Source organism: Mobula birostris, chromosome X (assembly GCF_030028105.1).
Source record: "Mobula birostris isolate sMobBir1 chromosome X, sMobBir1.hap1, whole genome shotgun sequence".
In the NCBI taxonomy this organism is placed as follows: Eukaryota; Metazoa; Chordata; class Chondrichthyes; order Myliobatiformes; family Myliobatidae; genus Mobula; species Mobula birostris.
In genome coordinates this window covers 80,861,474-81,149,831 of record NC_092402.1, presented here as the reverse complement: position 1 = coordinate 81,149,831, position 288,358 = coordinate 80,861,474, and the positions used below count along the sequence as shown (strand labels likewise).

Sequence of the window (288,358 nt, the reverse complement as noted above, 5' to 3'; positions counted from 1 at the left end):
AGTCTGTGGTAGAGCCTTCCACAGATTCACTACTCTTTGATGAAAAAACATTCCTCCTTACTTCTGATCTAAAAGGTCACCCCTCAATTTTGAGGCTGTGCACTCTGATCTGGGTACCCCATCATAGGAAACCTCCTCTCCACATCCACCTTATCTTGTCCTTTCAGCATTCGGTAGGTTTCAAAGAGATCCCCATGCATTCTTCTAAATTCCAGTGAGTACAGATCCAAAGCTGCCAAACGCTCCTCATATGTTAACCCCTTCATTCCCAGAATAATCCTCGTGCAAAGGAAGATCATTGTGTAATGTCCCGGTTAAGATTTCGACATTATGCTGTAGATATTTCATTTTAGCAAAAGCATTGTGTCCTGCTGATGGACCATAAGACCATAAGACACAGGAGCAGAATTAGGCCATTTGGCCCATCATATCTGCTCCACCATTCAATCATGGCCGATCCCTTCCTCAACCCCATTCCCCGATCTTCTCCCTGTAACCTTTGATACTGTGTCTAATCAAGAACTTAGTAATCTCTGCCTGAAATACACCCAACGACTTGGCCTCCACAGCTGTCTGTGGTCACAAATTCTACAAATACACCATCCTCTGGCTAAAGAAATCTCTCAGCATCTCTGTTTTAAAGGACGCCCCTCTATCCTGAGGCTGTGCCCTCTTGTCCTAGACTCCCCCACCATGGGAAACATCCTCTCCACATCTACTCTGTCCAGGCCTTTCAAAATTTGAAAGATTTCAATGAGATCCCCCCTCACCCTTCTGAATTCCAGTGAGTACAGACCCAGAGCTATCAAATGTTCCTCGTATGATAACCCTTTCATTCCCAGAATCATCCTTGTGAACTGCCTCTGAACCCTCTCCAATGCCAGCACATCTTTTCTTAGATGATGAGCCCAATACTCAAGGTGAGGCCTCACCAGTGCCTTATAAAGTCTCAGCACCACATCCTTGTTCTTTTATTCTAGACCTCTTGAAATGAATGCTAACATTGCATTTGCTTTCCTCACCACTGACTCAACCTGCAAGTTAACCTTCAAGGTCTTCTGCACAAGGACTCCCGAGTCCCATTACATCTCGCATTCTTGGATTTTCTCCCCATTAACAAAATAGTCCGCACATTTATTTCTATTACCAAAGTGCATGGCCATGCATTTTCCAACATTGTATTTCATTTACCACTTTCTTGCCTATTCTTCTAATCTGTCTAAGTCCTTCTGCATCCTATCTGTTTCCTCAACACTACCTGCCCCTCCACCAATCTTCATATCATCTGCAAGCTTGGCAACAAAGCCATCTATTCCATCATCTAAATCATTTATATACAGCATAAAAAGAAGCGGTCCTAACACTGACCCCTGCAGAACACCACTAGTCATTGGCAGCCAACCAGAAAGGGATCCTTTTATTCCCACTCGCTGCCTCCTACCAATCAGCCAATGCTCTAACCACGTTAGTAACTTTCCTGTAATACCATGGGCTCTTAACTTGATAAGCAGCCTCATGTGTGACACCTTGTCAAAGGCCTTCTGAAAGTCCAAAAATACAACATCCATTGCATTCCCTTTATCTATCCTACTTGTAATCTCCTCAAATAATTCCAACAGATTCGTCAAGCAGGACTTTCCCTTAAGGAAACCATGCTGACTTTTTCCAGTCTTGTCTTGTGTCCCCAAGTACTCCATACCATCATCCTTAACAATTAACTCCAACATCTTCCCAACCACTGAGGTCAGGCTAACTGATCTATAATTTCCTTTCTGCTTGTCTCCCTCCTTTCTTAAAGAGTGGAGTGACATTCACAATTTTCCAGACCTCTGGTACCAAGCCAGAGACCAATGATGTTTGAAAGATCATTTCTAATGCCACCACAATCTCTAATGCTACCTCTTTCAGAACCCTAGGGTGCAGTTCATCTGGTACAGGTGACTTATGTACCTTTAGGTCTTTTAGTTTTTTGAGCACCTTCTTCCTTGTAATAGTAACTGCACCCACATCTCTTCCTCACACCCCTCAACATGTGGCACACTGCTAGTGTCTTCCACAGTGAAGACTGATGCAAAATACTCACTTAGTTCATCTGTTTACTAGCGGTCCTATATCCACCCTCATCTCTCTTTTATTTTTTACATACTTGAAAAAGCTTTTACTATCCAACTTGATATTGTTTGATAGCTTGCTTTCATATTTCATTTTTTCCCTTCTAATGATTCTTTTAGTTGCTCTCTGTAGCTTTTTAAAGGCTTCCCAATCCTCTATCTTTCCACTAATTTTGCTTTGTTGTATGCTCTCTCTTTTGTGTTCTGGTTTTGGCTCTACTGTTTGTGAGAGGTGGCCTTCTCACCACTGAATCCTGTGGCTGTTAGCAGAGCCTGGTGAGGGGGTTACATTTGTTCAACAATTCACTGAATGCTGTGTGACTGCTGTTTTAGGATTGATAAAGTGGTTTGTGTGTCTAAGCCTGTGTTTAAACTAGTGTCAGGGAAAGTAACTAAGGTACTTTATTACGGACGTCGGAGGGATTATGGTTTGGTGCCATTTAATTTCCTAATGGGTCAGGGTATCCACAAATAACGCTTGTGTTTTGAGCAGGTTAGAATCTGAATTCCTGATGAACACTTACTCAGAATGCTAAGTTCTATAGGAGTTTTGGGGAAAGTTACCCTAATTCTGTTAGTTCCTGAAAGTTACCCTGTTTGACCAATTGGCTGGTAAGGATGTCATGTTAGTCCAGACTAGCAGTGACTTGACTGAAGTTACGCTGCTTGATAGGCTGGGAGATCCTGGAGAGGTGGGGTCATGGGCAATCCATATTTTTAGAGAGGTGGGGCATTTAGCTGAGGGCGAAGACTTTAAAGACAAGTTGTTCTCATTTCTGCAAAGCGAGGGAAAAGAGTTGTCTGATGTGAAAGGTCTAATGAGTCCAGATTTAAATTCTGAGCCAAAGTTATCGCAGGCTGGGAGTGTTCTCCAGAGTCAAGCCCACACCCGATGGGGAAGAGGGATATGAGGCTTGGGCTGACCAGACATCTCAGATACTGGATGAATGGCCGTGCTCAGATAATATGATTAAAAACAAAGACTGAGAGAGAGCTTAAAGGGTCCGACGGCTGACGTAGTGAGGTTCCTCAAGGCAGAGAACCCATTAGTCACGTCAGCTAATTACTGTCAAGCTCTGGAAGATGCCTTTGGCACGGCTGAAACCGCAGCCGATCTGATGATGGAGAATTAGTCACACATTCCAGGAGGAAGGAGAGAAGCTGTCTGCCTACCTTTTCAGGTTGGAGAAACCACTGCATCACTTGTGTCACAAAAGGGGCATCCAACCGTCTGAGGGAAATTGCCTGAGGGTGGAACAAGTTGTGAAGGGCGTGCTGTCACACGATGTGATTGCTCCGTCCTCCATCTTTTACCGAGTTACTCAGAGAAGTTAGAGAGGTGGAAAACGTGAAGGAGGAGCAGAACATTTCCAAAAGTCAAGTACCTGTAGTGTCTTCAGTGATAGCCGTTGCTGCTAAAGTGATCTCTGATACCACGGAGATAGAGCTTTAGAGGAAGGAGGTGGAAAACCTTCAAGCTGAGCTGATTCAATGGATCTCAGCTAATGTTTCAGCTTAACATGATATGTCCATTTAGAAACCCAACCCACCTGTATGACTTACGATGCAGAGGAATGCTGCTGAAAAGGGTCACGTGACTAGAGAGGCGCCTGGTATTTTCTGTAACAACTGTGGAGAAGACGGACATTTCAAGCAAGACTGTGAGGGGCAGGAAAATCTTTGATGAGCAAGTCAGTGGTTAATCAAACAGAGAAGAAAAGAGGAAAAACTACGGAGGGACCCAGTAAAGGAACAGACTGGTGTCTCGGAGATGATACATTCAAATCAGTGTGTCAAGGGAAATGCAAAAGCACAGAACTCTATTCCTGAAGGTTTAGTGGGACCAGGCTCTGATGTAAACATACGGATTGAAGGTTTTGATGCTACAGCCATACTTGACACAGGCTCTCAAGTTACTTTACTCTACAGATCCTTTTCCAACTGGTATTTGACGCACTTACCACTGACGCCACTCAGTGCCCTTGAGATTTGGGGCTTGGTACTGATGAATACCCATACGATGGTTACTTGTCATTGAAGCAGATGTTGAATTAACTGAGACTATTGCTACACCAGTGTTGGTCTGCCCGGATCCAGTTTCCATTCTTGTGAGAACAAATACTTCTGTTGTGAGAAGGCTCTTGGGAGCATGCAACGAGAGGAATGGGGAGAACTGTTTGAAAACCTTGTCTATTCACCCTGTGTTCAGAACTGCTTTTGAGAAGGTGCAAATTCCTCTTGAGCAGAAACGAGGTACTGTGTGATACACTCAGTCTAAACCTGTTACGTTATGTCCTGGAGGGACGGGAACCCCAAATTTGCCGCAATGCCCAACGCCCCGGCCAGCCAGGGGGATGCTTCTGATGATTAGGAAGAAGAGTCACGCTTACCTACAGGAGTGCTGGTGAAACCTGAACTGCAGAAACCTTTGTCTGTCTACGCAACCAGAATGACAGTGATTATCAGGAACACATAGAGACATAGAAAACCTACAGCACAATACAGGTCCTTCAGCCCACAATGCTGTGCTGAACATGTCCTTACTTTAGAAATTACCTAGGGTTACCTATAGCCCTCTATTTTTCTAAGCTCCATGTATCTATCCAGAAGTCTCTTAAAAGACCCGATTGTATCTGCCTCCACCACCATCACCAGCAGCCCATTCCACGCACTCACCACTCTCTGCGTAAAAAACTTACCCCTGACATCTCCTCTGTACCTACTTACAAGCACCTTAAAACCGTGCCCTCTCATGTTAGCCATTTCAGCCCTGGGGAAAAGCTTCTGACTATCCACACGATCAATGCCTCTCATTATCTTGTACACCTCAATCAGGTCACCTCTCATCCTCCGTCGCTCCAAGGAGAAAAGGCTGAGTTCACTCAACCTATTCTCATAAGGCATGCTCCCCAATCCAGACAACATCCCTGTAAATCTCCTCTGCACCCTTTCTATAGTTTTCACATCCTTCCTGTGGTGAGGTACAGTAACCAGAACTGAGCACAGCACTCCAAGTGGGGTCTGACCAAGTTTCTATATAACTGTAACATTACCTCTTGGCTCTTGAACTCAATCCCATGGTTGATGATGGCTAATACACCGTATGCCTTCTTGACCACAGAGTCAACCTACGCAGCTGCTTTGAACGTCCTATGGACTCGGATCCCAAGATCCTTCCGATCTTCCACACTGACAGATAAATCAAATTTATTTGATTTCAGCTGGGGCATGACTTAAAACACTGCAATTTGTCTCAGTGCTAGGGAGGAGGGAAAGACCATCAGCCAGGCATCTCTAATGACTCTGATGACCTTCTGGAAGATACTTGTGTAGATTTTGATTCATTTCACTGAATTCTGGACAGTAATGTCAAATCGTTTGCAGTGACTAACCATATCGACTCCTACATATTTGAACGGGGCACGACTGCGCAAGTGCATGGAGGTCGGCCAGTGAGAACAGTGGGAAGAGTTTAAACAGAAGACAGCTTTACAGAGCAGGCATCAGAGGAGCAGGTGTGGGGGTAGAGGGAGACAGAGTAGGGGGGCTTTGGCTCAACGGGGCTTCGGTGATAACGGGCCGGGGCGAGGTAGGTTGCCTGTGTAGAGTACAGACTGGAAGTATGTGTGTGAGGCCGGTTTTCTGTGTTCGGTAGCAGATGTGCAAGGTCCTGGAGTTTCCTAGCCTCCCGGACGACCACATCTGCACCAGGTGCATCCAGCTGCAGCTCCTTAGGGACTGGGTTAGGGAACTGGGGATGCAGCTCAATGACCCTCATCTGGTCAGAGAGAGCGAGGAGGTGATAGAGAGGAGCTACAGGCAGGTAGTCACACCGGGGCCTCGGGAAACAGATAAGTGGGTAACAGTCAGGAGAGGGAAGGGCAAGAGTCAGATACTAGAGAGTACCCCTGTGGCTGTCCCCCTAAACAATAAGTACTCCTGTTTGAGTACTGCTGGGGGGGTAGGACGGCCTACCTGGGGGAAGCAACAGTGGCCGCGCCTCTGGCACAGAGTCTGGCCCTGTGGCTCAGATGGGTAGGGAAAGGAAGAAGATGGCAGCAGTGATAGGGGACTCTATGGTTAAGGGTCAGACAGGCGATTCCATGGATGCAAAAAGGAAACATGGATGGTAGTTTGCCTCCCAGGTGCCAGGGTCCGGGATGTTTCTGATTTTGTCCACGATATTTTGAAGTGGGAAGGAGAACAGCCAGAGGTAGTGGTACATATTGGTACCAATGACATAGGTAGGAAAAGGGAGGAGGTCCTGAAAACAGACTACAGGGAGTTAGGAAGGAAGTTGAGAAGCAATCTCAGGATTACTGCCTGTGCCACACGACAATGAGTATAGCAATAGATAGAGGTGGAGGATAAATGTGTGGCTGAGGGTTTGGAGCAGGAGGCAGGGATTCAGATTTCTGGATCTTTGGGACATCTTTTTGGGCAGGTGTGACCTGTACAAAAAGGACGGGTTGCATTTGAATCTGAGGGGGACCAATATCTTGGCAGAGAGGTTTGGAAAGGTTATTGGGGAGAGTTTAAACTAGAATTGCTGGGGGGTGGGAACCGAACTGAAGTGATGGAGGAAAGGGAGGTTGGCTCACAAATAGAGAAAGCTTGGAGACAGTGCGAAAGGGAGGATGAGAAGGTGATAGAGAAGGGACGCGCTCAGATCGATGGTTTGAGATTTTAATGTGAGGAGTATTATGAACAAAGCGGATGAGAGCGTGGATCAGTACTTGGAGCTATGATGTTGTGGCCATTACAGAGACTTGGATGGCTCAGGGGCAGGAATGGTTACTTCAAGTGCCAGGCTTTAGATGTTTCAGAAAGGACAGGGAGGGGGGCAAAAGAGGTGGGGGCATGGCACTGCTGATCGGAGATAGTGTCACGGCTGCAGAAAAGGAGGAAGTTATGGAGGGGTTGTCTACGGAGTCTCTGTGGGTGGAAATTAGGAATAGGACGGGGTCAGTAACTCCACTGGGTGTTTGTAATAGACCACCCAATAGTAACAGGGACATCGAGGAGCAGATAGGGAGACAAATTCTGCAAAGGAGTAACAATAACAAGGTTGTTGTGGTGGGAAATTTTAATTTCCAAGGTATTGATTGGCATCTCCCTAGAGCAAGGGGTTTAGATGTGGTGGAGTTTGTTAGGTGTGTTCAGGAAGGTTTCTTGACACAATATATAGATAAGCCGACAAGAGGAGAGGCTGTACTTGTCTGGTATTGGGAAATGAACCTGGTCAGGTGTCAGGTCCCTCAGTGGGAGAGATTTTGGAGATAGTGATCACAATTCTATCTCCTTTACCACAGCATTGGAGAGGGATAGGAATAGACAAGTTAGGGAAATGTTTAATTGGAGTAAGGAGAAATATGAGGCTATCAGGCAGGAACTTGGAAGCATAAATTGGGAACAGATGTTCTCAGGGAAACGTACGGAAGAAATATGGCAAATGTTCAGGGGATATTTGCACAGGGTTCTGCGTAGATACGTTCCAATGAGACAGGGAAAGGATGGTAGGGTACAGAAACCGTGGTGTACAAAGGCTGTTGTAAATCTAGTCAAGAAGAAAAGAAGAGCTTACGAAAGGTTCAAAAAACTAAGTAATGATAGAGATCTGGAAGATTATAAGGCTAGCAGGAAGCAGTTTAAGAATGAAATTAGGAGAGCCAGAAAGAGCCATGAGAAGGCCTTAGCGGACAGGATTAAGGAAAACCCCAAGGCATTCTGCAAGTATGTGAAGAGCAAGAGGATAAGACGTAAGAAAATAGAATCAATCAAGTATGACCGTGGAAAAGTGTGTATGGAACGGGAGGTACTTAGTGAATACTTTGCTTCAGTGTTCACTACGGGAAAGGATCCTGGTGATTGTAGGGATGACTTGCAGCGACTGAAAAGCTTGATCATGTAAATATTAAGGAAGAGGATGTGCTGGAGCTTTTGGAAAACATCAGCTTGACCACAGTACATGTGCTTGCAACACTGTGTGTCTGACAGAGTGATCAGCAGCACTGGGGCTCCACAGGGGACTGTCTTGTCTCCCTTTCTCTTCACCATTTACACCTCGGACTTCAACTACTGCACAGAGTCTTGTCATCTTCAGAAGTTTTCTGATGACTCTGCCATAGTTGGATGCATCAGCAAGGGAGATGAGGCTGAGTACAGGGCTACGGTAGGAAACTTTGTCACATGGTGTGAGCAGAATTATCTGCAGCTTAATGTGAAAAAGACTAAGGAGCTGGTGGTAGACCTGAGGAGAGCTAAGGTACCAGTGACCCCTGTTTCCATCCAGGGGGTCAGTGTGGACATGGTGGAGGATTACAAATACCTGGGGATACGAATTGACAATAAACTGTACTGGTCAAAGAACACTGAGGCTATCTACAAGAAGGGCCAGAGCCGTCTCTATTTCCTGAGGAGGCTGAGGTCCTTTAACATGTGCTGGACGATGCTGAGGACGTTCTACGAGTCTGTGGTGGCCAGTGTGGTCATGTTTGCTGTTGTGTGCTGGGGCAGCAGGCTGAGGGTAGCAGACACCAACAGAATCAATAAGCTCATTCGTAAGGCCAGTGATGTTGTGGGGATGGAACTGGACTCTCTCACAGTGGTGTCTGAAAAGAGGATGCTGTCCAAGTTGCATGCCATCTTGGACAATGTCTCCCATCCACTACATAATGTACTGGGTGGGCACAGGAGTACATTCAGCCAGAGACTCATTCCACCGAGATGCAACACAGAGCGTCATAGGAAGTCATTCCTGCCTGTGGCCATCAAACTTTACAACTCCTCCCTTGGAGGGTCAAACACGCTGAGCCAATAGGCTGGTCCTGGACTTATTTCCTGGCATAATTTACATATTATTATTTAACTATTTATAGTTTTATTACTATTTAATTATTTATGGTGCAACTGTAACGAAAACCAATTTCCCCCGGGATCAATAAAGTATGACTATGACTATGACTAAGTCACCGGCAGTTGTGTCATCAGCAAATTTATAGATGGTGTTTTAACTGTGCCTACCTACACAGTTGTGGGTGTAGAGCGTTCATGCATCCTTGAGGTGTGCCAGTGTTGATCGATAGTGAGGAGAGGTTATTTCCAATCTACACAGACTGGGGTCTCCCAATGAGAAAGTCAAGAATCCAAAGGCAGAGGAAGTATGGAGGGGCTAGGTTTTGAAGCTTATTGATTAGTATTGAGGGGATGATATTGAACACTGATCTGTAATCAATAAACAGCAGTCTGACATAGGTATTGTTACTGTCCAGGTGGTAGAAGGCCAAGTGCACAACTGTGTAGGTAGGCACAGTTCAAACACCATCTATAAATTTGCTGATGACACAACTACTGTTGACAGAATTTCGGATGATGACAAGAGCACGTACAGGAGCGAGATAGATCAGCTAGAAGGTGCAACAGCAGCTAGATTTCATTAGGAGTCTGAGGGGATTTGATATGTCCTAAAGACCCTAGCAAGTTTCTATAGATGTACTCCAAATACCTACCATTAGAATCTGATTGTACCGACTGTAGCAAATTTCTACAGATGTGGAGAACATTCTGACTAATGACACCATTATCTGGTATGGAGGCACCAATGTACAGGATTGGAAAGAGCTGCTGAACGTTGTAAACTCAGTCAGCTCCATCATAGACACTATTCTCCCCAGCATCAAGGACATCTTCAAAAGCAATGCTTTAAGAAGGCAGCATACATCATGAAGGAGCCCCGTCACCCAGGATGTGCCCTCTTCTCATTACTATCATCAGGGAGAGGAACAGAGGCCTGAAGACACACACTCATCTTTAGGAGCAGCTTTTTCCTCTCCGCCATCAAATTTCTGAACCCATGAACACTCCCTTACTCTCTTTTTACACTATTTATTTACTGTTTAATATATTACTTCTGTAATTTACAGTTTTTATTATGTATTGCGATGTTCTGCTGCCACAAAACAAATTTCATGACATATGCCAGTGACAATAAAACTGATTCTGATTTATAGTATATTTTATGTATTGCTCTGCATTGCTACCACAAAACAATGAATTTCATGTTATAAGTCAGTGATAATAAACCTGAATCTGACTCCGATTCAATACCTATACCTTCCTAGGGATTACAATGAAAATAACATCAATCATAAAAATTCTGTGTCTCCAAGAGTGAGGCTAGGTAATCTGCTGCAAGTTACTTGTCTGCCAAGATAAGACCATCAGACATAGGAGCAGAATTAAGCCATTCCGCCCATCAGGTCTGTTCCACCACTTCATCATGGCTGATCCCGGATCCCACTCAACCCCAGAAACCCGCCTTCTCACCATATCCCTTGATACCCTGACCAATCAGGAAACTATCAACTTCTGCTTTGAATATACCCATGGACTTGGCCTCCACCGCAGTTTGGGTTGGCAGAGCATTCCACAGATTCACCACTCTTTGACTAAAAAAATCCCTCCTTACCTCTGTTCTAGAAGGTCACCCCTCAATTTTGAGGCTGTGCCCTCTATTCTGGATACCCCCACCAGAGGAAACATCCTCTCCACATCCACCTTATCTAGTCCTTTCAACATTTGGTAAGTTTCAATGAGATCCCCACACATTCCTCTAAATTCCAGCGAGTACAGGCCAAAGCTGCCAAATGCTCCTCATATGTTAACCCCTTCATTCCTGGAATTATCCTCGTGAACCTCCTCTGGACTCTCTCCAATGACAACACATCCTTTCTGAGATAAGGGGCCCAAAATTGATGATAATACTCCAAGTGTGGTAGTGTCTTATAAAGCCTCAGCATTATCTCCTTGCAAAGCCTTTCTGCGACTGACAAGATACAAATCGGAGGGTGATGGAAAGCTCTCCATTTGCCTTGAAGAGTACATAAACACTCAATATCACTGAGGACTAAGCAGCTGCTTAACCATCATCCTGTTGAATACAACAGCTGAATTGTGTATCATTTATAAAATGCATTGTAGTTACTTGCCTGGGTTACCTGGACAACCTGTTGTACCTGATGCTTCTACAGCCCAGAGGTAATGGGCAGCAGGAACATGGGAACATCACCTTGTGCAGGTTCCCTCAAAGTTACACTTGGAAACAGATTGCAGTTCTATTGACAGGTCTGAACTAATTGGTAGGAAACTGGAGGACCCAGAGGAAATGCTCGTATTCCACAGGGAGGACATACAAGCTCCTCCAGGACATGCTGGGATTGAATTCCAAACTCTGACGTCCTGAGCTGTAATAGCGTCATGCTAACCGCTACACTATCATGGTGTCCCACAATTCCATATTTTCAAGCCTACATATTTGAAATCATGGTCACCAAAGGTGGGATTAAGGAATTGGAACATTATGGAATAAAATAACTGGGGAAGTGAAGTTTTTAGGGTGCAGATTGTCACTGGGAAAAGGGTGAGATACCTCTTGCAGGAAGACAGAAGAGGGCAGCTGCTCAAAACTGAAGCAACTGCTTCAGTTGCTCAGGTAGCATCTGTATTAAGCACACACACATGTTCAGTGGGGTGAGCACAAGCAGAAACAAGAGATAATTCTGTTTGTGAATCTTGCTTAGGAGATAGAAATGGGCACTATTGGGTTAGAAACTGTGGAGGAGAGATCTGTGATGATATGGGAGATGGAGGCCTGATAATCGGTGGTGATATTGTTGAGGAGGAAAATTCAGTGAGGCTAGAGCAGACAGAAATAATGGGACCGGCAGGGTAGTCCAGTTCTCACCCTTTTGTCCCATCTACTCTTTCAGTCCAGATGAAGAGCCTCAATGCAAGATGTAGACCGTCTGCTTCCTTCTACAGATGCTGCCTGATTTGTTGTGCTCCTACATGAGCTTGAGCACTGAGTTAGTTGCTCATTTCATTACATTCTGGCTTCAACCTCCAATATGTACTTACTGATCTCAAATGGGATAACACAACCAAGGAGGCAATGATTTCAATTCTTGGTAGAATTTGTGAACATGAGGGCTCATGTTACAATAGGAAACAATAGAGTCTTTTAAGAGATAGGTACATGGAGCTTAGCAAAATTGAGGGCAATGCGGTTGGGAAATTCTAGGCAGCTTCTAGAGTAGGTTACATGGTCAGCACAACATTGTGGGCCAAAGGGCCTGTAATGTGCTGTAGATTTTCTATGTTTCTATGAATAGGAGCAGAGATTGATTTGGCTCTGTTAATTTTTCATTTTCTCAACCTGCTAATGTTTTTTTTTGTCTTTGTTCTCAGGTCCCATTTTGTGTGTGTTTTTTTGCTTATTACTTTTCATTTATCATGAATACTGACACACAAGGAATGTTGACATACACTTGGCTTAGCTACAGAAAACCTGTGAAATCACCACTTTCAGTAATCAGGCTAACTTAATTGGTGAGATGAAGAAACCACTGTGTCTGCCTCACTTTTTTATGTTTAATTGGAAAGAGTGAAACGATGGTGTTGCAAATTAGGGAGAGATACAGATGCAACATGTGAAGGGACTTTTAAGTGTCAGATGTATATGTTTCACTGGGATCATCAAAACAATCTGCTCTAGCCATTTGAGCCCTCTGGAAGGCTCATTAAATTGGTAAATAGCTTCAGATTAACTAGTAATAATTAGATGCTCATTATACTCTTGTAGCTACAGTTACTTATGGATCTGAATCTCTTGCAGAACCACAGGCATCCCTCTTGTAAGCTTTGGTATTACCATCCACCAGCAGAGTAGAATTAAAACAAAAACCTCAAATCTTTGAAAAGCAGTAAACTGTAAATTGAGATGCTTCCTATTAGGTGCAACTGTTGTAGTTAAAATTAACTGTTTTAAAGATCAAATTCAATTTCTTAAAAGATCTCACAAACCAGCTAAATTTCTATAAAAATCATCAGGACTTCTTATTGCACTCATGAGGAAAGGTATTAACTGGATAGTTAATGCTTACTCAGCTTCATAACATTACTACCTGGAACCTAAGAGAAATGGTTAGTCAGCAATATTCCTTTTTTAGATTGGAAACAGTGTACTAATGGAGGATTATTGATGATTACGTCCCAATGATTACATCTTTGACTACAAGTACCTCGGGTCAAGAATGATGAGTTCGGAGAAGGACATAAAGGTACGGAAGGCGCTGGCGTGGAGGGCTATGAATGACATGAAGGAAATCTGGAAGTTGAACCTGACCAGAGGACTTAAAAAGAGGGTTTTTATAGCAGTCATAGAGTCCATTCTCATGTACAGATGCGAGACACGGACACTCACCAAGACGATGCAAGAGTCTCTAGATGGTTGCTATACACGAATGCTCTGGATGGCCCTTGATGTGAATTGGCAACAGCACATGACGAACGTTGAGCTCTATGACAACCTACCGATGCTCACCACTAAAATCAAGGTGAGAAGACTGCAACTAGCGGAGCACTGTCTACGCCACCCCGAGCTACCAGCCAGCCTAGTCATCATATGGGAGCCCAAGCACGGGAGGATGAACCCTGGGCACCGTCCCAAGACTATGGTCAACACGCTGCTAGAAGACAGCGGCGCGGCTAATGTGGATGAACTGAACACACTGATGAGAGAGAGAGAGAAGTGGAGAGTCCGTCATCCTGCCCAACGCCAGCCCCCTAGGCCTGAGTTGACGTCGTAGTAGTAGTACATCTCAATGCATGACCATACACTTCCTGACATGGTATTCCATCTGCCATTTCAAATGTCATTAGAAATGGGGATGGTGCCGGAGGATTGGCGTATTGCTCATGTTGTTCCATTGTTTAAAAAGGGTTCTAGGAGTAAACCTAGCAATTATCGGCCTGTGAGTTTGACGTCAGTGGTGGGTAAATTGATGGAAAGTATTCTTAGAGACGGTATATATAATTATCTGGATAGACAGGGTCTGATTAGGAACAGTCAACATGGATTTGTGCGTGGAAGGTCATGTTTGACAAATCTTATTGAATTTTTTGAAGAGGTTACTAGGAAAGTTGATGAGGGTAAAGCGGTGGATGTTGTCTATGTGGACTTCAGTAAGGCCTTTGACAAGGTTTCACATGGAAGGTTAGTTAGGAAGGTTCAATTGTTAGGTATTAATATTGAAGTAGTAAAATGGATTCAGCAGTGGCTGGATGGGAGACGCCAGAGAGTAGTGGTGGATAACTGTCTGTCAGATTGGAGGCCGGTGACTAGTGGTGTGCCTCAGGGATCTGTACTGGGTCCAATGTTGTTTGTCATATACATTAATGATCTGGATGATGGGGTGGTAAATTGGATTAGTAAGTATGCAGATGATACTAAAATAGGTGGAGTTGTGGATAATGAAGTAGGTTTTCAAAGCTTGCAGAGAGATTTAGGCCAGTGAGAAGAATGGGCTGAAAGATGGCAGATGGAGTTTAATGCTGATAAATGTGAGGTGCTACATTTTGGTAGGACTAATCAAAATAGGACATACATGGTAAATGGTAGGGCATTGAAGAATGCAGTAGAACAGAGGGATCTAGAAATAATGGTGCATAGTTCCCTGAAGGTGGAATCTCATGTGGATAGGGTGGTGAAGAAAGCTTTTGGTATGCTGGACTTTATAAATCAGAGCATTGAGTATAGGAGTTGGGATGTAATGTTAAAATTATACAAGGCATTGGTAAGGCCAAATTTGGAGTATTGTGTACAGTTCTGGTCACTGAATTATAAGAAAGATGTCAACAAAATAGAGAGAGTACAAAGAAGATTTACTAGAATGTTACCTGGATTTCAGCACTTAAGTTACAGAGAAAGGTTGAACAAGTCGGGTCTTTATTCTTTGGAGTGTAGAAGGTTGAGGGGGGACTCAATAGAGGTATTTAAAATTATGAGGGGGATAGATAGAGTTGACGTGGATAGGCTTTGTCCATTGAGAGTGGGGGAGATTCAAACAAGAGGACATGAGTTGAGAGTTAGGGGGCAAAAGTTTAGGGGTAACATGAGGGGGAACTTCTTTACTCAGAGAGTGGTAGCTGTGTGGAATGAGCTTCCAGTAGAAGTGGTTGACGCAGGTTTGATATTGTCATTTAAAGTAAAATTGGATAGGTATATGGACAGGAAAGGAATGGAGGGTTATGGGCTGAGTGCAGGTTGGAGGGACTAGGTGAGAGTAAGAGTTCAGCGCAGACTAGAAGGGCCGAGATGGCCTGTTTCTGTGCTGTAATTGTTATATGGTTATATTTCTTTACCCTTTCTTCTAATCAGTTTAAGTCCTTCTGCAGCCTCCCTGCTTCCTCAACAATACTTGCCCCTCCACCTATCTTCATATAATCCGCAAATCCAAGTCCAAAGCAAATCATTGGGCAGGGTGTTTCAGCCCTGAGTGACTCACTGGGGCCAGGCCCGGGTCCTCATGCAAGGTATAATCCACTGTTTGGACAATCCAAATGCCAGCCCACATAGACTGGACAGGCAGGGTGTTGAGAGTTTGGTGAAGGTGGATTGCTCTAAGCGCCAAGCCAATTTGAGAGGTTGAGAACAACAGGAATTCTGCAGATGCTGGAAATTCAAGCAACACACATCAAAGTTGCTGGTGAACGCAGCAGGCCAGGCAGCATCTGTAGGAAGAGGTGCAGTCGACGTTTCAGGCCGAGACCCTTCAGTTAGTCCTGATGAAGGGTCTCGGCCTGAAACATCGACTGCACCTCTTCCTACAGATGCTGCCTGGCCTGCTGCGTTCACCAGCAACTTTGATGTGTGTTGAGAGGTTGAGAACACTTCTCCAGCAGTGAAATCTAGGCCTGGAGCAATTTGCCAGCGGGGGGCCCGGGTCATAGGTGTGAGGTTTGGACAATTTAAAAACCAATTCAGATAGTCTGGGGGCTCCTCTCTCTGTAATGCTGAGGCTGTGCTTTGCGTCTGCCAACTTTCTGGCAATTTGCCCGGCTAATATGATGAACTGAATACCGAGCCTTTGGGCCTACTCTGGGGATTTGGATATAATGACTCACTTTGGTTCAGAATGCTGTTGTTGTTGCTCGCTTTGATAGTTTGCATGATTTGTTTTATGTGCTTTGTTTCTCTTTCTCTGTGGGCACTGATCATGTGGAGTACCACTAGTCACCGGCATCTATTCAGAAAAGGCTCCCTTTATTCCCACTTCTTGCATCCTGCCAATCAGCCAATGCTCTATCCATGCTAGTATCTTTTCTGTAATACCATGGACTCTTATATTGTTAAGCAGCCACATGTGCAACACCTTGTCAAAAGGCTTTTTGAAAATCCAAGTACACAACACCCACCAATTCTCCTTTGTCTATACTGCTTGTTATTTCCTCAAAGAATTCCAACAGATTTGTCAGGCAAGATTTTCTCCTGAGGAAACATTGCTGCTTACGGCTTATTTTATCATGTTGTTCAAGAACCTCGAAACCACATCCTTAACAATCCACTTCAATATCTCCCCAACTAACTGGCCAGAGGTCAGACTAACTGACCTATAATTTCCTTTCTTCTGCCCCTCTCCATTGTGACATTTGCAATTTTCCATTTCTCCGGCTCATTACTAATGCCTCCACAATCTCTTCAGTTACTTCTTTCAGAACCCTGGGAGCAGTCCATCTGGTCCAGGTGATTTATCCATCTTCAGAGCTTTCAGTTTCCCAAGAACCTTCTCCCGAGTAATAGCAACTATTCTCACTTCTGCCCCCTGACACTCTTGAACTTCTGGAATACTGCTTGTATCTTTCACAGTGAAGGCTGACATAAAATACTTATTTAGTTCATCCTCTCTACATCTTCAGCATCATTTTCCACTGGTTCAATACCTACTCTCACCTCTCTTTTACTTTTTATATCTAAAAAAATTGGTATCTTTGATATTATTGGCTAGCTTACCTTCAAATTTCATCTTTTCCCTCTTTGTGGCTTTTTTAGTTGCCTTCTGTTGGTTTTTAAAAGCCTCTAAATTCCCATTAATTTTTGTTTGATTATATACCCTCTCTATTGCTTATATGTTGGCTTCAACTTGTCAGCCGCGGTTGTGTCACCCCACTTTTAGAATAATTCTTCTTCTTTGGGATGTGTCTATCCTGCACCTTCAGAACTGCTCCCAGAAACTCCAGTCATTGCTGTCATCTCTGCTGGTGTCCCCTTCCACTCAATTTTGGCCAGCTCCTCTCTCATGCCTCTGTAATTCCCTTTACTCCACTGTAATACTGATACATCTGACTTTACCTTCTCCTTCACAAGTTCGAGGGTGAATCCTATCATATTATGATCACTGCCTCCTAAGGCTTCCTTTATCTTAAGCACCCTAATCAAACCCAGTTCATCACCTAACACCCAATCCAGAATAGTTGATTCCTTAGTGGGCTCAACCAGAAACTGCTGTAAAAAGCCAATGTGTAGCCATTCTACAAACCTTCTCCCTTGGGATCCAGCACCAACCTGATTTTCCCAAACTACCTGCATATAATACATGTTTTTGACATATTTTTTCTATCTCCCATTGTAATTTGTAGCCCTCATCCTGGCTACTGTTCGGAGGCCTTGATATAACTCCCATCAGAGTCTTTTAACCTTGCAATTTCTTAACTTTACCTATAAGGTAGTATCACTGAATCATGGCTGAAAGAAGGCCATCGTTGGGAGTTTAACATCAAAGGATATACCTTGTATCATAAGGACAGGCAGGAAGGGACAGACAGTGGTGTGGCTCTGTTGGTAAGAGATGGAATTACATCTTTAGAAAGAGGTGACACAGGGTCCGAGAATGTTGAATCTTTGTGGGTGGTTAGGAAACTGCAAGGGTAAAAACAACATTATGGAATCATATAAAGGCCCCCAAATAGTCACCAAGATGTGGGGTTGAGATTGCAAAGGGAGCTGGAAAAGGCATGTAACACAATAATGTCACAGTTGTAATGGGGGACTTTAATGTGCAAGGGGATTGGGAAAATCAGGTTGGTGTCGGATCACAAGAGAGGGAATTTGTTGAGTGCCTATGAGATGGCTTTTTAGAGCAGCTTGTGCTCGAGCCTACTCAGGGAAAGGCTATCTTAGATATGGGTGTTGTTAGGGAGCTTATTAGGGACCTTAATGTAAAGAAACTCTTAGGAGAGAGTGATCATAATATGATTGAATTCATACTGCAATTAGAGAGCGAGAAGCAGAAGTCAGATGTATCTGTACCACAATGGAATAAAGAGAATTACTTAGAGAGAGGAACTTGCCCAGATGGATTGGTGGGGGATACCGACAGGGATAACGGCAGAATAGAGATGGTTGAAGTTTCTGGGAATAGTTCACAAGGCGCACGATAGGTATGTTCCAGAAAGGAAGAAGTTCTCAAATGACAGGGGTAGGCAACCGTGGCTGATAAAGGAAGATAAGGACTGTATTAAAGCCAAGGAAAAGGCATGTAAGATAGCAAAAGTGAGTAGAAAGTTGGATGAGTGAGGAGCTTTTAAAATCCAACAAAAGGCATCTGAAAAAGCTATAAGAAGGGAAAAGATAAAATATGAGGGCAGACTAGCCAATAATATAAAGCAATACACTAAAAGATTTTTCAGTTATATAAAGAGTAAAAGGGAGGTGAGAATTGATATTGGACAACTGGAAAATGATGCTGGTGAGGTAGTAATGGGGGACAGAGAAATGGCAGATGATTATGGGTACTTTGCATTAGTCTTCATTGTGGAAGACACTAGCAGTGTGCCAGAGGTCTGTGAGTGTCAGGGAGCAGGAGTGAGTGCCAATGCTATTACAAAGGAAAAAGTGCTAGGCAAACTCAAAGGTCTTGAGGTGGGTAATTCACCTGGACCAGATAGACTACATTCCAGAGTCCTGAGAGAGGTTGCTGAAGAGGGAACTGAAGCATTGGTCATGATCTTTCAAGAATCACTTGATTCTGGCATAGTCCCAGAGGACTGGAAAATTGCAAATGTCACTCCATTCTTTAAGAAGGGAGGAAGGCAAAAGAAAAGAAATTATAGGCCAGTTAGCCTCACCTCAGTGATTGGGAAAGTGTTGGAGTCTATTATTAAGGATGAGGTTTTGAGGTACTTGGAGACTAATGATGAAATAAATCAAAGTCAACATGGTTTCTGTAAAGGGAAATCATACCTGACAAATCTGTTAGAGTTCTTCGAGGAAGTAACAAGCAGGGTGGACAAAGGAGAGGAAGTGAGGGGAACCAATATTCTCATGGGGAGGTTTGATTGAGCAGTTGGGGAGGGTTTAAACTAATTTGGCAGAGGGGTGGGAACTGGAGTGAAGGGACTCAGGATAGGACGGATTGTTAAAAAGCAAAGATAGTGTGCAATCAGACTGTGAGGAAGAGCAGGCAGATAATAGGACATAATTGCAGTCAGCAGGGTGAGTACCAGTGCATCAGAGATGTAGAATCAAAAAGGGTAGCAAATACAGGGCTCAAACTGTTATACCTCAATGCACGGAGTATAAGAAATAAGGTGGATGATTTTGTTGCAATATTACAGATTGCCAGGTATGATGTTGTGGCCATCACTGAATCGTGGCTGAAGGATGGTTGGAGTTGGGAGCTGAATGTCCAAGGTTACACGTTATATCGGAGGGATAGGAAGGTAGGCAGAGGGGGTGGTGTGGCTCTACTGGTATAAATGGTATCAAATCAGTAGAAAGATGTGACATAGAACTGGAAAATGCTGAATCCTTGTGGGTTGAGTTAAGAAACTGCAAGAGTAAAAGGACCCTGATGGCAGTTATATACAGGCCTCCCAAAAGTAGCTGGGATGTGAACCACAGATTACAACAGGAAATAGAAAAGTTGTGTCAAAAGGGCAATGTTATGATAGTCGTGGGAGATTTCAACATGCAGGTAGATTGGGAAAATCAGGTTGGGAATAGATCTCAAGAGAGTGAGTTTGTAGAATGCCTAAGAGGTAGCTTTTTAGAGCAGTTTGTTGTTGAGCCTACTAGGGGATCAGCTATACTGGATTGAGTGTTATGTAATGAACCTGAGGCGATTAGGGAGCTTAAGGTAAAAGAACCCTTAGGAGGCAGTGATCACAATATGATTGAGTTCAACTTGAAATTTGATAGGGAGAAAGTAAAGTCTAACATAGCAGTATTTCAGTGGAGTAAAGGAAATTACAGTGGTATGAGAGATGAATTGGCCAAAGTAAATTGGAAGAAGGTGCTGGCAGGGATGTCAGCAGAGCAGCAATGGTGTGAGTTTCTGGGGGAAATGAGGAAGGTGCAGGATAGATGTATTCTAAAAATGAAGAAATACTCAAATGGCAAAATAGTCAAGTGGCTGACAAGGGAAGTCAAAGCTAATGTAAAAGCAAAAGAAAGGGCATACAACAAAGCAAATATTAGTGGGAAGACAGAGGATTGGGAAGCTTTTAAAAACCTGCAGTGAGCAACTAAAAAAAACATTAGGAGGGAAAAGATGAAATATGAAAGCAAGCTGGCAAATAATATCAAATTGGATAGTAAAAGCTTTCTCAAGTATGTAAAAATAAAAGAGAGATGAGAGTGCATACAGGAAACTCAGCACTAGAAAATGAGGCTGGAGAAATAATAATGGGGACAAGGAGACGGCAGATGAACTAAATGAGTATTTTGCATCAGTCTTCACTGTGGAAGACACTAGCAGTGTGCCAAATGTTGAAGGGTGTGAAGGAAGAGAAATGAGTGCAGTTACTACTACAAGGGAGAAGGTGCTCAAAAAACTGAAAGACCTAAAGGTACACAAGTCACCCAGACCAGATGAACTGCACCCTAGGGTGCTGAAGGAGGTAGTAGTAGAAATTGTTGAGGTATTGGTAATGATCTTTCAAAAATCATTGGACTCTGGTATGGTGCCAGAGAACTGGAAAATTGCAAATGTCACTTCACTCCATCATAGACCAGTTAGCCTGACCTCAGTGGTTGGGAAGATGTTAGAGTCAATCGTTAAGAATGAGGGTACGGAGCACTTGGTGACATAGGACAAGATTGGAAAAAGTCTTTAGGGAAAGTCCTGCTTGACGAACCTGGTGGAATTCTTTGAGGAGATTACAAGTAGGATAGATAAAAGGGATGCAGGTGATGTTGTATATTTGCACTTTCAGAAGGCCTTTGACAAGGTGCCACACATGAGGCTGCTTACCAAGTTAACAGCCCATGGTATTACAGGAATGTTACTGGCATGGTTAGTGCATTGGCTGATTGGTAGGAGGCAGCAAGTGGGAATAAAAGGATCCTTTTCTGGTTGGTTGCCGGTGACTGGTGCTGTTCTGCAGGGGTCAGTGTTGGGACCGCTTATTTTTATGTTGCATATAAATGATTTAGATGATGGAATAGATGGCTTTGTTGCCAAGTTTGCAGATGATACAAAGATTGGTGGAGGGGCAGGAAGTTTTGAGGAAACAGGTAGGATGCAGAAGGACTTAGATAGATTAGGAGAATGGGCAAGAAAGTGGGAAATGAAATACAATGTTGAAAAATGCATTGTCATGTACTTTGGTAGAAGAAATAAATGTGCAGACTATTTTCTAAACAGTAGAAAATCCAAAAACCTAAGATGCAAAGAGTCTTGGGAGACCTTGTGCAGAACACCTTGAGGGTTAACTTATAGGCTGAGTCAGTGGTGAGGAAAGCAAATGCAATGTTAGCATTCACTTCCAGAGGTCTATTATAAAAGAGCAGGGATGTGATGCTGAGGCACTGGTAAGGCCTCAGTTTAAGTATTATGAACAGTTTTGGAGCCCTCATCTAAGAAAAGATGTGCTGGCATTGGAGAGGGTCCCACAAGGATGATTCTGGGAATGAAAGGGTTATCATACAAGGAACGTTTGATGGCTCTGGGTCTGTACTTGCTGGAATTCAGAAGGATGAGGGGGGAATCTTATTGTAACCTTTCGAATATTGAAAGGCCTCGACAGAATAGATGTGGAAAGGATGCTTCCCTTGGTGGGGGAGTGTCGGACAAGAGGGTACAGTCTCCATTTAACACAGAGAAGAGGAGAAATTTCTTTAGCCTGATGGTGGTGAATTTGTGGAATTTATTACCACTGGCAGCTGTAGAGGACAGGTCACTGGGTGTATTTAAGGCAGAGCTTGATGGGTTCTTGATTGGAAACTGCATCAAATGTAACGGGGAGAAGGCCAGGGAGTGAGGTTGAGGAGGGGAAAAAGGGGTCAGCTATGATTGAATGGTGGAGCAGACTTGATGGGGAAATGGTCTAATTCTGCTCCTATGTCTTATGGTCTGAGTAACAAGCAGGGTGGACAGAGGAGGGATGAAGGAGAGGTAGTGGATGTCACTTACTTGGATTTTCAGAAGGCATTTGATAAGGTGCCACACATGAGGCTGCTTAACAAGATAAAATTCTGTGGTGTTACTGGAAAGATCTGGGCATGGATAGCCAAATGGCTGACAGGCAGGAGGCAGTGAGTGGGAATAAAGGGGGGCCTTTTCTGGTTGGTTGCCCGTGACTAGTGGTGCTCCTCAGTGGTCAGTATTGGGACGGCTACTTTTCACATTGTTTATCAATAAGTTGGATAATGAAATTGATGGCTTTGTGGCAAAGTTTGTAGATGACACGAGGAGCGGACGGGTAGATGATGCTAAGGAAGCAATGTGATTGCAGCAGGACTTAGGCAAGTTGGAAGAATGGGCAAAAAAGTGGCAGATGGAATAGTGTTAGGAAATGTATGACAATCCATTTTGGTAAAAGGAACATTAGTGTGGACAATTACCTAATTGGGGAGAATGTTCAAACATCAGAGGTGCAGGGGGACTTAGGAGTCCTTGTGCAAGACTCCCAGAAGGTTAATTTACAGGGCAAATCTGTGGTAAAGAAGGCAATTGCAATGTTGGCATTTATTCCAAGGGGAATAGAATATAAGAAACAAGGAGCTAATGCTGAGACTTTATAAGACATTAGTCAGGCCACACTTGGAGTATTGTCAACAATTTTGGGCCCCATTATCTCAGAAAGGATGTGTTGTCATTCGAGAGAGTCCAGAGGTGTTTAACGAGGATGATTCTGGGAATGAATGGTTAACATATGAGGAGCATTTGACAGCTTTAGGCTTGTACTCACTGGAATTTAGAAGAATGCAGGGGATCTACTGAAACCTAGCGAATGTTGAAAGGGCTAGATAGAGTGGACGTGAAGTATCCAGAACTAGAGGACACAGCCTCAAAATTGAGAAGTGACCTTTTAGAACAGAAGCAAGGAGGAATTTTTTTAGCCAAAGAGTAATGAATCTGTGGAATTCTCTGCCATAGACTGTGGTGGAGGCCAAGACCGTGGGTATATTTAAGGTGGAAGTTGATAGTTTCCTGATTGGTCAGGGCATCAAAGGATACGGTGAGAAGGAAGGTGTATGGGGTTGAGTGGGATCTTGGATCAGCCATGATGGACTGAATGGCCTAATTCTGCTCCTATGTTTTATGGTCTTGTAGTCTAAGATTTTGCATCTTCTGACCCTTTGTCACCTTTTTCTAGGAATTTGATTTCAGTTTTTACCAACCTAGCCAACCCACCACCTGTGCTTATCTGCCTGTCCTTTCGACACCATGTGTATCCTTGGACTTCCAACTGTAATCTTTCAGCCACAACTCAGTGATGTCCACAATGCCATACCTGCCAATCTGCAACTGCACTACAAGATCACTTACCTTATTCGCTAAAATGTGTGCATTCAAATATAACATCTTCATTCCTGTATCCATCCACCCTTTTCAATTTTGTCTCCACGTTACACTACCACTCTTTCCACAGACTGCAATTTTGCCCTATCATCTGCCTGTCCTTCCTGACAGTCTCACTACACATTGCCTCTGGTTGTAAACCAACAGCTGTATCACTCCGGTTCCCAGCCTCCTGCCGAGTTTGTTTAAACCCTCCTCAACAGCTCTACCAAACCTGCCTGCAAGGATATTTATCCCTCAGGTGTAACCCATCCCTTTTGTACATGTCATACCTTCACCAGAAGAGAACCCAATGATCCCGAAATCTGAAACCTTGCCCCCTGCACCAGTTTCTCAGCCATGCAATCATCTGCCAAGTCACAAGAACATATGAACATACTCTATGAACTCCCCTATCACTACTGCAGTTCCCTTCTTCCCTCTTCCCTTCTGAGCCACGGATCCAGACTCAGTGCCAGTGACCCAGTTACCCGGTTGCTGCATTGCCCCCTGAACAGTATCCAAAATGGCATTCTTTGGTATACTTGTTATTGAGAGCTACAGGGGTAAAGCAACAAAGAAAAGCCCAAGGCCCTAAACGGCATGACTACAGGTTTATGGTGCATTGTCCTGGTGCAGCTGTATGAAACCTATTCCTGAAAGGATGCTTCATTCATTCATTCCTATATCATTTCCTATTGCTTATTCACCACTATATTTTAATCTAATTTCCTTGTCTCTCTTATTGTTACATACAGTAGTTTGCTTTGTCCAATTTTATGATCTTTAGTTTCTGACTTAAGTAAAACTGAATATAAAACACTCTCATGATAATTACAATTTGCCAGATAATCCTTTACCACATGGTTGTTAACTAGACTGCCCAAGGTGACAATATTAATGTCAGGTAAAGTAAAGGTGACTGAGTACTTCCTGTCATTTAAGATCAGTTGACTCACTGCCAGATGCGACTGAGATTAATGTTCTCTACGTATTTTGTTTCATTCACTGATTTTTTTTAGGAGTAACCACTACTCATGAGAATTTGCTGTTATTTCTGTTACTTCTCATCTTCAAATAGACTCTGTTTTTAAGTAAATGATTGTTGTATAATAAGAACAAAGGAAATAGGAGCTGGAGTAGGTCATCTGAACCTTCAAGATTGATGGAAGATCAATCGTTCATTAGTATTATGGCTGATCTTCGATCACAGCGCTTTATCCTTCCTTACACCATCTCCTGTCATAAGGGGGCGTTGGGAGCAGACCCAAATGCAAGACACTGACACTGAAGTACTAGGAACAGGACAAGGTTTATCAAGAAACCAAAGGGAGTCAGGAAGAAATGACGCTGGACATTGACACAGGGCCTGGGCTGGGACTTGGACTAGAAACATGGGACCCGGACATGGAACTAGGAACAAGGAGCCTGGACCAGGAACACAGAACTCTGGGACCAGAACCTGGACAAGGACCCAGAACCTGGGTCTTGGTTGGGATTCGGAACCAGAACCTGGATCTAGGCTAGGACTTGGATGAGGATCTTGGCAAGGACAGGACGTGGCTACAGGTCAGGACGAGGTACCCCAGCACAGGACGAGGAATCTCCAGCACCGGGCAAGGAACCCCTGGGCTGGGCGAGGCGCCAGAACTGAATGAGGACATGAAACTCAGACTTGGACAGGGCTGGAACACGGCGCCTGGACTTGGTCTTGGAGCACAGGAACACAGAGCCTTGGACTTGAGCACAGGAACACAGAGTCAGGACCCCTCCTTGAGAACAGGACCTAGGGCCGGGACTCTTCTTTGACACGGACATAAAACACGGAGACACAAAGAAAAGGTTCCAAACTCAACGATAGATAGTTCCTCATCTTGGCGTGGCAAGGCTCCGGTCTCACTCCGGCGGTTGAACTTGATGGGGATACTGACGAAGTTGCAGATGAAGGTTACAGGTGAGGTTGCAGGCGGGGGACCAGACGGGGATTCGGATGGAGGGGAGAGGGAGTGAAAGAGAGCGAGAAAGAGAGAACAGTCCAGCAGGGAATCCTTGGTTTACAGAGGTATTTATGTGCCAGCCCAAAACGAGAATCAGTTGTCTCAATTAAGGCACCCAGTGGAACAAGGGAAAACAGGAAAACCCGGAATAAGGATCGAGGAACAGGACAGTGAACCGGAATGCGGATTTCACGGACCCGACCATAACAGTAACACCCCCCCCCCCCCCGTATGGGAGCCTCCTGGCGACTGAACAGGCTCTCCAGGCCTAAGGACGACCCGAGCGGGTGGGGGGCTATTCAACAGGAGGGAACCCAGGACGGCAAGAGTTAAACGACAGTGTCTGTGTTGCTGGGTCCACGTATGGCTGGACTGTTCTGTCATAAGGGGGTGTTGGGAGCGGACCTGAATGCAAGACACAGACACTGAAGTGCTAGGAACAGGACAAGGTTTATCAAGAAAGCAAGGGCAGTCAGGAAGAAACGACGCTGGACATTGACACAGGCCCTGGACGAGACTAGGATTCAGGGCCTGGGCAAGGACTTGGACTTGGACTAGAAACATGGGACCCAGACAGGGAACTAGGAACGAGGAGCCTGGACCAGGAACACGGAACTCCGGAACCAGAGCCTGGACAAGGACCAGGAACCTGAGTCTTGACTCAGAACCGGAACCCAGGTCTAGGCTAGGACTGGGGACTAGGATCTTGGCAAGGCTCCGGTCTCACTCCGGCAGTTGAACTTGACAGGGATACTGACGAAGTTGCAGATAAAGGTTGCAGGTGAAGTTTTAGACGGGGAAGAGGGGAGAGGGAATGCGGATTTCACGGACCGGACCATGACATCTCCAGCTTTCAGCTGATAAGGTCTTGTCAATAATACTCCATATGTTAACCCTACACTACTATAGATCCAAAATAACTTGTTCCCCAAAGCAAATAGACAATGGTGAAAATTCTCAAGGAGCCAGGCAGGACCTGAGACTTTGAGGTGTAATACTCCTGCATGGTATTTAACGATTAAAAAGGGGGTGAATCTATGGATTCTTTAACATGGAAGACCATGGAGGCCAAGTTAGGTAATTGAAGTATTCAGAATTGTGGTCAATACAAGGGAGATCACCTTCTTATGCAGTTGAAATGAAGATAGATACTTTTTGATAACAAAAGGCAGTAAGGGGTATGGGTAGACTGCAAAGAATATGATTTTGAGGTAGAGGATTAGCCATCTTTTTGTTGAATGGTGGAGCAGGTTTGAAGGAAAACCATGGCAACTGCTGTTTTTCTGTTTGTATATCTGGAGATACTTCCTCAGCCAATGTTGCAGCTATGTGACACATGGAGTTATGAAAAGAGTTGTCCCTGAACGTGCCAAAGTACATGTGGAGGAGACTACTAGTCCAGAACCTGAGGCAGTGCCGTGTTTGCACGTTATCCCCGGTATCATTGGACTGGCTTATGAAATCTACCTAAATCCTAAATCATGAAACTCACAGCAAGAAATTCCATTGCTGTTTCTTAACTACTATAGTTTGTTTGCAAATTAAAAAACAGGAAAATACTCAACTAGAGTGTAGAGACAAATCATTGACAGGAGCATTGTGCAAACTTAGCTAACTTCTCAAGAAAAGCACAGTAAATGTGTGCAACAAGGTAAAATAGAAAAGCTTTTTCAGAGAAAACAAAATTAACTCAAAGCTTGTAGAGTCTTGCTACAAGTGTAGAATCAGATTGTTGGAATTCTAAAGTGTTTGTTTCGCCAGCATAAGAAGGTGCTGACCACAATTCTGAGGGACTTATTTTAAATCATTAGTAATTTGTAATGCCCTCTACATAGTCAGCAAAACAAAAGACTGATTATTAAGCAGCTTAGAACATGCATATACCTGGATATGGGTCAGATTTCCCAACTACCTCTCACTCCCACACACAACCTGTCACTGGAAAATATTCCACACAAACCTGAAATTAAAGTAAAATCTGGAAGTTCGTAAATATTGGTTGTCTGCAGTATTTGTAGGTTCCACGCAACTGCTCTCTGCCAGCCATGGGAGTCGGCAATAACTTTTGTTTGAGGTGACATACAAACTGCAGAATTACTGATGATCCTTGCCAGCTGTAAAACAATATGAGAAACTAAGTGTCACGTACCCCGTGATGGGTTAAAGAACCAGCAGAAATGGAAGACACTTTGGAGTCTAGTATTGCTATTAACTAATGGTATTTATTAGTAACTATGCAATACAGTAATATAAATGCAGATAAATCAAACAGGTTAGCAATCATTATATATAAGTAAATGTGGAAGTATATGAAAACCAAGCTTATTCAAGTCTAGAGGTAAATAGATAGTCTTACGACGATGAGTAAAGTTCAGTTCAGTTTGTGGTATTAAGTTGAGTGGTGATGGAGAGAGAGAGAGGGAGAGATTTGAGTCTTCAAGTGAGTTGACGCCGTCGATCTTCCTGTTGTCCTCCGAATTCCTTTAGAAGTCACCGACTGTGACCACAACAAAGGGGACCGTTCTTCTGTGGTGGAATTATCAACCCAGGCGAGGATTGGACACACGAATAACTCCCCACTGGTCACACCCTTTTCACACTGCAAGAGCCACTGATCGATCCACCTGATCGGTCCTCCCAAAACCCACCTTTTCTGTGGGCACAACAAAGCTCATTCAGTGTCCAAAACCATGTGTCTCTAGATCTATCATCTGACCTTCTATTTATCTCCCACCGTGCTGAATACCAACTGCCTTTCAAACAGCTCCTCCCTTCTCTCTCTGTAAGAATTTACAAGCAGGCAGCATCCCTGTAGAAAGTGTAAACATGCTGTGAGCAGTCTTTGCCTCTCTCTCTCTTTCTTTCTCTCTCTTTTTAATAAGGTGTCTGTGTTGGGCACCTCTCTCTCTCTCTTTTCCAAAAGCACAGTTCATAGGGGTAATTCAGGACCCTGTCACACTAAGCTTCTCTGTTCAGAAAATGTACATAAGTAAATAAATGTTCATCAAAAAAGGATGATGCTTTTCTTTTCCACTGTCAATGGTTTTTCTGTTGATCCAATAAAACCCAGCTCCTCTTTGACAGTTATATCCAACAATCAACAAAGCACTTCAGAAAAGAGTTCTTTATATAATTGCATCCAACTTTTTATTTGTTCTCTTGTCATTTAGTATTATCTATTACATCTCTGTACAACACAGAGTTGACAATAATCCTGAAGCAGGGAAGGAAGACCAGCTGAGATCAGAACAATATGAGTTTCCATTCCCCCTTGGCTACCTGTGCTTCAACTCTTTCATTGTTTGCTTAATTCTTGGTATATTACAGGTTCTCCTTGATCCCGCGGATCAGTTTCCCTTCTTGCCAGGAAAAATTATTCAAAAAGCAGATGAAATCTTCAAGTATGATCTTAGGAAAGATTTTCATTATTTGTATTAGAAATATTCTCTGGTTGTAACAGAAATAGATATTGTTGCATCAGTTCACCATTTAAAGCCCTACCCATTCCACCACCTAAAGCAACTGAGTGAGTGCAAATGGACAAACAGACTGACAATGTGACACCAGCTGTTAATCTGTATTGCCCACAATAAATTTCTGCTTGTGAACCTTGGTAAATCAACAAGTTTTTAGTAATATGTATGCAGTGTGACATAGCCTAAAGGAACTTGTATCAATGTTTATCTTTTGTCGTTTTGAAAGCTATGCAGTGTTATTTTCATGGATCAGTACCTCCGAAGCTTTGCTGATAATTCCTAAATTCCTAAATTCTCCCCTTAGAACTGAGAGCAAACCTCTCTCAAAAAGTGACGGGGAAGGAAAGCTGCATTAGCACATCATTAGTTATGCTAACTCAGATTACTGTCCATTTTGTTTAAGTAGAAATGTTATTAAAAAAGCATTTGGGGGAGTATATCATGGAAAGGTATTGTAGGAAGTATTGTAAACACTTTATGTTTCACTGTCCACCTGTTTCCTTTAGCTGCATTAAGATTCCTCTTTTTCCGTCTCTTTTGTCTTCCCCTATCAACAAGAGGTAGTATGCTTTGATTTTTCATCTCTCTTTTTAGCCTGCACTTCATTTACTGGATAATTCTCACACACTTTGTGGCTCTTCATTAATTGTGTATATTTTGCTCTGCCCATTACAGAACATTTGAAATGTAGTTGTACAGTAGGTGACAATCAGAAAGAAGGCATGTATATTTACAAACAGTGCAATCTGTGTACACAGGAAACCTTGAGAATAATCATTGAAAGCTGTGCATGACTATTACCCCAACAACACCAGTCAGGTGTTAAAACAAACTGCAGATGCTGGAAATCTGAAATCTGAAATAAAAACAGAAAACTTCTCCAGATCAGACAGTACCTGTTGAAAGGGAACAAGTTAATATTTCAGGACTGGAACATCTTGTCAGAAACCAGTACTGATGCAGGATTTAGAAACATAGAAACATAGAAAATAGGTGCAGGAGTAGGCCATTCGGCCCTTCGAGCCTGCACTGCCATTCAGTATGATCATGGCTGATCATCCAACTCAGAACCCTGTACCTGCCTTCTCTCCATACCCCCGATCCCTTTAGCCACAAGGGCCATATCTAACTCCCTCTTAAATATAGCTAATGAACTGGCCTCAACTGTTTCCTCTGGCAGAGAATTCCACAGATTCACCACTCTCTGTGTGAAGAAGTTTTTCATCATCTCGGTCCTAAAAGGCTTCCCCTTTATCCTCAAACTGTGACCCCTTGTTCTGGACTTCCCCAACATCGGGAACAATCTTCCTGCATCTAGCCTGTCCAATCTCTTTAGGATTTTATACGTTTCAATAAGATCCCCCCTCAATCTTCTAAATTCCAATGAGTATAAGCCTAGTCGATCCAGTCTTTCATCATATGAAAGTCCTGCCATCCCAGGAATCAATCTGGTGAACCTTCTTTGTACTCCCTCTATGGCAAGGATGTCTTTCCTCAGATTAGGGGACCAAAACTGCACACAATACTCCAGGTGTGGTCTCACCAAGGCCTTGTACAACTGCAGTAGTACTTCCCTGCTCCTGGACTCGAATCCTCTTGCTATGAATGCCAGCATATCATTCACCTTTTTCACCGCCTGCTGTACCTGCGTGCCCACTTTCAATGACTGGTGTATAATGACACCCAGGTCTCGTTGCACCTCCCCTTTTCCTAATCGGCCACCAATCAGATAATAAGCAGTTTTCTTGTTCTTGCGGCCAAAGTGGATAACCTCACATTTATCCACATTAAATTGCATCTGCCATGAATTTGCCCACTCATCTAACCTATCCAAGTCACCCTGCATCCTCTTAGCATCCTCCTCACAGCTAACACTGCCACCCAGCTTCGTGTCATCCGCAAACTTGGAGATGCTGCATTTAATTCCCTCATCTAAGTCATTAATACATATTGTAAACAACTGGGGTCCCAGCACTGAGCCTTGCGGTACCCCACTAGTCACTGCCTGCCATTCTAAAAAGGTCCCGTCTATTCCCACTCTTTGCTTCCTGTCTGCCAACCAATTCTCTATCCACATCAATACCTTACCTCCAATACCGTGTGCTTTAAATTTGCACACTAATCTCCTGTGTGGGACCTTGTCAAAAGCCTTTTGAAAATCCAAATATACCACATCCACTGGTTCTCCCCTATCCACTTTACTAGTTATATCCTCAAAAAATTCTATGAAATTCGTCAGACATGATTTTCCTTTCACAAATCCATGCTGACTTTGTCCGATGATTTCACTGCTTTCCAAATGTGCTGTTATCACATCTTTGATAACTGACTCTAGCATTTTCCCCACCACCGATGTTAGGCTAACTGGTCTATAATTCCCCGGTTTCTTTCTCCCTCCTTTTTTAAAAAGTGGGGTTACATTAGCCACCCTCCAATCCTCAGGAACTAGTCCAGAATCTAAAGAGTTTTGAAAAATTATCACTAATGCATCTACTATAAGATTGACAATAGGAAGCTAGCAAATAATATCAAAGAGGATACTACAAGCTTTTTCAAGTATATAAAGAGTAAAAGACAGTTGAGAGTGGATATAGGACCGATAGAAAATGATGCTGGAGAAATTGTAATGGGAGATAAGGAGATGGCAGAGGAATTGAACGAGTATTTTGCATCAGTCTTCACTGAGGAAGACATCAGCAGTATACCGGACACTTCAAGGGTGGCAGTGAAGAGAAGTGTGCAGTCACAATTACGACAGAGAAAGCACTCAGGAAGCTGAATAGTCTAAAGGTAGATAAATCTCCTGGACCAGATGGAATGCACCCTTGTGTTCTGAAGGAAGTAGCTGTGAAGATTGCATTAGCGATGATCTTTCAAAAGTCGATAGATTCTGGCATCGTTCCGGAGGACTGGAAGATTGCAAGTGTCACTCCGCTATTTAAGAAGGGGGCAAGGAAGCAAAAAGGAAATTATAGACCTGTTAGCTTGACATCGGTGGTTGGGAAGTTGTTGGAGTTGATTGTCAAGGATGAGGTTACAGAGTACCTGGAGGCATAGGACAAGATAGGCAGAACTCAGCATGGATTCCTTAAAGGAAAATCCTGCCTGACAAACCTATTACAATTTTTTGAGGAAATTACCAGTAGGCTAGACAAGGGAGATGCAGTGGATGTTGTATATTTGGATTTTCAGAAGGCCTTTGACAAGGTGCCACACATGAGGCTACTTAACAAGATAAGAGCCCATGGAATTACGGGAAAGTTACATACGTGGATAGAGCGTTGGCTGATTGGCAGGAAACAGAGAGTGGGAATAAAGGGATCCTATTCTGGTTGGCTGCCGGTTACCAGTGGTGTTCCACAGGGGTCTGTGTTGGGGCTGCTTCTTTTTACATTGTACATCAACAATTTGGATTATGGAATAGATAGCTTTGTGGCTAAGTTTGCTGATGATACGAAGATAGGTGGAGGGGCCGGTAGTGCTGAGGAAACGGAGAGTCTGCATAGAGACTTGGATAGATTGGAAGAATGGGCAAAGAAGTGGCAAATGAAGTACAATGTTGGAAAGTGTATGGTTATGCACTTTGGCAGAAGAAATAAACAGGCAGACTATTATTTAAATGGGAAAGAATTCAAAGATCGGAGATGCAACGGGACTTGGGAGTCCTCATACAGGATACCCTTAAGGTTAACCTCCAGGTTGAGTCAGTGGTGAAGAAGGCGAATGCAATGTTGGTATTCATTTCTAGAGGAATAGAGTATAGGAGCAGAGATGTGATGTTGAGGGTCTATAAGGTGCTGGTGAGACCTCACTTGGAGTACTGTGGGCAGGTTTGGTCTCCTTATTTAAGTAAGGATGTGCTGACATTGGAGAGGGTAGAGAGAAGATTCACTAGAATGATTCCAGGAATGAGAGGGTTAACATATGAGGAACATTTGTCCGCTCTTGGACTGTATTCCTTAGAGTTTAGAAGAATGAGGGGAGACCTTGTAGAAACATTTCGAATGTTGAAAGGCATGGACAGAGTGGATATGGCAAAGTTGTTTCCCATGATGGGGGAGTCTAGTACGAGAGGGCATGACTTAAGGATTGAAGGGCGCCCATTCAGAACAGAAATGCGAAGAAATTTTTTTAGTCAGAGGGTGGTGAATCTATGGAATTTGTTGCCACGGGCAGCAGTGGAGGCCAAGTCATTGGGTGTATTTAAGGCAGAGATTGATAGGTATCTGAGTAGCCAGGGCATCAAAGGTTATGGTGAGAAGGCGGGTGGGGGGGGGAATAAATGGGAGAATGGATCAGTTCATGATAAAATGGCGGAGCAGACTTGATGGGCCGAATGGCTGACTTCTGCTCCTTTGTCTCATGGCCTTATGGTCTTATGGTCTATCCACACGATCAATGCCTCTCATCATCTTATACATCTCTATCAGGTCGCCTCTCATCCTCTGTTGCTCCAAGGAGAAAAGACCAAGTTCACTCAACCTATTCTCATAAGGCATGCTCTCCATCCATGCAACATCCTTGTAAATCTCTTCTGCACCCTTCCTATAGTTTCCACATCCTTCCTGTAGTGAGGTGACCAGAACTGAGCACAGTATTCCAAGTGGGGTCTGACCAAGGTCCTATATAGCTGTAACATTACCTCTCAGCTCTTGAACTCAATCCCATGATTGATGAAGGCCAAAGCACCGTATGCTTTCTTGACCACAGAGTCAACCTGCGCAGCAGCTTTGAGTGTCCTATGGACTCAGACCCCAAGATCCCTCTGATCCTCCACATTGTCAAGAGTCTTACCTTCTATATTACTATATTCTGCCATCATATTTGATATACCAAAATGAACCACCTCACACCTATCTGGGTTGAACTCCATCTGCTGCTTCTCGGCCCAGTTTTGCATCCTATCAATGTCCCGCTGTAACCTCTGACAGCCCTCCATACTATCCACAACACCCCCCAACCTTTGTGTGATCAGCAAATTTACTAACTCATCCCTCCACTTCCTCATCCAGGTCATTTATAAAAATCACAAAGAGAAGGGGTCCCAGAACAGATCCCTGAGGCACACCACTGGTCACTGACATCCATGCAGAATATGACCCGTATACAACCACTCCTGTCTTCTGTGGACAAGCCAGTTCTGGATCCACAAAGCAAGGTCCCCTTGGATCTCATGCATCCTTACTTTCTCAATAAGCCTTGCATGGGGTACCTTATCAAATGCCTTGCTGAAATTCATATACACACAACGCTTTACCTTCATCAATGTGTTTAGTCACATGCTCAAAAATTTCAATCAGACTCGTAAGGCACGACCTGCCTTTGACAAAGCCATGCTGACTATTCCTAATCATATTATGCCTCTCCAAATGTTCATAAATCCTGCCTCTCAGGATCTTCTCTATCAACTTACCAACCACTGAAGTAAGACTCACTGGTTTATAATTTCCTGGGCTATCTCTACTCCCTTTCTTGAATAAGGGAACAACATCCGCAACCCTCCAATCCTCCGGAACCTCTCCCGTCCCCATTGACGATGCAAAGGTCATTGCTAGAGGCTCAGCAATCTCCTCCCTCGCCTCCCACAGTAGCCTGGCGTATATCTCATCCAGTCCCAGTGACTTATTCAACTTGATGCTTTCCAAAAGCTCCAGTACATCCTTTTTCTTAATATCTATATGCTCAAGCTTTTCTGTCAGCTGAGAGTCATCCCTACAATCGCCAAGATCCTTTTCCATAGTGAATACTGTGGTGAAGTATTCATTAAGTACCTCCGCTACCTCCTCTGGTTCCATACACACTTTTCCACTGTCACACTTGATCGGTCCTATTCTCTCACATCTTATTCTCTTGCTCTTCACATACTTGTAGAATGCCTTGGGGTTTTCCTTAACCCTGTTGCCAAGGCCTTCTCATGGCCCCTTCTGGCTCTTATATTTTCTCTCGTAAGCTCCTTCCTGCTAGCATTATAATCTTCTAGATCTCCATCATTACCTAGTTTTTTGAACCTTTTGTAAGCTCTTCTTTTCTTCTTGGCTAGATTTACAACAGCCTTTGTACACCACGGTTCCTGTACTCTACCATCCTTTCCATGTCTCATTGGAATGTACCTATGCAGAACACCGCACAAATATCCCTTGAACATTTGCCACATTTCTTCCATACATTTCCCTGAGAACATCTGGTCCTAATTTATGCTTCCAAGTTCCTGCCTGGTAGCTTCATATTTCCCCTTACTCCAATTAAACATTTTCCTGACCTGTCTGCTCCTATCCCTCTCCAATGCTTGAATTGTGATCACTATCTCCAAAATGCTCTTCCACTGAGAGACCTGACACCTGACCAGGTTCATTTGCTCACTCTATTCCTATACTCACTGTCACGTGGCACAGGCAGTAATCCCGAGATTACTACCTTTGAGGTCCTGCTTCTCAGCTTCCTTCCTAACTCCCTGTAGTCTGTTTTCAGGACCTCCTCCCTTTTCCTGCCTATGTCGTTGGTACCAATATGTACCACAACCTCTGGCTGTCTTCCTTCTTCAGGATATCGCGGATGCGATCAGAAACATCCCGACCCTGGCACCTGGGAGGCAAACTACCATCTGTGTTTCTATCCTGCATCCACAGAGTCGCCTGTCTGACCCCCTAACTATAGAGTCCCCTGTCACTGCTGCCATCCTCTTCCTTTCCCTACCCTTCTGAGCCACAGGGCCAGAGTCTGTGCCAGAGGTGTGGCCACTGTTGCTTCCCCCAGGTAGGCCGTCCCCCACAACAGTTCTCAAACAGGAGTACTTATTGTTAAGGGGGACAGCCACAGGGGTGCTGTCTAGTATCTGACCCTTGCCCTTCCCTCTCCTGACTGTTACCCACTTATCTGTCTCCCGAGGCCCTGGTGTCACTATTTGCCTGTAGCTCCTCTCTATCACCTCCTCACTTTCCCTGACCAGACGGAGGTCATCGAACTGCATCTCCAGTTCCCTAACACGGTCCCTAAGGAGCCGCAGCTTGACGCACCTGGAGCAGATGTGGGCCATCCTAAGGACTTTCTACAGGGGCACAATTGAGAGCATCCTGACTGGCTGCATCACTCCTGGTATGGGAACTGTACTTCCCTTAATCAGAGGACTCTGCAGAGAGTGGTGCGGACAGCCCAGCGCATCTGTAGATGTAAACTTCCCATGATTCAGGACACTTACAATGACAGGTGTGTAAAAAGGGCCCAAAGGATCATTGGGGACCTGAGTCACCCCAACCACAAACTGTTCCAGCTGCTACCATCCAGGAAACGGTACCGCAGCATAAATGCCAGGACCAACAGGCCCTGGAACAGCTTCTTCCACCGGGCCAACAGACTGATTAATTCATGCTGATGCAATTGTATTTGTATGTTACATTGACTGTCCTGTTGTACATACTATTTATTACAAATTACCATAAATTGTACATTACATATTCAGACGGAGACGTAACATAAAGATTTTTACTCATCATGTATATGAAGGATGTAAGTAATAAAGTCAATTCAATTTAATTCCTTTCCTCACACAGATGCCACTCAACCATCTGAGTTCCTCCAGAAGAAGACTGGTTGTTGCTCCATATTCCAGTATCTACAGTCTCTTCCATCTCCAGGATTCAGGTGAGATTGGAAACTCATTACAACAAGCAAAACCTTGCAATTAAATAGCACCCTTATTCCAGGCCAATGCTCCTGGTTACTGTTGTAGTAAGCACTGTGCTTGAGTGTTTGGAGGCAGCCTTGGTTAATTTTACAAACCTCCCTGAAAGTGAAAGATTGTCCAGTAGTGAAGTCTGCTAGTCTCCTTTACCTCTTACCCCAGACCCAGCTCAGTTCATTGTAATTAACAATGCTTACAGTGCGTAGCTGATTGCAGCATTTGACTTGATGAAGCTGGTGCTGTGCCTGTTTGGGAAAGATATCAATCTGACTTTTCTTGGTGCCTATGTGTGCAAATGGCCGCATCCATTCAAATGATTAGCCCTGGAAAGTTGCAGAACATGACAAATGGAATTTGGATGGCGTGAACATCATTAGCTTGAGGAACTTTCTGAATTTTAATACGAGAAAGAATTAAGGAGCTTGTCAATAATTCCATTTATATTTGTTAATGCCCCTTCAATACTCAGTGACAGATGGTAAATACTAGTAAAATATAGTAATGAACTGTAATCAACATTTGGAAACATGTCAAGGGGATTTTAAATCACTTTGTATGTGACAGCAGGCTTTAAGAATCTAAAATCTATTTTGCATTTTGTCAAGCTATAGTGTTTAAATACATGTATGGTTTGCGTTCATTAGCATGTTTTAAACAGCTCTAGTTGTTGGATACATTTCCATAACACCAAATTAATGCTAGTTCACCTTCACAAATATTGATACCTTGCAGGTCTTAGTATGAAACTTTCCTTTGATATTATCCTTTGGAAATGTTGGAAACTTAATAAGTATAAAGTAACAAGAGATCAGGATATCCTTCATTTGATGACTCATTTTGCTGCTGAGGGCAAAATTATAGGTTGATGGGCTAGAGTTGATGTTCCTGTGGTTTCCTATCAGAACTGATGTTGTAATGACAATACTGAACTTATTGCCATGGTCAGGAAAGTTTCTAGTGTCTACTGTTTAGATCAAGATGACACTTGAAGACTGGCCATTGAGATGAGCTGTTGTGTTTGTGTGACCAGAATATTGTCCTAAGTGTCAGTGCAGAGAAATATGAAAGAGAAAAGGTCAAATTATAAATGATTGAATTTTACATGTTGCAACGTCAAAATCTTGGAATACCAGTGTGGAGAAACAGATTGAGAACTTTTAGAGCAAAATAGAGGAAACTAAATTCAATTAGAACTTTGCACAGATTATGATAAAACTTGGCTTAACTATTAAAAGAATTTTGTACCAAATTTTTGTTTAAAAATTACATAAATTCTTAGCTGCTACAAATCATTCTAAAGTCTGAAAATCCCACTAAGGTGGCTTTAAAAAAGCTACTTCTTTAGTATTAATATCATGTTGATCCATCAAAATAAGAACATAACTGAAAAGCAAAAATCTGTAGATGCTGAATGTCTGAAATAAAGAAAACTTAAAATGCTGCAGATACTCGGCAGATCAGGCAGCATCTGGAAAGAGAGAGACAGACAGAGTTAATAGTTCACGTTGATAACTTTGGAGCAGAACTAGAGAAAGAGAACACAAGTTAGCAAAAGCAAAGAAGGGCAACAGTATTTTAAGAGTTGTAAATCAGGGGTTTGAGTGCAACTGTTATGAACTCATGAAAAGTGATTACTGATTCAAAATCCTCGTTCTGGAAACGTCACTAAATATTAAAGATAATGAATGATTCATTAATATCTTTGTTCTTTCACCAGTGTCAATCGCTTTTGTCCTCAACTAAAGCCAGTGAGCTACTTTGAGCTGATAGACTGAGACTAATTTTCCCAGCACTGAAAAAGCTGCCTGTGGTAAATATGTGATCCACCGATATTCTGCATTCTGGCACATGTGGCTCGCAAATTTCCTGTTGAAATTACCTTTGGTGCTCATGTGACCTTATCATAATGAAGAAAAACCAACAAACTTCCTCAGTAGCATTACAACATGCTTGGATGTTTGCATCTAACAGTAGCAATGAACAGTTTGGAGCTCTTTCACATGAACGAGTCTCACTGAGTCCATGGCCTCACACTGCCAAGAGCATGGTATTAAAAAAGCAGATAACACTCTCTCCATTTGGACAGAGAGCTTCTAAAACGTTGTGAATGCTATGGTCCACTCCAACTTGTGATAGGCTGTATCTAACAAGCACAGTGCAGGAATGATCCCCAGTCTAATGTCAAAGCTCCAGTCTCCTTCACTTCCTTGGACACATGGTCCAGAATCAAGCTACTAAGATGGAGCCAAGTGGCTGCCTCTTCAAACTCATCTGTGGAAACAGCTTAAATTCCTCTCTTTAATGTCCCTTTTTCCTTTTCAAGGCAGTTGGGGTTCTATTGAGATCCTGCTCTGCAAGTGGCAATCAAACTGTGTTTTTTTTATGGCGGATGACTCCTGGTCCTGGAGCTTGTCAGCTGATCATTTTCTGATATTCTCCAAGCGCAGCTTGAAAGGCGACGCCTCTGGGATGCGGCCCTGTGCACGACCGATTTCAGCCCAGTGATGCCAACCGAGACATCACGGGAGATGGAACACCAGGATTTCGCTGCAGCGGATGTATAGAAAAGTGACACGGCAGACTGTAATGTTGCAACAGTGAATGCCAGTCTCCTCTTTTGCTGTGAAATTGGTGATATCTCTCTGTCCCTTGTTAATGAGAGAGAGAGCCTGTGGCACGTCGAACTGTCGTGTAAACAATAGTTTTTGTTGACTACAGATCATGGTCTCTCTTTGGGTGCTTTGCTATTTGATTAATGGGTGGTGGGGGCTGACACATTTTGCTGAAACGGGTGGGGGAGGGGGAGGTTGATGCGTTGGGGCTTGCGCGGGGAGGGGAGGGGGAGGGAGGACAGGGAGCTTTGGGGTTCTAATGTTTTACTGTCGTTCATTCTTTTGGGGTTCTTCCGTGTCTCGTGGATGTCTGTGAAGACCAAATATTTCAGGTTGTATTCTGTGTACATTCTCTGATGATAAACGGAACCATTTGAACCATTACTATCACCACTGCATTGAAAATACTTCTTAAATTCATTCCTCCTTGGATTATTTGAAGCAAAATTGTTGCTCCTGGATGTTTGGGATGAAAAGCAAAGATGCCAGAACATTTGATCCAAGAGGAGGTGATAGGCAGGTGAGAAGAGGTAAGAGGCCAGAGTAGGGAATAAAAGAAGAGGGGAGGGAGGAGGAGGGAGGGAATTTTTTTTACCGGAAGGAGAAATTGATATTCACAGAATGGAGGCTACCCAGACAGGCATTGCTCCTTCACCATGAGGGTGTCCTCATTGTGGCACAGGAGGAGGCCATGGACTGACATGTCGAAACGGGAATGGGAATGGGAATTAAAATATTTGGCCACCAGGAAGTTCAGCTTTTAGTGGATGGAGTAGAGGTGCTTGATTTACTGATGTAGAGGAGGCCGCATCAGGAGCACCCGACGCAGTAGACAACCCCAGCAGATTTGCAAGTGAAGTGTTGCCTCATCTTGAAGGACTGTTTGTGGCCCTGAATAGGCAGTTGTATCATTTTCTGCTTGCAGGGATAAGTGGTGGAGGGAGATTAGTGGGGAGGGAATTTGCTGTGTTTAGAATCTAATTGAAATACGGAGCAGATGCAATGGGGCAAATGGTCAGCTTCAGATTCTATTTCTTACACAAAATGCTGCAGATCAGGCAGCATCTGTGGAGGGAAATAAGTAGTCGACCTTTTAGGCTGAGACACATCAACCGTTCATTCAATGTGTTGTCAAATACCTCCACCATTTTGTGCGTTGCTCAAGATTTCCAGCACATGCAGAATCTCTTGTGCCTTGGTTATATTTTGTATGTTCTTTCAGTAGAGCATTAATGATGAGAGGTCATTGACCTGAAAGGTTAACTCTGCCTCTGGATCTTCTGGTAAGATGGTGGCAAGCTTGGATACAGCGGCTTCTCCGAGTCCGAACAAGCATGTTTTTGTCATTTTTAAGCATCTTTTTTTACAATTGCAAGACAACGCTGGTCATTAAGAACTTCAGGTACTGCAGGTCTAACCCATCAGCATGTTGCTCATTATCAGAGGAGCTGGACTTGGATGCTGCTGGTGCATGCAAACGGTGTGCTGTTTAACAGCAAGTCATTATCTTAGACGTTTTTCTAGTGCTTGCAAGACCCTGATATACATGGGTAATATAAAATACTGCAAGTCTGGCTCACTGGTTTACTGGCGAGACTGATGGTAGGGGAGCTGCATGGCCTTGGACTAGGGCACTTTCTGCGGGGTTGCCTGGAGGGGAGACGTGGTCAATGCTGGATTGGGGCAGGCCCCTCCCATCGGTACTGCCCTCCAATGTTCATTCATTGGAAACACTAGATAGATTGTGTGCAGGTACGTTCATCTGCAGACACCTGAGGTCTTGTTCTTGCCGACAACCTCTATGCTCCATTAATCTGTGGGACATGTCACTCTGGGACTTGTGCTATATGTGCTTTATGTGCCTTCTGCTGTGTGTGTGACTGTCGGTGCTGTGTTTTGCATCTTGGCCCTAGAGGAAAGCTGTTTCCTTTGGCTGTATTCATGGGTATTCGTGTATGAGTGAATGACAATTAAACTTCAACTTCAACTTGGCCTTGCTTGTCTCTCCAAAGATTAATACCTACTGAGTATTTCCTGTATTTTCCATTTGAACAGCAGACTTCCAATACAAGCAATAATCTGCTTTTGCACCATATCTGAGTAAAAGGGGATGGATTTGGCCTTTCACCATCATTCATCACGTTTCACCCACTCTCACACGTTCAATCCCCAAGCATTATACTTGCTGCAGATCCTGTTAAATTTCATTGCTCTGCATTTTCATGAACCACAGCTGGTCCTGAATGCAGATGAGGATATTAGTAGAACTGAGATAAAATTAATTCAGCGTTGACAAAATTCTTCCAAATATAATCACACTCTTCAGTCCAGACCTTTTCAGCGTCAGTCAGCAGTGCAAAATTGGCATTTTAATCAAAGGAGTGAATTCTTTTGAAAAATAACATGAATGCATAGTAGCCATGTTTCTGAACTAGTCAGAATTAACACTGAAAAGATTAAAGTGTTCCCAATTTTAAATTGCTGTAAATAGAGTTGAAATGAGTAAGTTCAAACTCGCCTCATTACCTTTTATTCTGCTACTTATACAATAATTTGATTTCAAGAACTTATTCTTAACATCTATTGTTAACAAAGGACAAAATACTTGGTTCAACCGATTTAAAAATAGTGCTTTCTGGCAGTTTTCACCTTGTGTATAACCTTTAGAAGAATAATGAATACCAGCCGAATGCACCTTAACATTACTATGAGGGTAGAAGTCAGATCTTTCTCAGTTTCTCTCCATCATGAACAACATTGTATTTAAAATATCATTAATTTAAATTCAGTTCAGTATAAAAGATCTGTGATTATTTTTGTAAGCTGTAGATGGATGATGAATAGGCAAGACTGGTTGTTTATTTTCTTGTAGGCAAAGGCTCAATAGCCTTCAGCTAATTCTAGGAACAGAAATAGATTGTTGTCCGTTGACACTAAACATTCTCAAACAAGCTCCTGCGATTGAGTTGGATATACCTCTCAGGACACGTTTGATCACTTTAAGAATATACCTTGACTTAGATTTTCACTGCTTTAAACCCCAACTCATTTAAAATATGGACCCACCACAAGGAGTCATGGAGACTGAACTAAATATCTCTTTTTTCCACACAGTAATTATCTGTATTTCTTTGGTTTTATTCTCTTCATAGTGCTACTGGCTGTAATTACTTTCAATAACTAATAAGCAAAGTGTTAAAAATATCATTTGTGGGTTTACATATGCTTTTAGTCATCCCATTCACACACTTGACCTTAAGTTCTCTTTAAATAGTTCTCTCACGTATCCGGTTTCCCACTTGCAAGACCTGTGGAGATTGGTAATTGAGGCATGGATTTGTTCTAATAAATTGCATATCCCTGAGATGGAAGTGTTCTGTGGTAAAGCTTCCAGCACTTGCTAGAGATCAATATTATGTAGTGATTGCTCTTGTGTGACATTACTATTTGTTAATACCGTTTACTACAGAGAAAGGAGACCACTGCTGTATTGAGTACCAATCTATTTTGTGTCTCACTTAACTGCTTGTATTTCAATCAAGCATTAAAAAAATTTCAGTTCAAACTTATTCAGAAAAGTACGCCATCCTCTCAGCCACACAGCATCTATGAGAAATGGAATGAACCACTCGCATGGGACTTGATCAAAAAAATTACTGTACATCATTAACTAGCATTTTAGGCATAAAACAATATATATAAGTATATAAATAAATTGCTATATGTTTCAGTCTTACCCTTTTAAATAACAGTATATTACACTTCAATTTATAAACAAGAGAAAATCAGATGCTGGAAATCCAATCAACACACACAAAATGCTGGAGGAACATAGAAGGCCAGGCAGCATCTATGGAAAGAAGTACAGTCAATATTTCAGGTCGACACCCTTAAGCAGGACTCAGTGAAGGGTCTCAGCCTGAATCGTCCCATGATTAGGCAAAGATTAAATCTGGGGATTGCTGGGTGGTGTGACTTGAAGGGTGGAAGAGCTTTTTCCACGCTATATCTTAATAAATCAATAAACAAGGTAACCTATGTCACCTCTGTATACTTTCTCATCACCATCTGAGATTCTGCCAACAAATATTATGTCGTCGGCAAATTTATAGATGGAGTTTATAGATGGGTGTAGAGAGAGTAGAGCAGTGGGCTAAGTACACACCTCAGAGGTGTTTCGATGGTACAACAACAACTCTCAATCCCCACATAAGGCAAAACCCATCAAGGGCAAGTTCACAAACACGAGGAATTCTGCAGATGCTGGAATTTCAAGCAACACACATCAAAGTTGCTGGTGAACGCAGCAGGCCAGGCAGCATCTGTAGGAAGAGGTACAGTCGGCGTTTCAGGCCGAGACCCTTCGTCAGGACTAACTGAAAGAAGAGCTAGTAAGAGATTTGAAAGTGGGAGGAGGAGGGAGAGATCCAAAATGGTAGGAGAAGACAGGAGGGGGAGGGATGGAGCCAAGAGCTGGACAGGTGATTGGCAAAGGGGATATGAGAGGATCATGGGACAGGAGGTCCGGGAAGAAAGACAAGTTGGGGGGGGGACCCAGAGGATGGGCGAGGGGTATAGTGAGAGGGACAGAGGGAGAAAAAGGAGAGAGAGAAAAAGAATATGTGTATATAAATAAATAAATAATAGATAGGGTACAAGGGGGAGGTGGGGCATTAGCGGAAGTTAGAGAAGTCAATGTTCATGCCATCAGGTTGGAGGCTACTCAGACGGAATATAAGGTGTTGTTCCTCCAACCTGAGTGTGGCTTCATCTTTACAGTAGAGGAGGCCGTGGATAGACACATCAGAATGGGAATGGGACGTGGAATTAAAATGTGTGGCCGCTGGGAGATCCTGCTTTCTCTGGCGGACAGAGCGTAGGTGTTCAGCAAAGCGATCTCCCAGTCTGCGTCGGGTCTCACCAATATATAGAAGGCCACATCGAGAGCACCGGACGCAGTATATCACCCCAGCCAACTGACAGGTGAAGTGTTGCCTCACCTGGAAGGACTGTCTGGGGCCCTGAATGGTGGTGAGGGAGGAAGTGTAAGGGCATGTGTAGCACTTGTTTCGCTTCCAAGGATAAGTGCCAGGAGGGAGATCGGTGGGGAGGGATGGGGGGTATGAATGGACAAGGGAGTTGCGTAGGGAGTGATCCCTGCAGAAAGCGGGGGGGGGGGGAGGGAAAGATGTGCTTGGTGGTGAGATCCCATTGGAGGTGGCGGAAGTTACGGAGAATTATATGTTGGACCCGGAGGCTGGTGGGGTGGTAGGTGAGGACAAGGGGAACCCTATTCCTAGTGGGGTGGCAGGAGGATGGAGTGAGAGCAGATGTGTGTGAAATGGGGGAGATGCGTTTGAGAGCAGAGTTGATGGTGGAGGAAGGGAAACCCCTTTCTTTAAAAAAGCTGTGAGAGTTGGTAGGCTTATAGTAGACATCGGAAGATAAGCTGTCTCCAGAGATAGAGACAGAAAGATCTAGAAAGGGGAGGGAGGTGTCGGAAATGGACCAGGTAAACTTGAGGGCAGGGTGAAAGTTGGAGGCAAAGTTAATGAAGTCAACGAGCTCAGCATGCGTGAAGGAAGCAGATCAAATGCAGTCCTCGATGTAGCGAAGGAAAAGTGGGGGACAGATACCAGAATAGGTTTGGAACATAGATTGTTCCACAAAGCCAACAAAAAGGCAGGCATAGCTAGGACCCATACGGGTGCCCATAGCTACACCTTTAGTTTGGAGGAAGTGGGAGGAGCCAAAGGAGAAATTATTAAGAGTAAGGACAAATTCCACTAGACGGAGCAGAGTGGTGGTAGAGGGGAACCGGTTAGGTCTGGAATCCAAAAAGAAGCGGAGAGCTTTGAGACCTTCCTGATGGGGGATGGAAGTATATAGGGACTGGACATCCATGGTGAAAATAAAGCGGTGGGGGCCAGGGAACTTAAAATCATCCAAAGGTTTTGAGCGTGAGAAGTGTCACAAACATAGGTAGGAAGGGATTGAACAAGGGGGGATAAAACAGTGTCGAGGTATGCAGAAATGAGTTCGGTGGGGCAGGAGCAAGCTGAGACAATAGGTCTGCCAGGACAGGCAGGTTTGTGGATCTTGGGTAGGAGGTAGAAACAGGAAGTGTGGGGTGTGGGAACTATGAGGTTGGTGGCAGTGGATGGGAGATTCCCTGAGCGGATAAAGTCAGTGATGGTGTGGGAGACAATGGCCTGGTGCTCCTTAGTGGGGTCATGATCGAGGGGTAAATAAGAGAAGGTATCCACGAGTTATCGCTGTGCTTCGGCAAGGTGGAGGTCAGTGCAAGTTCATCCTGATGCTGGTAAAAGTGGGGGAACTGGAGTTTCTGGTGCAAAATTTGTCACTGGATGGGTTACTATGTTCAAAATCCAAAGTAAGTTTAATATCAAAGCAGATATATGTCACCAGTTACAACCCAGAGATTCATTTTCTTGTAGGCATACTCAATAAATACAAATAAATCAGAAAGGAGGAAATTGAAAGACTATGGAAGATGAACAGGGCATACATTGTCCCAATAGTAATATTTACAACAGGTATCATTCCAAAGTCACTACACAATAGCATTAAACGATTAGGCCTGCACAGTAATATCTGTGTAAATGTTCAGAAAGCCACAATACTAAACACCACTAGAATAATCTGAAAGCTCCTAGAAATTGACAAATGAGTGTGCTAGGCTATGCCCATACCTTAGCTTTTACCAGCTTGAGCTGAGAAAAACTAAATATTAATAATAATAAATGAACAACAAATATTGAGAACATGAGATGAAAAGTTCTTGAAAGTGAGCCCATAGGTTGCAGGAACAGTTCAGCGACGGGGTGAGTGAAGTTGACTGAGGTTATCCCCTCTGTTCAAATGCCTGATGGTTGAGGGGTAACAACTGTTCGTGAACCCAGGCTCGTGTACTTTCTTCCTGACGGCAGCAGCAAGAAAAGAGTATGGCCTGGATGGTGGATATTGCTTTCCTGCAACAGCACTCGTGCTCAATGGTGGGGAGGGCTTCACTCGTAATGGGCTGGGCTGTATCTGTTATGTATTTAATATTTCAGTAATATTTGAGTGATATTGTAAATATATTGTTTGATTAAACATTTTTTGTTTGAATAGATAGTTCATTACATGTTGTATTCAAAAGTACATGAATGGCATTCGTCATAACGCCACCACGTCATAAGTGCATGCCTTACTAAAGCAAAACTAAAAGTTGTTTCACTGGTGATAAAAAATGAAGGGATGGCTCTTTCTTGCTCCTTTGCACAATCATCCAAGTCCCATTGCCAGTTGTATTTTGCCCTTTACTTCCACTGATTTCCACATTTATTGAGGAAAATCCAAGTAAAGTGCTTTTGTCAAGATGCTGATAGTGAAGTTAGGCTGCAGTTACTTGCCACCAGCATTAGGCTTAAAACAAAATCATACGAACTGGTTCCAATCCACATCTATAAAAGATGCATTGAAGGCTAAAAGAGATTTTAAATTGAAGTGTGTCATTATGATTTTTATCTCTGTTCTACTCCTGTAAAATCAAATTTTTAAAGCAACAATTTCATCTATCGCTTCCATAGCACATGGTTACTGCAGGTGCCTTATTATTTCAAAGTACAGCAAACCTGGAATCTGATGACCAGGCTGCAATAGTTATGGCATGTCCCTGCTGAATAACAAAAGGGATATTAGCTTAATGTTAATTGAACCTGGTAGATTTAAATGTGACACTAGTTTGCATCTGTGGATTTATCTACTGTTTGTTGAATTTCCATTTATTAAATTCCATAGGTATGAAGAGCAAGGTACTTTCTCATGGAAAATCAACATTGACTGGCTCCCTCTGTAACAAAGTACTCCTGAAGATGGAAATTCAGCTCCAGTTGTTTTATCACTGTATGATTTTGCTTTCTCTTCCTTTGTGACATAATATTTAGAATTCAGGGACGTTGAAGTACATTGCTTCAGTTACTTGTAACTATGGACAAAGATGCGTTACATCTGATTGAGAACAGAAGCATCAGCCATATTTGGTATCCTTCCCTCTTTGGGAATTTCAGCTGCCACGATGTGTAAAGGGTGTGCACCCAAAAATTCCTCTCTCAGTAAAGTGTGGAACAGAGGACATTTTGATGTTACTATTTTTTTGATTTTGTCAAGAACAGAACAGAACTTGGTGGCTGAAACCTGTTCTAGTACATGCCATTAAATCCAACCTGCCTTTCTTTCTTCACATCCCTGTGCTGCTGCGTTGTGCTGTTGTGCTGCGTTGCATTGCTTTACTAGATTTCCAGTGGGTCCCTCAACGCTCTGTTACTTGTTGTAATTAATCATATTCTTGCTGACTCACACAAACACGAGGAAATCTGCAGATGCTGGTATTTCAAGCAACACACATCAAAGTTGCTGGTGAACGCAGCAGGCCAGGCAGCATCTCTAGGAAGAGCTACTTGCTGACTCACAATCACTTTTTTTTATTCTGCTGTTGCTTCCCCGCTTTTGCCTCCCCGCTTTTGCCCTGGATCACTATTTTTTTGGTCATTTCATCATTCCTGCCCTCCACCTTATCACAGATCTCCCCCACCCCCTCCCTTTTTGTTCCTTCTTTCTCCTTCTGGCTCTTGATAACAGATATTGTTCTCTGACATAGTAATGTAAAAATTGGAGGAAAAAATTTCCCATTTCACCTTTTGCCTTACTACTTTATTCTCACTCTCTCTCCACACCTTTTAGCCAAGCAATTCATTTAACTCCTTCCAGAAAGATGCTCATGAACTGGACTACCACAGCCCTCTGTGCAGTGAATTTCACAAGTTCATTATTAGCTGGGAGAAGAAACTTCTCCACAACTCAGTTCTAAATTTTTTCCCCGGTAATGTCCAAAGTCAAAGTTGAGTTTCTTGGCATATGCACAAGTACATACATGCACAGCTGCAATGAAAAACTCATAGCAGCATCAAAAGCACAGAGCATCATTTAAGGAACATTCACACAAGAGGAAGACATAAAAGTAAATTACATGCAAGTTTTACACAAAGGAATACAATTAGAACAAAAATGATAAAGTTCATTTTAGTGCAAAATGATGAAAGTGGGTCAGAAGCATTGTTATCCTGTTGAGATTGGAGGTGTGTCAATTCAAAAACCGAAAAAAAAGCAGCTGTTCTTCAAGTTCAAGTTTAATTATCATTCACCATGCATCAATATCGCCAAATGAAACAGCATTCCTCCAGGGCTACGGTGCAAAACACATTACCAACAGCAGACTGCACATGGCACACAGCACAAACAACACATATAGTTACAACTTTAGAAGCATAAAATCATAAAGAAAAAGAAATTAAAAATATAGTCCAAGTCCCTAAGTTGTCCTGGTCCAGCTTGTTCTTCCACCGAGTGAACACTGAAAGATTACCAGAGGGCTGCATCAACAGCAGGGGCCAGACCCCAACTCAGTACAGAATCCGACGACACATAGCCAACCTCGGCACCTCCTTTGCTGGTGACTGCAACAGGCAAGTCCAAGGCGTGTGGATCTTGTCCGCAGAACAACCGAGATAACGCGGCTCCCCACTGTCGGTCTTACCAGTGAACCAGCGAACTGGACTTGCAGTATTCTACATTACCAGTGTTCAACAGAGTCTAGCAATCATAATAAAAGCATCCAAGACAATCATTCACACCTTTTTTAGAATCCTGTGGCGTAACCCTTCATTTTTGACCATCTCACCAACCAGGAGAAACACGTTCCTCACATTCAATCTGTCTATCCCTGCATAAATTTAAAAACTTCAGTTAGATTGCCTCTCATTCTTCTAAACTCAATAGAATATAAACCATCGGACCTTTCTACCAAGCCTGGAATCATGAGACAAAGGAGCAGAACTTAGGCCATTTGGCCCATTTCATTATGGTTAATGTATGATCCCTCTCAACCCCATTCTCCTGCCTTCTCCCCGTAACTGTTCATGTTCTGACTATCCAAAAACCTATCAGTTTTAAATATACTCAATGACCTGGCCTCCACAGCTCCCTGTGGCAATGAATTCCACAGATTCACCACCTTCTGGCTGAATGAATTCCTTCTCATCTCTGTTTTAAATGGATGACCCTCTATTCTAAGGCTGTGCCCTCTGGTTCTAGAACCCCCACTGTAGGAAACATCCTCTCCACACCTACTCTGTCTAGGTCTTTCAATTTTCTCAGCCCAGTGAGTACAGGCCCAGAGCCATCAAACATTCTTCATATGTTAACCCTTTCATTCCCAGAATCATTCTTGTGAACATCCTTTGGACCCTCTCCAATGCCAATGCATCTTTTCTGAGATAAAGTGCCCAAAACTACTCACAATACTCAAGGTGAAGTCTCACCAGTGCCTTATAAAGCCTCAACATCACATCCTTGCTCTTATATTCTAGTCCTATCAAAATGAATGCTAACATTGCATTTGCCTTCCTCACTACTGACTCAACCTGCAAGTTAATCTTTAGGGAATCCTGCACAAGGACTCCCAAGTCCCTTTGCAACTCAAATTTTTGAATTTTCTCCCTGTTTAGAAAATAGTCTACACCTTATTCCTTTTACCAAAGTGCATGATTATACACTTCCCAACACAGTATTCCATCTGTCACTTCTTTGCCCATTCTCCTAAACTGTTCAATTTCTTCTGCAGACACCCTGCTTCCTCAAAACTACCTGCCCCTCCACCTATCTTTGTATACCTAGCCACAAAGCCATCAATTTCATCATCCAAATCATTGACATATAGCATGAAAAGAAGTGGTCCCAACACAGACCCCTGTAGAACACCGCTTGTCACCAACAGCCAACCAGAAAAGGCTCCCTTTATTCACACTCTTTACCTCCTACCAGTCTGCCCGTGCTTTATCCATGCTAGTATCTTTTTTGTAATACTGTGGGTTCTTACCTTGTTAAGCAGACTCATGTGCGGCACATTGTCAAAGGTCTTTGGAAAATCCAAATAAACAAATCCAATATCTGCTGACTCTCCTTTGTCTATCCTGCCTGTTATTTCCTCAAAGAATTCCAACAAATTTGTCAGGCAAGATTTCCCCTTAAGGGAACCATGATAACTTTAGCCTACTTTATCATACACCTCCAAGTACCCCGAAACCTTGTCCTTAATAATGGACTCGAACATCTTCCCAGCCACTGCAGTCAGCCTAACTGGCCTATAACTTCCTTTCTCAAATGTTCAAAGGTTCATTTTATTATCAAAGTATGTATTCAGTGTACAACTCTGAGATTTGTCTTCTCCAGAGAGTCGCAGAACAAAGAAAACCATGGAAGTAGTTGAAAGAAAGACAGCAACCTCCCCCACCACACACACACACACAAACTCACAAACCCCAAACTCCCACCCCCACCTTCCAACAAAAACTAACAGATCACACAAAATGGGAAAAAGGAAGCTAATGCATCAAACCCTAAATCCCAATGCCCTCCGTCACACAAAAAAAATCAAACCCCAAATCCAAACATGCCAGTCGGCAACAAGAAAGAAAACAGAAAAATTTAAGGAGACCAATATGAACTACAGTTAGTTTGAATTACAGTGCACACCAATAATAACATAAATCACTGAATTCCGAGCACATCATCCACCAACAGAATCGAGGAGAGTTTCTGAGGGAAGTGACTACTGCCTTCCTGCCTTTTTAGAGAGTGAAGTGATATCTCTCTCTCTCTCTCTCTATGATACCAGAGTGAAATTTTTTTGTGCGCGTGGGGGGTTAGATTTTGATGCTTTTACTTGAATGAGTTCCATGGTTTTCTTCGTTTCATGGCTTTCTGTGTGAAGACGAATCTCAGGGTTGAATACTGCATTCATACTTTGAATCTTGAATCTTTGAAGAGATATTTGCATTTTTCTGGTCCTTCAGAACCATGCCAGAATCTAGTGATTCTTGAAAGATCATTACTAATGCCTCCACAATCTCTTCAGCCACCTCTTTCAGAACCCTGGGGTGTAGACCGTCTGGTCTGGGTGACTTACCTTCAAACCTTTCAGTTTCCCAAGTATCTCCTCCTCAGTAACAGTGATTACATTCACTTCTGCCCTTTGATACTCACATTTTTGGCATTCTGCTCATGTCTTCCATAGAGAAGACTGACACAAAATCCCTATTCAGTCTGTCCGCCATTTCTTGGTCCCCCATCACTGCCTTTCTATCGTAATTTTCCAGCGGTCTGATATCTGCTCTCTTCTCTCTTTTTACTGTTTATATACCTGTTTATGTATCCTCTTTGATATTCTTTGCTCGCTTCCCTTCATATTTCATCATTTCCCTCCTTATGGATTTTCAGGTGCCTCTGTTGCTTTTTAAAAGCTTCCCAATCCTTTAACTTCCCACTAGTTTTAGCTATCGAGAATCACCATCCAGTTCTGATAAAGGTGACTCAACCTGAAACACCAACTCCACAGATGCTGTGTTTCCAGTATTTTTGTCTCTTGTCTTGTGATTAAATCTTTAACAGTAAGAGTTCTGATAGAAGCTGAGTATAATTGTTTAATCAGTAACTTTGTCTGAACCTGCTTCTAAATGCTGCAGCCTTGCTCCTTGTACTTGTATGTTGAGCTCGAGCTCATTGTAGATGAGAATTGTCCTGCCATTCCCATGGTTACTTGGTCAGCAGGTTGCCTCTCACTGTTCTTGTCTGGGTGCGGTCAAGATTAAACCAAAAAAATTTAAGCACATTAACATGATTATATATGCATATTTGTCTATGAAATGCTTATGTTTAACATGTTTCTCCAAAAAATGTTACATTTCAGTCACCGTATACATCCTGGCTTGTATCCATAATCAGTTGCATGCACGCTAGTCTGGAACGCTTGCAAATGTTCCGGTTCCATTATCTTGTGCGGGCTTATTTTACCAACAAGATCATTATCTAATAATGCATTCTTCAGAGACCTTGGCAGCTTAGAAGAGACCATCATCACGGTTGTAATGTTTCTCAGAAAAAATGCTTTATAAACTTCAGATTTATTTTACATATTAACCCATGAGTCCAAATGCAATGAGAGATAAGGGATAATGATCTTACCTGTGTAAAACTGAATTCAATCCATCAGAAAGATCATAAAACTCAACCGTTTCACTGATGTTCATTAGAGATTGCATTTTAGGTTATACTGTATGTAATTCCAATTTCACACCACATATTTGTCTTTTAAAGAATTTGATCTTGAGTAATAAATGAAAATATTTGATAATAAAATCTGCTGCTTAATTTATTGGTTACATGTCTGACACATTTCAATGCATGCATACATGCAACTGTGGATGCTGCAGGTAATTATTAAGAATCATGGAGCAGCACAAAGAACTACTAAAAATGTGAATCTTATTTATTCTTCTCTCTAATTGTGCATGTGTTGGGCACGTGGCCAAGTGGTTAAGGCGTTCATCTAGTGACCTCAAGGTTGCTAGTTCGAGCCTCAGCTGTGGCAGTGTGTTTGTGTCCTTGAGCAAGGCACTTAATCACACATTGCTCTAGTGTCTGTGCGAGGAGTGGCGCCCCACACAGACTTCCAATCTGCGCCTTGTAAGGCATGAAAATGCCTGATGCAGGCCTCTCATGGTCTGAGTCGACGTTCCCTTCCCCTAATTGTGCTACACCTGTGTACATACATCTCACGTTTACATCCGCCCTGCTAACTTCCCCTTTATGAAAGAAATCTTTGTATATTTATGTATATCTCATTTCTATTCATAAATTTATTGAATTTCCTTGATCTTCTCAAATGAACTTGTATCATAGTATTATTCCTGACTTGAGGAAGGTGTAATTTCTTAACTGAATAGTGTCGGATCTTGATTTGTCACTATTGCTTTCCCATTGGATCAATTTCTGAAACAAGGTTTCCAATGATAAAATATTTTGTTCTATATGAATGTACAATTGTTTCTTTCAAGCTTTACATTATGTATGTGTAGCTGTCTGAACACCCTTAAGATTGAAAAACGATCTAGTGCTTTCCCAACATACATGGCAAATAAACTTCTCGGGTTTCCAGCCCAGTACTGGTATTGATTTTAACCAACGCTTCAATGACAAGCTCTGCCATCTTCATCAGGGATGATGCCTAGGCACGTCTAGTCTGGTGGTATATAACATCCCTGTCGTCCACCCCTCCTGATTGGTTAGTCCTCATTCAATCAGGTTTCCCCTCTCTCACCTTGTTTACAATCGAATTCCAGTTCTTACTTAGAATGAGACCTTTGTCTTTGTTAAAAATTCTTTCCCTCTAATCTTATTTATACAAGATATTAAGAGGAATAGATAGAGTGGACAGCCAGCGCCTCTTCCCCAGGGCACCAGTGCTCAGTACAAGAGGACATAGCTTTAAGGTAAGGGGTGGGAAGTCAAGGGGGATATTAGAGGAAGGTTTTTTACTCAGAGAGTGGTTGGTGCGTGGAATGCACTGCCTGAGTCAGTGGTGGAGGCAGATACACTAGTGAAGTTTAAGAGACTGCTAGACAGGTATATGGAGGAATTTAAGGTGGGGGTTATATGGGAGGCAGGGTTTGAGGGTCAGCACAACATTGTGGGCCGAAGGGCCTGTACTGCGCTGTACTATTCTATGTTCTATGTTCTATTTCAACAGCTTCGTTCACCAGGCAGTTCCAAAAGCCATTGGTGCAGAACAGTAGTTTTGTGCTGTCAAAGTCAATTCTATGGCCATTGCAAATGCAATGTTCTGCTACTGCCAACTTCTTCGTTAAGGTTACCCAAATTAAACAGTAAACAATACATTATGTTTGGGTAACTGTGCAGGGCATGAAGTTAATGGTATGACTGGAGAAAACATTAATTTTCACATCCATAGGTGTGCGTGTACCTACTCAATGTGTGTGTCAATACTGGGTATCTGTTTACAGTGTTGCTGGGATTACAATACAACACCAGAGCAATCTCACAAGCCGGCATCAGTGCTGAATTCATTGCACAGGAGATTTGCCTGGCATATTGTCATTCTAAATGGGTGCCAGTAGAATTTAAAGGAATGTGGCCACCTATATATAAGTGCCACTCATCATATCTAAAGAATGCAATTCATTTCAAATATCTGTTGACTTTGCAAGACAATGATGGGTTTGACAGACAGCTGCAGAACACATGTGAACATGATATTGACCTTTGAAAGGAGAGTAGTCCATGTATGAAAGTTTGGTTAAAGGTCCAAAGACTGATATCTGAGCAATATTAGTCTTGAATATTCCCAGGGGTCTCTGGGTGGAAGCACGTTGCTGACCTGCACTTTTTTGCATTCTGCCCTGAGCTCCCACAATGTGAGGCCATTCTCCATAATGATGTCTGCAGTACTGGAATGCTGCCTGTGGTGGCACTATTGAGGCACTCATGGAATAAGGAGCACAGCATCCATCTGCTGAAGGGAATAATCCTTCGTAATTGAGGCGTATTCTGTGGAAGATGTTTGAACAGTTTGCATTGAATATTGATGCTCCCTGATTCTATCAACTCTCCTGCTGCCACTTTGACGCCAAGGCAGTATATGATCATTACCCTGATACCCCTGTCTTCTGTCTTTGAAACTGAAGCTAAGATGTTTATTTATAGAGGACTAGTTACTGGTGCAACACAGAAAGTGGGAAGGATGGTAATATTTTCCAGGGGAAAAGGACGGTGAAGGAGGGGAACATGGGTGCAATTGGATGAAGGAGACTTTAGAGGCCTCACTTAGTTCTAAGAGTCTTCACCTTTTGATACAATTTATGAATAAATTGGTGTTCTGGAATGGACTGTAGAGTTCATTATAGGATGAACTGTTTGAAACCCCTTTTAACCGGGCATTTCTAGAGATGTGGCTTGTTAGCCTCGCGCTAACAGCCATCGGACTCAGTGGTGAAAAAAACACGTTTCCGAACCCCACACATCTAGAGTCAATATGACTTGGGTCCCACCAAACCTGGGAGGTTGGGATGTCTCACCCACCCGAACCCCGATCTGCATGAATTCAGTGTAGCTACTGCCCATAAGCAAGAAATAACAGACCATACACTGCATACAATTATAAAGAAAGTATATTTATGAATGTTAATTTAAACAAACTGTTATTAAAGAGGAAAGAAAAAAATGAAAGGGCCCATCATAATTACAACAGTCAAATGTGCACAGGTTGGAGCTCAAATTTTTCCAAAAGTTGATGTGTCCGAAGTACTCACGGCATCAACTCATTTTCACCAGCCACCGGTAGGATTTTCCCTCTCGGACTCCATCAAATCGCACATTCCCATCGGATCGAATCTTATGGCCGGTCTCTCAAGCTTCTTCTCTCTCCATCCCTCGCCAAAAAGACCTTGACCCACCTCAGTGTTCGTTGCAGAACCTCTGCCCAACATTCTCTAGAACCTTCTCCCAATTCCACCATCCTGATTGGATGACACTACGTTCCTAAGCACGAACATCACAACCCATATTTTAACGGTAACCCAAACACTACCAGAAGAACATACTGCTTCTACAGAAAACCATTAAATGAAATACCCTACGACACTAGCAGTAGAACCTTAACCAGGGTGTTGCATGTTATTTCCTTTAACTATTTTGTAGTAGAAATGATAATTGTTCATGTTTATAGCTTATCAAAACTTATAAAGCCTTCTCTGAAATTCAAATTCAGAAGAAAGATTTCCAGACTCAGATTTGTAAGTTTATGAACATTGATTCTTTGGAAAATGATCCAACTCCTGCCTTCAAGTCTCAGTGCCCAGTGCTTGACCATTTTCCCAGGATGCTTCCTCTACCTTCTTATGAATAATGTAAGTTTGAAAATGTTGAACCGATTTGCTGTTCAGAGTACTTTATTCAGAGAGTGAGGAGAGACTACTGTGCTCTTAGATAGATTTTCATCAAAACTAAAAAAAAGGTAATTTTGCAAATGGTCAGTCATCTGCCATTTTGCACAAGAAATATTCAAAAACAGAAATAAAATGTATGCTCCTTTCTGCAGGCTTTGTATATCTGACAGTTCTGCAGATTGTACTTCAGTTGTCTTATCTGACAAGCTGTCTCTGCTGGCAACCAATTATCATCAAATTCTGTGCCTTGACATATCACACACCAACACTGTGACATTGGGCTCCATCTCCTTCCTAAACAATGGCATCAGCCCCTCCCTGCACCTCTTCATCAGGCAGCCAACACTGGTTTTTGCTCATGCCAAGAGTTCTTGTCTACAGTGACAGTTGGTCAAACACCGCTCTGTCCCCCAGACCCCAGTGGAGCCAATCTTCAACCATCCCACTACAATATTGTCAAGCTCCAGGAAGCCTGTCCAAGGTCCAGAAAAATGAAGGTATTTCCCAATACCACAAACCCAACATCCTCTCTTGTCCACTTAGTGGAATGGCCTCGATTCTGTTTCAAATGAGGTGTGTTAGACCCTGAACCTGTAGCAAGAATTTTCATCTTTTGTTGAACTCTAAAGAATGGATTTAGCCCCGAAGGTTATGTTTGCATCAGAGTCCACATGATGTCATGCCTGAATTTTCAGTCCATATAATTGTGTCATTATTTTAAAATATTATCTGAAATAAGTGTTTTGTTGATACTGTAATATAACTACAAGAGATATTGCAGATTGTTGAAGGTGAATAATGATTTAATTTGAACAAAATAATTCAATTATGTTTATTCTTTTGCTTATAATTTTATGTCTCTTTGTAGTAAATTCTGAAGAAACTTTACATCCAGTGTACAGTAGTGTGCAAAAGTTTAGGTGTGTGTATATATATAGACTTTTGTGCAGTACTGTAGTAATTTTATGTATTGCACTGTACTGCTGCAACAAAAAGCAAATTTCATGACAGATGTGAGTGATGATAAATCTGATTCTGATATGGGTCTCTGTTATGGTCTGAGAGTGGAAAGGGAGCAGAGAGAGGGGAATCATGATTGGGAAAGGGGAAAGGAAAGGGGAGGGAGTGGGAAGCACCAGAGAGACATTCTATAATGATCAATAAACCAATTGTTCTGAATCAAATGACCTTGCCTGGTATCTGAGGGCTGGATAAGTCTGCACCCATACCACCCACCACCCCAGCATTCCTTCTCTGCCACCTAACCCACACTCCTCCCATGGCACATCACTCTTGCCATTTCCAACATCCTTTGCTCCTGCCAGATTTACAAACTCGCTTTCTGCTCCATGTTGACAAATACAGTACTGTGCAAAAGTCTTTGGCACCCTAGATACATACATATATCTATGTACCTAAGACTTTTGGGCTGTACTGCACATCATACAATTTAAATCATACCTTAATCATTCTAATTTATTGTCTCCTTTAGAGGCAGTTATTCCACAGAGTTTTTCATGGTCTATTCATGAAGCATTTCCACCATTTCAAACAATTTGCTACACATTTCTGTCTTTGTAGTGTAAATTATCACTGCTCTCCTTGTTCCATCACATTGTGTTGTATAAGTAGCAAACACAACTTGTTTCATTGGGGCACAAAGGCATGACGTTTCAGATTAATGTGTGTCACTTAAACAATTGCACACTCCGTGCTTTACATTATACAGAAATGGTCAGGGCTCATTGGTTCATGCCATCGCACACATCCCAAAGCACTCTTGAAGCAGCCATGCAGAAGAAAAACCCACAAGTTATGGCAGGTGACAGGGCTGGAAAATTTCATGGAATAGATATTTACACTGGAAATAATTCAGATGGAAAGTGTATTTACCTAACTGACAGATAGCTGTGCAGGACAAATGGAGGTTCTAAATGTTGAAAAAGGTAGTTAGTAAAACTGAATTATGGGAACAGAGATGTAATGGAATGAAATTCAGTGTAAATGTTATCTTCTGGACAACAGGCTTCTTATTGTGACTTTGCCATGAAGAATGAATAGTTTTCAAGTAAAAGTTATAGTTTAGGCAGGCAATAAGTTTCTGAGGAATGTGGGCCAGTAATATTGATTGTGACAGATCTATGCATTAGGATTAGGGTTAGCTTTGGGATACAACATATAACCTTTGTTAGACAGTCACAGCAAAGAAAGGTCAAATGGCACAGTGTAATCCCTCACATTCTCATTTGCAAGATCACCTACATTGAACAATGTATGAATCTTAGATTGAATTACTGACCTGTCTCACTGCGACCATTTTCAATAGTGGCCAGCTCATCCTGAAGTAAATCATGAGGGCATGAAAGTTCTTGCTGCGTAGATCAGATGCAGAGGCACTCACAGACATGCAAGTATTTACCTATGGCAGGCCTAGAAAGTCTTCCATTGGGATTACACTCTAGTTCATGCAAACTCTCTCCTAGAATTTATCTCAAAACCAGAATATTAAGTCTCCTTCATAAAACCTAGCCACTCTCTGCACCTCCCCTGCAGACTTCCTGCCCTGTACAATGTCCTCTTAGACATGTGCATGACAAATTGTCAGAAGATGCATTAAATTAACCCCTTCTGGTTGGGAATTCTGCTTTAGCACATGATTTAAGTATAAACCTCCATGTATTCTTTTCAACCTGGAGGCAGTAAAAGTGATAGTGCTAAACGCATCACGCATCCAGTTCATCAAAATAAGTCCCAATTTAATTTCTGAACCTATATTTTTACCATGACAAAACAAGAGGAATATTGGGAGGAATATTTCTGTGAAATCTGTTTTCATTGATGACCCTCTTATTGCTGAATTCTAAGAAACAAGTGGTTGTTGCTTTAGCAGGAAGCCCATTAACAAGGGTACAGTATTTTGGTTTATTTTCCCACCTACTGCAGTTCTCATTAGTCCCTTTATAATTAAATTAAACAATACTTAGTCTTATAATGAATCTTTTTGATGCAACCATTCATAGTCCCTGTAATAAGAGAAATCAACAACACGATTACAAAAAGTAATGCCATAAGACCAGAAGATATAGGAGCAGAATTAAGCCATTTGGCCCATCAAGTCTGCCCTGCTATTTCATCATGGCTGATCCAATTTTCCTCTCAGTCCCAATCTCTTGCCTTCTCGTATCCCTCATACCCTGTCCAATCAAGAACGTATCAACCTCTGCCTTAAATGTATCCAATGACTTGGCCTCCACAGCTGCCTGTAGCAAAGAATTCCACAGACTCAAGACTCTCTGGCTAAAAAATTTCTCCTCAGCTCCATTCTAAAAGGACACTCCTCTATTCTGAGGCTGTGTCATCTGGTCTTAGACTCTCCTACCATAGGAAACATTCTCTCCACATCCACTCTATGAAGACCTTTTACCATTCAATAGGTTTCAATGAAATCATTCCTCATACAGGCCCAGAGCCATCAAATGCTCTTCATATGTCAAGCCATTCAAACCTGGAATCATTTTAGTGAATCTCCTTTGAACCCTCTCCAGTTTCAGCACATCCTTTCTAAGACAAGGGGCCCAAACCTGCTCACAATACTCCAACTGAGGCCTCACCAGTGCTTCATAAAGTCTCCACATCATATCCTTACTTTTATATTCTAGTCATCTTGAAATGAATGCTAACATTGCATTTGCCTTCCTCACCACAGACTCAACCTGCAAATTAACCTTTAGGGAATACTGCACACAGACTCCCAAATCCCTTTGTGTCTCAGATTTTTTTTGTATTTTCTCTCCATTTGGAAAATAGTCAACCCTTTTATTTCTTCTACCAAAGTGCATGACCATACACTCCCCAACACTGTGTTCCATCTGCCAGTTCTTTGCCCATTCTCCTAATCTATTTAAGTCCTTCTGCAGCCTCACTAATTCCTCAAAACTACCTGCCCTTCCACCTATCTTTATATTGTCTGCAAACTTCACAACAAAGCCATCAATTCCATCTTCCAAATCATTAATATCTAATGTACAAAGAATCGTCCCAACACAGACCCCTGTGGAACACCACTAGTCACTGGCAGCCAACCAGAAAAGGCTCCCTTTATTCCCACTCTTTGCCTCCTGCCAACCAGCAACTGCTTTACCCATGCTAGAATTTTTCCCGTAACACCATGGGTTCATAGCTTGTTAAGCAGCCTCATGTGTTCCACCTTGACAAAGGCCTTCTGAAAGTCCAAATACACAACATTAACCTATTCTCCATCATATATCTTGCCTGTTATTTCATCAAAGAATTCCAACAGATTTGTTAGGCAAGATTTTCCCTTGAGGAAACCATACTGACTATGGCCTATTTTATTATGTGCCTCCAAGTAACCTGAGACCTCATCCTTAATAATTGACTCCATCATCTTCCCAACCACTGAGGTCAGATTAACTGGCCTTTAGTTTCTTTTCTTCTGCCTCTCTTACTTCTCGAGTGGAATGATATTTGGTGTGTATTTTCCAGACTTCTAGAACCACTTCAGAGTCTAGTGGTTCTTGAAAGATCATTACTAATGCCTCCACGATCTTTTCAACCACCTCTTTCAGAAATCTGGTGTGTATATCATCTGGTCCAGGTGACTTATCTACCTTAAGATCTTTCAGTTTCCCAAGAACCTTCTCTCCAGTAACAGTAAATTCACACACTTTATGACACAGACACCTGGAACTTCCACCATACTACTAGTGTCTTCCACAGTGGAGACTGATGCAAAATACTTATTCAGTTCATCTGCCATTTCGTTGACCTCTATCACTACCTCCCCTGCATCATTTTTCAATGGTCCGATATCCACTATCATCTCTCTTTTACATTTTATGTATCTGAAGAAACTTGTGGTATTCTCTTTAATATTTTTGCCTACATTACTTTTGTATTCCATCTTTACCTTCTTAATGACTTATTTAGTTGCCTTTGTTGGTATTTGAAAGCTTCCTAATCCTCTAAGTTTCCACTAATTTTTGCTCTATTATATGCCCTCTCTTTGGTTTTGTATGCGTTGACATCACTTGTTAGCTGTGGGTGTGTCACCTTGTCTTTAGAATATTTCTTCCTCTTTAGGATGTACATATCCTGGGCCTTCTGAAATGCTTCAGCCATTGCTGCTCTGCCATCATCCCTGCCAGTGTTTTTTTTCCCCCAATCAATTCTGGCTATCTTCTCTCTCAAAATAATTCAGTGATGCCTACAGCATCATACCTGCCAATCTGGAACAGTATTGCAAGTCCATCTACCTTATTCCGTATACTGTGCGCATTCAAGTATAACACCTTCAGTCCTGTATTCACCCTTTTCGATTTTGTCTGCCTTTTAGGTTGCAACACATCCTGTTGGCTGCAATTTTGACCTATCAATAGCCTCTCCTCACTGCACATGGCCTTCTGTCTGTCCTTGCTTTAGCCATGGATTAGACAGAGCTTCTTCAGTTAGCTGGAAGAGGCTTTTTACTGCAGCTGAACTAATTGCAAATTCTTTCTCCATGCAATTAATTAATTAATCTTCTGCTTTTCCTTTTCCAACATGGCAGCGATCATACTTTGCAATATTCCAGGAGATCAATCTGCTTGGACTATCCCAGATTTCCAGTCATCTGTCACTAACTCTCACTTTGCGCTTACCTATCTTCAGACTGTTGGTCAGGCAAAGCCCAGATAGGCTTAAGGAATGGTATCTCATCTTCCACATCACTGCTCTTAGGTTATCACTTTAACTAGATCAGATAAATCCCCTTTTTTCCACATATGTGACTACATTTTTGCTTCAATTTATTTTTGTGGTATTTTGTTTTAAATACCAGGATTTAAAGTAATTGTTATCTTTGACAATTTTAGTCTGCACCTCATCACACACATTCCACCTCCCCCTTTCTGCAAGTTACAACACAATTGCCTTCTTATTTTTTTTCCAATTCTAATGAAGGGTTTTAGAAGCCATTGAATCAGACGGCATCAAATCTGCGGACAATACATCGACTGCTTACTCCAATCCCACTTTATCCGCCCCATCAATTCCCCCCAGATACACTAGGGGCAATTCACGGTGGCTCGTTTACCTAACAACCTGTATGTCTTAGGGATGTGGGAGGAAATCAGAACACCCAGAGGAAATCTACACAATCACAAGGAGAACATGCAAATTACACACAAACAGCACCAGAGCTCAGAGTTGAACCCGGGCCATTGAAGCTGTAAGGCAGTGACTCTACTCGCTGCACCACTGTGCTGTCCTTGACCCAAAACTCTGACTCTAATTTTGTCCCCACACTTGCTACCTGACTTGTTGGGAATTCATCAAAGTTGTCCTTAAATGAATTGCTACCACACTGAAATAATGCTTCAAGTACAGGTACCTATACAGATTCAGAAAGGTTGACCAGGCCTTTGCAGAGCGGTTATCTTGATCCATCCCCATACAATAACAGAATCAATTATCAGTTAAAGTTACCTGTATTTTCAACTCTACCTAGTAAATAGTTTAGATTAAGAAAAGGAGAATCCTGTCTAATTGATCTTATTCAGCATACATAAAATGCTGGAGGCACTCAGCACGTCAGGCAACATCTATGGAGGGGATTTAACAGTCAACATTTCAGGCCAAAGCCATTCATTAGAACTTCATCAGAAATAGCAAAAGGTCTCAGCTTGAAATATCAACTGTTTATCTCCCTCCATAGATGCTGCCTGACCTGCTGTTCTTTCAGTATTTTGCGTGTTTCTCAAAGTTTCTGCAGACAATTGACCTTATTGACCTCTTTAAAGAGAAATATAAAGGTAGACTGATAAGACAATGTGATTCCTGCCTGTCTCCAAGGTTATATACAGAAGATCAGCTGACACTTGCTGATGCCACAATGTGATGGAGTAGTGGGCATATTGTGAGAATTCATTCAGGCTTATAAGGCACGATCTGCCTTTGACAAAGCTATGATGACTATTTCCAATCATATTATGCTTCTCCAAACGTTCATAAATCCTGCTTCTCAGGATCTTCTCCATCAACTTACCAACCACTGAAGTAAGACTCACTGGTCTATAATTTCCTGGGCTATCTCTACTCCCTTTCTTAAATCAGGGAAACCCCCTCTCTTGAATCAGGGAATAAAATCCACAACCCTCCAATCCTCCGGAATCTCTCCCGTCCCCATTGATGATGCAAAGATCATTGCCAGAGGCTCAGCAATCTCCTCCCTCGCTTCCCACAGTAGCCTGGGGTACATCCCGTCCGGTCCCGGTGAAGATCAAGGAAGAAAACTGATGGCCCATTGGCCAGCAGTGATTCAGCTCCCTCCCACCCAGTGTGTTTCTGAGACCTGGACGACCAACAGCAGGCACCACTACTGTCTAAATATATCTATTGTATTTTGCAGGACATCGCATCAGCTATTTCTTTCATAGTTGTCTTAATGGTCCTTCTGTGTGTAGAAAGCACCAATTGAAAAGAATCGAGTCTTTAACTAGTTTAACAATGGAGGGGATTGGCAAAATGTTTAGTTTGCATTTCATCAGGTACACCATTAAGTTCAATGCAGAAAGACCACAAGGGGCGGATTGGTGATAACATATCCTCCTCGCTGACAATCGACACTGGTGCACCTCAGGGGTATGTGCTTAGCCCACTGCTCTACTCTCTATATACACACGTCTGTGTGGTTAGGCATAGATCAAATACAATGTATAAATTTGCTGACGATACAATCATTGTTGGTAGAATCTCAGGTGGTGACGAGAGGGCATAAAGGAGTGAGATACGCCAACTAGTGGAACGATGTCACAGCAACAACCTGGCACTCAACTTCAGTAAGATGAAAGAGCTGATTGTGGACTTCAGGAAGGGGAGAGGAATCAGAAGTGGAGAGAGTGAGTAGCTTCAAGTTCCTGGGTGTCAAGATCTCTGAGAATCCAACCTGGTCCCAACATATCGATGCAGTTATAAAGAAGGCAAGACAGCAGCTATACTTTATTAGGAGTTGAAGGGATTTGGCACATCAACAAATACACTCAAAAGCTTCTATAGTTGTACCATGGAGAGCATTCTGACAGGCTGCATCACTGTCTGGTATGGAGGGGCAACTGCACAGGACCGAAAGAAGCTGCAGAAGGTTGTAAATCTAGTCAGCTCCATCTTGGGCACTAACCTACAAAGTACCCAGGACATCTTCAGGGAGCAGTGTCTCAGAAAGGCAGCGTCCATTACTAAAGACCTCCAGCACCCAGAGCATGCACTTTTCTCACTGTTACCATCAGGTAGGAGGTACAGAAGCCTGAAGGCACACACTCAGCGATTCAGGAACAGCTTCTTCCCCTCTGCCATCCGGTTCCTAAATGGACATTGAAGCTTTGGACGCTACCTCACTTTTTTAATATACAGTATTTGTTTTTACACTTTTAAAAATCTATTCAATATATGTAATTGACTTACTTGTTTACTTATTATTTTTTTAAAAATTTTATTTATTATTATTTTTTCTCTCTCTGCTAGACTATGTATTGCATTGAACTGCTGTTGCTAAGTTAACAAATTTCATGTCACATGCTGGTGATAATAAACCTGATTCTGATTCCAATTAGCAATAACTCAAGCAATCTCAAGCGATTGCTTGAGTTATGCTTTTTGTAAAGAGCTCTCTAATATACATTTATAATTCTGGAATGAGAGTTTGATTTTGCTTTTTTCCCCCACAGGAATGAACCAGAAAATTCTCATCTTTAACACTTTTGTATCAGACTCAACTACTGAGCTATATAACACAAGAAATTTTCTTAAACTTGTCAGCCAGAACAAGCTGTTTCAGAAAAAAGTATTTGTTTCTAGGCTTTTAATATATTTCTTGCTCCATTTTCCTCCCACAGTCCAAAGACGTACTAGTTGATAGGTTAATTGGTCATTGGACGTAAATTGTCGCATGATTAGGCTAGGATTAAATCGGGGGTTGCTGGGTAGGGTGGCTCAAAAGGCAGGCAGGGTCTATTCCACACTGTATCTTTAAATAGACTGAAATAAAAGCGACAAAACTCATTTGTGGATTGAACACAAATGAAAACACAGCACAAGGCTTGGAGATGGGGTGGTGACAACTGGAAATGAATTAAAGTCAGCCTCAGTGTTATTACTGCATTCCTGTGTTAGATCGATAGATCAAACCCTTTCCAGTGCAGGCAGCAGTTGTCAAGTGTTTTTATTGTTTTGTATGCCTCAGATTATCTGTTTTCACAGAAACAGCATTACTCTGTGATTTACTGTGTGCTCTGAGAACAAAACCAAGTGTTGTGTGGTGACTGGTTACAGTTATCCTTGTATGACTAACAACAGATGAAAGATTCATTGAACCAATTCTCCTTGAAAGAGACTAGTGAGGCAAAGCTGCCCACTTTCATTCAGCCTATCTGATGTCTTCATCAGTGATGTGTTGGAGGGAATGCTCCAGATATTTCTGAAGGAGTTCTGCATTACTTTTTATAGATGATACTGTGTTATTGGCGACTCTCCTGGGGACCCAGTCTGTGCCGTGGTCCTTCTTGAATACAGAAGAATAGATAGAAATTGATGTCAGAAACTCCCAACAGCGGCATTATCTCAACAGGGTTTAGTAAAGTCTTAATTTAGAAGATACATGGACATCTATATCCTGTTGAATTGTGTATAATGTAGATTCTGTTTCTCAGGAAATAGCAAGGAGTGAGGATAAACAAAAATGAAAATAAAATTACGGATCCTAGAAATCTGAAAGCAGAGTTAGAGTTTAATATTGAAGGGATTTTATCAGAATTGGGGAGGAGAGGCAAACAATTAGTATTAATTTGCAGGGAGGATGGAGAAGAATGGATAGGACAAAGGGAATGGCTCAGATAGGGTGAGGTCAGGGTTACATGGAAATACATGCATCATCTACTCAAAGAATTAGTCAGGAATGTCAGGCAAAGCAAATATGGTCCTTTGTTTATAAGCAATGAAATGAAGAGTCTTGTAGCATTAGTAATGATCTTTCATGAATCACTAGGTTCTGGAATGGTTCCGTAAGACTGGAAATTTGCAAATGTCACTCCACTCTTCAAGAAGGGGGAGAGGCAGAAGAAAGGAAACTATAGGCCAGTTAGTCTGACCTCAGTGGTTGGGAAGGTGTTGGAGTCGATTATTAAGGATGAGGTCTCAGGGCACTTGGAGGCACATGATAAAATAGGCCATAGTCAGCATGGTTTCCTCAAGGGAAAATCTCACCTGATGAATCTAATCAAATTCTTTGAAGAAATAACAAGTAGGTTGATAAAGGAGAATTGGCTAATGTTGTGTACTTGGATTTTCAGAAAGCCTTTGACAAGGTGCCACACATGAGCCTGCTTAACAAGCTACGAGCCCATGGTATTACAGGAAAGATTCTAGCATGGATAAAGCAGTGGCTGACTGGCAGGAGATAAAGAGTGGGAACAAAGGGAGCCTTTTCTGGTTGGCTGCCAGAAACTAGTGGTATTCCCAATGGTCTGTGTTGGGACTGATTCATTTTACATATATGCTAAAGATTTGGATGATAGAATTGATGGCTTTGTTGCAAAGTTTGCAAATGATATGAAGATAGGTGGAGGAGTAGGTAGTTGTGAGGAAGTAGAGAGGCTACAGAAGGACTTAGACAGATTAGGAGAATGGGCACAGTAGTAGCAGATGGAATATAGTGTCGGGAAGTGTATGGGCATGCAATTTATTAGAACATAAGAGCATAAGAGGTAGGAGTAGACCATCTGGCTCATTGGACCTGCTCCACCATTCAATAAGATCATGGCTGATCTGGCCATGGACTCATCTCCACCTCCCTGCCTTTCCCCCATAACCCTTAATTCCCCTACTATGCAAAAATCTATCCAATGTATTTACTAAGGTAGCCTCCACTGCTTCATTTGGCAGAAATGCTCTCTGGGGAAAGCAGTTCCTCATCTCAAAGGTTTCAAAGGTACATTTAATGTCAGTGAAATGTATACAATATACATCCTGAAATGCTTTCTCTTTGCAACCATCCATGAGAACAGAAGAGTGCCTCAAAGAATGAGTGACCCCAAAGTCCCCCTCCAGCACCTCTCCCTCTCGCACGTAAGCGGTAGCAAGCAACGATTCCCCCTTCCCCCCCCCCACCAGCAAAAAAAGCATTGGCACCCACCACTGAGCACTCAAGTGTGAGGAAAGCAACAGCAAAGGCACAGACTTGCATTTACCCCAAAGACTTCGCACTTCACCCAGTATTCAACATACCACAGGCTCTCTCTTTCCCTAATAAAGGAGAAAGAGATGTCTCCATTTCACAGCGAGAGGGGAGACATAACAAACAACTTGTTGGTTTACGCTGTTAAAAGTCCGTTGCATCGCTTTTTCCGAGCTCTGTGCCCAAAGGTCTCGGGTCTCTGGGCACACAGCCTTAGATCTTCCATCTCCCATGACGCACCAATCTGCTCGGACACTGACCTTCGATCCGCCCGTCTCCAGAGCCACAAGATCTCAGCCCTCCAAAGTCGAGCTGAGCTCTTAGGCTGATTCCTTGGCGTGCCGAACAACGGCCAGTTATGGAACCCTGAGAGCTGGTCCCATTTCCACAAAGAACCATAATCAGCATGTAACTCCAGGCAAGGGTCTTCAAATGAATCCTGAAAGGGAAGAATAGAGATACTAAGGATGGAAATAGAGCTGTTTCTGAAGATGCAAGCATAGGAACTTAGACACATGGGTCTCTCTGTTAATGAATATTTGCTATGGCCCTACTATCCTACTCCTATTTGACTTCCCACAATGCATTATCTTGCATTTGTCAGGATTCAATTTCATCTGCCAATACTCCAGGCAACTTTCCATCTGACAGATGTGCTGTTGTAGACTTAGACAACATCCCTCACTATCAAAAATCTCTCAAATTTTTGTGGCATCCACAAATTTGCCAATCATTCGCCACAGTAGCATAGTGGTTAGTGTGACAGTTTTACAGCCCAGGCATTGGAGTCTGGAGTTCAATCCCAGCATCCTTTCTAAGGAGTTTCTACGTCCTCCCCGTGGAACATGTGGATTTTCTCCGGGTGCTCTGGTTTCCTCCACTGTCCAAATGTGAGTTGGTCATTGTCAATTGTCCTGTGATTAGGCTAGGGTTAAGTCAGGGATTGCTAGCTGCACAGCTCAAAAGGCCAGAAGGGCCTGTTCCACACTGTTTCTCTAAATAAGCTTCAAATATAAATTACTGCTACACTAATGTATATCACAAACAGCCAAGGTCTCAGCACTGAAGTGCAGTGCCAAGCCCTAAAATGGAATAAAAAATACTGAACACTCCAAGTGATGATGTGGAGCTATCAACACTTTTTTATTCCTTCAAATCTGTCTCGGCTTAATGTGTAAACAACACAAAAAAAATAGATATGTGCACAGCTCCTCAGGAACTACCATAATATTCCCATCAGAGTTTTAAATGAGTTCTGTGGTTTTCTGTATCACCTCCTTCCTGGAAAATATGTCCCTTGCAACTGTTGATTAATTTATGAGGTTTGTGTCCACATAGGCCTGTTGCATTGGCTTCGTGGAAAGACGAGAGTTCCTAGAAGCCATAGCTTCCTGTTTCACAGCTGAGAATTTTAGTAACTAAGCCAAGTGTTACAATATGAAATAAATGCAGTGGGATCCTCTTTGGTGAAACAGGATATATTAGAAATATGTTTCTAGCTAATATTTATATAACAAAAACATCTATGTGATATAGGGCTGCCCCACAGACAGGGATTCTGTTTAATTTTATAACTTTTGTAACCTAACACTGTATTTTTATTTTGATGCCAAGTACAAACCATTGGAGGCTTGAAAACAATTCCAATGTACAATGGGTGATCTCAGGATCAAATGTATAACCAACAATCCCACTTTGGACTGGTATCACCCCGGTTATTACCCCAGATCAGAGACTTAATGCAACCATAGATTAAGCGCTGCACCTACAGTACTGCACAAAAGTCCAAGCTAGAGTGCCTAAGACTTTTGCACAGTACTGTATTTGTCAACGTGGATTGGAGAGTGAGTTTGTGAATCTAGTGGGAGCAAAGGACCACAAACAAGAGAAGATCTGCAGATGCAGACACGAGGAAATCTGCAGATGCTGGAAATTCAAGCAACACACAAAAATTGCTGGTGAACGCAGCAGGACAGGCAGCATCTATAGGAAGAGGTACAGTCGACGTTTTGGGCCGGGACCCTTCATCAGGACTAACTGAAAGAAGAGATAGTGAGAGATTTGCAAGTGGGAGAGGGAGGAGGAGATCTGAAATGATAGAAGACAGGAGGGGGAGAGATGGAGCCAAGAGCTGGAGAAGGGAGAGGACCATGGGACAGGAAGCCTGGGGAGAGAGAGAAGGGGTGAGGGGAGCCCGGAGGGTGGAGAGCAGGCAAGGAGTTATAGTGAGAGGGACAGAGGGAGAAAAAAGAGAGGAAAAAAAGGGGGAAAAATAAAAAAATATATATAAAATAAATAAATAAGGTATGGTGTGTGAAGGGGAGGAGGGGCATTAACAGAAGTTAGAGAAATCAATGTTCTACCATCAAGTTGGAGGCTACCCAGACGGAATATAAGGTGTTGTTCCTCCAACCTGAATGTAGCTTCATCTTTACAGTAGAGGAGGCTGTGGATAGACATATCAGAATGGGAATGGGACGTGGAATTAAAATGTGTGGCCACTGGGAGATCCTGCTTTCTCTGGCGGACAGAGCGTAGGTGTTCAGCAAAATGGTCTCCCAGTCTGCGTCGGGTCTCGCCAATATATAGAAGGCCACATCGGGAGCACCAGACGCAGTATATCACCCCAGCCGACTCACAGGTGAAGTGTCGCCTCACCTGGAAAGACTGCCTAGGGCCCTGAATGGTGGTAAAGGAGGAAGTGTAAGGGCATGTGTAGCACTTGTTCCGCTTACAAGGATAAGTGGGGAGGGATGGGGGGGACGAATGGACAAGGGAGTCGCATAGGGAGCAATCTCTGCAGACATGCTCTCTATTCCTCCAGACAGAGGGAGGAAAAGGAGAGAGAGAAAAAAAATTATTAATAATAATAAAAGATAAATAAATTAGGGATGGGGTACGAGGGGGAGGTGGGGCATTAGCGGAAGTTAGAGAAGTCAATGTTCATGCCATCAGGTTGGAGGCTACCCAGACGTAATATAAGGTGTTGTTCCTCCAACCTGAGTGTGGCTTCATCTTTACAGTAGAGGAGGCCGTGGATAGACATGTCAGAATGGGAATGGGATGTGGAATTAAAATGTGTGGCCACTGGAGATCCTGCTTTCTCTGGCGGACAGAGCGTAGGTGTTCAGTGAAACGTCTCCCAGCCTGTGTCGGGTCTCGCCAATATATAGAAGGCCGCATCGGGAGCACCGGACGCAGTATATCACCCCAGCCGACTCACAGGTGAAGTGTCGCCTCACTTGGAAGGACTGTCTGGGGCCCTGAATGTTGGTAAGGGAGGAAGTGTAAGGGCATGTGTAGCACTTGTTCCGCTTACAAGGATAAGTGCCAGGAGGGAGATCAGTGGGGAGGGATGGGGTGGACGAATGGACAAGGGAGTCGCGTAGGGAGCGATCCCTGCGGAAAGCAGAAAGTGGGGGGGAGAGAACGATGTGCTTGGTGGTGGGATCCTGTTGGAGGTGTCGGAAGTTACGGAGAATTATATATTGGACCCGGAGGCTGGTGGAGTGGTAGGTAAGGACAAGGGGAACCCTATTCCTAGTGGGGTGGCAGGAGGATGGGGTGAGAGCAGATGTGTGTGAAATAGGAGAGATGCATTTGAGAGCAGAGTTGATGATGGAAGAAGGGAAGCCTCTTTCTTTAGAAAAGGAAGACGTCTCCTTCGTCTTGGAATGAAAAGCCTCATCCTGAGAGCAGATGCGGCAGAGATGGAGGAATTGCGAGAAGGAGATGGCATTTTTGCAAGAGACAGGATGGGAAGAGGAATAGTCCAGGTAGCTGTGAGAGTCTGTAGGCTTAAAGTAGACATCAGTAGATAAGCTGTCTCCAGAGATCGAGACAGAAAGATCAAGAAAGGGGAGGGAGGTGTCGGAAATGGACCAGGTAAACTTGAGGGCAGGGTGAAAGTTGGAGGCAAAGTTAATGAAGTCAACGAACTCAGCATGCGTGCAGGAAGCAGTGCCAATGCAGTCATCGATGTAGCGAAGGAAAAGAGGGAGACAGATACCAGAAGATGGAGCAAGCCTAGTCACTGAAAGTTACAGAGAAATTATTTTTAAAATCATGCTCAGGTGTTACCCTTGATCTGGAGTAGTGTTATCCTAGAAAGATGGAAGTGATCAGTACCATTGTTATCTTAAGCACCTAGCCTCAAGCCAGTGTCTGGACAATCACTTTGGATAATCTGATTGTTTCTTTTATGAAAACAGAATGTTGGAAACCATCATCAAGTAAGGCAGTTTCTGTAGAAAAAGAAAGAGATTTAACATTTCAAGTCAAAGGTTCTGGTCAGATGAAACATCTCCAACCTGTAACATTAACTCTCTTTCACTTTCCAGAGATAAGACTTTCCACTTGTTGAGTGCTTCGAACATTTTCTGTTTTTACAGAATCTGCAGTTTTAGAAACATAGAAACATAGAAAACCTACAGCACAATACAGGCCCTTCGGCCCACAATGTTGTGCCAAACGTACTTACCTTAGAAATTACCTCGGGTTACCCATAGCCCTCTATTTTTCTGAGCTCTATATACCTATCCAGGAGTCTCTTAAAAGACCCTATCGTATCCGCCTCCACCACTGTCGCCGGCAGCCCATTCCACGTACTCACCACTCTCTGCATAAAAAACTTACCCCTGACATCTCCTCTGTACCTACTTCCAAACACCTTAAAACTGTGCCCTCTTGTGTTAGCCATTTGAGCCCTGGGTAAAAGCCTCTGACTATTCACATGATCAATGCCTCTCATCATCTTATACACCTCTATCAGGTCACCTCTCATCCTCCATCGCTTCGAGGAGAAAAGGCCAAGCTCACTCAACCTGTTTTCATAAGACATGCTCCCCAGTCTAGGCAATGTCCTTGTAAATCTCCTCTGCACCCTTTCTATTGATTCCACATCCTTCCTGTAGTGAGCTGACCAGAACTGAGCACAGTACTCCAAGTGGGGTCTGACCAGGGTCCTATATAGCTGTAACATTACCTCTCGGCTCAATCCCACAACTGATGGAAGACCAATACACCGTACACCTTCTTAACCACAGAGTCAACCTGCGTAGCAGCTTTGTTTTGTATTTTCAACAGCTCTTTCATGTTCCTATTCTTTCACAAGTTTCTATTATTATTTCCTAAAATACCTGAAAATTATTTGGAATTTCTTTGAATTGCATTTGTACTGCATTTGACTGGCCTTTTCCCATCAGGTATATCAATGATAAACTCTATTGTGTGGTGCAATGTTCTGCTGAAGCTGAGAATCAATTGATAGTAGGGGTCATTCCAATGTCACTGTGGTCCTCTGTAGCTATGACACACTTACACAGGAATAAATCTGAACGCCTCGTGCCAACATTAATCAGGAAGCAGTGTGTGATCAACGGCATTCCTCTGGCACATGCAGTCCTCGTTATCCACTAATTTTCCATCCACGTATTGGCATGGGCAGGATCAAATGTGTATCACCATGAGTGTTGGTAAATATCACACAGTCCTCTGGTGTTATGTCCTGTGGTGCTGGCGTACTAGAACAAGCGCTGCCTAAGGCTTCCTGTGAACAGGACGATGCATCTCATCTCTCCCTAATTAGGACAGCACCTAATTACATGGAGTAGGAGCAAGGCTGAGTTCTGAGTGATAAGTGCAATGCTTGGAGGTCCTCCCCGTCTTGTTGGCTTCATACAAAAAGCAACAGCACAGCTCCAAAAGTGAAAAGAGCAGCAGTAATTTGTCATCGGTATTAGCCACACTTGTGGGAGTTCCAAAATATCAGAGATCATTAAAAAGCATCACGGCAGATCTGCCCAAGACCACAAGAAATTGCACAGAATTATGAAGACAACCCAGTCCATTGACTCCACATACAATACATTTCCTTGGGAAAAAAGCCAGCATAATCAAGTACCCTTTGCATGCTGGTCATTCTCTCTTCCCACTCCACCCAGGCCCTACCCCTCACCCTAATAGGCCAGAAGATACATAAGCTCGAGTTCACACTCCGCCAGGCTTGGAGGGAGCTCTGATCCTGCTGTTATAGGACTCTGAATGGTTCTCTTGTACAATAAAGATGAACTCTTATTCTTTCAGTCTACCTTGTCATAGACTTTGCACTTTGTCGACCTGCACTGTACTTTGTCTAACTGAATCAGAATTAGGTTTAATGGCACTGTTGTTTTTGCAATACATAATAAAACAAATTTATACATTCTAATAAGATATATTTTTTTGAGAGCGTGAGAGAGACCCAATGCTACATGAATCGGCAGATTAGTGGCTGAAGTCAGCTGTTAAAGATATTTGGTATATGTGCTAACCCCGAGAAAACACTCTAATATATATGTAATATGTGATTCAAAAAGAGAGAGGAAAAAAGAAAATAGTGAGGTAATGTGATATTGTACATGAGTTCACTGTCTGTTCAGAAATATGATGGCGGGAGGCAAGAAGCTGTCCCTAAAACACTGAGTGTGTGTCTTCAAGCTTTTGTACCTCTTCCTTGATGGTAGCAATGAGAAGAGGGCATGTCCTGAGTGATGGGGGCCCTTAATGTTGGATGCTGCCTTTCTGAGGCATGGCATTTTGAAGGTGTCCTGGATGCTGCGGAGGCTGGTGCCCATGATGGAGCTGACTGAGTTTGCAACTTTCTGCAGCTTTTTCTGACGCTGTTCAGTGCCCGCACACCCTCCCCCCATAACCAGACAGTGGTGCTACCGGTTAGAATGCTCTCCACAGTACATCTGTAACATGCCAGCACCACAGGACATTGTAAAATAACTAAAATAACTGGGTCCAGAATACACGCACGCTTACAACTCAAACATATTTTTATTTTGCTTGTGCACAAGGAGAACAGCATGGACCCTGTCACCACACTGTTCTGGTCTGAACAGAAAACTGCTATTTTTGTTTATCAGTTACAGATATTTACCATTTGGTAAATGTATATGTTTGAATTTCATATTTGCAAGCACAATCGCCATTCACAGTAGAGATGTTAAAAGTCAGTCACAACTTCAAGATGTCAACCGATGATATTTTGAAGTTAGTAAATACAATTGTCCCTTAGTTGTTGGGTGTATTTCACATCCTTTCATCGTTCCCATCTCGCCTGTCTCCGGCACCCTCTATTGTGTAAAGGGGCGCTCTTTTCTAAGCTGACTGCAGACTGCCACAGTGGTCTTACTTCAAAGATCTTCCTTGTCTGGGTTTGACTACACACTGTTGCAGTCATCCTTACCTGGACGTTGTCTTCAATCCTTGTTTCACTACAACTTCCACAGATTGAGACATGATGTAGATGGCCACTGTGGACAAGTTTGGACAGAGTGCTGAGGCTGACTACCTATGTTCTCCCAGGAAAGCTGACTAATTGGGAGATGTGAACAAGAACTCAGCAATGAGTCAACACAGTCAAGGACAGAGAGAACAGACAGAAGTTGCATTGTAAGCTGAGCAGGTGTTGGGTACCATTCAGAGTCAGAATTTTCAGACGTTTCAAAGGTACGGATACATTGAAATATAATCTTTGTTCCATGACAACATGAAAATATCCAAGATAATGACTCGACCTGCCTGTTCACTCAGCAGAGACTGACTGAATGGCAGAGTGTTTCAAATATTGTAACTTAACCTGTAAAATAGGTGATGCTCAGGAACTTCAGTTTGGCTCTTTGCTGTTCCATTCCAAAGTGAAAGTCAGTCATGGGGCAGAGGCAGGGTGCTCTAGGTAGAAAGATTTTTTTTTCCACTGAGTACCACTTGTTCAATATCATCAGTTTCCCTAATGGCATGAAGGCAAGTAAGTGTCAAGAAAGAAACAAGAGTTACGAGTCAGAGCATGGAAACAGGCCATTCTGTCCCAATGTCACAGTGAGAACCTCATCTTCCAGCACTTGACCTATAGCCTTCTATGCCAGGGTGAATTAAGTTCTCATCTCCACACTTCTTAACTATTGTTGGTGACTGTTTCCACCACTATCTCACACAGTGTATTTTGGTATTCACCACTCTCTGGGTGAAACATAGAAACATAGAAAATAGGTGCAGGAGTAGGCCAATCGGCCCTTTGAGCCTGCACCGCCATTCAGTATGATCATGGCTGATCATCCAACTCAGAACCCTGTACCAGCCTTCCCTCCATACCCCCTGATCCCTTTAGCCACAAGGGCCATATCTAACTCCCTCTTAAATATAGCCAATGAACTGGCCTCAACTGTTTCCTGTGGCAGAGAATTCCACAGATTCACCACTCTCTGTGTGAAGAAGTTTTTCCTAATCTCGGTCCTAAAAGGCTTCCCTTTTATCCTCAAACTGTGACCCCTTGTTCTGGACTTCCCCAACATCGGGGACAATCTTCCTGCATCTAGCCTGTCCAATCCCTTTAGAATTTTATACGTTTCAATAAGATCCCCCCTCAATCTTCTAAATTCCAATGAGTATAAGCCTAGTCGATCCAGTCTTTCATCATATGAAAGTCCTGCCATCCCAGGAATCAATCTGGTGAACCTTCTTTGTACTCCCTCTATGGCAAGGATGTCTTTCCTCAGATTAGGGGACCAAAACTGCACACAATACTCCAGGTGTGGTCTCACCAAGGCCTTGTACAACTGCAGTAGTACCTCCCTGCTCCTGTACTCGAATTCTCTCGCTATAAATGCCAGCATACCATTCGCCTTTTTCACTGCCTGCTGTACCTGCATGCCCACTTTCAATGACTGGTGTATAATGACACCCAGGTCTCGTTGCACCTCCCCTTTTCCTAATCAGCCACCATTCAGATAATAATGTTTTCCTGTTTTTGCCACCAAAGTGGATAACTTCATATTTATCCACATTAAATTGCATCTGCCATGAATTTGCCCACTCACCCAACCTATCCAAGTCACCCTGCATCTTCTTAGCATCCTCCTCGCAGCTAACACTGCTGCCCAGCTTCGTGTCTTGATAACTTGATAAAGGTGATAAAGGTTTCCTTCCAAGCCCTCTAAATCCTTTCCCTTCTTAACCTATTTCATCTTGCTTTAATTGCCTCTGGGAAGGGGCAATGTTTCTTGCAGTCTACCTTGCTTATACTCCTCATAATGTTATTCACCTCTGTCATGAGTGGACTCTGCAACTCTTGTTCTCAATATTAGTTATCACTGATTTATTCATTATTGTTATTATTATTATATTTGCAATTTGTCTTCTTTTGTACATTGGTTGTTTGACTGTCTTTGTGTTTTGATTTTCATTGTGTTTCTTGGTATCTATTGTGTATGCCCACAAGAAAATGAATCTCAGGGTTGTATATGGTGACATATATGTACTTTGATAATAAATTTGCTTTGAGCTTCAAAGTGTTTTATAGACTTACAGCATAATCTCCCTGCTATTTTATATAATAACCCAATGAGGTAGGTCAATATGATGTTGTGGGCATTTGCAAAAAAAGGACAGGCAGGAAGGCAAAGGCGGTGGTGTGGTTCAGTTGGTAAGAGATGGAATTACATCTTTAGAAAGAGGTGACATTGGGTCAGAGAACGTTGAATCTTTGTGGGTGGAGTTAAGATCGTGCAAGGGTAATAAAAACATGGGAATTAAATAGAGGCCTCCAAATAGCAGTCAAGATATGGGGTTGAGATTGCAAAGGGAGCTGGAAGAAGCATGTAATAAGTGTAAAGACACAATTGTAAAGGGGAACTTCAATATACAAAGGGATTGGAAAAATCAGGTTGGTGTTGGATCGCAAGAGAGGGAATTTGTTGAATGTCTATGAGATGGCTTTTTAGAGCAGCTTGTGCTCGAGCCTGCTAGGGGAAAGGCTATCTTAGATTAAGTGTTGTGTAATAACCCAGACTGTATTAGTCAGCTTAATGTAAAGGAACCCTTAGGAGGCAGTGATCAGAATAAGATTGAATCATACTGCAATTTGAGAGGGAGAGCATAAGTCAAATGTATCAGTATTGCAATGGAATAAAGGGAATGACAGAGGCATGAGAGAGGAGCTTGCCCAGGTAGATTGGAGGAGGATACTGGTGGGAATGATGGCAGACCAGAGATTCTGAAGTTTCTGGGAATAGTTCACAAGGTACAGGATAGATATGTCCCACAGAGGAAGAAGTTCTCAAATGGCAGGGGTAGGCAACTGTGGCTGACAAGGAAAGTTAAGGACAGCATAAAAGCCAAGGAAAGGGCATAAGGTAGCAAAAGTGAGTGGGAAGTTAGATGATTGGGAAGCTTTTAAAATCCAACAAAAGGCGGTTAAAAAAGCTATAAGAGGGGAAAAGGTGAAATAAGAGGGCAGAGTAATATAAAGCAGGATGCCAAAAGTTTTTCAGTTATTTAAAGAGAAAAGGGAGGTGAGAGTTGATATTGGACCACTGGAAAATGATGCTGGTGAGGTAGTAATGGGAGATGAAGAAATGGCAGATGAATTTAATGAGTACTTTGCACCAGTCTTCACTGTGGAAGATACCAGCAGTATGCCAGGGGTCCGTGAGTTTCAGGGAGGTAGGCAAAAGTGCTAGGCAAACTAAAAGGTCTTAAGGTGGATAAGTCACGTGGACTACATCCCAGAGCCCTGAAAGCGATTGCTGAAGAGATAAAAGATGCATTGGTCATGATCTTTCAAGAATCACTTGATTCTGGCATGGTTCCAGAGGACTGGAAGGGGGGAAGACAAAAGAGAGGAAATTATTGGCCAGTTAGCCTAACCTCAGTGATTGGGAAAGTGTTGGAGTCTATTATTAAGGATGAGGTTTCAGGGTACTTGGAGACTAATGATAAAATAAATCAAAGTCAGCATGGTTTCTTTAAAGAGAAATCTAGCTTGACAAATCTGTTAGAATTCTTCGAGGACATAACAAGCAGGGTGGACAAAGGAGAGGCAGTGGATGTCATTTACTGTATTTTCCGAAGATGTTTGATAAGGTGCCACACACGAGGCTGCTGAACAAGATAAAATCCTATAGCATTACAGGAAAGACACTGGCATGGATAGAGGAATGGCTGACAGGCAGGAGGCAGTGAGTGGGAATAAAAGGGGCTTTTTCTGGTTGGCTGCCAGTGACTAGTGGTGTTCCTCAGGGGTCCCTGTTGGGACCGCTAATTTTCCCATTGTTTGTCAATGATTTGGGTAGTGGAATTGATGGCTTTGTGGCAAAGTTTGCAGATGATCATAGAACATAGAAATCTACAACACATTACAGGCCCTTTGGCCTGCAAAGTTGTGCTGACCATGTAACCTACCCTAGAAACTACCTAGAATTTCCCTAGCACATAGCCCTCTATTTTTCTAAGCTCCATGTACCTACCTAAGAGGCTCTTAAAAGAATCTATTGTATCCACTTCCATCACCGCCGCTGGCAGTGCATTCCACACACCCCCCATTCTCTGTGTGAAAAACTTACCCCTGACATCTCCTCGGCACCTATTTCCAAGCACCATAAAACTGTGCCTTCTCGTGTTAGCCATTTCAGCCCTGGGAAAAAGCCTCTGACTATCCACACGATCCATGCCCCTCATCATCTTACACACCTCTATCAGGTCACCTCTCATCCTCCGTCGATATCAATATGGGTGGAGGGGTAGGTAGTGCTGAGGAAGCAATGCAGCAGGACTTAGACAAATTGGAAGAATGGGCAAAAAGTGGCAGATGGAATACAGTGTTGGGAAATGTATGACAATGCATTTTGGTAAAATGAACAATAGTGCAGACTATTATCTAAATGGAGAGAAAATTCAAACATCAGAGGTGCAAAGGGACTTAGAAGTCCTTGTGCAAGACTCCCAGAAGGGAAAATTCACAGGCTGAGTCTGTGATAAAGAAGGCAAATGCGCTATTTGATTTATTTCAAGAGAATTGAATATAAAAGCAAGGAAATAATGCTGAAGCTTTACAAGACACTAGTCAGGCCTCACTTGGAATATTGTGAACAGTTTTGGGCCCCTTATCTCAGAAAGGATGGACTGTCATTGCAGAGAGTCCAGAGGAGGTTCACGAGGATGATTCCAGGAATTAAAGGGTTAACATATGAGGAGCGTTTGGTAGCTTTAGGCCTGTATTCACTGGCATTTAGAAGAATGTGTGGGGATCTCATTGAAACCTACCAAATGTTGAATGGACTACATAAGGTGGATGTTTCCTCTGTTGGGGGTATCCAGAACTAGAGGGCACAACCTTAAAATTGCGGGGTGACCTTTTAGAACAGAGGTAAGAAGGAATTTTTTTAGCCAGAAGGTAGAGAATCCATGGAATGCTCTGCCACAGACCGTGGTGGAAGCCAAGACTGTGGGTATATTTAAGGCAAAAATTAATTGTTTCCTGATCGGTCAGGGCATCAAAGGATATGGCGAGAAGGCAGGTGTATGGAATTGAGTGGGATCCAGGATCAGCCATGATGGAATGGCGGAGCAGACTCAATGGGCTGAATGGCCTAATTCTGCTCCTTTGTCTTATGGTCTTATGTCTTATGGAATTAAGGCCAGTATCCTATATTTGTTCTTAAACACATTTTATCTACCTGCAACGCTATCTTCAAGGATCTTTGTACTTGCTCAGTCCTTCTGGGACTTTATCTATCGTGTAAGTCCTTGCCTCCTTGACTTCCTAATTTACTTGATTCAAGCATCGTCTAACACTTTATAAGAGGGGTGATTGATAAGTTTGTGGCCTAAGGTAGAAGGAGTCAATTTTAGAAAACCTAGCACATTTATTTTTCAACATAGTCTCCTCCTACATCTACACGCTTAGTCCAGCGGTCGTGGAGCATACGGATCCCTTCTTTGTAGAAGTCAGCGTCTTGGACCTCCAGAAAGTGGTCCACAGCAGGGGTGATTGATAAGTTCGTGGCCTAAGGTAGAAGGAGATGAGTTATTAACTTCAAACTTTCTGCATAATCACTCAAATAGTTGAACTGCACAAGCATGTAACGAGAGCTGTATAACTCATCTCTTTTTACGTCAGGCCATGAACTTATCAATCACCCCTGCTGTGGACCACTTTCTGGAGGTCCAAGACACTGACTTCTATAAAGAAGGGATCCGTATGCTCCACGACTGCTGGACTAAGCGTGTAAATGTAGGCGGGGTCTATGTTGAAAAATAAATGTGCTATGTTTTCTAAAATTGTCTCCTTCTACCTTAGGCCACGAACTTATCAATCATCCCTTGTATACTGTTGACAGATTTCCCCATCATTTGTTCTCTGTCATGCCGTAAACTTTCTTTTTTCTATATTAATGTAAACCTTTTCATCCTCTGACATTCCAGGTTCCCCATATTTATAACCCTTCTCATTCACCTACACAGGAACATGTTAGAGGAGGGGCAGGTAGTTTTGAGGAAATAGAGAGGCTACAGGAGGACTTAGACAGATTAGGAGAATGGGAAAAGAAATGGCAGATGGAATACAGTAAACACGAGGAAATCTGCTGACGCTGGAAATTCAAGCAACACACATAAAAGTTGCTGGTGAACACAGCAGGCCAGGCAGCATCTATAGGAAGAGGTACAGTCGACGTTTCAGGCCGACTGTTAGATGGAATACAGTGTTAAGAAGTGTATGGTCATGCACTAGGTAGAAGAAATGAAAGGGTTGACTATTTTCTAAATGGAGAGAAAATACTAAAAATTGAGATGAAAAGGGACAATCATTGTGCAGGATTCGCTAGAGGTTGAGTCTGTGGTGAGGAAGGCAAATCTGATGTTAGCATTCATTTCAAGAGGACTAGAATATAAATGCAAGGAAGTAATGTTGAGAATTTATAAAGCACTGGTGAGGCCTCACCTGGAGTATTGTGAGCGGCTTTGGACCCCTTATCTCAGAAAGGATGTGCCTGAAACTGGAGAGGGTTCAAGGGAGGTTCACAAAAATGATTCCAGGACTGAATGGCTTGTCGTATGAAGAGTGTTTAATAGTTCTGGGCCTGTATTCACTGGAATTCAGAAGAATGAGGGGTGACCTCATTGAAACCTGCTGATTGGTGAAAGACCTTGATAGAGGGGATGTGGGAAGATGTTTCCTATGGTGGGAGAGTCTAAGACCAGAGGGCAGTGCCTCAGAATAGAGGGGTGCTCTTTTAGAACGGAGATGAGGAGGAACCTTTTTAACCAGAGGGTGGTGAATCTGTGGAATTCTTTGCCACAGGCAGCTGTGAAGGCCAAGTCTTTATGTACATTTAAGGCAGAGGGTGATAGATTCTTGATTGGTCAGGGCATGAAGAGATACGGGGAGAAGGCAGGAGATTGGGGCTGAGGGGAAAATTGGATCAGCCAGGATGAAATTGTAGAGCAGACTCGATGGGCAAAATAGTCTAATTCCGCTCCAATATCTTATTGTCTTCTGATCTTATGGTTAGCCCTGAACTTTCACTGTCTCTCCTTCACAGCAACTACATCTCACTTCATATCAGCAAGACCAAGCAGCTAATTATTGACTTCAGGAGGAGGAAATTGGAGATTCATGAGTCGGTCCTCAATGGGGGGGGGGGGGTTGAGAGGTGGAGAAGGTCAACAACTTTAAATTCCTCAGTATTACCATTTCAAATAATCTGTCCAGGGCCCAGCACACGTGTCACCAATGCCATTGAATGGAAAATCCTATGAAAGGTAGTGGATACTGTTCAGTCCATCACGGGTAAAGCCCTCTCCACCACTGACACATCCGAGCCGAAATAGCGTCACGTAACAACTACGCTAACGTGGCACTCTGGCTAACACTGCTGCCTCATGGTTCGATCCTGACCTCAGGTGCTGGATGTGTGGAGTTTGAATGTACACCCTGTGCTGCCATGTTCCCTCTGGCCACTCTGACTTTCACAAACATTCGAAAGATGTAATCAGTGATAAGGGACAGTAGGAATTGGGAGCAGAGAGTTGGAATAGTGTGAGGAAACCAGGTACGGAGAGTGGGAATGGAGAGAGGGAACAGGGGACAGAGAGTGGGAATGGAGAAAGGGAATGAACAGGGGTGAGTATTCAGTGTGTGGGATGGGAGTGAGTATTCCGTATGTGGGAACGTACTGTGACCCAGACTATGAGAAGTGAGTGCCATCGTTGGGGCCCTAATGTGTGGTAAAGATGCCTCTGGGTTATTGAACAGCTGAGGGAATGGTGCCCTGCAATGTAAGCTCCAATATCCAGAACGTCCTCTGGGTTAAATAGAGATAATCTGTCTTGTCCCTGCAAATCCTGTCCACCGAGGTGGTGTTAATTGAAGTCCACCCAATGGACCAGTGGCCCACCCAGTGCCAAATGCAATATTGTATCTTGACCAACATTACCTGTTAGACATATTGGTCCATCAGTTTTGTTGTTGATGCCAAAGAGACAGGAGGTGAGTAGTCGGGTGCTGTGGTGTGTAGTGTGTGAAGACTTCCATTTCTTCCTCTGTTGACACACACCTTCTGTGTGCTCCCTCTTAGTGTAGTTGTATTCCTTTGAACTATTCCCAAACACTCCTTTTCCAGTCATGTGCCGAGCTTTCTAGGAGTCAGTGGGATGTTACAATTAAAGAAAGCTTTGAGTACATCCTTAGATCTTTTTCTCTATCCATTTTGTAATCTCCTATATGAAATCTTGGAATAAAATGCCCGTGGAAGTACGACCATAAGACCATAAGCCACAGGAGCAGAATTAGGCCATCTGTCCTGTAGAGTCTGCTCCACCATTCAATCATGGCCGATCCTTTTTTTCTATCTCCTCCTCAACCCCAGTTCCCAGCCTTCTCCCCGTAACCTTTGATGCCAAGTCCAATCAAGAACCTATCAGTCTCTGCCTTAAATACACCCAACAGCCTGGCCTCCACAGCTGCCTGTGGCAATAAATTTCACAAATTCACCACCCACTGGCTAAAGAAATTTCTCTGCATCTCTGTTTTAAATGGATGCCCCTCTATCCTGAAGCTGTGCCCCCTTGTCCTAGACTCCCCCACCATGGGAAACATCCTTTCCACATCTACTCTGTCTAGGCCTTTCAACGTTCAAAAGGTTTCAATGAAATCCTGCCCTCGTCCTTCTGAATTCCAGCAAGTACAGACCCAGAGCCATCAAGCATTCCTCGTATGATAAATCTTTAATTCCTGGAATCATCCTTGTGAACCTCCTCTGGACCCTCTCCAATGCCAGCACATCTTTTCTTAGATGAGGAGCCCAGAACTCTTCACAGTACTCAAGGTGAGGCCTCACCAGTGCCTTATAAATCTTCAGCATCACATCCCTGCTCTTGTATTCTAGACCTCTTGAAATGAATGCTAACATGGCATTTGCCTTCCTCACCACCAACTCAACCTGCATGTTAACGTTTTGGGACTCCCAAGTCCCTTTGCATCTCAGATTTTTGGATTTTCTCCCCATTTTCAAAATAGTTCGCACAGTTATTTCTACTACCAAAGTGCATGACCATGTATTTTCCAACATTGTATTTCATTTGCCTCTTTCTTGCCCATTCTCCTAATCTGTCTAAGTCCTTCTGCATCCTACCTGTTTCCTCAACACTACCTGCCCTACCATTAATCTCGATATCATCTGCAAACTTGGGAACAAAGCCATCTATTCCATCATCTAAATCAATTATATACAGCATAAAAAAAAGTAGTCCCAACACTAACCCCTGCAGAACACCACTAGTCACCAGCAGCCAACCAGAAAAGGATCCTTTTATTCCCACTTGCTGCCTCCTACCAATCAGCCAATGCTCTAACCATGTTGGTAACTTTCCTATAATACCATGGGCTTTTAACCTGGTAAGCAGCCTCATGTGTGACACCTTGTCAAAAGCCTTCTGAAAGTCCAAATAGACAACATCCACTACATCCCCTTTATCTATTATCCTCAAAGGATTCCAACAGGTTCATCAGTCAGGATTTTCCCCTAAGGAAACCATGCTGACTTTGTCCTATCTTATCCTGTGTCACCAAGTACATCATCACCTCATCCTTAGCAATTGACTCCAACATCTTTGCAATTACTGAGATCAGGCTAACTGGTCTATAATTTCATTTCTGCTGCTTTCCTCCTTTCTTAAAGAGTGGAGTAACGTTTGCAATTTTCCAGTCCATGCCAGAGTCCAATGATTTTTGGAAAATCATTTCTAATGCCTCCATAATATCTAACATTACCTCTTTCAGAACCCTCAGGTGCAGTTCCTCTGTGCCAGGTGACTTATGTACCTTTACGTCTTTAGCTTTTTGAGCACCTTCTCTCTTGTAATAGTAACTGCACCCACTTCTCTTCCTTCACACACTACAACATCAGGCATATTGCTAGCGTCTTCCATAATGAAGACTGATGCAAGGTACTCATTTAATTCATCTGCCATCTCCTTGACCCCCATTATTATTTCTCCTGCCTCATTTTCTAGCAGTTCTATATCCACTCTCATTTCTCTTTTAATTTTTACATACTTGAAAAAACTTTTACTATCCACTGTGATACTACTTGCTTGCTTACTTTCATATTTTATCTTTTCCCTTCTAATGATTTTTTTTTTAGTTGCTGTCTGTAGGTTTTTAAAAGCATTCCAATCCTCTCTCTTCCAACTAATTTTTGCTTTGTTGTATGCCCTTTCTTTTGTTTTTACATTAGCTTTGACTTCCCTTCTCAGCTACAGTTGTACTATTTTACTATTTGAGTATTTCTGCATTTTTGGAATACACATATCCTGCACCTTCCTCATTTTTCCCAGAAGCACATGCCATTGCTGCTCTGTTGACATCCCTGCCAGCAGCTCCTTCCAATTTCTTTGGGCAACTCTTCTCTTATACCACTGTAAATTCCTTTACTCCACTGAAATATTGCTACATTAGACTTTACTTTCTCCCTATCAAATTTCAAGTTGTACACAATCATATTGTAATCACTGCTTCCTAAGGGTTCTTGTACCTTAAGCTCCCTAATCACCTCCAGTTCATTACATAACACCCAATCCAGTATAGCTGATCCCCTTGTAGGCTCAATGACAAACCACTCTAAAAAGCTATCTCTTAGACATTCAACAAACTCCCGCTCTTGAGATCCATTACCAACCTGATTTTCCCAATTGAACTGCTTTTTCTATTTCCTGTTGTAACCTGTGGTCCACCTCCCAGCCACTGTTAGGAGGCCTGTGTATAACTGTTAAGGATTCGGCCTGAATACTGGGTCAAAGGGCCTCTGCTGGTAGCTCTGGGTCACTACAGTCTTTAATTTCTGTTTTCTTTCACCTGGCCATGTGGGTTCTGGCCCAGCCCCTTTCCTTTTTGGACTTCCTCCAATTACTGGCTTGTCTCCTCATTTGCACCCACCTGTGTCTAATTTTCACTCATTACCCTGTCCATTTAAACCCTGCCTTGACAAGCATTCTCTGCCAGTTTGTCCTAGTTCTGACCTGTGTTGTTCCAGCCTGTCATTGTGATGTCTGCCAACTGGTTTTGCCTGATTCTGTGTTTTGGATTTTGCCTATTCTTGGAGCTGATTTTTGCCTGAGTGTTTTGGATTGTCTGCCCTCACCTGACTGCCTTTCTGGGTAAGACCTCTGCCTGCCATTTTGGATTTGTGACTGCCTTCTGTTTTTGAAAGACTGTTGCCTTTGTTCTCCCTAATAAATCCTAGTGAGAAAGTATTCATTGGTCTGCACTTGAGTCCCACTGAAACCTGACAGAACCTGACAATAACTGCCATCATGTCCTTTCACACTTAGTTTCTTAACTCAACCTGCAAGGATTCAACATCTTCTGATCCTATGTCACATCTTTCTGCTGATTTGATACCATTCTTTACCAGAAGAGCCACACCACCCCCTCTGCTGACCTTCCTCTCCTTCTGATATAATGTGTAACCTTGGACATTCAGCTCCCAACTACAACCATCCTTCAGCCACGATTCAGTGATGGCCACAACATCATACCTGGCAATCTGTAATATTGCAACAAGATCATCCACCTTATTTCTTATATTCTGTGCATTTAGATACAACACCTTGAGTACTGTAATGTTTATCATTCAGAAATCAAACCCAAATGCAGTCACTAAAAGAAAAATAATAGTGAAATGTTTGAATAAATAAATTGATGTCTCACCTTTTCAAGATTTAAACTGAAAGTTGCCAAGATTACAGAGCAATATAAACTGCTAGCTCAACCAACATTGCCTTAATTATTTTGTTACTGTTTGAAGATTACAGAAACCTTTGCCACAAGAAGCACAGTCTCTAGCACAGCAATAGATCTTTGAAATAGTGACAAACACTAATGTCTGAAGAGAGAACATGAAAAGGAATTGTTACATTTTAATAAAATGTTCATCTGTAGCCTCTGCAGATAGACCACTAAAATAGTACGTATTAGTCTCAATGATTTGTACAGTGTGAACTTCACTTATTTCACAGTGGTGTTGATAATCATGTCAGTTTGTTATAATAGGAAATTGTATTAACAAAAAAAGCCTTAGTGTTGTAATTATTTTGTGGCTGTTCATTACCTAAATGAGTTCAGTGTTAGACTCTAGTTGGATCTCATCAAGGTAAATGCTATTCATGCAGGGAAATAGGACACTTTCCATTTTGAGAACTCAAGGTCACTTTTTATTGGCTTTCATAAGTTCAAATATGGACTACTTGTTTTCCAGGAAGTAGTGCAAGGAGGAAGACTTCCATTATGATGCCTCTTTCACATCCAAAGGACACCTATCAAAGTGGCCAATGAGTGTATGTGATGTTTGTGACTATATATACTGTTTTATTTATTTACTTATTTAGAGGTATAGCATGGAATCAGCCCTTCAAGCCACACTACCTGCTGCCCCACAACCATGATTTAATCCTAACCTAATCATAGAACAATTTTTCAATGACCAATTAACCAATAAACTTACTTGCTATTTCTTAGACTGTAGAAGGAAAATGGAGTACTAAGAGAAAGCCCACACATTCCACAGGAAGGACTTAGAGACTCCTTCCAGTCGACACTGGAATTGAACTCCCTAAGATGTAAAAGTGTTGGCTACCATGGTGCCCAGAGGAACTTTGTTTGATTTGGCTGTATACATGTGTATGGTTGAATGACAATAAACTTGAACTTGGCTGTGCATAGATTTCAGTTCAATGAAATTCTTGTAGTTTTGGGCCACCATTGTACTGTAGGAAACAAAGTAGAAATTTTCAAGCAGCAAATCCCTGAGTATGACAGTGACCAGTTGGTTTGGTTTAGGGATGAATATAAGCCAAAGAACTTTCCCTTCACCTGAGAGGATAATGAGACACTCTACTTTAATCTCAAGCACTGATTTCCAGAGTAGGGTTTAAATACTTGACCTTCTGATTTGAAGGTAAAAATGCCTCCAGCTGAGTCCCATTCTGTTAATGTGGCAAAATGAGGTGGTCACTAGGGAGCAGTAACCATTGGAGATGTCTCTCAAATCAGATGACTACAAAGAAAGTTGGAATCTGATGAGTCATTGTTGCTGTTCATAGAATCAGTCATTCAGTGCAGAAAAGCCCTTTGACCCACCATGTCCATCCTAACAATCAAGTACCTATCTATACTAATCCCATTTGCTAGTTGAATTAGACAGAATTTCAGGCCTAAATTACTCAACTTGAACCACTGTTACCTCATATTATGGTTGTCCCAGGCTAACAGTCACCCTTGCAGCACCTGACTTCAAGCATCATCTCTTGGGTGTAATTGAATAAGTGTCAGTCATCAAGGAAAGCAATGTTTCACTGAAGAATAAGATGACTAAAAATATTATCAAAAAGAGACAATTTATACAAGACATTTGAAGCTAGAGTGAAGATCAGGAAATTATGATTCAAGGTGACAGAGGCCCTTTCTCTAAAGGGAAAGTGGAAAGAGGGGAGAATGCATTAGAGGTCTGCAGGGGCTGTACATTGTTACATTGAGATGGAGAGGTTGCAATGGCTGCACAAGGCTATGGAGAGATTGATTAATAAAGGTAAAGATGTTGAATTCACCTCCCTTTGGTGCTTCTCCCTCTTCTTTCTTAGATGGCCTTCTGTCCTCTTCTATCGGGTTTCTCCTTCTCAAGCCCTGTATCTCTTTCACCAATCAACTTCCCAGCTAATTACTTCACCTCTCTCTTTCTCCCCCCCTCAGTTTCATCTATCACCTATTCCCTTATAATTCTTCCTCCCTTCCCCCAGCCTTCTTACTCTGACTCCTGATGATGGGTCTCAGCCCTAAACATCAACTGTTTACTCTTTTCTATCGATGCTGTCTGGCTTGCTGAATTCCTCCAGCATTTTGTGTATGTTGCTGTGTGGATGTAGTTGGTTAGATCAGTCTAAACAGGATGCCGGAGAGGGTATGCTAATTATTGCACGGAACTTCAGCTGAATACATTGGCTTCAGCTCAACAGTGCAGGCAGCAGATAAAGGAATTGTTCAGTCAATCCTGTTTATCCTCATCAACTGGATGTTGAATGAATGAGGTCTATCAAGGTCTGAACAGCTCACATGGGTATCAGTAACATTCCTTGACATCAAGCCAGCTCCATTGTTCGCTGGATAGAGTTGTTTCCTAGTCATTTTCACAAGTAAATCTGACATAACAGATACTACTTCTCATGTAGAGTGCTTTGGTGAGCTGCCTGATGGTGGACTGGAAAAAAGATTATTGCATTAAAGTTTTGTGCTATGGTATAGTCACATTTTCCAGGAAGTAACCCTTGATCCAGTTACTATCACTGAGGGGTAGATGGTGTAACATTTACTCAACAGCTGAGCTTTAGTTAAGGGTGTGGCCAGATTGCTTTTGAGGTCATTGTCCTGGATTTTAATTTCTATGGCTGTAGGGGTTTGTGAGATGGTCAAACATTTAATGTATTGATTGCTATAGTGTGCCTCTAACCTGTTCATCCAGTTATTCCTTGCACAAAGGAAGATTGCTTCTGGAATTCAATTACTTTAACCCCAGGATGTCACCGCAGGAGTTCCCCAAAATAGTGTCCAGACCCAACCATATTCAGTTGCTTCAGCAATAATCTTCCTTCCACCACAAAGTCCATGTGAATGTTCAACAACGATTGCAGACAAGATTGACTAGGATGTTACCCGGGAGGAAATGTTGCAGCAGTGAGCACTGATAGGTGTGTTTTCCTTGGAGCAGAGGAAGCTATAGAGGACCTAATAGTGGTGTGCAACATTATGAGGGGCATTGGTGGGGTGGATGGTGAGAAACCTTTCCCCTTTGCAGAGGTGCCTATAAGCAAAGGGAAAAGTTTTGAGGAATAGAAGATTGAGAAGAATTAATGGAGAATTTTTTTCACCAGTGGAGCATTGAAATTTGGAATTGACAGTCTGGTGGGTAGTGTGGGCCACTGCCTCCACAACACTTAAGAAGCCTCCGACTTGCATTTGAATCACCAAGGTTTGGAAGGCAATAGACCTAGTGCTGGAAAATAGGATTGTTACTGCTCAGCGTGGACATGGTTGATCAAAGGGTCTGTTTCTTTGCTGCATGAGTCAATGACAATGCAGTGCTTTGCCCTTTAGTCTAGCAGACATGGTTGCCAAAAGCAACACACGAAGTGTTTGGAGGGAAGTGGACAGGTGATGTTTTGGTTCAAGAGCTTTCATCTGGACAGAGATGCAGGGCAGATAGCCAGTACGAAAAAGGTGACGGGAATGGGTTATCAAAAGGTTTGGTTTACGATATTGGACAAACAGTTAGACAGCATCATTGTAAAAAGTCCTGAGGAAGGGTCTCAGCCCAAAATGTTGACTGCTTACTCTTTTCCACAGGTGCTACCTGGCCTGCTGAGTTCCTCCAGCAATTTGTGTGTTGCTTGGGTTTCCAGCATCTGCATATTCTCTTTTGTTTGTCATTGTAAAAGTGAAGATCATCGGATTACATGCAGAAGTAAGTTTCTTGTCATCTTGAGAAGGTCACTAAGGTTCAGCATGTGGTTGAAGTGCTGAAGGTGGGCTGAGGTTGCCTATTACAGTATCTCAGTATAAATCAAGAATAATGGAATCATGCAAAATCAATAACATGACTGTAGAATATAGAGGAGAGACAGTGGAAGTTTGAAATCCTGACAATGCTGAAAACTTGAGAGAGTTTGAGGCATAGGTTATTACAACTATTTTCCATTGGAATAAATTCTCAGAGGAATGTCTTTGGAGATCATATATTCCTCCCTTTCTTCAATTTTTCTTCCTCTTGGCAGGGTCTTAGGATCAAGGATGTGGCTTAGTCTCTTTACAGTGTTTTGTGGGCCCTGAGGTGAATCACGGAATCATCCACAGATGGGGCAAGAAATGCCTGAGTGGCAAGCAGTCAGTTAGGTGATCTGTGCTTACACAGGCTTCTGTGTGCTCCTGGTCCATAAGCCCAATACTATCCCAAATGCTCTTTCTCTGATTTGAATAGTCATAGGACAGAGATCCAGAGATACCCAGTAAAGAGTAAGGGGTGAGGGTTGCTTTTCCAATCTAGTCTGTCACAAGAAGCTACACTAAAATTTTGCCTAAATCTTTGGTTCTATTGATATCTGTATTGTTGCTAGTGAGTATTGAGCATTTATCACATATTTCTGTACCATGGGCAGGATTTTTGTCTCCATTATCAATAGAACCGATTAGCTATGTGCATGACTGATTTTGAATTTAAAATTAACAGGATGACTGATCTTGAGGAATAATACTGAATCCTGCAGAGATGACAATTTATTTTCCACCCAATATTTCTGTGAAGCTTGTTGCTCATTTTGCACCCAGCTGCATTGAGGTTGTACATCAAGTAAGCTTTATCTCAGGATTAACACAGGTTCCTGTAAGCTGCCCCAGTTGTAAAAGCTCAACACAGCTCACTCTATGCCAAGTGACATTTCTATTCATTGGCCTTCTAGTCCTTGGTCTGAAAATTGTAATGGCAATGTCCCCAGATTTTAGATTAAACTCATTTGAATGTGTTTTACCTTTAGCTCTCAGACTTGTGACTGATAAGAAAGAAGGTTTTGAAGCTTTCTTTTGATTATTAAATTGACTTCAAAATGCAGAGCTCAAGTCTCAACTGAGCAGAATATCTTTAATAATTCATTCTTTTGCAGATTGTCAGCAGGCTGTAGAATTAGGAAAAATTAAAATTCTACAATTGATTTCTGCTGGGTTAATTGTGATTCACAAGCCACTTTATACAATCTAAAAGCAAAAAGAAAAAAATTAGCTATTGGAATCTTAACTAAAATCTAAAAATACTGGAAATATCCAACAGATCACGCAGCATCTTTTTTAGGGAGAATCGAAATTAATGTTTTGGGTTAATGACCTTCCATCAAGACTGAGTATTTTCAGCATTACCTGTTTATATGTTGCACAATACTTTATCTTTTCTAATCCTAAGGAGTTAACATTCAATTCCTAACTTGGCTGCCAATAGTTTGTGTTAGACCTCAAGCACTTGCCCAAACATTTATTCATTGCCTGGAAACATTACAAAGTATAGGGGTGGTATGATCATCTTGCACGGTATTTGGAAATAAGCTATTCCTATATGTGGAAGCATATTGCATTCTCACTAATCCAGCTTTTGACTCTATTAGAAGGTGCTGCACCATTATTTTGTCTGTTAGATAGATATTTTATTGATCCCAAAGGAAATTAGTGTCACAGTAGTATTATAAGTGCAAAGATATACAAATATTAGAAGAGAAGTGAGAAAGAATAAAAAAAGTTACCTTAAAATAAAACATACAAGATTTACAAGTCAAAGATCACAAGATTTCCAAGTTCACATTGATAAGATGGTAGTGCACGAATCACCATAATATTATACAGTAATGGGTGCACATTCATACCATCCAGGTAAGAAGTGATTGCACAGTATTGCACAGAGTATCCACAATAGCACAGTGTGGTAAACATAGCTCTGGGAAACAGAGGTTAATGACAGTCTAACAGGAGGGGGGTCATCACTTTCCCGGCTATAGGTGACTCATTATAGAGCCTGATGGCTGAGGGTAAGAATGACCTCATGTTGCGCTCTTTGGAACAGTGCAGTTGTCTTGGTCTATAACTGAAAGTGCTCCTCTGTTCAGCCACTGTGGCATGCAGAGGGTGAGAAACATGATCAAGGCTTTTCTGGAGAGCCCTTTGTTCTACCACAGCCTCTGGTATGTCCAGTTTGACTCCCATAACAGAACCAGCCTTTCTAATCAGTTTATTGAGCCTGTTGGCATCACCCGTGTTGATGCCATTGCCCCAGCACACCACTGATTGTACTGGTGACAACAGACTGGTAGAACATGTGAAGGAGGGGCCTGCATACTCCACAGGACCTCAGACTCCTCAGGAAGTGGAGGTGACTCTGGTCCTTCTTGTACACAGCCTCTGTGTTGGTGCTCCACGCAAGTCTGTCATCCAGGTGCACCCCCAGGTACCTGTAGGTCCTCACCACACCCACGTTCTCACCATCAATAGTAACAGAGCAATGCAGGCTTGGTCTTAAGGTCCATCACTATCTCCTTTGTCTTACTGATGTTGAGCTGCAGATGATTCAGCTTGCACCATTTGACAAAATCCTCCACCAGTGCCCTGTATTCATCCTCCCATCCTTCATTTATGCACCCAACTATTGCTGAGTCATCAGAGAATTTCTGCAGATGACATGACTCAGTGCTGTTGAGTTAGTGTGAATCTTTGTTTTCTGTTTCTTAGTGAATATTACTCAAAAGTTAATGAAGAGCAACATTGAAACAGAAGTCCCTCATTCCTGAACTCTAGAATTTCTCTTCAAACCCAATCTGTTCTGTTTCCCCCAACACCTTTAATACACCTGAATAGTGAAACCTATCTTTTTCATATTTCAAATTAATAATTATGATGGTGGTGCAACTGTTAGATCCAGAAGCCCAAACTAATATTCTAAAGATCTGAGTTTAAATCTTACCATGTTAACTGTGGAAAACAAACATGAAAATCTACAGATGCTGGAAATCCAGAGCAACACACAAAATGCTGGAGGAACTCAGCAGGTCAGGCAGCATTTATGGAAAAGAGTACAGTCAATGTTTCGGGCTGAGGTCCTTTTCAAAGGTTTCAAAGGTACATTTAATGTCAGAAATGTATACAATATACATCCTGAAATGTTTTTTCTTCGCAACCATCCATGAAAATCAGATGAATGCCCCCCAAAGAATGACACTTAAATGTTAGAACCCCAAAGTCCCCCTAAGCTCCCCTTCCTCCCATGCATAAGTGGCAGCAAGCAATGATTCCCCCCTCCCCTCCCCACCGGCATTGGCACCTGCCACTGAGCACTCAGGTGTGCAGCAAAGCAATATCAAAGACACAGACCTGCTGTTACCCCAAAGACTACATTGTTCACCTGGCATTCAACATACCACAGGCTTTGTCTTTCCCTAATAAGGGAGAAAGATGTCTCCATCTCACAGCGAGAGGGAGACATAACAAACAACTCACTGGTTTACAATGTTAAAAGTCCGTTGCTTTTTCTGAGCTCTGTGCCCAAAGATCTCGAGTCTCCGGGCACACAGCCTTAGATCTTCCAACTCCCACGACACACTGATCTCCTGCCTGGACACTGACCTCCAATCTCTCCTCCCCCCCCCCCCCCCCCCCCCCCGCCGGTCTCCAGAACCACGAAATCACGGACCTCTGAGGGTGAGCGAAGCTCTTAGGCCACACTCTTGGCATGTTGAATAGCGGCCAGTCGTGAAACCCCAACAGCAGTTTCCATGCCTGCAAAGAACCATAGTCAGTGTGCAACTCCAGGTCAGTGTCTTGGAGAGTGTTTTGCCTGTATTATGTGCTGCTGATAACGGCTGTGGGACTGAAGCACCTTCAATTACTCCAAAAGACTGAGGTTTGGTAAAATACTGAAAGGCTTTTATTCGCTGTACAATACGACCTCCACAGTGAGTGTCTGCCCCTGGACTGAGGGGGAGGGGCAAGGCGAACACCTTTATACTGGACTCTGGGAGGAGCCACAGGGGCAATCAGCAGAGGGGTGTGTCCAGACAGGCAACTGAGTTACAACATATATGGTTTACCACAGGGACACATTGAATAATAATGCAGAGAGAAATGGAAAACCCTCATGCCTCAGCAGACCCAGTAACCATTAACAATTAGATATTTGATAATATCTAATTAGATAATTAGACCCAAAGGGTCTTGGCCTGAAACGTCGACTGTACCTCTTCCTATAGATGCTGCCTGGCCTGCTGCATTCACCAGTAATTTTTATGTGTGTTGAGTTGTTGTCGTTAGGAAGAAGCAACTCACTAGACTTAAATTAGTAACAGTTGGTAGACTTAGGATCAAAGTCAAAGCACAATTTATTACCAGAGTACATACGTGTCACCACGTACAACTCTGAGATTCTTCCTGTGGGCACACTCAGCAAATCTATAGAATAGTAACTGTAAACAGGATCAATGAACAACAAACTGCAAATGCAAATATAAATAAATAACAATAAATAACCAGTATGAAATAACAAGATAGAGTCCTTAAAGTGAGACTATCAGTTGTGGGAACGCCAGAAATAGAATGAGTGTAGTTATCCCCTTTTGTTCAAGAGCCTGATGGTTGAGGGGTAGTAACTGTTCCTGAACCTGGTGGTGAGAGTCCTGAGGCTCTTGTACCTTCTAGCTAATGGCAGTAGTGAGAAGAGAGCATGGCCTGGGTGGTGAGGATCTTTGATGATGGATGCTGCTTTTCTATGGCAGCATTTCATATAGATGTGCTCAATGGAGGGTTTTACCTGTGACCTACTGGGCTGAACCCACTACCTTTTCTAAGATTTTCCACTCAAAAGCATTGGTGTTCCCATACTGTACCAGGCTGTAATGCAGCCAGTCAGCACAATTTCCACCACACATCTATAGACATTTGCCAAGGTTTTTAATGATATGCCAAATCTCCAGTTTCCTGAGGAAGTAGAGGTGTGATGTGCTTTCTTTGCAATTATATTTACATGATGAGTCTAGGACAGGTCCTCTGAGATAGTGACACCAGGAATTTAAAGTTACTGACTTTCTCCACCTCTGATCCTCCAATCATTACTGGCCCTTGGACCTCTGGTTTCCCTCTCCTGGTCTGCGATCAGTTCCTTAATCTTGTTGACATTGAATTAGAGGTTGTTATTACACCACTCAGCCAAAGTTTCCTGTTTGCTGATTCATCACCCACTTTGATATGGCCCACAACAGTGGTGTCATCAGCAAACTTGTATATGGTTTTGGAGCTGTACTTAGCCACACAGTCACAGGGGTAAAGCGAGTAGAGCGGGGCTAAGCACACATCCCTGCAGTGCTCCTGTGCTGGTGGAGGTTGTAGAGGAGATGTTTTGCCAATCTAAACTGACTGGGGCCTTCAAGTGAGGAATTCCAGGATCCAATTGCACAAGGGGGCATTGAGGCCCAGGTCTTGGGTTTACTTATTAGTTTAGAGGGGATGGTTGTATTAAATGCTGAGCTGTATTCAATAAAAGAGCATCCCGATGTATGCATCTTTACTGTCCAGATGTTCCAGGGTTGTGAGAAGAGCCAATGTGATGGCATCTGCTGTGGACCTGTTGCTTCAGTTGGCAAGTTGGAGCAGATCCACAGACAGGAGTTGATGTGCTCCAACACCCGCCTCAAAATATTTCATCACTGTGGATGTAAGTGCTTCTGGGCAGTAATCATTGAGGCAGGTAACCGCATTCTTCTTGGGTACCGGTATATTTGAAGCCTGATTGATTTTGCATCATCTGCAACAAATAACTGTTTCAGAAAACTTGAAAAACATGCTAATTATGATGAGTCAGAAATACTTCCTGAAAATTTTAATGATTATCAGATGGGACATTATCACCCATACCATACATATAAGCATCCAAATGAATTGGATCTCCTACAAGTAAGAAGCTGTAGGACTCTAAGGAAGGGATAGGGGCATAGAGCAAGAATAGATATAGCAGGTCAAATGGCCACCTTCTGTGCTGTTACCATTCTCTGATTCTTTGGAAGCTGAACAGAGTCAAAGAGCTACACAGAACAGAACCAGGTCATTTAATCCAACTGGTCTATGTTGACCAAGATGCCTAAATGAACTAGACCCATTTCCCTGCATTTGACTATAAGGTCATAAGGTATAGGAGCAGAATTAGGCCATTTGGCCCATTGAGTCTGCCCCACCATGTCATCATGGCTGATCCATTTCCCTCTCAACCCCAATCTCCCACCTTCTCCCCGTATCCCTTCATGCACTGACTAGTCATGAACCTATCAACTCCTGCCTTGCATACCCAATGACTTGGCCTCCACAGGCATCTGTGGTAATGAATTCTACATATTCACCACTCTCTGGCAATATTCCTCTAAACAGTTCCTATCTGTGTATATGCCTAAATAGCTTCTAACTTCCTACTAAAGCTGCAAGAATGCTATGACAATATCACAATACGGATAATATAACAGGTTCTCTTAATGATGCAGCAACCCACCAACCTTAAATTAGCAGCTGAATCTAATGATTAATAACTACTGAATACAGAATAATTTGGATATTGGAATTCAGATGACATCAACTTTGATCAAATTGAATGGCAAAAGCCTTGAAGCTTTGAATAATCTATTCCTTTTCCTATACTGTATTCCAGAAACTCTGTGGCGGGGTAGAAACAAGACACAAATGGTGAGTGGACTCTTCGCAGTTTCAGTCCTGGCTCTAGGGCTTGTCAATAGGTGCTTTAATGTTTGAAACTCTCACAGTGAAAACTCACTAAGGAAGCAGATGGACTGATCTCGCACGTGTTATTTTAAAATGACTTTGCTAAAAGCTGTTGGCAGTTATTGTTGTTGCTTTCATTCCACTGATTACCCAGTCGCTACACCACATGTCATCTTAAACTGAAGGCTCTTGGTAAAATTACAGCTCACTGATACAGGATGAATCAGCAACATTCCCATTCCTGTTGTTTAGACAAAAAATGGTGACATCTTGCCTTTAGATTTTGAGGATGATTCTATTCCATCCTGGAAAAATACTGCTTGGGTTACATGACTGGTATTGATTATGGTCTTTGCATTGGGAAGGAAGGTGTTTAATAATTGGGTGCAATGAGATATGAAAAATCTGTGAAGATCTTATAGCTTTGTCAGTCTTTTAAATTTGATGAGCCACTAACTAAATTTAGCTGAAAAGAGTGCATTTATAAATCTTTAATTATTTGCCTCGCAGCCCTCTTGTCAGGAACTCTTTTTTGACTTGTCCCTAAATGTTTTGACTTGCTCTGTCATCTTCATGTTGAAATGTTGGATTTAGGTATAACAAAAAAAAATGTAGAAGAAAGTGTTTTTTAAATTAGAACTGTCTGCCAGCATTTTTATCCCCCCCCCCACAGCGTTTTGCATTACAAACAGGGAAATTAATCATGTTTCAGGCTGTTGTATCTTCTGCCCAAAGGCTGAGAGGGGTGAAGAGAGAATGTCCAGAGTGGACGGGGTCTTTGATTATTCTGGCTACTTACTGAGGCAGTGAAAAGTGTAGATAGAGTCCAGAGAGGGGAGATAGTTCCTCTGATATTCTGAACTGTTTCCACAATCAATGATCATGTGATCATTTGCCCTCCCTCAGCTTGCCATAAAGAAGCTGGTTCAGTACCTTGTCATCAGATGTTCTTCTGACATGCCCTGCCCACCAAATCTGTGATTATTGTCAAAGCTTAGGGTAGCACACTGACCTCTGTCCCACGGTGATGTCAGGATCTTCATTCCTGAATAGCCATAACATTTCTAAAAGTTAAAAGTAAAGACATATACTCTTTGGAGGTTCAGCAGTTAATATTTTTCTTAACACAAGCAAGACAAAATCTGCAGATGTTGGAAATCCAAGCAACACACAAAATGCTGGAGGAACTCAGCAGGCCAGGCAGCATCTATGGGGGGGGGGGGGGAGGGGAAGTACAGTCAATGTTTCAGCCTGAAACAACTGTACTTTTTCCATAGATACTGCCTTGCCTGCTGAATATTTCTTTTAATATTGTAAAATATCTTTCAGACATTATTGTAACATGAGTTTTGAGCAATAACATGCATTTTGAGCAATGAGGAAGGGTTAATTAGCAATCTTGTCGTGAGAGGCCCCTTGGGTAAGAGTGACCATAATATGGTGGAATTCTTCATTAAGATGGAGAGTGACATAGTTAATTCAGAAACAAAGGTTCTGAACTTAAAGAAGGGTAACTTTGAAGGGATGAGACGTGAATTAGCTAAGATAGACTGGCAAATGACACTTAAAGGATTGACGGTGGATATGCAATGGCAAGCATTTAAAGATTGCATGGATGGACTGCAACAAATGTTCATCCCAGTTTGGCAAAAGAATAAATCAAGGAAGGTAGTGCACCCGTGGCTGACGAGAAATTAGGGATAGTATCAATTCCAAAGAAGCAGCATACAAATTAGCCAGAGAAAGTGGCTCACCTGAGGACTGGGAGAAATTCAGAGTTCAGCAGAGGAGGACAAAGGGCTTAATTAGGAAGGGGAAAAAAGATTGAGAGAAAACTGGCAGGCAACATAAAAACGGACTAAAAGCTTTTATAGATATGTAAAAAGGAAAAGACTGGTAAAAACAAATGTAGGTCCCCTACAGGCAGAAACAGGTGAATTGATTATGGGGAGCAAGGACATGGCAGACCAATTGAATAATTACTTTGGTTCTGTCTTCACTAAGGAGGACATAAATAATCTTCCAGAAATAGTAGGGGACAGAGGGTCCAGTGAGATGGAGGAAGTGAGCGAAATACATGTTAGTAGGGAAGTGGTGTTAGGTAAATTGAAGGGATTGAAGGCAGATAAATCCCCAGGGCCAGATGGTCTGCATCCCAGGATGCTTAAGGAAGTAGCCCAAGAAATAGTGGATGCATTAGTGATAATTTTTCAAAACTCGTTAGATTCTGGACTAGTTCCTGAGGATTGGAGGGTGGCTAATGTAACTCCACTTTTTAAAAAAGGAGGGAGAGAGAAACCGGGGAATTATAGACCGGTTAGCCTAACGTCGGTGGTGGGGAAACTGCTGGAGTCAGTTATCAAGGATGTGATAACAGCACATTTGGAAAGCGGTGAAATGATCGGACAAAGTCAGCATGGATTTGTGAAAGGAAAATCATGTCTGACGAATCTCATAGAATTTTTTGAGGATGTAACTAGTAGAGTGGATAGGGGAGAACCAGTGGATGTGGTATATTTGGATTTTCAGAAGGCTTTTGACAAGGTCCCACACAGGAGATTAGTGTGCAAACTTAACGCACACGGTATTGGGGGTAAGGTATTGGTGTGGATGGAGAGTTGGTTAGCAGACAGGAAGCAGAGTGAGAATAAACGGGACCTTTTCAGAATGGCAGGCGGTGACTAGTGGGGTACCGCAAGGCTCAGTGCTGGGACCCCAGTTGTTTACAATATATATTAATGACTTGGATGAGGGAATTAAATGCAGCATCTCCAAGTTTGCGGATGACACGAAGCTGGGCGGCAGTGTTAGCTGTGAGGAGGATGCTAAGAGGATGCAGGGTGACTTGGATAGGTTGGGTGAGTGGGCAAATTCATGGCAGATGCAATTTAATGTGGATAAATGTCAAGTTATCCACTTCGGTGGCAAAAATAGGAAAACATTATTATCTGAATGGTGGCCGATTAGGAAAAGGGGAGGTGCAACGAGACCTGGGTGTCATTATACACCAGTCATTGAAAGTGGGCATGCAGGTACAGCAGGCAGTGAAAAAGGCGAATGGTATGCTGGCATTTATAGCGAGAGGATTTGAGTACAGGAGCAGGGAGGTACTACTGCAGTTGTACAAGGCCTTGGTGAGACCGCACCTGGAGTATTGTGTGCAGTTTTGGTCCCCTAATCTGAGGAAAGACATCCTTGCCATAGAGGGAGTACAGAGAAGGTTCACCAGATTGATTCCTGGGATGGCAGGACTTTCATATGAAGAAAGAATGGATGAACTGGGCTTGTACTCATTGGAATTTAGAAGATTGAGGGGGGATCTGATTGAAATGTATAAGATCCTAAAGGGATTGGACAGGCTAGATGCAGGAAGATTGTTCCCGGTGTTGGGGTTGTCCAGAACGAGGGGTCACAGTTTGAGGATAGAGGGGAAGCCTTTTAGGACCGAGATTAGGAAAAACTTCTTCACACAGAGTGGTGAATCTGTGGAATTCTCTGCCACAGGAAACAGTTGAGGCCAGTTCATTGGCTATATTTAAGAGGGAGTTAGATATGGCCCTTGTGGCTACGGGGGTCAGGGGGTATGGAGGGAAGGCTGGGGCGGTGTTCTGAGTTGGATGATCAGCCATGATCATAATAAATGGTGGTGCAGGCTCGAAGGGCCGAATGGCCTACTGCACCTATGTTTCTATGATGGCCTAGAAATTCAATGTTTTCTATGTTTCTATGATGGCCTAGAAATTCAATCTCACAGTGCATGGTCTTTTAAGGTGCTGTAGAACTGAATGCTGGTGTGAAATTGATTGCTGATATCTGCCTGAATCTAATGATAGACGTGGCACATCACTTGAAACTTTTGATCATGGAAGCTGAGCACATAATGTATGTATGTCCAAAATACTTGACAAGTTGTGGGTGATGTTAATCATATGATTAAAATGAGATATCTGTAATGTTTGCAGAGGGTTGCAAACTCGGCCAGCTCATCACGGCCACTCACCTTCCCAGCATCCAGGACATTTTCAAGGAGTAATGCCTTAAGTCAGCATCCATCATTCAGGACCCCCACCACGCAGGACGTGCCCTCTTCTCATTGCTACCATTAGGGGGGAGGCACAGGAACCTGAAGACAGTGTTTCAGGAACAGCTTCTTCTCCTCCACCATTCAGCTTCTGAAAGGACATTGAACCAGCCCATGAGCACTATCTCAGTATTTTATCTTGCTTTTTGCACTACTGATTTTAATTATATAGATATATAATCTTATTGTAATTAGTTTTGTGCATTGCACTATACTGCTGCCACAAAACAAGAAATTTAATGACATTTGCCAGTGATATGAAACCTGATTCTGATAGTGACGTAGGAGGCTGCTTGGCCCACCAGGTCTATATCAGCACCCAGGGGAGTAGTCCACTCTATTTATTTTATTGTACCCCTGCACCTCATTCTCTCACACACGCCCATTCATTATTTTTTGATTATTTTGATATTGTTTTCCTTTTAACATTTCTAATGTGTAACTGTTAGTGGCCTGTTATTCCATCGGCATATCTTTAAGATGTGAGAGGAAACTGAAGCCAATACAGTCACAATGAGTGTGGAAGCTCACAGACAGCATCTGAGGCTGCACTCGAATCTGCTGTGACGTGTTACTTATTCATTCTCCTGCTGTAACACAGGTGAACATCACAGCATAACATCATAGGCCAAATAAACAAAAAAAAAACAAACTTAAAGTGAAGGGAGCAGCCCAGCTTGTACAGTAGTTAAATGGATGTCCCATTAGTTGGTGAAAGCAAGAAAATGAATTGAATTGATTTTATTACTTACATCCTTCATATACACAAGGAGTAAAAATTTTTACATTACATCTGTCTAAATATGCATTTTATAGTAATTTATAATAGTATGTACAACAGGACAGTCAATATAGCATAGAAATACAATTGTATCAGCATGAGTTAATCAGTCTGATGACCTGGTGGAAGAAGCTGTCGTGGAAACTGTTGGTCCTGGCTTCTATGCTGTGGTACTGTTTCCCAGATGGTAGCAACTGGAACAGTTTGTGGTTGGGGTGACTTGGGTCCCCAATGATCCTACGGGCCCTTTTTACACACCTGTCTTTGTAAATGTCCTGAATAGTGGGAAGTTCACATCTACAGATGTGCTGGGTTGTCCGCACCACTCTCTGCAGAGTCCTGTGATTGATGGAAGTACAGTTCCCATACCAGGCAGGGATGCAGCCAGTCAGGATGCTCTCAAATGTGATCCTGTAGAAAGTCCTTAGGATTTGGGGGCCCATATCAAATTTCAACCGTCTGAGGTGAAAGAGGTGCTGTTGTGCTTTTTTCACCACACAGCCAGTATGTACACATGAGATCCTCAGTGATGTGTATGCTGAGGATCGTGACCCCACTAAGGAGCACCAGACCATTGTCTCCCACACCATCACCGACTTTATCCGCTCACGGGATCTCCCATCCACTGCTACCAACCTTATAGTTCCCACACCTCGCACTTCCCGTTTCTACCTCCTACCCAAGATCCACAAACCTGCCTGTCCTGGCAGACCTATGGTCTCAGCTTGCTCCTGCCCCACCGAACTCGTTTCTGCATACCTCGACACTCTCTTCTTTCCCCCCCTCCCCCCCCGTTCAATCCCTTCCTACCTATGTTCGTGACGCTTCTCACGCTCTTAAACTTTTCGATGATTTTAAGTTCCCTGGCCCCCACCACCTTATTTTCACCATGGATGTCCAGTCCCTATATACTTCCATCCCCCATCAGGAAGGTCTCAAAGCTCTCCGCTTCTTTTTGGATTCCAGACCTAATCAGTTCCCCTCTACCACCACTCTGCTCTGTCTAGCGGAATTAGTCCTTATTCTTAATAATTTCTCCTTTGGCTCCTCCCACTTCCTCCAAACTAAAGGTGTAGCTATGGTCCTAGCTATGCCTGCCTTTTTGTTGGCTTTGTGGAACAATCCATGTTCCAAACCTATACTGGTATCTGTCCCCCACTTTTCCTTTGCTACATCGATGACTGCATTGGCGCTGCTTCCTGCACGCATGCTGATCTCGTTGACTTTATTAACTTTGCCTCCAACTTTCACCCTGCCCTCAAGTTTACCTGGTCCATTTCCGACACCTCCCTTCCCTTTCTAGATCTTTCTGTCTGTCTCTGGAGACAGCTTATCCACTGTCTACTATAAGCCTCCTGACTCTCTCAGCTATCTGGACTATTCCTCTTCTCACCCTGTCTCTTGCAAAAACGCCATCCCCTTCTCGCAAGTCCTCCGTCTCTGCCGCATCTGCTCTCAGGATGAGGCTTTTCATTCTAGGATGAGGGGGATGTCCTTTTTTTTTTTTAAAGAAAGGGGCTTCCCTTCCTCCACTATCAACTCTGCTCTCAAACGCATCTCCCCATTTCACGTACATCTGCTCTCACTCCATCCTCCTGCCATCCCACTAGGAATAGGGTTCCCCTGGTCCTCACCTACCACCCCCCCAGCCTCCGGATCCAACATATTATTCTCCGTAACTTCCGCCACCTCCAATGGGATCCCACTACTAAGCACATCATCTCCCCCCCCCCCCCCCGCTTTCCACAGGGGTCGCTCCCTATGCGACTCCCTTGTCCATTCGATTCCCCCCCCCCCCATCCCTCCCCACTGATCTCCCTCCTGGCACTTATCCTTGTAAGCGGAACAAGTGCTACACATGCCCTTACACTTCCTCCCTTACCACCATTCAGGGCCCCAGACAGTCCTTCCAGGTGAGGCGACACTTCACCTGTGAGTCGGCTGGGGTGATATACTGCATCCGGTGCTCCCGATGTGACCTTCTATATATTGGCAAGACCAGTCGCAGACTGGGAGATCGTTTTGCTGAACACCTACGCTCTGTCCGCCAGAGAAAGCAGGATCTCCCAGTGGCCACACATTTTAATTCCACATCCCATTCCCATTCTGACATGTCTATCCACGGCCTCCTCTACTGTAAAGATGAAGCCACCCTCAGGTTGGAGGAACAACACCTTGTATTCCGTCCTCCAACCTGATGGCATGAACATCGACTTCTCTAACTTCTGCTAATATCCCACCTCCCCCTCGTACCCCATCCGTTATTTATTTTTATACACATTCTTTCTCTCACTCTCCTTTTTCTCCCTCTGTCCCTCTGACTATACCCCTTGCCCATCCTCTGGGTTCTTCTCTTCTCTTCTCTTTTCCCCCCCCCCCCCCCCCCGTCTTTCTCCCGGACCTCCTGTCCCATGATCCTCTTGTATCCTCTTTGCCAATCACCTGTCCAGCTCTTGGCTCCATCCCTCCCCCTCCTGTCTTCTCCTATCATTTTGGATCTCCCCCTCCCCCTCCCACTTTCAAATCTCTTACTAACTCTTCCTTCAGTTAGTCCTGACGAAGGGTCTCGGCCTGAAACGTCGACTGCACTTCTTCCTAGAGATGCTGCCTGGCCTGCTGCGTTCACCAGCAACTTTTATGTGTGTTGCTTGAATTTCCAGCATCTGCAGAATTCCTGTTGTTCTGCTAGGTTTCTTGGTTTTGTGGCTGCCTATAAGGAAATGAATCTCAAGATTGCATATAGTATACATACTTTGAGAATAAATGCACTTTCAACTTTGAACTTTAATAGCTTCAAAAGTAGGAATGACATACAACTAGATTATAGTCTTCCAAACTTCCATAAAATTAACTATATGCTATCTTGCTCAATGAGGTCAGCACCTTTAGTCAAGCCCTCCACTGCCAATCTTTTCAACTTTCTAACGTGCAATGGGAGCTGATCCAATTGTGGATGTGGCCATCTGCACTGAACCTCCATCGAGATGGTAGTGAGGGTTTGGACATCACAGAAGACCTTTTTGAAGGAGGGGGAGAATCTAAGTTGTGGATATTTGCAGCCTTGATATGTTTTTTGGACCAGAATTTTGCTTACAAATAGGTGTTCTTCAATCCCACCATAATTCTGCCTTTCTCCTCTTATGCCTCTTCTGCTGCTGAAACCCTCAACCATATTTTTCCTTTGGTACTATTCAATTATGTGATCATAAGGAATGGAAACAGGCCAATCAGACCAACTAATCCACACTGACCAGTGGGCATCCTTCCATATTAACTACATCACTCAGTATCTGGCCCTTAGGCCTCTATGCCTAAATGATTCAAATATTGATCTAGATACTTAGATGTTGCCATGACCAAACTTCATCCACACTCTCAGGCAGTGCTTTCCAGGAACTCACCACTCTTTGGGTGAAGAATATCCCCACAGATCCTGTCTGAATTTCTTCCTCCTTAACCCAAACTTATGTCCTCTCTACCTCCGAAATAGAGAAATGCTTCCTGTAGTCTTTCCCCCTCCACATGCATAAATTTATAAAGACCAGTCATGTTCCTTCTTAACTTCCCCTGCTCCTGGCTAAAAGTCCTCGCTTCAATCTCACCTCATAACTAAACTTTCCATTCCATGCGCCATCCTGGTGAATCACTTCTGCCGTACTCCAGCACTATCATCTCCCTCCTATACCTTGGTGACCAGTACTGCACACAGTACTCCAGCAGAGATCTTAACAATGCTTTCTAACTTTGGAATATAGCCTTCCTACTTTTGTAATCAGTGCCCTGACTAATGAAGGCCAATATCCTAAACACATTATCTACCTGTGTTGCCATCTTCAAGGATCTGTGGACTTGTACTCTAAGGTCCCTCTATTCCTCAGTACTCACTAAGACCCAGTCATGCATTGTGCATGTACCAGCCTCTTTTGTGCTTCCAAAATACATCACCTCACATTTGCCTGCATTGAACTCCATATGCTGCTTTCAGTCTATTTTACCAAAACACCATTATCTCTTGCAGCCTAAAACTATCTTCCATAGTATTGGCTGATCATCGTGTCATCCATGAACTTACAAATTATACCTGCTACATTCACATTGAAGTCATTCACATGTATTAAAAATAGCAATAGTCCCAGCATTGATCCTGATGGGACACCACTAGGCATTGGCCTTCAATTGTTAAGACAACCCTCCATCTCCTATTGCCGAGCCGCCATTGGAGTTCAGATTGCCAATTTGAGCTAAATTCCATGGGCCTGTATGATCTCACAATAATTGATTAAAGAACTTAAGACCATAAGGTATAGGAGCAAAATTAGGACATTAGGCCCATTAAGTCTGCTCTGCCATTTCATCATGGCTGATCCAATTTTCCTCTCAGCCCCAATCTCCTGTCTTCTCCCCGTATCCTCTCATGCCCTGACCAATCAACAATCTATCAACCTCTTCCTTAAATATGCATAAAGACTTGGCCTCTACAGCTGCCTGTGGCAAAGTATTTGACAGATTCACCACCCTCTGGCTAAAGAAATACTCTGCGGAAGGGCCTACTCCACGCTATATCGCTAAATAAATAGACTGTAGTCAGCATGGTTTCCTCAAGGGAAAATCTTGCTTGACAAATTTGTTGGAATTCTTTGAAGAAATAACAAGCAGGATAGACAAAGGCCATGCTGCCCCTGCAACCCCCAACAATCCTAGTTTTAATCCTAACCCTAACCTAATCACAGTACAATTTATAATGACCAACGAAACTACCTGGATTGTGGGAGAAAACTGAAGCACCCAGGGAAAACCCATGTATTTCATGGGGAGGACACACAGACACCTTACAGACGACATCAAATTGAACTCCAAACTTCAATGCCCCGAGGTGTAACAATGTCACACTAACCACTACACTACTGTGGTGCCCACAATCCTGGGAAAAGGGTGCTGGCTGTCCACTCTATCTATGCCTCTTATTATCTTATACACTTCTATCAAGTCTCTTCTCATCCTCCTTCATTGCAAAAAGAAAAACTGTAGTTTGTTCTCAAAAGGCATGTTCTCTAATCGAGGCATCATCCTAGGAAATCTCTTCTGCATCCCCTCTACAGTTTCTACATTTTTCCTATGATGGGGTAACCAGGTCTGAACACAATACTCTGTGTGGTCTAACCAGAATTTTATATTTTATCATGTACCTCCAAGAACCCCAAAACCACATACTTAACAATCAACTCCAGCATCTTCCCAACCACTAATTGGCCTATAATTTCCTTTCTTCTACCTCCCTCCCTCCTTGAACAGTGGAGTGACATTTGTAATTTCCCACCTTTCAGAATCTAGTGATTCTTGAATACCAGTACTAATGCCTCCATAATCTCTTCAGCAACCTCTTTCAAAACTGAGTGTACACTATCTGGTCCAAGTGGCTCATCTACTTTCAGACCTTTCAGTTTCCCAAGAACCTGCTCTCTAATTATGGCATCTTCACACACCTCTTGACCCCTGGCACCTGGAACTTCGACCATACTGCCAGAGTCTTCCACAGTGAAGACTGATGCAAAACATTTATTCAGTTCATCCACCATTTTCTTGTCCCCCATTGGTATCCTCTTTAATATTTTTGGCTAGCTTACTTTCATATTCCATCTTTACCTTAATGACTATTTAGTTGCTTTCTGCTGGTATTTAACAGCTTCCCAATTCTCAAACTTCCTTTTAATTTTTGCTCTATTATATGCCCCCTCTTTGGTTTTAATGTTGGTTTTGACTTCTCGTTAGCCATGATTGTGTCATTTTGCCTTCAGAATACTTCTTCCTCTATTGGATGTATATATCCTGTGCCTTCTGAATTGCTTCTGGAAATTCCAGCCTTTGCTGCATTGCTGTCATCCCTGCCAGTGTTCTTTTCCAATCAATTCTGGCCAGCTACACCCTCATGCCTCTGTAATTCCCTTTACTGTAATACACTTTACTGTAATACTGACACAGCTGACTTCAACTTCTTAAATTTCAGGGTGAATTCATTCATATTATGATCACTTGCCCCTAAGAGTACTTTTATCTTAAGGTCTCTAATCAATCTCAGTTCATTGCACAACACCTAATCCAGAGTAGCTGATCCTCTCGTGGGCTCAACTACAAGCTGCTCAAAAAAGACAAGTAGAGCCATGCCAACACTGCATGCCCACAACTCACTAATCTGTACACCTTTGGACTGTGGGAGGAAAGCAGAGGACCCAGAAGAACCCCACACAGTCACAGGGAGAACGTATAAAATCCTTATGGACACAGTGGTGGGAATTCAACCCTGAGAATTAGTGCTGTAAAGTGTTATACTGGCTGTTATGCTGAAGTGCCGCCCACACTGAAGGGGAGAAGATGGAGGCTATTATATAAAGATAATAGGTGAAACAGGGTTTTACTCATTCCTGAGCAATATATTGAAAATTTATTATAATAAATATCAGAAGTTTCCTTGGTTTCCTGAAGATAGTATCCCACAAGTATTTTGCATGTTGTTAGATATCACCAGACATAGAAATCTACAGCACATTACAGGCTCCATGGTTGTGCTGACCATGTAACCTACTCTAGAGACTGTCTAGAATTTCCCTGGCACATAGCCCTCTATTTTTCCAAGCTCCATGTACCTATCTAAGAGGCTCTTAAATGACCCTATCGTATCTGCCTCCACCACCACTGCCGGTAGTGCATTCCATGCACCCACAACACTCTGCGTGAAAAACATACCCCTGACATCCCCTCAGTACTTATTTCCAAACACCTTAAAACTGTGTCATCTTGTGTTAGCCATTTCAGCCCAGGAAAAAGCCAATGACTATCCACACAATCAATGCCTCTCATCTTATACACCTCTATCAGGTCACCTCTCATCCTCCACCACTCCAAGGAGAAAAGGCCAAGTTCACTCAACCTATTCTCATAAGGCATGCTCCCTAATCCAGGCAACATCCTTGTAAATCTCCTCTGCACCCTCTCTATAGTATCCACATCCTTCCTGGAGTGAACTGATCAGAAGTGAGCACAGTACTCCAAGTGGAGTCTGACCAAGACCTTGTATAGCTGTAACATTATCTCACAGTTCTTGAACTCAATCCCATGGTTGATGAATACCAACACACCATACATCATCTTAATAACACTGTGCAGCACACTATGCAAAGGTTTCCTGAACACTTGCCACATTTCTGCCATGCATTTCCCTCAGAACACCACCTGTTTCTGCCTAGTAGCATCATATTTCCCCCACCAGAATGAAACGTTTTGCCAAATTGTCTGCTCCTACCCCTCTTCAGCACTATGGAGATGGAGTTGTGATCACCACTATTGTAACATTGTCCTTTTGACATGCATTTTCTATCTCCCATTGTAATTTGTAGACCACTTCCCTACTACTGTTTGGGGCTGTATATACAACTCCCATCAGTCTTCTTACCCTTGCAGTTCTTTAGCTCTATCCACAATGAGTCAACACCTTCTGACCCTATGTCACCTCTTTCTAATGATTTGATTTCAATTTTTACCGACAGAGTAATGCCACCCCCTCTGCCTTCCTGCCTGTCTTTTCAATACAGTTTGTATCCTTGGACATTAAGCTTCCAGTTATAATCTTCTTTCGGCCATGATTCAGTGATGCCTGCAGCATCATACCTGCCAATTTGTAACTGTGCTACAAGTTCATCTACTTTATTCTGTATGCTGTGCACATTCAAATAGAATTCCTTCAACCCTGTATTCACCCTTTTCAACTTTGTCCACCTTTTACATTGTAACTCATCCTGTTGACTACAATTTTGCCCTATCAGCAGCCGTCAGCCTTTTCTTGCTTGGAGTCTCACCACACATTGCTTCTGTTTGTAAACCAACTACCTCCACTAACACTCTGGTTCCCATCCCCCTGCCAAATTAGTTTAAACCCACCTGAACAACTCTAGCCAACCTTGCTGCAAGGATATTGGACGCCCTCAGGTTCAGGTATAACCCATCTCTTTTGTACAGGTCATACCATTCGCAGAAGAGATCCTAATGATCCATAAATATGAACCCCTGCCCCTTGCCCATGCATTCACCTGCCAAATCATCCTTAAAGAGACAGGCTGACATCTTCCTGCCCAAAAGATGTTAAGGAGAGAATATCTTGGGGCAGGAAGAAATATATAGATGGCTACTTGATGTTTTGAGCTTTGACGTGGTATTTGGTTGGTTGTTCTGTTTCAAGCTGGATGAACGTAAGAGGCTGAATGGCCTGCTTCTGAACAGTAAACTTGTACAATTTACTGAGTCTTTGCCCAACATACTTCCTGTAATGTCATAAAGAATGCAATAAATTTTACTCTCAAAATATACCTCCCCTTCACAATATGGTGGTGGACCAAAACAATATCTGAAATTACTTGGAAATACTAGGATTACGTTATCTACAAGCCGAAACAAGGTTGAAGGATAATAACTCTATTTTGGTTCTGCTCTGTGCTTTCTGCTTTATAATATCTTCATAACATTTGTGGAAAAAGTTCAATTGTTCAATATGCATAAACAATGAGATAGGAAAAGTTATTGCCATAAACCAGAACATGAGATGATGGCTGTGAGATATGACATTCTGCAATGTCCGATATTGCAAACTGTTTATGACTGAGCCCTCCACCATTGACAGGATCTAGATGATAACCCAAAGTCAAACATGGATATCAAGCTGTGTCCTGTTGTGTCAGATAGGGTGAATAAATTTAACCATCCATTGGGCGTGCCTGTCAGTCATTAAAAATCCATAAACTTACAGCTACTTTTGTTGTTGATTTGTGAATTTTAAAAAATCAGCCTAATTGTAATTTCCTACAATTGTATTGATCACACAAACTGTCAAGTCTTCAACTTACCACTCTAATTGTAAAACTCACAGAAAATTAATATTTCTTCAGACTGGTGACTAGAACATTAGTTTACAACTAGAATTGCAAATTTAAAATCTACACAAATATTGTTTTGGTCTCGTTCTCTAGTGGTTTTTGATCTCACATACTCATTGTCTTTCTGTCCAGAAGCTAATTCCAAAATCAATGATGCAGTCTACTTTCACCTCACTCATTTGATTACTGGTGCTTCTGCTTGTTACAATGCAATCACATTTTCCTTCTGCTCATTTTGTCTATTCGTTCTCCTTATTTCTCTGAGATGGCTTTTAATGGATGGTGCTTTATGTTCTATGTTCTAATATTATAAGGTCATAGTTCCTGTGAAAAAGTGGGATTACCTGCAAACATTTCTGGACCACATGAAAAACCATAAAGAACAAAAAATCAATTAAAATGGCCCTTCTGATACAGCGGTCAGTTGAGTACAGATTCTCAATGTCTTTTTTTGAATTCCAAAGATCTACTACCTTTAGGATGAAGAGATATCTTCTCATCACTGTCCTGAATGGGTGACCCTTTATTTTTGTCATTCTAGAAATCTGAGCCATGGAGAACAGTATCACTGTGTGTTCCCTGTAGGGCTCCATATGGTGCAGATATGACAGCATTTAGAGTCCACCCCCTGACAGAGACGACCACATAGATGGATCTGGGGTGACACAGGGCAAGGCTGGCAAATTTCCTTCACAGAAGGTCATTGGTGAATCGGATAGATTTTACAATTACTTGCTGAAAGTAGCTGTTTTGAAAAGCTCCAGTTTATTGAATTAAGATTCTCCAATGTAAGATGTAAAATACTGTTTCAGGATCAATGAACTCTGGATGCTATTCCAGTATCTTAACCATTATGCTATCAAAATAGATTTTGATTTCCGATTAAATGTGCTGGGCAAGAGTAGAAGTTTTTCAGCACCTTGAAAGTGATCCAGGGTCCGGTGTCCCTTTGTTATGTTTGGTTATTAAACTCCTGTTGTCCTTCTAATGTTTAGTATTCTACTGCTTAGCCTTAGATATGAAGAATGGCCTCTCAGATAAAGTTCAAAAGGGTAAGTATTAGCCAAGGTACCCTAGTCCATCGAGAGTCAGCACCATCAGCAGAGGAGATAAACGGATTGAAATTAAGGGAAAGGTGATCAATGAAATAGCCTCAGAGGTTTTCAGGGCGTCGATGGGAGTAGAGTTGCTCCTTCTAGTCTTTCCACAATTCCTGAATCTGTATCTTTATTGCAGAAACAGTTGAATAACAGAACTTTTCATTTACAATTCTGTATTTTAAGTAAGTGTGGATGCCAAATCTGGGTACTTTAAAATAAAAGGAAAGTTATAGATGAGAAGTTGAGTAGTTTTACTCAGTTTAAATACAAAATGCCAAACTTTTGTTACCGGTGGGATCTCATTTATTATCAAAGTCTGTATGTAGTATACAACTGAGATTCATCTCCACAGCACCAAGAAAACCATGGAAGTCATTAAAAGGAAAACATGCCATGCACAAAAAAATCTCGCAAATGGCAACACAATCATCAACCCCACCCCCCACCCTCGCAAAAAATCTAACAAATCCCACCAACCAGCAACAAGAACATCAAACTCCTAACCCCCAAAGCCCTCCCTCGCACATTCTAACACTATTCTTCAAGAATGCAGACAGGTTCTTTAAGTGTACTGTATCTGCATAGACTGACACCAGGGATAGTGGTCTAGGAGGGGACTAGACAAACTGGGTGATTGTCCCTAAAACAGTAAAAGTCATTGAGAACAAAGATTTAAAATAATTGGCAAGGAAATTAAAGGAAAAATGAGGTGATTTTCTATCATGAGGTCATATATACAATGGCACTAGAAAGTTTGTGAACCCTGTGGAATTTTCTCTATTTCTGCATAAATATGACCTAAAATATGATCAGATCTTCACACAAGTCCTAAAACTAGATAAAGAGAACCCAATTAAATAAATAACACAAACATTATGGTTGTTTGTTTATTTATTGAAAGCATGATCCAATATTAAATGTATTTGTTGGAAAAAGCATGTGAACCTCTGGGGTAATGCCTTTTATAACAGCTATTTGGAGTCATGTGATCCAGTCAATGAGATGAGATTGGTGGTGTGGGTTGTAGAGGTGCCCTGCCCTATATTTTTTAAAAAAAAAAGTGTGCCTGCTCTTCAGAAAGATCTGTTTATGTGCACCATGCCTCAATCAAAACAACTTTCTGAGGACCTTAAAAGAAGAATTGTAGAGATGAATAAGGCTGGAACACCTTGAGTGTTCATCAGCCCACAGCAGGAGAAATGTCTACAAGTGGAGTAAATTCAGTACTGTTGCTACTCTTCCTAGGAGTGGACATCCTGCAAAGATCATACCTGGATCACACTGGGCAATGCTGAAGGAGGTGAAAAAGAACCCAAGGGTAACAGCAAAAGACCTGCAGAAATCTCGAACTTGCTAAAGTCTCTGACCATGTGTCCACTATAAGAAAAACACTGAACAAGAATGGTGTTAATGAAAGGACACCACAGAGGAAACCACTTCTCCAAACAAAACATTGCTGCACATCTCAAGTTTGCAAAATTCCACCTGGATGTTCTACAATGCTTCTGGGACAATGTTCTGCGGACAGATGAGACAAAAGTTGAACTTTTTGGCAGAAATGCACATTGCTATGTTTGGAGGGAAAAGGGCACTGCACACCAACACCAAAACATCATCCCAACTGTGAAACTTGATGAAAGGAGCATCATGGTTTGGGGCTGCTTTGCTGCCTCAGGCCCTGGATGGCTTGCAGTCATTGAGAGAACAATGAGTTCAAAATTGTATCAGGACATTTTACAGCAGAATGTCAGAGTAGCAGTCCGTCACCTGAAGCTTAATAGAAGTTGGATAATGCAACAAGACAATGATCCGAAAGATGAGTAAATCAACAGTGGATTAAAAAGAAAATTTGTGATTTGGAATGGTTAAGTCCAAGTCCTGACCTTAATCCTATAGAATTGTTGTGGAAGGACCTGAAGTAAGCAGTTCATGCAAGAAAGCCCACTGAGATCCCAGAGTTGTAGCAGTTTTGTAAGGAGGAATGGCCTAAAATTCATCCAAGCTAATGTGCAGGACTGATCAACAGTTACCAGAAATGTTTAGTTGACGTTATTGCTGTACAAGAGGGTCACACCCGTTACTGAAAGCAAAGGTTCACATACTTTTTCCAACATATACATGTAATATTGGATCATTTTTCTCAATAAGTGAGCAAATATAATGTCTGTGCTATTTATTTAATGGGTTCTCTTTATCTAGTTTTGGGACTTGCATGAAGATCTGATCACATTTTAGGTCATATTTATGCAGAAATAGAGACAATTCTACAGTGTCCACACACTTTCTAGCACCACTGTATAGTCTGAAATGAAATGTAAAAACAGACTGAATAGTAACTTTCAAAAAGATTTGAATATATTCAATATTGATGTTGAAAAGGAGGGTTACGGTGAAAGAGTGGAAGTGGGATTAATTTGATAGCACTTTTAAAACTACAGCAAGGATGTAATGAGCAGGAAAGGTAAAACACAGCATGAGAGTGAGGGAGAGGTTGCATGTACAGTTGTCCTTCCACAACTGAACAGGAATTTTTTTTTAAAGTCAAGTCACTGCCTGCACTGACCATGTTATCATAACGAATTTGTTTAACTGCAGTCATGCCAGCTACAAAATGTAATCCCTTTTCCTGTTTGAGGAAGTGACCTCAAAAGCACAAAGTACATTTTTTTCCAGAGTAGGTCTTGGGCTCATGTTTGGAATGTAAAAAGGTCTGTAAAAATGCAGCTCTGTCCCAGTGCAGTTGAGGCCCGGCATTTTTGGCATTTAATGGGAGCCCTGGTATTTTTTTCATGTCTACTTTCACAACTTCGTGCATTCAATCTCGATGCTGAGAATCCAGTCATTTACACAGGACCTAAAGGAAGTTACTTTGGATTTTCTGTTGAGTTCTACATGCCTGGGGCTGGCACGTGAGTATTTTGTTCCAGTATTCACAACTTGCGAGTGAAATTTTGTGCATTGCTCAGGAATTCAGTGAAGCTTTTGATGAATATGGCTTTGCAACTATTGTCTTTGCCAACAGTACAGCAGTTAGTGGTGTGATGCTAACTGGACTATGTTTGCTTTAGTCTGGGGAAAGGGGACATTACTGAGCTTATAGAAGATGACTATAAAGTTACCTTCCTTCTTTACAAGAGGTGATGTTTCTAATAAGTAGAAAAAAAATACTTTAGTGGGTTTTACCTTCTCAAAAAGATATCAGTAAAGGTAATATACACCAGAAAGGAACATACAAGGAGCAGAAAGAGACCAAGTAGCTGAGTTGGATAGATGGGGATGAGTGAAGCAGTGGAAACACAGTTTAATCAGGCTTTTCTGAAGGTTGAAAACGAGTAACGGTAGCCAAATAAATCCAGCTCAAAGAAAAAAACATCAGCTTTGTGACTGAATGAAGCCTCAAACAGAAAAGGGAATTACATTTTGTAGTGTGATTAAACAAGCTCATTTTGTGATAACTTGGTCAGTACATGCAGTGACTTGACTTTGTATTTATATAAAAAAAAGACTTTAGGTGTAATTATCAGTCTGATGAAAGAATAAAGACTGAACAGTTCTCGTAGTATCTGACATCAAGTCAGTGAAGTGTTGCATTGCTTTTCTTCATCTTTTTGTTTTGGGCTCTGCCACTCCTTGCCCCTTGTTGTGAGTTTTGAACTTGTCTCACACTGTGACTCCCTTGTGAGTCAGATATACACAGGATATGCAATGTTTAGTCCAAGTTTCTTGATTACTAGTGACATAACAAAACTGCATAATTACCATTCCCATGTGAAAAAATTGACTGATAACGGTGTAGGTTCCACTCACATTACTTCCAGCACAGGAATTTGATTCAGTGGTTTGTTACATTTGGGAGTGTTATGTTACTGGACTAGTTATGCAGAGGGTTGAAGAAATAATGCAGGCACTTTGAGTTCAATTTGCACAATGATAGATTAAGAAAATAAAAAGTTGAGATCAGTAACAATGACTGTTAAAGGCTGGCAATGGCCAATACCAGAGAACATCAATTGAAGGCAAGAGGAGGAAAGTTTAAGGGAGATGTCAGAGGTAGGTTTTTAACACAGTGGTGGATGCCCGAGTCCCACTGCCATTGGTGGTAGCAGAGGTTGATACGATAGGAACACTTAAAACACTCTTAGATAGGCACATAGATGTAAGAAAAATGGAATGTTATGGGCAATGTAGGAGGGAAGAATTAGATTGATTCATACAGGTCAGCACAGCATTGTGGGACAAAGGGTGCATATTGTGCTGCACTGCTCGATGTCCTATGTTCTAAATTAATGGATTGGTATAAAGTCGTCGTCTTCACCAGGGAGAAACCTGCCAATGTGGCATATATGTAACTCCATTCCCATGGAATTGATTAATCAGGGCACGAAGAGATACGGGGAGAAAGCAGGAGATTGGGACTAAGAGGGAAATGAATCAGCCATGATGAAATGGTGGAGCTGACTCAATGGGCCAAATGGCCTAATTCTGCTCCTATAGCTTATGGTCTTAGAATCATTAAAGTGATTGCTAACAATTAGTGGTAAGTCACTCAGTTGTTTGAAGCCCGATCATAACCCAGTGATAAACAGTAAATGCCAAACTTGGAAACAGTGTCTGTCTATGTGAGATAATGTTAATGAAGGCTGTAAGGGTTATTTAAGCAGTGTGGGTCTGACATGCACAATATCAGTTCCAAATGTCCCTCTCTGTTACCTAGACTGAATCTCCCACAAGGTGGAAGTGCACAGAATGTGCAATTAGAACATCAATCCATATCTGATGCCTGTCATTCAGCTTGGGCTGAACATAAGAATCTAACACAATACTGACCAAGCACAGCAAGTCTGGTCCAAGCAGCGGGAGGAACTTACACACACTTCATTTCTTAATGATTTGCAGATTTGTGGGGAATAAAAAGCAGATCCCTTAGGACTGGAGCTCCCAAGGTGGCTGATAAATTTTGCACTGAGTGAGTGAACCTGTTTTAGATTTAGTTTTATTTTACTGGTACTTACCTAGGGACTTTAGCATGGCCAGGGCCAGAACAAGAAGGCTCAAAGTCTTCTTGCTAAAGGAGGTCAAAGTATTAGGGGATGGAAGGTTCCAAAGTAACTATTCCCCAATGTTTTTATCTGTCTCATGTACACATCTAATGTTTCTATCTCCACATGTCCAACATTTCTGTCTCTAAACACCAAACTTTCCTATCTATACATATCCAGCCTTCCTTTCTCTACATGCCCAATATTCCTTTCTGTACACATTCTATGTCTCCATCTCCTCATATCCAAGGGCTGTTGTATCTGGAGGATAAGAATTTGCAAGCCATACACTACAGGGAGTGCTCCATTCCTCCCTGGAATGCTCTATCTGTTCTCCTGGTCCTGAATGTCTTCATATCTGCCACATTTTGCAGTCTGCAGCTCAATTCCTCATGGCCAGGCAGCGCCCCAGAGGAGTAAAAGGGAACTTACTCCCTCTTGAGGACAAAGCCGTATGTTAGGAAAGCAAGATAAACCCAACCAAAATGTTGGAAAGTGTTTGCAGGTATAATTACAGGGTCAGTAAGGACAGGCTGCAGACTGTGGAAAGACAAATGTAGGGTTACAGCCATACTCTTCCAATGCCTTGGACATCTTAGGTAGTCTGGATAAGACCCCAATTATCAGAGTATATGCACAATGGTTGTTCTCCGCAGGTTTCCCTCACTGCATTTGTCATCTGATTCCTCCAGTGTGACCCTTGCACTCAAGGGAGTTGACACTAGAGTTGGCTATTCCTAGGCTTGACACGGTTTGCTCACACCCAGACCAAATCTTGCTTTATGACCACTGTTACCGTTATCACTCCAAGGTGTGCCAGTAACTGAGATAATACCTGAGAGTGTCAGTGTGTGAAGTTGTTTTCCTGTGTTCTTGTTGGACACTGTATTCTTGTTGGACAAGATGTATGCACATGAGGCATCTTGGATTTCTAAAGTAAGAGAGGCACCAGGGTTTGAGTACACTGAGGACGAGAAGGAATAGAGTGTGAAGTAGGAGGTCTTGTATCAGTGTTCTAATATCTGCTTGACATGTGATCTACTTTAGACCAAGAACTACTCGATTGTCACTTCCTATAATTGTGAGAACACGCTTCTCAATTTATTTAGTTTTTAGAAATTATAGCTCCCATGCTCACCCATATGCATTGCATTGTTCCAAATAATGGTCACTCACCATCTTGCTATAGGAGAGGAAGGAATGATATCTGTTGTGTTAAAGTATTTGATTGAAGGTATTCCTGCCACAGTTGAATAGCTAGAGTGTGCAACCTGTAAAATGGGGTTTTTGTTTGACCTGTTTGAGCCTGAGTGACCCTGCCTCGAGCCAAAGCACGAGGCCCTGCCTCCAGCCAGCATTGCTCTCCATGTTGTGGTCCTCTTGGAGCTGACCAGACATATGAGGTCATTAAACTTGCAGCACTGGGACCTGGTGTAAGGATATGGAACCCATTGCCTTCCTGATTAACTCCTACCATTTCAGCTTTATCTCAGACTAAGAACTTCCCAGGACCCAGCCTATACATTGCTTCTCTCCTGGTCACCACTTTGTATCCCTGCCTGAGATACAGGATACTTGCTCATGCACCTGGTATGCCTTAAGCTATGCGAAAGTTTTCACTTGAGGGTGTGGTCATTTTTAGTATTGAGGGAGATCATAGATAGATTCTTGATCAGAATAGTTACCAGTAGAAGCGGGGAATTTGAAGGTAAGGTGAGAAACTGATCAACCAGGATCTTTATTTACAGCAAGCATGCTTGAGATGCCAAGTGGCCGAATGGCCTACTGCTGGTCCGAATTTGTAAGTTCCCTTTTTCATGAGGTGCAGACATGACTTTCATCAGTGCAGTCCTCTTTCAGCTGCGCCAAGAATCCCCGTGCACTATTCCAGAAATGGAACAAATGGCAGAATTTAAAACAAATAATTGTACATTGTTCATGGATTCATTCTATTGTGAAAATGGAACCAGGACAAAGTGAGGTGGATGTAAACTTAAATTAGCTGGACCAATAACTGCACCACACAGTTCTTTATTTTATCCTTTTCACCAATTTATTTGTTCGAGCTCAGCTGGTGAGAAGCTTGGAGCCGAATCATCAGAGAGACAGAAATTCCCTCTCCCCCTCTCTCTCTCCCCCCCCACCCCGAAACTTGCGTATTTCCCCCATGTCTGGCATACCCATCCTTAGGTTTTGTCTAATAGGAGCTTGTTGGGTTCCTGTGGGGACTAAAAGTGTGGGATCTGTTTAGCTGCTGCATCAGCCCTAGAATTGCCCTTAGATATCTCATCAGATTCCCCAGTTTGGGTTGCACATCTAATAATAGCCAAAACTCAAGGTAGCTGTAGAGCAGTGAGTAAGTTGTTTACAAAGGTAGCATTACTAATGGGGTGACCAGAGGAAGTCAGGAACCCCCCCAAAGTTCTGTAGTCAGTGCCTAACAGGAGTCTGTGTAAAGGTTCACACTTTAGTCTGTTGCTAGGATACAGGCACAAGTCAGAGCAAGCAGCTCAGCTTTCTGGGCGGAGACAGCTGCTTCAAAAGAGGCTTGCTCAATCACTTCACTATCGCATAGCCAGAATATCATTTCCCTGCTGGATCCACAAAAGACCTTCCATCTTCATAAAACGTTGCCTCGGGCTTGAGGGGGTATTGCAGAAGGGATGGGAGAGTCTTTCCTCCTTTCACGGTGATCCGGACAGGGGTGGGACAGTTGGTGAGGCTGACTTCATGGCCTTGAGATTGCCCAGAGATGTGGTACAACGTCTTGGGTTCGGTCAATATTAAAAGAGTCTTACCAGATGTCCCGTCTTCACCTCCGACGCTTCCAGTATCGGAGTTGGCCCGTGGCCAAGTCTTGCCATTCTCCCTCGGTGCTGGAGGCTTGTTTTGTCAGGGTGTAGGCAAGGAGCCCTAGGCTCTTTGGCTTGAACCTAGGGCCAACCCTAACAGTGGTATAGGGAACCACCGGTCCTGTCTGTCACCAAAGGAAACCCGGAACTTCGGCCAGTAATGCACTGCCCTCTCTTCCTTTAACCTCTCCAAACACCGCGACTGGGAACTTCTGTCCCTCGAGGGGTGCATAATATTGGCTTTCCTCAGTGGCACACCCCGTAGGGTCATAGCACAGTCTCATGAGGGTCTGCCTCTGGCAGAGGGGGTTCAAACAAAGCGGAGTCCAGATTAAGTGCCCACCACTGGGGGATCGGATTCTGGAGAAGCTGTCGGTTGTTCGCTAGTCCCAGGGTGACACCCTTGTCTGTGCATAAAATCTCGACTTCCACTGGGCAGAGCAAGTCTCTCCATGCTAGATTACACCCCAGACTGGTGGTGGCTGTAAATGAAACCTCACACCGGGTCCCAATAATATGTCAAAATTCATCGCATTCGATTTCGATCATTCAGGCCAATCCATACTATTAGTTTTAATCATGTTGGCTAACTTGGTAAGCATTGGAGCAGTAAGGCACTAAACGGTGGGGACGGACTCCCATTATTAGAGGATTGGCCTCCTGCGGAAGTGCTGTAGCAGGCCACAAATCGGTCCCGATAGTCTGGTCCCGATTCCCCAGGCTTAGGTTTGCATTCAAGTACTTTAGTGATGTTTACAGGTTGTTGGAGAGCCCTTTCCAAGGCTTGGATAATCTGGTCTGTCTGTTCATTCTCATTATGGATTCCCGCCTGTAACTTCTGATAGGTTTGGTATCTTAATTCTGCCTTCCATTTCCGCCCCTCATCAGCTGAGAGAATCATACAGCAGAGACCGAATAAATCTTGTGGGGTCACATTATACATTTGTATAGTACTGCGGACATACTGAGCAAGCTGTCATCAAAGTTGCTGGTGAACGCAGCAGGCCAGGCAGCATCTCTAGGAAGAGGTACAGTTGACGTTTCAGGCTGAGACCCTTCGTCAGGACTCTTGGATCTCCCCCTCTCCCTCCTACTTTCAAATCTCTTACTAACTCTTCCTTCAGTTAGTCCTGACGAAGGGTCTCAGCCTGAAACGTCGACTGTACCTCCTCTTAGAGATGCTGCCTGGCCTGCTGCGTTCACCAGCAACTTTGATGTGTGTTGCTTGAATTTCCAGCATCTGCAGATTTCCTGTTGTCTGAGCAAACTGTGCTGGTTTCTGTTTTCTATCTGGGGCCTGATTCATGGTCACTATATCATTTCTTAAGGCTTCCAGGGTGCATACACAAGAATTACAGAGGGCTGCCCCTCCTCGGCTGCTCGTGGATTGGGCCGCATTTGGGTAGGCAATTGTCTCTGTGGAGCCATTAACTCTGGGGGTTTTATTGGATTCTTCCCTCCCTGTCTCGGAATAATCCCTTTCCCTCTCTGGATCTCAGGGTATAGGGAGCCTTCCCTTCCCTTCCGCTGCTGTTTTACCCGAGCGGCCACCGTATCTGAATACTAGGAGGATTGGGGTTTGGAAGCACTGGGTGCACTCAGCCCCTGGTAAGGTGGGGAATACGGTGGGTGTCCAATCCCCATCGTGGTCACTGTCCTCAAACAGGGTTGGTATGCCAGACATAGGTTCGGGATCCCATATTGGCCCTGGATCTTGCATGCGACAGTGCCCATTTAAACCTTCCTGAATGTCCATATCTGCCTTTGCCTGTTTTCTTTGTTTTTCTCGTTCTTTTTTCCTTCTCCCATCTGCCCATTTGCACTCCGCCTTTAATGTTTCTCATTTCTTGGGATCTCCTTCTGACGTATGTACCTCTACCCCTTTATCACAGACATTATTCCTCCAACTGGCCAGTAAAATACTATTCCATTCGGTATCAGCTCTATCTTTCCATTCCTTGATCAATAATTTCTACTTTTTACTGCAATTCTTCCAAATTAAATTTACTGCTTGTTCACAAGAGGTTATGTCACAAACTCCTCCTAGTGACCACTCACCGTTTCTCAGTTCTTTGTTAGCGCTGCACTTAACATCCAGATAGACTGCAGGTGAGTCCCTTTCCTCTCTGTTTGGCCAAATGTCTTACTGGACCACTAACACCGGCCCCAATGTCAATTAGAATAGAACTGGTCGGTTAACTCCTTATCTAATTACCAGGTTGCTGTCACCAGCCCCAAGATGTAATAGGTTACTGCCACTAACCCACTGCCCAATCGCTGCGACCCAACCCAAAAGAAAAATGTAATAGATCACTGCCAGTGATCTGCTGCCCAATTCTTCAGCACCCGCAGACTTTAGTACTCACAAAAACAACTGCTAGCCTTATTCTCCAGTAATTCTCACAAAAGCAACTGCTTACCTTATTCTCCTGGTCCGGGTGGTTTGTTGGATCCCGTCAAGGTACAGGTTTCGATGGGTGAGGGGCAGAACGCCTGAACGGACACAAGGAGTGGCCAGAGGTAAAATCCCTCGGGCGCCCCACCACTCAGTTTTGTTCGATTCAAACTCTCGGAGGAACATTTAGCCCAGAGGAACATTCCCTATGTTGGGATCTGAGTCACGGCACCAAATGTAAACTTAAATTCGCCGGACCAATAACCACACCACACAGTTCTTTACTTTATCCTTTTCACCAGTTTATTTGTTCGAGCTCAGCCGGCGAGAAGCTTGGAGCTGAATCATCAGAGACAGAAATTCTCTTTTTTTTTTTCCCCCCCTCCCCCCTCCCATGCTACAATTTATAGGATTAGCAGACAAAGAACACTCAGTTACAATAATATTCCCACCAAGTCAGTTAGAGCAAAACTTAACTACTTAGATAAGAGAGTCTAAAATATCTAGATTTTAATTGCAAATAGATATATAGGTGTCCCCACTTTTCGAACATTCGCTTTACAAAACCTCTCTGTCACGAAAGACCTACATTAGTTCCCTGTTTTCACTAACAGAAGCTGTTTTCACTGTTACGAAGAAAGGCAGCACGCAATAAAAGGCAGCGCACGCCCCCCGGATTTGGAACTGCATTCTCGCCAGCATTGCTTAAACACGTGCCTGTGAGCAGCCGTCTGCAAGATGAGTTCTAAGGTATCGGAAAAGCCTAAAAGAACTCATAAGGGTGTTACACAGCGTAAAACTAGACATAATTAAGCGTTTTGATCGTGGTGAACGAAGTAAGGACAAAGTGAGTTTGGCTTGTGGAAGCTGATGAAGATGATGTTGAAGAGGTTTTGGCATCCCATGACCAAGAACTGATGAAGAGCTGATGCAATTGGAAGAGGAAAGGATAACAATCAAAACCGAATGCAGTAGCGAATGTGAAGTCGTCCAGGAAACTGAACGTGAGGCAACTATGTGAGATTTTCGCTGCAATGATAAAGTACGACTTTAATTTTGAAAGGGTACGTAGGTTTAGGGTATATTTTCAAGTTGGTTTGAGTGCTTGCAAAGAACTGTATGATAGAAAAATGTGCGAGGCTCGGCAGTCAAGCATACAGTACTGTCGTTTTTCAAGCCTTCCACATCAGCCACAGCAGACGATGAACCTCGACCTTCGACATCGAGGCGGGCAGTCATAGGAGAAGATGACCTGCCTGCCCTCATGGTAACAGACGACAACAAGATAACACCCCAGAGTCCCACCACCCCAACCCCCAGGCCGCGGACAGATAACGATTCGCGGAGAATGCAGCGGTAGCCGGGAGGCACACAGCACATCTTTAAGAAAAAAGCCGAAATAAACATGCTAATTAATTAAAGCAACACACATCAAAGTTGCTGGTGAACGCAGCAGGCCAGGCAGCATCTCTAGGAAGAGGTGCAGTTGACGTTTCAGGCCGAGACCCTTCGTCAGGACTAACTGAAAGAAGAGATGGTAAGAGATTTGAAAGTGGGGGGCCCCTCCCACTCCCACTTTCAAATCTACTATCTCTCCTTTCAGTTGGTCCTGACGAAGGATCTTGACCCAAAACGTTGACTGTACCTCTTCCTATAGATGCTGCCTGGCCTGCTGCGTTCCACCAGCATTTTGTGTGTGTTGCTTGAAATTCCAGCATCTGCAGATTTCCTCGTGTTTGCATTTTCAAATTAATTCTAAATTAGTTCTCTTGAACCTTGGACAGAAAAATCCAAATTGTTGACAATTCTGTAAGTAGCTCCCAGTGCTCTATCAGAAGAACACTTCAGAAGTGAATGAAAAGCAAAATAGTAAGAAATGAAAAAGAGAAGCTAAGATAGCATCTCCAAATGAGATGCAAGGAATAGTTCAAAAGAACAGTTTTTTGCTAAAGTCAATGTGTTTGCAATGTACAGCCTGCGTTATGATTTCTTGTCAATTTCTTTAGCAATTAAGTTAACCATGATTTAGTGTGTGTACCACTGTCATGCAGATAACAGTTCAATTGTGTTGTCGGCTTTTCTCAAGTACATATTTGAACAAAGCAGAAACCGATGATCACATCTTGTAGTCTCTAGATGAAATCCAGTAAGTTTCTGTTAGCTTGATACAGGATGGATAATCACTCTGTATGGTGACAGTACACATTTACCCAAACGCAGAAAGTTTAGGTATTGTCAGAGACACGATTTGATGAACACCAGCTGTGAGCTAGAGTAATTCCTATCTTTTTGCAGTTTCTCCAGCCAGGGTGGCACTTCCCATCAGGATAAGATGTTGCAGGTGTCTGTCCACATGAGAACAGAGCCTCATTAATGACTGGTCCAATACTTTTGGTTCCATTCAGGAGATGGGCTGGTAGGTCAAACACCAATAACATCAAAGAATATCGGAGAGTTGCCTTAACTAATCATGCATCAGATTGAGTCAATCACCAAGTGTGCACCTTACAGACACACTGAATTTAACTAAGTCAGGTTAACATATGGTACTGCAACATTTCTTTCTCAAATTGAACTCCTTAAGATTCATCCCTTATTTAAGTGTTGTCATTATTGAAGGAAACATATTGAGTGGTCTTCATTTTAGTGAAGTCACAGTTAACAGTGATTATCAACCAAAACTATGTGAAAGGTATTATGTTAGATAACCACATTTAAAATATTTTTCCCTGTTTCCAGTCGAGGTGTCCTTATTGGTGCTCCAAAGGCAAATACAACCCAAGAAAAGGTTACAGAAGGTGGAGCAGTGTTTCATTGTCCTTGGTCGTCTAATGGAAGTCTATGTACATTAATACCATTTGATACCAAAGGTAAGATATCCACTCACCAGTGAGCTCAGCAAGGGTGAAGGTTGTTGCCTCTTGTGTTACAATATCCAGACCCATTGGAGTGATTGTAAATCTGAGGTACACCATGACTTACTAACTCCATGTAACTGTGGTTAGAAGTTGATCACTTTTCTGTTGATTGATATATGATTCCTAGGGACCACCATGGATCAAAAACTGAAAATGTTCATGTATTGCCTTTTACTGACTAGTTTATGTGACCCTATCTATAACTAAGATCATCTGTTGCATACAGGGATTTTCAGAAAATCATGAACTATATGAATAAAGAAAATGCATTTATTTTGAAAGATTCAATTTATAAATACATTTGTCTATTCAAAGAAATGGACATTTGATAAGTAGTTACAGGTGTCTGCCCACATGAAAACAGAGCCTTATGCTGGCTGGTCCAACACATTTGGTTCCATTCATGAGATGGGCTGGTAGGTCAAACACCAACGATGTCAAAGAATATTGGAGAGTTGCCTTATCTGTTTAACAAGGACTAGCAGCAGAAGTGGTAGATGTGGGGTCGATTTCAACATTGCAAAGAAATTTGGATAGGTACATGGATGGGAGGGGTATGAATGGTTATGGTCCTGGTGCAGGTTGGTGGGACTAGGCAGATTAATAGATTGGCATGGCCTAGATGGGCTGAATGGCCTATTTCGGTGCTATAGTCCTCTATGACTCGATGTCTCTGAGAATTATGTTTGTAGAATAGAGGATTAATCATCACTGTAAGAGATTCAATAGAGGCAAGTCCAGTTACATGCTGGAGCTTTATATCATCCATTTTACTTGAGAATAAACAATGAGATCAGGTGAGGCAAAACATGGCAAGGAATAGATCCCATTCTGAGATGGCAGGTGAAGTATCGCAGCCCCTCCATTTCCCATGCCATGCACACTCCTGTTGTTTTCAACTTAATACTTCAGCCTTTCTCACCCCAACCCTTTCAGCTTCTTCCTGACTGCTGGAAGAACGAATTTTAAGGTCCGTAATTACCAACTTTAATTGAATTATAAAAATGTTGAACTATGAATGGACTGTGAGGACATTACTTCCCTAGCTTGGCAGGGTAAAATTGTAAACTCCATGTAGATTTTGGGGATCATGATTAGACTCAAGTCAGAGGCTGTGTGGCTAATAGATTAATGAGGGGAGAAAGAGGGAGGGGGAGAGAATAAAGAATACAAAATGCAGAACTATGGGGAATGCTAAGCATGTCAAGACATGTCCCATTTAAAATGACCTTGGATTCTGAAAATTGAGGTGTGGTGAGTAAAACAGACAGAAATCCTGTATTATTGCCACTTCACTACAAGAATGAAATTCATCCCTGTTTAAAAATGACGTAGTGCTAAGGACTCAAATTTCCTAAACTTTGGCATATTCTTCAAATAGTGAGTGATGTTCCAGAATCTTGGTGATAATCCAAGGTGTGGTAGATAAGATGTCTGTTTTGTTGGCCAATTCAGCTGGTCTAATACAAAGTTTTACATTTTTCATAGATGAAGACCAGTACAATCAGGGAGAGTATTTATTATTTTGTAGGCTTGTTTGAGCTTAAGACATCACATCCTCAGGGCGAGGGACAATTTGTTTATTGCTCTGGTGTTTGAAGCAGAGTACGAGGAAATTTCTGAATGAAGAGTAAAAGAGGAGATACAGTTAAAATGGTTTTGAAGATGGATTGGGATGAGTCAGTAGAGCAGAGGTACAAGTGGCAACTTAAACTGGAGAGGGAAGAAGCAGAGAGCATTGCCAGCAAAACGATGCTCAACTGAACGTCACAGTAGTCCTTCATTTCTTGTTATATGTACATTCCTCCTGAGGGGAATACAGCAAATAGCTGAGTAAGGAGAAAGTACTCTCTATTTTGGAAGATCAGTTAGTTATTGTAGCACTTCGTAATTATACTTTGCATCAACACTTCAGTCCAAAGTGCCAGTTTAGACACTGATGATTGGCAGAGGATTGTCAAAAATAAAAGTAGCTGTTTTTATTTTTGTCACCAAATGGCTATTTCTGTACCTTTACCTGGGGGGAGGAGGAGGATATATGTGATATATTTGCAGGTTCTTATTCTAGTATGTTGTGCCAGGAATATAATGAATTGATGAGAGGCATGAATCACTAAGAACTGCAAAACCACATGTATCTTGTTTACATTGCTCTCTACAACAAGACTGAACGTGTGCAATTGCCATATATATCTTCACACACTTAAACACGCTATATTGATTGACCCATTTGGTGAAGAAAGAGTGATTTACATATTCATATTATCAATGGATGAAAGCTATTCACAGAATTACAAGGTGTCTTGTAGAGTTGTAGAGTAAGTACTGCTCAGAAACAGGCCCTTTGGCCCATCTAGTCAGTGCCAATTTCTGTTGGTTCAACTTTTAGATTGCACTTACAATCATATAACTGTTCAATATTTTCTTGTATATTTTTCCTCAGGAATTATGAGCTTTCTGCCTCCTATTTTCACAAGCTATACCATGCCCTTCAGCTGCCATTCCAGCATCTTTTTTTCTGAATGTCCGTTTTGCTGGATATTGTTAACAGGCAATCTCTCTCATGCAGCAAAAAGCAAATGATTAAATCCTGATGCAGCATCTTGACCCCAAACATCAACAATACCTTTTCCTTCACAGATGCTGCTCAGTCCTGTTTGCTTTATGCTCCAGATTGCAGCATCTTCAGACTCTTGTGTCTCAACTCTAACTTTTACTGCGACTTAAGTAACAATTTCATTTTTATCTTACCTGCTTCTCTTCCAATCTCCTTTCAAGAATTGTCTGAACTAAGGTCATTCATGTCCTGAGCCTTCCATGCCATTCTCCTGACCTCTCTCATTAACGAGGCCCACAGAACTGCCGCTCACTAATAATTTTTGTTTCTTGGAGCATTCTCTGTAAACTCTAGAGACTGCTGTGTGTGAAAATCCCAGGAGATCAGCAGTTTCTGAGATAGCCAAAACACCCCATCTGGCACCAACAATCATTCCATGGTCAAAGTCACTTAAATACATTTTTTCCCCATTCTGATACTTGGTCTGAACAACAATTAAACCTCTTGACCTTGTCTCTATACTTTTATGGATTGAGATGCTGCCACATAATTGGCTGATTAGATGTGTGTTAGCAAGCAGGTGTACAGATGTACCTAATAGTGTTCACTGAGTGGAGATTTCTGACAGTCGAAACAGCTTGCCATTTGAATTCACTTCCATTCAGCAGATGGCTTTGGTTACATATATTTTCAAAATGTATATTAGTCTTACCCATGTGGCTTCAGACCTTTCTTTGGATCTTTAGCCTTTGCCATTGTTCTGTGGCTGAAAACTGTCATTGCAGGTTGTATTGGACAAAATTCTTCAGCATCCCTCAACACCATTCCCTAGAAGTGAGAGCTTTGCACCAGGGTCAAGTACAAGATTCTGCACGCTTAATAATGTTGATAGGATTACCTCATTGACAATCTTGCCACAAAGCACAGTTCAAAAAGCACTGAAGATGTATTGCTATGACAGGTTATTCAATATCAAGGCATTTGATAAGGTACCCCATGCAAGGTTCCTTCAGAAAGTAAGGAGACATGGGGTCCAAGGGGACCTTGCTTTGTGGATCCAGAACTGGCTTGCCCACAGAAGGCAAAGAGTGGTTGTAGATGGGTCATATTCTGCATGGAGGTCGGTGACCAGTGGTGTGCCTCAGGGATCTGTTCTGGGACCCCTACTCTTCGTGATTTTTAAAAATGACCTGGATGAGGAAGTGGAGGGATGGGTTAGTAAATTTGCTGATGACACAAAGGTTGGAGGTGTTGTGGATAGTGTGGAGGGCTGTTAGAGGTTACAGCGGGACATCGATAGGATGCAAAACTGGGCTGAGAAGTGGTAGATGGAGTTCAACCCAGATCAGTGTGAGGTGGTTCATTTTGGTAGATCAAGTATGATGGCAGAATATAGTATTAATGGTAAGACTCTTAGCAGCGTGGAGGATCAGAGGGATCTTGGGATCCGAGTCCATAGGACACTCAAAGCTGCTACGCAGGTTGACCCTGGTCAATATGGTGCATTGGCCTTCATCAACCATGGGATTGAGCTCAAGAGCCGAGAGGTAATGTTACAGCTGTATAGAAACTTGGTCAGACCCCACTTGGAGTACTGTGCTCAGTTCTGGTCGCCTCACTACAGGGAGGATGTGGAAACCATAGAAAGGGTGCAGAGGAGATTTACAAGAATGTTGCCTGGATTGGGGAGCATGCCTTATGAGAATAGGTTGAGTGAACTCTGCCTTTTCTCCTTGGAGCGACGGAGGATGAGAAGTGACCTGATAGAGGTGTATAAGATGATGAGAGGCATTGATCGTGTGGATAGTCAGAGGCTTTAAGAGGCTGAAATGGTTGCCACAAGAGGACACAAGTTTAAGGTGCTGGGAAGTAGGTACAGAGGAGATGTCAGAGGTACGTTTTTTTACACAGAGTGGTGAGTGCATGGAATGGGCTGCGGCAACAGTGGTGGAGGCAGATACGACAGGGTCTTTTAAGAGACTTGGATAGGTACATGGAGCTTAGAAAAATAAGAGGGCTATGGGTAAGCCTAGTAATTTCTAAGGTAGGGACATGTTCAGCACAACTTTGTGGGCCGAAGGGCCTGTATTATGCTGTAGCTTTTCTATGTTTCTATGCTTCTATCAAAGCATTGCATCACTGCACTAGCTGGTTGTCCAGTGGACCTGTGATTCCTGGTTCCAAATTTATTATTCTCCACAATTGCGTGTTTATGGTTGAAAGGATTTTGTACCCTTTTCATTACTTCACAAAATGAAACATGTTTATAAATACAAGAAATTTTGCAGATGCTGGAAATCAGGAACAACACAAAATGCTGGAGAGACTCAGCAGGTTAGGCAGTATCTATAGAAATGACTAAACAATTGACTTTCGGGCCGAGACCCTCCTTTAGGACCAGAAAAGAAAGGGGAAGAAGCCATGATAAGATGGTGAGGGAAGGAAAGGAGTACAATCTGAGGAGCAACACTTGATGTCATGAACATCAATTTCTGTAACTTTTGGTAATTTCACCCTTCCTCCTTCTCTCTTTTTTTCCATTCTCCATTCTGGCTCCCCTTTATCCCCTTCTCTTCACCTGCCCATCACCTCCCTCTGGTGCCCTTCCTTCCCATGGTCCATGCTCCTCTCAGCTCGGACCCCTTCTTCAGCCCTATACCTTTCCCACTGATCACTTCCCAGCTTCTTTCTTCATCCTCCCTCGCCCATCTACCACGATCCCCCTCACCTGGTTTCACCTATAATCTGCCGGCTTGTACTCTCCTCATTCTTGTCTTCCCCCGCTTGCCAGCACGGAAGAAGGGTCTCTGCCTGAAACATTGACTGCTAATTCATTTCCATAGATGCTGCCTGACCTGCTGCGTTCCGTCAGCATTTTGTGTGTGTTGCTATAAAACACTTTTGTTTTGTCCTCTGACTTTGGCAACATTTCTTAAGCTACCTTAGGTTACAGAATAATTTCTTGCCCTTCTGAATTATATTGTTTTGTGCAGAGACATTCTTACTGGTACCATTCTCTGATATTTATGCCAAAAATCATTTCTATGCATTGTATATAGGAATGCAAAGGCTCACATACACAAAGGCTGCCAAAGAAGCTATCTAGTCTGAGCTGCTATTTTGTCGTCTTCTGGTGTTTCTCACACCAGGACACACCTTTGCCTCTTTAGCTTCATGGCTGCACCTCTGACTTATTAAACCATAACTCCGAGGAGGACTTCCGGGTCACCAAGGGAATGGCGGCGTAGGGAAAGGTCTCTCGACAAAAAAGAATGTAAACTGCCCCAAAGTCGAAATTAGACAAATATTTAGTATTGTATACCTATATCAACAAAAGGGGCAAGGATGATGTCCAAGTATAAGGATAAGAAGTCCGCTCAGAATGCTGATAAGTACAACGAGTCACAGCAACACGAGGGGGCTAGCTTCCCCACGGCTAGCCAGGACGGAGATAATGAGGAAGAGTCAGTGAACCTGACTTTGATTCTCAGAGAGATTCATGATTTCTGACAGGATAACAACAAACAGCTGGAAGATGTTAAAGGAGAAACAATAAAAACTAATTTGAGGTTAGATGAAGCCAAAGCGAGGATTGTAGGGGCTGAGGAGAGGCAAAATGCAGAGGAAGTGATAGCAGAAATGCTAAAGCTACAAGAGCAGCTCCAGTAGAAGCTAATAGACCAGGAAGGCCACTCAAGAAGGGAAAACGTGAGGATCTACGGTGTTCCCGAAGGAACTGAAGGTAAACCCGGATTGGTGATTCCCTTCGTGGAGAAGCTGCTTAAAGAGAACCTTGAAATACCAGGCGCAAAAGATCTACAGATAGAAAGGGCCCACCGGGCGTTCGCACCACAGCCTCTGGCAGGTGCCCAGCCCAGATCAATTCTAGTCAGATTTCTGAGCTACAGAACGAAGGAAGAAGTGCTTAAACTGGCATGACAAAAGAAAGGCTTTATGTGGAGCAACTGTAAAATCGGCTTTGACCACGATTACACCCCGGGGATCTTTGCCAGACGGAAGCAATGCTTGGAAGCACGGAGGGTCCTGAAGGAAAACAACATCAGATTCCAGTCCCTGTATCCAGCTCGGCTAAGAGTCTTTTACGACGAAAGGACAAAAACCAACGCTACAGTGGAGGAGGCAACATCGGATCTGGTGGTTCAGGGACTACCTAGACAAGTTATCACCCAACCGGAGTCATTACTGGAGAAGATTTGGCGGTGGTCATGGCAGCCAGTGCAGTGAGGACACTCCACTCAAACCAGAGTGTCCAGCTACAAAGAAAAGCTGCAAGAATTCAGACTTGAACATACAGAGTACAGTTTAATTAAGAGAAATGACTGAAAAGAGTAAATCGTACTTAAAGGTAAAATTAAAGCCGGTAACTGAAAATAAAATAGATGGAATAACTTGAATGATAGCAATATGGTCGAGACATAAAAAGGAGAGAATTCTTCATGGTTCTTCACACTGCTGAGGGCCCTCTAACACAGGGTGAAGATAGAGGTTATCCCTCTGAACTGAGGTGGGTCGGTGCTCAGGCCTCACTGTTGGAAGTCGGGGAAAATTTTCAAATGTTCTATGTTCAAAAATGCCTAGGGTTTGGTTTTGTGTTCTGGTTTACTGTTGAGAAGGGATTGTTTACTGTTTGTTTAGAAAAGGAGAGTGTTTTCTAGTGGAGAAAAATGCAAATTGAACCTGTAAAAATAATTTCCTATAATGTTCCTATAATTGGGTTTTGAATCCAATTAAGAGAAATAAGATTGTCTAAATTGAAAAAAGAGAGGGCACAAATAGCTTTCCTTCAGGAAATGCACATGAGCCAATCCAAACATGCAAAATTAAAAAGAATGGGCTTTAAGCATGTATTTTATTCATCATATAAACTGAGCCACAAAAGAGGAATAGCTACTTTAATATCAAGTGCTCTCAACTATGAACATATTTCAGAGACTAAAGACAAGAATGGATGATCTGTAAAGATTACAAGAAGAATCGAAGGTACTGAAATAACATTGTTGAAAGTTTATGCTCCACCAGGTTGTGAATGGTCATTCTATAGACACATTTTTAACCTAATGGCCAACTCTCAAGGGGTAGTAATCTGCGGAGGGGATTTTAATATTAGGTTAAACCCTGCATTAGATTCTTCAGGATCAGTTATTCAGAACAAACCTCTGACTCGGAAAGTGAAATCATTGATGGAGGAGTTGGAAATAATAGATGTGTGGAGGGAATTACACCCCACTAGTAAAGACTATACACATTACTTTTCCCCTCATTCAGTTTATTCAAGGATAGACTTTTTCTATATTTAACATGGATAGATTCGGGATAAAAGAGTGTAACATTGCAACAATTGATCTGTCGGACCATAGCCCAATATCTGTCTCAAATTCTGGAAAGGAAAATGAGGAAAACACTATGGAGGTTAAATTCACATATACTCAATAACCCAAAAGTAATGGAGAGATTAAGGGGAGAAATCAAAGAATACCTAAACCTTAATAACACGGGAGAAACATCACCAGTGATCTTACGGAATACATTGAAAGCTGTACTGAGAGGAAAAATTATTTCCATTACTACCCGCATGAAAAAATTCAAAGCACAAAAATCAGCAGACCTTCAAGGAAAATTAAAACAACTTCAAGTTGTAGATGGCAACAAAATTAATTCTAATTTAAAACAGGAAATTGAGAAATTGCAAAGTGAAATTAATGATATTTACACTTTGGAGACTCAGAAATTTTCTTTACCTGAGACAAAAGAATTATGAAGTAGGAGGTAAATCAACTAGCGTATTAGCATATAAGTTATGTAAACAACAAGCAGACAATACAATTCATAAAATAAAGAATCCAAAAACAAAGCTTGTTGAGAGTACAATAGGGAAAATACAAGAGAATTTTGAAACATATAACATATTATTGAGAGCTGTACTCTCAACCCCGGGTCTCCAATAAGTCCCATATAGACACTTTCCTGAATTCTTTAGAACTACCCAAGCTCACAGATTTACAAAATGAATGCCCATTAGAACCACTAACTGCCAAAGAACTGAACGCGGCCATCTCTAGATTAAAGGGCGGAAAGTCTCCAGGTTCTAATGGTTTTACCTCAGAATGGTACGAATCGCTGAAGTCACAGTTAGCTCCATTATTACTTAACACCTTTAACTGGATCTTGCAGAGAGAAATTCCACCTTCCTGGAGAGAGGCGATTACCTTTATTTTAGGAATAACTGAGATAAACTAGAATGTGGTAATTACCGGCCAGTCAGTGTCCTTAATTTGGATTATAAATTATTTACATCTATATTAGCTCGTAGACTGGAAAAGCTTCTACCTGGCCTCATCCACTTAAACCAGACTGGATTCATTCAGCAAAGACAAACTCAGGACAACATAAGGAGAACTTCACACATACTAGAACAGGTTACTAATAATAGGACAGAGACAATGGTAGTGGGATTAGATGCTGAGAAAGCTTTTGATTCAGTTGGATGGGTATTCCTATACAAAGTGTTAGGAAGATTTTGCTTTCAAGAAAAGTTTATTAAAGTAATCCAAATTTTATATTACAGCCCTACAGCTTGAATTAAGATAAATGGGGACCTCTTTGACTCTTATTTTGGAGAGAGGAACTAGACAGGAATGCCTAATTTCCCATCTCCTCTTTGCACTATATATTGAACCTCTTGCCCCAACTAATAAAACAGTGAAATAGTAAAAGGCATCAAGCTGGCAGGGATTGAAAAGGTGGCATTATTCACAGATGACATCTTAGTCTATATGAGTGAGCCAGAAAAATCATTAATAGGATTGCTTACACTGTTGGATGAGTACAGGAAAATATCAGGTTATAAAATTAATGTAAAGAAAACACAGGTTATGTCCCTAAATTATACAGCATCCAAAAAACTGTAGGATACATATGATCTTAAGTAGGAAGCTAAATCATTAAAACATTTAGGAATAACCCTGCCAAAAGATCTTTCAACATTGTCACAGGTAGATCATGGACTATTAATTTCAGAGATAAAAGCAGATAAAAATAGATAGAATCTTATCCCCTTTTTAAGTCTAAATTCAAGGATAAATACCATAAAAATGAATATTCTCCCTTGGTTACTTTACTTTTTCTGGACTTTACCTGTGGAGGTAGATGATAATCAATTCAGGGAATGGGACAAATGGATTTCCCGCTTTATCTGGCAAGGAAAGGAACCTAGAATCTGATTTTAACACCTTATAGTTTGGAAAAGAAGGAGGAAGTATGGCACTTCCTTGCTTGAAACTATTTTCATGCTTCACAGATAACTCCTCTGTTATATTGGTATAATAGGGAATATAAGGCTAGATGGAAGGAAATAGAATTTGGATTGATTGACAGTTTTCCTCTACAGGCCTCAATTGCAGACAAAGGATTGATGGTCCAATTGGAAAAGATTAAAAACAGCTGGATAAATCTCACACTAAAAGTATAGCAGAAGGTGGCTAATTCATGTGGAATCTACAACATGTTAAAACTTTTCATATGCTGTGCTTATGATAGCGAATTCCTTCCCAGCAGAGGAGATAAAAAATTTGAACTATGCATAAAGAAAGGTCTTACAATCTACCTCTCATTTACACAAAAGTGCAATACAAAGTTTTCAATCCCTGCAGGACAAACACAGCCTAGAACACAATGCCTTTTTTATGTACCTTCAAGTATGACACTACTTTAACCAGAATTGTAGACGTACAGACTTTTCAACAGCAGAATTAGAATTTTTCAAGATTCTGAAATCGGCTTACAGCTTAACACCAAGTAAATCATTTTCTCAATTACATAATGCCCCCTCTCATGCCAAAAATGAAAACACGTTGTATATTAAGGAGAGGTGGGAGAAAGAAGCGGGGTTGGTACATTCAGAGGCGGCTTGGGGGAAAATATGCAGCTTCCAGTGGTCTTCGACTAACTCTTTGCTTTGGAGAGAATATTGCTGGAAAAATATTATAAGATACTTCAAGACCCCATACCAGGAAAAATATAAAGACACAAACATGGCGTGTTGGAGAAGGTGTGGCTCCAAGGAGGCAAATCATTTCCATATTTTTTGGGATTGCCCTAAATTAAGTTTATATTGGAAAGGTATTCACAGAGCATTAGTTAAGGTATTTAAGACTCAGATACCTCTGAACTTGGAGAATCTCTGTTTGGGGCATTTATTGTTTTTGGAACAGAAGAAAGATGTAAAGCTGCTGCAGGCCCTTTTAGTGGCAAGTAAGAAATCAATCACCAGAAAGTGGCTAAATCCAACATCACCTACATTAGAAGATGGGTATGAAATTATTTTGGAAATATTTAAAATGGAAAAGATGACTTACTCTCTGAGAATTCAAAAAGAAAAATTTTACCAAATTTGGAATAAATGGATTGAATTTATAACCCCAATGGGAGCAGACTTAGATGACTCTCCTTAAGGTTTATACTGCTTTCCTCATCAACATAGTAATAGTGTTAACGTAAGCTCCCTTGGTTCGAATGTTCACTGTTCTATTTCTGGAAAACGTGGAATTAACACAGGTAAAGAAAAGGATTTTGGGAAAAAAATGATAAAATGAAGTAAATAAGTACACAGGGATTGGATAAGCATGTCTGTGGTAGGAGCAAACATGAACGTGTTAGGATACAAACACCTACGATGGAAGTTACATAGGGTTACACACAATATTATGGACCAGAAGAGATGCATGGAAATTATTAGTTAACCACTATTATTACTATTTTTTTAAACTATCATTATTTAGTTTAGTAGTGTGGAATTACAATTGCACATAAATATTTAAGTGCCTAATTATATATTCTTTTGTATTCCCACCATGTTACCTACTTTATGTCCCTTTTTAAAACATTTTTCTTTTTTTATTATTTTTCTTTTAATATTATCTCAGTGTGTACTTGTGAATGTATAAATATATATATATATAGATTTATACATATATAAAAATGGAAAAGGTTTTATGTTAAAAAAAGTTTGCATAATATTTGTGAATACCTTATCGAAATAAAAATAAAATTTAAAAAAAAAAAAAACCATAACTCCTTTCTTAACACAATTCCCAAGCAGTTAGATATGCAGGATCTTGTATCCCGATGCATTATCACACCCAAAGTTGCTGCATGTTATTTCCTTGCTCTTTACCCCAACAATTATGCCAATCTTTGCTGACTGAAAGTGCACAAAGAGCCTTTGCTGACCGGAAGTGCACCGAGAGCGGTAAGCATAAAGGAGTTGGGTGCTTACTGATCTGGCTACCAACGGATGGTGCAATCCGGGGTATATTACGATCGAGGAACATGTTTGCAGACTGGATATTGAACTTTTTACTGTTGGACTTCAGCCACATTCCTCCGTGATACAACACTTGGCAGCACGGGAGGTCGTTTCTGCCTGTGGCCATCGAACATGCAGCTCCTCCCGTGGAGGGTCAGACACCCGAGCCAATAGACTGGTCCTGGACTTATTTTCCATCTGGCATAGTTTGCATTTTGTTGTTTGATTGTTTGTGGTTTTTGTATTACTATATTTATGCTCTATTCTTAGTTGGTGCGGCTGTAACGAAACCAAATTTCCCTCTGGATTAATAAAGTATATCTATCTATCAATGCAATTTCTGGGCAGTTAGTTCATATCTGATGTTTCCAACTCAATGCATAGGCCATTCTTCCCTCTCCTGCTTGAGCTCTTCTTCTTAACACACTGACTCAGTGATAGACGGTAGAGTGGATGTGGAGAGGATGTTTCCAATAGTGGGAGGATCTAGGACCAGAGGGCACAGTCTCAAAATAAAGGGACATCCGGTTAGAACAGAGATGAGGAATTCCTTTTGCCAGAGGGTGGTGAATCTGTGGAATTCATGACCTCAGCTGGCTGTGGAGGCCAAGTCATTTAGTGTATTTAAAATGGAGTTTGGTAGGTTCTTGATTAGTAAGTATGTCAAAGGATACGGGAAGAAGGCAGGAGAGTGGGTTGAGAGGGGTTTCACATCATAGTTCACAGAGTAAAAGAGGATGCTGAAGTAAAGGTTTAAGCTGCATACATGACCAGAACTGAAAGGAATAGAAATGGGAGGTGAATGCAGGGGGACTATTTAGGTGATACCAGAGCTAGCTTTACAAAGGAGGAGGAGAAAGTTTTGAGTTTCCAGGAAACAAGACATTTTAAGTCAAAAATAGAAGAATGATGTGTGAGGAAAGTGAACATTTAAGATGGCTTAACAGATTTCAACATGATTTAGTTGGTAATAGTCCTGTCTCTGAGCCAAAATCCAAAGAGTTGAGCAGATAATCTTAATTCTTACTTCAATTAATTGCTGAAGGAGTGCTGCATGGTCAGAGGCACCTTCCTTCAGATTGGAGTATTGTGTTTACTTCTGGCCGCCTCATCGTAGGAAGGATGTGGAAGCTTTAGAGACTTTGGATCCTTGACTTCTTCACTGGGAGACAACAGTCTGTGTGGATTGAAAATAACATCTTCTCATTGATAACCAATACTAGCCACCTCAGGGGTGTGTGCTCAGCCCACTGCTCTACTCTCTATAACCAGGACTGTGTGGCTAGACACAGCTCAAATGCCATCCATAAATTTGCCAATGACACTACTATTGTTGACAGAATTTCAGATGGTGATGAGAAGGTGTACAGGAGTGAGAAAGATCAGCTGGTTGAGTGGTGTCAAAGAAACAACCTTGCAGTCAATGTCAGAATTGAGTGTGAACTTCAGGAAGGGTAAGTAGAGGGAACACACACCAGTACACATCAAGGGATCAGCTGTGGAACCGTGAGCAGCTTCAAGCTCCCAGGCGCTTGAACATCACCTGGGCCTAACACATTGATACAATTACAAAGAAGGCTGACGGTGGCTATATTTCATTGGGAGTCTGAGGAGACTTGGTGTGTCACCAAAGACACTCTCAAGTTTCTACAGATATACTGTAGAAAGCATTCTAACTGATTGTATCAGTGTCTGGTATGGAGGGGCCAGTGCACAGGATCAGAAAAAGCTGCACAGAGTTGTAAACTCAGCCAGCTCCATCATGGGCACTAGCCTTCCCAGCATCGGGGACACCCTCAGACAGCAATGCCTCAAAAAGGTATCATCCATCATTAAGGACCCCATCACCCAGGACATGCCCTCTTCTTATTGCTACCGTCAAGGAGGAGGCACAGGAGCCTGAAGTTCTCCCGTATCAGACCGCAAAGCACTCCAGCGTGTGGTGAAAACTGCCCTGTGGATTATCGGCACCCAATTGCCCACCACTGAGAACATCTACCAAAAACGCTGCCTGGACAGGGTGAAAAGCATTATCAGGGATGCATCTCACCCTAACCATAGACTTTTTACTCTCCTCCCATCCAGAAGGCGCTACAGGAGCCTCCGCTCCCTCACCGGCAGGCACAGGAAGAGCTTCTTCCCTGAGGCTGTGACCCTGCTGAACCTCTCATCACAGCGCTAAGCAGTATTGCATCTGTATTGTACTGTCTCAGTACTCTTATATCTGTGTGCTGTAGCACTTTTTATTTAGTTATTTTGTAAATAACACTATTCTTTGCATTTCTGGTCAGATGCTAAATGCATTTCATTGGCTTTGTATCTGTACTCGGCACAATGACAATAAAGTTGAATCTAATCTAATCTAATCAATGAATCGGAAACAATTTCTTCCCCTCTGTTATCAGGTTTCTGAAGACAATGAACCCATAAACACTACATCAGTACTTTTCCCTCTCTTTTCGCACTACTTATTTAATTTACACCCTGTATGCTTATTGTAATTTATACCTTTTATTATCATGTATTACATTGTACTGCTGCCACAAAACAAAAAAAATTCATGACATATGCCACTGATATTAAACCAGATTCTGATTTGGAATTTTCAAATTTGCATATGATAGGTTATTTGTTAACAGAGTTATCAAGGGATATATTGAAATGATAGGCATAGATCATGATAGACATTAACTGTAATTATGGAATGGCAGAAGATGCTCAAGGGGCAAAATGGCCTCCTCCTTTCCAATGTATAACAATTAGTCAACATTACCCCACTCATGAAACACTTGTCCAAAATGTTGCTTTCTCTTTGTATCGCTGTTTTGCATTCCATTTTCCATTGCTGTTTTCTATTCTTAATGGCCAGATAATCTGTTTTCAGTGGTAGTGGTTGAAACCAACTAATCAGGAGAGCCCATGTCTCTGCTACTCTTCTGAATATTATTTGTTGGTCTACTTAGCTTCTTAGAAACCACAACCACCCCCTCCCCCCCGCCATGCCTCTACTCATTCACTCCCTTTCTGTGTTGAGATGTTTGAGTTTTGTGGATCTTTTTGGAAAGTATTTATTTAGTCCATTGAATAGTAAAATTCTGGATCTATAGAAGGAAAAATAGAAATAACTAAGAAGTACTGGAGAGAAACATGATCAGGATCAGGGTGGATATAAAGTCTGGTAGGGGATGTAATTATTTAATATTTATTTTGTGTTTAAATTAATTGTTTTTTTGTCTATTAACACTGATGCAGTGCTTAAATAGCTTGAATTATTTTCCTGCAGGTGACCGATACATTAATCGCCCATTTGATATTCTGATAGAAGATAAATCCAACCAATGGTTTGGAGCAACGGTCAAAGCACACAAGGAAACAATTGTGGTTAGTTTATCTGATATAAATCTGAATGCTGATGGCAGAGTGGAACTTCCTGCACATTTGAGCCCAAGAACAGATGTGTTTGAGCATAAATCCAGTACAAACTTCAACTCAGGAGAAAGGCATGAACATCACAGAAAATGAATTTTCTGTTTTAATCTTGTTGTTCTGATTTTGCATGAGTGAAACTTTGATTATCATATTTACAAGGGAATAAATTGGTTGGAGTACGAACTTTCTTTCAGCCACTGGTAATGTTTATTTTCTTTTTTTCAGTCTAGTTTAATATTTTCTCATGTGTAAATGTGGTGAATTGAATGTCATTATCATTATGTGCCATGTTTTATGATATGAGCGATCATGGTCTTATCCATGAACCTAACTGTTCTTGGCAAATTTTTCTGCAAAAGTGGTTTGCTATTTGTAATGTTAAATCAGGTTTGTGGGTCTAGCAAATGAGACTGAAAACACTCCCTGCGAATGGGCATATTAATCATTTATTTGCAAACAGTAAAAATTCAACCAGACATTCATGTTCCCCAAGTTACAGATACTACCAGGCTGAATACTCAATGAACATATGTACATTTAACAAACAATCTTAGTTCAAAGTGCATACAGAGCATACCTTCCCAACGGTCATGTGCACCGCTTGGCTTAAACAAAGGGAAAGAGAGATCCTCCCACACAAGCTCTCTATATACCCAGGATGTTTGAAATTGGACACTAGACAGCTATCAAATGGGAAAAGCAGCTGCAGTTTCTAAACTAACCAATCACGCTGGAAGTGATTTTCAACAATCAGAATAAGGCACGCCTCCCACAGGACACAATTACCACCTTCTTGGCAGTGTCTTTACAAGATAGGTGACCTCTGCCATTACCAACACTCTTCAGAGATTGTCTGCCTGGTGTCAGAGGTCACATAACCAGGACTTGTGATGTGCACCAGCTCTCACATGACCATCCAGCACCTGCTCCCACTAGACAAAGGGGCAGAGTGAGGCCATTTAGCCTATCAAGTTCACTCCGCCATTTCATCATGGGTGATCCTGGATCCCACTCAACCCAATACGCCTGCCTTTTCGCCACATCCTTCGATGGCCTGATCAATGAGGAATCTATGGATTCCCGCTTTGAATATACCCACAGACTTGGCCTCCGCCTCTGTCTGTGGCAGAGCATTCCACAGATTCACCACCCTTTGGCTAAAAAAAATCCTCCTTACTTCTGGTCTAAAAGGTCGCCCCTCAATTTTGAGGCTGTGCCCTCTAGTTCTGGATACCCTCACTAGAGGAAACATCCTCTCCACATCCACCTTATTTCGTCCTTTCAACATTCAATAGGTTTCAATGAGATCCCCATGTATTTTTCTAAATTGTAGTAAATATAGGCTCAAAGTTGCCAAACGCTCCTCATATGCTAACCTTTTTATTCCCAGAATCATCCCTGTGTCCAGACAAGAACCTATTAAGCTTTGCCTTAAATACACCCAATGGCCTGGCCTCCACAGCTGACTGTGATAACAAATTCCAGAAATTCACCACCCTCTGGCTAAAGAAATTTCTCTGCATCTCTGTCCTAAATGGACTCCCTTCTATCCTGAGGCGGTGCGCTCTTGTCCTAGACTCCCCCACATTCGCTTGGCTCTCATTCTTCTAAAGCGGCCTCTGAAAGAATGCTACGTCAGGGTCCATGCAACTAAGCTTAACGTTAGCACTGATCGAAGGTCAAGTCCTGAAATGTTCTTGCTCCCACTGTCATAGGAAGAAAGAATCAGCAGTTGTGGTACAAAATCCATTCAATTGTTTTCTTGGTTAATTGGGGACAGGCAATAGATAAACCTGCATAGCCTATGAACAAAAGAAAATATATGTGGACAACATCATTGCAATTCTCTTACAGAAAACTAATTTGATAAATGATTTGATCAATCTGTGCTGTTCATGCTGTCTTCCAAATCTCCATTCAGTCAATGTGTGCTCACTCTGCAGGCCTGTGCCCCAATGTATCGCTGGAAGTTTGTGAAATCAACCCTCCATGACAACCTCACTAGTGGGATTACACCAGTGGGCTCATGCCTGGTAGCATCCAAGAATTTCAGCACCTATGCAGAATATTCTCCCTGCCGCTCCAGTGTTTTGGAAATGCAGATAAAACATGGTGGTAAGAGAATGTACAACATAAAATCCACTGATTTCAGAACGTTCATAAAACTGAAGCCTTCTAATACTTATAAAGCTTCATATAAAGCTTTGTTCTGCGTGGGGAATCCCTATTTCAGTCCAGTTATTATTGGAGAACACCTAGTTAGATTGAATTGCATTATGCAATGGGCATGAAATATATAGATTAAGCACTTGTGATGTCTGCAAACCTGTCTGTGGTCAATTGTGATGGCAGTGGGCTTCCAGTGTACCAAGCAGCAGGAGATGAGAACTCAGAGGAGGCTGAGGAGCAGAGGGAGGGGGTGGAGGAGGGGAAAGGTGCAAATAGGGTGGGAAATGGAGATTCAACAACAGAGATGAAACAATAAAATAGAGTGGAAAGAGAATTATTGAAAACAGAAAACAAAAAATCAGAAGAGTGGAATTAATAAGCAGGGCCAATATATTCCCCTGTGACCATTAGATGTCCTCCAATTGTTCTGCTTTCCTCTCACATCTCAAAGATGTGTGGGTTTGTAAATTAACCAGTATGTGGGTCAGTAGTGGAAGCTGGGGTAGGATTAATGAGAATGCTGGGAAAATTTTTGAAAATGGATTAATGTAAGATTAGTAAAAATGGTGGTTGATGATTTGTATGGATGGGATGGGCCAAAAACACTGTTTTTGTTTCATATCTCTCGATGACTCAAAAACCGAAGAGCTAGAATGGAAGAGTCACAGTTGTTAACATGTAGGGAGATCAAGAGGTAAAATCCCAGACTCCTATTGTTGGGGAATGAATGAGAAGGTCATCAGATAGGGACGGTTAATTTGTCATTGAGTTTACTGGTAACTTTTCTCTCAGATAGAATCATTGAAGATTTGAGTTTCATCTAGAGGTCTGGGGTTGGAGGCAGTTATTAAAATCTCTAGTTATATTGGTTACAGTTTGCACCTTCAGCATTTGCTTGAGGGGATTCAAGAATCATTTAAGGGGCAGCAGATCAATCAAACCGAATTCCTTTGTAAATATATGTCATCTGGAATTGTGCTTCTATGCTAAATGATTAATTGCAACTGTCTTTATTTCTCAGCCCCTGATCAACGTTTTTGCGAAGCAGGGTGGAGCAGTGAGCTCACAAAGGTAAAAAAAACTCATGCTGTATTTATCTACCCCTCAACATTACTTCCATTTCCCATTCTTGAAATCACTTTCTTGTTTCTGGGGGATTGACACATCAGTTTGAAAATGAATATGAGCTGCAAGGCTGTAACAGATTCCACTCGCCTCTACTTGAAAGAGAAATGCTGACTAGCTTATTAAGTTGACCAAAATCACTATTAAAGATAGGAACAAAAGGAATTTGATATAAATGTATTGTACATCCACACAATCATTTTGGGTTGTACCAAGGAGATATTCAAGGAGCAGTCACTCCTGCATATCCCATGAAGTTCTGTGAGTTACGCCTCACTGAGCATTGGAAAGTGGGGGAATAAAGAAAATAGAACAAGAGTTGGCCTAACAAACCTTCGGTTCTGCTCCACAATTCACCAGGATCACACTCTCCATGTGGCTGGTAGTAAATTTCAGTGCTCTGTTCCCCACCTTCACCTCACACCCCACTGACCATGGTACATTAAGAATTATACTTACTGCCTACTTGATTATATTTAATCAATTGACTTTCACAGACAGCTATGATTAGGAATTCTATGTGTTCATCACCTTGGGGTGAAGACATTTCTTGTGATATTTGTTCCAACTGAAGCACCTTGTATCCTGACACTGTGTCTGTTTCTGAACTCTGCAGTCCCTCTGGTTAAAAAATCACAGTATGTTGCTATTCTCACCAAAGTCATAGAGTCTTAGTAAATTAAAACTTCAACACCCTTAACATAAATCTTCAGTTTTGTAAATGAATAAAAACTTCAGAATGTATCAGGCTACTATGATAGAGAACTCCATTGTTTCATCCTTTCCTACCTCTTCAAAATGTTCTCCTCTTTGCTGGTTTGCTGCACTTTCTATATTTGACAAGACTCACAACAATTTGGCCAGTAAACCACATATCTTGCATTGCTCCAAATCAAGCAAACCAACCCAGCCCAAATAAACTAAACAAAGACTAATAAAACATAGGTTTTTTTTAAGTGCACAGACAAAATACACTGGACAACAATTTTTTTTCCCAAAGTGCAGGTTTCCCCCGCCATCCGAAGGTAGAGCGTTCGTATGAAACGGTTCATAAGCCAGAATGTCGTAAAATGAAGAAGCAATTACCATTTATTTATATGGGAAAAATTTGTGAACGTTTGCAGACCCAAAAAATAACCTACCAAATCATGCCAAATAACACATAAAACCTAAAATAACAGTAACATATAGTAAAAGCAGGAATGATATGATAAATACACAGACTATATAAAGTAGAAATACTTATCTGCAATCATTGCACTGTCCACCGCAGCGAAATTCTCAAGCAAGCGCTCTCGGCAGAAACACTCGACGCAAGCGCTCTCAGCAGAAACACTCTGTCCAGTAACCCTTAAGCTATGAGGCTGCCAAATCATACCAAATAACACATAAAAATATACAGCCTTTATCAAGTAGAAATAATGTATGTACAGTGTAGTATCACTTACCGGAATCGGGAAGACAGCGAGCACACTGATGGTGTGTTAGGCTGAGTCGTCGGAGGTCGGGGTGGTGGGACACTGGGGTGTCATCTCATCAGCGTCTGTTTCCATCAGGGCAGGCAGGTCACCTTCTATGTCTATCTGCCTCAATGTCAAAGGTCGAGGTTCTTCGTCTGCTGTGGCTGACGTGGAAGGCTTCAAAAACGACAGTATGCTTGACTGCTAGCCTCACGCATTTTTCTATCATACAGTTCTTTGTAAGCACTCAAACCATCCTGCAAGTATGCCCTAAACCTACGTATCCTTTCAAAATTAAAGTCGTACTTTTCTGCAATCATTGCAGCGTTGTCAATTGCAGTGAAAATCTTGCACAGTTGCTTCAAGTTCACTTCCTGGACGACTTCACTTTCGGTCCATTCGCTACTGCATTCGGTTTCGATTGTTATCCTTTCCTCTTCCAATTGCATCAGCTCTTCATTTATCAGTTCTTGGTCATGGGATGCCAAAACCCCTTCAACATCATCTTCGACAACTTCCACAAGCCAAACCCACTTTGTCCTTACTTTGTTCACCACGATCAAAATGGTTAATTATGTCTAGTTGTACGCTAAGTGTAACACCCTTATGAGCTCTTTTAGGCTTCTCCAATACCTTAGAACTCATCTTGCTAACAGATGCTCAAAATATATCGACATAAAGCACAGCTGCTCACAGGCACGTGTTTAAGCAATGCCGGCTAGAATGCAGTTCCGGGGGAGGAGCTTGGCTGCTCGGGGCGCGCACTGCCTTTTTTTGTAACAGTGAAAACACCTTCTGTTAGCGAAAACAGGGAACTAATGTAGGTCTTTTGTAACCTGACCACACCTGGAGTACTGTGTGCAGTTTTTGGTCTCCAAATTTGAGGAAGGACATTCTTGCTATTGAGGGAGTGCAGCGTAGGTTCACAAGGTTAATTCCCGGGATGGCGGGACTGTCATATGTTGAAAGATTGGAGCAACTGGGCTTATATACTCTGGAATTTAGAAGGCTGAGAGGGGATTTTATTGAAACATATAAGATTATTAAGGGATTGGACACGCTGCAGGCAGGAAGCATGTTCCAGCTAATGGGTGAGTCCAGAACCTGAGGCCACGGTTTAAGAATTAGGGGTAGGCCATTTAGAACGGAGTTGAGGAAAAACTTTTTCACCCAGAGAGTGGTAGATATATGGAATGCTCTGCCCCAGAAGGCTGTGGAGGCCAAGTCTCTGGATGCTTTCAAAAAAAAGAGATGGATAGAGCTCTTAAAGATAGCGGAATCAAAGGTTATGGGGATAAGGCAGGAACTGGATACTGATTGTGGATGATCAGCCATGATCACAGTGAATGGCGGTGCTGGCTCAAAGGGCCGAATGGCCTACTGCACCTATTGTCTATTGTAACAGCGAGGTGCTCTAAAGCGAACATTTGAAAAACGGGGGACACCTGTGTTGCTTCCACAGATTTTTTAAAAACTTATGATAGACTGCTTGAAGTTGAACACAGTTATAATTTCAACTACTTGTATCACGTAGGAATTTGGAGAAACAAGAAATTAACTTTTATTGAATATAATGTGTTCAATTGCATAAGTGCTGATGTTTTCTAATAGTTCAACTAAGCTAAAAATATTTTGTTGATGACTTTCATTTGTACTCAGTGTCTGAAGCTTCTTGTATAAGTGTCCAACGATAATAATCAGCCAGCATCAACGGATTCCGGTTGCCCTGATACCATTTCTCCATGACTGCAATGTCCTGGTGAAACCTTTCACCATGCTCGTTACTGACAGTGGCAACATTTGCAGGGAAGAAGTCTAAATGGGAATGCAGAAAATGAATCTTTAGTGACATGTTGCACTTCATGGTTTTGTATGCTTGAAGCATGTTGTCAACCAGCTGTATGTAGTTTGATGCTCTGCAGTTGCCAAGAAAATTTTCAACAACATCCTTCAATGCAATTTTCTCTGGTCCCATTACAACTTCTTCGAATTGCCTGTCATTGATGACCTGTTTGATTTGTGAAACAACAAAAATGCCTTCCTTAATCTTGGCATCAGTTATTATGGGAACCATCTGTCTCAAATATTCCTTCACAGAAATTTTTGTGCCTGGTGACTGCAGATTTCATCCCCGCAGTCTTGAACCCAGGTTGGGAATGGATCTCAAGAGAGTGAATTTGTGGAATGCCAATGAGATGGCTTTTTAGAGCCTACTAAGGGATCAGCTATACTGGATTAGGTGTTATGTAATGAACCGTGGGTGATTAGGGAGCTTAAGGTAAAAGAACCCTTAGGAGACAGTGATCACAATATGATTGAGTTCAACTTGAAATGTGATAGGGAGAAAGTAAAGTCTGATGTTGCAGTATTCCAGTGGAGTAAAAGAAATTACAGTGGAATTAGAGAAGAATTGGCCAAAGTAAACTGGAAGGAGCTTTTGGCAGGGATGACAGCAGAGTTGCAATGGTGTGAGCTTCTGGGAAAAATGAAGATGGTGCAGGATAGATGTATTCCAAAAACAAAGAAATTCTCAAATGGCAAAATAGTACAACTGAGGGTGACAAGGGAAGTCAGAGCTAATGTAAAAACAAAAGACAGGGCATACAATAACACCAAATTGGGAAGCTTTTAAAACCCTACAGAGAGCAACTAAAAGAATCATTAGGAGGGAAAAGATGAAATATGAAAGCAAGCTGGCAAACAATATCAAAGTGGATAGTAAAAGCTTTCTCAAGTATGTAAAAAAATAAAATACAGATGAGAGTGGATATAGGACCACTAGAAAATGAGGCTGGAAAAATAATAACGGTGGACAAGAGATGTCAGATGAACTAAATGAGTATTTTGCATCAGTCTTCGCTGTGGAAGACACTAGCAGTGTGCCAGATATCGAAGGGTGTGAGGGAAGAGAAGTGAGTGCAGTTACTGTTACAAGGGGGAAGGTGCTCAAAAAGTTAAAAGAGATAAGGGTACAGAAGTCACCCGGACCAGATGAACTGCACCCTAGGGTTCTGAAAGAGATTGTGGAGGTATCAATGATCTTTCAAAAATCATTGGACTCTGGCATGGTGCCAGAGGACTGGAAAATTGCAAATGTCACTCCACTTTTTAAGAAAGGAGGAAGGCAGCAGAAAGGAAATTATAGACCAGTTAGCCTGACCTCAATGGTTGGGAAGATGGTGGAGTCAATTGTTCAGGATGAGGTGATGGAGTACTTGGTGACACAGGACAAGATAAGATAAAATCAGCGTGGTTTCCTTAAGGGAAAATCTTGCCTGGCAAACGTATTAGAATTCTTTGAGGATAGATAAAGGGGATGCAGTGGATATTGTATATTTGAACTTTCAGAAGGCCTTTGACAAGGTGCCATAAATGAGCCTGCTTACCAAGTTAAGAGCTCATTGTATTACAGGAAAATTACAGGCATGGTTAGAGCATTGGCTGATCGGTAGGAGGCAGCAAGTGGGAATAAAAAGATCCTTTTCTGGTTGGCTGCCAGTGACTAGTGGTGTTCCGCAGGGGTCAGTGTTGGGGTGGCTTCATTTTATGTTGTATATAAATGATTTAGATGATGAAATAGATGGCTTTGTTGCCAAGTTCTTAAATGCTACAAAGATTGGTGGAGGGGCAGGTAAGCTGGCGAATTTAATTGAATAGAATTGACTTATTTCTTACATTCTTCACAGGCATGAGGAGTAAAAGTCTTTGTTACGTCTCCGTCTAAATATACAATGTGCAACTTGTAATTTGTAACAAATAGTATGTACAATAGGACTGTCAATACTGCATAGAAATACAATTGTATCAGTGTAAATTAATCAATCTGATGGCCTGGTGGAAGAAGCTGTCCCGGAGTCTGTTGGTCCTGGCTTATATGCTGCGGTACCGTTTCCTGGATGGTAGCAGCTGGAACAGTTTGCAGTTGGGGTGACTTGGGTCCTTTTTACATACCTGTCTCTGTAAATGTCCTGAATAGTGGGAAGTTCACATCTACAGATGTGCTGGGCTGTCCACACCATTCTCTGCAGAGTCCTACGATTGGGGGACTCAATTCTGCAATTACAGAAGGACTTGGGCAGATTAGGAGAATGGGCAAGAAAGTGGCAAATGAAAGACAATTATGGAAACTGCATGGACATGCACTTTGGTAGTAGAAATAAATGTGCATGTAAATAGGGAGAAAATCAAAAATTTGAGATGCAAAGGGACTTGTGAGTCCTTGTGCAGAACACCTTACAGGTTAACCTGCAGGTTGAGTCAATAGTGAGGAAGGCAAATGCCATGTTAGCATTCGTTTCAAGAGGTCTAGAATATAGGAGCAGGGATGTGATGCTGAGGTTTTATAAGACACTGGTGAGACCTCACCTTGAGTACTGTGAAGAGTTCTGGGCTCCTCATCTAAGAAAAGCTGTGCTGGCATTGGAGAGGGTCCAGAGGAGGTTCACAAGGATGATTCCAGGAATTAAAGATTTATCATACGAGGAATGTTTGATGGCTCTGGGTCTGTACTTGCTGGAATTCAGAAGGATGAGGGGGGATCTCATTGAAACCTTTTGAATGTTGAAAGGCCTAGACAGAGTAGATGTGGAAAGGATATTTCCCATGGTAGGGGAGTCCAGGACAAGAGGGCACAGCCTCAGGATAGAGGGTCGTACTTTCAAACAGAGATGTGAAAAATTTCTTTAGCCAGAGGGTGGTGAATTTGTGGAATTTATTACCACAGGCAGCTGTGGAGATCAGGTCATTGGGTGTATTTAAGGCAGAGATTGATAGGTTCTTGACGTCAAAAGTTACAGGGAGAAGGATGGGGAGTGGGGCTGAGGAGGGGAGAAAAGGATCAGCCATGATTGAATGGCAGAGCAAACTCAATGGGCTAAATAGCCTAATTCTGCTGCCATGTCTTATGGTCTTACCTGCCCTGCTTAAGCATGCCCAGGCATGCCTGGCTAAGATAGAAAATTTTTCAGTTTACATTGTGGGTGACATTTTAATTGACTTGAATAATTATTTGAAATAACAAATATAGGCATTTTCAAAAAAATGGTGCATGTTTGTGAAATTTCATGGTGATTTTCATGATCAGCAGTCCTAAATCCATAAGATATATCCAAAGGTATTGAGGAAGCAAAATCTTTGTTTTCCAGTGATGCGATCTACAATTTTACAAACATAACTGATGTGACAGATGGGAGGGCTTTTGCAGAACATATTTTCCATGAGTGCAGTTTCCCCTTGTTTTGGGTGCCAAAGGCGGCTTGTTTTATTACTGTTTTGTTGTGTTCTGTGTTGTTCTGCCAAGCATTGTAAACATGCTGGACTGTGTGGCGACAACCATCCTGTGTGTTGGTTGTTGATGCAAGCAACACATTTCACTGTATATTTCAATGTACATGTGATAAATAAACTTTATTCTTGAATCTTGAAGGTTCACTAGCATTTTACTAAGCCAGAACTCATCCACAAGTCATCAGAACTGTAGAACCTGTTAAAAACTCCAGGATAAATCTGGAGTGAGCTCGTGAATGTGCTTGTACAACTCAGCATTATAATGGCCACACTAATTGCACTCTATGTTCAACGATACTATTTTATGTTCCAGTTTCAAGTTGACAGAATAAAGACCAGAGGAAAAGATTTACAGAGCCTCAGTTACAAGTGGACGAAATAACAAGTTTTCTGTGTTCCCAGCATACTGTAGACATCTACACCTTGTAAAAGTTAATCCTTCTTGTTTTAGGGAGGAAAACTGCTCTTGGGAGCACCCGGCAGCTTCTTTTGGCAAGGTAAGAAACTCTAATGTTGGGGGCATTTCTAGAGTTTCGAAGGCAGGAAGAGTTTTAACTTCAAAGCACATCTTCCTATGGGATGAAAACTGGGAAATTTCTCTCAATGAATAACTAGAATTTACATTCTCATCAGAATTCCTTCCAACTCTACTTTTTTAATCGCCCATTGGTCAGTGCAGTAAAGCAGCAAGAGTATTGCTTCTGCACAGTTCCTGTGACCAGAGTTCAATTCAGATTTCGTGTGTAATTTGCAGAGTTTATGCGTTCTCCCTGTGACCACATGAGTTTCCATAAGACCATAAGGAGCAGAATTCGGTCATTTGGCCAATCAAGTCCACTCCACCACTTTGTCATGATTGATCCATTTTTCCTCTTTTCCCATTCTCCTGCCTTCTCCCTGTATCCCTTCATGCCCTGACCAATTAAGGATATATCATCCTCTGCATTAAATATTCATAAACACTTGGACTCCACAGCTGCCTGTGGTAACAAATTCCAGTTTCACCATGCTCTGGCTAAAGATATCCTTCCTCATCTCTGCTCTGTAAGGACACTTCTCTATTCTGAGGCTGTGTCTTCTGGTCATAGACTCCCCCATCATAGAAACCATCCTGTTGACATCCACTCTGTCAAGACCTTTCACCATCTGGTTTCCATCTGGTGCATCAGTTTTCTCCCACATGCTAGGGGAAAATGGATTGGGAGTAAATTATAGGAAGTGACCCTGACTGCAGATGGATGGCAGAAGAATCTGGGGATGTTCATGAACATGTGAGAGAGAATAGGTTACGGGTAAAGAACTTTGGGAATGGGATTGATGGGAATGCTGAAAGCTGGCATATGGGCTGATCAATAGGTGTGCAATATTGTACAATATAGTAGAAAACTTTTAAGAAAATAATGCATAATATGAATAATACTTTGGGAAGCATCCTTAATGTACCACATTGAGTATCGTGTTGGGTGACAGGGCAGAGATATGTCTCTACCAAAGGAGGTGTAAAGCGCTCCTTCCCTCCGCTAGCCTGCAGGTCACCCTGGGCAAGGTGTAGCACCTGCTTAGCTCCCTGATCAGGGTCATATGAAGCCACGGGAGCAGGTGGTGGCTGGTTGTTTGGGCAGCTGGTACATATCACAAGTCCTGGTTATGTGACCACTGACACCAGGCAGACAATCTCTGAAGTGTATTGATAATGGCTGGGTCACTCATCTTGTAAAGAGACTACCCAGAAGGCAGCAATGGCAAACCACTTCTGTAGAAAAATTTGCCAAAAACAATCATGGTATAGATGGAAGAGAATGACTGCCTTCGTCATGTGACACAGCACATAATGATGACGATGAATGACCTTATTGAATCTCTTCATAATGTTATAACACAACTTCACAGCGCCTCACAGCACCAGAGATCTGGGTTAAATCCTGACTTCCACTGCTACCTGTGTGGTGCTTCGCTCTCCCAGGTACAGTGTGGAGGAACGTACAGTGTACATTGATGTGGACTGTCATCCTGTGTACCTTGCCCCACCATCACATTTAAATCACAGCTGCAGTAGAACTAACTATCATACCACATACCTCAATTCCAATTAAACCATCCCTGTCACACCTCTAAACGTCAATGCCAATTTAAGAGCAATTTAAAAGTAATATCAGATACTATCTGAATTTGTTACACTCTTGATGAGCTGGGAGCAAATTTATCTGAGGAAGGCAAGACGCCCAGCATCTGTGGAAAGAGCAACAGCATTACTATTTCAGGGAGATAACCTTTCAATAAGACTATTGTGATAAAAATTCATCACACTAGAAAATTAATTGTTTTTCTCAGTTGATATAATCAATACCACTTTGGATACAGTTTGGGGGGTGGGGGGGTGTGGTTAGAGAGGGATGACCTAGCAGAGAAATGGCACAGTGGTCAGGTCTCTGGCACTGAGTCTGGCTCTGTGACTCAGAAGGGAAGGGGGAGAGAAGAAGCAAGCTGTGGTGATAGGGCATTCAATAGTTAGGGGAACAGAAAGGAGGTTCTCTGGACAAGATAGTTTGTTGCCTTTCAGGTACCAAGGTCCAAGGCATCTCAGATCGAGTCCTCAGCGTTCTTAAGTGGGAAGGTGAGCAGCCAGAGGTTGTGGTCCACATTGGTACCCATGACATAGGTAGGAGGGGTGATAAGGTCCTGCAAAATGAGTTCAGAGAGTTAGAGGTTGTGATCTCAGGATTGCTACCCATGCCACAAACTAGGAAGGCCAGAAATAAAAAGATCATACAGTTTAACACATGGTTAAGGAGTTGGTGTAGAAGGGAGGGCTTCAGATTTTTGGATCATTGGGCTCTCTTTCAGGGAAGATGAGACCTGTACAGAAGGGATGGTTAGCTCCTGAACTTGAGGAGGGGGGGTTTAAGCTAGAGCTGCAGGGGGATAGGAACCAGTGTATCAGAACAGATAGTGGAATGACTGTGGAGAAAGATGTTGTTAAGCCTACATAAGTACGAAGTCAGAAATCAAATCGAAAGGTCAAGCATGGTGAGACTAATATTTTGAGCTGCTTATATTTCAAGGCAAGGAGTATTGTAGGAAAAATGGATAGGTTGGGGCATAGATCAGCACATGGAATTATGACATTGTAGCCATTAGTGACACTTGGCTGTAGGAGAGACAGGACTGGCAGCTTAATGTTCCAGGGTTCTGTTGTTTTAGATGTGACAGAGCAGGAGAGATTAAAGGGGAAGGGGTGACAGTGCTCAGTCACGACAGACTGGAGAGCTTGTCTAGAGAGGTTATATAGGTGGAACTGAGGAATAGGAAACAAATGACCACGTAACGGGGCTGTATCATTGACCACACAACAGCCCTAGGGATTTAGAGGAACACACTTGTGAAGAAATCGCAGATTGTTGTAAGAAACATAAGGTGTAGGTGATTTTAACTTTCCATGCATTGATTGGGACTTCCATACTGTAAAAGGACTGAATGGGATAGAGTTTGTCAAATATGTTCAGGAAAGTTTCTTTAATTGTACATAAAAGTCCCACTAGCAAAAATGTGATATTAGATCTCCAATTATGGAATGAGACAGGGCAGGTGACAGAAGTTTGTGTAGGGGAACACTTTGCATCTAGTGATCACAATACCATTAGTTTCAAGATGATTGTGGAGAAGGATAGTTCTGGTCCACAACTTGAGATTTTAAATTGGAGAAAGGCCAATTTTGATGGTATCAGAAATGATCTGGCAAGTGTGGATTAGAACAGGCTGTTTCTGGCAAAAGTGCTCAGCAGGGATGTGTGCTTAACCCACTGCTCTACTCTCTACACCAATGATTGTGTGGCTAGGCATCCATTAAATGCCATCTATAAATTTGCTGATGATACACCCACTGTTGGCAAAATCTTAGATGGAGATGAGGCGGCATACAGAAGCAAGATATACTAGCTAGTTGAGTGGTGCCACAGTAATAGCCTTGCACTCACTGTCAGTAAGACTAAAAAACTGATTGTGGACTTCAGAAAGTGAGGTTATGCACTACATACAGATTACAGGGGAGGAGATGGTTGCTGTCTGGAGGCAAATTAGGGTGGATAAATCCCCAGGGACTGATGAAGTGTTTCCTTGGACCTCCTGGGAGGCCAATGCAGAAATTGCAGTGGATGACCTTCACTTATTGTTACACTGGATTGAAACTTCTACTCTGTGTACTGATGCAGATTAGACACAAACATTGCCCTCTGCTGCAAATTTAACAGGCTTCAAACTTTGAGACTTGCAAAAAGGAGATGTTGTCAGGACACTGGAGCAGGGATCCAATCGCAGACCCAGTACTGTGCACACAGTGATATTAATTAAGTAAAGAATCCCAAGGTATAAACAAAGTTGGTGTCAAAGTTCAGGCAGAGATCAAAACATCCAGAGAAATCCAACAACCAGAATCAGGAAACAGGCAGAGTCAATATTCAGATGGACAGAGTAGAGATACAAATGCTGGAAAGGCTTAGGAAAACTCATTGACACAATCTGGTAACAAACAGGTGAAAACACAGGACTGAAATACACTGACAATAGACAGAGAGGCAGATGATAGGTGGAGCACAATGAGACACAGGGGACAGCAATACAGGTAATAATGAGAAACAGGTGAGAGACGGAGTACTCAGTAATACAGGGGCTGGAGCAGAGCAGGAGTGGGGATAGGAGCACATGGCAATACAAAGCTACAGACTGACAGCTAGAGGGAAATACAAAAAGACAGTTAAACTGGAGGTACTGACAGATGTAGTGAAATATTCACTTCAATATGTGGGCAAATGGGATTGGTGTAGATATATACAGCTGGTGGCATATGGACAAAGTGTACTGAAATGCTGTATAATGATGAATCCGTACACGAGGCATTCTGGAATTTTCAGGTTTTACTGCATATTAAATTGAGACTGCTCAACTGAACACAGGGTCATGTTTCCCATCCTATTTAATTGCATCTTTTCCTCAGTGATACTATGAACTTGTCCCACAACATCAGGAACAACCATTATCCCATCAATCCACTCCATGAAGGATGACATTTGTCTTTCTCATGCCATCCAGCTCATGTTGTCTACAAGATATCTGCTTATGTAAAGTGACTGGAAGATAAATGTTTCAATATCCTGTAATCCTCTCAGGTCAATTGATCGCTGCCAACATTGATGATATTCTCAAAAAGTATAACTACGATTATCCTCTAAAAGTATTGGGAGTGAAGAACCAAACTGAAGATGCAAAAGGGACACAAGATAACAGCTTTATGGGTAAGGCTCCTGTGCCTTTACTATAATTGATATGCTGTATTTTCTCTTTAAGGATACAGTGTAAAGTTGTAAAAATGTCCAGTTTCAACTATGCTGATGAAGAAAGTAGCCACTGTTTACATCATGCTCAGCAGAGTCTCTATAATTAATTAGAGGAATATAGACTAAAACTATCAGAGTTAGCTGAAGCCATCTCTGGTCTGACAGTGCATCTTGTCACATCCACACTGTTCTTTGATGAGACTATTCTTCTTCTCCTTAGGCAGTCTTTTAAGAATGATTCTTCTGCTCTAGTGTTGTAGGTTCTGATATGATTGATGTGGAAACCCCAAACTGTCCCACAGATGGGACAGGAAGTGATTGATGGGGCAATCTGAGATATCCATTCCTTTCACAGGACCTCTGCATTGTCCTGATTCCCAAAATCATCCCAAAAGTTCCTTTGCCCTTTTGAATGATCTTGGGCTACAGATGGGAATGCAGTGGGGTTTTGATCAGCATGATGCATTTCTTCAAGGAAATTGAAGAGACTGTGGGTACTGGAATCTGGAGCAAAACAAAAAACTCAGTTGGGGGAACTCATTGGGTCAGGCAGCATCAGAGTAGAGTAACCCACAAAATGTTGAAGGAAATCAGCAGGCCAGGCAACATCTATGCTGGGAAGTGGACAGTTGACATTTTGAGTTGAGACCATCATCTAGACTGGCTGTGATGGCAAGTCTGGATGAGAGTGTGGTCAAAGAGAAGGACAGCAGCAGAGAGTCATAGAGAGGGAGCAATGAGGGAGGGTCTCAAAGAATTCCCATCAAAGACAGATGGAAAATTTCTTCAAAACTAGCATTCCTTCAAGAGATGTAACAGTGAAATAGCCAAGTGGAGACACAAGACACTGTAGATGCTGGAAAGGGTCAAAATGAAGGGTCTTGATATGAAATGTCTATTGTCCATTTCTACTCATTGATGATGTCTGCTGAGTTCCTCCAATGTTTTGTGTGTTGCTCCAGATTCCAGCATCTGTAGTCTCTTGTGTCATCAGGACAGAATGTTTGTTTTGGGAGTGACATGATCTGTACAAAAGATTCAACTGAGAATAACTTGGACCTCAGCACTGGGAATATTAGTCCCGAAGAGGACACTGATCGTGGTTTGCCTACTATCCAATGAATTTGGGGTATCTTGAAGAGATAGCATTGATAGTTCCCTGATATTCTGAATAATCCAGGTCCCAGAAGCATATCGAAGGACAGGGCCCATTGCTGCCCATAGACCATGAATTGTGTATCAGGTCAAAGGTCTTGATCTTCAAACATTCTTTTCCTCAACCAACTAGACATTAAGCTGGTACACTGAAGGTGAGGCAAATTTCATCATACATGTCTGCCTTAACAAAGAGTTAGCTTCAAATGTGGGAAGTGGTCTATGCTTTCCAGGTCTTGCCATTACAGTTAGAGGGCAGTGTGATGTGGGGGATAAGGTCAGATTGGTAGAGGACTTTTGTCTTGAGAATGCTTTATGTAAGGCCCCATCTCTTGGAATGTTCAGTGAAAGTGTTGGTGATGTCTATGACTTTGGAACATGTATGTAAACACAAGAGTTGGATGTGCACTGAATCATGACCTCTGAGGTTCAGGTATCCTTAGCTCTGGAGTATGGTCACCATGGGTTAAACATCTTCCCCTTAGTTCTGAAGGTTATCTCCATTCCTGTAGGTAAAGTTTGTTGAAGTTGAGACGTAGCATGAGGGCAAGAATCATTTAGTAAAATGTTGGGGCAGTGACGCAGCCTTGTTTGACACCAGTTTACACTGAGAATTTTTCAGTTATTGATGGCTGAAGATTGTTGAACGGGACCTTAGCACTGACTTTCCCAGTGGTGACCTGGAGAGAGACAAGGTTGGATAGACTTTTGCTTTGTAGGGGAATTAAGGTTTATGGGGAAAAGGCAGGTAGGTGGAGATGAGTCCATGGCCAGATCAGCCATGACCTTATTGAATGGTGGAGCCGACTCAACAGGCCAGATGGCCTACTCCTGCTCCTATTTTTGATGTTCTTATGTTCTCTCTGTAATCCCACAGTTGGTAACTTCCTCGAAAAACTCCATAAGATTGGTTAGTCATAACCTATCATGCACAAAGCCATGTTGACTAGCCCTAATCAGTACCTGTGTTTCCAAATACTGTACTTGTATATATGGTGCTTCAGAATTCTTACCTTCCAATAATTACCCACTACTGATTTCAGGCTCACCTGTCTATAATTACCCATCTTACCCTTAGTGCCATTTTTAAACAAAGGAACAATATTAGCAACCTTCCAATTCTCTGGAACCTCACCCATTACTAAGGACGTTTTAAATATCTTTGCTAGGACCCCTACAATTTCTGCATTAGCCTCCCAGGAGGTCCAAGGAAACACCTTGTCAGTCCCTGAGGATCTATCCACCCTAATTTGCCTCCAGACAGTCACCATCTCCTCCTCTGTAATCTGTATATAGAAATATAGAAAACTTACAGCACAACACAGGCCCTTCGACCCACAAGGCTGTGCCGAACATGCCCAACCTTAGAAATTACCTAGGGTTACCCATAGCACTCTATTTTTCTAAGCTCCACATGCCTATCTAGGAGTATCTTAAAAGACCCTATCGTATCTGCCTCCACCACAGTCGCCGGCAGCCCATTCCATGTACTCACCACTCTCTGCGTAAAAAAAACTTACCCCTGATATCTCCTCTGTACCTACTTCCAAGCACCTTAAAACTGTGCCCTCTCATGCCAGCCATTTCAGCCTTGGGAAAAAGCCTCTGACTATCCACACGATCAATGTCTCTCATCATCTTATACACCTCTATCAGGTCACCTCTCATCCTCCGTCGCTCCAAAGAAAAAAGGCCAACTTCACTCAGCCTATTCTCATAGGGCATGCCCCCCCAATCCAGGCAGCATCCTTATAAACCTTCTCTGCACCCTTTCTATAGTTTCCACATCCTTCCTGTAGTGAGGCAACCAGAACTGAGCACAGTACTCCAAGTGGGGTCTGACCAGGGTCCTATATAGCTGCAACATTACCTCTCAGCTCCTAAACTCAATCCCACGATTGATGAAGGCCAACGCACCATATGCCTTCTTAACCACAGAGTCAACCTGTGCAGCAGCTTTGAGTGTCCTATGGACTTGGACCCCAAGATCCCTCTGATCCTCCACACTGCCAAGAGTCTTACCATTAATACTATATTCTGCCATCATACTTGACCTACCAAAATGAACCACCTCACACTTATCTGGGTTGAACTCCATCTGCCACTTCTCAGCTCAGCTTTGCATCCTATCAATGTCCCGCTGTAACCTCTGACAGCCCTCCACACTACCCACAACACCCCCAACCTTTGTTATCAGCAAATTTACTAACACATTCCTCCACTCCCTCATCCAGGTTATTTATAAAATTCACGAAGAGCAGGAGTCCCAGAACTGATCCCTGAGTCACCGGCCTCCATGCAGAATATGACCCGTCTACAATCGCACTTTGCCTTCTGTGGGCAAGCCAGTTCTGGATCCACAAGGCAATGTCCCCTTGGATCCCATGCCTCCTTACTTTCTCAATAAACCTTGCATGGTGCATAACCTCACTTGAGTTACTTCAGCGTTGATGCATACTACTAACTTTAAAAACCACATTTGAGTTACTGTTTCAATTTATCATTTCTTGTATTAAATCACAAGACGCAGGGCTTGGACTCTAGTGCTACACGTGTGAGATGAACTGGCCAGTCCCACTCTGTCGGGGCATGGTAGTCTTCTCTGAGTTCTGAACTCAGAATTTTCCTTCTGTACTGGTTGTTTCCAGGTTGTTGCTACTCATGTCTTTGATGCCCCCTCTATTATATGATTTCTTCTGATTTTCTAGATCTTATGTGTGCCCTATGCTGTGTATGGCTGGTGGTACTGTGTTTTGCAACTTGGCCCAGAAAAATGCTGTTTTGTTTGGCTGTATTCATTAGTATGGTCTAATGAGAATTAAACTTGAACTTGAACTAGAAGATTCTTTGAAGTCCCTCTGCCAAGGAACCTCATGACTCGAAGTTCAATCAAGCAGCCTCATTTTCCATCCTCAATTTTAGTGACCTGGGCTGCTCTTAGGTTAAACAAAGATGTTTAACATTGGTTAGGACTCAGTGGTTTCACATCCCCTTTATATCAGGCTAGAAATTTCATGTAAAGTTGACTTTCTTTTCATCATACTGGAAGTTACTGTTAAATGTCCATTTAACTTTCACTTCCAGAACTTGAGAATTTGCTTTGTAGTTGTAGTGCCAATTTTGTGTCACCAGCCAACACATTTACCCACAAACTTAAATACACATGGCATCTTATCAACGCACAAAACTATCATTAGGATCATTACATTAAAGCTGATCTTTAATAAGCTTGTTTCATTTGTTCAATGATATCAAGTGTCAAGGTCACACAACCTGATATAATACCTTGATTCATTTTCTATGTGAAGTTTTGTCCTCCTCCTTCTGTTTCTCTGTGTTTTAGTCTGCTGCCTTTTCAAGAGAGTTGTTAGATCATCTACACTCAGTCCTTAAATCCATTAGATGTTATTAGGGGTGCAGTACCTCCGATCTTGTGTCAATTCAACCAGTCCCCAAACTCGTGTCTCCGTTAGAACAAACACCAGGGATGACACACTCTGTCTGTCACATCATAAGATGGATAGAAAGTTTGATTTTGAGGAGAAGATAGGAATGTCGCTCCTATTGCTGCGATGTAGACTTCCCCTAAACATGATGCTCCATGAAAATAACCTGATCTACAACTTCCCAGTAAAACATTTTGTCCCCTAGAAAATACCTGCTAGCCACCCTTGATAAACCCACTGTATGCTTTTCAAATAGCCTCTGAAAACCAAGTCCAGCTCCTGGCCTTCACATGTGGCTTAGCTACTAAGCCAGGCAGAACCAAAAGACCCTAAGACCATAAGATACAGGAGCTGAATTAGGAAATTTGGCCCATCAAGTCTGCTCCGCCATTTCATCATGGCTGATACAAATTTCCTCTCAGCCCAATCTCCTGCCTTCTCCCTGTATCTCTTCATGGCCTGACCATTCAAGAATCTATCAACCTCTGCCTGAAATATACATAAAGACTTGGCCTCCACAGCTGCCTGCTGCAAAGAACTCCACAGATTCAACACTCTCTGGCTAAAGAAATTCCTCCTCATCTCCTTACTAAAAGGACACCTCTCTATCCTGAGGCTGTGTCCTCTGGTCTTAGGCTCTCCCATCATAGAAACCACCCTCTCCACATCCACTCTATCAAGACCTTTCATCTTTCGATGAGGTCACCCCTCATTCTTCTGAATTCCAGTGAAGACAGGCCCAGAGCCGTCAAACACTCTTCATATGACAAGCCATTCAATTCTGGAATCATTTTCGTGAACCATTTTTGAACCCCTCCAGTTTCAGCACATCCTTTCCAAGATCCCCTCATGTGAGGTGTGGCAGTCTTGGGGGGACGCCCCTCTCCCGCAGAGTCACATCTGTCAGAAGTGCATATGGCTGGGCGATCTGGAAGACCGTGTAAGGAATCTGGAGCAGCAGCTGGATGACCTTCGACTCATAAGGGAGAATGAGGCAGTCATAGATGAGAGCTACAGGGAGGTAGTCACACCTAGACTGCCGAAAGCAGGTGGCTGGGTGACAGTCAGAGGGGGGGAAAGCGAAGGTGAGCAGACAGGTAGTGCAGAGCACCCCTGTAGCCATTCCCCTGAATAATAAGTTTACTGTCCTGGACACTGTTGGCGGGGACGACAAACCAGGTGTGAGCCACGGTGGCAGGGCCTCCGGCACTGAGTCTGACCCTGTGGTGCAGAAGGGAGGGACGGAGAAGAGGAGAGCTTTCGTCACTGGAGACTCTATAGTCAGGGGAGCAGAGAGGAGGTTTTGTGGACGTGAGAAGGACACCCGCATGGTTTGTTGCCTCCCAGGTGCCAGGGTCCGGGATGTCTCTGACCGGGTGCACGACATCCTGGTACGAGGGGGAAAGCAACCAGAATTCGTGATACATGTTGGTACCAACGACATAGGCAGGAAGAGGGATGAGGTCTTGAAGTGTGCGTTTCGGGAATTAGGCAGAAGGCTGAAGAACAGGACCCCAAGGGTGATGTTCTCAGGATTGCTGCCAGTGCTACGTGACAGTGATCCAGAATTGGAGGAGATGGCAGTTGAATGCGTGGCTGAGGAGTTGGTGCAGGGAGCAGGGTTTTGGATTTTTAGATCATTGGGATCTCTTCTGGGGAAGGTGGGATCTGTACAGATTGGATGGGTTGCACCTGAACTCGAGGGGGAGCAATATCCTTGCAGGTAGGTTTGCTAGCATGGTTCGAGAGGGTTTAAACTAATTTGCAAAGGGGATGGGACCCGGAGCGATAGAGCAGTGAAAGAAGTGCATGGAGTAAGGCCAGATCTAACATACAGAGAGGCTTTGAGGAAAGAGAAGCAGAATAAACGGTGTAAAGACAGTAAGGTAGAAGGGCTGAAATGTGTGTACCTCAATGCAAGAAGCATCAGGAACAAAGGTGATGAACTGAGAGCTTGGATACATACATGGAATTATGATGTAGTGGCCAATACAGAGACTTGGCTGGCACCAGGGCGGGAATGGATTCTCAATATTCCTGGATTTCAGTGCTTTAAAAGGGATAGAGAGGGCGGGAAAAGGGGAGGAGGGGTGGCATTACTGGTCAGGGATACTATTACAGCTACAGAAAGGGCGTGTAATGTAGCAGGATCCTCTTTTGAGTCAGTATGGGTGGAAGTCAGGAACAGGAAGGGAGCAGTTACTCTATTGGGAGTATTCTACAGGCCCCCTGGTAGCAGCAGAGATACAGAGGAGCAGATTGGGAGGCAGATTTTGGAAAGGTGCAAAAATAACAGCATTGTTATCATGGGTGACTTTAACTTCCCTAATATTGATTGGCACCTGATTAGTTCCAGGAGTTTAGATGGGGCAGAGTTTGTTAAGTGTGTCCAGGATGGATTCCTGTCACAGTATGTGGACAGGCCAACCAGGGGGAATGCCATACTAGATCTAGAACTAGGTAATGAACCGGGTCAGGCCACAGATCTCTCAGTGGGTGAGTATCTGGGCGACAGTGACCACCACTCCCTGGTCTTTAGCATTATCATGGAAAAGGATGGAATCAGAGAGGACAGGAAAATTTTTAATTGGGGAAGGGCAAATTATGAGGCTATAAGGCTAGAACTTGCAGGTGTGAATTGGGATGATGTTTTTGCAGGGAAATGTACTATGGACATGTGGTCAATGTTTAGAGATCTCTTGCAAGATGTTAGGGATAAATTTGTCCCGGTGAGGAAGATAAAGAATGGTAGGGTGAAGGAACCATGGGCGACAAGTGAGGTGGAAAATCTAGTCAGGTGGAAGAAGGCAGCATACATGAGGTTTAGGAAGCAAGGATCAGATGGGTCTATTGAGGATTATAGGGAAGCAAGAAAGGAGTTTAAGAAGGGGCTAAGAAGAGCAAGAAAGGGACATGAGAAGGCCTTGGCAAGTAGGGTAAAGGAAAACCCCAAAATATTCTTCAATTATGTAAAGAAAAACAGGATGACAGGAGTGAAGGTAGGACCAATTAGAGATAAAGGTGGGAAGATGTGCCTGGAGGTTGTGGAAGTGAGCGAGGTCCTCAGTGAATACTTCTCTTCGGTATTCACCAATGAGAGGGAACTTGATGATAGCGGGGACAATATGAGTGAGGTTGATGTTCTGGAGCATGTTGCATTAAGGGAGAGGAGGTGTTGGAGTTGTTAAAATACATTAGGACAGATAAGTCCCCGGGGCCTGACGGAATATTCCCCAGGCTGCTCCACGAGGTGAGGGAAGAGATTGCTGAGCCTTTGGCTAGGATCTTTATGTCCTCATTGTCCATGGGAATGGTACCGGAGGATTGGAGGGAGGCGAATGTTGTCCCCTTGTTCAAAAAAGGTAGTAGGGATAGTCCGGGTAATTATAGACCAGTGAGCCTTACGTCTGTGGTGGGAAAGCTGTTGGAAAAGATTCTTAGAGATAGGATCTATAGGCATATAGAGAATCATGGTCTGATCAGGGACAGTCAGCATGGCTTTGTGAAGGGCAGATCGTGTCTAACAAGCCTGATAGAGTTCTTTGAGGAGGTGACCAGGCATATAGATGAGGGTAGTGCAGTGGATGTGATCTATATGGATTTTAGTAAGGCATTTGACAAGGTTCCACATGGTAGGCTTATTCAGAAAGTCAGAAGGCATAGGATCCAGGGAAGTTTGGCCAAGTGGATTCAGAATTGGCTTGCCTGCAGAAGGCAGAGAGTTGTGGTGGAGGGAGTACATTCATATTGGAGGATTGTGACTAGTCGTGTCCCACAAGGATCTGTTCTGGGACCTCTACTTTTCGTGATTTTCATTAATGACCTGGATGTTGGGGTAGAAGGGTGGGTTGGCAAGCTTGCAGACGACACAAAGGTTGGTGGTGTTATAGATAGTGTAGAGGATTGTCGAAGATTGCAGAGAGACATTGATAGGATGCAGAAGTGGGCTGAGAAGTGGCAGATGGAGTTCAACCCAGAGAAATGTAAGGTGGTACACTTTGGAAAGACAAACTCCAAGGCAGAGTACAAAGTAAATGGCAGGATACTTGGTAGTGTGGAGGATCAGAGGGATCTGGGGGTACATATCCACAGATCCCTGAAAGTTGCCTCACAGGTGGATAGGGTAGTTAAGAATGCTTATGGGGTTTTAGCTTTCATAAGTCGAGGGATAGAGTTTAAGAGTTATGATGTAATGATGCAGCTCTATAAAACTCTGGTTAGGCCACACTTGGAGTACTGTGTCCAGTTCTGGTCGCTTCACTATAGGAAAGATGTGGAAGTGTTGGAAAGGGTACAGAGGAGATTTACCAGGATGCTGCCTAGTTTAGAGAGTATGGATTATGATCAGAGATTAAGGGAGCTATGGCTTTACTCTTTGGAGAGAAGGAGGATGAGAGGAGACATGATAGATGTGTACAAGATAATAAGAGGAATAGATAGAGTGGATAGCCAGCGCCTCTTCCCCAGGGCACCAGTGTTCAATACAAGAGGACATGGCTTTAAGGTAAGGGGTGGGAAGTTGAAGGGGGATATTAGAGGAAGGTTTTTTATTTAGAGAGCGGTTGGTGCGTAGAATGCACTGCCTGAGTCAGTGGTGGAGGCAGATACACTCCTGAAGTTTAAGAGACTACTAGACAGGTATATGGAGGAATTTAAGGTGGTGGGTTATATGGGTGGCAGAGTTTGAGGGTTGGCACAACTTTGTGGGCCGAAGGGCCTGTAATGTACTGTACTGTTCTATGTTCTAAGATAAGGGGCCCAAACCTGCACACAATACTCCAAGTGAGGCCTCCCAAGTGCTTTATAAAGTTTCAACATAACATCCTTGCTTTTATATTCTAGTCCCCTTGAAATGAATGCTAACATTGCATTTTCCTTCCTCACTACAGACTCAAACTGAAAATGAACCTTTAGGGGATCCTGTACAAGGACTCCCAAGTCCCTTTGCACCTTATTTTTTTTTCTTTGTATTTTCTCAACATTTAGAAAATAGTTAACCCTTTCATTTCTTCTACCCAAGTGCATGGCCATACACTTCCCAACACTGGATGCCATTTGCCATTTCATTGCCATTCTCCTAATCTGTCTAATTTCTTCTGCAACCTGACTACTTCCTCAAAACTACCTGCCCCTCCACCTATCTTCATATTGTCTGCAAACCTTTCAACAAAGCAATCAATTCCACCATCCAAATCATTGACATATAACATAAAAAGAATCGCTCCCAACACAGTCCCCTGTGGAACACCACTAGTCACCGGCAGCCAACCAGAAAAGGCTCCTTTTATTCCCACTCTTTGTCTCCTGCCAATCAGCAACTGCTTTATCCATGCTAGGATTTTTCCTGTAACACCATGGGCTCATAGCTTGTTAAGCAGCCTCATGTGTGGCACCTTGTCAAAGGCCTTCTGAAAATGCAAGTACACAACATAAACTGATTCTCCTTTGTCTATCCTGCTTGTTATTTCATCAAAGAATTCCAGCAGATTTGTCAGGCAAGATTTTCCCTTGAGCAATCCATGCTGACTATAGTCTATTTAATCATGTGCCTCCAAGTACCCTGAGACCTTATCCTTAACAATTGACTCCAACATCTTCCCAATCACTGAGGTCAGACTAACTGGCTTATAGTTTCCTTTCTTCTGCCTTTTCCCTTCTTGAAGAGTGGAGTGATATTTGCAAATTTCGAGTCTTCCAGAACCATTTCAGGATCTAGTGATTCTTGAAAGATCATTACTAATGCCTCCGCGATCTCTTCATCCATATCTTTCAGAACACTGGTGTGTACACCATCTAGTCCAGATGACTTACAGACCTTTCAGTTTCCTAAGAACCTTCTCTCTAGTTATGGTAACTTCACACACTTCATGACCTCTGACACCTGGAACTTCCACCATCCTGCTGGTGTCTTCCACCGTGAAGACTGATTCAAAATATTTTTTTCAGCTCATCTGCTATTTTGATGTCCCCCATTACTACCTCTCCAGCATCATTTTCCAAGGTCTGATATCCACTCTTGCCTCCCTTTTACACTTTATGTATCTGAAGAAACTTTTGGTACCCTCTTTAATATTGTTGGCTAGCTCACTGTCATATTCCATCTTTACACTCTTACTAATTTTTTTTAGTTACCTACCTATTGTTTTTTTAAAAGCTTCTCAATCCTCTAACTTCCCATTAATTTTTGCTCTATTATATGCCCTCTCTTTGGCTCTCATGTTGGCTTTGACTTCTCTTGTTGGGCACGGTTGTGTCATCTTTCCTTAAGAATTTTTCTTCCTCCTTGGGATTTATATATCCAGTGCCTTTTGAGTTGCTTCCAGAAATTCCAGCCATTGCTGCTCTGCCATCATCCCTGCTAGTGTTCTTTTCCAATCAATTCTGGCCAACTCCTCTTTCATGCCTCTATAATTCCCTTTATTCCACTGTAATACTGGTACATCTGACTTTAGTTTCTACTGACAGACAAGCGACAAAGTCGGGTTACTGGCACCTTAAAACCAGTTGCTTCAGACAGATGGGGGTCAACAGCCATGGTTGGCAGCTCATCAAGGAGAAGGAAAACTCTGATCTCAAACCTCCACTGCCTTGCGTCTATACCCACTTATGGGACAGGCTTCAGGAGTAAACCCAGAGGAAAAATCTGGGGTTTGAGTCCCTGAGACAATCTGACATTAGTTCAATGCTGACTGGTAACTCCTGTGACACCACTGGTGTAAACTGCATCTTTGCCATTCCTTTGGATTCATGGAGAGGGGGAACATGCTGCAAGGAGAACAGCTTTCTCTCCATATTGTACTGTCCTGACTTGCGTATATGTAGGCAGGTAGGACGCAACATCCATGGTCAACCCCGACCTCACTGTCATGTTGAAATAAACATTATTCTGTCAGTTTGGTTTTATATTGTCAGATACTTCGATTCTAGTGGAAGATGCGACTTGTCATGATAAGAAAGAACCAGGATGCTTTTACTTTTGAAAATCTGTTCTGTTAAATGCAGCTTGAAAGGTGGTAAAGTATGTGTCTTGTAATATTACCTTCATAACCATCTGAATGCATCTACTTTCCAGGATACTCACTTGCCTTGGGGGAATTCACAGGAGACTCTGTAAATGGTAAAGTTCATTGTCTTGTACTATTCTCAGTAATGTCACATTATTATGTTAGCTCCTATCAATCCTGAGAGTTGTTCTGCATTATCTGGAAAATATAGTGCATTGTCTACAACTGAATTCTCAACATTCCTTTTGATAAGGATCCAGTTAAGTTTCATTTTAACGAAGTCCAAATAATTCTTAAGAATCATTTTATTATTATTCTCAACCAATTGCATCTTGCACAGACCACTACAAAGTGCAACATTCAGAAGTGTCGGCTGAAATAACAAAGTTCAGTGGGGCAAAGAGGTGACCGTTGTCTTGTGAATGGTTTGAGTCAATGAAAGTGGAGCTTGTGTACACCTGAGCAAATCGCTTATTGGCACAAGGCACCCCAATTCCCACATTACACTTAACCTAAAGAAAACACATGGGAATGAATCAAAGCTAATCATTGTTGAGAGGAATAACATTTAGATTAGAGTAGATTAGATTCAACTTTATTGTCATTGTGCCGAGTACAGATACAAAGCCAATGAAATGCAGTTAGCACCTAACCAGAAATGCAAATAATAGTGTTATTTACAAAATAACTGCAAATAAAAAGTAAGTGCTACAGCACACAAATATAAAAGTACTGAGACAGTACAATATGGGTGCAATACTGCTCAGCGCTGTGATGTGAGGTTCAGCAGGGTCACAGCCTCAGGGAAGAAGCTCTTCCTGAGCCTGCTGGTGAGGGAGCGGAGGCTCCTGTAGCGCCTACCGGATGGGAGGAGAGTAAAAAGTCCATGATTAGGGTGAGATGCATCCTTGATAATGCATTTCGCCCTGCCCAGGCAGCGTTTATGGTAGATGTTCTCAGTGGTGGGCAACTGGGTGCCAGTAATCCGCTGGGCAGTTTTCACCACACACTGGAGTGCTTTATGGTCCGATACGGGACAATTGCCATACCACACTGAGATGCAGTTGGGGAGTATGCTCTCAATGGTACAGTGGTAATTTCTGTCAGTATCCTGGGACAGAAGTGAGCTTTCTTGATGTTCCACAGGAAATAAAGGCGCTGTTGTGCCTTTTTGATCAGGATGAAGGAGTTCAGGGACCAGGTGAGATCCTCGGAAATGTGGACACCAAGGAATTTGAAGCTTGATACACGCTCCACTACAGCTCCGTTGAAGTAGATGGGGACGTGAGTGTGGCTCCTAGTGTGCCTGAAGTCCACAATGATCTCCTTGGTCTTCTGGGTGTTAAGGGCCAGGTTGCTGTTGGCACACCACGCGGCCAGGTGCTGGACCTCGGCCCTGTAGACCGTCTCGTCATCCCCTCTGGTCAGGCCAACCACCATGGTGTTGTCTGTGAACTTGATTATGGAGTTAGAACCATGTACAGGAACACAGTCATAGGTGAAAAGGGAGTACAGAAGAGGGCTCAGCATACAGCCTTGAGGCACGCCGGTGTTCAGGGTGAGAGTGGAGGAGGAGAGGTTGAGTAACTTAACTGATTGGGGTCTGTTAGTCGGAAAGTCCAAGGTCCAATTGCAGAGGGATGAGCTGATACCAAGCTGGCGAAGTTTGGCCATCAGCTTGGAGGGGATCACAGCATTGAATGCCGAACTAAAGTCAATGAACAGCATTCTGACGTAACAGTTGGGGCTGTCCAGGTGGGTCAGGGCAGAGTGAAGTGCAGTGGAGATGGCGTCCTCTGTTGACCTGTTGGTGCGATAGGCAAATTGATGGGGGTCCAGGGTAGTGGGCAGACAGGATTTCAGATGTGATAGAACATGTTTTGTAAAGTCTGTTGTTTCCACCGGAAAACTGTTCATTTTGCCCTGACTTTCTTTTTCTTTCTCTTTCTCAATTTACACTAATATTGTTCTGTTTATTTTGGCGTAAATTATGTATAATTTATCTTAATCTAAGTTATGTTGTTATATGTTTGTCAGGTTTGTAATATACCACCAATACCCCCCAGACAACATCATTCATTCCCACACTATTGCTCATGAGATCTTAGCATTCTACCGCATGATTCTTATATCGCTTGACACTGTTTCAAAATTCAACAAGTCTCAAATACACCCAATGACAGGCAGCTTTAAAAGGTGGTAACTCTGGATATTCATAGTCCTCAGATTAAAGAAATTCCTTTGCATCCCAATCAAACCGGCCAACCCAAGATGGTGTACCTCGTTCGAAGCAAGGATCAAGTCTCAAAGTGGTTCTGATACTATGCTAACACCAATGGATGGATAGCACTAACTGAAAATTGGTCCTGTATTCCAACTCTTTTACTCCACTTGCCCACAGTCCCTTTCAGGTTGGAGGACTTCATACTCCCAGATTCACTCATTTCCAAAATCATAGGAGGTAATACAAATTTCTAGCTTGGATTTCAACTATGAGAACAAGAAATAAATTGGGTGGTCAATTTAACAGTGTGCATTTTGTCCCTAATGTGGTAATTGAATAACCATTTATCAAACTAACCTTTTATCCACCTGTTCATTCAACAGAATATCTCGTGGGAGCTCCCAGAGGGAGACACACTTTGGGTTCTGTATGTATAATTTATTACATTAATATTAATCCAATTGAGATTTCTAACAGTAATAGTAAGCAGACTGTCACAGAGCATTATCTTTGGCAAAGGAAGTGTGCTGTCCTTAAAACATTTTGGCCAGTAAATGGCTATAGTCTACCAGAAATACACTTGGTTCTTAATCACCCAATAAGTACATGAACAAGCTATTCAACTAGATCTAAAGCGGAAACGGAATGTTGTTCAGCAGATAGCATCAAGTTTTGTTCTTTGCTAGGCCTGAACTTGCTCATTTCTGTCAAGATCAACCTAGCTAAACAAATTTGCTGATTTAATATCAATCAAATACAGTCACAGATTTTCTGTTACTTTGGCAATTTTATTTTAACAATACCCACCGAGAGTTTGTATTTTTAAATAACATGGGAAAGGTGCTTCTCAATCACATTGAATCAAACACATTAAAGCCCATCTATGGTCATATCTCAGATGCTTCACTGTTTAAAATTAAACCCATTTCCCCACCAAGTCAACAATATCATTGATTCAAAGAACAGTGAATAAATATACATGGTTACAGAGTAAATTCCAATTCTTGAGCATCGAAACCTGAGAGTATGTAGACAATTTTAAAATGGCTTGGGTTTCTATATTTTACAGAATGTTAAAGCAGCTTCCATTGTCTCAAGCTGCAGTAGAAAAGAGAGATATAATTTCATGAAATATTTCTTCTGAACTTTTGTAGAAACATAGAAAACCTACAGCACAATACAGGCCCTTCAGCCCACAATGCTGTGCCGAACATGTACTTGTGCCAAAAATTACCTTGGGTTACCCATAGCCCGTTATTTTTCTGAGCTCCATGTACCTACCCAGGAGTCTCTTAAAAGACCCTATCGTATTCGTATCCGCCTCCACCACCGTCGCCGGCAGCCCATTCCACACACTCACCACTCTCTGTGTAAAAAAAACGTACCCCTGACATCTCCTCTGTACCTACTTCCAAGCAACTTAAACCTGTGCCCTCTTGTGTTAGCTGTTTCAGCCCTGGGAAAAAGCCTCTGATTATCCACATGATCAATGCCTCTCATCATCTTATACACCTCTATCAGGTCACCTCTCATCCTCTGTCACTTCAAGGAGAAAAGGCTGAGTTCACTCAACCTATTCTCATACGGCATGCTCCCTAATCCAGGCAACGTCCTTGTAAATCTCCTCTGCACCCTTTCTATGGTATCCACATCCTTCCTGTAGTGAGGCGACCAGAACTGAGCACAGTACTCCAAGTGGGGTCTGACCAGGGTCCTATAAAGCTGCAACATTACCTCTCGGCTCTTAAACTCAATCCCACGGTTGAAAAGGCCAATGCACCGTACGCCTTCTTAACCACAGAGTCAACACACATCAAAGTTGCTGGTGAACGCAGCAGGCCAGGCAGCATCTCTAGGAAGAGGTACAGTCGACGTTTCGGGCCAAGACCCTTCGTCAGGACTAACTGAAGGAAGAGCGAGTAAGAGATTTGAAAGTGGGAGGGGGAGGGGGAGATCCAAAATGATAGGAGAAGACAGGAAGGGGAGGGATGGAGCCAAGAGCTGGACAGGTGATTGGCAAAAGGGATATTTTGAGTGTCCTATGGACTTGGACCCCAAGATCCCTCTGATCCTCCACACTGCCAAGAGTCTTGCCATTAATACCATATTCTGCCATCATATTTGACCTACCAAAATGAACCACCTCACACTTATCTGGGTTGAACTCCATCTGCCACTTCTCAGCCCAGTTTTGCATCCTATTGATGTCCCGCTGTAAATTCTGACAGCCCTCCACACTATCCACAACAGCCCCAACCTTTGCTATCAGCAAATTTACTAACCCATCCCTCCACTTCCTCATCCAGGTCATTTATAAAAATCACAAAGAGTAAGGGTCCCAGAACAGATTCCTGAGGCACTCCGCTGGTCACCGACCTCCATGCAGAATATGACCCATCTACAACCACCCTTTGCCTTCTGTTGCCAAGCCAATTCTGGATCCACAAAGCAATGTCCCTTTGGATCCTGTGCCTCCTTACTTTCTCAATAAGCCTTGCATGGGGTACCTTATCAAATGCCTTGCAAAAATCCATTTACACTACATCTACGGCTCTACCATCATCAATGTGTTTAGTCACATCCTCAAAAAATTCAATCAGGCTCGTAAGGCACGACCTGCCTTTGACAAAGCCATGCCGACTATTCCTAATCATATTATACCTCTCCAAATGTTCATAAATCCTGCCTCTCAGGATCTTCTCCATCAACTTACCAACCTAAAGTAAGACTCACTGGTCTATAACTTCCTGAGCTAACTCTACTCTCTTTCTTGAATAAAGGAACAACATCTGCAACCCTCCAATCCTCTGGAACCTCTCCCATCCCCATTAATGATGCAAAGATCATTGCCAGAGGCTCAGCAATCTCCTCTGTCGCCTTCCAGTGTAGCCTGGGGTACATCTTGTCTGGTCCCGGAGACTTATCCAACTTGATGCTTTCCAAAAGCTCCAGCACATTCTCTTTCTTAATGCCTATATGATCAAGCCTTTCAGTCCGCTGTAAGTCATCCCTACAATCACCAAGATCCTTTTCTGATGTGAATACTGAAGCAAAGTATTCATTAAGTACCTCTGCCATCTCCTCCGGTTCCATACACACTTTCCCACTGCCACACTTGATTGGTCCTATTCTCTCACGTCTTATCCTCTTGCTCTTCACATACTTGTAGAACGCCTTGGGGTTTTCCTTAATCCTGTTCGCCAAGGCCTTCTCATGGCCCCTTCTGTCTCTCCTAATTTCATTCTTAAAATCCTTCCTGCTAGCCTTATAATCTTCTGGATCTCCATCATTACCTAGTTTTTTGAATCTTTCATAAGATCTCCTTTTCTTCTTGACTAGATTTACAACAGCCCTTGTACACCATGGTTCCTGTACCCTACCATTCTTTCCCTGTCTCATTGGAACATTCCCAAGCAGAACGCCACTCAAATATCCCCTGAACATTTGCCACATTTCTGCAGTACATTTCCCTGAGGACATCTGTTCCCAATTTATGCTTCTAAGTTCCTGCCTGAGAGCCTCATATTTCCCCTTACTCCAATTAAACATTTCCCTAAATTGATTGTTCCTATCCCTCTACAATGCTATGGTAAAGGAGATAGAATTGTGATCACTATCTCCAAAATGCTCTCCCAAGTTCATTTCCCAATAACAGATCAAGTTCAGCCTCTCCTCTTGTAGGCTTATCTACATATTGTGTCAGGAAAGCTTCCTGAATACACCTAACAAACTCCACCCCATCCAAACCCCTTGTTCTAGGGACTTGCCAATCAACATTTGGGAAATTAAAATCTCCCATCACGACAACTCTGTTATTATTACACCTTTCCAGAATCTGTCTGCCTTTCTCCTCCTCGATGTCCATGTTACTATTGGGTGGTCTATAAAAAAACACCCAGTAGTTATTGACCCCTTCCTGTTTCTAACTTCCACCCACAGAGACTCCGTAGACAATCCCTCCATGTCTTCCTCCTTTACTGCAGCCGTGACACTATCTTTGATCAACAGTGCCATGCCCCCACCTCTTTTGCCTCCCTCCCTGTCCTTTATGAAACATCTAAAGCCTGGCACTCTAAGGAGCCATTCCTGCCCCTGAACCATCCAAGTCTCTGTAATGGCCACAACATCATAGCTCCAAGTGCTGATCCACGCTCTGAGCTCATCCACTTTGTTGATGATGCTTCTTGCATTAAAATAGACACATCTCAAACCATCGGCCTGAGCGCGTCCCTTCTCTATCACCTGCCTATCCTCTCTCTCGCACAGTCTCCAAGCTTTCTCTATTTGTGAGCCAACCGCCCCTTCCTCTGTCTCTTCAGTTCAATTCCCACCCCCCAGCAATTCTAGTTTAAACTCTCCCCAATAGCCTTAGCAAACCTCCCGGCCAGGATATTGGTCCCCCTGGGATTCAAGTGTAACCCGTCCTTTTTGTACAGGCCACTCCTGCCCCAAAAGAGGTCCCAATGATCCAGAAATCTGAATCCCTGCCCCCTGCTCCAATCCCTCAGCCACGCATTTATCCTCCACCTCACTCTATTCCTATACTCACTGTCGCGTGGCACAGGCAGTAATCGTGAGATTACTACCTTGGAGGTCCTGCTTCTCAACTTTCTTCCTAACTCCCAGTAGTCTGTTTTCAGGACCTCCTCCTTTTTCCTACCTATGTCATTGATACCAATATGTACCACGACCTCTGGCTGTTCACCTTCCCACTTCAGGATATTGTGGACGCGATCAGAAACATCCCGGACCCTGACACCTGGCAGGCAAACTACTATCCGTGTTTCTTTCCTGCATCCACAGAATCGCCTGTCTGACCCCTAACTATAGAGTCCCCTGTCACTGCTGCCATCCTCTTCCTTTCCCTACCCTTCTGAGCCACAGGGCCAGACTCTGTGCCAGAGGCACGGCCACTGTTGCTTCCCCCAGGTAGGCAGTCACCACCCCCCCCCCAACAGTACTCAAACAGGAGTACTTATTGTTAAGGGGGTCAGCCACAGGAGTACTCTCTAGTTTCTGACTCTTGGCCTTCCCTCTCCTGACTGTTACCCACTTATCTGTTTCCCAAGGTCCCGGTGTGACTACTTGCCTGTAGCTCCTCTCTATCACCTCCTCGCTCTCCCAGAACAGGCGAAGTTCATTGAGATGCATCTCCAGTTCCCTAACACGGTCCCTAAGGAGCTGCAGCTCGATGCACTTGGTGCAGATGTGTCTGTCTGGGACGCTGGGAGTCTCCCAAACATCCCACAACTGACACCCAGTACAGAACACTGGCCTCACAGACATACTTCCTGTTTCTATTCTTCACAGGTAACTTATCTGGCCTTGACCCGTTATTGCTTAAGCTCCGTTGAGCCAAAGCCTTACTACTCTGTCTCCCTCTACTCTGATGTCTGCTCTATAAAGCTGTCCTCCTTTTAAACTCTTCGAGGTGGTCTAACTCGCTAATGTCCACACGTTTGCGCAGTCATGCCTCGATCAAAAATAAATCTGAACATTTCACATCTGTTACAGGGAAGTTGATATCTTAATTATACTAAACCTGATAATCAATGAACCTATGAGATTCTCTAACAAAAGAGAAACAAAATCTTCAACTCAGCACTTAAATAATTTTATATTATTTGGGGAGTAAACACAGGCAAAATGATTTTGGTCAAGATGAAAGAACCAGATTGATTCCTGGGATGGCAGGACTTTCATATGATGAAAGACTGGATGAACTAGGCTTATACTTGTTGGAATTTAGAAGATTGAGGGGGGATCTGATTGAAACGTATAAAATCCTAAAGGGATTGGACAGGCTAGATGCAGGAAGATTGTTCCCGATGTTGGGGAAGTCCAGAACGAGGGGTCACAGTTTGAGGATAAAGGGGAAGCCTTTTAGGATCGAGATGAGGAAAAACTTCTTCACACAGAGAGTGGTGAATCTGTGGAATTCTCTGCCACAGGAAACAGTTGAGGCCAGTTTATTGGCTATATTTAAGAGGGAGTTAGATATGGCCCTTGTGGCTAAAAGGATCAGGGGGTATGGAGAGAAGGCAGGTACAGGGTTCGGAGTTGGATGATCAGCCATGATCATACTGAATGGCGGTGCAGGCTCGAAGGGCCGAATGGCCTACTCCTGAACCTATTTTCTATGTTTCTGTTACTGCTCACCTTTATTCAAACACCTCTCTTTTAGACAGCTAGGAGATGATTATTTATTTAAATGCATTGAGTTCATTGTTCCTCATTGAGAAGGTAAACATAAGTTATCAGGAAAAATAAGTTATGATTTCTGTTTCGTTTTATGTGCTCTATGTTGACTGTTCATGAACGGTTACAGCATTTGAAACCTATTCATTAACAGCAGGATGGTTCCAGCAACATGGAGACCATTTGCAGGTAACTCTGAGGAGAACTCATAGATCCTGCACACTATGCTCTCCCTAGCTGTGGGAGCCGATGTCTTGGACCTCAAATGCTCTGAAAGAATCACTCACCAGACTATTTGTCTTCAGATATTTTATAGAAGAAGTTTTTAGCTTATTATGAACATACTTTCTTTTAGACCATAAGATCATAAGACAAAAGAGTAGAATAAGGCCATTTGGCCCATCCAGTCTGCCCCACCATTCAATCATGGCTGATCCTTTTTTCCCCTCAGCCCCACTCCCCAGCCTTCTCCCCATAACCTTTGATATTGTGTCCAATCAAGAACCTACCGAACCCAAATACACCCAATGACCTGACCTCCACAGCTCCCTGTGGAAATAAATTCCACAAATTCACCACCCTCTGGCTAAAGAAATTTATCAGCATCTCTGTTTTATTGAAGAAAAGATGTGCTGGCATTGGAGAGGGTGTGCCCTCTTGCCCTATACCCCCACCCATAGGCAAAATCCTTTACACATCTACTCTGTCTAGGCCTTTCAACATTCAAAAGGTTTCAATGAGATCTCCCCTCATCCTTCTAAATTCCAGCGAGTACAGACCCAGAGCTATCAAATATTCCTCATATGATCAACCTTTCATTCTGGAATCATCCTTGTGAACCTTCTTTTGGACCCTCTCCAATGCCAGCACATCTTTTCCAAGATGAGGAGTCCAGAACTGTTCACAATACTCAAGGTGAAGCCTCACCAGGCCTCAGCATCACATCCTGGCCCTTGTATTCTAGACCTCTTGAAATTAATGCTAGCATGGCATTTGCCTTCCCCACCACTGACTCTACCTTTAACCTTTAGGGGGTACTGCACAAGAACTCCAAGGTCCCTTTGCATCTCAGATCTTTGGATTTTCTCCACATTTAGAAAACAGTCTGCACATTTATTTCTTCTAGCAAAGTGCATGACCATGCATTTTCCAACATTGTATTTCATTTGCCACTTTCTTGCCCATTTTCCTAATCTGTCTAAGTCCTTCTGCATCCTACCTGTTTCCTCAACACTACCTGCCCCTCTACTAATCTTCATATCATCTGCAAACTTGGCAACAAAGCCATCTATTCCATCATCTAAATCATTTATATACAGCATAAAAAGAAGTGGTCCCAACACTGACCCCTGCAGAACACCAGTAGTCTCTGACAGCCAACCAGAAAAGGATCCTTTTATTCCCACTCACTGCCTCCTACCAATCTGCCAATGCTCTAACCATATTAGTAATTTTGCTGTAATACCATGGGCTCTTAACTTGTTAAGCAGTCTCATGTGTGGCACCTTGTCAAAAGTCTGAAAATCCAAATATGCAACATCCACTATATCCCATTTATCTATCCTACTTGTAATCTCCTCAAAGAATTCCAATAGGTTCATCAGGCAAGATTTTTCCTGAAGGAAACCATGCTGACTTTGTCCAATCTTGTTCTGTGTCGTCAGGTACTCCATAACCTCATCCATAACAATTGACTCTAACATCTTCATAATTACTGAGGTCAGGCTAACTGATCTATAATTTCCTTTCTGCTGCCTTCCTCCTTTCTTAAAGAGTGGAGTGACATTTGCAATTCCTCTGGCACCATGCCAGAGTTCAATGATTTTTGGAAGGTCATTTCTAATATCTCCACAATCTCTACTGCTACCTCTTTCAGGATCTTAGGATGCAGTTCATCTGGTCCGGGTGACTTATTTACCCTTAGGTCTTCTAGCTTTTTGAACACCTCCCTTGTAATAGTAACTGCACTCACTTCTCTTCCCTCACACCCTTCAACATCTGGTACACTGCTAGTGTCGTCCACAGTGAAGATTGATGCAAAATGCTCATTTAGTTCAGCTGCCATCTCCTTGTCCCCCGTTATTATTCCTCTGGCCTCATTTTCTAGCAGTCCTATATCCACTCTCATCTCTCTTTTATTTTTTAAATATTTGAAAAGCTTTCATCATTTCCCTCCCAATGATTCTTCGTTGCTTTCTGTAGGTTTTTTAAAAGCTTCCCAAATTAATCTTACCAGTATTTTTTGCTTTGTTGGATGCTCTCTCTATGCTTTTACTTTAGCTTCATTAAGATGACCTCTGATGAACTATTTCAGTAATAGGACCCTTTATCTTGCCCGGTATGCACCCCCAACAATTCCACAATGAGAAACAAGCTCTGTGACTTAGACTACCGGTGGATGGGATTTCTGGAATTTCAGAGCAGGTGTACCACACATTTACCATAGTTATTCTCTTGTTTTGACAGGTGACTATCTTGTGGTCTACTAATATGACAGCCATAAAAAGCATTATTGGTGAGCAGGTAAGAAATGAGAATCAGTTTCGAAACATTGAGTATCACTATTTCTGCTCTGAAAAAATGACAATATGGATAAATTAGCCACTGCAATTAACAACACCAGATTATCTAATCATTTAACTCTGGGGGATTGATTGGACTGTCTCCCCACAGTACAACAACTCCAACATCGCACAACAACTTCTGTTGATTGTCAGGCACCTTGGGACTTGTTCTTTCTTTCTGTGGAAGACAAATTTTCAACAGTTTTTAATGTGCAGATTCTGCTCCTACGTCTTATGTTCTTATAACTTTAATATATTTTGCAGTTGATCAAATCATACTATTTTGAACAGCAGTAAGGTTCCCTCTGGTGGCTGTATGTGGAACTGTAACAAATAGTTTGTTACAGAAACCAAAGGGCCCAAGTTTCATATTTCATAACAATATAGAAGGGGGCAGTCAGCCCATCTAGTCTATGTCAGCTCTCAGTGCATTGTAATCAATCTGCTTACCCCATTTATGTCCAATAATCTTGACATTTACAACATCTAATCAACTCATTTGCATGCCTTTGTAATGTGGGAGGAGACCTGCACTGGTCACAGGGAGAACATGAAAATTCCATGCAGACAGCACCCGAGCTCAGGACTGAACCCATGTCACTGAAGCTGTAGTGCAGCAGCTGTGGTAGCTGTGCCACAGTGCCAGCTTGGCGTCTGCTCTGATACACAAAGAATGGGCAAAGAGTCAGAAATAGCTAGGATGTCAAGGAAGACTTGGAGAAAATTAGGAGATAAAGATTCAATGTGTGGTGATTATTGTAATCTATATGATAGCAAATGCAACATGCAGTGCTGATCCTATGCTGATATGAAGAAGGAGAGGAGTAGCTCGTTCAGCCCTTTGAATAAGATGATAGCTCACATGGTTGCAGCTTCAACTCCACCCTCCTATCTACTGCAGTGATCTTACACACACTCGTCTATCAGGTAGCTATCTACCTCTGCCTTAAAATATATGAAGATTCTGCTTCTACTGCCTTTTGAGGAAGAGATTTTGTGATCTCTGAGAGAAATAAAATCAAATCATTTACTGCTTACAGCCACTGCTGATTTATAAAAAGAGACCCCTAATTCTGTATCCTTCCTCACAAGGAAACATATTCTACACATCCACCCTGTCTATACTCTTCAGGATCTCAAATATTTCAATCAAATCCCATCTCGCCCTTCTAACAAGCCTTGCTAATCCAATCGTTCATCATCCCTTCCTATTATTAGTCTATTAAACTTTCCTAAACTGTTTCAACCGCATTAAAATCTTTCATCAGTAAGAAACCAACATAGAATCCCATTTGTGATTTCACGTGGAAGCATGCCCTCAATATTTCTGTGTTCATTTCCCTGCGCAATACCTATATGACATTCTGTTAACTTTGCCTGTTACCCACTGCACCTGCTCACTGCAAACTGTTCACCAGGACTCTCAGATTTCTATGTTTTTTGAGCATTCGTAGTGCTATCTTAGTACTATCAGCAATTTTAATAAACATACCATAAGTCCCTTCATTCAAGTCATTTATATGAAATGCCAAATCTAGTTCTAACTGAATCTAATCCAGCTCTAAGTTCACTGATGACACAACAGTGGTTGGCTTCATCAACAACAATAATGAAACAGCATACAGGGATTGTGGAAAGGGTGGGAGTGGTCTTTGCCAATGCTGTAGGCACTGCGTATGCAACCCTTCTGAAAAATTATCCTGAATGGAGGGGAGAGAGACCACAACTATCCATTGCAGGGTCTTGTGATCTGATGCATCGTAATTCCCACACCAGGAGGTGATGTGGCTTGCCTGGACACTCTCGATGGCACTCAGATAGAATGGGGTAATAGTCTCCTCAGGAAGTGCAGGTGCAGTTGTGCTCTCTTGGCTAAAGATGTAGTGTTGAGGGACCAGGTGAGGTAGTCTGTAATATGCACACCAATAACCTGGTGCTCCTGACTCTCTCCACAGAGGAGCCGTTGATGTGCAGTAAGGAATGGTCACCCACACCTTCCTGAATTCCACAATCATCTCTGTAGTCTTGTCCATGTTGAGAATTGGGTTGTTTTGTTTATATCTGTCCACAAGCTCGTTAGAAGGGTGAGATGGAATTTGACTGAAATATTTGAGATCATGGGGAGAGCTTGATGGCTCTGTGCCTGTACTCACTGGGGTTTAGAAGAATGATGGGTGGATCTTATTGAAACCTATGGAATGTTGAAAGGTCTGGATACAGTGAACATAGAGAGGAGGTTTCCTATAGTGGAAGAGTCTAGGGCCAAAGGTCACAGCCTCGGAACTAAGGGAGGTCTATTTAGAACAGAGATGAGGAAAAAATTATTCAGCCAGAGGGTGGTGAATCTGTGGAGTTCTTCACCACAGGTGGCTGTGCAAGTCAAGCCATTGGGTATATTTAAGGTGGAGGTTGATAGGTTCTTGATTAATCTGGGTGTCAAAGGTGATGGGGTAAAGGCGGGAGAATGGGGTTGAGCGGGATAATAAATCAGCCATGACGGAATAGATGAGCAAATGGACCAAATGGCCTAATTCTGCTCCTTGGTCTTATGCTCTAAAATATATCAAAGGTATAAGACAAGGACATTTCTTAAGAAATATACTTTATTGTCGCCAAACAATTGATACTAGAACATACAATCATCATAGCGATATTTGATTCTGCGCTTCCCGCTCTCTGGATTCCAAATCAATAGTAAATATTAAAAATTTAAAAATTATAAATAGAAAATAGAAAAATGGAAAGTAAGGTAGTGCAAAAATACCGAGATGCAGCTCTGGATATTTGGAGGGTACGGCCCAGATACAAGTCAGGATCCTTTCAGCAGTCTTATCACAGTTGGAAAGAAGCTGTTCCTAAATCTGGCCGTATGAGTCTTCAAGCTCCTGAGCCTTCTCCCGGAGGGAAGAGGGACGAGAAGTGTGTTGGCTGGGTGGGTCCTGTCCTTGATTATCCTGGCAGCACTGCTCCGACAGCGTGCGGTGTAAAGTGAGTCCACGGACGGAAGATTGGTTTGTGTGATGTGCTGCACTGTGTTCATGATCTTCTGCAGCTTCTTCCGGTCTTGGACAGGACAACTTCCATACCAGGTTGTGGTGCACCCTAGAAGAGTGCTTTCTATGGTGCATCTATAAAAATTAGTGAGGGTTTTAGGGCACAGGCCAAATTTCTTTACCTTTCTCAGGAAGTAAAGGCGCTGGTGGGCCTTCTTGGCAGTGGACTCTGCTTGGTTGGACCAAGTCAGGTCATTTGTGATATTGACCCCGAGGAAGTTAAAGCTTTTGACCTGTTCCACCTGCGCACCACCGATGTAAATTGGGTCATGTGAATTCTTTTTGAACTTTATCAGAGCAACTAAGGATGTCTAGCCATTCTTTGGGATGGTGGGTATGACTAAAGATATTTGACAGATTATTCATTCTATCTTTTCACTTGTTGATATCTCCATTCTTTTATGAGGAATATTTCTACGTTATCTGTTAGCTCTCTAACAAAGCATCTGGCCATTGCCAATTTGGTTTCTGTTGGTTGCCATGATAATTTTTCCTTTTACCATGCAATGGTATCCCTATCTGAGAACACTGACCTAATGCAACACAGATCCATGCAGGCCACACAGAATTGTGCAACCTATGTGTGGACTGAGAGCTTGTGGCTGAGAAATCCACTCCTGGAGAAATATTTTCATTCTGTGCCATTGCCCAGCCTTATTCTGAAACAAAGTGGACAATTGTTAATGCATCTGCAAAATGCATATAAAGGACATAAAAGCTAATTGATATGCTCTTGTAGAGATTGGATTGCCCTGTGGATGCCCAGAGGAAATGCAGGGCAGCTTGCATCTTACCATGAACTGCTGCAGGCCACAGACAGTACAGGCTACGGTAGGAAACTTTGTCACGTGGTGTGAGCAGAATTATCTGCAGCTTAATGTGAAAAAGACTAAGGAGCTGGTGGTAGACCTGAGGAGAGCTAAGGTACCGGTGACCCCTGTTTCCATCCAGGGGGTCAGTGTGGACATGGTGGAGGATTACAAATACCTGGGGATACGAATTGACAATAAACTGGACTGGTCAAAGAACACTGAGGCTGTCTACAAGAAGGGTCAGAGCCGTCTCTATTTCCTGAGGAGACTGAGGTCCTTTAACATCTGCCGGACGATGCTGAGGATGTTCTACGAGTCTGTGGTGGCCAGTGCGATCATGTTTGCTGTTGTGTGCTGGGGCAGCAGGCTGAGGGTAGCAGACACCAGCAGAATCAACAAACTCATTTGTAAGGCCAGTGATGTTGTGGGGATGGATCCGGACTCTCTGACGGTGGTGTCTGAAAAGAAGATGCTGTCCAAGTTGCATGCCATCTTGGTCAATGTCTCCCATCCACTACATAATGTACTGGGTGGACACAGGAGTACATTCAGCCAGCGACTCATTCCACTGAGATGCAGCACAGAGCGTCATAGGAAGTCATTCCTGCCTGTGGCCATCAAACTTTACAACTCCTCCCTTGGAGGGTCAGACACCCTGAGCCAATAGGCTGGTCCTGGACTTATTTCATAATTTACTGGCATAATTTACATATTACTATTTAACTATTTATGGTTTTATTACTATTTATTATTTATGGTACAACTGTAACGAAAACCAATTTCCCCCGGGATCAATAAAGTATGACTATGACTCTGACAACGAAGTCAGTCAGGCGGCATCCATGTAAAGAGAAAGAGTTGGTTTTTCAAGTCAACAACCAATTGTAAGAACTTAAAAACAGATTAAAAGTAGTTTTCCAATGCAGAGAAGGCAATGGCAGGGTTAGAACAAAGGGATAAGTTGTAGGAGATGTCTGGTGGTGAAATCTGGTGTCAGGGCCATCTCAGATTCAGGAATGAACTGAAGCTGACTTCCCTGAGAATGCCATCTTGTTCCATTTCATTTCAAAGTCAGTTCAGGCACATTCACTTGATTTACACCTAACATATCCACACTACACACTCCCCTTCTTACAGGATTTTCCCAATACAAAGGAAGTAAAAACAGTATGCCTGATAACTTGTCACTGCTAACAATGAGAACACGTGTTAGCCAATGTTGATATCTGATTCTTTGACCGTCACATCTCTGGGTTTTGCTTTGCAGGTAGCAGCGTATTTTGGCTACACAGTGACTGTCCTGGATATAAACAGTGATGGGTAAGGATCCGTCCACTCTCTCTCCAAAATAAGATGCAACTATTGGCTTGTGAATATTTGCTGGATTGTTGAACCCTTTCCAAACAGCTCAAGGGATCAATATTGCAGGCATATTTAAAATCAGGATAATTTTCATAAATCCATTATATTGCTTTTACCATAATGTATTCAAAGTTATTTATTTCCATTAAATGTTAGAGATTATTTGATACTTTCCAGTGATGGTCTGAAATTTCCCATGGATTGACAGCTCAGTTCAGCTCCCTGCATTTGTTGAAGTCACTTGTATGTGAAACCCCGCTGGATTCCTTGGCTGTGTAACTCCAGGGAAGACACACTCCGGTCCCGCCAAACCCATGAGAATGAGACGACTCTCCCAGCCCAAACCCCGGTTTGTGTGGATGCTGAGTAATTTGCAGCCCTGTTACAACTCAGTGCCAAGAAATAACAGACAGCACACTGCATATGATTAAAGGAATTATATTTATGAATCTTACTTAACTAAAGGATTAGTATGGAAAGAAAGAAAAAAGGGCCCATTCTAATTAAACAGTCAAACGTGCACAAACTGCAGCTCATCTTGACCTTGTCTGTCACTAATGTGCTGGGCCCTCTGTCTGCACGAATACACACACCACCTTCTGAACATTGCTCACAATCCATCTCGAACAAATGGGTCTCCCCACCGGGTCGTATCCTACAACTGGTTCTCTCCAGCATCTTCTCTCGCCCTCTCATACCGAACAAAAGATCCAAGACCAACCTTAGTGTCCCTTACCAAAAACCCTCCCCCTACCCCCCCCCATTCCACCATCCTAATTGGATGGCACACATTCCTCATCATCCCTTATCTTCATCAATAACCCAAACAGACTGACAGCAGAACAGATTGTTCTTACAGAACTGCAAGGACCTGGACTCATTGTAATTTGCCTATTGCCACAATAGGTCAAAGGCAGATGCAATCTCAATGGCTCTTCACACAGCTTTAGACCACCTGGACAACACAAACACCTATGTCAGGATGCTGTTTATTGACTATAGCTCAGTTTTTAACATCATCATTCCCACAATCCTGATCAATAAGTTGCAGAACCTGAACCTCTGTCCCTCCCTCTGCAATTGGATCCTCAGCTTCCTAACTGGACGACCACAATCTGTGTGGATTGGCGATAATATCTCCTCCTCGCTGACGATCAACACTGGTGCACCTCAGAGGTGTGTGCTTAGCCCACTGCTCTACTGTCTATATACCCATGACTTTGTGGCTAGGCATAGTCAAATACCATCTATAAATTTGTTGATGTTACAACCATTGTTGGTAGAATCTCAGATGGTGATGAAAGGATGTACAGGAGTGAGATATGCCAACTAGTGGAATGGTGTCACAGCAACAACCTGGCACTCAATGTCAGTAAGACGAAAGAGCTGATTGTGGACTCCAGGAAGGGTAAGATGAAGGAACACATACCAATCCTCATAGAGGGATCAGAAGTGGAGAGAGTGAGCAGTTTCAAGTTCCTGGGTGTCAAGACCTCTGAGGATCTAACCTGGTCCCAACATATTGATGCAGTTATAAAGAAGGCAGGACAGTGGCTATCGTAAACACAAAATAATCTGCAGATGCTGTTGTCAAAGGAACACTCACAATGCGCTGGAGGAACTCAGCAAGTCAGTCAGCATCAGTTGAAAAGATTAGTCGACGTTTCGGGCTGAAACCCTTCCTCAGGACTGAAGGAAGAACTTTGGGGAGGGTTTGAAGAATGCTGGTAGTTGAAAAAAAGTAATTTTAAAGACAAAGGGGTGGGGGAGGGGAAGCAGGGAGGTGATTGGCAGGAGAACAATGCGAAGTAGTAGAAGGAGGCGGAACTATGAGGGAGGTGATGTGAAATAGGGATAGAGGAAGGGAGGGGGAGAGAGGGTGGAGGATAGAGGACAGTGGCTATACTTCATTTGGAGTTTGAGGAGATTTGGTACGTTACCAAAAACACTCAAAAATTTCTATAGATGTACCATGGAGAGCATTCTGATGGGCTGCATCTGTGTGTGTGTGTGTGTGGGGGGTGGGGGAACGGTGTGGTTACTGCACAGGACTGAAAGAAGCAGCAGAGAGTTGTAAATCTAGTCAGCTCTATCTTGGGTACCAGCCTCCATAGTATCCAGGACATCTTCAAGGAGCAGTGTCTCAGAAAGGCACTGTTCATTATTAAGGACCTCCAGCACCCAGGACATGCCCTTTTCTCACTGTTACCATCAGGTAGGAGGTACAGAAGCCTGAAGGCACACACTCAGCGATTCAGGAACAGCTTCTTTCGCTCTGCCATCCGATTCCTAAATGGACATTGAATCTGGGAACACTACCTCACTTTTTAAATATATATTATTTCTGTTTTTGCATTATTTTTAATCTATTCAATATACATATATGTACTTACTGTAATTTATTTATTTGTTTTTTTCTTTCTATATTATCATGTATTGCATTGAACTGCTGCTGCTAAGTTAACAAATTTCACAACAAATGCCAGTGATAATAAACCTGATTCTGATTCTGGCCCAGGTCCTTTCAGTTTATTTTATTGTTATATTATTACTGGCTATTTATGGACCTCTCTGTCTGTTATGCAGGAGAGATGATATTTTAGTTGGAGCTCCACTGTTTATGAGCCGAGGACAGGATGGCAAACTGCATGAGCTTGGGCAGATGTACGTTTATTTACAGGAGAAACCTGGAGTCTTCGTAGAACCACCACAGACCTTAACAGGGACAGACAAATATGGCAGATTTGGAAGTGCCATCACTTCCCTTGGGGACCTGGATTATGATGGATACAAAGGTAAGACATACACAAGACAGCAGTGGGTAAATTTTACAGATTTTGCACAGAGGTAAAATTTACAGTTCTAGGGGACATGTGCACCAAATGCAAATGTAAAATTACATTTTAAAACGATTTTTCTCTCTCTGCTCCAACTTGTAGCTAAGAGAGTCATTTGCTGATTCAACCTACAAACCCACTGTAACTGAGCTGTAGCATCTACAAAGGTCTCAGGTCAAATGGTTTGCATTCTGCCAGCAGTGCAAAGAGTATATTGCATTTAATCCCGGACCATTTGAGACCTGGGAAATGCTGGAGAGTAATTCTTGTTGGAACTTGACTATTTTCTGGGAAATTATAACATTGATCTCCCTTGGCTTTAACCTTATTTCATTTCTTTGTTTATTCTTGATTCCTTGTTTGGGTGTGGGTATAATGAAGCCTGTAGTTCAGTGCTCCTTTCAGATTCCAAACTCACCATCAGCTGTTTAGTTTGTTTGTGTTATGCCCTTGTAATTATTTCAATTAATATTAATTGCATACAGATAATCAGCTGTGGATTGTAGAATGGCTACCCGATGGCTTTTTAGAGCAGCTTGTGGTTGAGTCCACGAGGGGAAAGATTATTCTGGATTGGGTATTGTGTAATGAATTGGATTTGATTAGGGAGCCTTAAGGTAAAGGAACCCTTAGGGACCAGCAACCACGAGGAGCAGAGCTAGACGTGGGATGCTGACTCGAGGTGGCTGAGTTGGCTTGACTGGAAGCTGGCTGTGTTTTGCTTGATGCGTGAGTGTGTTTTGGAACCTGTTGAGGGAAAAAGAGTGAGGAAGGAACGGAAATTGCTGGGAGGGGGTCATGTGGGTCCGGTAATGGCGGACAAGATAAGAGGCGGGGTTGAGGGAAAGAAAGTGGAGAAGGAGAGGGATAGAGACTTGGGACCAGAGGTAGGCAGCTGGGGAGACGTGGATTATTGTGAAGGGAAAAATAAAGGGAATGAGGAGGTAGTGAGGGGGTCGGATGAATAAAAACCAAGACAAAGGGAATAAAAGAATAAGAAATGATAGTGGAGAAAGCTCTGAAAGTGAGGAAGATGAACAAGCTCAGAGAGGAGGTGTTGTCATAATTAGGTTTAATGAGAAGGCTCAGGGACATATGAAGAAAATTAACCCGTTTGTGCTAACAACAACTCTGACAAATAAGATAGGGGAAATAGTATTTGCAAAAGTCCTTAATGATGGCAACTTATTGGTAAGATGTGCGAATGAGGAACAACTTGAGAAAGCACTCAAGCTAAAAGAGATAGGAAAATGCAAGGTGGAATACACAGGGAGGGTGGGAGCACAAAATAGTGGTTGTAAAGGAGTGATTACGGGTATACCAATGAATATAAATATGGAGGAGATAAAGAGGAATATCAAAGGAGGGAAAGTAATGAATGTTCAAAGACTGAAAACAACAAAGGAGGGAGTGAAAAAGGAAAGTGAATCAGTATTGATTGAATTTGAAGAAGAAAGAGTGCCAAGGAAGGTGTTCCTGGGTTTCATGAGTTACCCAGTAAGGGTGTATGTGCCAAAGCCACTGTGGTGCTATAATTGTCAAAGGTTTGGACACGTGGCTAAAAACTGTAAAAGGCAGAGGAGATGTGCTAGATGTGGGGGTGATCATGAATATGGAAAGTGCGGAACAGGAGTTCAACCAAAATGCTGCAATTGTGGAGGAGCTCATAATGTTGCATATAGTGGGTGTGCGGTTGTGAGACGGGAGACTAAAATTCAAGAAATAAGAGTGAAAAGAAAGATCACTTATGCAGAAGCTGTAAGAATGTCAAGAGAACAGAATAATGCTCCTAATGAACAGGGAGCAATAGGGATACGAGAGATGCAACAAAGAACAAATGACAGGATTTATGTAGACAAAAAGGCTCCAGTAACATTCATTGCAGGAGTGATTAATAGTACTGCTGAGGTAAAGTCAAAAAGTGACAAAATTCAGCTGGTGGTAAAAGCAGCAGTAAACCATTTAGGGTTAGTAGGACTGACATGGGAGGAAGTGAGGGAGAACCTCAGTAATCAGTCAAGCCAGGAAGTGTCATGTGTTGGTTAATACTAATTATGGTGATTCTTTTACAATGGAATGCAAGGAGCTTACTGGCCAATAGCCAGGAATTCAAGCACTTTATTAAAGAAATGGTTGTAAAACCGGATGTAGTGTGTATTCAGGAAACTTGGTTGAAACCAACTTTAGACTTTGTGGTATATGGGTATACAATGATAAGGAAAGATAGAAATCTAGGGGGAGGAGGGGGTTGTGCTATGTTAATCAAGCAAGGTATACCATATAGGGTACTGGAAAAAGGAGATGATCAGGAATACATAGTGGTGGAAGTGTGGGAGAGAGGGGAGGGAGTGGTTATAATTAACTACTACAATCCATGTAAAAGGTTGGATTTGGACAGCCTATTAAAGATACAAGGACAAAACAGACATAAAGTAGCGTGGTGTGCAGATTTCAATGCTCATAGCACAATATGGGGGGGGGGGGGGATCAGATTACAGATCCAAATGGAAAGGTAATTGAAGATTTGATGGAAGAAAGGGATTTGGTGTGTATGAATGATGGTAGCAGCACAAGGATAGATATAACAACAGGAACTGAGTCAGTGTTAGATATTACGTTAGTGTCTAATACCTTGGCTGGCATTAGTAACTGGGGAGTTTGGACTGCTTCAACAGTAGGCAGTGATCACTACCCAGTTTTGTGTTCAGTGGGTGAAAGAGTTGAAGTAAGACCAGGTGGCGGAATCCCAAAGTGGGTGTTTGAAAAAGCTGATTGGGGTAAGTTCCAGAAGTTGAGTGAAGAAGGGTTGACAAAGATTGATATTTCTGGAAATGTAGATGAATTAAACAGTCAGGTGACTTCAGCAATTATCATGACAGCAGAAGGATCTATTCCCAGGAGTAAAAATAGGATGAATAGAAAACTGGTACCATGGTGGACAGAGGAATGTTGTCAGGCTGTAAAAAACAGAAATAGAGCATTCAGGCTACTTAAAATAACCCATAATATGCAGCATTTGGTTCAATACAAGAAAGCACAGGCAGTGGTGAGAAGAACTATACGTCAAGCTAAAAGGGCAAGTTGGAGGAGTTTTTGCGACAAGGTAGGAAGAACAACACTTGTGGGAGAGATATGGGGAATGATTAAGAGGATGGGAGGAGATAGAAGGGAATGGGAATATCCAGTAATGATATCTGAGGACGAAACTGCAGTCTCCAGTAGGGATAAGGCTGAGGTCATGGCCAAGTCATTTGTACTGATACACAGTTCAGAAAATTTGTCTGAAGAAGGGAGAAGAAGAAGGGAAAGAATAATGAGCCAACACCCAGGTGTGTTAAGCAGGAGGGGAGGAACAGATGATATAATTGATGATCCATTTACATTAGCAGAAATGGTGAGAGCAATAAAGAGATCGAGACCAACCTCCCCAGGGAAAGATCTGATATGCTCTGTGATGCTAAAAAATCTAGGAGAAGGAGTGCTCTTGAAGTTGCTGCATTTTTATAACAGTGTGGGAAGAGGGAAGATTACCAAGTGCATGGAAAGAAGCAGTAGTAATTCCAATAAGGAAGCCTGGCAAGGATCTGTCAAAACCCACTAGCTACAGACCAATTGCATTAACATCAAGTATATGTAAGATAATGGAAAGGATGGTAACAGAAAGGTTATCATATGAGCTTGAGAAAAGGGGAATGCTGGCAAGTTATCAGAGTGGTTTTAGAAAGGGAAGGAATTCCATGGACTCAGTGATTATGTTAGAGACTGAAATAAGGAAGGCCCAGGCAAATAGAGAGTCAGTAGTGGCAGTGTTCTTTGACATTGAAAAAGCTTATGATATGATGTGGAAGGAAGGATTATTAATTAAACTGCACAAGATGGGGGTTGGTGGGAGAGTTTTTAATTGGATTAAAGATTTTTTGTTTGGTAGAAAAATTCAAGTTCGGATTGGATCAGAATTATCAAAACAGTACATAGTGGAAAATGGCACACCTCAAGGTAGTGTGATTAGCCCGTTACTTTTCATCATTATGATCAATGATGTCTTCACAAAGGTACCAGTGGATATAGGTAGGTCACTGTTTGTGGATGATGGGGCCTTGTGGAAAAGAGGCAGGAACATGGACCATATAATCAGGAAACTACAAGAAGCAATTGATGAAGTGGTGGAGTGGGGTTATGATTGGGGATGTAGATTTTCAGTAGACAAAACTCAATCTGTATTTTTTACCAGGAAAAGGGTTGAGGTTGGGAAGAAGTTAAGGATATATGGGGTTGAATTAGAAAGGGTTGCATCATTTAAATTTCTGGGAGTTATATTTGATTCACGATTAACATGGGCAGACCATATCAGGAAAGTTGAGGAGAAATGTAAAAAAGTAATAAATGTGATGAGATGTTTGACTGGTAGGGAATGGGGAGCAAGTTGTTCAGCTTTGAAGAGAATGTATGTGGCTTTAGTAAGATCTGTATTGGATTATGGAAATATAGTATATGGATCAGCAGCTAGGTCTCTTATAAGGAAACTGGATGTGATTCAGGCTCAGGCCTTGAGAGTGTGCAGTGGGGCTTTTAAAACGTCACCAGTGTCAGCCCTACAGGTAGAAATGGGAATAATGCCTTTGGAACTAAGAAGGATGCAACTGATGGCAAACTACTGGGCTAACTTGCAGGGGCACAATGATTCTCACCCTACTAAAGGAGTGTTGCAGGAGTGCTGGGAAAATGGGAGGTTTCAGAGGGATACCTTTAGTTGGGTAGGGAATGATATCGCGAAAGAATGTGGAGTATTTGATCTGAGGATAAGTCCTTCAGTAGTTTATCCGATTGTAGCTCCATGGAAGCTTGTATGGCCTGACATAGACTGGCATTTGTTAGAGGTAAAAAGGAAAGAAAGATATAAAACAGATTTGGTAAACGCATTTAACTGTCATGTGATGGAAAAGTATAGTGATTATACTCACATTTATACAGATGGTGCGAAGGAACCTGCAACAGGAGTGACAGGGTTTGGGGTGGTTATACCAGCAAAAGAAATTGGAATCAGCAGAAGAACATCTAATAAGTTAGGGGTGTTTACAGTGGAGATGCTGGCGGTGTTGGTTGCGTTGCAATGGGTGCAGAAAGCCAGACAAGCCAAAGCATCGATATGTTCAGATTCATCCTCAGTTCTAGCAAGTTTAAGGTCTTTTCAGACAAACAGTCGGCAAGATGTACTTTATGAAGTCTTTCAGTTAGTTACAAGAATTGCAAATCAGGGAGGTCAGGTAAAATTTCTATGGGTTCCAGCACATATAGGGGTGAAGGGGAATGAGAGGGTGGATGAGTTGGCAAAGAGGGCATTAAAGAAAGAAAATGTGGAAATGCACATTAGTATCAGTAAAGCAGAGGTTAAGTGTGTAATCTGGGAAAAAGTCAACCGAATGTGGCAAGAAAGATGGGACAGGGAGGGGAAAGGGAGGCATTTATATCAAATACAAAAGAGTGTTGCAGTTACTAGGGTAGGTAATGGAAACAGAAGAGAGGAAATTGTGTGGACTAGGTTAAGGCTGGGGCATTGTGCATTAAACAAAACATTGAAAATGATAGGGAAACACCAGACAGGATTGTGTGAGGAATGTCAGGAAGAGGAGTCAGTAGAACATGTAGTTTTGTGTTGCAGGAAGTATGGGATACAGAGAGAGATGATGAGAAATAAATTAAGGGAGTTGGGATTGCAAGAATTCACATTAAAAGGGTTGCTGGGCATGGGTGAGAGAGCACAAGTCCGGGTATTTTTAGCATTTTTAAGGGGAACAGGGGTTTTTTATAGAATATGACGAATAAACAGGAATAGGATACTAGGATGGTCAAAGATGGGAGGGTGAAGTGTGTGTGTGTGTGTGTGTGTGTGGTATGTCATGTATGTCTAGTGCACATTCTGGAGCAGAGGCACCATTAAGCTGGATGCCAACCGCCGTAAAACAAGATACAGACAGACAGACAGACCAGCAACCATATTATGATCGCATTCACCCTGCAGTTTGAGAGGGAGCAGCTAAAGTCAGATATATCAGTATTACAGTGGAGTAAAGGAAATTATAGAGGCATGAGAGAGGAGCTGGCCAAAGTTGATTAGAAGGGGACACTAGCAGGGATGATAGCAGAACAGCAACGGCTGGAGTTTCTGGGGGACATTCAGAAAGTGCAGGAAAGATATATCCCAAAGAAAAGGAGGATGAGGCAACCGTGGCCTGCAAGGGAACTCAAAAACAACATAGAAACAAAAGAGAGGGCATATAATAAAGTGAAAATTAGTGGAAGTTATAGGATTAGAAAACCTTTTAAAAACTAACAGGTCAGTTAAATATCCATAAGCAGGGTAAAGATGAAATATGAAGGTAAGCTAGACAATAATATCAAAGAGGATACCAAAAGTTTTTTTCAGATATATAAAGAGCAAAAAGAGGTGAGAGTAGGAATCGGACTGCTGGAAAATGACACTGAAGAGGTAGTTATGGGAGGACAAATAAAATGGCAGACAAACTGAATAAGTATTTTGCATCCATCTTCACTTTGGAAGACATTAACAGTATACTGGAAATGTGAGAGTATTGGGGGCAGAAGTGAGTGTCATTGCAGTTACGAGGGAAAAGGTGCTTCAGAAACTGAAAGGTCCGAAGATAGGTAGGTCACCTGGACCAGACGGTCTACACCCCAGAGTTCTGAAAGAAATGGTTGAAGAGATTGTAGTGGCATTAGTAATGATCTTTCAAGAATCACTAGATTCTGGCATTGTTCTGGAGGACTGGAAAACTACAAATGTCACTCCAAGAGGGGAGGGAAGCAAAAGAAAGGAAATTATAGGCTAATTAGCCTGACTTCAGTGGCTGGGAAGATCTTAGAGTCAATTGTTAAGGTTGTGGTTTCGGAGTACATGGAAGCGCATGATAAAATAGGCCAAAGTCAGCATGGTTTCCTTGAGGGAAAATTTTGCCTGACGAATCTGTAGGAATTCTTTGAGAAAATAACAAAGCAGGATAGACAAAGGAGAATCAGTTGATGTTGTGTACTTGGATTTTCAGAAAGCGTTTGACAAGATGAGGAAGCAGGGAGGCTGCAGAAGGACTTGGACATATTAGCAGAGTAGACAAAGTAGTGGCAGATGGAGTACTGTGTTAGGAAGTGTATGGTTTGCTCATGTACTTTGTAAGAAAGGACAAAAGTGCAGCCTTTTTTCTAAACAGAGAGAAAATTCAAAACTCCAAGGTGCAAAGGGACTTGGGAGTCCTCATGCAGGATTCCCTAAAGGTTCATTTGCAGGTTGAGTCAGCGGTAAGAGTGGTAAATACAATGTTAAAATTCATTTCGAAAGAACTAGAATATAAAAACAAGGATGCAATGCTGAGGCTTTAGGAAGCTCTGGTGAGGCCTCACTTGAGTATTGTGAGCAGTTAGTAGCCCCTTATCTGAGAAAGTACGTGCTGACGTTGGATAGGGTTCAGAGGAGGTTCACAAGAATGATTCTGTGACTGAAGGGATAATCGTATGAGGAGCGTTTGATGGCTCTGGGCCTGTATTCACTGGAATTCAGAAGAATGAGGGGAGAATCTAATTGAAACCTATCAAATGGTGAAAGGCCTAGATAGAGAGGAAGTGGAGAAGATGCTTCCTTTCATAGAAATCTACAGCACAATACAGGCCCTTCAGCCCACAATGTTGTGCTGACCATGTAACTTTGGGAGATGCGTGGGGGAGTCTAGGACCAGAGATTGCAGCCTCAGAATAGAGGGACTTCAATTTAGAGTGGAGATGAGGATGAATTTCTTTAGCCAGAGTGTGGGGAATCTGTGGAATTTGTTGCCACAAGTGGCTGTGGAGATCAAGTTATTGGGTATGGTTAAGGTAGAGGTTGATAGATTCTTGATTAGTCAGGGCATGAAAGATTATAGGGAGATGGCAGGAGAATGGGGTTAGGAGGGAAAATGGATCAGCCATGATGAAATGGCAGAGCAGACTCAATGGGCCAAATGGCCTAATTCTGCTCCTATCTCTTATAGTCATATGGTCTTATGCAATTGTCCCATGTCTAATTACACAGGAGCCGACTTGGGGAGTGGGGTAAGATTATGAGAGGGCATGTGGTATGAAGTAGATTAACAATCTGGTTTTTCAAACTATTTACAAGTCTTTATACATTGAGTCATATATGTTATATTGTATATCCCCTAGATAAGATTATAGCCCTCTGAATTGCTTCCCTACAAATCATCTGAACTCCTCCTGTTACAATATGACAGAGATCAAGTCTTGGAAATGATCTAATTCTATGCCCCAAGTAAATGCATAACTCCCACTTCTTTCAAAAGCAAAAGCTATAAGTGAAATTCAGAGATTATCGAACAATACTGAGGATTATAGATGAAAGGGAGATGAAGAGGACTTTGTTCATACCTTTATTTAATTTTACTTATCGAGATACAGTGCAGAATAGTCCCTTCTGGCCCTTTGAGCCTCTCCACCCAGCAACCCCCAATTTAACCCTGCCTAATCACAGGACAGCTTACAATGATCAATTAACCTATCAACTGGTAGGTCTTTGGACTGTGGGAGGAAACCAGAGCACCTGGAGGAAATGTACAGATTCCTTACAGGCAGAGGTGGGGATTGAACCCGGCCTGCTGGTACTGTAAAGCGTTGTGCTGACCTCTAAGCTACCATGCTGCCTCTAGAACTGCAATATTTTCTTCCTATTGAAGCTACTTGTATTCTTTATTTAAAGTACACCTGCTGACATAATCTTTGCCAATGCCTGAGTTAGATTGTAATGGGATACCACTATCTCTACAGATGTAGCAGTTGGAGCCCCATTTGCTGGTGAAGATGGTAAAGGAAGGGTGTTTATTTACCTGGGACATGCGACTGGCCTCTATCAAAAGCCTTTTCAAGAACTGAAGGGAATTTGGACTCCTGATGTGATATCAGCAGGATTTGGCTTCGCATTGAAAGGAGGTTCGGATATTGATGAAAATAATTTCCCAGGTAAAGTTTTAAATCTCCATGTTTCTTGGATATCGTTGTATAGCTCAAAATATATTTTTAACTTATTTAAACACTGTAAAATGTTGGACATAAGCTGAGCATTTCTCATTGATGGTTTCGTAATATCAATGCTCTTTCGGAATGAAAGGTATTGGAGGGGTAGGGAGAAGCAAAGGTAGGTCTCCAGAAAGCAGATCCACTGAATGAAGTCACCTTATAGTGATACTGAACAGGGCCTTTCCAGACAAGCAAATAGAAATGAGTAAACTGTACATTGGGGAGTAATAACCATACCTGGTTGTTCTTGAGGAACAACCTATCTCTTAGTAGCCTGTTATAAATGTGCTCGGTTAACCCATGTTTATAGAAGGAAAAATAGGATACCCAGGATTGTCTTCCATAAACTTTCAGTTATTTCATATTTTCAGATTAGGTGTAGCCTGGGAAATAGAGATGTAAATCACATGGAAACATAACAGCCAGTGTAGATTAAATTAGCTGTTGAATTCAGTGCATTTTGTTGCACAGCAGAGGAAAAAAAAACTATTGGTGTGAAGGCTGTTGTAATGCTTAACATCTGAGATGGTGCACTAAAACTAGCACAAGGAAATCGGAAGGATTGCATGGGTTCTAAAGAGCGAGCATGTTTAACTGGGGCACTACCCTGTAGTATGAGCTGACAGCACTCTCTAGTGGAGAACCTAAAATTCACTAAAAAAAAACAGTGATCGCTCTATTAGGTACACCTGCTTGTATACAAATATCTAATAAGCCAATCATGTGGCAGCAACTCAATGCATGAAAGCATGGTCAAGAAGTTCAGTTGTTCACACCAAACATCAGAATGGGGAAGTATTGTGATCTAAGTGACCTTGACCATGGAATGATTGCTGGTGCCAGGCGGAGTGGTTTGAGTATCTCAGAAACTGTTGATCTCCTAGGATTTTCACATTCAACGGTGTCTAGAGTTAGATGTGGCACGCTAGCATAACACTATTACAGCACCAGTGACTTGGGTTCAATTTCCACCACTTTCTGTAAGGAGTTTGTACACTCTCCCCGTGGCTGTGTGGGCTTCCTCCAAGGGCTCTGGTTTCACCGCATGTTCCAAAGATGATGAGTCAGTAGGTTAGTTGATCTCATGGGTATAATTGGGTAGCGCAGGCTCGTTGGGCCAGAAGGGCCTGTTACCCTGCTGTGTTGCTAAATAAAAATAAAGTTTACAGAGAATGGTACAAAAACATCGAAAAACATCCAGTGAGCAGCAGGTCGGTGGTTGAAGCTGCCCTGTTAATGAGGGAGTCAGAGGAGAATAGCCAGACTGGTTCAAGTTTACAGGAAGATGTCAGTAACTGAAATAACCAGCTGTTACGACAGTGGTGTGCAGAAGCACACCTATAGGAGGCACTACATGTCAAGCCTTGAGGTGGATGGTCTACAGCAGCGGAAGGCAATGTACATACACTCAGTGGCACTTTATTAGGTACAGGAGGTATCCAGTAAATGACCACTGGCTGTATAAGCAGATGATTGATTGTTTTATATTCTTGAAGAATATTTCCGAGTAATGTTTTAGCAAGGGCAAAATAAAAAGGTACACATTCCATGTAGCCTGGCAGTTTTGTTATTGTCTGTGAAGTAAATGAAAACCAGGCAAATAATTTATTAAAAGTGAAATTTGCCTTTTGAAGTGATGTAGGATTTCAGCTGTGCCACCAAGACCTGGCTGCCCATTTAATTATCAATTCAATAAATTGGATCAGTTGTGGACTAATTATGAAAACTGGCCTTTGTTGCCAATGAGGAAATATCCAACAGATTTGTTGCCATTGACAGTGAAAGCAATTTATCACCGACTCTGAGTTGAAAGAGGCTTCAGTCTCACATTATAAGGCTGCACCTTGAGCTTTCAGATGCAGACCTTCCCAGAGCAGAATGGAAACGAAGCTGGCCTTATGAGAGTTTCAAGCAAAGAAATTAAGTTTAGAACTTTCTTACAGTGATGTCACCAAAACAGGAGCAGTTCTTTGATATGGCCTAAATTGCTCTTAGAGATGAGCATTACTTCTAATTCAATTGAGCTGGAATTACACCAAAGATCAGGTCCAGTATCATGAAACAATGACTTGAAGATCAGCAGCATTTCTGCTGTACACAAACATAGAGTTTTCCTAATGCAGAGAGTATGCCAGCACAGTAGTGGAACTGTGTCAAGGTCAGTAAAAGCACCAAGTATCTAGACAAGCACTTGAATTACTGAGGCAGAAAAGGCAACAGTTCAGGTGCTGGTAAATAGAAAATGGTGAGCATTTTCTGTGCCTGTTTCTGTGCCATTTGACTCCATGACTGTGCCCCAGCATGGCAACAGCATTAGTGGGTCTCTGTTCCAGAGGAGTGACAGCGCCAATGTAATTAACTCGATCCTGCCCTGTCCAGCATGGTGTGTCTGTATCTACTGCACATTCAGCAACTTTGCTGTGCCATTGGCCAATGAGTTGTGAAAGCTGGTAATGAATAGCAATGTGTTATTTTGACCTCGGATGGGGTAAACAACCTTCAATACTTTGAGACAGTTTTATAACATCAGAGAAATTCACAGATACATCAGTGGGAACTTCTCATGACTACATGGTTAGTTGCGAGATGAAGCAGGTTCTTGGAGCTCCATGTAAGTGCCTTTATGTGTGCCCTTCCTTGTTTTACAGATTTGATTGTTGGTGCTCATGATGCCGATAATGTTCTGGTGTACAGGTGAGGACCTCCACACAACTTCAGCGTTTTTCTTCCACTTAATCAGCAGTCACCTCCCCAAGGATCTCTGTCTCTAATTAAGTATCCACTGAATTATTTCAATTGCCAATACACAGCCCTATCTCAACATGCACTAGCAGTATTCCAGAAGTTTAAGCGTGGCAGGGAGCATAAGTGTATGAAGTTACCATAATTAGAAGATTCTTGGGAAACTGAAAGTTACGAAGGTAGTTAGCTCACCTGGACCAGATTGTGCACACCCCAGGGTTCTGAAAGAAGTGGCTGAAGAGATTGTGGAGGCATTAGAAATGATCTTTCAAGAATCACTAGATTCTGATATGGTTCGGAGGAATGGAAAATTGCAAGTGCCATTCCACTCTTCAGGAAGGGAGAGAGGCAGCAGAAAGGAAACTATAGACCAGTTAGTCTGACCTCAGTGGTTGGGAAGATGCTGGAATCGATTGTTATGGATGTGTTTCGGAATACTTGGAGGCACATGATAAAATAGGCCGCAGTCAGCATGGTTTCCTTAATGGAAAATCTCGACAAATCTGTTGGAATTCTTTGAAGTAATAGCAAACAGGATAGACAAAGAAGAATCGGTGGATGTTGTGTACTTGGATTTTCAGAAGGCCTTTGACAAACTGCCACACAGGGGGCTGCTTAACAAATTAAGAGCCTATGGTATTACGGGAAAGTTACTAGCATGGATAATGCAGTGGCTGATTGGCAGGAGATAAAGAGTGGGAATAAAGGGAGCCTTTTCTCGCTGGCTGCCAGTGACTAGTGGTGTCACAGCAGTCCGTGTTGGGACCGATTCTTGTTACATTATACATCAATGATTTGGATGATGGAATTGATGGCTTTGTTGCAAAGTTTGCGGACAATATGAAGATAGGTGAAGGGACAACTAGTTTTGAGGAAGTAGAGTGACTACAGAAGAACTTAGATAGATTAGGAGAATGGCAAAGAAGTGGCAAATGGAATACAGTGTCGGGAAGTGAATGGTTATGCACCTTGGTAGAAGAAATAAGAGAGTAAACTATTTTCTAAATGGAGAGAAAATTTATAAAACTGAGGTACAAAGGGGCTTGGAAGTCCTTGAGTAGGATTCCCTAAAGGTTAATTTGCAGGTTGAGTCAGTGGTGAGGAAGGCAAATGCAATGTTAGCAGTCATTTTGAGAGGCCTAGAATATAAAACCAAGGACCTAATATTGAGACTTTATAAAACACTGCTGAGGCCTCACTTGGAGTATTGTGAGCAGTTTTGGGCCCTTTATCTAAGAAATGAAACACTCTAGGTCTGTCGGCTGCGTAAGTCTAGGGAAGGCAATCTCTGGCCCCGCCAAACGTGTGAGATTGAAGAGCAAATCCCCCAAAAACCCACGTTTGTGTGGATACTGTGTGATGTGTTACCCCGTTACAAATCAGTACCACAAAATAACAGACAGTATTCCATATGCAACTAAACGACTTAGCTTTATAATTCTTAATTTGACTAAAGGGTTAGTAAAGAAAAAAAAGAAAAGGGCCCATTTTAATGAAACAGTCTAATGTGCACAAGTTGGAGCTCACAGTTTCCCCTTTGTCAATCCTCCTTCAATTTCCCCAGGCTTCGTCAAATCATGGCCCCACTCCAGGTCAAGTACTACAACCTCTTCTCTCTGGTATCTTCTCCCTTCATCTCCCGCTGAACGAAAGCCCCAAGCTCAACATTAGTGTGCCTCACCAGAGAAACCTCCCCTTAATCCAGCCATCCTAATTGCATGGCACACAATTCTCCTATCTCTTATCTTCAACAGTAATCCATAAGACATAGGAGCAGAAGTAGGCCATTCGGCCTATCAAGTTAGCCCTGCCATTCAATCATGGACTGATCCAATTCTTCCAGTCATCCCCACTCCTCTGCTTTCACCCCATACCCTTTGATACCTGACTAATCAAGAACCTATCTATCTCTGCCTTAAATACACCCGATGACTTGGCCTCCACAGCCGCTCGTGGCAACAAATTCCACAGATTTACCACCCTCTGACAAGCAGCTTATACAGAACGGAACAGCATAACAGAAAAAATATGAACCATATGGACCAGGGCATTACACTCTCCCCCCACCAAAATAGTCATGTCCTTATGATCTTGAAATAATCTGTCATCCCATAATTAAGAACACCGTTTTCAATGGAGTTTTGTGATTTTCAGAACCTCCAGTCCATTTGTAAAGAGTAGTGACATATCTCACCAGGGGGATAACTGTAGCACTCTGTTCCCACGGTGATACATACACCAGCCTATCTGGGGTCTCCTGATTCTTTGAGACCTCCTTACCCCGTCATGAGCTCCATTGGGCTTCCTGTTGCGCCAAACACCTTTTCTAATGCTTGCATGTAGTCCACAGAAGTGGAACAGGGTTTCTGTGCCTTTAGAGCTCTCACTACGTCAGCAGCCCAGCCTCTCAAACTCTCAACCAATTGCTGTCGTTTTACGAGAGCACTGCCACTCATCTGACAACTGAGAGGTCTGCTCTGCCCAAGTCTCAGACTCCTCTTCCCCTTTAGGGGTGGGCTTCTTCCCTGAGAACAGGTGGAGCTTACGATAGCTGGAACTTTGAACCTGTGTGTTTTGCTATTTATTCGCCAGGGTGGTATGGGCTGCTACCAACTCAGAATGCTCAGCCCTCGCTGGAGGACTCATTAGACCTTCTACATCAGACCACTCCTTCCCCTCTCTCCGCAGAAACGAGAGCACCGTCTTTGAAGTCTCCGCTCCCAGCTACGAGAGACTCAGCTTGTGATTCAGCCAGTTCCCCTACACTCTCCTCCTCCCAGAAAGTGTGGACAGTCCACGGCCCCCCTTTCTCCTGAGCCCCAATAGTACCAGGCAGTTCCACTGCCGTTACATCAGCACTAGTCTGAAGTAAAACAAAGTATTTGGCCACCATCTTATCGAACCGCTGCCCCACAATCGTAACTGTTCCTATGGCTTTAACAGTACTTAAAATTCGAATTAACAATTCATCAGGGATATAGATAGATAGATATACTTTATTAATCCCGAGGGAAATTTGGTTTCGTTACAGCCGCACCAACCAAGAATAGAGCGTAAATATAGCAATACAAAAACCACAAACAATCAAACAACAAAATGCAAACTATGCCAAATGGAAATAAGTCCAGGACCAGCCTATTGGCTGGTCTACCCCACTCAACATGCACGCATTCGTTACCAGTGACACCGTGGATTTGCACCACCACTCAACCCCAGCACCATCCATAACCACATATCGTAATCACTTTACTGGACAATAGCACAGACTTAAACACACAACCCACTGGATCAATGCATCCAACGAAATCGATCCCGGATGATACCCCAGCAATGAAAAGTTTCGTTGGCTGCATAAGTCTAAGGAAGATGATCTCCGGCCCCGCTAAATGTGTGAGATTGAGGTGCGAGCCCACCCCCAACCCCCTATCTGTGTGGATGCTGCATGATTCAATATCCTGTTACAAATCAGTACTATGTAATAACAGACATTACACCACACACAATTAAACGATTTAGCTTTATAATACTTAATTTGACTAAAGGATTAGTAAAGGAAAAGCAAAAAAGAAAAGGGCCCATTTTAATGAAACAGTCTAATGTGCACAAGTTGGAGCTCACAGATTCCCCTTCGCCGATCCTCCTTCGATCTCCCCAGGCTTCGTCAGATCATGGCCCCGCTCTGGGTCGAGTACTACAACTTCTTCTCTCCAACATCTTCTCCCTTCATCTCTAGCAAAAGCCCCAAGCCCAACCTTAGTGTCCCTCACCAGAGAAACCTTCCCTTAATCCAGCCATCCTAATTGGATGGCACACAACTCTTCTCTCTCTTATCTTCAACAGTAACCCAAACAAGCAGCTTACACAGAAGAGAGCAGCATAACAGAGAAAAAATATGAACCAGGGCATTACAGAAAGAATGTGCTAACATTGGAGAGGGTTCAAAAGAGGTTCATGAAGACAATTCTGGGATTGAAAGGTCTGTCGTATGAGGGGCGTTTGATGGCTGTGGACCTGTACTCACAGGAATTCAGAAGAATGATAGGTGTCTTCATTGAAATCTATCGAATGTTGAAAGGCTTCAGCACAGTGGATGTGGAGTGGATGTTTCCTATGGTGGGGGAGTCTAAGACCAGAGGTCACAGTTTCAGAATAGAATGGAGGTGAGGAGGAATTTCTTTAGCCAAAGAGTGGAGAATCTGTGGAATTTGTTCCCACGGACAGCTGTGGAGGCCAAGTCTTTATGTATATTTAAGACGGAGGTTGATAGATTCTTGATTAGTCAGAGCATGAAGGGATACGGGGAGAAGGCAGGAGATTGGGACTGAGAGGAAAATAGATCAGCCATGATGAAATGGTGGAGTAGACTCGGTGGGCCAAATAGCCTGATTCTGCTCCGATATCTTATGGCCTTATTTATACCCAAACAGTATTATTCAGCTCCTTTCCCACACCACTCTGATATAAGTGGAGGCAAGTGAGAAGCTCAGTGGAATGGTGTTATTAGAAAGGAATAAAGACACAAACCTAGAATTTCTTTTGGAATTACACAGGTGTTACATATGTGAGTTGCAAGAATGACAATGGAGTAGTATGGTTGAGCACTTCTACTAAGTCATGTTAGTATGAGTACACGCTGGCCAACTTACAATGTGGAAGCTACCATCCAAGCCCGCTGAGTCAAAAATATGCGCACTTGAAAACTCGCACAAAAAGGAAGTGCCTCCTGCGCAGAGGAGGTCCAATCAGTTTATCACTCGATCAATCGACAGCATGCGCACTCACCTTATTCTCACAAGCCATCTGATACAGTTCACCTCTGCTGCATATAAGTGGGAACTGCAGAGGAAGGAAATAAATGAGGTAAACTGGGGAAAATAATGAAATGTCTAGTCCTGACGAAGGGTCTCAGCCCGAAATGTTGACTGTACCTCTTTCTAGAGATGCTACCTGGCCTGCTGCGTTCACCAGCAACTTTGATGTGTGTTCCTTGAAATTCCAGCATCTGCAGATTTCCTCATGTTTGATTTTTTAAATGTCTATCCTGCTTGGTGGCAGTCAATTGGCCAGCAAACCCTCATGCAATGCTGCAGGGGGCAGCTTCTCTCTCTCTGGCTTCCCAATTAGCTGATGTTGAGGACAGAGGCTGTGAATCTCCTCTTCTCTTGATGAAGCATCCATTGGTTCATCTGCTAGGACACTGTCTTCATCAGCAGAGGATGCTTTTGTAGCTTCCTGTGTCCCAGACAGTTCGCTGGCAAAAATGATCCGAATGTTACCTGACAATTCCTCCGTCTGTCAGCTCATATTCTGCTACTTGACCGGATGACAGCTGGTAACTAGGTTTCTTCCTGCAAGATGCACCCTGTAGACTTGGGATCTGCTAACAAACATTTGTGACCTAATGTGTATATCATATTTTTGTGTGGCCTCTTGCTTGCTGCAACTTTGTTCCTGGATAAGGTGCATTTAAACATTAACACTTGGCTGGCAGTTCTTCTTAAGCTTGAACGTCACTGCCAGACCACAGTATTGTCCTAAAGCATCCACTTGGAAAACCTGCTGGTCCTTTTGTAATGGAGAAATCAATGCAGGCTTCTCTGCAATACGGTTAATGCAGGACAGCGTAATGGCATCTTTTGAATCGTATTTTTACCCAGTAAATTAGGCCGTTTGCTTCCAGTGATCACATACACGGGTAAGTGAAATAGGTCCCCCTGGTGAACCACTTCTACCGTAAAAACACCATGCATGTCCATGCTACCTTCAGTGTAGCTGCAGAACACTGAGATCAGTGGTCACGGGGGTAATTTTGGAATCTTGTGTAAAGATAATTCAGTTAACAAGGTGATGGCTGGCCCCATATCCAGCTCAAATTTCACAGGCTGGTTGTCCATTGCAAGTGAAACCAAGTAAGAAGGCTGGATTCTGTAGCCCAAGTCATGGGTTTGGAAAATGGTGCCCACTTCTTTGCTCCTGCTGTCTCCTTGCATGGAGTTGGTGTTTGAATTCTACTGCATTCTGATGGCATGATGCTTAGTGAAGCACACCCTCTTGAGGTGCCCTACCTACTGACAGAACCGAGAGACTGTCTTTTGATGCTTGCAATTGTGCCGTTGGGTACAACTTTATGCACAGTGACAGCATCTTTGTGGAGTCTTGCGTGATGTTGCCTGTGGGTTGTGGGTTGAATTCCCTGGAAAAACATCTCCAGCAGGAGTTCTTGCTCCAGTACTGCCTGAGTCAGTGGAGATGTAGGTAGTTGCACCTGTATAAGGTCGCTCTTGACTGCCTCCCAGTGGCAAGCTGTGGAGTGTGCTTTGTCCCTAGACAAATCATGCTTTTTGGACAGGAGGCTCTGCTGGTGCTTCCATCTTTAGACTCTAACAATCAACGCTTGGATAAGCATCGTTTCTTCAAATTTGCTTTGGGGAATATCTTCGTACTTGCTTTCCTGTGCCACTGGGATCAGTGTTGCGATGAAATCGTCTACGTTCTCATCGGGGTCTGCCATAGCAGTGAGCACCTGAAGCATGACATAAAGGCATTGTCCTGCATCCCCAAACATAGTCCAAAGCCTGAAGCATGTCTGTCAGTTCAGATTCGTTCTGTAGGTGCAAAGCATAGATGCCTAAGTTCTCCCAAGAGCAGCTAGAGACACATTGCTTTCTCTAGCTTTGCCACTGGTCTTAACATTGCTAGGAGTTCTTTCAATTCTAGGAAGGATGCCTTCCATTACAGCCAGTTTCCAGGGGTCAATCTTGCCATAGGTGCAGTCCAAAATGGATTGGGTGCTTGGAGTAGAGTCCTCGTTCTTGTTTTAATCATCATCACCGACTGTTATGTATGCACAAAGCAAGACCAACAATGGAGTAGTGTGGTTAAATGTTTTACCTGAGTCATGTTAGTACTGTACATGCTGCGCAACTTGAGCGATGAACTGGCCCAGCTGAGGTGAAAATGTATGCACCCGGCCCGCGCGAAAAGGGAGGGCCTCTGGCACAGAGGAGGCCCAATCGATTCGCTGCGCATTTGCCATATTCTCACTTGATCCGGTGCAGTTCCACAAGCAGATTGACGTTGTGAATTTTGAAACTTGCTGAAATTGTTTATGTTACTGGGTGTCTTCAGGTGTTCATTAATATCACCTATCTGTTTTATTGCAAGATCTTTGTGTATACTAACGTTGTCTTCCCTTTACAGGTTACCCAAAAGAGAGCAATCAAAGCACAGTAAAGATTTGTTAAGAGTGAAATTTCAACCGGGGTGATCTAAATTACAGGCGTCACTAATCATTCAGAGGAGAATGAGCTTTCATTAATGCTAAGGGGTCTCAGGATACATTATTTAAAGGTCCAATCACACTAACCTGCATCGTCAAACTCTTGACTACAATCTATTTTGACTTCTGGTCATTTAGAACACAGAAGAGTACATGTCAGGGACAGGCCCTTCAGCCCACAATATCTGTGCTGACCATGACACCAAATACCTTTATATCGGACCATAAGACATAGGAGCAGAATTAGGCCATTTGTCCCATTGAGTCTGCTCTGCCATTTCATCATAGCTGACAAGCAACACACATAAAAGTTGCTGGTGAACGCAGCAGGCCAGGCAGCATCTCTAGGAAGAGGTACAGTCGATGTTTTGGGCCGAGACCCTTCGTCAGGACTAACTGAAAGAAGAGCCAGTAAGAAATTTGAAAGTGGGACTGGGAGGGGGAGATCCAAAATGATAGGAGAAGACAGGAGGGGGAGGGATGGAGCTAAGAGCTGGACAGATAACCGGCAAAAGGGATATGAGAAGATCATAAGATGGGAGGCCTAGGGAGAAAGAAAGGGGGAGGGGGGAAGCCCAGAGGATGGGCAATAACGGATGGGGTATGAGGGGGAGGTGGAACATTAACGGAAGTTAGAGAAGTCAATGTTCATGCCATCAGGTTGGAGGACAGAATATAAGGTGTTGTTCCTCCAACCTGAGTGTGGCTTCATCTTTACAGTAGAGGAGGCTGTGGATAGACATGTCAGAATGGGAATGGGCTGTGGAATTAAAATGTGTGGCCACTGGGAGATCCTGCTTTCTCTGGCGGACAGAGCGTAGGTGTTCAGCAAAACGATCTCCCAGTCTGCATCGGGTCTCGCCAATATATAGAAGGCCGCATCAGGAGCACCGCACGCGGTATATCACCCCAGTCGACTCACAGGTGAAGTGTCGCCTCACCTGGAAGGACTGTCTGGGGCCCTGAATGGTGGTTAGGGAGGAAGTATAAGGGCATGTGTAGCATTTGTTCCGCTTACAAGGATAAGTGCCAGGAGGGAGATCAGTGGGGAGGGATGGGGTGGACGAATGGACAAGGGAGTTGCGTAGGGAGCGATCCCTGCGGAAAGCGGGGGGGGGGGAGGGAAAGATGTGCTTATTGTTGGGATCCCGTTGGAGGTGGCGGAAGTTACGAAGAATTGTATGTTGGACCCAGAGGCTGGTAGGGATTCAATTTTCCTCTTATCCCCAGTCTCCTGCCTTCTCCCCATATCCTCTCATTCCCTGACCAATCAACAATCTATCAACCTCTGCCTTAAATATACATAAAGACTTGGCCTCCTGTGGCAAAGAATTCCACAGATACACCACTCCCTGGCTAAAGAAATTCCTCCTCATCTCCATTCTAAAAGGACGTCCCTCTATTCTGAGGCTGTGTCCTCTGGTCTTAGATTCTCCCACCATAGGAAACATCCTCTCCACATCCACTGTATCGAGGCCTTTCACTATTCGAAAAGTTTCAATGAGGTCACCCCTCATTCTTCAGAATTCCAGCGAATACAGGCCCAGAGCCATCAAACACTCTTCATATGACAAGCTATTCAATCCTGGAATCATTTTAGTGAATCTCCTTTGAACCCTCTCCAGCTTCAGCACATCCCTACCTAAGATAAGGGCCCCAAAATTGGTCACAATACGAGGGGTGATTGATAAGTTCATGGCCTAAGGTAGAAGCAGCCAATTTTAGAAAACCGAGCACATTTATTTTTCAACACAGTCCCCTCCTACATTTACCCACCTAGTCCAGCGGTCGTGGAACATACGGATCCCTTCTTTATAGAAGTCGGCCTCTTGGACCTCCAGAAGTGGTCCACAGCACGGGTGATTGATAAGTTTGTGGCCTAAGGTAGAAGGAGATGAGTTATTAACTTCAAACTGTCTGCATAATCACTCAAAGAGTTGAACTGCATGTGCATGTAATGAGAGCTGTATAACTCACCTCCTTCTACCTTAGGCCACGAACTTATCAATCACCCCTCGTACTCCAAGTGAGGCCTCACCAGTGCTCTATAAAGTCTCAACATTGTATCCGTGCTTTTGTATTCTAGTCCTCTTGAAATGAATGCTAATATTGCATTTACTTTTATCACCACAGACTCAACCTGCAAATTAACCTTTAGGGAATCCTGAACAAGGACTGCCAAGGACTCTATTTGTTTGTATTTTCTCTCCATTTAGAAATCAGTCAACCTTCTGTTTCTTCTACCAAAGTGCATGACCATACATTCCCCAACACTGTGCTCCATCTGCCATTTCTTTGCCCATTCTCCTAATCTGTCTAAGTCCTTCCATAGCCTCTCTGCTTCCTCAAAACTACCTGCCCCTCCACCTATCTTTATGACGTCTGCAAGCTTTGCAACAGAGCTGTCAATTCCATCATCTAAATTATTGACATGTAACATAAGAAGTATCAGTCCCAGCACAGACCCCTGTGGAACACCATTATTCATCGGCAGACAACCAGAAAAGGCTCCCTTTATTCTCACTCTTTGCCTCCTGCCAATCAGTCACTGTGTTATCCATGCTAGAATCTTTCCTGTAATACCATGGGCTCTTAGCTTGTTAAGCAGCCTCATATGTGGCACCTTGTCAAAGGCCTTCTTAAAATCCAAGCACACAACATCAACCGATTCTCCTTTGTCTATCCTGCTTGTTATTTCTTCAAAGAATTCCAACAGATTTGTCAGGCAAGATTTTTCCTTGAGGAAATCAAGCTGACTGTGGCCTATTTTATCATGTGCCTTCAAGTATCCTGAGACCTCATCCTTCACAATCAACTCCAACCTCTTCCCAACCATTGAGGTCAGACTAATTGGTTTATAGTTTCCTTTCTTCTGCCTTTCTCCTTTTTTGAAGAGTGGAGTGACATCTGCAATTTTCCGGCCTTACAGAACCATTCCAGAAACTAGTGATTCATGAAAGATCATTACTAACGTCTCCACAATCTCTTCAGCCACCTCTTTCAGAACCCTGAGATGTACACCATCTAGTCCAGGTGACATATCTAACGTCAGACGTTTCAGTTTCTCAAGAACCTTCTCCCAATAACGGTAACTTCACACACTACATGACCCCATCACCTGGAACTTCCACCATACTGTTAGTGTCTTCCACAATGATGACTGATGCAAAATACTTCTTTTTTTATTAAGTGCAATCGTGAGCAACAGCCACATCAGAAATGCTGATCAAGTCAACTGGTTCTCAAAGAGAACTCTGATAGGCCAATCAGATGGTTCACTGCTACTCAGCAATAGAACACAAAAAAAATCATATTTACAATTAAGAAACATTAAAAAATAGTAGAAATACTGGAGTCATGATGATCATGATGAAGTCTGCTGGAGAGAGACGTTTATACACATGCTGTCCTCCATATTTCAAAGAGATTGAAGGATAAGGTTGCAGGGTGACAAAACGTGGCAGGAGCACTTGGAACTAAAAACTAATCCCTACCGGGAGAAAACAGCACCTGTTCTTTCCACACTGTTCTCCAGCAGTTTAAGGACTAAGTCCAGCCGGAACATAACTCACAAGTGCTCTTGAAAGTCAGGTATTAACCTACCAACAGCCAAGCATTGCCATCCTGGTCCCCTTCATGATAGCTTATGAAGAAGCATGTGACTTCCCTCCCAGAGATGATAGGTGTTTGTGCACTCGAATCTTGAAGGCTTGGACCCCATTGTCGCAGATGTTTCCAACCACAGCATCTGGAAGGCTGTTTCAAATTCTGACAGCACAGTGAAGGAAGCTTCTATCCAGTGTGTAGGTTCTCGCATCAGGCATAGATAAACTTGATCGTGTGGTGTAAGTTTGTCCACCATTTCCTTGTCCCCCATTACTACCTGTCCAGCATTGTTTTCCAATGGTCTGATATCCACTCTCACCTCCACATGATCCACATCCCTTCGTTCCATGCTTGCTCATGTACCTGTCTAAATGCATCTATTGTCTGCTTTTACTATCACACCTGCATCTCACCTGAGTGAGAAAAAAAACCTATCCCATGCATCTCCTTCAAACTTTTTGAGTAATCCATAAACTTGTTAATCAGTTTATTTACATTCTTACCCAAACAACAAACAACTGAGGTCCCAGCACTGATCCCTGCAGAACAATGATCATAGACATCCAGTCAGAATAATACCCCTCTGTCTCTATCCTGTGTCCTCCATGGCCAAGCCAATTTTGAAAGCAATCTATAAAGTGACCATGAATTCCATGTATCTTAATTTTCTGAATCAGCTTACAATGAAGACCTTGTCAAATACCTTACTAAAGACCATGTAGTCAACATTCACTGACCTACCATAAGGCAATGATGATGAACTAAATATCCTTCTGCAGCAGTTTGAGTGGTACTGTGGCTTTTTGATGAGCTCTCAGTGTAAGTGCATGCAGAATAGAGAAGTTAGTAACATGCACTGTCCCTGAAGCAGCATGGTCTTGCAGGAGGGAACCTGACAACGCTGTTTGCCAACTTGTCACAATGTTTCAAGAAAGGGGCATCTGCTTTCATCAAGCAACACACACACAAAATGCTAGAGGAACTCAGCAGGCCAGGTAGCATCTATGGAAAAAAGTATAGCTGATATTTCTTGCAAAGACCCTTTGGCAGGACTGAAGAAAAAAAGATGAGCAGTCAGAGTTAGAAGGTGGGGGGTGGGGGGTGGGGGGCAAGGAGGGGAAGAAACATAAGGATCCTATCACCAAGCACATCTTTCTCTTCCCTCTCCCCCCCCCCACAGTTTCTGCTTTCCACAGGGATCGCTCCCTAAGCAACTTCCTTGTCCATTTGTCCCTCCCCATTGATTTCCCTCCTGACACTTATCCTTGCAAGCAGAACAACTGCTACACCTCCTCCGTCACTACCATTCAGAGCCCTAAACAGTCCTTCTAGCTGAGGCGACACTTCATCTGCGAGTCTGTTGGGATCATGTACTATGTCTGGCGCTTCCGGTATGAGACCTGATGTAGATTGGGAGACCGTTTCGCCAAGCACCTATGCTTGGTTAGCCAGAAAAAGCGAGATCTCCCCATGGCAACACACTTTAATTCAAGTTCTCATTCCCATTTCGACATGTCAGTCCATGGCCTCCTCTACTGTCGCAATGAGACTACACTCCGATTGGAGGAGAAACACCTTAAATTCCATCTGGGTAGCCTCCAACCTGATGGCATGTACATTGATTTCTTGAACTAAGGAAGGATTACTGGTATTGGAGGCAATCAAGCTAATTGCTGGGATGGGAGCATTGTCCAATCATGAGTGATTAAAGAGTTTAGAAGAATAAGGGGTAATCTGATTAAAATAGGTAAGGGACATAATAGGGTAGATGTTGAGATATTTCCACCAATGGAGAGTCTTGAATGAGGGGATTATTACTAGATAAAGGGGTGGGTCATTGAAAAATGGTGTCCCTATGAATTTCTTCTTGCAGAGGGTGGTAAACTCTAGAATTTTCAACCCAGGAGAGCTCAGAGATGCTGATCAATTGTTGAAGGATCAGGAAATGAAGGTTTTTAGGAACTGGTGCAGAAGAGGAGATAAATCCTGCTCCTGTTTTTTTGGTGTTCAAACAGATAGTCAAATGGGATGTTGTCCCAGGATTCTGACAAAATTTTGGAATGTAGCTCCTGGGGTATTCTGGCTGTGATTCCATGCTACTAGCTATACTTTGGCAAATTATTCTGGAATGTTGGTTTTATTTTGGGATAGCATTATGGTGTGACAACTAAATTTTCAGATGGGATTCCAGGGGTTGTTTGGGTTCTAGGTTGTCATGTATGTTTTGACACTGGGTTTGAGCCTGTTTTCTGTATCTGAGACAAAATGCTGCATATCATTAGGCAGCTCGATTTAGATTTATTGAAATATTTAACATTTTTTCGAAGTCTTTTTGGAGTCTGTATGTGGATGCTAACAAGGGTGAACTATAGATAAGAAGAGAATGTTGTAAGCCAGTGCCTCAGTTCGCTACATATGCAAGTGAGGGAGGAAAAAGTGATGACCCAGTTTGCAGAGATACAGTACAATTGCTGACCACGAGTTCGTCCTTTGCTCCAACAGGGCAAAACCAGTTGTAGCAGCCAATGTTAAACTCACACTTGAACCAGATATTCTGAATCCAGAATTAAAGACATGCACATTGTTTGGAACTTCTATCCTTGTGACATGGTAAGAAATTTCCATTGTATTTCTGATAAATATTAAGACAGAAGCAAACTCAATTACTGCAACCTCCCTGTCATCTTTTACCTCTCCTCTTCAACTAATCACCTCGGGTTCCTGTCTCACTACTCCCACTCTTGTCTTTATACTGATCTTTCAGTCTTGACGTAGGATTTCAACACAAGATAGTTCAGAAGTATGACTTAATAACCTGAAAATGCCCTATCATGTGAAGATGTTGCACATATGAATCTGTAAAAGCAACAGAATAAAAGGTTGATCTTAAATGTGAGATTTCAGAATTTCAAATGTGGTAAAGGGGCCCTGGTGAATAACTTCGTAAGTTCAGTGGTGTTGGAGATGGGGTCATTAAAGATGCTAATAGAATGCGTTTAAAGTCAAAAAGAAACATTTAAAAATGTTCTGGAAAACTGAAGATCTTAACTGGACTGCAGATAGTGTCTTTTAATCATGTTGTTACAAAAGATGACACAATACATAGTGTATCCTCCATTTACTGGGATATTGCCATGTACGAAAGCACTGCAGTTGTAATGAAACACCAGAGAAATCTGGTAGCCTATTAGATGTATGCAAAGTTCATTAAATATTATTACAGAGGAAATATAAAATTGTCATAAAAATAATTAAAGGAGTTAAGGAAATTTTCTTCATACTAGGGATATACAGAATGTTGAATTCTTTTTCACAAGAGTATTACTAAATGACAGTCAGGTAATGATTTTAATTATGAATTAAAAGAAAAGCATATTAAATGCATAGCTCAAGGGGATAGAATTATTTTGTGGTAATTTGAAGACAACAGGCTGAGTGAATTAGTCCCTTAAAATCCTATAATTCAAAGATGAGAAACGTGGCCTACTGTAGTTTTTTTAAATTTGTTTATCTCGTCCACATTAGTAGAGCTTTGGTTTTAAAACATATTGCTTTGCAGTTTTAAGGTGCAGATGTGTGCAGAAGTGCAAGGCCATGATACTGTTCAGCATTACGGTAAGTGCAACTTTGAAATAGTTGGATTCTGCTCTATGCACACTCTGTCCAAGTGGAACTCACCTTTATCAATTTCTATTTATGTCTATTTTTTTTCTTTCTTATGTTCCTACCTTCCAACCAGCAGCCGCTGTATGTCGTCTCTGGCTCCTTCTCCCACAGCTGGCTCTATTTGCCCTTCATTTCTCGCCTCACCTCACCTCACCTCACCTCATTCCACCTATCACCTATCAGCCCCTGTCTCACCCCTCCTTCCTAGTCTTTTCGTTCTTGCCTGTTTCTTCCTTTTTGTCCTCGTCTGTCTGGCCAGCATTTTTCTGTTACCCAGAGCAGCACTAGGGCAGTGTGCTCACCCCTGTCAGAATGTACAAGCATCTGCAGTAGTGAAGAAGGAGAAGGAAACCGCACTCACCAGAACATTCAGTGCATTGCAGACACCCCAGCATTCTTTCTATCCATGTGATATTCATAACATTGTCTGCATGAGAAATTCAGATGCTTAATGAGTACTAATTGCTGACAATGGACAAAGGAAAATGTAAACTCCCATACTAAAAGAGCATTTGAATTACATTTGGTACTCGGTCATAGGACAATGGCATAGAAACTGCATAGCAACAAATCGCAGTATGCAATTACGTGTATGGCTATTCAACCCAACATTTACTAATGCTCTGAAAATGCAGAGCTTTTGGCTTTTGTGTACAATTGATCTGTTAATGTATTGATTGCAGTCAGATCCAATGTACACTGATTACCTGTAGGTATTCAAATGAGCAGATATTGGCTCCAATCTGCTAGCCTACAGATATTGACCCCAATATGTACAGTCCATGTGGGTAGGGAGCACATTTGGTCCAATGTCTATTGTCAGTCTTTGGAGATCCTGTGCACACTCCCAATTTGGCACCTTAGAACACAGAACATGGAACAGTATAACACAGAATCAAACCCATAGACCCTGGTGAACAAACTCCTACTCCTCAGTCTAAACACACCACTGTACAACTGGATGTAGAACTTCCTAAGCAACAGGCCTCAGATAGAGGGATGCACAACTGCTCCTCCCTCCCCATCATTTTCCACACAGGAGTCCCACAGGTGCCTCGCAGCCCACTACTGTCCACTCTACTCACGCGGCTACATGGTCAGACACCCTAGTAATCCCATTGTCAAGTTTGTCGATAACATGACAGTGGTGGGGCTCATCACCAACAATGATGAGGTGCCCTACAAAGAGGAGCTGGAAGAGTTTGAGGCCTGTTGCCAGGCAAATAAACTCTTCCTCAATGTCATTGAGACATTGAAAACCTACAGCACAATAAAGGTCCTTTGGCCCACAAAGTTGTGCTGAACATGTCGTTACCTTAAAAATTACCTAGGGTTACCCATAGCCCTCTATTTTTCTAAGCTCCATGTACCTATCTAGGAGTTTCCTAAAAGACCCTATCGTATCCACCTCCACCATTGTCACCAGCAGCCCATTCCACACACTCACCACTCTCTGCGTAAAAAACTTACCCCTGATATCTCCTCTGTACCTACTTCGAAGCACCTTAAAACTATGCCCTCTCATTTTAGCCATCTCAGCCCTGTGAAAAAGCCTTGGACTATCCACACGATCAATGCCTCTCATCACCTTATCTTATATATGCCAATGAGACAAAGGAGGTGATTATTGTTTCCAGGAATCTCACCGCTCACACCCCTCTTTACATCGAGGGCAAAGCAGTGGAAACTCCTGGGAGTGCACAGCTCACACAACTTCTCACAATCTACACAATGAAGAAAACACACCAAAGCCTCTACTTTCTGAGGAGGCTAAAAAGAGCTGGACAGTACACACTTGCATCAAATGCACAGCAGAGACCATCCTAACAAGCTGCATCACTGCATGGTACTGAATTGCACTGCAGTGGACAGGAGGCCTGTACAACGGGTAGTAAAAACTGCCCACATATCACCGGCACCCACCTACCCACCATCAAGGACATAATATATCCAGAAAGGTGTTGGAAAAGGGCCAGTAACATCACGAAGGATCCGACCCACCCTGCTCGTGGCTGCTTGTCTCACTCTCATCAGGGAGGAGGCTATGTAACATCCATGCCAGGACCGCCAGACTCAAAAACAGTTACTTTCCCCAAGCAGGAAGGCTAACCAACATCTCCACCCACTAACCCACCCCTCCACACCCCCAACCACCACTACTTTATCATCTCCTGTCGGTCACCTTATGTACAGACACTCCTGTGCCTACCATCACTTTATGGACAGACAATCAATCTATGTGCAACCCTTGGTTTCCTTGGCTATGTAAGTATGCAGATGTTATCTCTAGGACACAATATTGGCAGGAAAGTGTACAGATGTTCATATTACTTCACACACATTGGCTCCCTCCAAACATAAATACTGTCAGAGTTGGAAATCTCAAATAAAAGAAAAAGCACTAAGAATATTCAACAAGTTAGCTGGCATCTGCCACAAGGGAAATGATGTTAAAATTTTATGTCAATAACTGTTCTTCTGTTTTTCTATAAATAAAAACTTAGATTTTAATTTTATCGTTTCCTTGGTTTCAAGTTCTGAATGCTCAGGTTGAGCTGGACAAAAACAAGCATAGGTCTCAGAGGCGAACACTCTTTCTGCATTCACCCCAAACAGAAGAACAATTTCAGTTTCCACCAATAAAAAACAAGCAACGACTCTGCAAAAATTTCACTGCTTACCTCAAGGTATCTGCTTCTCTTCACTTAAGGTCATGATGGTGGAGGAGATCTCCCTGAGGATCGTTTTTGTCTATAAAGATACTCAGCATCAGGTTAAGACTTTAGTTCCACAGAGCATTAGTGAGGCCACTTTTGAAATGCTGTGTGCAATAAGGAAAAGAAAATGAATTGAAAACAATTCAGAGGAAGTTTATTTGAATCTGGGATGGATGAGCTGGATTTTGAGAAAGGTTGAACAGGCAAGGCTGGTTTAGAGGAGCTTTGATTAGAATGTACAAGATCCTGAGTGCAAATTTTTAAAAAATGCAGATATGTAAACTTGGAAATTTAAAAAAAAATAGAAAATGTTATAAGCACCCAACTCGGTAAGCATCCACGGGATGAATAATGGAGTTAATGCTTCAAGCTGAAGAATGTTTGTCAGATCATGAATGGTACTTTTACAAACAAGAAATCAAGTTAGGTTTGTCACTTTTAGTCAACACTGTGTCCATTGACCTGACATGTTTCAGTTTTGTAAACCTGATATTTACATTGTGTGGACATAAATTGACAATAAATGCATTTTACCCAGAGCAAAATTGGAGCTCAGAACCACGAGCATCTGCAGATAGAAACATAGAAACATAGAAAATAGGTGCAGGAGTAGGCCATTCGGCCCTTCGAGCCTGCACCGCCATTTATTATGATCATGGCTGATCATCCAACTCAGAACCCCGCCCAGCCTTCCCTCCATACCCCCTGATCCCCGTAGCCACAAGGGCCATATCTAACTCCCTCTTAAATATAGCCAATGTACTGGCCTCAACTGCTTCCTGTGGCAGAGAATTCCACAGATTCACCACTCTCTGAGTGAAGAAGTTTTTCCTAATCTCGGTCCTAAAGGGCTTCCCCTTTATCCTCAAACTGTGACCCCTCGTTCTGGACTTCCCCAACATCGGGAACAATCGTCCTGCATCTAGCCTGTCCAATCCCTTTAGAATTTTATACGTTTCAATCAGATCCCCCCTCAATCTTCTAAATTCCAACGAGTACAAGCCCAGTTCATCCAGTCTTTCTTCATATGAAAGTCCTGCCATCCCAGGAATCAATCTGGTGAACCTTCTTTGTACTCCCTCTATGGCAAGGATGTCTTTCCTCAGATTAGGGGACCAAAACTGCACACAATACTCCAGGTGTGGTCTCACCAAGGCCTTGTACAACTGCAGTAGTACCTCCCTGCTCCTGTACTCGAATCCTCTCGCTATAAATGCCAGCATACCATTCGCCTTTTTCACCGCCTGCTGTACCTGCATGCCCACTTTCAATGACTGGTGTATAATGACACCCAGGTCTCGTTGCACCTCCCCTTTTCCTAATCGGCCACCATTCAGATAATAATCTGTTTTCCTATTTTTGCTACCAAAGTGGATAACTTCACATTTATCCGCATTAAATTGCATCTGCCATGAATTTGCCCACTCACCCAACCTATCCAAGTCACTCTGCATCCTCTTAGCATCCTCCTCACAGCTAACACTGCCACCCAGCTTCGTGTCATCCGCAAACTTGGAGATGCTGCATTTAATTCCCTCATCCAAGTCATTAATATATATTGTAAACAACTGGGGTCCCAGCACTGAGCCTTGCCGTACCCCACTAGTCACTGCCTGCCATTCTAAAAAGGTCCCGTTTATTCCCACTCTTTGCTTCCTGTCTGCTAACCAATTCTCCATCCACATCAATACCTTACCCCCAATACCATGTGCTTTAAGTTTGCACACTAATCTCCTGTGTGGGACCTTGTCAAAAGCCTTTTGAAAATCCAAATATACCACATCCACTGGTTCTCCCCTATCCACTCTACTAGTTACATCCTCAAAAAATTCAATGAGATTCGTCAGACATGATTTTCCCTTCACAAATCTATGCTGACTTTGTCCGATGATTTCACCGCTTTCCAAATGTGCTGTTATCACATCTTTGATAACTGACTCCAGCAGTTGTCCAGCAGGACTTGACAAAGGATCTTGGCCTGAAACGTCGACTGTACCTCTTGCTATGAATGCTGCCAGGCCTGCTGCGTTCCACCAGCATTTTGTGTGTGTTGTTGGAGAAACATGTTCTGGTTTTTTTTGCTCTCTTCCCAGAAATCAATTTAACAGAAGAGCACCATACAATAAAAATTATCCCCTTTTTAAAACCTTGGCAAATATCTCTGAAGTACAATTACTATTGAAGGAATTTTCAGAGACCTGGCTTTTGCTATGATATTAACTGGAGTTTGCATATACAATAGATTCTGGTTAATTGACCCATCAGGACCCATACAATTTGGCCCTATTAAGTGGCTGCCCCAAATTAGCTGAAGTTTCATAGAAATAGTTAAAAAGGAGTAAAAAAAAAGACAAGCTATTGCTTAACTGAGTAACAAATTATGTATTTTAACGAAATACAGAACAAATTAGAACACAATCAATGGTGCTACAGTACTATAAAACTTTCAGAATCAGGTTAAATATCACTGGCATATGTCGTGAAATTTGTTGTTATGTGGCAGCAGTACAATGCAATGCATAAAAATTGGAGAAAAAAAACTAAATTACAGTTAGAAGTAATGCAACTTTTTAACATTATTGCGTTACATAAGTAGTGCAAAAAGAAAAGTGATGAGGTAGTGTTCACGGGTTCAATGTCCATTCAGAAACCTGATTCAGAGGGGGAGAAACATTGTGTGTGCGTCTTCAGGCTCCTGCACCACCACCTTGATTGTAGCAATGAGAAAAGGGCATGTCCTGGGTGATGGGGGTCCTTAATGATGGATCCACCTTTTTGAGGCATCGCATTTTGAAGGTGTCCTCAATGCTGGGGAGGCTGGTGCCCATGATGGAGCTGCCTGAGTTTACAACTTCCTGCAGCTTTTGCTGGTCCTGTGTATTAGTTCCTGATAGTTATCGACAGAGGAATCCATGCAGTACTTTTTGAACACAAATATGCACTACTGACATTATTTAAAAACTGTTTGCTCTAAGCACTATGTAGCATCTAACGACCACACAAGAAACTGTTAGGCAACAGGCTCCTGTTCCAATTAACAGGCATAATGGCCCGAATAAACAAAGGAATCCCGGCTATTTTCTCGATTAGATATTGCAGTTTAAGAGTCACCCCAAATAAACAGCCGCCCCAATTAACCGATAGCCAATAATTGTAATCCACTCTACATTAAAACTCAGATAGTCCTTTGAAGATACAAGAGACTGCTGGACTTGGGAGCAGCAAACAATCTGCTGGAGGAACTCAATGGGTTGATCAGCATCTGTAGGAGGGAAGCATTGTCAACATGATGCAGGGTTCCAACCCGAAATGCTGACAATTTCTTTCCTCACAGAAAAACAGCTCAATCAGTTGGGTTCCTCCAGCAGGCTGTCCAATAATCCTTTATCTGATTATTCTGAAATCCTGATGGTTTGGTATTTGGCTCACCAGGTATTGTTTACAATTTCCATTCATCCAGGTGCCATTTCTTGCATATTTCATGCCAATCACCACTTCCTGTGCTCCCTTCCTACCTGCTGGGTCCCCAGTTCATTACCACCTGGACACTTGCCAGGACTCCAACCCTAACATTCCCTGTCCACTAACTGAAGCCTCAGTTCCGGCACTTCCTCATCTGGATCTGTTGCCTAAGCTCCTTTTATTGGGTTTATTGAAATGTTATTGTGTAACATCTTTTTAAAATATAAATTAAAACTCTTTTTGGAGTATCAGTAAAATAACATCCATTCATTTGGTACCTCCAAGGTCCCAAACATTCCGTAGTTTTACTATACACTAAGCAATGTAAAAACCTTCCAGGGAGCTGGGCATAGTTCATGGAACTTGCTCAGAGTCCTGTCAGCCATGGTGTGTACCAGTGTTTGGTCTGTATCTGTATCAGCATCCGCAGGCTGGCATTTTGACTTGGTCAGACTGGAAATGGTTGTGAAAGACATGGTGGTAAGATAAGAATCCTGGTGAGGGAGCAAATCCTGGTCCTAGATCCTGCAGGAACTCTGAAGCAATCTTCTGGATACTGTTGGAAACAACGCAGGAGAACACAAGCTTTATGGCATGATAAGTTGTTTATAACGTACAGTATTTAAGTACTAGAAATGGAGTGGAGACAGCCAGCAGATTATTTGACTTAATTTCTAGGAACAACTCCAACTAGAATTGCCAGCCTTGGAGAATTAACCCTGAAATTGCTTCAAGGATAATCAACCCTCTTCCCATTGAGTTGCCAGTAATCTGAGGGGTGAGTGCTGGGAGAGGTAAAGGGCAGACACCATTTTGTTCTGGCACAGCATTGTAAATTTCTGGTGCAGATGAAACAAACTTCCTGTCATTGTCTCTCGCAGGATGAAGCAGAGCTTCGAGACAAGCTGAGCCTGATTGTTGTGACAGTGAACTGCAGTCTAGCAGAGGTGCCACTGACCAGCCCTGGCACCCTGCCCATGGTGCTGAGTCCCCACAGTCAGGTCCTGGTCACAAAGAAGGTAAGCTATCGATCATTGGCTTTCACAGAACCTGTCAAAAGAATATAATTTGTCTCTTGGAGGAGAAAAAGAATGCCCTAAAACAGCCCTTAGGAATAAAATGTTGGAAGGTTGGTGATCAAATGCATTGCTGTGTAACAATATAAGGATAGAAACAGCCTCTATTCCTTCTCCCACTTTCAGCTGAGTCTCCACAGGTCACTGGTCTCAGAAGGTTTCAAGTGTCACTGGTAGGTCACTGTACAAGGTAAAGACAATGTATCTGCATCAGGGGAGGCTTGAGTTAGGTATGGTGCAACTTGACACCTCTGGAGAGAAAGGCTTATAAGTTCCAAACCCAACATCTGAAGCCTACAAACACAAGAGATTCTGCAGTTGCTGGAAATCCAGAGCAACACACAAAATGCTGGATGTGGTAAACCATGTATATATGTTGCAACTCGGTTGCCTGTCTGGACACACCCCTCTGCTGACTGCCCCTGTGGCTCCTCCCACAGAGTCCTGTATAAAGGTGTTCACCTTGCCCCTCCCCCTCAGTCCGGGGGCAGGCACTCACTGTGGAGGTCATATTGTACAGCGAATAAAAGCCTTTCAGTATTTTACCAAACCTCAGTCTTTTGGAGTAATTGAAGGTGCTTCACTGGAGGAACTCAGCAGGCCAGGCAGCATCTATGTAAGTGAATAAACAGTCAACATTCCGGGTTGAGGACTGGAAAGGAAGGGGAAAGTTCAAGTTCAAACTTCAAAGTACATTTATTATCAAAGTATGCATCCATTATACAACTTTGAGATCTGTTTCCTCACAGGCAGCCATGAAACAGAGAACCAAAAACAAGCCCCATATATGTATATTAAAAAAAAGACCATCTAACACTCAATGTGCAGCAAATACATACTTTACTGTCACCAAACAATTGATAATAGAGCGTACAATCATCACAGCGATATTTGATTCTGTGCTTCGCGCTCTCTGGAGTACAAATCGATAGTAAATAGTAAAAGTTTAAATTATAAGTCATAAATAGAAAATAGAAAAGGAAAAGTAAGGTAGTGCCAAAAAAACTGAGAGGCAGATCTGGATATTTGGAGGGTACGGCCCAGATCCAGGTCAGGATCCGTTCACCAGTCTTATCACAGTTGGAAAGAAGCTGTTCCCAAATCTGGCCGTACGAGTCTTCAAGCTCCTGAACCTTCTCCCGGAGGGAAGAGGGACGAAAAGTGTGTTGGCTGGGTGGGTCGTGTCCTTGATTATCCTGGCAGCACTGCTCCGACAGCGTGCGGTGTAAAGTGAGTCCAAGGACAGAAGATTGGTTTGTGTGATGTGCTGCGCCGTGTTCACGATCTTCTGCAGCTTCTTCCGGTCTTGGACAGGACAACTCCCATACCAAGCCCATAAAAAATAAATAAATAAAGTAACTAATAAAAAAGAAGACAGAACATCCAATGTGCAATGAAAAATATATCATGCCCAGCATGGAAGGATAAGGAGGTGAGGAGGGGGAGGAGAACAAGCCAGAAGATGATTGGTGAAACCAAATGGATGTGTTTGGGGGGTGGGGGGGGGGGGGAATGAAGTAAGAAGCTGGGAGGTGATAGGTGGATAGATGTGTAAGGACGGTATGCTCCACATACCGAACTTACCATCTAGAGAAGAAGGATGTTTATGTGAGAATGCTGTTTTTGGACTACAGTTCAGCATTCAACACTGTAATTCCATCCAGGCTCGACAAAAAGCTCAGAGACCTCGGCCTTGACCCTGCCTTGTGCAGCTGGATCCTGGACTTCCTGTCAGATGGCCAGCAGGTTGTAAGAGTGGACTCTACCCCTCTGACTCTCAACACAGGGGCCCCTCAGGGCTGTGTACTAAGACCCCCCCCCCTCCTTGATAGGAGAGGGCAGAAGGCGATGGAAGAAAGGGAATGGGGAGGAGCACCAGAGAGAGGTAATAGGCAGGTAAGATGAGAGAGGGAAACAGGAAAGGTGGAGGTGAGGGCAATTACCAGAAGTTCAAGAAATTAATATTCATGGCATCAGGTTGAAGGATACCCAGGCAGAACACAATGTGTCGCTCTTCCAACATGAGTGTGGCCTCATTGCAGCAGTAGAGGAGGCCATGGACTGACGTGTTAGAATGGGAATGGGAAGTGGAATTGAAATAGGTGGCCACTGGGATATCCTGCTTTTTTCTGGTGGACAGAGCATAGGTGATCGGCTCCCCACTCTCCTTTTCATTGTGCCCCCTTTTCACCTTTAATTCCCCTACCTTCACCATTCATGTTTCACGCTCTCACCTGATCTCCTTACCTGCTCAGCACCTCCCTCTGGTGCTCCTACCCCTTCCTTTTCTTCAATGGCCTTCTGCTCTCTCCTACCATTTTCCCCCTCCTCCTGCCCTTTACCTCTTTCACCAATCAACATCTCAGCTCTTTCTTCATCCTCTCCCCCCTCTCCCAGCTTCGCATATCACCTGCCACCTTGTACTACTTCCTCCCCTGCCCCACCTTCTTACTCTGACTTGGCCTGCTGAGAAGGGTCTTGGCCCAAAATGTCAACTGTTTACTTTTTTCCCCATAGATGCTGCCTGACCTGCTGAGTTCCTCCAGCATTTTGTGAGTGTTGCTTGGACTTCAAGCATCTGCCGATTTTCTCTTGTTTAAGATTTATAAAAGATATCGGTAGGCAGTTTGTCTCCAGAGATGGAGACAGAGAGATTGAGAAAAGGGAGGGAGGTGTCAGAAATGGACCAAGTGAATTTAAGCACAGGGTTGAAGTTGGGGGCAAAGTTGATGAATCATCAATTTACCGCAGAAAGTGTTGGGGAGCATTACCAGGGAAGGCTTGGAACACAGACTGTTCCACATATCCTACGAAAAGGCAGTCATAGCTGTGGCTCATGGCTAGACCTTGAGTTTGGAGAAAGTGGGAGAGGCCAAAAGAGAAATTGTTGAGTGACAGGACCTGTTCCCCCTGATGGAGGAGGATGGTGGTGGAGGGGAACTGGTCAGATCTGTTGCCGAGAAAGGAGCAGAGAGTTTTAAGGTCTTGATGGAAGATAGACATACATAGGGACATGTATATGGTTTATACGGTATACTTGTATCTGAAGCCTATGACTGGGATGACTTTAGAGAAGCAATCTTCTGCTAGGTGTTAAATCTCATCAAAAGTTTCTCCCTCAATGTCATAAAACCAAAGGAGCTGGTTGTGGACTACAGGAGGAATGGAGACAGGCTAGCCCCTATTGACATCAATGGATCTGGGGTTGAGAGGGTGAACAGCTTTAAGTTCCTCGGTATACACATCACCGAGGACCTCACGTGGTCTGTACATACTGGCTGTGTGGTGAAAAAGGCACAACAGCACCTCCTTCACCTCAGGTGGTTGAAGAAGTTTGGTATGGGCCCCCAAATCCTAAGAACTTTCTACAGGGGCACAATTGAGAGCATCCTGACTGGCTGCATCACTGCCTGGTATGGGAATTGTACTTCCCTCAATCACAGGACTCTGCAGAGAGTGATGCGAACAGCCCAGGGCATCTGTAGATGTGAACTTCCCACTATTCAGGACATTTACAGTGACAGGTGCATAAAAAGGGTCCGAACATCACTGGGGACCCGAGTCACCCCAAACACAAACTTTTCCAGCTGCTACCAACCAGGAAATGGTACCACAGCATAAAAGCCAGGACCAACAGGCTCCAGGACAGCTTCTTCCACCAGGCCATCAGATTAGTTAATTTCAGCTGACACAATTGCATTTCTAAGCTATATTGACCATCCTGTTGTACATACTATTTATTACAAATTACTATAAGTTGCACATTGAGACGCTGACATAATGTAAAGATTTTTACTCACGTATGTGAAGGATGTAAGAAATAAAGTCAATTCAATTCAATATAACATAGAGGAGTGCATGGTCATGCACTTTGGCAGAAGGAATAAGGTGCGAACTATTTTGTAAGTGGGGAGAAAATTTGAAAGTTAAGTGTGCAAAGGGTCTTGGGAGTTCTTGTGCAGGAGTGCCTAAAATTTAACTTGCAGGTTGAATCAGTGGTAAGGAAGGCAAATGCAATGTTAGCATTCATTTTGAGAGGACTGGAATGTAAAAGCAAGGATGTTATGCTTAGGTTCATAAGGCAAGAGCAAGGTAACGTGCCTGAACGACTGGCATCCTGTCACACTCACCGCAATAATAAGCAAATGCTTTGAGAGGCTGGTCAAGGATTACATATATAGCATGCTGCCACCCAACAGGTTGGAGGCTATCCACACAGAATATGAGATGTTGCTCCTGCAGAATGTCTTGTATCACAGAATCAAGGTCTCTTTCTACTCAGCAGACAACATTGGAAGGACTATAACTGAAGATACATAAGGGCCAGTCCCTGAATGTCAGAAGACTGTAGAGTGTAAGAGATTACAGGGAAGGTAGAAGTGGGTAGGTGGATGAAGCAAGACTGCTGATAGATTTGGAAACCAAGGTTAGAATCTTCAAGCTGAGACTCCAAGTGAACAATTATCAGCACCCAGCAAAAGTAAAAGGCAACTTAAATACATTAGGACCAGGTGAAAACTCACCAAATGAGAGGTCCAATCCATCATTCTGTCTGTTCTTCCTTGCAGAAAATAGTTCAAGTTTCTTGGTCTGGAACAAACTCATACATTCCTATACTATTATCAGATGTATCTGACATTTCATTTTAAAGATGACACAAAGAATCATTGAACTCTACAGCACAGAAACAGGTTCTTTAGTCCATCAAATTTGCGCTGAACTATCATTCTGCCAAGATCCACCAACCTGCACTGGGACCCTAGCCCTCCATATCCCTACTATCCATGTACCTATCCAAACTTATATTAAACATTGAAATTGAGCTCACCTGCACTGGCAGCTCATTCCACACTCTCACCACACTCTGAGTGGAGAAGTTTCCCTTCATGTTCCCCTTAAATATTCCACCTTTCACCCTTAACCCTTGACCTCTACTTCTAGTCTAACCCAACCTCTGTGGAAAAAGCCTGCTTGCACTTATTCTTATCTATACCACTCATAATTTTGTATACCTCTATCAAATCTTGAATCATTCTCCTGTGTCCTTGGGAGTAAAGTCCTGACCTACTCAACTATTCCCTGGAACTCATGTCCTCCAGCCCCAGCAACATCTTTGTCAATTTTCCCCAAAGAAAGACGAGAAATACCTCTGAAAGGTACAGAGGAGATGTCAAGGGTAAGTTTTTTACGCAGAGAGTGGTGAGTGCGTGGAATGGGCTGCCGGCGGTGGTGGTGGAGGCGGAAACGATAGGGTCTTTTAAGAGACTCCTGGATGGTTACATGGAGCTTAGAAAGATAGAAGGCTATGTGTGAAGCCTGGGTAGTTCTAAGGTAGGAACATGTTCGGCACAGCTTTGTGGGCCAAAGGGCCTGTATTGTGCTGTAGGTTTTCTATGTTTCTATGAGTGGAGATTCCCTCAGAATCGAATCAGCATATTATCACTAATATACTGTACAGTATGTCGTAAAAATGTGTTGTATTGTGGCAGCAGTACATCGCAAGATATAAAGATTAAGTTACAAAATAAATTTCTAGTGCAATAGATGAATAACAAGTTAGTGTTCATGAGTTCACGGACCATTCAGAATTCTGATGGCAGAGGGAGAAAAGCTGTTCTTAAAACACTGAGTTTGCATTGTTAGGCTCCTGTACCATTTCCTGATGCTGGTAATGAAAAGAGGGCATGTGTCTTTAATGATGAAAGCTGCCTTCATGAGTCATCACCTCTTAAAGGTGTCCTCGATGGCGGGAAGGGTTCTAGGGTGTTTGAGACATCAGTGCTACCAGCTGAGTCAAGCTGTAAAAATCAGAGTCAGAAAAGCATCAGATGCATCAAAAAAGCAGAAATTCAACTCTTGTATTCTTTCCTCTCCACCTTAGGCTCGTATTCTCCTGCACTGTGGCAGTGATGACATCTGCATCCCAAATCTCAAACTGTCAGCAAAAAAGTAAGTTTTTCCTTAAATTTAGCTCTTGTTTTCTGATGTGTTCCTAATCAGATTGATATTCTTCTCCAAAAGCTCCAGTCAAAAGAAATAAATAATTGCTAACAAGAAACATATTGCTTCTGAAAGATCCTTTGATCAAAATTTAATTACTATGCTTGAGTCATGCTATATTATGGCAAGATCTTAATTATGCAAGAAGCCTAATACACTTTCTGTTTTCAATTTCATTTGGTCTCCATTCTTAAAGGGGCATGGTTTTCATTGTAAAGTGTTAGACAGAGGGTTACTTGCCATGCCTTTAATGTAAGCCATGACAAAATGACAAAATAGCTTGTGATAATTTTCTTGACTTCATCATTGTCAAGCATATCTTCAACCATGGAGGCTCTAAACTTTAGAACATTCTCTGAACCTTTCTACTTCTTTCTCTCCATCTTCTCAGTCAAGATATTCTAAGGGCCCTTGGCAAAGTTCTTGGTCATCTTCCCTACTGTCACCTTCTGCAGTTTTGTGTCAAGTTTTGTTTGATAATGTTTCTCTGAAGCCCGTTGGGAGGCTTTTACCTCTTCAGGAACACAATATACAGTATATAGAGACTATTACTTGCATATGAATCACCTCCTCTGAGTTTTTCTTTTCAAGGGATTTGCTCATATTTAAGTGTTCCAGCACCACTTGCTCTCCTGCACTCAGCATGGAATCCAATGAGCAGATTTTTATATCTCTCCTATTGTTTTTCTCGACTCTCTAGGAGATACCTGCATGATGTCATCTATTTTCCTCTCCCTGCTTCTCTGACATACCATGGTTACGTCTAGAACACACTTGAGTGTCAAAACTAAGACATTAAGGAAGATCCAATGTGTAGAGTAATGCAGCCCTCAGCTACATAATGTCAATCAGTTCCAGCCGTTGTCATTCTGACCTGTGCTGAGATATTGATCCCAATGGAGACTACCATTGAATTTAGGAGTAGAAAGTCTACCAGGTGCCCTTGACTCACTACAAGGTTTTGCAAATTAAGTACATTATTTCATTGAAAGTTTTAAAGAACATTTATACATTTATTTCTTGCATTAACAGATATGTGTTGGCACGTGGCCAAGTGGTTAGAGCGTTCATCTAGTGATTTGAAGGTCGCTAGTTCGAGCCTTGGCTGAGGACGTGTGTTGTGTTCTTGAGCAAGGCACTTAATCACATAGTGCTCTGCAACGACACTGGTGCCAAGCTGTATGGGTCCTAATGCCCTTCCCTTGGACAACATCGGTGGCATGGAGAGGGGAGACTTGCAGCATGGGCAACTGCCGGTCTTCCATACAACCTTGCCCAGGCCTGCGCTCTGGAAACTTTCCAAGGCGCAAAGCCATGGTCTCATGAGAATAACGGATGCCTATTAGGATGTCTGTAGGAAAATGGTCAAATCTAGGTAGTGGGAGGAGTTGATGAGAATATGGGGAGATTAAAAATATAAAATTGGTGTAATTAAACAGTTGATGATTGGAACAGACTCAAAGGCTACAGGGCCTATTTCCATGCTGTATGACTCTAAGAAATGGGCAATATTTTCCTTCATACAATTTCCATATTTTATGTACAGCCCTCATCCCACACAAACCATGTGATTTCTGTCCTTTCATACCATTTGTGCAAAAGAATGACACAGTAGTGTTCTTGAGTGTGTCCTGCAACACTGTTGTCATAGATTGCTAAATCACTGTTGCTAAAGGATTATCGGGGTTGGGGCAGACCATAGGGCCTCTCCCACTGAAATAAGGGAGAGATGTATCACTAGGCAGATACACTAGTGAAGTTTAAGAGACTACTAGACAGGTATATGGAGGAATCTAAGGTGGGGGCTTATATGGGAGGCAGGGTTTGAGGGTCGGCACAACATTGTGGGCCGAAGGGCCTGTACTGTGCTGTACTATTCTATGTTCTATGTCTAACACTGATTGTTTACACCCATCGTGTGTGCCGTTAGAAACGGCTGGGTTCATTGATTCCTGGAAAGTAGTTTTGAGTAGATATGACTGAGCTTCCATGTTGATTCTCACAGACAAGTGGCTACTTGAATGACTGGTACACGAGTAAATGCAGGAAGGGGTTGAGAGATGGAAATAAAGATGGGCAAAAAATTCTCAGCACACACAAGATCTCAATGTTTCTCATCAATGAAAGGATCCAAATTCTGCCAGTGACTGTTTCTTTTATCACTGTTTCCACAGAGATAAAGACCATTTGATTGCTGGGGAATCCAATTTTCTGACGGTCTCTTTCAATGCTATCAATCTTGGAGAAGGAGCATATGAAACTGAACTGCATATCCCCCTCCCTCCTCAAGTTGACTTCATAAGTGTTGTGCGAGATTATGAGGTATGGTTGCTGCTATTGTTCCATATTCAATCATATTTCTGACAATGGCCATTCACCCTACTGAAACAGTGCCAGCTCTCAGAGCTACTCTATTCTCGACCTGTTTCTCTCACATTTCCATCAACCTCCACACCTAGTCTCCTACCACCCTCCCCTGTGATTGGGAATTCAGGACTGACAATGAACTGACTAATCTGTACCTGTTTGGGATGTGAGAGTGAATCAGAGCATTCTCAGGAATTCCACACAGTTACCTGACACAGACAGCAGCCACGGTCAGGTTCGCATCCATGTCTCTGAAGCAGCACTAGGTGTATCACCATGATGCAGAGTCCAGTAAACTGACTGTGAAAATTGTCATTTAATCATAAACAAATAGGATTGTCCTTGTGGGATGATTGTCATTGACATATTTCCGAGGATTTACTCCCTGTGTATTAGTGATTCCATTGTGTTCCAGCACTGTTTTATCCCACAAAACATGTCATCCTGTCAATTTAAAATCCTTGGGCAGGTCTATTTAGATTACAGATTCCATTGGTTGTCCAAAAACACACCTTGAAAAGAATTGGAAGTTAAATATTTACCACTTAAAACAAACAGAAGTAATTTAAAGATTGTATTTCTTCCTAATGAGTCAATTTCATATCGTTCACTTGTCATTGAATTATACAGGATACAAACAGAACCTTCACTTGCCACATTTAGGGTGAATGTTTTGTCCATCTACTCTAATCCCATTTGCCTGCATTTTGTCCATATACTTCTATGACTTGTCCATAAGACCATAACATATAGGTACAGAAGTAGGCCATTCGGCCCATTGAGTCTGCGCCACCATTCAATCATGGGCTGATCCAATTCTTCCAGTCATCCCCACTCCCCTGCTTTCTCCCCGTACCCTTTGATGCCCTGGCTCATCAAGAACCTACCTTTCTCTGCCTTGAATGAACCCAATGACTTGGCCTCCACAGCTGCTCATGGCTCCACAGATTTACCACCCTCTGACTAAAGTAATTTCTTCGCATCATGTTCTAAATGGACCTGAAGTCGTGCCCTCTTGTCCTGGACTCCCCTACCATGGGAAATAACTTTGCCATATCTAATCTCTTCAGGCCTTTTAACATTCAGAATGTTTCTATGAGATTCCCCCCTCATTCTCCTGAACTTCAGGGAATACAGCCCAAGAGCTGCCAGACGTTCCTCATACAGTTCCTTGTCTATTCAAGTGTCTAAATTATTCTTAAACAGAGTGATCGTACCTGATTCCACCACCTCCTCTGAAAGCACATACCAGGTATCAACTAGTCTCTGCTTATGTTTTTAAAAAAATCCCCCAGGTCCACTTTAGAACTATCCCCATACCTTCTTGTTTATGATACACTTACCATCGGAAAAGGATGCATCTTGTAATTTTATGTGTCTCCAACTTGGTCACCCTTCAGCCTCCTACATTTCAAGGAAAATAAGTCCAGCCTATTCAATCCCTCCTTAAAACTAACAACCTCCAATTCATGCAATGTCCTGGTGAATCTCCATTGCAATGTCTCCTGTACAATCACATCATTGCTGTCGTGTGGTGACCAATACTCCATGTGTGACCTAACCAGTGTTTGTAAAGTTATCTCTCAGTTTATGTTCTGATCTATCAGTACAACATCTATATGAGTTCTCTGTGCAGTTTGCCTGTTCTCCCAGGGACCATTTATGTTTCAACCTGATGCTCTAGTTGTTATCCAGACCAAAGATGTGCTGGCCACTGTAAATTTCCCCTAGTGTGTAGGTAAATGGTAGAGTTTGGAGGCAGTTAATGGAATGTAGTAGGGTCAGTTATAGGAAAAAGTAACTGGTGATGAGTGATGTACCTCAGGGCTCTGTTCTGGGACCCCTACTCTTTGTGATTTTTATAAATGACCTGGATGAGGAAGTAGAGGGATGGGTTAGTAAATTTGCTGATGACACAAAGGTTGGGGGTGTTGTGGATAGTGTGGAGGGCTGTCAGAGGTTACAGCAGGACCTTGATAGGATGCAAAACTGTACTGAGAAGTGGCAGATGGAGTTCAACCCAGATAAGTGTGAGGTGGTTCATTTTGGTAGGTCAAATATGATGGCAGAATATAGTATTAATGGTAAGACTCTTGGCAGTGTGGAGGATCAGAGGGATCTTGGGGTCCAAGTCCATAGGACACTCAAAGCTGCTATGCAGGTTGACTCTGTGGTTGAGAAGGCATAGAGTGCATTGGCCTTCATCAATCGTGGAACTGAGTTTAAGAACTGAGAGGTAATGTTGCAGCTATATAGGACTCTGGTCAGACCCCACTTGGAGTACTGTGCTCAATTCTGGTCACTTCACTACAGGAAGGACGTAGAAACCATAGAAAGGGTGCAGAGGAGATTTACAAGGATGTTGCCTGGATTGGGGAGCATGTCTTATGAGAATAGGTTGAGTGAACTTGGCCTTTTCTCCTTGGAGCGACGGAGGATGAGAGGTGACCTAATAGAGGTGTATAAGATGATGAGAGGTATTGATTGTGTGGATAGTCAGAGGCTTTTTCCCAGGGCTGAAATGGCTAGCATGAGAGGGCAGACTTTTAAGGTGCTTGGAAGTAGGTACAGAGGAGATGTCAGGGGTAAGTTTTTATATAAACACAGAGAGTGGTGAGTGTGTGGAATGGGCTGCCGATGACGGTGGTGGAGGTGGATACAATAGGGTCTTTTAAGAGACTTCTGAATAGGTACATGGAGCTCAGAAAAGTAGAGGGCTATGGGTAACCCTAGGTAATTTCTAAAGTAAGGACATGTTCGGCACAGCATTGTGGGCTGAAGGGCCTGTATTGTGTTGTAGGTTTTCTATGTTTCTACAGTAAGTAGTAGAAGGCTTATACAAGCAGCTTTGGCAGTTTTATGAAAATTACATTTGATCCTACCACTTGCAAGTCTGGTACACCTAATGAACAAGCTAATTACCTTCAAACAGACAGGTAGATGAACCTACTAAAAGGAAAGGACATCAGAAGGTTAACTTTCTTTGGGATATATCTACCATTATTTTAGGAAGAGAACTAATCAAGCTCCCCAATCTTTTTTTCTTTCAAACTAAAGCTGAGAAAACACCACAACCAGTCCCTCTCTGGTTTCTAATGGCCTTGCTGCCAATAGTTTCAGAAACAGACAGGGCATTTGAAGCCGGTAGCAAGCTCTGCTGATAATGTGAAACCCCCTGAAGTTTCAAGTAACTAAGCTTCAGAAAATTTGAGGAATTTCTATTTTAGAAATGTCTGCTTGCAGTGCACACTGAACAGATGTGTAAGCTGAGTTAATCATGTTAAGCAGCAGTTTGGGTGACCATTTGTTGGTCTTGGACAATGTTGTCTTCTGTATCCCTGCATTCCCAACATTCAAGATTGTGTGGATTTTCTTCAGTTTATTCATTCGTTATGTGCTGTGTCATATAATGTGGCCGATCACAGTCTTTACTTGACCATGATTGTCCTTGGCATATTTTTCCACTGAAGTGGTTTGCCATTGCCTTCTTCTGGGCAGTGTCTTTACAAGACAGGTGACCCCAGCCATTATCAATACTCTTCAGAGACTGTCTGTCTGGCGTCAGTGGTTGCATAACCAGGACTTGTCATCTGCACCAGCTGCTCGTACGACCATCCACCACCTGCTCCCCTGGCTTCACATGACCCTGATCAGGGAGTGTGGGGATCTAGGTGCTACATCTTGCCCAAGGGTGACCTGCAGGCTAGAGGAGGGAAGGAGTGCCTTACATCTATGGTAGAGACATATCTCCACCCACATTATTCAGTACACAAGTGTAGAGGGGAAGGAAATGATTGTTATCCTGGATCCAAAGCAGCTTAAAAAACACAATAATCATAATGAACACTATAATAAACAAAAACAAAATACAATAAATATAAATATAAAAGCAATCCTATAATCCATAATGTATAGGTAACTGTTATATACATAAACTGATTGCCTATACATAAAGTGATGCAGGGGATGTGTATGTAATGCTGGTGGGTCTGGTGGGGTGAGTTAATATGTGGAGGAGTTAATCAGCCTGACATCTTGGGAGAAGTAACTGTTTTTTGAGTCTGGTGGTCCTGACGTGGATGTACGTAGCCTCCTCCCTGATGGGAGTGGGACAAACAGTCCACAAGCAGGGTGGGTGGGGTCCTTCACGATATTACTGGTGTTTTTACGGCACCATCTTGGTGTCAGTGATGTGTTGGGCAATTTTAACTACCTCTTGTAGAATCCTATCGGTTGCAGTGCAGTTTCCAACGATGCCCTCCTCTGCACATCTGTAGAAAGTTGTGGATATTGTGCATAGACAAGCTGACGCAAGTGTGTGGTTATGGGCCAAGTGCTAAAGGAGAGGCACTGAATTTTAATGAGAACTATGCAGAATTAAAGGAAAAACGATAAATGTTAGACCAACAGAGCTGTTAATTGGAACACTCATACTGAAAGCTAATGCCAACACTGTGACTTGGAAGCAGTAACTTAACATTAAACTTATACCACTCCATTACAGCATCAATCTAAACAGTAGTGTTCCATCCCAAAACGCAGGGAGCATTGACATTGCTGTGCATCTTTACCACATCACCTCTACACAGCAGATGACTCTACATATGCCCAAAATGAAAGGCCTTTTAAGTTACTGTTGGGATAATTTGCATCCATTTCAAAAATGGCTCTCATGCAGAGATTAAGGCAAAAGCGTATCTGGTGCAGTTTCAATGATTTCACTCATCATTGTCTCATTGTAGCTGGTAACTGTTGGAAATTAATCCCATACATCCGGGAAGCCCACAGTGTGAGACTGAACCATATCGACCAGCATGGTCCCACATTTTACTGATGGCATTGCGGATGTCAGCCTGGGTAGCTGGGGTCCCATCCATATTCTATCCTTCCAGTGTGATCCTTGCCTCCAGTGCTGTCTGTGGTGTTTACATCTTTTCTATATGACTGCATGGATTTCTCTTGGGTGCTTCCAGTGATGTGGGGTCAGTAAGTTATTTGGCCACTGTAACTTGCCGCTCGTGTAGTTCAGTGGTAGAATCTGTGCAGAGTTTATGGGAATATGAGGAAAAATTAAAGCATAACTGGAATTAGTGTGAATGGGCTCCTGGTGCTCAGATAGAGTTGAGGGGCAGACAAGCGCGTTTTCATGAGTAACTCTATGAACTAATTATGAACTTGCACTGTGTTTCAGTGCAATTTGTAATCACTGCAATCTGAATAGCAAGTGCAGTTGAAATTATAGGGTGGGAAGAACCTCTTTACCATCAGTTAAAGAAAGTTTAGTAATGATCTTGCATTCAACAGTGGGTAGTGGTGATGTAGTGCCTCTTTAATGTCTGCAAGAAGACTCAGATATTTTGAATGTAAGTTTGCACAACTTTTTTTTTTCTTTTTAAATTTTTTTATTGAATTAATACACAAAAGGTAAAACATAGCAACCAATACATTGTTAAGATATAAATATACACACAATATTAATACAAAAAAGAACAATGCAAACAACGTAAGTTATAAAATAACAAGGTAATATAATTGTGTACTAATTTTCCATATATATCGATAAACGAGAAAAAAACTCAAGAAAAAAACCCACCGTGCAACTAACCTACAAAGCAAAGCAATGGGCTAACTAGGTAAATGGTAGACTTGAACAAGTTAAACAATCACGTCCTCAAACTGGACCTCCACTAATAGCAGATAGAATCTACGAAAGGAGTGTATGTATGGTCAGGGAGAAAAAAAATAGTTACATTAAATGAAAATATTGAATAAAAGATCTCCAGGTCTGTTCAAATTTAACTGAAGTATCATAAAGATTACTTCTGATTTTTTCCAAATTTAGACACAGTATCGTTTGAGAGAACCAAAGAAACGTAGTTGGGGCATTAATCTCCTTCCAATGTTGTAGAATGCATCTTTTCACCATTAAAGTAAGAAATGCAATCATTCTATGCGCTGAGGGGGATAAATTACTAGAAGTTTTAGGTAATCCAAAGATAGCAGTAATAGGATGGGGAGAAATATCACTATTCAAAACCTTTGAGATAATATTAAAAATGTCTTTCCAAAAAGTTTCCAGAGTAGGACAAGACCAAAACATGTGGGTCAAGGAAGCTATCTCCCTATGACATCTAACACAAAGAGGGTTAATATGAGAGTAAAAACGAGCTAATTTATCTTTAGACATGTGCTCTATGGACAACTTTAATTTGAACTAAGGAGTGTTTGGAGCAGATAGAGGAAGTATTAACTAGTTGTAAAATATGAGCCCAGTCATTCATAGTCATAGTCATACTTTATTGATCCCGGGGGAAATTGGTTTTCGTTACAATTGCACCATAAATAATAAAACAGTAATAGAACCATAAATAGTTAAATAGTAATATGTAAATTCTGCCAGTAAATTATGAAATAAGTCCAGGACCAGCCTATTGGCTCAGGGTGTCTGACCCTCCAAGGGAGGAGTTGTAAAGTTTGATGGCCACAGGCAGGAATGACTTCCTATGACGCTCTGTGCTGCATCTCAGTGGAATGAGTCTCTGGCTGAATGTACTCCTGTGCCCACCCAGTACATTATGTAGTGGATGGGAGACATTGACCAAGATGGCATGCAACTTAGACAGCATCCTCTTTTCAGACACCACCGTCAGAGAGTCCAGTTCCATCCCCACAACATCACTGGCCTTACGAATGAGTTTGTTGATTCTGTTGGTGTCTGCTACCCTCAGCCTGCTGCTCCAGCACACAACAGCAAACATGATAGCACTGGCCACCACAGACTCGTAGAACATCCTCAGCATTGTCCGGCAGATGTTAAAGGACCTCAGTCTCCTTAGGAAATAGAGACGGTTCTGACCCTTCTTGTAGACAGCCTGAGTGTTCTCTGACCAGTCCAGTTTATTGTCAATTCGTATCCCCGGGTATTTGTAATCCTCCACCATGTCCACACTGACCCCCTGGATGGAAACAGGGGTCACCTGTACCTTAGCTCTCCTCAGGTCTACCACCAGCTCCTTAGTCTTGTTCACATTAAGCTGCAGATAATTCTGCTCAGACCATGTGACAAAGTTTCCTACTGTAGCCCTGTACTCAGCCTCATTTCCCTTGCTGATGCATCCAACTATGGCAGAATCATCCGAAAACTTCTGAAGATGACAAGACTCTGTGCAGTAGTTGAAGTCTGAGGTGTAAATGACGAAGAGAAAGGGAGACAAGACAGTCCCCTGTGGAGCCCCAGTGCTGCTGATCACTTTGTCGGACACACAGTGTTGCAAGCACATGTACTGTGGTCTGCCAGTCAGGTAATCAAGAATCCATGACACCAGGGAAGCATCCACCTGCATCGCTGTCAGCTTCTCCCGCAGCAGAGCAGGGCGGATGGTGTTGAACGCACTGGAGAAGTCAAAAAACATGACCCTCACAGCGCTTGCTGGCTTGTCCAAGTGGGCATAGACACGGTTCAGCAGGTAGACGATGGCATCCTCAACTCCTAGTCGGGGCTGGTAGGCGAACTGGAGGGGATCTAAGTGTGGCCTGACCATAGGCCGGAGCAGCTCCAGAGCAAGTCTCTCCAGGGTCTTCATGATGACTGGGAAAAGAAATTGGGCCTTACTATCCGCCGGGATAGTAAGGCCCAATTCCTTTTCTCAGTCAGTCCTAATCTTATCAAATGGAGCTTTCCTAAGTTTCATGATAGTATTATAAATAGTAGCCGTTACACCTTTCTGACACTGGTTAAGGCTAATGATAGCGTCTAAAATATTTGTAGGGGGTAACGCCGTAAAGGAAGAATGTATGGTATTTAGGAAATTTCTAACTTGCAAATATCTTTGAAAAAAAAATGTGTTCTTGGTAAATTGTATTTGTTAGATAATTGTTCAAAAGACATAAGGAAGCCATCTGAAAATAAGTACCGTGATATACCATTAGTCTTCCAAATTTGAAGGGCACGGTCCGTAGAGGAAGGGAGAAAAAATATATTGCCAATAATAGGAATCGCTAGCGCAAATTGATTAAGATCAAAAAATTTCGGAATTAAAACCAGATACGTAAGGTGTGTTGAACTATCGGGTTGCAAACCTGTTTATAGCGTTTCAAATCGGAAGGAAGAGAAGATCCTAATATAGAGCCAAGTACATAGCCTTGAACAGAATGTAATTCCAAAACTACCCACTTAGGAATGGATAGTGTATCTTGGTCAAGTAACCAAAATTTCATGTGTCGAATATCAATTGCCCAATAATAAAATCTAAAGTTAGGTAATGCCAAGCCTCCATCTCTCTTAGCTTTCTGTAGATGTATTCTACCCAATCTTGGGTTTTTATTTTGCCAAATAAATGAAGAGATTTTAGAGTCTACTTTATCGAAAAAGGATTTTTGGAACAAAAATCGGTAATGCCTGAAATATATATAAAAATTTTGGCAGAATAAACATCTTAACAGCATTAATACGACCAGTCAAAGTTAAATAGAGACCATTTAAAGGAAAGTTGTGTAATATGGTCAATTAAGGGTAAGTAATTGGTCTTAAATAAATCCTTATGTTTACAGGTAATTTTAATCCCAAGATATGAAAACTGATTATTAACCAATCTAAACGGCAGGTTCTGATATAAGGGAACTTGCTTATTAATAGGGAAAAGTTCACTCTTATTAAGATTTAATTTGTATCCTGATAAAAGACTAAATTGTGCTAATAAATCTAAAGCTGCTGGAATAGATTTTGAGGATTGGAAATATATAAAAGTAAGTCATCAGCATAAAGTGATACTTTATGAGACTTTAACCTACAGGTTATATCAATAATATTTGGAGATTCTCGAATAGCGATTGCAAGTGGTTCTAATGCTATATCAAATAATAAAGGGCTAAGAGGACAATTTTGTCTGGTACCTTGAAAAAGAGGGAAAAAAGGTGTGTTTAGAGTGTTAGTACAAACTGAGGCCATAGGAGAATGGTATAACAATTTGATCCAGGATATAAATTTCCGGCTGAAGTTAAACATTTCAAGCACCTTAAATAAGTAGGGTCATTCGACCCTGTCAAAGGCTTTTTCAGCGTCTAGGGAAATGACGCATTTAGGATCGTTTTGTGATGGGGTATAGACAATATTTAAAAGTGTACGAATATTATAAAAAGAGTAGCAATTCTTAATAAAACACGTTTGGTCTTCCGAAATAATAAAAGGAAGTGCTTTTCCTAGTCTATTTGCTAATAATTTAGAAAAAATCTTGGAGTCAACATTTAACAAGGATATTGGTCTATAAGATGCGCATTGAGCGGGGTCTTTATCCTTCTTTAATATTAAAGAGATCGATGCTCTATAAAAGGATTCTGGTAGTTTACCAAGTTTTAATGAGGCCTCCAGAATCCTGGATGACCAGGGGACTAATGAGGGTGAGTTTACACAACTCCGAAGCAGAACAGACAATGGTTTGTTTCTCCTTGAGTCACTGATGGTTTATTTTGAAACACTTCAACTTATGTTATTGCCTTTTAGTTACTTTTCTATAGTGCTATTTTAACATGCCTTTTTTGAATTCCTTTCAAGACCCCTACCAAATTGAGTTGTAACCCAGTGATGAGCAATGGCAGTCAAGCAGTGAGCTGTGACCTTGGGAATCCAATGGAAAATAACACAAAGGTGAGACCTGTGACTCCTATCAAAGATCTTGATTTGTCGTTGAGCTAAAGGTGAAGCTGACGGTAAATAACTAACCCTTCGAATGCCTCAAATTGCAACTGATGTATCTGCACCCTATATTTTTTTCCTTTCTGTCACTAGGCTTTGCACCTATGTATTTCCCACTAATCCCCCATTGCTGGGTGCCTTTTCATGGGAAGACAGCACGACAGTGGTTTAGGGGAAGTATCATTGTGACTTGGTTTCCAAGGCAGATCAGATATCAATCAGACTAAACTAAATCAAAAAGCTAGCTCACCACCACCTTCACAAGACCAGTTAGTGATGGGCAACAGCAGCTGACTTTCCTAAGAAACTCAGGAATAAATTAAAACAAAAATCATAATGGACATTGTGCCTAGACTTTCTTGATTAATGTAAGGGCAGTTTCAAATTCTTCTCTCAGCAAGGTACTTCCTGAACTGTAAACACAGCATGTTTATCTACTGAATTCTTTACACAGCAAACTGCACTCTTTACAGGGCAGTGACCTATTGTCTTGGGGAAGATCAGTGGCAACTTGGATAGTGATTAGTTATAACACAAGGACAGCAGCACTAAATCCAATGAAAAGCACTATGGAAATGAGCTTTTCAGTAAAAGCTCTGAGGACTGGAGATTTATTCCAGTGTGTAACAGTTTCACAGATGAAGATGCATCAGTGTCTACCTCTGCTCAGCAAAGATTTTTTTGTATTATATATTAATTATGCATGTTCTAACCCCGAAAGGCAGACAGAAAGTAACAAGTCTGAGTTTTTTTTGTCTTAATCTGGCCCTGCATTATTTGCAACAGTGCATATTGATTATTAATTGCTGCATGACTTTATTTACATGCTAAACAGCTGGCTCCTTTACTGAAACAGCTGCGATGACAATAAAAGTGGCCAATTTATTCTGTTGCTCTTTAGATATCTGCAGGACTCCATTTCACGGTGCACAGCTTGGAGCAGGTGGAAACCGTCACAATCAGCATGCAGATAAAAAGGTAAAAAGACATTTCCATTGTCATCCTCGAATCCACACAACCAGAACACACCCAAGCCCTGTGTAAACAGGAGAAAGAGGGCACCACATGACCAATTACACACCTGCCCACCCTGTCAACCACCGTCTGCCCCGTCTGTGGAAGAGTCTGTTGTCCCCAAGTTGGCACTGCCAGCCATCCCAGAATGCACTAAACCAATATGGAAGTAAGTCTTTAATCCTGGGAGACTGCCAAAGAAACAAGACAGATCTCTGGCAGCCAGCAAAGAAAATAAAGTGCAAAGCTGATGAAAAACCTTGTTGCCTATAGATTCACCCTCTGTCTATGAAAAGACACCAAAATGGAGGTCATCCTCAGCATAGTTTATGAACCTGGCTAGATTCATCCTCAACATGTGGTGATGGTGAGGGCATCATTTGGCATCAGATCTCAGCGGGGTGGTGGGGGAGGGGGAGAAGCAGTTTTCAGTTGCTATTATCTGTTCCCACTTTTCACTGAAGCTAGATATGTGGTGGATCAACAGGGTGAAATGTTTCCTTCGTGAGGGCCCAACACATTATGTGTGCTGGCAAAAAGAAAGAAACCTTTATGAACATGTACTGGACCTAAAGAAGTCACTATGATAAAGTAGATCACATATTGGCTGATGCAAGCTCCCATAATGTTTAAATACCAAATAATTGATTATTAATACTTGACTGAGTTCCAATTGTCCAATCCTCCCACAGGATGTCGTCTGATGTTCTTCAAAGCAGTGCAAAGGGTCCTTTTTGTTTTTCCCTGTATAAGGACGGTTAGGTACTCTTTAAAGTAAGAGAGCTCACTCCTACTTTGGTGTGCAATTGGGGAAAGAAACTGGCCCGAATTATATTTTGTCAATGGTCTGTAAAGAATGACCAGCACAATCAGCCCTCTTCATGGGTCAGCTTGTCTCTGAATTCCACATCTGCACAGTGTGTTGCAGGAACATAAGGCAGACTGGAGCCCAGGTGCTGGCTAGGTTAATTGGTCATTGTAAATTCACCCGATTAGGTTAGGGTTAAATTGGGGTTGCAGGGCAGTGTGGCTCAAAGGGCCCATTCTGTGCTGTATCTCTAAATAAATAAATATGCTCCCAATTAGGCATCAATCCAATTGGTTTTCATTTCTTTTGGTTGAAAATGGTTGGACTGGTTGCACTCCAAAGGACAAGAAGTAATTATTGAGAGTGATCCTGCAGAAGAGTCTGACAGTCAGAGGTCTATGATGGTATGCAGTAGTTTAGGTTAGGTGAGCTTTATCTGGCACATGTACTGTGAAACACATACACCTTGTTTGCGCCAGTGACCAGTATAGTCCGAGGGTGTGCTGGGGACAGCCCGCAAGTGTGACCGTACTCCTGATGCCAACATAGCATGCCCACAACCTGCTATCCCTAACCTGTACGTCTTTGGAATGTGGGAGGAAACCAGAGTGCCCGGAGGAAATCCACACAGTCATGGGGAGGATGTGCAAACTCCTTACAGACAGAACCCTGACCTTCCGATCGCTGGCACCACAAGGTGTGACACTAGCTGCTATGCCACCATGCTGCATTACACCATCCTTATAAAAGAAACAGAGAAATGAACCTCCATACCTGGTAGATAAATCAAAAAAATATCATGTAGTGCTCTCAGATCTGAGTGGCTCCAAGAGGCAGTTTTCTGCTTAAGACTGTTGAGAGGACAAATGGTCTAAATGTCATAATAGGTAAAATCAAAATTGTACCCAAGGCTACTTAGGGGGGAAAAAAAGAAGCATCTGTTTCCAGGATAATTAAGTAAGTAATGAAAAAGAAATTCTCTGCAGGTTGAAGCCACATTGAGATGACAATTGAAATTTGAATTTCATTAACATGTTTTGCACAAGCAAATGCAGCTTTTTTTTCTACCCAACACTACATTACTTGCCTTGACCGCAACAGTCCAAGGAGAGACAAGTTCAGTAAGTAATGTTAGGGAGTGGGACAGAGAGGTGATTGCAGTAAGAACAGAAACAGGATTGGCCATTTGATCCCTCAAGCCAGCTTCAATGTTCAGTAAGACCATGCTGATTTTCACATCCCCTCCATTTTCCTTGATTCCCTTAAAAGTCCAAACAACTGTCAATCATAATCATGAACTTTTCCTGGTCCTTCTACATCCAATGGAGAAGGACTTCTTGTTTTCCAAATTGTATTTGGAAAAATTAATCTATCATTGATTAATCATGGAAGAATACTAAGTGAGGTAGTCCAAGGTATTAAATGATTAGTAAGGTTGTCATGTGATATGGCCCATAATTTTATTAACTGGTTGGATGAAACAGATTTTCCAGGTACACTATACAGATGGAACAATTATCATGTGAAGTAAGAGCGCAGCTGACTGAAAGAACATGGTTACCTTTTATGCTTTCCTTGACAACTGCCAACAAAATAAAAATCGGATCCAAATAAAACTGTTATGTGTATGCTGAGGAAAGAATAAATGAGCAGAATCATCTCTGTTACAAAAGGGTTGCAGCTGCATCAACATTAGACACCCTTGAGAGCAAGAGTTCCAACGTGGGGTCCATGGCATTAAAAAGGTTAGGAATCTCTGCTGTCGAACCAGCAGCTCTCTGCATGCCATCATTGGATCATGTTATGCAATCGTTCTTCAACGATCAACTTGTAATGTCATCAGCACATCTGCTTTCACCAGTCGTTGATCCTAATTCACTAAGTCTCAGGAGAATACGAGTAAAAGGTTTGATAGGGAATCAAGACAGGTGTAATCAGCAGTGCTGTTCTCCTAACCGTTGGTAACTCTATCAAATTACTTTTTCAGTAAAAACACTCAAAACTCTGAGAGTGAGGTGGTCCAGTTGAAGTTGCAAGTGAGAGCTGTGGCTCAGCTTGTTCTCAGGGGGTAAGTCTAATTTAAATCACTATTTTTCCAATCTTGGAGTACATCTTTGTGAAATAACAGGCCTATCCCAGGATTCTTTGTGGCAGAATGTATTATCTCTAATGTAGACTAACATCTGACTTGGGTAAGCCACACTTGTAGGTTCTACTGCAAAGCACATAAGCCACCCTTTATATCTCCAACCTTTGACTTTCCCCAAGATTAACTTCGGATTATCACAGATTGAAAAAAAATCATTATTATTTTCAACAAAACTGTGAATGTTCTTCTTTTCTGATATTGATTTCAAGCTATCCACTTCCCCATACTCACTTCAGTTCCTCACAAACAACCCTTCAACCCAAAACGAACCTGCTTCAACTATAAACATAAACCAGATTGCCCTTCTTTAATTTATTTCCTGTTGACACTTATCATTGACATTCCTAGCAACATTAGTATGTGAACCCCATCCTTAAAAGGCCTTGAGTCCAGAATGGTTGTTGTCCATGCAGTGAAGGTACTCCCACATTACTATTGGACAGCACGTGCCCTCTTCTCATTGCTACAATCAGGGAAGAGGCACTGTACAAGAGCGGAAAGACACACTGTTTCAGGAACAGCTTCGTCCCCTCTGCCATCAGATTTTTGAATGGACATTGAACCCATGAACACTGCCTTATTACATTTGCTCTCTTTTGCATTACTTATTTAATTTCTTTAATCTTACAAGTGCGTTTAAGGAAACGGGGTTTTAAGCTCCCTATACCGACTATCTTGGTGGTGCAGTCTCTGGGGAATAAAATCGATGATCTCAGAGCTAGGGTGCTGAATCAGAGGGACATTAGGACCACGTGTGTCCTTTGTTTCATGGAATCATGGTTAACCCCTTCTGTACCAAATGCAGCAATCAAGATTGATGGGTATACTATACACCGTCAGAATAGATCCATAGAGTCTCTCAAAAGCTGAGATGGAGGAGTATGCCTCATGATCAACTCTTCTTGGTGCACAAATATATCAGTGCTGTCCCAATTCTGTTCACCAGATCTGGAATATCTGGCAGTAAAGTGCACGAAACAGCGCACCCTAACACCTTCACCATTGTTCTGGGAAATTTTAACCAGGCCAGTCTGAAAAAGTCACTAAGTAATTACCAGTAATAAATCACTTGCAATACCAGTGGAAACAACACACTGGACCATTGTTACACCACCATCAAGAGTGCCTACTGTGCTATTCCACACCCTCACTTCGGGAAGTCTGATCACCTGGTAGTACTTCTACTCCCTGAGTATAGGCAGAGACTGAAGACTGCAGCACCAGTAGTGAGGACCAAGAAGGTAGGGACAAGGGAAGCACAACAGCACCTACAGGACTGCTTTGAATCGGTGGAGTGGACTGTATTCAGGGATTCATTTTCGAACTTGGATGAGTATGCAGCAGTTGTTACCGACTTCATTAAAACCTGTGTGGATGAGTGTGTGCCTATAAAGACTTACTGTACATTACCAAACCAAAAGCTGTGGATGAACCAGGAGGTACGTCGTCTGCTGAAGACTAGATCTGTGGCACTCAAGTCTGGCAACCCAGGCCTGTACCAGAAAACCAGGTATGATTTGCGGAGGGCTATTTCAAGGGCAAAGAGACAATTTTGAATGAGGTTGGAGGTGACATCGGATGCACGACAACTCTGGCAGGGTCTGCAAGATATTACTTCCTACAAAGCGAAACCCAACAGCATGAATGGCAGCAATGCCTCACTACCAGATGAACTCAACGCCTTCTATGCCTGCTTTGAAAGGGAGAACACAACTACAGCTGTGAAGATCCCTGCTGCACCTGATGACCCTGTGATCTCTGTCTCAGAGGCCGATGTTAGACTGTCTTTAAAGAGAGTGATCTCTCGCAAGGCAGAAGGTCCCGATGGAGTGCCTGGTAAGGCTCTGAAAACCTGTGCCAATCAGCTGGCGGGAGTATTCAAGGACATTTTCAACCTCTCACTGCTATGGGCGGAAGTTCCCACTTCAAAAAGGCAACAATCATACCAGTGCCTAAGAAGAATAATGTGGGCTGTCTTGATGACTATCGCCCGGTAGCACTCACATCGACAGTGATGAAATGCTCTGAGAGGTTGGTCATGACTAGACTGAACTCCTGCCTCAGCAAGGACCTGGACCCATTGCAATTTGCCTATCACCATAATAGATCAATGGCAGATGCAATCTCAATGGCCCTGCATGTGCCTTTAGACCACCCGGACAACACAAACACCTATGTTAGGATGTTGTTCATCGACTATAGCTCAGCATTTAATACCATGATTCCCACAATCCTGATTGGGAAGTTGCAGAACCTGGGCCTCTGTACCTTCCTCTGCAATTGGATCCTCAACTTCCTAACCGGAAGAACACAGTCTGTGCGGATTGGTGATAACATATCCTTCTTGCTGACGATCAACACTGGCACACCTCGGGTGTGTGCTTAGCCCACTGCTCGACTCTCAATGTACACATGACTGTGTGGCTAGGCATAGCTCAAATATCATCTATAAATTTGCTGATGATACAACCATTGTTGGTAGAATCTCAAATGGTGATGAAAGAGCATACAGGAGTGAGATATGCCAACTAGTCGCAGCAACAACCTGGCACTCAATGTCAGTAAGACAAAAGAGCTGATTGTGGACTTCAGGAAGGGTAAGACGAAGGAACACATACCAATCCTCATAGAGGGACCAGAAGTGGAGAGAGTGAGCAGTTTCAAGTTCCTGGGTGTCAAGATCTCTGAGGATCTAACCTGGTCCCAACACATCAATGCAGTTATAAAGAAGGCAAGACAGCGACTATATTTCATTAGGAGTTTGATGAGATTTGGTATGTCAACAAATACACTCAAAAACTTCTATAGTTGTACTGTGGAGAGATTTCTGACTGGCTGCATCACTGTCTGGTATGGGGGTGCTACTGCACAGGACTGAAAGAAGCTGCAGAAGGTTGTAAATCTAGCCAGCTCCATCTTGGGTACTAGCCTACAAAGTATCCAGGACATCTTCAGGGAGCGGTGTCTCAGAAAGGCAGCGTCCATTATTAAGGACCTCCAGCACCCAGGACATGCCCTTTTCTCACTGTTACCATCAGGTAGGAGGTACAGAAGCCTGAAGGCACACACTCAGTGATTCAGGAACAGCTTCATCCCCTCTGCCATCCCATTCCTAAATGAACATTGAACCCGTGAACACTACTTCGCTTTTTTAAAATCTACAGTATTTCTGTTTTTGCATGTTTTTTTAACCTATTCAATATATGTAATTGACTTGTTTATTTTTTTTCTCTCTGCTATATTATGTATTGCATTGAACTGCTGCTGCTAAGTTAACAAATTTCACATCACATGCCGGTGATAATAAATCTGATTCTTATCTATTTCTTTTCATAATTTATAGAATATTTTATGTATTGCAATGGACTGCACAAAAGCAAATTTGATGACGTGTCAGTGATAGTAAATCTGATTCCAGGGTTTTAACCTGCCTAAAAAAATGAATTTTTATAAATGTCCAAGTTAGGATATGTTCTTTGGAAGAGAACATGAAGAAGACTTTAAGATACTCTCACCAGCCCTCAGCAGTTTACTTTAGAATGCTGATGCAGTTGGTGCAGCAAGTTTGGGATTTGCCACAGTTAGGTGATAGGGGAGAAAACTATTAGTTTCATATTCAATCACTTAATGCTACAGGGTCACATTAGGCCCAGGATATGTGGAATAAGGAGTGAAGCCCATCTTTACCACTTACTCATTGAGTACTGTTTTAGGGAAGTACCAAAATAAAAATCAGATGGTGAATATCATGACCTGTTTATCTGTCTATTTAAAAACAACATCTGTTATTGATTTGTTCTGTGATGTTCAACAGCCAAGGAAAAGATTTATCCTACACTGGTTTGAGAGGGAAGAAAGGGTTACGTGACCAACTGTTGTCTCAAGTCAATGAAATTGAGTCAGGGTAGATCTGTCTGTTAAAGGAAAATCTAACAAGGCAAGAAATGAATCTTCCCCCTTCCCCCACCTTTTTATTCTGGCATCTTCCTCCTGCTCAGTCCTGAAGAAGGGTCTCGGCCTGAAACATTTACTGTTTCACAAACGAGAAAATCTGCAGATGCTGGAAGTCCAAGCTACACACATCAAATGCTGAAGGAACTCAGCAGGTCAGGCAACATCTATGGAAAAGAGTAAACAGTCAATGTTTTGGGCCAAGACCCTTCATCAGGACTGGAGAAAAAAGATTAGAAGTCAGATAAGAAGGTAGGGGAGGGGAGGAAGAAATATAAGGAGTAGGTGATAGTTGACAGTGGGGGATGGGTGAAGTAAAGAGCTGGGAAGTCGATTGGTGAAAGAGATAAAAGGGCTGGAGAAGGGAGAATCTGACTGGGGAGGACAGAGGCTGTGGAAGAAAGGGAAGGAGAGGAGCACCAGACAGAGATGATGGGATGATGGGCTGGTTAGGAGATAGGAAAAGAGAGGGAAATGGGAATGGAGAATGGTGAGGTGGGGGTGGGTAATTACCAGAAGTCTGAGAAGTCAATGTTCATGCCATCAGTTTGGAGGCTACCCAGGCAGAATATAAGGTGTTACTCTTCCAACCTGAGTGTGGCTTCATCGCGGCAGTAGAGGAGGTCATGGACTGACATGTCGGAATGGGAAGTGGAATTAAAATGGGTGGCCTTTGGGAGATCCCACTTTTTCTGGTCGACAGAGTGTAGGTGCTCAGTGAAGCTGTTTCCCAATCTATGCTGGATCTCACCGATATACAGGAGGCCACACCAGGAGTGTCAGATACAATATGTGACCCCAACAGACTCACAGGTGATGTGTCGCCTCATCTGGAAGGACTGTTTGGGGCCCTGAATGGTAATGAGGGAGGAGGTGTAGGGGCAGGTGTAGCACTTGTTCTGCTTGCAAGGATAAGTGCCAGGAGGGAGATCAGTAGGGAGGGATGAATCGACATGGGAGTCATAGAAACATAGAAAATAGGTTCAGGAGTAGGCCATTCGGCCCTTCAAGCCTGCACCGCCATTCAGTATGATCATGGCTGATCATCCAACTCAGAACCCCGCACCTGCTTTCTCTCCATACCCCCTGATCCTTTTAGCCACAAGGGCCATATCTAACTCCCTCTTAAATATAGCCAATGAACTGGCCTCAACTGTTTCCTGTGGCAGAGAATTCCACAGATTCACCACTCTCTGTGTGAAGAAGTTTTTCCTAATCTCGGTCCTAAAAGGCTTCCCCTTTATCCTTAAACTGTGACCCCTCGTTCTGGACTTCCCCAACATCGGGAACAATCTTCCTGCATCTAGCCTGTCCAATCCCTTTAGGATTTTATACTTTTCGATAAGATCCCCCCTCAATCTTCTAAACTTCAGAGTCGCGCAGGGAGCGATCCCTGCGGAAAGCAGAAAGTTGGGGGAGGGGTGGGAAAGGTGTACTTGTGGTGGGATCCCATTGGAGATGGCAAAGTCACATAGAATTATGTGCTGGATGCAGAGGCTGGTGGAGTGGTAAGTGAGGACAAGAAAAACCCTATCCCTGGGAGGATGGGGTGAGGGCAGATGTGTGCAAAATAGAAGAGATGCGAGTGAGGACAGCATTGATGGTGGAGGAAGGGAAGCCCCTTTCTTTGAAAAAGGGCATTCAGTTGTTCTGGAATGAAAAGCCTCATCCTGAGAGGAACTGAGAGAAGGAGATGGCATGTTCACATTTACTGTTGATTCATTTTCACAGATGCTACTTGACCTGCTGAGTTCCCCCAGCACTTTGTGTGTGTTGCTTTGGATTTCCAGCATCTGCAGACTTTCCATGTTTTAGAAATTATTTTTATAAGGTCAGGAACTGAGCAGAGTATTTTGTTACACAGCATAATAACCTTTGTTTTTTTAACATCAGGGTTTCACAGCCCAACAAGGTATTCCTCCCATTTACCAATTTGGAATCGCCTTTAGATACGGTGGTGAAGAACAACACTCTACAAGGGATAGCACACATTTATGAGGTAGGTACACAACCAAGCATCGCTGAGGTAACCATTTCTACTCACAACCAGCTGCAACCCAAGTTTCTACAGGTGTCGTCACTCCTGCATGTGTCATGCCCTCAGTTTGGATATGTGTGTTGGGTACAGGAATAACTCCTTATCTCCCTATCACTTTTCCACAACAAATGTCACAACGTATGTCGGTGATATTAAATCTGATTCTGATTCGTTGAGTCAGGGAAGAGACACATGTTCCAATAATTTCATGTCACCCCGAGAGCAAGCTGAGATGCTATTGTTACTGTGAAGCTTAATGGATAAGCACATCTTTTTGAATAGTACTTAAATATTAAATTGCATTGACATAGTAAGCCTAAAGGAAACCAGTTATTTCACTCTACTTGTCCTGCTGGCATTCTATCTCAATTCCCAGCATGTCTTTCTATTTCCTTTTCTCTTGTGTAATTGTCTAACTTCCATTCTAAAGGGGGAAAAAACCATTTCCCTCAACAACTTTCAATGGATTGCAGGGTTCCACACTCTAACGATTATTTCAGGTGTCACAGTAGCACAGCAGTTAATGCGATGCTCTTACAACATGGGGCATTGGAGTTCGGAGTTCAATTCTGACGTCCTCTGTAAGGAGTTTGTACATCCTTTCTGTGAGCACCCAGGTTTTCTCCAGATGCTCCAGTTTCCTCCCATGTTCTAAAGATATATCAGTTAGTAGGTTAATTGGTCATTGAAATTGTCCTGTGATTAGGCTAGGGTTAAATTGGTGGGTTGCTGGGCAGTGTGGCTCATTGGGTCAGAAAGGCCTGTTCTACCTACACTGTATCTCTAAAATAAAATAAATTTATTTGATTAAAGTAACCTATTATTTTCCTCAAAGTTGCTGGTGAACGCAGCAGGCCAGGCAACATCTCTAGGAAGAGGTACAGTCGACGTTTCAGGCTGAGACCCTTCGTCAGGACTCGGCCTGAAATGTCGACTGTACCTGTTCCTAGAGATGCTGCCTGGCCTGCTGCGCTCACCAGCAACTTTGATGTGTGTTGCTTGAATTTCCAGCATCTGTAGAATTTCTCTTGTATGCTATTATTTTCCTATTGGACTCATTAGAACCCAGAAATCCCCAGGTATGATTCCTGGCCTATGTTCACTTGCTGAATCCAGCCCAGGTGTCAATAATAAGGTTGCCATATTGGACCTTAACCTAGGTTAGACATGGAAATCTCACCAAGGTATCAGTTTGATTGATTGCACTGAGCATGTGTGTCAATGATAATTTTAGGCAAGGTTCGGTTCTGGCAATCAACCCCAGATACAAAGAACAGGTGTCTGGCTGACTCATTCTTATCTTGAGAGAGTCAGCAGAGGAAGTCATTGTAATCTGTTAAGGCTTATTGAATCATTGTAGAAAAGATGGATCGATAATGTTTTGTAGAAATAAGGGTCCTCCTTAGTTGCAAATTGAAAATGTGCAGTACCAGTACTCCAATTCTCGTTTGATTTACAGTACAGATTCTGATCAGTTTATTGGTATATACACTACACTAGGGTGCAATAAAGTTCCATGTTCTCATGAAGATCACAGGGTAAATAGTAAATATGGCAATAATAAATGAGGCCCTCCGTTGGTCATGGTTGACCATAGATGTTGTGTCCCAGCTGTCTATGTGATATGCAAGCCCGGGGAGTGCGGTATGGAGAGCAAGTTGTTGCCCGTGTAGCAGGCTCCCCCTCTCCACGCAGCTGATAAATCCAACGAAATGGCAGAGACTGAAAGTTTGACACCAGTGGCATTGCAGGAGTTGCTAGTCAGTGTTGAACTCAGTGTAGAACTGCCTTAGGGACTCCAGCTCCAGATTTTTCCCCTCGGGGTTTACTCCCAACCCCTTCCCCATGAGTGGGTATAGCCTCAAGGCAGTGGAGGTTTGAGATCAGAGTTTCCCTTCTGCTAGACGGGCTGCCAACCACGGCTTAGGAGCCCCACCTGCCCAGAGGTGATAATGAACATAACAATAAAAATAATGAGCACAAAACAAAATAGTGTACAGGTCATTAGACTCATTGAGTCTAGAGCAACTCTTAGACCATTTCTATTTATACCCTTCGCTGATATTTAGCTGTAACCTATTCTCTCTCTCATGCCCATCAATACCACCCATTTAACATCAGATCATAGTTTATTAACCCCCAATCCAGATATTTTTGGCATTTGAGAAGACAGTAGACAAGCTGAGAGAAAACCATAAGATCACAGGAATAATGTGCAATCTCAATGCAAACATAATCAAGCATGTCACTGGAGAGCCAGCATCACTCTTAGCTCAATATTCAGTGTCCAAATCCAAATGTATATTTGTACCTTGCTGCAAGTAGAGTTACTGAGTCCTGTCGCGATTCTAGGGGGCGAGGCCTATTACAAAACATGATAGAACACTATAACACAGAAACAGGCTTTTCCGCCCATGTAGTCCGTGACAAACTATTAATCTACAAGTTCCATCAACCTGCACCTGGAACAAAGCCCTCTACACCCCTCCTGCCCATGTACCCATCCAAATTTCTCTTAAACGTTGTCATTGAACCAACATCCACCACTTCCATTGGCAGCTCATTCCACACTCTCATGATCCTCTGTGAAGAAATTCCCTTTCATGTTCCCCTTAAATTTTTCACCTTTCACCCTTAACCTACGACTTCTAGTTGTAGTCTCACCCAACCTGAGTGGAAAAAGCCTGCTTGCATTTACTGTATCTATACCCCTCATAATTCTGTGTACCTCTATCAAATCTTCCTTCAACCTTCTACATTCTAGGGAATAAAGTCCGAACCTGTTCAACCTTTCCCTACAGGTCCTTAACTCCTGACAACATAATCGTAAATTTTCTGTGCACATTTTCAATCTTATTTACATCTTTCCTACAGGGAGGTGCATTGGACTAGCGATCTGAAGTTCGTGAGTTCGAGCCCCAGCCGAGGCAGCGTGTTGTGTCTTTGAGCAAGGCACTTAACCACACACTGCTCCAGTCCACCCAGCTGAAAATGGGTACCGGCAAAATGCTGGGGGTTAACCTCACGATAGACTAACATCCTATCCGGGGGGGCGGGGGGGAGTCTCGTACTCTCAGTCGCTTCATATCTCGGAAACTGACATAAGCACCGGCCTGATGAGCCTATAAGGCTCGGGACAGATTTTAACTCTAATTTCAGGGAGGTGACTGGAACTGTACACAATACTCCAAATTAGTTCTTGCCAACATTTTATACAACTTCAACATAACATCTCAACTTTTGTATGAAGGCCAATGTGCCAAAGACTTTCATTACAACCCTATCTTCTTGTGAAGCCACTTTCAATGAATTATGGACCCATGTTCCCAGATCCCTTTTTTCTACCACACTGCTCATTGCTCTGCTATTCATCATGTATGCCTGAACCTGGCTGTTCTCACAAAGAACAACACCTTGCACTTGTCTGCATTAAATTCATTCTGCCATATTTCAGACCCTTTTCCCAGTTGATCCAGACACCACTGCAAGATTGATAGTCTTCCTCGCTGTCCATTAAGCCCTCAATCTTGGTGTCATCCGCAAATTTGTTGATCCAGTTAACCACTTATCATCCAGATCAATGATACAGATGACAAACAACAAAGCACAGATCCCTGCGGCACACCATGAGTCACAGGCCTCCAGACAGGGAGGCAACCCTCTATGACCAATCTCGGGCTTCTCCCACAGAGCCAACGTCTAATGCAATTTACTACCTCATCCTGAATGCTGAGCGACTGAACCTACTTGACAACCTCCCATTTGGGACCTTGTCAAAGGCCTTGCAAAAGTCCATGCAGACAACATCCACTGCTTTGTCTGCATTCACTTTCCTCAAAAAACTTCATAAGATTAGTTAGGCACAAATGATGATGCAGAAAGTCATATTGATTATCCCTAGGTTAGGGAAATTCTAGGTGGTTTCTAGAGTAAGTTACGTGGTTAGCACAACATTACAGGCCCTTCTGCTCACAATGTGTCTGTAGATTTCTATGTTCTAGTCAGTTTATGCCTATTCAAATGCAGTACTTGTATATCTGGTCCCTTAGAATACTTCCCATAATTTACCTATGACTGATGTTAGGCTCACTGGTTTATCATTTCCTGGATTATTCTTAGAGCCTTTCTTAAACAATGGAACAACGTTTGCTATGCTCTAATCCTCCAGCACCTCACCCAGGCTAAGGATGTTTGAAATATCTCTGGTAGGGCCCCTGCAATTTCTGCACTAGTCTCCCACAGGGTCTGAAGGAACACCTTGTCAGGGTCTGAGGATTTATCCACCCTAAAAAACAGTGGATATAGGACTGCTAGAAAATGAGGCAGGAGAAATAATAATGGGGTCAAGGAGATGGCAGATGGACTAAATGAGTATTTTGCATCAGCCTTCACTGTGGAAGACAATAGCAGTGTGTTAGACATTGAAGGGTGTGAGGGAAGAGAAGTGGGTGCAGTTACTATTACAAGGGAGAAGGTGCTCAAAAAGCTGAAAGACCCAAGGGTACATAAATCACCCAGGCCAGATGGACTGCACCCTAGGGTTCTGAAAGGGGTTTGGGGTAGAGATTGTAGAAACATTAGAAATGATCTTTCAAAAATCATTGGACTTTGGCATGGTGCCAGAGGACTGGAAAATTGCAAATGTCACTCCACTCTTTAAGAAAGGAGGAAGGCAGCAGAAAGGAAACTATAGACCGGTTAATCTGACCTCAGTGGTTGGGAAGATGTTGGAGACAATTGTTAAGGATGAGGTGATGGAGTACTTGGTGACAGAGGACAAGATAGTACAAAGTCAGCATGGTTTCCTTCAGGGAAAATCCTGCCTGACGAACCTGTTGGAATTCTCTGAGGAGATTACAAATAGAATAGATGAAGGGGATGCAGTGGATGTTGTATATTTGAACTTCCAGAAGGCTTTTGACAAGGTGCCACACAAGAGGCTACTTACCAAGTTAAGAGCCCACTGTATGACAGTAAAGTTACTAACATGGTTAGAGCATTGGCTGATTGATAGCAGGCAGTGAGTGGGAATAAATGGATCCTTTTCTGGTTGGCTGCCAGTGACTAGTGGTGTTATGCAGGGGTTGGTGTTGGGACCACTTCTATTTATGCTGTATATAAATGATTTAGATGATGGAATAGATGGCTTTGTTGCCAAGTTTGCAGATGATACAAAGATTGGTGGAGGGGTAGGTAGTGTTGAGGAAACAGGAAGGCTGTAGAAGTACTCAGACAGATTAGGAGAATGGGCAAGAAAGTGGGAAGTGAAATACAACGTTGGAAAATGCATGGTCATGCACTTTGGTAGTAGAAATAAATGTGCAGACTATTTTCTAAACGGGGGAAAATCCAAAAATCTGAGATGCAAAGGGACTTGGGAGTCCTTGTGCAGCACATCGTAACGGTTAACTTGCAGGTTGAGTCAATGGTGAGGAAGGCAAATGCCATGTTAGCACTCATTTCAAGAGGTCTAGAATATAGGAGCAGGGATGTGATGCTGAGGCTTTATAAGGCACTGGTGAGACTTCACTTTGAGTATTGTGAACAGTTTTGGGCTCCTCATCTATGAAAAGATGTACTGGCATTGGAGAGGGTTCAGAGGAGGTTCACAGGAGTGATTCCGGGAATGAAAGGGTTATCATACGAGAAACATTTGATAGCTCTGGGTCTGTACTCACTGGAATTTAGGATGAGGGGAAATCTCATTGAAACCTTTCAAATGCTGAAATGCCTAGACAGAGTAGATGTGGAAAGGATGTTTCCCATGGTGGGAAATTCTTGGACAAGAGGGCTCAGCCTCAGGATAGAGGGGCACCAATTTAAAACAGAGATGTGAAAAATTTCTTTAGCCAGAGGGTGGTGAATTAGTGGAATTTGTTACCACAGGCAGCTGTGGAGGCCAGGTCGTTGGGTGTATTTAAGGCAGAGATTGATAGGTTCTTCATTGGCCATGGCATCAAAGGTTATGGGGAGAAGGTTGGGAGTGGGGCTGAGGAGGGAGAAAAAGGATCAGCCATGATTGAATGGTGGAGCAGACTTGATGGGCCAGATGGCCTAATTCTGCTCCTGTGGCTTATGGTCGTATGCCTAATTTGCCTCAAGACAGCAAACACCTCATCCTCTGTAATCTGTACAGGGCCCATGAAGCTAATACTGCTTTGCCTCACTTCTATAGACTCTGTGTCCATCTCCTGAGTAAATACAGAAGCAAAAGGTCAGTTTAAGATCTCCTCATCTCTTTCTGCTCCATTCATTAATTACCATTCTGATCTTCCAGAGGACCAATTTTGTCTCTCGCTATCCTTTTGCTCTTAATATATCTGTAGATTTCATTAGGATTCTCCTTCACCTTGTCTGCTAGAGCAACTTCATGCATTCTTTTAGCCTTCCAGATTACTTTCTTAAATGTTCTCTTGCATTTCTTATACTCAAGTACCTCATTTGTTCCTACCAGCCTACACCTGCTATGCACCATTCTTTTGAAAACCAAGGTTCCCTAAACTGTTATCCTTGCATTTTATTCTGACAAGAACATACAGTACAAACTGTATACCCTCAAAATTTTGAAGGCCTCCCACTTACCAAGTATACCTTTGCCAGAACACAGCCTGTCCCAATCCACGTATGCCAGATCCTTTCTGATAACGTCAAGATTGGCCTTTCTCCAATTTAGAATCTCAAAACCTGCGGATCTGATCTATTCTTTTCCATGATACTTTAACTATGATCACCAGATGCCAAGTGTTCCCCTACACAAACTGTCACATGCCTTGTCTCATTCCTTAATAGCAGGCCAAGAATCACACACTCTCTGGTTGGGATTCTATGTACTGATTAAAGAAACTTTCCTGAACACATTTGACAAATTCTATCCCACCCAACCCTTTTACAGTATGGGAGTCCCAGTCAAAATATGGAAAGTTAAAATTACCTACTATCTCAAACTTGTGTTTCTTGCAACAGTCTGCAATCTATCAACAAATTTGTTCCTCTAAGCCATGTGGACTGTTGGATTGTCTATAGTATATTCCCACTATAGTGGGCATCCCTTTCTTATTCCTCAGTTCTACTTATGTAGCCTCAGTAGACAAGCTGTCCAGCCTGCCCTGTCTTAGTATTGCTGTGATATTTTCCCTGACTAGTAATGATACCCTCCCCCTTTAATCCTTCACACTCTATAATGCCTAAAAAAGCAGAACCCTGGAGTATTAAGCTGTCAGTCCTACCCCTCCTGTAATCAAGTCTCACTGATGGCTTCAATGTCATAATTCGATGGGTTGATCCATGCCCTGAGCTCCCCTGCCTTTTTCAACATTGAAATAATTGAAGAGCTCCTTGCATTGGAATACGCACGGCTCAGAACATTAGTCTCACCATGCTTGACCTTTGTATGTAGGCTTAACAACATCTTTCCTCACAAACTCTGCATGATCTGTTCTGGCACTCTGGTTCACATCCCCCCGCAGTTCTACTTTAAACCCCACCCCCTCCCCATGCAGCACTAGCAAAGCTTCCCGCTAGGATATTAGTCCCTCTCCAGTTCAGGTGTAAGCTGTCACCTCTGTACAGGTTCCACCTTCCCTGGAAGAGAGTCCAACGATCCAAAAATCCAAAGCTCTTCCTCCTGCACCATCTTCTTAGCCACGTGTTAAACTGTATGATCTTCCTATTTCTAGAGTCGCTAGCTCATGGTACAGGTGGCAACGGTGACATCACAACCCTGAAAGTCCCATCCTTTAATTCAGCATTTAACTCCCTAAATCAATTTGCAGGGACTCATCACCCCTCCTACCCATGTCATTGGTACCAATGTGGACCATGACCTCTGGTTGCTCACTTTCTCAGTTAAGAACACTGTGGACTTGGTCTGAGATGGCCCTGACCCTGGCGTCTGGGAGGCAAATTACCATCCAGGAATCCCGTTCTCATCCACAGAACTTCCTGTCTGTTCCCCTAACCAACAAATCCCCTATGACAACAGCTCACCTCTTCTCCCTCTTCCCTTTGGAGCCACCAAGCCAGACAGTGGGGGAGACCTGACCACTGTAAAATGTTACCATTATCGTAAAAGAGCTCATTTTTCAACATACGCAGCCAATGGCAATTGAGGATGAATATAAAGACCATAAGACAAAGGAGTAGAATTAGGCCATTTGGCTCATCGAGTCTGTCCGCCATTCCATCATGGCTGATTTATTATCTCTCTCAACCCCATTCTCCTGCCTTCTCCCCGTAATCTTTGACTCCCTGATTACTCAAGAAACTATCAATCTTCACTTTAAGAATGACTTAGCCAGCACAGCACTCTGTAGTAATAAATAAAATTGGGTGATTTTGACCCCCAGCATTTCCCTGAAAATTGTTGAACAATTAAACATAAGAAAATAGGATTGGATCCGGTTGCAGTTGACAAAAAATTATCTTTCCTTTTTTAAAATTACAGTTCAAATAACTGGGGACCTAAATGGGCCTAGAATTTTTGCAATGAAAGACTTGGAATGTATAAAACTCTACCTCACTGGTGTATAAGCAAATGAGGAAGATTGAGTCATATACCTATAGTGAAATTATAATCACAAAGGCTTTCAGAAATAACAAAATGGCAAGAAAGCAGCTTATTCTTGTTCCAATCATGAGGCAATTTGTAAAGCAATGCACTAATTGATTTAAGAATCATAAAATGGAATGTGATGTAACGTAGCTATTTTTTTTAACCCCAGCTGCACAACAATGGCCCATCAACAATTAGTAAAGCCCTGATTGAAATTGACTGGCCTGCAGATTTCAACGGTGATGATCTCCTGTTCAAATCTACGTTTCAACCATGGGGCCCAATCAAGTGCACAGTAAACTCCTCCAACGCTGACATATGGGTAAGATTTCACATCTTCAAAAACTGTTTCTTATGTGTTGGGAATAGGAATGGTAAGATGGAAGGCTCATTATTGTGGCAATTGAAAAGCAAAAAAAAGTGCAGACATTGACAATTGGAAATAAAAGCAGAAAGAACTAAAGAAGGGAATTCGGAAAGTCAGGAGGGGCCATGAAAAGTCCTTGGCATTTAGGATTAAGGTGAATCCAAGGCCATTCTATACATATATCAAGAGCAAGAGGATAACTAGGCAGAAGGTGGGACCACTCAAGGATAAAGGGGGAAACATTTACTTGGATGTTGAGAATGTGAGTGAGGTACTTAATGAGTACTTTGTTCAGTATCTACTAAGGAAAACGATGTGGAGGACCGGGAGATCAGTGCTGAGTGTAAAAATACGTTAGGGCATTCAGAGGTCAAGGAGGAGGAAGTGTTGGGCTTATTAATACATATTAAGGTGGATAAGTCCCCAGGGCCAGATGGGATTTACCCCAGCTTATTGAAGGAGGCAAGAGACGAGCTTACTGATGTATTGGCCAGTATCCTCATGTCCTCTCTAGCTCGAAGACTGATGAGTGACTAATGTTATACCCTTACTTAAGAAGGGAAAAAGGGGAAAAACCCAGGAACCCTAGACTGGTGAGTCTCATGTCAGTTGCAGGGAAATTGCTGGAGAAAACTTTTAGGGATCGGATATATGAGTATTTGGAAATGCATGAGCTAATTAGGGAGAGCCAGCAGGGCAGGTTGTGCCTTACCAACTTGATTGAGGTTTTTGACAGTGATGAGAGAGAGATTGATGAGGGTAGGGTAGTTGATGTTGTCTACATGGATTTTAGTAAGCCATTTGACAAAGTCCCTCATGGGAGGCCAATCCAGAAGATTAAGATGCATGGGATCTGTGGCGAATTGGCTGTTTGGATTCAGAACAGGCTTGCGCAGAGAAGACAAGGTAATAATTCACGGGACTTACACAAACTGGAGGTCTGTAATCTGTGCTGGGACCACTGCTGTTTGTAATGTATATAAATGACCTGGATGAAAGTGTAGATGGGTGGGTTTGTAAGTTTGCGGAAGATACCAAGATTGGTGGAGATGTGGATAGTACAGAATACAGCACGATATAGACTAGTTGCAAATCTGGGCTGAGAAATGGCAGATAGGGCTTAACCCAGATAAATATGAGGTGTCACACCTCAGCAGGGCAAATGTAAGGAGACAGTGCACTGTTGAGAGCAAGGTCCTTAACAGTGTTGATGAGCAAAGGGATCTTGGGATCCAAGTTCATAGCTCCTTGAAAGTGACTACACAGGTCAAAAGGTGGTTAAAAAGGCTTATGGAATGCTTGCTTTTATTAATGGAGGCATTGAGTTCAGAAGTCTGCAGGTAATGTTGCAACTTTATAAAACACTAGTTAGACCACATCTGGAGTATTGCATACAGCTCTGGTCACCCAACTATAGGAGGGATGTTGAGGCTTTGGAGAGGGTGCAGAAGAGGCTTATCAGGATGCTGCCTGGTTTAGAGGGCATGGACTATAATGAGAGGCTGGGTAAACTTGAGTGGTTTTCTCTGGAGTGTCAGAGGCTGAAGGGAGATCTGATAGAGGTTTACAAGATTATGAGAGGCATAGATAGAGTGGACAGACAGTATCTGTTTCCCAGGGCAGAAATGTCTAATACCAGAGGGCATGCATTGAAGTTGAGAGCGGGTAGGTTCAAGGGGGATGTGAGGGGTAAGTTTTTTACTCCGAGTGGTGGATGCCTGAAATGTGTTGCCTGGTATGGTGATAGAGGCAAATACATTAGAGATTTTTAAGGGACATTTGGATAGTCACATAGATGTCAGGAAGATGGAAAGATATGGACATTGGTTAGGTAGGAGGGATTAATGTTTGGGTGTTTTTGATTTGTTTTTTAGCCGGTTCAGCACAACATTGTGGGCCGAATGGCCTGTTCCTGTGCTGTACTGTTCTCTGTAAAATACTGGAAAGACGCAATGGGTCAGGCAGCATTTATGAGGAGGGAAACTGAGTTAATGCTTCAGAACAATAATTTTTCATGAGATCAAGGAAAAATTAGAAATCAAAGACACTTAAAGTTGCAGAGAATTTGGAGGGGTGAGAAGAACTAAGAGAATGACTGTGATAGAGTAGAGACCAAGGGAAACCAAATGATATTGGGAATGTTGGTGTTGGCTGAGTGAGGGTGCTGAAGGCTTATTGATCACAACTAAGGAAATGAAGATAGACAAAATGAAGGAATACAGGGGAGAGCAAAATTCCAATTTCTCTCCTGAATCAGTCACAGCAAGGTTTTATAACGCTGTTTGTTTGGTCTTTAGGAGCGATTGAATGACCAGCATCATTGTTTGGGTGAGCACAACAAAAATCGATTCTTGATAAAGGGCCAGTATGTTGCATTTAAAATGTTGGAAGGTCATATTTGTGGTCTGGGATACACTGTCAGAATCCACTACCTGGTGGTTACTTTGGAGACAAGAGACTGCAGATGCTGGAGTCTGTGACAACAAAGAGTCTACTGGAGAAACGCAGCAGCTCGAGCAGCACCTGCAGGAGGGAAGAAGAATTGCCAATGTTTCAGGTCAAGTCCTGACGCAGGGCTGCAGCCCAAAACATCAATAGTTTATCCCCCACAGATACTGCTTGAGCTGCTGAATTCCTTGAGCAGATTGTTTGTTGCTCCTGATGGTTACTTTCCCTGTGGAACAGCAGTAGTGTCACCTCCAGCATACTGACAGCTAGTAAAGGCTAGCGAAACTGTATAGATCCTGTAGAAAATGAACAGGAGCTGCAGATAGTTCATGTACAATCCAGTCTCAATGTTCCTCAGTGAGATTACCAAAGATAATTTTGTGATCCAACTTTAATTATCTTCAAGAATCTTTAATCATTCCACCCTCCTTTTATTTGTAGGCACAGCCTTTAAGTACAGAGAAGCCTCACATTACTAACAACATTCGTCGTGAGATGAATAAAAGAGATGTCAGCAAACCTGAAATGTTAATGGAGGAAACCATCTTCAATCTGGTAGAACGATCAACAAAACCTCTTATTAAAAATAACCCTGTGTCTGATGTTCTAATTCTCCTCTATCATTATAAATTCTTTGTGCCAACTGTCTCCAACATTTTATATGATGTAATACCCTGGCACTTTTAATTGCTACAACCTTGCCTCTTAGCTGACATAATCTTTCCACCAATGGATTTCTGTCCATATTTTTTAAAAGGATTCTGGCCTATTTGCTACATAACTTCAGCTGACAAAAATACAACAAAATGCAGGATAAGTATAAACCGGTTGCCACAATGGTTTCTGCTCCTGTGATCACATAATCAGAGCTCAAAGCAAGATAGCATCTCACAGTCCATCTCTTCAGTAAATCCAGCTAAGTTCAGAGCATTGGTCAAATTTGAAACACAAAAAATATTTTTTCACCTGCCACTCCCAATAAAGAGTACTATTTAAAGCTCTTTCGATAATATTATTAATAAGACAATTTTTGGAGCAACACACTGAATTAACCTGTTTTACTTTATGACTGGAACACTGTCACTGCCTGACCATTTTGAAACTCTTTTCCTTTATGATTATTCTTATTCTTATTCATATATAGGGAGGAGGGGGGAGGGATGTTCCATATATATATATATAATATTGCATGTTTTCATCTGTCATCCTCAGTTCTTTATGTATCAATGATCCTTTGAGGTAGAATTTTTCCCATTCCATGTCTTTTGTTGACTCTTAGCCCATTTATATCTGAGTTTAAAATGGTCTCTGCATGTATTGGATTTTAATTCTAAAAAGGATAACTTCTGGTCAACTGTGACAGTTCCCATTGCTGGTTATTGTGCTTAATTGCTCCAGAATTGACAGGTAAATATTGTGGGTCCAATTAATCTTATATATCGTGGACAAAATTAATCCTGTTTATAGTTACTGTTCTATATATTTTCTAAGTATAGCTGCAGAGAAAGAATCTCAGAGTTGTATGTCATGACATGTAGGTGCTCTGATAATAAATTTTACTTTGAACTTTGAAATTAAAACATTTTAAACTCCCCCACTACCAGTCGAATCTGAAGACCATTGGTGTTTGATCAATGGAGTCTGCAGCTTCACAATATGATTACTAAAGATTCCGCATGCTTTAAGAGTTAACTACTGAGATGTACATAGAAACATAGAAAACCTACAGCACAATACAGGCCCTTCAGCCCACAAAGTTGTGCTGAACATGTCCCTACCTTAGAAGTTACTAGGCTTACCCATAGCCCTCTATTTTTCTAAGCTCCATGTACCTATCCAAAATTCTCTTAAAAGACCCTATCGTATCTGCCTCCACCACCGTTGCCGGCAGCCCATTCCACGCACTCACCACTCTCTGAGTAAAAGAACTTCACACTGATATCCCCTCTGTACCTGCTCCCCAGCACCTTAAACCTGTATCCTCTTGTGGTAACCATTTCAGCCGTGGGAAGAAGCCTCTGACTATCCACACGGTCAGTGCCTCTATACAGTAATTATAGTTCAGCTCTTGCCTGAGGTTCATCCTCTCAGCTCTGACATGTGTAAGGTCTCCTTAGGCATCTTAGATCTCCATCATTTTACCAAATGCACACTGGGCTCAACATGGGTCAGGCACCAAATTTACACTCATTAGCAATGTGTTCTCCACTGCTGGGGTGGAAATACCTACTTCCTGGGGTAAATGCAATAATATCTGATAATAATGCTCGTTTTCATTGGAGAAACATCTGAGTTCCCAAATGAGAATAACTTTTTCACCGGGAAAATGACATTTGTCCCATATCACTAAAGCATGTCTTGTTAAAAAATTAGCTTTAAGTGCCAGGTGCATGAACTTTCATCTGGGCTGACTCTAAACTGGAAAAGAAACATTCCTGGTCTTCTGAAACTTGTGATAAGATTATCGATTATTCTGAATAAATTGCTTTTTCCTTCATAACTTTGTATAATGCGATGCCACAGTAACGTAGCAGTTAGCGGGATGCTATTACAGCTTGGGGCATCGAAATTCGAAGTTCAATTCTGACATCATCTGTACATCCTCCCCATGGAATGCATGGGTTTCCTCTGGGTGCTCCAGGTTCCTCCCATAGTTCAAAGACATACCATTAGTAGGTTAATTGGTCATTGGAAATTGTCCTGTGATTAGGCTAGGGTAGGTGCAGTAGCATAGTGGTTAGCACAACTCCTTACAGTACAGGCAACCCGGGTTCAATTCCTGCCACTGCCTGTAAGGAGTGTGTACGTTCTCCTCGTGACTGTGTGGGTTTCCTCCTGCAGTCCAAAGACCTTGTAGTTGATAGGTTAATTTGTCATTGTAAATTGTCCTATGATTAGGCTAGGATTAAATTGGGGAATTGTTGGGTGGCGTGGCTCGAAGGGCTAGAAGGGCCTATTCCACACTGTATCTATAAATAAATTTATTAATTAAAACATAATTTGGTTTTAACTTAGTTTTTCCTCTTTATCTTCATGTTCATTCCATAGTATTCAGAAGTACTGTACTTTGGGTGGCTCTAATGAACTTTAATATTTATATTGGACTGTCTTAATTCTAGACCTGTGACACGACCACCTGTGTGAAACTTTTGTGTGAAGTGGGTCGCCTGGAGAGACAAAAAGCAGCCTCGATAACCATACAATCTTCTCTCAGAGTAGAGCCCTTCATTAAGGTAAAGCACAAGTTGATGGTGACCAAAAGTGTATTACAGTGATGTAACAACGAACGTAACATACAACATGTAATGTATACCGGTTAGGGGAACTTTGATGAATGCACTGACTAGCGTAAAACTCAGTCAACAATAATGGTAATAAATGGCCCCTCCATCCTTGAATTAAAATAGATAATTATCCAAAGATTCCTGCTCTATCCAGTGTCGCAGGATCACTGCTAGGAAATGTAAGTGTAAAATTAGTACTGCAGGTTTGATCACAAACAAGAGAAAATCAGCAGGAGTCAAGTCAAGTCACTTTTTATTGTCATTTCGACCATAACTGCTGGTACAGTACACAGTAAAAACGCGACAACATTTTTCAGGACCATGATGCTACATGAAACAATACAAAAACTACACTGAACTACATAAAACAACACAAAAACTACACTAGACTACAGACCTACCCAGGACTGCATAAAGTGCACAAAACAGTGCAGGCATTACAATAAATAATAAACAAGACAATAGGCACAGTAGAGGGCAGTAGGTTGGTGTCAGTCCAGGCTCTGGGTGTTGAGGAGTCTGATGGCTTGGGGGAAGAAACTGTTACATAGTCTGGTCGTGAGAGCCCGAATGCTTCAGACCCTTTTGCCAGATGGCAGGAGGGAGAAGAGTTTGTATGAGGGGTGCGTGGGGTCCTTCATAATGCTGTTTGCTTTACGGATGCAGCGTGTGGTGTAAATGTCTGTAATGGCGGGAAGAGAGCCTCCGATGATCTTCTCAGCTGACCTCACTATCCGCTGCAGGGTCTTGCGATCCGAGATGGTGCAATTTCCGAACCAGGCCGTGGTGCAGCTGCTCAGGATGCTCTCAATACAACCTCTGTAGAATGTGGTGAGGATGAGGGGTGGGAGATAGACTTTCCTCAGCCTTCGCAGAAAGTAGAGACGCTGCTGGGCTTTCTTTGCTATGGAGCTGGTGTTGAGGGACCAGGTGAAATTCTCCGCCAGGTGAACACCAAGAAATTTGGTGCTATTAACGATCTCTACGGAGGAGTCGTCGATGTTCAGCGGAGAGTGGTCGCTCCATGTCCTCCTGAAGTCAACAACCATCTCTTTTGTTGTGTTCACATTCAGAGACAGGTTGTTGGCTCTGCACCAGTCCGTTAGCCGCTGCACCTCCTCTCTGTATGCTGACTCATCGTTCTTGCTGATGAGGCCCACCACGGTCGTGTCATCGGCGAACTTGATGATGTGATTCGAGCTGTGTGTTGCAGCACAGTCGTGGGTCAGCAGAGTGAACAGCAGTGGACTGAGCACACAGCCCTGGGGGGCCCCCCTGCTCAGTGTGATGGTGTTGGAGATGCTGCTCCCGATCCGGACTGACTGAGGTCTCCCAGTCAGGAAGTCTAGGATCCAGTTGCAGAGGGGGGTGTTCGGGCCCAGTAGGCTCAGCTTTCCAATCAGTTTCTGAGGAATGATTGTGCTGAATGCTGAACTGAAGTCTATGAACAGCATTCGAACATACGTGTCTTTTTTGTCCGGGTGGGTGAGGGCCAGGTGCTGGAAATCCAAGCAACACAGACAAAATGATGGGGGAACTCAGCAGGCCAGGCAGCATCTATGGAAAAAAAGCACAGTCCGCATTTCAGGTTGAGTCTCTTCATCAGGACTGGGGGACAAAAAAGATGAGAAGTCGGATTTAGAAGGTTGGTAAGGGCGGGTGGGGGGTGGTGGGGAGAAGTACAAGGTGATAGGTGAAACTGAGAGAGGGGTAGGGGTGAAGTAAAGAGCTGGGAAGTTGATTAGTGAAAGGGATAAATGGCTGGAGAAGGGGGAATCTGATGGGAAAGGATAGATGGCCATGGAAGAACGGGAAGGGGTGGAGCACCAGAGGGAAGTGATGGGCAGGTAAGGAGATAAGGTGAGAGATGGGAATGGTGAAGGTGGTGGGGAGGGGAATTACCAGAAGTTTGAGAAATTGATGTTTATGCCATCAGGTTGGAGACTACCCAGACAGAATATCAGGTGTTGCTCCTCCAGCCTGAGTGTAGCCTCATCCTGGCAGTAGAAGAGGACATGGACTGGCATGTTGAAAGGGAAAGTACTTCATCCCATGCCCCCACCTTCTTACTTGACTTCTTCCCCGTCCCTTTCCAGTCCTGATGAACAGTCTCGGCCTGAAACTTCGACTGTTCACTCTTTTCTGTAGATGCTGCCTGGCCTGCTGGGTTCCTCCAGCATTTTGTGTGTGTGTGTTACTCAGAGGACTGATGGTGATATTACTGCAAAAATGGAAATTGTACCCAATTACGGAGAACAATGATCATTTGGACCAAACTATAGAACATTATAAAGTAATGGAAAAGGTTGAGAGAAAAACTATAATAATTACATTCTTTTGTTTATTACATGATTCTGATTAACCCAAATTCTCTGTGCCAGTTCCCCACAGCTTCAATTCCTCAAGATTTCAAAAATTTTAAATATTTTGAGAAAATAGAAAGTGGACAGTTAAACAAAACTGCACACTATTTTTATGTTTTGCAGAAGCTTTACAAACAGTATATTTTCCAGTCCAAAGTATCTTTCGTTGTGCAAGAAATGCCTTACAAAGTACATCCTGATGAGTTCTCCAGAGGCAACAGAGTGGTGAGTACTACAGACGAGATGGTGATTTCAGCTGTTGGAAGCCAATTAATTTCTAGCCACACTTCATCTAAGTTAACATTTTGTGGTGCTACAATTTATCTGCATTAAATACAGTAAGGATTTTGTTAGTGAGCTTTAAGACCGATGACTTCAGTTTTGTAGCCTAGGGAAAAATACACGCAGGACAACAAATACTTTTTTTGGGTCTTTAATTCCTTTATCTGTTTTAGATGTTTTAATGGAGAAAGAGGGTATCAAAATAAAAACGACGAAATGAATTTAAAAAAACACAGCTCCCGCTGTTACAATCTCAGTTTAACTTCAGACCACACCCTTGTTATGTACGCAGTATGAAAATAAATAAAATATACAAAACCAATATGGTAGTGGTAATTCTAAAAACAACACAAACAACATTAGAATCCCACCAATCCCGTACCTTATACACAACATCAAAAATATGAATTAATGCATCTGATCTTAACTAAGAGATGTATTCACTTTGGCAGAAACATGCTTAACTTCCAAACACATATTGGCTGGACCTTGAAACGAGTTCTTGCTCACGTTATGTAAACAGAGATTAACACATTCACATTTGGTTATGAAACAATAAAGAAAGACAAATAAACTTTTACAATATATTGCCTTGTACAAACGTGTGTAGTTGAATTACTGAAAAGACTAACCTATTACGCCGATAAGGAAATTCACACAACCACGCTATTCCAGCACTGATCAATTTACTCGCGAAAATCTAAAGCATCCATGTGTAAAACATATCAAATTACCGATATTCTAGATTTATAAACAAGTATAAACAAATTTACATAGATATTATCAAATAATGTTGAACTTTCCTCACTAAACCTGGGAAAAGCTCTCAAACATTGTTCTCTCTCCAACATGGCAACTCTTCATTACTGTTTTCTCCTGAAGGCACGGGCAGCTATTTTAGCATTATCAAGGCGAATACATAAGTACACTTTAAGAATTAAAAAATGATACTCAACGGTCACCTGGTTATATCAGAAACAGTTTTTTTCCCTCTGCCATCTGATTTCAGAATGGTCCGTGAACACCACCATTTTATTCCTTTTATTTGGCAATGTTTATTTTGTAATTTATACTCATTTTATGTATTTGCACTGTACTGTTATTGCAAAACAACAAATTTAATGTCAGATAAGAGTGATAAACCTGATTCTGATTCTAAAAGATTGGTGGAAATCCTGAAGCTGCAGGTGGGAATGATCTCTTTTCTATTGACCTTTTGCTAATGTTATCACACTGACACTCTTAGCTGGACACTTGTATGTGCCCCCATTAAAGATATAAATTTGATTTATGCAAGAACATAGGGTAGCACAGTGGAACTGCTGCCATATAACTCCAGTGACCTGGACCAATTCTGACCTCTGATGTTGTCTGTGAGGAGTTTATATGTTCTCCTGTTCATTCCCACATCTCAAAGACAAGCAGGTTGGCCTCTCGAATTGACCCTGGTGTAAGGGATGGTTGAACCTGGAGGAGTTAATGAGTATGTAAAGCATGATCAGCATAGGATTAGTGTAAATAGGTGATTGGTGGTTGATGCAGACTTTGTGGGCTGAAGGGTTGGCTTCTGTTCTGTAAGAACCTTAATTTACTAAACATCTTATAATCATTGAAGTATATAACTATAAGAAAATGGATTAGCTGATTTATGCAGTGCAATACCACACAAGCACAATGAAATAATGAGAACACTTGCATTCTTCTTCAAGATAGTGCCATGAAATCTTGTGCATTCACTAAAAAGGCAGATAGAACCTGGGTTTAATTACTTTTAATCTGCACTATGAACCCTCTTTCCAGAGTACTAGCTTGAAAATGTGACAATTTTAATACTATTGATATCATAGGATCTACTTTTATGCCAGGTGTCTGAGTTGCTGGAATTGTCATCTTGAAGTAATCATCAGGGTCAAAAATTTCCACTCTAACCATACAGGAGGTTGATATTGAGCGTTCAAGACAATCATAGATAAAATGCCCAAAGCCTCACCTCCTGAAGAGACTTCAGTTCTCTGGTCTTTCAAAAATAAATCTGCTTCCCTTTTAAATACCACCCTTCTCATTAATCTTACTTCCACAACCATCTTGGGTAGTGAATTCTGGAAATCTACCACTCTATGAAAAGAAGATTTTAAATGACCATCCCTTAATCTTGTAACCATGTCATTCATTCAAGATACTCCAACCAGTGGAACAATTTCAACATCTACCTTATAATCCTCCAAAGATGTTATATGTTTCAATAAGATCAGAACTCATTTTTCTAAACAGAGCTATATTCTTTGGTGTTTATTTTTATCCTTGTTATAAGTAACTGTCTCATCCCGGGATTTAGCCCAGTAGATCTCTTTTGAACTTCTCCAATGTCAGTATATCTTTTAAATAAGTTGACCAAACTGCGCACAATACCATAGACCAGAAATCTATAAACGTAAGAAAACTTCCCTATATTTCTAAACCACAACAACTAGTCATGGAAATGCTGATGGGCTGTCCCATTTACCCACAGAAAAGGAAATACCTGCGTAGCCCCCTGGAAGCCTCAGGCTGGCTCAGCTCGCTTCCGTCTAGTGGGAGCAGCCTTCAGCCCCACCAAACTGGGTAATCAAGTTTGTGTGGATGCCGTGTGATGTACCCCACCCCACCAAATAACAGACAAAACACCAGATACGATTACATGATTACACTTTATAGATATTACTGGAACTATGTAATTAATAGAGATACAATATAAAAGGAAAGTAAAAGGTGCCAAACTTATCAAAGTTCAGCGACTTCATGCACAACTGTTGGAGCTCAATTAACGGAGTCTTCTTTCCACCATTCAATCCCCTCCGACCTCCTCGACCCACTGCCAGGGACCAACCATGGTGGTGACTAGAGCACATCCAGCATGTCCTTCCTCTCCGGTTCTCCTCCCAAAAAGCCCTGGGCCTCAGACTCCCTCTTGGATCCGATCCTCACCCAGCTTACAGCATCTCTCTCATCACGTCTCCTCTGTCTGTCCCCATCGCGCCTTCTGCGCAAAGCCCACAAAAACAATAACTTACAGACACACAGGAAAGAATAACATCTATCCCAATTAGTTAGCAAATGAATACAATTCTCGTAATTCAGTAATTATAACCCAAACAAGCTGCTACCGTTAACTCAGCAGTTAACATTACAGAGAAGCCATTTTATTATAACATAACAGAGAAGCCATTTTTTTAGCCTTAGCAATAACATAAAAGAAGAAACCCTTACACTTGTAAAATGTACAAAATTTACAAATGTATTAATGCAAAGCAAACGTCTCCCTGATAGAGCAGAGATGATCCAAAGGGAAACCAAAAAGACCCCACACTGTCTCAGGTCTACATGACAATCAAAAATGGCTGGAATGTGCAACAGAAGCACCATTTCCCCCATTTTTACCAGCACGAGATGAACTTGCCTTTGTTGGGGGTTGCCTTATATGTGGATTGAGAGTTGTTGTACCACCCAAGCTGAGTGCTAAAGTGTTGGAAGAGCTATGTGCTGGTCATCTAGGCATGGCTAAAATGAAAGCATTGGCTCGAAAGTGGTGGCCTGGGATAGATCAGCAGATTGCCATGCACTGTCGGGGTACCAACACATCCAGAAGATGCTGAGAGTAGTAGCTCTCCATCCCTGGCAATGGCCTGCATTGCCCTGGCAGACGGTTCATGTACATTTTGCCAGACCACTCATGGACACATAGAAACATAGAAAATCTACAGCACAATACAGGCCCTTCGGCCCACAAAGCTGTGCCAAACATGTCCTTACTCCAGAAATTACCCAGGGTTACCCCAGCCCTCTATTTTCCTAAGCTCCATGTACCTATCCCAGAGTCTCTTAAAAGACCCTATCGTATCTGCCTCCACCACTGTCGCCAGCAGTCCATTCCACGCACTCACCACTCTCTGAGTAAAAAACACCCCTGACATCTCCTCTGTACCTACTTCCAAGCACCTTAAAACTTGTGTGAGCCATTTCAGCCCTGGGAAAAAGTCTCTGACTATCCACACGATCAATGCTTCTCATCATCTTGTGCACCTCTATCAGGTCACCTCTCATCCTCTGTCGCTCCAAGGAGAAAAGGCCGGGTTCACTCAACCTATTCTCATAAGGCATGTTGTTATTAGGGGATGCAGCCGCCAAGTGGCCAGAAGTGTTCCCCACAGCCTCCACTACAGCCTCACACACTGCTGGTGTGTTGAGAAGCCTCTTCTCAGGGATTGGTATTCCAGTTTGTGGCGGAACAGTTTCAAAGTTTAGAGTACATTTATTATCAAAGTATGTATACATTATACAACCTTGAGATTCATCTCCTAACAGGCAGCCACAAAACAAAGAAACCCCCAAAATCTCACATATATATATATACACACATTAAGAAGACTGTCTAACATCCAATGTGCATGCCCATAAAAAGGAACCTATAAAAAAAGAATAAAACTACTCATTAAAAAGAAGACTGTCAAACACTCAATGTGCAATTAAAAAAAAACATGCAAACAGTAACCTGCAAGCAAATAACATTTCTGAACTGAAGTCCGCAAAGAGAGTTCCATAGTTCAGAACAGAGCTGAGTAAACGTCAAGGATCTGCGATCGAAACTGGCCCATACCTCGTCTCAGTCCCATATAACCCGACCTTCTCCTGGCCCAGCGCTTACTCTCCATCTGAACGTCGGGTTCTGCCGCTTTGAGCAGCAATCTGAACCAGCCCCAACTTTGCCACTCTGGCCTTTTCAATCTGGCCCAGCGCTTAAACCTCCATTCAAATAACAGGTTCTGACTCTTGGAAATGCTGGACTTTCCCGCCTCGATCTGGCCTGTAAATTTACAAGAATAACTGCGAATTTCAGTCATTTCTGAAAGTGAATGGAATAAGATATTACATCTGCACCATACCACCCAGCTACAAATAGCTTGGTGGAAAGGTTTGTTCAGAGTTGAAAGAACACACACTACACTGACACTGAATCAGAAGCTCACCAATTTCCCCCTTGCATATCGCAATGCAGCACACTCCACAACCGACAATTCACCAGTTATGCTGTTCATCTGTCATCCCATGCATTCACGCTTGGATCTCCTCAGACGGAGTATGCAGGACAAATTAAGGTCTCCTCAAACAAGAAGGTTCAATGTTTTTCTCCTGGACAAGCAGTCCTGGTGAGGGACTACAGAGGTGATCAAAAGTGGGTAGTTGGAAAGAATAAGGACAGAAATGGACACTCTCCTACACAGTGGAGAATTGTATCTGATATCATCTGAAGATGACACGTCAATCAGTTGAGAAGAGTAGAGTCAATTGTTAGAGAAGAAAGGTGTCCAGAGCTGTCAGAACCATTTCCTGCAGTTCCAGAGTCAACTCCTGCAACCACCACGGAGGAGGTCCCAGAATCTGAGATTGTTTCACAGCCAGCCACAAGTCTCACCTGCTGAGCAGAATGACCCTCACTTGTCAGGAAAGACATTATCCCACAACAATTAAAAATCCTCCACAGTGATTAAATCTTTAGGCCTGAATGGAACAATTTAAAATTTTCTATGCTGTGGATGCCACAGCATCCTGATTACAGCCAAACACAACACAGATAGTAGTTGTATAATATTGCATAATGTGTGTGTGTGTGTGTGTGTGTGTGTGTATATATAGATGACTAGAGAGTAATACATTACATATTTGAGTTGAGTTTCATTCTCTATTGAGTTGGAGTTTATAGCTAAGCAGGAAGGAGTGCTGTGTATTTAATATTTCAGTAATATTGTAAATATATTGTTTGATTAAGTATTGTTTGCATAAATCATTATGAGTTGTATGTAAGAAGTATGTAAGTAACATACATTATGTTGCCACCATGTCATATGTGCCCGTGTCACTAAAGTAAAACTAAGCATACCTGTTCTCCTGGGCTCCCATGTTTCTGGAGAAAAAAAGTAACCATTCGCAACACCTGCTTGCTAACTTTTTGGTAGAGTTGTGATAATAAAATTTGGATCCTTCTGTACTTTGCTCATCTGCAATCTTTCTCTGTTTAGATAATTCTTCCTTTTAGAGTCATCTTACTGAAGAGCATGACCTCACACTTTTCCACATTAAAACATCAAACTCTATTTGCCAAGTGTTCTCCCACTCACTCAACCTGTGCACATCAAGTTGTAGACCCCTAATATCCTTATCACAACATTCTCCCCTGCACGTTTTGCAATATTAGCTAATAGCTTATGTCTTCTTCCTAGAGCAATAAGTAATCTGCTCAGAAATGAAAACTATTGAGTCAAAGTTCAAATCACACCATACCAACTCAAGATTTTTTAAATCAAAAATTGAATTTAGGAGTTGAGAGGTAATGTTGCAGCTATATAGGACCCTGGTGAGACCCCACTTGGAGTACTGTGCTCAGTTCTGGTCACCTCACTACAGGAAGGATGTGGAAGCCATAGAAAGGGTGCAGAGAAGACTTACAAGGATGTTATCTGGATTGGGGAGCATGCCTTATGAGAATAGGTTGAGTGAACTCGTCCTTTTCTCCTTGGAGCGACAGAGGATGAGGGGTGACCTGTTAGAGGTGTATAAGATGATGAGAGGCATTGATCGTGTGGATAGTCAGAGGCTTTTTCCCAGAGCTGAAATGGTTGGCACAAGAGGACACAGGTTTAAGGTGCTGAGGAGTAGGTACAGAGGAGATATCAGGGGTAAGTTTTTTACTCAGAGTAGCGAGTGCATGGTTGACTCTGTGGTTAAGAAGGCGTATGGTGCATTGGCCTTCATCGATCGTGGAATTGAATTCAGGAGCCGAGAGGTAATGTTACAGCTATATAGGACCCTGGTCAGACCCCACTTGGAATACTGTGCTCAGTTCTGGTCACCTCACCTACAGGAAGGATATGGAAACTATAGAAAGGGTGTAGAGGAGATTTACAAGGATGTGTGGATTGGGGAGTATGCCTTATGAGAATAGTTTGAGTGAACTTGGCCTTTTCTCCTTGGAGTGACAGAGGAATAGAGGTGACCTGATAGAGGTGTATAAGATGATGAGAGGTATTGATCGTGTGGTTAGTCGGAGTCTTTTTCCCAGGGCTGCAATGGCTAGCACGAGAGGGCACAGTCTTAAGGTGCTTGGAAGCAGGTACCGAGGAGATGTCAGGCAAGTTTCTTACGCAGAGAGTGATGAGTACGTGGAATGGGCTGCCGACGACGGTGATGGAGTCAGATATGATAGGGTCTTTTAAGACACTCCTGGATAGGGACATGGAGCTTAGAAATATAGAGGGCTATGGGTAACCCTAGGTAATCTCTAAGACAAGGACATGTTCGGCACAGCGTTGTGGGACTAGGGCCTGTATTGTGCTTCAGGTTTTCTATGTTTTTATAATCTTGCAATTTTAAATCAAAACTTAGTCCCAGTGCTAGAACGTCATTTAAAAACCCAAATTACTTCACTAATGTCCCACAAGCAAAGAAATCTGTTGTCTTAACCAACATGTGACTCCAGCTTGGTCAATACAGTTGACTCATGACTATTACCTCAGTTCAGAGGATGTTAGGGTTGGAATGACAGTGATATCCACATAGTGTAATTGTATGAAAAAGAAGCCCCACATCAACTTTGTGACAGTTTTGAGAAGTGCTTCCTTGCTCTTAAATTTCTTCTGACATTCACTGGCAAGTAATCAAGTATAAAATCTGACATGATTTTTCAGAAATTCGAGAGTTTTCTTAAATATAACTGGTGTGGCTTCAAAGTGTTTGTTTGAACATCTGTGAGCACCCTGTGTTTTTGTTAGAAGTGATGCTAAACCATTATGTTGGTATGCAGAAAGAAAGAAGAAGAAAGCCCTTAACTCCGAGTGGAGTCATCGGGATGCTGTCATGACGGCATTATTTTTTAGCAGGTTTTCTTATTTTTACGAGGCCGAGTTGCTAGCTCGATGCTCAACCCAGCACAGATGGAAAGCCTGCAAGGGAGCCAGCTGGATTTGAACTCAGGAGCCTTCACTCCGAAGTCTGGCGCTGATGCCACTATGCCACTAGCTGGCTATGTTGTTATGCAGCTTTATAGTAAATTGAGAGAAGGCTTTCAATTAATATCCCAGTGCTGAAAAGAAAACATCTTAATTTGTGGTGCTTCCTAAAAACCATGTAAACAAATGCTATTAGCATCTGTTCACTTTGTGGATTAATTTAGGCTGGAGTGCAGGACTCATTTATTGTAACGTCTTAGCATTCAACATGACTTATTTAAAATTCTGGCATAAAAGATCCTAGGTACTCATTTTGCATGGAATTGAGTGTGTGCTTATCATTTCTGCAATCTGTGGTGCTAATTTAGTTGAGTTCACATGAACTGAGCTAACAACATTGAAGCAATCCAAAGAAGGCCAACTTCAGTCCCATCTTTCATAATGTATCGATGTTATCTGATTACTTAGTCATTGGGAGGAGCACAAATCCATACTCTGCTATTCTCCTACATGTTGAAAAGTGCATTTTCCCACTGACAATTAATTTTAACTTTTCTTGAAGTGTCGCAAATGCCATCCATCATAATGGTTTGATTCTTCTTTTTTGCAGGTAGAAACTATAATTGAATCGAGTGAACCCGAGGGTGCTGGGAATGTACCAGTCTGGTGTATTATTGTTGCAGTGATTGGTGGCTTGCTACTTGTAGGTCTGGTGACATTCATCCTTTGGAAGGTATCTATCTGTGCATATGAGTGTGTATGAGCAGAATTTAAAGTGAAAACACCTGCAGATGCTGGCAGTCTGACATTAAAAAAAAGCAGAAATTACTGGAAAACTCAGCAGAACCTGTTGTAAAAAGAAACAGTGTTAATGTTCAGGACTGGGAAACTGAGATTTAAAAAAAAAGGAATCTTTAAGTTGCAGTTGTGGTAACTTCCACTTTGAAAAGGCACACTCGACAACTTCATGCCCAAAGAAACAACTTTATCTCAAACATCAAAACCGTTATTTATATACAGAGGCTTTTCACAACCCATGCGGCATGGCAGGAACACGATATACAAAACACACCGGAAGTAAAACCACCTCCCCCCCCATTATCCTAATTAGTATTAACTTACTTTTAATAATGCTCACATTACAACACTTCTCCCCCTTTAAAATCCAACATTCCCCAAATGTAAAAACTAGGAAATAAAAACAGTGGTGTTATTAACTTGCGTACCCCTGAAAACTTATACTAGTATCTCAGCAACAGTTTATCAATCCAAAACATCTGGAAAACATGACAGATTCAACATTCAATCTAACAACAACAAAAAAAAAACTGTCCCGTCAAAGATTCAGTCTGTCAGGAGGTTTACGAGTGCGCTGTGATCTGCGCACTACCCCCGGTGACACAGCAGGCACCGCTGGTGAGGGTGTTTTGGGTGGATCTGGTGTTGGGGGCATGAGAGGGGTCTGTGTGTCTGCGTGAGAATATCCATCCTCCTCAGGGGACCCCGACCCCTCTGCCAGCCTCTCGCCCTCTGGCAAAGTCACTGGTGGACATGCTTCCACCGTAGTCTGACTCACAAATGGAAACTCCATGGAGCAGTCTGCCTCTGAGCCGGTATCATGACGCAGGCGCACATGGTCCTGATGTCTGCGGAAAACACGCCCATCAGCCAGCTTAACAACATAGGAGACGGGACCACTCTGCTTAAGAATAACCCCAGGCAGCCATTGCTGATTGTTTCTCATATAGACATTGTCATCCGGTTTTAACTGTCTCTCTCGCACATGTTGATCATGTCCCTCCTTCTGCTTTTCCTGCTTTCTCTCCACTTTTGCCTTCATGTCCGGGCGCAGCAGGTCCAATCTTGACTTGGGCCTACGCCCCATGGTAGTCTGTGGCGTGAGGCGGTATTTAAACAGGAAACGTGAAAGCCGAATGCTAAGAGAGTTCCCTGTCATCCGCTTCAGGCCTTCCTTCACTGTCTGAACAGCCCACTCAGCCAATGTGATGAATGCTATTCTGCTGCACGAATTCACTGAACAGCTCACTAGTGAACATCAGGCCATTATCAGTAACCAGAGTGTCAGGCAACCCGTGGACTGCAAACACTTGCCTGAGTTTGTCTATGGTTGAGGGGGCTATGATGTTACATAGAAACATAGAAAATAGGTGCAGGAGTAGGCCCTTCGAGCCTGCACCGCCATTCAGTATGATCATGGCTGATCATCCAACTCAGAACCCTGTACCAGCCTTCCCTCCATACCCCCTGATCCCTTTAGCCACAAGGGCCATATCTAACTCCCTCTTAAATATAGCCAATGAACTGACCTCAACTGTTTCCTGTGGCAGAGAATTCCACAGATTCACCACCCTCTGTGTGAAGAAGTTTTTCCTAATCTCGGTCCTAAAAGACTTCCCCTTTATCCTCAAACTGTGACCCCTTGTTCTGGACTTCCCCAACATCGGGGACAATCTTCCTGCATCTAGCCTGTCCAATCCCTTTAGGATTTTATACGTTTCAATCAGATCCCCCCTCAATCTTCTAAATTCCAACGAGTATAAGCCTAGTTCAGCCAGTCTTTCATCATATGAAAGTCCTGCCATCCCAGGAATCAATCTGGTGAACCTAATGTTGCTCATGATGTGAGCTTCGATCCATTTAGAATGCGCATCTACCATTACAAGAAACATCTGCCCCATAAAAGGGCCAGCAAAGTCCAAATGTAGCCTAGACCGGGGGGGGGTGGTCTGGCCACTCCCATGTGTGCAAAGGAGCTGGTGGTGATATATTCTAATTAGTCTGACATTGCGTGCATGATTTTACCTTGTTCTCCAGATCCTGATCCATTCTTGGCCACCAAACGTAGGATCTTGCAAGGCTTTTCATTCGAGACACCCCTGGATAAGTCTCATGAATTTCTTCCACTATCTGTGAATGGCCAGGGGGAGGCACAATGATCCTCATCCCCCAGATAATGCAGTCATCCTGCAGACTGAGTTCTGTCTTGCATTTGGCATAAGGCCTCAGTTCCTCTCCTTCCACGACTCTGGGCCAACCTTGTAAAAGAAAAGTCTTGACCTGGGACAGGACTGGGTCCCTCTCTGTCCACTGCTTGATCTGGGTTGCCTTTACGGGTGTCTCTGACAGCCTCTCCAATGAAATCACAGTCTCTGGAAGCACATATGTAGCAACAGGTGTCTCAGGTAAAGGTAGTTGACTCAGTGCATCGGTGTTTGCATTATCCCACCCGCTCTGTACGCTATAGTGTACTGGTAGGCTGACAATGTAAGAGCCCAACGCTGTATCCTGGCTGAGGCTAGCGGTGGGATGCATCGAGTCTCACTGAACAGGCTCATCAGTGGTTTATGGTCCGTATAAATTGTAAATACGTGTCCATAAAGGTACTGATAAAAGCGTATGACCGCAAAAACAATGGCCAGAACTTCTTTGTCTAGCTGTGAATATCCCTTCTCAGCAGCTGTCAGGGTACAAGAAGCAAAACCAATAGGCTTCTCTGAACAGTCCTCCATTACATGTGAGAGAATTGCCCCGACTCCATAGGGTGAGGTATCGCATGCCAGGGTGATCTCCCTGTCTGGGTCATAGTGAACAAGCAGCTTCGCTGAGTGGAGGAGTTCTTTCACTTCCTTGAAAGCTTTCTCCTGCTCTTCAGCCCACTGCCACTTAGTGTCATTGTGAAGCAGCTTATACAGTGGGGTCAAAGCCCTTGAGAGGTCAGGAAGAAACTTGCCATAATAATTCACCATGCCCAAAAATGATCTGAGTTCCGTGACTGTCTTAGGGCTTGGGGCCTCCTTAATGGCTCTCACTTTGTCCTCCACAGGGCAAAGCCCCTCAGCTGTGATCTTGTGTCCCAGGTAAGTCACACTCGATGCCAGGAACACACATTTTCCGCATTTCAATCACAGCCCTGCGTCTGAGAGCCTCTTCAGCACCTGTTCTAAGTTAGCCAGGTGCTCCACCTCCTTAGCCCCTGTGATCAAAATATCATCAAGGTACACTGCTACGAGCAGAATCTCCTGCAGCAAAGCATCCATTGTCCTTTAGAAAATGGCAGGGGTGGACGCCACTCCAAACACCAGGCGATTGTACTTGAATAATCCCTTGTGCGTATTAATTGTGACGTACTCCTTTGAATCCTCGTCGAGCAGCAGCTGTTGGTAGGCGTGGCTCATGTCCAGCTTTGTGAACAGTTTACCCCCTGACAGGGTCACAAACAGGTCATCCACCCATGGCAACAGGTACTCCTCTAGCCTAGAGACCTGATTCACCGTAAGCTTATAATCCCCACATATCCTCACCGTCCTGTCTGCCTTCAAAACTGGAACAATGGAAGCCGCCCACCTTGAAAGCTGGACAGGCTCAATAATGCCCAGCCTCTGTAAACGTTCCAGCTCCTCCTCAACTTTGCCTTTCATGGCATAGGGCACTGACCTGGGCTTAAAAAAACGTGGTGTAGCCTCAGGGTCAACATGGAGTTTCACTGTCACACCCTTCAGTGTGCCCAGCTCGTCCCTGAAAACATCACTGTACCGCTGCAGAATGTCCTCCATCGTGTGTACATACTTCATTTCATGCCAGTTTAGCCAGATTTTGCGAAACCAATTGTGACCCAAGAGACTGGGCCCTCTGCCCTTAGCTATCACCAGCCTGGTTTCAGCCTTCTGACCCCTGGCTGAAATGTCCACATATAACACCCCTAAATGAGGTATGGGCTGCCCCGTATAGGTCCTAAGTTTGAGCTTTGACGGTCTAATGGGAGGCAGGTTGGACCCCCATGTCCTCCTGTAGGTCTCCTCACTAATGACCAATGCAGTAGCCCCTGAATCAATCTCAAACTTAATGTCCTTTCCCCTGACAGTGACTGTGGCATAATATGGTTCAGGCGGTTCCTCATCTGTTTCCACTCCAAACATGTTGTAGGCACACGCTGCCTCTTCATCTGCTTCTTCTAGATGGTGTGTGGCTGCCTGAGCCTGTTGAGCTTTCCCCTGCCCAGGCTTAACTTTACCCTTTGAACTTCTGCACTTTTTAGCTAAATGTCCCTTTTTGCTACAAGCATGGCTGACAGTGTCTTTGAATTTGCAATCATTTGCATAGTGTGTCCCTGCACACTGGAAACATTCCACCCGCTTTGCCTGTTTACCATTCTCCCTCCTGACTTGGTGCACCGCCGCTGACTGTGACCCCCCCTCCCCCATGTCTTTTCTGGATACCTTTGACATTATTAGCAGCTATCTCTATGCCTTGGGCAATCTCTAAAGCTTTCTTGAAAGTCAGCGGTGGGCAATGTTGTATGTCGTCATTATTAATGCCGCATACCAATCTATCACGGAGCATGTCTTCCAACACCGCTCCGAAATCACAATGCTCTGACAGTTGCCGAAGCTCGGCCACAAAATTGGCCACAGACTGACCTGGCTTCCTGAAACGGCTGTGAAACTTACACCGTTGGACTGTCACAGAAGGTTTCGGATTGCAGTGGTTCCCCACGAACTTGACCAGTTCATCATATGGAATGTCCCCTGGTTTCCGCGGTGTGGCTAAATTCCTATCAGCTTGTAAGTCTTTGCCCCACACACACACTCAGGAGAATAGAGCGCTTCTTAGCCTCCTCAGTAATTCCATTAGCACAGAAAAAGTGTCCCAACCTTTCCTCATACTCCGGTCAGTCCTCTGTTAACTCCACAAATTCACTGATAGTCCCCAACGTAGCCACCTGAACGCGAGGCCCCTTATCGGCGCTGCTGTTCCCATTCGAAACGTGCCGACACATCCACAAAACCAGGTTACCTCATCACCAAAAATATGTGGTAACTTCTACTTTGAAAAGGCACACTCAACAACTTCATGGCCAAAGAAACAACTTTATCTCGAACGTCAAAACCGTTATTTATATACAGAGGCTTTCACAACCCGTACAGCATGGCAGGAACACTATATACAAAACACACCAGAAGTAAAAAGAACAGAAGTAACCCCCCCCCCCCCCATTATCCTAATTAGTATTAACTTACTTTTAATAATGCTCACATTACAACAGCAGTGTTGGTTGGGATGGATAGGTTAAAAAGAATATTGGTAAGAGGGTAAGACTTGGTAAGTGGGGCATTCAGGGGATGATTATGCTTCTTTGTTTTTCTTATGCTGCTAAGAGCAGCTAATGCCTGTTGTAAGCCATCCATCTGTGGTTTAGGGTCTTATTTTTACTATTAGTACAGCCCTGATCTACTAGGAATATCACAGTCATGCCATTAGCAATGCAACACAAACAAAATAAGCACAAATCACAATCTTCTTGCCACTTCCCCACATGATCTAGTCTCACCCCATCACAGATATTCCTTTTGCGCTGGCCATCCTTTTCATCATCCTCTACAATTTAAAATTGCCCTTTTATCTTCATTTCCAATTCTGATTTTTTTTAAAATTCTCTGGCAGAAACATTAGCTCTGTTTTTCTTTCCACAGACACTGTCTGGCTTGCTGAATGTTTCCCACATTTTCTGTTTTTAAGACTTAATATAAGACTGTCCATGAATATCAGGGCAAATTGGTGTTGTGTAAAATCAATTATTGAAACTTTGGGAATAATTCTCACTATTGCTTGGTCACAGGAGAGATGGGTTAGATTATTTGTACATTGAAGAATGTGAGTCTTTTTTATTTCCAAAACTCTTATTAGGGATGAAATTAGGAGTGGCTTCTTTTAAAAAAAACATTCAGTTCATTATCTTGGTGTTAAAGTTAAAGTCTGTCGGGAGCCTTGTGGCCCGTCAGGCTGGTGCTTATGCCGGTTTCCGTGGCGTGAAGCGACTGAGAGTACGAGACTCCCCCCCCCCGGATAGGACGCCAGTCTATCACGACGTATTACCATGGTGGTGAGGATAATAATTATTGCATGTTGTCTAGTGAAGATTCAAGAAAAAGAGAACCAGACTTCAGGAAAGGTGAAGGGAATTTGCTCATGATAAATTTCCAGTGTGGAAATATTTGGTAAAATCCCCAAAATTTAATGGACCAATGGTATTCTAGTGATGAAAAGTTGAAAACAAAGTTTAAAGTACATTTACTATCAAAGTATGTATACATTATACAATCTTGAGGTTTGTCTCCTTATAGGCAGCTACAAAACAAAGAAACTCAAAAGACCCCATTTAAAAAGATCATCAAACACCCAATGTGCAGAGAGAGAAACAAACAAATCATGCAAGCAAATAGCATTTTGAACTGAAATCCACAGACCCTCAGCTCAGCGCAGAGCCAAGAAAACCTTGCAGAGCAGCAAGCTGAACTGGCCCGTCCCTCACCTCAGGCCCCACCACCCTGACTTTTTCAATTTGGCCCAGTGTCTGAATCATCGTCCAAACATTGGGATCAATTGCTTCGATACACTCTGGTGCCTGGACCCCACCACTTCAATTTGGCCTGTACCCAACCTTTCCAATTCAGCCCAGTGATCCAACCTCGGGTCTTCCTCACTCTTGGCTACAGGCCCACTCCCTCACCTCCCCTTGGTTCTGCCTCATCAAATTGCCTCCAAGTCCAAAGTGATGTCAGTCTATTGTTTATGAAGATAGTTTACCAGAAAAAGAATGATTAACAAACTATTTAGTTGTTTTCCTTGTTTCGTTAGACATCAGCCAGAAGTCACTGAGATACACCAGTGCCATCTTAAACCAGGTGCTAGCGCCATCTTCAAGAGAACATGTGGACAATTCAGTTAAAAAGCAGCTGTGCCATGTCTCAAGTTTAATTAAAGTATATTGAACTCATCTTTGCCCAAAGTATTTTTTGTGTGTGACAGGCAACACATTAGCTCTGAAATGAAAGAGAAGATGACAGATAGGTCTGGAACTGGGCAAAACTGCAGCACTTGATACCCCTGACACTGAATGGGAGGAGATGTTTAACACATTTTCCAATCCCTAACATTCTTCTCTTTCTTTGTTACAGTGTGGATTTTTCAAAAGGAAACTGCCACCAACCGAAAATGAGGAACTCCTGTGACATCTAACCAATAACAACACCCGTTTCCCATCTTTTGCAATCTGAAAAAAAACTGTGGTCTCATCAAAGCCCAATGAAATTCCGTCAGATACATTTTCACCTTCGTGCTAATGGTGTCAATTCCCTTCACCATCAGTTACTTCATTAACACCAACAATCAGAAAATAGTGCACTGGGCAGCCAAGTGGATCTCATGAGTACCTCCATTAGGCTAGATCCCCAGCAGAAACCAGAATGTGATTTCTAAAAGTATATTAAAGTAATTACTGACCTTGCAGATGTCTTAATTAAAAATACTGAGTCACAGTTAAGACAATTTTCTAAACATAGATAATTACTTACCCAGAACAAGCTCAAATAATCTGAACTAACCACTATCTTTTGTTCCGAGACAGGCACAGGTGTAGTTTGTTCTTGCTTTTTATTTCCTATATTGCACCTCATACTCTAACCCACACAAAACGGGGAAATCATATCCAGCCCTTCATGGTTCATCCTCCTCCTCTGACTGTTATAGTGATTATCAACTCCAATTACCCCTTTACCCTTCTCAAATCCCCTTCATTCTTGCATCTCTTTCAGTCATTGTACTCCACTAGTCCCTTCTCCAGTAAGGCACCTGCAGTCTTCTAGTAACAGGCAAAGCCCTATCTTAGTATCTCAAGGAGCAACTATGCTATCGCATGCATATTTACCATGGGTATTTTGAACCTCATTTCTATGGGCTATATTCTACTGTCAGTATTTTTCCAGTTATACAAATCAGAATCTGCCAGTTTGAGATCCATTTGTATGTGTGTTTTAAAATTGTAGAGAGTCAGTTTCCTCTTCACTTTGGTTTGTGAGTTTTTTAAATGTTTCAATGATTAAAGATATTGCACAGGGCAAAACTAAGCTAAGTGGACAAGTCCCGTATTAATTCTGCTTATTTCTTTTAAGCTTCCCTGTACCTTTCCCCCCACCCCACCAAATAATTTTCTTTCAATTTCTTTCTCAATAGCTACAAATTAAAAAGGAAGGATAATGATGTCCAAAGGATCAATGAACAGTAGTGAAAGGCTGGGGGGGGGGGGGGGTGGTTATTGCTCTAATTATTCTTAATAAATATAACAAAATAACTGCCATGACTGTAAATAAATAGTGTCTCAACAAATGTGGAATTTTGGTTTTAAATTTCTCCTGAAGTTGGAAGTGATAATTTGTGTTAGCAGTTCTATTTCTCCAGTTCCTAGGGGTTGCAACAATTATCTGACTTGTATGGTTGAAAAATAAAATTTTGCTGAAATTAAGATTCGAGTTGTCACATTAACTTTACTCACACAATGGTTAGTGTCATTAACACTGTGTTATTAACATCAATAATACTGGACCAAAGCAAGGAAGGTTATGCAGTTGTTTATCTTGAGATACGTCAAAGTGATTTTAAACTATTCTAACTATAGAATGCAATTTAGAGACATAAAGCACAGAAAAAGACCCTTCTGGCCAACTGGTCAATGCCAACCAAGATTCGTATCTAAGCTAGTTCTAATTACCTGCATTGGTCCATGTCCATCTACCCTTCCTGTCCACGTGCCTTTTAAATGCTGTTAATGTATCTGCCTAAGGCACTTCATCTGGCAGCTCAGTCCATATATAGATCACCTTCTGGGTGAAAGTATTGTCACTCAGGTTCCATTAAATCCCTTCCCATTCACCCTAAAGCTACGTCATCTGGTTCATGATTCCCAACCCTGGGGAATTCACCCTGTCTGTGGTCCTCAGGTTCTGTAATATCACCCTTCATTATCCTACAATCCAGAATAAGCTCTCTCTTTTACTCTGTCCCTCAATTCTCAGAAAAACCCTTGTAAATCTCCTCTGCACCCTTTTCAGCTTAAGCGAGTTCTTTTTAGAAATGTATTCATCATTAGTTAGGGTGCTACACACAATGATGATGTGATTGCAAAGAGGAGGGGACAGAGGAAGTTTGAGGACTTCATCAAGAATTCAGAATTACAGGTCCACAATCCCGTATCCGAAATCCTTGGGGCCAGTTGCATTTCGGAATTCAGAATTTTTTGGATTTCAGAAAATTGATAATTATATTGATAATTAACCTGTCTCAATATGGTGGACTTTAGGACCTGGTGGAGCTCCGGACCTACACACATCCTCCCGTATACTTTAAACCATCTCTGGATTACTTCTAATACCTAATACAGTGTAAATGCTATGTAAATAGTTGTTATACTGTATTGTTTAGGGAATAATGACAAGATAAAAAGTCTGTACATGTTCAAACAACGAGTGCTGGAGAGAGAACGTCCAGGTTTTCCAGATCTGTGCACTTTTACAAACACTATTACAGTTTATTTATAGAGTAATATACTGATAAATGAAATAGTAGGATAATTATAGACCATAAATACACTAGAACATTTTATTTCCAACAAAAACATTCAATAAAACGTAAAAATATACAACTTCAAACAAATGGAATCAAACACATGGTAAATGACTTATTGGAATAAATGTAGAAAGCAGATACTCTAGGACATATACTGTACAGGTTCAGACTAAGCAAAATACGTACAGGTACCTCTAGTTAAGTTGCATTGCGTCTGGCAAACAAAGCTAAATACTCTACAGGAACCTGATGGGCCAGGAACAGGATTCTCAAGTTATGAAGCAGCACCATGACAGATAGTGTTTTTAAAGACTTATTCAAGTGTCATTTGTCTCATTAACATAGGTTTATGTCTAAGCAATCTCTCTTTAACTGAGTAAACTGCCGTAATCTCTCGCTCACTGATAAATGCACATTGTTCAAGGCCAGCAATTAACTGATCACACATTTTCACCATATCATCATCATCAGTTGTTGTTAATGTTTTTCTAGGAATGTAATGCCAGTACAAAGCTGTTTCATCAGCATTGTAAATTTGTTCAGGGCTAAGGTTTCCATCAGATATTATCTTGGCAAATTCGTCAATGTAATTTTCGGCTGCTTCATGATCAGTAGAAGATTTTCAGATATTTTACACCATGACGCTTCTTAAATTTCTGCAGCCAACCCTCTGAATATTTTCTGCGTTATTGATAATGATAGATGCTTCCTTCTCTTTTGCTCATTGTTACCCATAGGGGTATCTGCAGCTTTTTTTGACATTTTCACAACGAAATTAAACACAAATTCAACAGTGAACACAAAATATCAGCGAACAGCAAATGCGCGTGTAACCAGTACGAGCGCTGAGCCACAACTGATGTCTGGCGGCCTCTGCTAGTGCTGCCACGTCACACCTGAGTGACGTCAGCTGTTGGCGCACCAAACAAACCTTGTTACGACACGCTCCACACTCCACAAAAAAAACTTCGGTTTTCGGAGCTTTTCGGATTTCAGAATTTCGGATAAGGGATTGTGGACCTGTATTACTATAAGGAAAGGTTAAATAAACTTTGAAAGCGAGGAGGTGTGGGAGACTTAACTGTGGCATAGAAGATGACAAGTGACCCAGAAAAGTTCAATAGGATGGACCTTACCAGGGGTCTAAAGTCAAAGTCAAATTTATTGTCATCTGCACAAGTACATGTGAGCACAGGTGTAATGAAAAACTCACTTGCAGCAGCATCAGAGACACAATTCACAAGAAAAACACAATAAAAACAAGAAGAAAACAGTCCATTGTGATGTAAAGTGGTCATGGTGTTATGCTGAGGTAGCGAATAAAGCTGGTTCAAAAACCAAATAGTTAAAAGAAATCAGGACTATGAATTTAAAGCAATTGGTCAGAGGATTAGAGCGATGAGGAAAGGTCTTTCATCCAAAAGGAGTTGAGCCTCGAACTCACTCCCTGAAAGGCTGCAGGAGGCAGAAGCCCCCAGTATGTTGAGAGAGCACCTGAAAGTGTAAAGGGCCATATCCTGCAGACTACACACTCAGTACTGGAAGTGGTTAGACTAGGCTGGGTAGACACAATGGTCAAAGTGGCTGCTGCTTGTGCCGTACCTTTTCTATGTCAGAAGAGCAGCAGGCTATCTGCATAAAGAAAGTTCTCACAGGCATCATGGTGATGATGCACCGGACAAGCAATCTTACTGCTCCAAGTTTGGAGACAAGTATCAGCCAGGACATGAAAGAGGTCTCATGCAATTGGACTGGAAATGATGCCAGTGAATCTTCTAGAGCCATCTGAAAGTGTAGCCAGAAATTCAGTTTTAACGTTTTATTTGGAAGTTGATACCTAACTTTGCAACACTCCTTGTTTTATTAGCAATCTCAATTGTGTGTTCAATGATTGGATTCGATTTAGTTTTTCTGACTTTCAAATGAGAAGCACGATGCTGAACAATACAAGTAGGACATGTACTCATGGCTCCACACAATGGGAGATTTCACGCTGGATTAACTACAAAATGCTGAATTATTATGGGCCAGATTATGCTGACCTGGTTATTATGCTTTCAGAAGTTTGGAACTTGGATTTGAGCATCTGAATCCCAATTGGCAAAATTGGTAAAGTTTGATGAGTAAAATCACCGCAACCTAATCAAATATATATTTTGATTCTTTACAGTACGTAGCTGGAAGTTAATAGGTGAAGCCAGATGGGTAGGGAATGTAAAGAGCTGGAGAGGAATCTGATAGGAGAGGAGAATGGACCGTAGGACAAAGGGAAGGAGAAGGAGACCCAGGAGGAGGTGACGGGCAGGTGAGAAGAGGTAAGAGGCCAGAGTGGGGAAAAGAAGAACTGGGGAAGGGGAGGGAATTTTTTTTTACCAGAAAGAGAAATCGATATTCAAACCATCAAGTTGGAGGCTACCCAGATGGAATATAAGGTGTTGCTCCTCCACCGAGGGTGGCCTCATCTTGGCACAAGAGGAGGACATGAACCATCATGTGGGAATGGGAAAGAGAATTAAAATGTTTGGCCACCAGGAAGATCCACTTTTGACGGATGGAGTGGTACTGCTCGACAAAGCGGTCCCGCAGTTAACACCGGGTCCCACCAATGTAGAGGAGGCTGCTTCAGGCGCACCGGACACAATAAGACAACCCCAGCAGATTTGCAGGAAAAGTGTTGCCTCACAGGGAAGATCTCTTTGGAGCCATGAATGGAAGTGAGTGGGCAGGTGCAGCAGTTTGGCCGCTTGCAGGGATAAGTGCCAGGAGGGACAAATGGACAAGGGAATCATGGAGGGAGCGATCCCAGCAGAAAGCAGAGCGAGGGACGGAGGTACCTTAACTTCTAACATCTGTCCTACAACTCCATCTGTAGCACCATAAGAGCAGGACCAATGGGATTTCACCAAGACTGGAGACATTCATGGCTCTGAGGGCATGTTTGCAGACGATATGAAGATAAGTGGAGGGACGGGTAGCATTGAAGAAGCAGGGAGTCTGCAAAAGGACTTAGACCGATTAGGAGAATGGGCAAAGAAGTTTCAGATGCAATATAATGTAGGGAAGTGCATGGTTATGCATTTTGACAGAAGGAATAAAGGTGTGGACTATTTTCTAAATGGGAAAAAATTAAAAATCAGGGGTGTAGAGGGACTTGGGAGTCCTCGTGCTGGATTCCCTAAATGTTAAATTGCAGGTTGAGTCAGTGGTAAGGAAGGTAAATGCAATGTTAGCATTCATTGCAAAAGGACTAGAATAGAAAAGCAAGGTATAGTAGAGAACACTCAGTAAATGCACTACACACACACAGTCATCATCATCGATCACTCATAGTCGAGCATAATTCTTCTCCTGGTGGTTGATGGTTACTTGTGGGTCTTGAGATGACTGCAGAGGCTGATCCGTGATCCACAAGTCCTATTGCAGTGTTGGCAAGTGTAGGTCATTGAAGTGGTGGTGGGTGTAGCTGGTTGGGCCTTTCTCAGTCTCTCCTTGTATTGCAGCTGCTTAGTCTCAGCGGCATGCTGGAGGTATTCTTTCAGCTGTGCAGACCCCTCAGACAGTCTTTTCTCCAGCTTTTCCTAAACTGTGCTAACTTCTCCCATCCATTCAGGTTGATATGGCATTTCCTCAGCTAGGTCTTGATATTGTCCTTGAGCTGCTTTTTTTTTTACCCTCCAGCAGTGCGCTTTGCAGAGTCAGCCGAACAGGAGTTGTTTAGGGAGGCGGGAGTCAGGCAAATGGATGATGTTGCCTACCCATCACAATTGGTGTTGAGTCATGACTGTGGCTGGGGAGTTAACATTACCTTCCTCCTGGAGTCAGTACACCTGTTCTTCCAGCTAACTCTCAGAAGCTTTCAGAGGCATCATTGATGTCAAGTTTCTAGGGATTTTATGTGTCTGTTGTATGTTATCCATGACTCCACTCCTTAGAGCAAGGAGGGGAGGACTTTAGCTTTATAGACCAGAAGCTTAGTGTTGGTCTTGATATCCCGATCTTCAAAAACCCTTTCTCAGCCTGACAAAAACTCCACTTGTACAGCCTGTTCTGAGATTTATTTAAAGGTCAATGCTGGCTCTTGAAGAAAAAAGGCTGCCAAGATATGGGAAATGATCAGTGTTCTCCAGAGGGATATTGTCAACTTGGATGGTTGGAGGTTTAGGAGTTCGTATGCTCTGGCAAAAGCATCCATTATGCATTGCAGATCCTCCTCAGAGTGAGCTACCATGGCATTGTCGCCTGCATATTGGAGCTCCATGATGGAAATAGTTGACACCTTGCTCTTTGCCTCGAATCTGTTAAGGTTAAAGAACCCACCATCTGTCCTATAGAAAATCTGGACTCCTTGTGGGAGGTCTTGGC

At 42.6% G+C, this 288,358-nt stretch overlaps 1 protein-coding gene across 2 annotated transcripts; it reads left to right on the top strand.

Moving 5' to 3' along the window:
* Positions 1-114,353: 114,353 nt before the first annotated feature.
* LOC140191463 (integrin alpha-8-like) lies at positions 114,354-282,883 on the top strand. 2 transcript variants are annotated; one of them, XM_072248899.1, is made up of 30 exons: positions 114,354-115,031; positions 125,148-125,278; positions 140,492-140,589; positions 142,581-142,752; positions 143,828-143,877; positions 151,129-151,174; positions 155,840-155,965; positions 167,681-167,725; positions 170,220-170,263; positions 178,501-178,557; positions 183,731-183,783; positions 186,412-186,620; positions 195,489-195,680; positions 198,386-198,431; positions 211,867-211,974; positions 212,924-212,979; positions 215,566-215,717; positions 220,091-220,228; positions 226,167-226,234; positions 228,460-228,607; positions 238,203-238,295; positions 239,245-239,321; positions 242,153-242,233; positions 248,159-248,264; positions 257,024-257,176; positions 260,111-260,224; positions 262,789-262,902; positions 265,440-265,541; positions 274,188-274,310; positions 281,554-282,883. In XM_072248899.1, exons 1-30 carry the CDS (start codon positions 114,841-114,843, stop codon positions 281,605-281,607), a joined length of 3,147 nt encoding a protein of 1,048 aa, XP_072105000.1. In that variant the 5' UTR covers positions 114,354-114,840; the 3' UTR covers positions 281,608-282,883. The 2 variants fall into 2 exon arrangements, with proteins under 2 accessions (XP_072105000.1, XP_072105001.1); XM_072248900.1 differs by lacking the exons at positions 114,354-115,031; positions 125,148-125,278; positions 140,492-140,589 and adding an exon at positions 140,607-140,837.
* The last annotated feature ends 5,475 nt before the right edge of the window (positions 282,884-288,358 follow it).

Coding starts and splice junctions, on each gene's coding strand:
- LOC140191463 (XM_072248899.1), top strand. CDS start 114,841: ATGCAGCTCTGTCCCAGTGCAGTTGAGGCCCGGCATTTTTGGCATTTA. Junction 125,279..140,491: donor AATACCATTTGATACCAAAG/GTAAGATATCCA, acceptor ATTTTCCTGCAG/GTGACCGATACATTAATCGC. Junction 170,264..178,500: donor GGAGACACACTTTGGGTTCT/GTATGTATAATT, acceptor TTGTTTTGACAG/GTGACTATCTTGTGGTCTAC.